Source organism: Grampus griseus (genome assembly GCF_964374135.1).
Source record: "Grampus griseus genome assembly, chromosome: X".
NCBI lineage: Eukaryota > Metazoa > Chordata > Mammalia > Artiodactyla > Delphinidae > Grampus > Grampus griseus.
The window spans coordinates 16,006,263-16,250,055 of record NC_138999.1 but is presented as its reverse complement, the minus strand read 5'-3'; the positions used below and the strand labels follow the sequence as shown (position 1 = coordinate 16,250,055).

The 243,793-nt window shown below is 43.0% G+C and overlaps 3 protein-coding genes and 2 long non-coding RNA genes across 5 annotated transcripts; 1 reads left to right on the top strand and 4 right to left on the bottom strand.

Moving 5' to 3' along the window:
* Positions 1-1,388: 1,388 nt before the first annotated feature.
* Positions 1,389-149,326, top strand: MAP3K15 (mitogen-activated protein kinase kinase kinase 15; the record flags this gene model as incomplete). The annotated part of the gene is given in 35 exon segments (XM_082680871.1): positions 1,389-1,749; positions 32,653-32,792; positions 35,048-35,071; positions 50,700-50,893; positions 54,392-54,560; positions 56,554-56,660; positions 93,023-93,193; positions 98,121-98,122; positions 98,125-98,232; positions 98,464-98,623; positions 101,565-101,571; positions 101,575-101,715; positions 103,175-103,282; positions 111,574-111,623; positions 113,822-113,917; positions 119,164-119,251; positions 120,806-120,939; positions 123,176-123,242; positions 123,246-123,303; positions 125,277-125,296; positions 125,300-125,407; positions 125,623-125,728; positions 137,375-137,395; positions 137,398-137,531; positions 140,990-141,173; positions 141,843-142,005; positions 142,442-142,616; positions 143,379-143,564; positions 144,199-144,304; positions 145,249-145,474; positions 147,176-147,266; positions 147,270-147,288; positions 148,190-148,299; positions 148,381-148,457; positions 149,239-149,326. Coding segments are annotated over 35 exon segments (3,999 nt in total).
* A 127-nt stretch (positions 149,327-149,453) lies between these two features.
* PDHA1 (pyruvate dehydrogenase E1 subunit alpha 1) lies at positions 149,454-171,554 on the bottom strand. The gene is made up of 11 exons (XM_082680872.1): positions 171,376-171,554; positions 159,395-159,454; positions 158,649-158,822; positions 157,729-157,855; positions 156,943-157,034; positions 156,020-156,112; positions 155,050-155,205; positions 154,721-154,792; positions 152,383-152,450; positions 151,123-151,231; positions 149,454-150,617 (listed from the first exon to the last, which is right to left on the bottom strand). Exons 1-11 carry the CDS (start codon positions 171,430-171,432, stop codon positions 150,453-150,455), a joined length of 1,173 nt encoding a protein of 390 aa, XP_082536998.1. The 5' UTR covers positions 171,433-171,554; the 3' UTR covers positions 149,454-150,452.
* Positions 171,555-175,181: 3,627 nt separating this feature from the next.
* LOC309839398 lies at positions 175,182-184,960 on the bottom strand. The gene is made up of 4 exons (XR_014298508.1): positions 184,145-184,960; positions 183,882-184,032; positions 182,162-182,834; positions 175,182-175,267 (listed from the first exon to the last, which is right to left on the bottom strand). It is a non-coding gene; the product is annotated as an uncharacterized lncRNA (long non-coding RNA).
* A 4,088-nt stretch (positions 184,961-189,048) lies between these two features.
* Positions 189,049-211,154, bottom strand: LOC309839567 (pyruvate dehydrogenase E1 component subunit alpha, somatic form, mitochondrial). The gene is made up of 11 exons (XM_082681354.1): positions 210,976-211,154; positions 198,992-199,051; positions 198,246-198,419; positions 197,326-197,452; positions 196,540-196,631; positions 195,617-195,709; positions 194,647-194,802; positions 194,318-194,389; positions 191,978-192,045; positions 190,718-190,826; positions 189,049-190,212 (listed from the first exon to the last, which is right to left on the bottom strand). The coding sequence occupies exons 1-11, from the start codon at positions 211,030-211,032 to the stop codon at positions 190,048-190,050; spliced, it is 1,173 nt and encodes a 390-aa protein (XP_082537480.1). The 5' UTR covers positions 211,033-211,154; the 3' UTR covers positions 189,049-190,047.
* Positions 211,155-214,781: 3,627 nt separating this feature from the next.
* On the bottom strand, positions 214,782-224,437 carry LOC309839400. The gene is made up of 4 exons (XR_014298509.1): positions 223,745-224,437; positions 223,482-223,632; positions 221,762-222,434; positions 214,782-214,867 (listed from the first exon to the last, which is right to left on the bottom strand). It is a non-coding gene; the product is annotated as an uncharacterized lncRNA (long non-coding RNA).
* Between the last annotated feature and the right edge of the window lie 19,356 nt (positions 224,438-243,793).

The window sequence follows — 243,793 nt, the reverse complement described above, 5'->3', positions numbered from 1 at the left end:
GGTATACACCCAGAACAAATGAAAACCTCTATCCACACATTGTATGATTCCATTTATAGGAAATGTCCAGAACAGCCAAATCTATAGAGACAGTAAGTAGATTGGTGGTTGCCTGGGGCTGAGGGGTGTTGTGGGAGGTGGAGAGAGACTGTTGTTGATGGGTACTGGGGTTTTCTGGGGGGTGATGAAAATGTTCTAAAACAGTATGATGATGGCTGCTCAACTCCACGGATAAACTAAACTATTTAAATGGGTTAATTGGATGGTTTGTGAGTTATATCTCAATAAAACTATTATTAAAAATGAAAACGGGCTTCCTTGGCGGCGCAGTGGTTGAGAGTCCGCCTGCCGATGCAGGGGACATGGGTTCGTGCCACGGTCCGGGGAGATCCCACATGCCGCGGAGCAGCTGGGCCCGTGAGCCATGGCCGCTGAGCCTGCGCGTCCGGAGCCTGTGCTCTGCAACGGGAGAGGCCACAACAGTGAGAGGCCCGCGTACCGCAGAAAGAAAAGAAAACCACCAAAACCCCAAAACCTTGTGACAACGTCCAGTGCATCCTACCTTTTAAATAAATACAAGTACTACCTGCAGTGGTAATACTACTTTTTAATACTTGGGCCTAAAATCATGAGGTGGGTAAGATCCAGAGTAAAGAGCCCTTTGGGTTCACAGCATTTCTTAGATCCGGCAGGCAGGCTACTTGGAGTGTATTTTCCAGGCCAACAAAATTTGATGCTGGTGCATCACGGTGCTTTTGTCAAGGTCACAGTGAAAGTCAGGACAAGCGGGTCTCCAGGGCATGAGCTCAGGAGGGCCATGCTCTTGGCAACTGGGGACAAGGAGTACAAACTCAGAGGTATTTTAAATAAGCATCTTATCTCGATTCTGGGTTAACACTACATCTGTATTTAGTTTGGAATTGAAGATTTACATCCAGCTGGCGCTTTGAAAGAGCTTTTACTCTGCTTGAAAAGCCTCAAATTGTTTTGAGGGAAAAAAATGGGACTCCTAAGGCTGGAGGGACGGCAACAACAGCAAAACCCTGAAATTCGTGAATCCGCCCTTCTTAGGGCGCTGCCCGGGGGAGGCGGCAGGGGGCGCCCGGCGGGCTCCTGCCCCGCCGCCCTTCCCGGACCTCCCCCCGCCCTCCGCTCGCCCTGACGTCCGAAGACCCCGCCCCTCCCTCCCGAGCCTTCAAAGGGCGCTCGGGGGCTGCGGGGCTGGAGCTTCTGCATGTAGCCGAGGGGCCACGCCGTCGCCTGCCCGTCGCGGGGCCACCGGCGGGCGCTGGCTTCCCCAGCTCCCTTCCCGCGTCGCAGGAGCAGGTGCCACCGCCGCCGGCCACTCGCGCGGAGGTGGGACAAGGAATGGCGCGCAGGGACGCCACATGGAGAGCGGCGGCGGGGCTCCCCCGGCTGGGGAGCTTGGGGTGGCGGCCGAGTCCGCACAGTGCCCGCTGCCGCCGGGGGACGAGGGCGCGGCGGGGCCGGCGTGGCCGCTGGAGCCCGAGGGGGTGGCCAAGGGCGAGGGGGCTGGAGGCGAGGGCGGGGGCGGGCCGCGGCGGGCTCTGCGGGCCGTGTACGTGCGCAGCGAGAGCCCCCAGGGTGGCGCGGCCGGCGGCCCCGAGGCGGGGGCGCGGCGGTGCTTGCTGCGGGCCTGCGAGGCCGAGGGCGCCCACCTCACCTTCGTGCCCTTCGGGGAGCTCGACTTTGGGGAGACAGCCGTGCTCGACGCCTTCTACGACGCAGGTGAGGCGGTGTCCCCTTTCGCCCCCACCCCATTCCTCCCAGTTTTCCTTATCTTCGCCCACGCCACCGAAGCACCATCTCTTCCTTCCCATACTAGCACCAGCTGACTCTTTTTACAGGACCGCCCCACCTTTTGGGGAGGGCAGAGTAGGTAGCCTTGTACCCTTTACAGGTAAGAAAACAGAGGCCCCTGGCATTCATAGTTCTTTATTCTTCAGTTTTCTTAAACGTCAGATGATCCAAGAAACAGCCTGTAACCCAGTCGAGGCTGAGTTCCCCGCCCTCCACTAGTTATTCAACTGTTAGTTTCTCACTCCTGTGGGTCCCAACCCTGGCTACACGTTAGAATCACCTGTGGGAGCTTTTCAAACTCGTAATGCCCAGACTATCCCAGACCAATGACATCAGAATCTGAGGCCTCAGGATTGTCGAATGCTTCCCACATGATTCCATTTTGCAGTCAAGGGTGGGTAATGGTCTATTACAGTGGGGGACGGGGGAAGGGGGCGTCTCTTAGAAATGCCCCGGTGTTCTTTTGCACACTTAACACAGATTGACAGTGGGGCTGTGCTCTACTACCAGTGTGACAGATATATTTTATCCTGTAGTGCACAAACATTCCCGGCTTCAGGATCTCCTCCGTTGCCGGAACGGGACACTCAGCTCACTGTAATAAGTGTGCCAGAAGAACCCAGCCTTAAATCAGTACTTTTGATTGGCACGAGTTCCTCCAGGTGTGGAACTGATTGTTGCTTGGCTGTTTTCCTTACCGAACCTTTGGAAGCTATGTGACAAGCCTCTGGCACTTGGGTGATATTCACAAGCATTGTGGGACAGTAGTTCACCTGGGAGACCCTGTGCCTTGGTTTCTCCACTGGTCAAACAGGAGTAACATGCCTGCCCTAACCCCAAAAGCTTGTGAGAAGGTAAATGGCGGCGGCCACACCGTGCTGATGAGATGGTAAGCTAGCTTTATTACCATCCATTCTTTGCCGGGATCTGTTTTCTGCAGAGCAAATCCTCCCCAGCTGGAAGCTGTTTAACAAGCTTGTTTAAACAAGTGGCTGGTGGGCCTTTGAAAACACTCCCTGGATGTTTCTGATCACTCAGAGTAGACTCTTCAGTGCAACATCTTTTTTAGAAAAGTTGTTCAGGAGCCCATTTCACCTGGAACCACTCGGTTTTCTCGACTTCTGTTCATTCTCTGCTGAAAATGGAGTTTGAACAGACTCTTTGAATGGTTAAATGTCCATTTGGCCATTAGGCACAGCTGTAGCCTCTTGCCTGCTGGTGCCGACTCTGAAACTTGGCGTGCAGTGGCTTTGCTTCTCTCTCTCTCTCTGTGTGTGTGTGTGTGTGTGTGTGTGTGTAAAACAAGCCTTCGTTCTGGGTCCTCATTGCCTAGAATTTTCAGCTGCAGTATGTACCTCCGTTGGTTGACCTTGGCCTGGTCTTGAATAAATCGTTTTTCAGTACATCATCATAACCAGTAAGTTCTTTTCATAGGTTTGACAAACAATATACGAAACTCCAAGAAGTCGGTTCACGGATTTAAACAGACACCACGCCCCCACCCCGGCTTCCTGATCTCTGCCATTCACAGCTTTTTGGTGTCTCCACCAAAAAGATATAAATCTGTCACTTTGGCTTTTTTGTAGAAGTTCTACAACCTTGCTCTCCAAGAACTGTTGAACTGTCCCAGGTGTGTTTCGGGCGGGCGGGGGGATCGTAGATGTGAAATTTAAGCACTTCCCATCTCCTGTTGTCATAATGAGTCAAGGCTGGGTTGGATCGTGTTTTCCATCTCCTTGTGCAGTTTTATGTGGTCCTTTGAGGGTCTGAATGGGAGGTTATGTGTCACCGGTGCTTGGGTGATTTGATGGGCTGCAGGAGAGCTATCAACCCATGCAAGGGGGCACATGGGCACTGTTGTGAAAGAAAACCGCCGTAAGCCATGAGGGCTGATGAGCAGCTCATTGGCTTTTTTTTTAAAAAAAAATTATGGTAAAGTGTACGTAATATAAAATTTGCCGTTGAAACCATTTTTAAGTGTGGATTTCAGAGTCATTAAGTACAGTCGCACTGCTGTGCAGTCATCCCCACTCTCCATTTCCAGAACTTTTTCATCATCCCAAACAGAATCTCTGTACTCCTTAATAACTTGCCACTCCTCACTCCCCCAGCCCCTGCTACCCACTGTCCTACCCTCTGTCTCTGTGAATTTGACTCCTCTAGATGCCTCATATGAGTGGAATCATACAGTATTTGTCTTTCTGTGACTGACTTATTTCACTTAGCGTGATGTCTTAGGCTATGGTGAATAATGCTGTAATGACCATGGTGGATAAATTTCTGTTCAAGTCTCTGCTTTCACATTTTTGGGTGTATACCGGGACGTGGAATTACTGTGTCAAACGGTAATTCTATGTTTAATTTTTTGAGGGACGTTCTTTTTACTTTTAGCAGAGGTGGCGCTCATCTCTGTGTGCCTTTGGCCCATAGAAGGACCTGGTTTTTTGTTTGTTTCTTTTGGGTTTTTTGTTTGTTTGTTTGTTTGTTTTTAACATCCAGCATCCATCCTCAAAGATGAGAGTCTCAAATTCAGTAAAGCTATCAAATTCAGCAAGTGAGGGTCCATCACTCGGTTACTTCTAGGATTTGGAGAACAAAACATGTCTCTCTTTTTTTGTTTTTTAGAAGAAACCGCCTTTTCTGAATATGCCTTGGCGCCTTTTGTTGAGGTGCCCATTTCTCTACTTGAACAGAATTCATAGTCACGACTTTAGCTAATGTACTGTGTGTGTTGGGTGTGTTTGCACAGAGCAGCTTCCTCGGGTGCGTGCTGTGTCTCCCTCCTGGAGGTTCTCAGTGCTTGTGAATGTATGGAAAACTCGGACATCCTACAGGAAGGAAACTTGGGTAACTCTGTCTCATGCTTTCCCAAACATCTTGACCACAGAAACTGTTCTCCCAGGATGCTGTAGTTGAATACATTTATTGTGGTTATTGAGTTAGCTATTAACTGCTCCAGTGACAAGAACGGCCCCTTTGATCAGGACCTGGGACTCAGGTGAGCTTCCCATACCTGATGTGCCTGACTCTGCCTGCCCTCCCTCCTCTCTGAGCCTCACATACATGCTACTTTCCTGACTCGGGGGCCCTGCTTCTGATTTTTTTCTTCAGCTATGTTCACAGTGATTTTAAACGTTGGGAGGTATTGCCACCTGCAGCAGGAAATCCTTGCATTTCCTGAACATTGATTAAAAGACCAAGACATCAGTCTCCAGGTTAGTTACTTGACTTTGCTGTGTCCTGATGATTCCCCTTTTCTGGCAAGAGTCATTTAGAGGATACAAAGTGGCAGAGGTAGCTAGGTGGTCAGGAGGTTGATTCTCCTACTTGTTGCTGGGAAGCAGGGACTACATTTTCCAGCACCCTTTGAGTCTATGTGGGCCATATAACTAGTTCTGGCCAATGAAATGTGAGTATTAGTCATGTCTGTCACTTTGGGCCAAGGCGTTGGCATATCTGTAGATCTTCTCGTACTCTCTCATCCCTTTCTGTGGTCTCCGTGGGGCCCTTGGAGGCTGGCTGTAGAAGATGGCAGTAGCACATGATGGAAGGTACCTGGATCCCTGAACCACTCTTTTGAGGATAGCTGTAGGACCAGGATCATCCACTTTGGATTTTGCATAAGCAAGAGAGAAGCTTTTATTTAGTCAGGCTCCTAAGACTTGGGGGTGGGTTTTTTTTCTTTTCTTTTCTTTTTTTTGCGTTACGCGGGCCTCTCGCTGTTGTGGCCTCTCCCGTTGCGGAGCACAGGCTCCGGACGCGCAGGCTCAGTGGCCATGGCTCACGGGCCCAGCCGCTCCGCGGCATGTGGGAACTTCCCGGACCGGGGCACGAACCCATGTCCCCTACATCGGCAGGCGGACTCTCAACCACTGCACCACCAGGGAAGCCCTGGGGGTGGTTTTTATAGTGGTAAGAGAGTGCAACTTGGGTTATGAAAATATAGCCCAACTGCTAGAAAGTTGTCTCCTAGGGCATGCCTTTCCAAGAGAAAGTCAGGTCATGTGTCATCTCATGTAATGGACTGTCACTGGTAAAAATATATGCCAATCGTGGGGCCCCTCACTATGCTGCTGTGGGCCAAGAAAATGGAATGGAAATGCTTGGGCCATCAGGTTCATACCAGCCATGGGAGGAGACATTCTAGCTTCTTCCCTGGTTTCACTGGTTTTGGAGGCTAGGTAATTTTTTCCTTTTGTATTAAATGACACTGGAGTGATTCTGTTAGTTTTTAGCCAACAGTAAGATTGGGATTTTTGCAACAAAAAAGGATATATAATGGTTTAAAATAAGGCCAGCTCTAGTTCCATTCTCTGCCCTTCATGTGGGTTGTGTCTCGCTTCACCTTCTATGATGTTATTCATGGATTCTTCGTTCGCTTGATGCGTTATGTGGCATAGAGCGTGCCCACCAGGCTTCCGTAGAGTCTTCCACATTGCCTAATCTCCTTTGCAGTTAGCTGGGGTTCTTTTGACGAGTGCTGGCCAATGAAATGTGAGCAGCATCAACAAGTGTCACTTTGAAAGCGACTGAGAGTTAGATGATACGCCGCCTCCATCTCTCTTTGCCTCTGTCATGGCAAACTTGAAGGTTGTGTGTTCAAGATGGCAGTTAAGCCCCTGGAATTTGGGGGATTTGTCTGATGTGGCAGCGTCGCGTAGCTCATCCTGACTAATATAGCTTGCTGTGCGTTCTGCTAGAAATGCCTGAATGTATCTCTCAGCTGACTTTAATGGGCTTAATCCACAGGTGCATTGGCTCCTGCTTAAGAAAGAGACGTAGGGTCTTCCCCGGTGGTCCAGTGGCTAAGAATCCACACTCCGAATGCAGGGGGCCCGGGTTCAGTCCCTGGTTAGGGAACTAGATCCCGCATGCTGCAACTGAAAAGGTTCCGCATGCTGCAGCTAAGACCCGGCACAGCCCAATAAATAAATAAATATTAGAAAAGAAAAGAGAGAGCGAGAGCGACTTAAAGGTGTCTTAAGACTTCTAATAATTTGGTGCATACCCTTTCCTCACCATTCTGGAAAATGCACGAAGTTCCAAGGAAGACAGTCCTGTGGACACATGGCTGTGGTGGTCGTAGAATGCACGTTTGGTGTGCCACCTATACATGGTCAGGAGACTGGCCAAATCTATCAATAGTTCCAGCAGAATGTAAGGGCAATATTAGACATTGCCTTCCCTTATGTAAGTAAACTTTGATGAGTGAAATCATCGATTTAGCAGTTCAAGTCAGAAACCTAGGAGTCATTCTTGACTCCACCCTGTCCCTCATGGCCAAATCCAGCCTGTTGCTTCCAAATGGTTTTCAAACCTGCTTCCCTTCTCTCTACCAGGGAAGTTTGCCTCTGTCATGGCAAACTTGAAGGTTGTGTGTTCAAGATGGCAGTGAAGCCCCTGGAATTTGGGGGATTTGTCTGATGTGGCAGCACAGCCTAGCTCACCCTGACTAATATAGCGTGCTGTGCGTTCTGCTAGAAATGCCTGCCACCATCTTGGTCCAAGCATTGGCTTCTCTCACCCAGCTTACTGTCAGCAGCTTTGTAACTGGTCTTTCAAGGTTGGGCCAATCTCGGTGCATTCCAGTCCATGTCATCTGCTTAGAAGCCACCGTATCCTGGCACCCTCCACCACCTGGCAGTCCTCCTCTGCCCAAAGCTCCTTCAGCCTTCACATCTCAGGTCTTCACAGAAGCCTTCACGAACTTCTCCCGCCCCCCGTCAGTTGTACACACACTGTGGTTTTCTTTCCTAGCAAGTAACACAATTGCGATTAAATAATTATTGATTTAATGGTTGATCTTCTGCCAGACAGTGAACTCTTCAATGGCAGGGAACCAGATGCACTTTTCTTTGCTACACTTTGAGTGTTTCCTAGGAATATGTATCCAGCTCCTTTTTAGAATAACTCTCAGTGGACACAGATGACACTTGGTTTCTCCTGTCGAGATGAAGCAAAATTTGTTGGGCACCCTCAAAAGGAAATCAGAATGTGGTTTCCTATAGAAACCAAGGTGAAAATGGTGGCCAGGCATAGTGCGATTGTGATTTTATTAAAAAATAAGGTACATCGTAACGACACATTTCTGGGTGGTACATATCTAATAGAAGAGACTAGAAGAGCTCACACCGGCCACACTGGAATGGAAACAGTGGTTTGGATTGTGTGCTGGGCAGACTGGTTCTTGTTGTTTGTCCACATGTTCTATAATGTTTATTTTCTATAATATAAATGTGATTTTATTTCAAGCAAGTGCAATAGGAGATTAAAGATGGGGCTGTAAGTCAGAAGCCTTCTCCCACTTTTCCTCTCTCCCCACCAGCCGGCTCAGGCAACAATGACTGTACACCCAGGGACCCGTGCACACGAGCCGCTGGCCGGACCTCAGCTGTCCTCTGCTGCACGTGGCTTCTGGCTTGCTCAGAGGGGCCCTTCCCGGAGCCTCCTTCCTTTTGAACCACTTTTACTGCTACTGACTCAGCATTGAGCCTGGAACTTTCCTCAACTTTTAGTCATGTGAACTGACTGATGAGAGAAGCATTGCACCTGTAGCATTGAATTGAGGCATTGCTGTTGGAGCCTTGAGTGCATACAGTGGGTAGATAGATACTTGTGGACTGGACCACTGCATTACTGGCTGTATATTATTTGTTATGCAGGAAAATGCATGTTCAGTTCCCAGTTGTCAACTTACAGACGTATTTTTGGAATACAAGCCATAAACTATCTTTTAAAGCCTTCTAAGTATCAGGCTTTGAGATAGGTGCTGTTTAAATCCTGGTCAGACAGTGTAGGCGGGAGAGGACTGAACTCTTGAAAAGCAAGCTGGAAAGCTTGTTGTTTCCCAGTCCCTTGAACAGGTTTTGAGCTATTGGGTGTGACAGGGCTTGCCAAAAATGCCTGGCGGTTATAGGGGCTTGGTTGGCGGTGGGGAGTTGTAGAGCAGAAAGGAGTCAAGCGGCAGACCTTGGCAGGAAGCAGAGTTCACTCAGGAGCTGGGGCTGCGGGAGGGCAGCCCAGCGGCCAGGCAGAACTGGACACGGAGGGGCAGGGGGAGAGCGGGAGCATTCGATGTAAATGATTTTTTTCTTCAATTTTTTTATTATGGAAAATTTCAAGCATGTGCATTACGCAGCTTCAACAATTATTAATATTCTGCCGTCTTTATTTCTTCTTGACCTCTCCCCACCCCGTACTTGATTATACGTTTCAACATTGTTAGTATAAAAATGTATATACATTGAAATGCACAAATCTTAGTTGTACAACCTTGAGAAACGGCTAAACCTAGGTAAGCAAATCCTATCACAATATAGTTTCCATCTGCCCAGAAAGTTGCCTTATGTCCCCTCCCACTCGTTCCCCTTTCCACTCCCATTCCTGGCCCCGGGCGATGACTCTTATGCTTAGATTAGATTTGCCTTTTCTAGAGTTTTGTGTAAATGGACTCAGGCAGTGTGTACTCTTCAGTGTCGGGCTTCCTTCACTCAGCGTGACTTTTTTGAGATTCATCCGTACTGTTGCTGTTACCAGTAGCTTGTTCCTTTTTAATGCCAAGTACTATTCCATTGCGTGAATATATCACAGTTGGTTTAGCTATTCTCCTGTTGAAGGACGTTTGGGTTGTTCCCAGTTTGGGGCTATTATAAATCAAGCTACTGTGAACATTTGTATGTAGGTCTTTTTAATGGCAAATGTTTTTTATTCCTCTCGGGTAAATACCTCGGAGTGGAATGGCTGGATCAAAGGGTAGGTGTATGTTAAACTATTAAAGCAACTTCCAAACTTTTTTTCAAAGTGGTACCATTTTATATTCCTAGCACCGGTGCACCAAGCGTTCCCGTGGCTTCGTACCCTCACCAGCACTTTGTATTGCTGGGCTTTTCTATTTTGGCCCTGCTAGTTGGGGGGTGTGGTGGTTTCTCATTATGGTTTTAAGTCACCTTTCCCTGATGATCAGTGATGTTGAGCACCTTTTCATGTGCTGTTTAGCCATGCACACACCTTCCTTTGTGAGATGTCTGTTCAAGCCGTTTACCCGTTTAGTTGGGTTGTCATCTTATTATTGAATTAGAAGAGTTCTTTATGTATTCCGATTCAAGTGCTTTGTCGGAAGTATACTTTGTGAACATTTGCTCCCAGACTGTGGCTTGCTTATTCATCTACTTGTGACATTTGATGAGCAGAAAATTTTAACTTTGATTAAATCTAATTTAGGCTCTTTTCCTGTTAAGTTTGCCTTCTGTGTCCTGTCTAAGAAATCTTTGCCTACGTCCAGGTTGTGGTTTTGAGGCTCCTCTTCTACGTGTTCTTCTGAAAGCTTTATAGTTTTAGCTTTTACATTGAGGGCTGTGATTCATCTCAAATTCAGTTTGACACAGGTGACTTTGGATAAACCAAGCCTGACACCTTGCTTTAAACATCCGGGAGATGGGTCTTGCCCCTGGATGAGTACTCCCAGGACTTGGAGTCTAGCTGGCAGGACCATGGCTGCCTCTCTTTCATCTCACCATCCAGGAACGTGTATGAAATGCAGGTTGTCCTTTAGGCAAATTGCCTTTCTGCCTTCTGGAGTAAAAAGTGACAAAACAGATCCGTGATGAAACTTTACCAACATGTGTTCCATCGTTGTATCCCACTGCGCCCAGCAATACGAGTGGCAGAGGGGAAAGGACATTGGCTTTACGGATCAGGTTTTAATTTCTGCCCTGTCGTTTATAGGCTGTGTGACCCTGGATAACTTACTTAACATCTCTGACCCCCATTTAACAAACCTTTAGGTAGAGATTCAAGCAAGTGCCCTGAACTTAGTAAGTGCTCAGTAAATGTCAGTCCCCCATGTCTTTGCCTTCCTTTTGCTCCCAGCAATAAACACACCAGAACCTCAGTATGGAAGGAAATGTGCTCTGTGAAATAGTAAAGACTGGGGGCTCACATCCTTTGGACGATCATCCTGTTGTAGGGTCGTGTTATAGTTCTGCAGTTGGTTAAAAAAAAATTTTTTTCCCTAAGTTTTGAGGTTGGAGATCCATGCTAACTCCATTCCTGGTCCTGTGCTGCAGAAAGGAGGTGAGAAGGCACAAAACCCCGCTTTGTGATGAGCTCTTGATTTTTCCTTCTAATTGAGGTATAGCATATATACAGGAAAGGGTACAGTCTTGTGTACTGCTCTGTGACTTTTCACAAACTGTACACACCATGTAACCCAGCACGTGGATCAAAAAAGACAAGTGAATGCCGACAGCACCTCAGAGTATGATCGCTTCTGTTTGCCAGCCTGGCCAGGAGTAACAACTATCTGTCTCTAGAGATTTGTTTATTCAATATAAATGGAATCGTGTAATGCTGGTTCGTTGTGACTGTCTTCTTTCACTTAATGTGTTTTCAAGATTCATCCATGTTGTGGTATGTATCGGTACTTCATTACATTTTATTGCTGAATAGTATTTTGTTGTATGGATACACCACATTGTATTTTTCCATCCTTCCGTTGATGGGCTTATTTTCAGTTTGGGCTGTTGTGAATAATGCTACAAGTTTTTGTGTGGACTTGTGTTTGCATTTCTCTTGGGTATACACCTAGCAGTGGGATTTCTGGGTCATATGGTAACTCTAATGTTCTCTTACAAGTTTTTTATTGTGATAAAGAAACACATCATAAAATTTACCATCTTAACTGTTTCTAAGTGTGCCTTTCAGTAGTGTGGTACATTCATATTGTTGTGTAACCAGTCTCCAGAACTCTTTCATCTTACAAAACGAGAACTCTGTACCCATTAAACCGCGATTCCCCACTCTGCCCTTCCCCCAGCTACCAGTAACCACCATTCTACTTTCTGTCTCTGAGTTTGACTACTCTAGGTACGTTTTGTAAGTGTAATCGTACAGTGTTCTGGGTGTGTGTGTGGCTGGCTTTTTTCATTTAGCATAATGTCCTCAAAGTTCATCCATGTTGTAGCATGTGTCAGAATTTCCTTCCTTTTTAAGGCTGAATAATATTCTGCTGTATGGATAGACCACATTTTGTTTATCCATTCATCCATTGATGGACACTTGGGTTGCATCCACCTTATATTTAACCTTTTGAGGAACTCCTTTCCAGAAAAATTTTCCAAAGCAGCTGCACCATTTTACATTCCCATCAGCAATGTGTGAGCGTTCCAATTTCACCACATCCTCACCAACACTTGTTATTTTCTGTCTTTCTTTTTTAAATTATAGCCATCCTAGTAGGTTTGAAGTGCTATCTCATTTTGGTTTTGACTTGAATTTCCTTGATGACTAAGGATGTTGAATGTCTTTTCATGTGTTTATTGACCATTTGTATATCTTTGCAGAAATGTCTATTCAAATCCTTTGTCCTTTTTTTCAGTTGGGCTATTTGACATCTTGTTGAGCTGTAAGAATCCTTTATATAATCTGGAGACATAATCCCTTGTCAGGCATACGATTTGCAAATATTTCTCCCGTTCGGTGATTTATCTCTTAACTTTCTTGATGCTGTTCTTTAACGCATGAGTTTTTAATTTTGAAGTCCAATTTATCTGTTTTTATCCCATCTGTGCTGTTTCCTCTAAGTTTTTTTAGTTTCTTATTTATCCTTTCAGTGTTTCTTTATGTCCGTTGTCAGCAAGCTACAACCTGCAAGCTGGCTGCCTTTATTTTGTAACTAAAGTTTTATTGGAACGCATCCATTCTCCTGTGGCCACTTTGGGGCTACAATGGCGGAGACTGTGTGGCCCACAGAGCCGAAAATATGTACTGTCTGGCATTCTTATTCTCCCTTTCTTACTTAAAAGGTACCAGACCAAATACAGTTTAGCCAGGACACCTTTCCAAATCAGAATATGGGAATCTTCCTTATTCTTCTTTATAGCTGAATAGTACTTCATTGGGTGGATGTATCATTGTTTATTCTACCAATACCTTTTTTACGGGACACCTGGATGTATAGTTTTTTGCTACTAAGCTGCGATGAATAACTTCATACATGGGCCATTTAATACATGTATGGGTGTATTTGTGACTAGGTAGCCCAAAGTGGTATTTGTGAATTAAAGAATAAATGCACCTGTAATTTTGGTAAACAGTGTCAGGTTCCTATCTGTGGGTTATACCATTATCTTTCTTTACAGCCTCAGTAATAAAATAGGTTGCCAATATTTTAGACTCTTGTTAACCTGATGGTTGAGGGATGATATCTCAATTAGTTTTAGTTTGTATTTCTCTTACTCTGAGCAAAGTTGAGCGTATTTCCCTTTTTTTCTGAGCGCTATCTATCTATAACCCTCCCCCCTTTTTTCCTATTGGTTTATGGGTCTTTGGGAGAGGGTCTTGATTTCTAGGAGATCTTTCTTTTTTATTTAAATAAATTTATTTATTTATTTTTGGCTGCATTGGGTATTCATTGCTGTGTGCCGGCTTTCTCTAGTTGCGGCGAGCGGGGGCTACCCTTCGTTGCAGTGCATGGGCCTCTTATTGCGGTGGCTTCTCTCATTTGCGGAGCACAGGCTCTAGAGCACAGGCTCAGTAGTTGTGGTGCACGGGCTTAGTTGCTCTGCGGCATGTGGGATCTTCCCGGACCTGGGCTCAAACCCGTGTCCCCTGTATTGGCAGGCGGATTCCTAACCACTGTGCCACCAGGGAAGTCCCTAGGAGATCTTTCTGCATTTGGGCCTAAACCCTTTGTCTTTTTTCTGTTGTTCAGACTGGATCATTTCCATTGAACCGTCTTTAATTTCACTGACCCTCTATCATCTCCATTCTTCTTGTGAGCCCCTCTAGTGAGTTTTTTCTTTTGCTTATTAAAATTTTCGTTCCTAAAAGTTGCATTTGGCTCTTTAGTTGTTAAGACTTTCTATTTTTTCCATTCTTTTCAGGAGTGTTTACCCTCACTTCTTGGAGACTTTTTATAATAACTGCTTTAAAGTCATTGTCAGATAATTCTCATGTCTGGGTCATCTTGTCATTGGAGTCTGTCCATTGTCTTTTCTCATGTGAGTTGACATTTTCCTGCGTCTTTGAATGCCAAGTAATTGAGGAGCCTATCCTGAGCATTTTGAATATTATTTTATGAGATTCTGGCCCTTGTTTATATCCTATGGAGTCTGTTGATATTTTTGCTTTAGCAGGCAGTCGGCCTAGTTGTTTCAAGTTGCCAAGGTCCGTTTCAGTAGTGTCAGTTCTGACTTCAAAGCCCTTTTAGTGCTCTTCAGCTTTGTGATTTCTCTGGTTAACTGGGGCTGCCTTTTCAGTCCTGTGGCCAGTTATTCCATTCGGCCTCACACTTCCCACAACTGGGCCCATGTCTGAGGCCAGGCATTCAGAAGGAGAAAAAAAAGCAATGGAGATTCACCGCCACCACCCTTGGGACCACAGCTCCTTCAACTAGAGCAAAAGATTCCCCTCTCGGAGTTCCAGGCACCTGTGGGCCCGCTCTGCCACTGACTGTCTCTGCTGTCACCACTGCGGGATTGCAGGGGGCCTGGGGGTACAAGAGGACAAGGAAGAGGAAGACGTAGAGAATTCCCTCACTCTCTCTGAGCATTAGGAGGCCCCTTTCCTGCCTTTTTCTAGAGGGTTTCTCCTGATGCTCTCTGTGTCCGCACCTAACGCCCAGTTCTGGGTTTCAGGCTGCCTTTAGGCCAGGCTGGGGGAGACTGGGGGAAAATGTGGAACTGGCTGTCGATTTGGTGGTTCTCTGAAATCTAGTCGTCTTCTCCAGGCTGCTTGCTACCACTTACTTTTCACACTCCTAAAATAGCTATTCCATCCACTCTGTCTAGTTTTTATAGCTGCATTCATGGAGAAGACAGGGTGGGATGTATTTATTCCATCTTAACTTGGAACCAGAACTCAAACTTGTACCATTAAATTTTGAGGTGATTTTTTCACGCAGCAGTAGTAACCAGAATATGATAAAATATCTCTGCATCTTACCAAGCTTACCAGTAAGCAAAAATAGCCTCAATGCCAGCTGCATTGTATCAGACCAGTTCTGTCCATACCTGATACTCTGTGTGACTGTTAAGGTTGGGGGGCAAAAGAAATAGAAAAAATGGAACAAAAGGAGATGGTTGACATGATAAAGGTGCTTGATTGGCCTCCAGTGTATCCCTCACAATTGGTTGTGAGCTGGGAGCAAAGACCATTTTGATGTTTAGAATGACCATTGGATTGTCGTTGGATCTCACAAGGCTAAAGTTTCAAGACTTGGTGGGTGGGTTCATTAAAAAACGTGTTCTCTGTCTTGAGAATGAAAACCTTGCATCCAAAATACTTGTTCTTGCTAAGTAATTTTTGTAAAGCCTGTGGCTAGTGAGGCATGCTTGATGCAGATCATAAGGGCTGCATATTCATTCTCAAAGAACCACCTAAGAAAAAGGAAACGAGTACATGGGGGGGAAAAAAGGAAATTAGAAGGCTTAAAGAGAAAGAAAAATGGCCCCATATCTAGCAACGAGTCACCACCATCACCACCACCAAATGAACTCAGTTGCCCTCCACAGGCTGTGGGGATGCACACCACTTGGGAAGCTTAGAGCGCAGAATGGGTGAAAACTCAGCAAAAGGCCCGGCACCTAGTGATGACCTTGAAGGAGCAGTTGATTCTGTTAAAAAGAAAGAGGGTATCGTTGAAGTAGATGTAAAAGCCAAGGGTCCTCTTGTGTTGACTGGTGGTCATTTTAATGAGACGATTAAGAGAACAAATTAAGAAATTTCCTACAATTTTGCCAGTATAAACAGGAAAGCTCAGCATTACCCTCATCACAGTGTGCAGTAGCAGTACATCAAGTTCTCCTTCTCTAAAGCTGCCCACATCTTGAAGGTGATGTATGACACAGAACTTTTGGAAGAGGAGGTCATTAGCTGCTGCTTAGAAAAGCCTTTAAGAAATATGTCGCAAAAAGTTTGCCAAAGAGAGTCATGTCAAAGCAGATCCCTTTATAAAAGAGTGGAAGGAAGCTGCCGAAGGTGAAAGTATGAGGTAGTATAGTCAGAGGCTCCCAGGGAGCCCGGAGGCGAAACTGTGAAGTGTGGCATCACGGATGATGATGGCGACACTGTTGCCATTTGAAGTGACGAATGCACCCTAGTTTGCAGCATAATGCTACACAGTTTTTTTCTCTTGTTAGTGGAAGAGCAACATATACGTGACTTAAATTATGCTATACTTTATATCACAGATACTTCACTGTGAGTGGTCTGAAATTAAGCCCAGTGAATCCATTCACCTCTGTGAGTAAACATAGTTTGCTTATATATGGCATCTTTCTTTTGAAAAAACTGGTAAATGGACATATCTCAATTGTACTTATAAAGTATAAAAATGATTTATTTTTAGGTCATTCTTACCAAAAAAAAGATACTAGAAAGCAAAATATGGGGGACAGGATATAGTTTACTGACGTCCCCACTCTCCCCCAACCCCACTCCCAGTTGAAACTTAATACTCCAAGCAACTAGTACCCATCCCACGTGGCACTTGGTAAGGATTTGTTGACTTCCTGACACTGAATTCGTAGGCTGTCTCCTCCACTTCACAGATTCTTTCCATTGACCTGCCCTCAAGTATGTTGGAATTGAGCAGCAGTGGATGAAGTAAGATCTAAATTCTGGTAGGAGTTACTAGAGGTGCCTCCTGTCCAGTAAATCTAGGCTCTGTTGTTTTTAGGTGGCTTTTAGATGGCCAGTGTTGCCATAAATCCAATCAGATTTTTTTTTTTTTTTTACAATGTCTGTAGCAGGAAAATTGTTCTAAAATCTAGTTGTTTTCATTTAGGCACAGCCAACCTTACTTATATTCATTATTTCTTATTTTCCGCTGGGAGCAAGATAGGCTTACAGATAACCTGGAATATATTTAAGGACCGGCATGAGCCAGTACAGTCTCAGGATTACTATATGGTAAGTCATTTGCCATCATATCGTTTCACTGACGAATGCTTTGCTTTGGAAATCAGATACTTCTTTTTTTCTTTTTTTTTTTTTTTGCGGTACGCGGGCCTCTCACCGTTGTGGCCTCTCCCGTTGCGGAGCACAGGCTCCGGCGCGCCGGCTCAGCGGCCATGGCTCACGGGCCCAGCCGCTCCGCGGCATGTGGGATCTTCCCGGACTGGGGCACAGACCCGTGTCCCCTGCATCAGCAGGTGGACTCCCAACCACTGCGCCACCAGGGAAGCCCGGAAATCAGATACTTTTAAACCACAGTAGAAAGTTTACTTACTTACTAAGTAAAAGTTTACTTTACTTACTAAGTAAAACTTAGTAAGTTTTACTTACTCCTTTTAAGACATTTCAATAAAATAATGTTCAAAAGTTTTTAATGAACTAAAATCCTATACATCATCCGTCTTTCTTGTTTTATATAAACATGTAGTGAGATCATTATAATTTATTCTTAAATTGTTTGTTTGAAGGGCACTTTGCTTTTAAATTCAGATACTTTCCTGCTAAGAATAGATTTGAACCTTGGCTTTTTGCAGTCCCTGATGGCATATCGCTTCTTAAGGTTTGTTCAGCCAAGATAGGTAGAGGGTGTATGTGGGGTCCACGGTCACGGAGGATGGTTTAGTTTATGCAGGCTTTTCCCCTGAGACTGGCCTACGTCAGAGGGAACTAGAAGGTAATTAGAGCAGAGGGTGCATTTGTCAATGAAAATCTGAATTTGACCTCTTCCTTTTTTTCTGTGATCTGTTTGCCTAAGATTGATAAATAAACTGTTTTGCCCCTCCCTCCCCTTGGTGGCTCAATTTCAGAAAGTGAGTCCAATAAGTAGTAAGGGTCATCTGGGCCCTGGGCAGCACAGGACTCTGCCATGCCCTAGCTGTGTGACCTTGGGCGAATCTGTTACTCTCTCTCTGCTTCATTTCCCCACCTGCAAAGTAGAGCCAGTTACCAATGCTGCCTGCCTCACAGGGTGGTTCTAAAATTCAACCAAGATGTCTATGGAAGTGTTTTGTAAATGGCAGAGCAAGTGACTGCTGTGATGATTAAAGCTTTTAGGAAATTTATAGTCCCTTTAGGGAAAAAAACCCATCAATTCTGCATATATAATAAAAATTCCAATCTGGCATTTTATCATATTTATCATTTATAATCTACTAACTTAGTGTCTTAAAAGTTCTAAAAGTAAGCTGGTCAAATATTGTGGTAGAAGTTCTGCAAGCAAACTCAGTCAGTTGGCCCGAGTGACAAATGTCGGGCAAAAAGGTCAACTTTGGGTTTGAGGTGTTTTTACAATTGAACGTGAGTTACTTGGAATTTTTTTTTTGAGTGGCAATATCAATCTGTCCTGTTTTTTAAAAAATTTTATTGAAGTATAGTTGATTTACAATGTTGTGTTAATTTTAAGTGTACAGCAAAGTGATTCAGTTATACATATATCAATTCTTTTTCAGATTCTTTTCTCACATCAGTTATCACAGAATATTGAGTAGAGTTTCCTGTGCTATACAGTAGGTCCTTGTTGGTTATCTGTTTTATAGATATAGTAGCATGTATATGTTAATCCCAATCTCTTAATTAATCATTTCCCCCATGTTTCCCCTTTTGTAACCGTAAGTTTGATTTCAAGATCTGTGAGTCTGTTTCTGTTTTGTAAAAAAGTTCATTTGTATCATTTTTAAAAATTAGATTCCACATATGAGTGATACCATATGCTGTTTGCCTTTCTCTTTCCTCACTTAGTATGATGATCTCTAGGTCCATCCATGTTGCTGCAAATGGCATTATTTCATTATTTTTCATGGCGCGGTAACATTCCATTGTATATATGTACCACATCTTTTTAATTTTTGGCTGCATTGGGTCTTCGTTGCTGTGCAAGGGCTTTCTCTAGTTGCAACGAGCAGGGCCTACTCTTTGTTGAGGTGCGTGAGCTTCTCATTGTGGTGGCTTCTCTTGTTGAGGAGCACGGACTCTAGGCACGAGGGCTTCAGTAGTTGTGGCACACGGGCTCTAGAGTGCAGGCTCAGTAGTTGTGGTGCATGGGCTTAGTTGCTCTGCGGCATGTGGGATCTTCCAGGACCAAGGCTCAAACCCGTGTCCCCTGCATTGGCAGGTGGATTCTTAACCATTGTGCCACCAGGGGAGCCCACTACCACATCTTCTTTATCCATTCGTCTGTCAGTGGACATTTAGGTTGCTTCCATGTCTTGACCATTGTAAATAGTGCTGCAGTGAACATTGGGGTGGGTGTATCTTTTTGAATTATGGTTTTCTCCGGATATATGCCCAGGAGTGGGATTGCTGGATCATATGGTAGTTCTATTTTTAGGTTTTTAAGGAATCTCCATACTCTTCTCCATAGTGGTTTTACCAGTTTACATTCCTACCAACAATGTAGGAGGGTTCCCTTTTCTCCACACCCTCTCCAGCATTTATTGTTTGTAGACCTTTTGATGATGGCCACTCTGACCAGTTTGAGGTGTGATATATCTCATTGTAGTTTTGATTTGCATTTCTCTGAAAATCAGTGATGTTGAGCATCTTTACACGTGGTTTTTGGCCATCTGTATATCTTCTTTGGAGAAATGTCTATTTAGATCTTTTGCCCATTTTCTGATTGTTTTTTTTTTTTTTTGACATAGAGCTGCATGAGCTGTTTGTATATTGTGGAGATTAATCCCTTGTCTGTCGTTTTGTTTGCAGATATTTTCTCCCATTCTGTGGGTTGTCTTTTCATTTTGAATATGGTTTCCTTTGCTGTACAGAAGCCTTTAAGTTTAATTCGGTCCCATTTGTTTATTTTTGTTTTTATTTTCAGTACTCTAGGAGGTGGTTCAAAAAACATATTGCTTAGATTTATGTCAGAGAGTGTTCTGCCTCTGTTTTCCTCTAAGAGTTTTATTGTGTCCAGCCGTACATTTAGGTCTTTGATCCATTTTGTTTATTTTTGTGTATGGTGTTAGAGCATGTTCTAATTTCATGCCTTTACATGTAGCTGTCCAGTTTTCCCAGCACCACTTATTGAAGAGATTGTCTTTTCTCCATTGTATGTTCCTGCCTCGTTTGTCATACATTAGTTGACCATATGTGCGTGGGTTTATCTCTGGGCTTTCTATCCTGTTCCATTGATCTATCTTTCTGTTTTTGTGCCAGTACCGTACTGTCTTGATTAATGTAGTTTCGTAGTCAGAAGTCAGGGAGCATGATTCCTCCAGCTCCGTTTTTCTTTCTCAAGATTGCTTTGGCTATTTGAGGTCTTTTGTGTTTCCATACAAATTGTGAAACTTTTTGTTCTAGTTCTGTGAAAAATGCCAGTGGTAGTTTGATAAGGATTGCATTGAATTTGTAGATTGCTTTGGGTAGTAGAGTCATTTTCACAATGTTGATTCTTCCAATCCAAGAACATGGTATATCTCTCCATCTATTTGTATCATCTTTAATTTCTTTCATTGGTGTCTTATAATTTTCTGCATACAGGTCTTTTGTCTCCTTAGGTAGGTTTATACCTAGATATTTTATTCTTTTTGTTGCAATGGTAAATGGGAGTGTTTTATTGATTTCCCTTTCAGATTTTTCATCATTAGTGTATAGGAATGCCAGAGATTTCTGTGCATTAATTTTGTATCCTGCTACTTTACCAAATTCATTGATCAGCTCTTGTAGTTTTCTGGTAGCATCCTTAGGATTCTCTATGTATAGTATCATGTCATCTGCAGTGACAGCTTTACTTTTTCTTTTCCGATTTGGATTCCTTTTATTTCTTTTTCTTCTCTGATTGCTGTGGCTGGAACTTCCAAAACTATGTTGAATAATAGTGATGAGAGTGGGCAACCTTGTCTTGTTCCTGATCGTAGTGGAAATGGTTGCAGTTTTTCACCATTGAGGACGATGTTGGCTGTGGGTTTGTCATATATGGCCTTTATTATATTGAGGTAAGTTCCCTCTATGCCTACTTTCTGGAGGGTTTTTATCATAAATGGGTGTTGAATTTCGTCAAAAGCTTTCTCTGCACCTTTTGAGATGATCATATGGTTTTTCTCCTTCAATTTGTTAATATGGTGTATCACATTGATTGATTTGCATATATTGAAGAATCCTTGCATCCCTGTGATAAACTCCACTTGATCATGGTGTATGATCCTTTTAATGTGCTGTTGGATTCTGTTTGCTAGTATTTTGTGGAGGATTTTTGCATCTATGTTCATCGGTGATATTGGCCTGTAGTTTTCTTTCTTTGTGACATCTTTGGTTTCGGTATGAGGGTGATGGTGGCCTCATAGAAGGAGTCTGGGAGTGTTCCTCCCTCTGCTACATTTTGGAAGAGTTTGAGAGGATAGGTGTTAGCTCTTCTATAAATGTTTGATAGAATTCGCCTGCGAAGCCATCTGGTCCTAGGCTTTTGTTTGTTGGAAGATTTTTAATCACAGTTTCAATTTCAGTGGTTGTGTTTGGTCTGTTCATATTTTCTATTTCTTCCTGGTTCAGTCTCAGAAGTTTGTTCATTTCTAAGAATTTGTCCATTTCTTCCAGGTTGTCCATTTCATTGGCATATAGTTGTTTCTAGTAATCTCTCATGATCCTTTGTATTTCTGCAGTGTCAGTTGTTACTTCTCCTTTTTTATTTCTAATTCTATTGATGTGAGTCTTCTCCCTTTTTCTTGCTGAGTCTAGCTAATGGTTTATCAATTTTGTTTATCTTCTCAAAGAACCAGCTTTTAGTTTTACTGATCTTTGCTATCGTTTCCTTCATTTCTTTTTCATTTATTTCTGCTCTGATCTTTATGATTTCTTTCCTTCTGCTAACTTTGGGGGTTTTTTGTTCTTCTTTCTCTAGTTGCTTTAGGTGTAAGGTTAGGTCGTTTATTTGAGATGTTTCTTGTTTCTTAAGGTAGGATTGTATTGCTATAAACTTCCCTCTTAGAACTGCTTTTGCTGCATCCCATAGGTTTTGGGTCGTCGTGTTTTCATTGTCATTTCTAGGTATTTTTTGATTCGCTCTTTGATTTCTTCAGTGATCTCTTAGTTATTAAGTAGTGTATTGTTTAGCCTCCATGTGTTTGTATATTTTACAGATGTTTTCCTGTAATTGATATCTAGTCTCATAGCGTTGTGGTCCGAAAACATACTTGATACGATTTCAATTTTCTTAAATTTACCAAGGCTTGATTTTCTGACCCACAATATGATCTGTCGTGGAGACTGTTTCATGAGCACTTTTGAAGAATGTGTATTCTGTTGTTTTTGGATGGAATGTCCTATAAATATCAATTAAGTCCATCTTGTTTAATGTATCATTTAAAGCTTGTGTTTCCTTATTTACTTCCATTTTGGATGGTCTGTCCGTTGGTGAAAGTGGGGTGTTAAAGTCCATTACTGTGTTTGTGTTCCTGTCAGTATCCCCTTTTATGGCTATTAGCATTTACCTTATGTATTGAGGTGCTCCTATGTTGGGTGCATCAAAATTTACAATTGTTATATCTTCTTCTTGGATTGATCCCTTAATCATTATGTAATGTCCATCCTGTCTCTTGTAATAGTCTTTGTTTTAAAGTCTGTTTTGTCTGATAGGAGAATTGCTACTCCAGCTTTCTTTTGGTTTCCATTTGCATGGAATATCTTTTTTCATCCCCTCACTTTCAGTCTGTATGTGTCCCTAGGTCTGAAGTGGGTCTCTTGTAGACAGCATATATACGGGTCTTGTTTTTGTATCCATTCAGCCAGTCTGTGTCTTTTGGTTGGAGCATTTAATTCATTTACTTTTAAGGTAATTATTGATATGTATGTTCCTATTCCCATTTTCTTAATTGTTTTGGGTTTGGTATTGTAGGTCTTTTCCTTCTCTTGTGTTTCCTGCCTAGAGAAGTTCCTTTAGCATTTGTTGTAAAGCCGGTTTGGTGGTGCTGAATTCTCTTAGATTTTGCTTGTCTGTAAAGGTCAAATGTGAATGAGAACCTTGCTGGGTAGAGTAATCTTGGTTGTAGGTTTTTCTCCTTCATCACTTTAAATATGTCCTGCCACTCCCTTCAGGCTTGCAGAGTTTCTGCTGAAAGATCAGCTGTTAACCTTATGGGGATTCCCTTGTGTGTTATTTGTTGTTTTTCCCTTGCTGCTTTTAATATTTTTTCTTTGTATTTAATTTTTGATAGTTTGATTAATATGTGTCTTGGCGTGTTTCTTCTTGGATTTATCCTGTATGGGACTCTCTGTGCTTCCTGGACTATGATAAACTATTTCCTTTCCCTTATTAGGGAAGTTTTCAACTATAATCTCTTCAAATATTTTCTCAGTCCCTTTCTTTTTCTCTTCTTCTGGAACCCCTATAATTCGAATTTTGGTGTGTTTAATGTTGTCCCAGATGTCTCTGAGACTGTCCTCAATTCTTTTCATTCTTTTTTCTTTATTCTTCTCTGCAGTAGTTATTTCCACTATTTTATCTTCCAGGTCACTTATCCGTTCTTCTGCCTCAGTTATTCTGCTATTGATCCCATCTAGAGTATTTTTCATTTCATTTATTGTGTCGTTCATCACTGTTTGTTTGCTCTTTAGTTCTTCTAGGTCCTTGTTAAACGTTTCTTGTGTTTTCTCTATTCTGTTTCCAAGATTTTGGATCATCTTTACGGTCATTATTCTGAATTCTTCTTCAGGTAGACTGCCTACTTCCTCTTCATTTGTTAGGTCTGGTGGGTTTTTGCATTGCTCCTTCATCTGCTGTGTGTTTCTGTCTTCTCATTTTTTTATCTTACTGTGTTTGGGATCTCCTTTTCGCAGGCTGCAGGTTCGTAGTTCCCATTGTTTTTGGTGTCTGCCCCCAGTGGCTAAGGTTGGTTCAGTGGGTTGTGTAGGCTTTCTGGTGGAGGGGACTAGTGCCTGTGTTCTGGTGGGTGAGGCTGGATCTTGTCTTTCTGGTGGGCAGGTCCACGTCTGGTGTTGTGTTTTGGGGTGCCTGTGGCCTTATTATGATTTTAGGCAGCCTCTCTGCTAATGGATGGGGCTGTGTTCCTGTGTTGCTAGTTGTTTGGCATGGGGTGTCCAGCACTGTAGCTTGCTGTTCGTTGAGTGAAGCTGGGTGTTGGCGTTGAGATGGAGATCTCTCAGAGATTTTCACCATTTGATATTACGTGGAACTGGGAGGTCTTTTGTGGACCAGTGTCCTGAACTTGGCTCTCCCACCTCAGAGGCACAGCCCTTGACACCTTGCTAGAGCACCAAGAGCCTGTTCTCCACACAGCTCAGAATAATAGGGAGGAAAAAAATGAAAGAACGAAAGAAGAAAATAAAGTAAAATAAAGTTATTAAAATAAAAAATAGTAAAAAAAAAATTATAGGTAATTAAAAAAAGAAAGAAGAGAGCAACCAAACCAAAAAACAAATCCACCAATGAGAACAAGTGCTAAAAACTGTACTAAAAAACAAACAAAAATGGACCGACAGAACCCTAGGACAAATGGTAAAAGCAAAGCTATACAGACAAAATCACACACAGAAGCATACATATACACACTCACAAAAAGAGAAAAAGGGAAAAATATATATATATCGTTGCTCCCAAAGTCCACCTCTTGAATTTGGGATGATTGGTTGTCTATTCAGGTATTCCACAGATGCAGGGTACATCAAGTTGATTGTGGAGATTTAATCCGCTGCCCCTGAGGCTGCTGGGAGAAATTTCCCTTTCTCTTCTTTGTTCGCACAGCTCCCAGGGTTCAGCTTTGGGTTTGGCCCCGCCTCTGCATGTAGGTCACCTGAGGGCATCTGTTCTTTGTTCAGACAGGACGGGGTTAACGGTTTGGGGGCTCTGGCTCACTCAGGCCGATGGGAGGGAGGGGCACGTAGTGCGGGGCGAGCCTGCGGCGGCAGAGGCCGGCGTGATGTTGCACCAGCCTGAGGCGCGCTGTGCGTTCTCCCGGGGGAGTTGTCCCTGGATCACGGGACCCTGGCAGTGGCGGGCTGCACAGGCTCCCGGGAGGGGAGGTGTGGAGAGTGACCTGTGCTCGCACACAGGCTTCTTGGTGGCGGCAGCAGCAGCCTTGGCGTCTCATGCCCGTCTCTGGGGTCGGTGCTCATAGCCGCGGCTCGCGCCCATCTCTGGAGCTCCTTTAAGCTGTGCTCTGAATCCCCTCTCCTCGCGCACCAGGAAACAGAGTCAAGAAAAAGTCTCTTGCCTCTTTGGCAGCTCCAGACTTTTTCCCAGACTCCCTCCCGGCTAGCTGTGGCGCACTAGCCCCCTTCAGGCTGTGTTCACGCCGCCAACCTCAGTCCTCTCCCTGGGATCCGACCTCCGAAGCCCGAGGCTCAGCTCCCTGCCCACCCCAGCGGGTGAGCAGGGCTGGTGAGTGCCGGTCGGCACCGATCCTCTGTGCGGGAATCTCCCTGTTTTGCCCCCTGCACCCCTGTTGCTGTGCTCTCCTCCGTGGCTCCAAAGCTTCCCCCTCCGCCACCCACAGTTACCGGCCGCGAAGGGCCTTCCTAGTGCGTGGAAACCTTTCCTCCTTCACAGCTCCCTCCCACTGGTGCAGGTCCCATCCCTATTCTTTTTTCTCTGTTTTTTCTTTTGCCCTACTCAGGTACGTGGGGAGTTTCTTGCCTTTTGGGAGGTCTGAGGTCTTCTGCCAGTGTTCAGTAGGTGTTCTGTAGTAGTTGTTCCATACGTAGATGTATTTCTGATGTATTTGTGGGGAGGACAGTGATCTCCGCGTCTTACTCTTCTGCCATCTTGAAGCCGTATATTCTTCAGTTTGTTAATGTGGTGTATCACACTGATGGATTTGAGGATATTGAGGAATCCTTGCATCCCTGGGATTAATCCCACTTGGTCATAGTGTATGATCCTTTTAATGTATTGTTGGATTCGGTTTGGTAGTATTTTGTTGAGTATTTCTGCATCTGTGTTCATCAGTGATATTGGCCTGTAATTTTTTTTTCTTGTGGTATCTTTGTCTGGTTTTGGTATCCAGGTGATGGTTGCCTCATAGAATGAGCAGAGTTCCTTTCTCTGCAGTTTTTTGGAAGAGTTTCGCAAGGATAGCTGTTAACTCTTCTCTAAATGTTTGATAGAATTCACCTGTGACGCCATCTGGTCTTGGACTTTTGCTTGTTGGAAGCTTTTATTTTTTTTGTTTTATTTTCTTTATTATTTTTGGCTGCGTCGGGTCTTAGTTGAGGCGTACGGGATCTTTCGTTGTGGTGTGTGCTCTTCATTGTGGCGTGCGGGCTTCTCTCTAGTTGTGGAGTGCAGGTTTTCTCTCTCTAGTTGCGGCACACGGGCTGCAGGGCGCGTGGGCTGTTGTAGTTTGCAGCACGTGGGGTGTGTTGTTGAGGCGCGCTAGCTCAGTAGTTGTAGTGCCCAGGCTTAGTAGCCCTGCGGCATGTGGGATCTTAGTTCCCCGACCAGGGATCAAATCCCCATGCCCTGCATTGGAAGGAGGATTCTATACCACTGGACCACCAGGGAAGTCCCTTTTGGAAGCTTTTAAATCACTGTTTAAATTTCAGTACTTGTGATTGGTCTGTTCATATTTTCTGTTTCTTCCTGGTTCAGTCTTGGAAGGTTGTATCTTTCTAGGAATTTGTCAGTTTCTTCTAGGTTACCCATTTTATTGGCATATAGTTGTTTGTAGTAGTCTCTTATGATCCTTTGTATTTCTGTGGTGTCAGTTGTAACTTTTCCTTTTTCATTTCTAATTTTATTGATTTGAGTTCTCTTTTTTTCTTGATGAGTCTGGCTAAAGGTTTGTCAATTTTGTTTGTCTTCTCAAAGAACCACATTTTAGTTTCATTGATCTTTTCTATTGTTTTCTTCATCTCTATTTCATTTATTTCTGCTCTGATCTTTATGATTTCTTTCCTTCTACTAACTTTGGGTTTTGTTTTTTCTTCTTTCTTTAGTTGCTTTATGTGTAAGGTTAGGTCGTTTATTTGAGATTTTTCTTGTTTCCTAAGGTAGGCTTGTATCGCTGTAAACTTCCCTCTTAGAACTGCTTTTGCTGCATCCCATAGGTTTTGGACTGTTGTGTTCTCGTTGTCATTTGTCTCTAGGTAGTTTTCGAATTCCTCTTTGTTCAGTGATCCATTGGTTGTTTAGTGGCATATTGTTTAGCCTCCATGTGTTGTATTTTTACAGTTTTTGTCCTGTAATTGATTTCTAATTTCAAAGCATTGTGCTCGGAAAAGATACTTGATATGATTTCTGTTTCCTTAAATTTACTGAGGCTTGATTTGTGGCCCAGCATGTGATCTGTCCTGGAGAATATTCCATGTGTACTTGAGAAAAAAGTGTATACTCCTGCTTTTGGATGGAATGCTCTATAAATATCAATTAAATCCATCTGGTCTAACATATCATTTAAGGCCTGTGCTTCCTTGTTGATTTTCTGTCTGGATGATCTGTCCATTGATGAAAGTGAGGTGTTAAAGTCCCCCACCATTGTGTTACTGTTGGTTTCTCCTTTATGGCTGTTAGCATTTGCCTTACATATTGAGGTACTCCTGTGTTGGGTGCATATATATTTACAGTTGTTATCTTCCTGGATTGATCCCTTGATCATTGTTTAGTGTCCTTCCTTGTCTCTTGTAGCATTCTTTATTTTAAAGTCTATTTCATCTGATATGAGTATTGCTACTCCAGCTTTCTTTTGATTTCCATTTGCGTGGAATACCTTTTTCCGTCCCCTCAGTTTCAGTCTGTATGTGTCCCTAGATCTGAAGTGGATCTCTTGTAGACAGCATATATACGGGTCTTGTTTTTGTATCCATTCAGCCAGTCTGTGTCTTTTGGTTGGAGCATTTAATCCATTTACGGTTAAGGTAATTATCAATAGGAATGTTCTTACTGCCATTTTGTTCATTTTAGGTCTTTTTTTTCTTCCCTTCGTCTTTTGTTCTCTTGTGATTTGATGTCTGTCTTTAGTGTTGTGTTTAGATTGCTTTTTCTTTTTTGTATGTGTACCTATTGTAGATTTTTGGTTTGTGGTTCCCCTGAGGTTTATTTTTTTTAATATTTATTTATTTATTTAGGCTGCACCAGGTCTTATTTGTGGCATGCAGGGTCTTTAGTTGCGGTATGTGGACTCTTCGTTGCATCATGCCTGTGGGATCTAGTTCCCTGACCAGGGATCGAGGCCTGGCCCCCTGCATTGGGAGTGCGGAGTCTTACCAACTGGACCACCAGGGAAGTCCCTCCCATGCGGTTTTGATATAGCAGTGTGTATATGTACAAGATCGTTTTAAGTTGCTGGTCTCTTAATTTCAAGTGCACTTCCAATATCCTGCATTTGTACTCTCCTCTTCTTATGATTGCTGGTTTTGATATCATATTTGTGTGGGGATGATTTCCTACCTTTACTTTATGTTTGCCTTTATTGGTGAGCTTTACCATTTGTAATTTTCTTTTTTTTTTTTTTTTTTTTTTGCGGTATGCAGGCCTCTCACTGTCGTGGCCTCTCCCGTTGCAGAGCACAGGCTCTGGAGTCACAGGCCCAGCGGCCATGGCTCACGGGCCCAGCCGCTCCGCTGCACGCGGGATCCTCCCGGACCGGGGCGCGAACCCGTGTCCCCTGCTTTGGCAGGCGAACTGTCAACCACTGTGCCACCAGGTAAGCCCCTTTGTAATTTTCTTGATTCTCGTTTTGGCCTTTTTTTTTTTTTCCACCTAGAGAAGTTCCTTTAGAATTTGTTGTAAAGCTGGTTTGGTGGTGCTGAATTCTCTTAGCTTTTGCTTGTCTGTAAAACTTTTGATTTGTCCGTTGAATCTGAATGAGAGCCTTGCTGGGTAGAATATTCTTGGTTGTAGGTTTTTCCCTTTCATCACTTTAAATATATCGTGCCATTCCCTTCTGGCCTGCAGAGTTTCTGCTGAAAAATCAGCTGATACCCTTATGGGGATTCCCTTGTATGTTACTTGTCACTTTTTCCTTCTTCTTTTTTTTTTTTTTTTTTTTTTTTTTTTTTTTTTTTTGCTGTACACGGGCCTCTCACTGTTGTGGCCTCTCCAGTTGCGGAGCACAGGCTCCGGACGCGCAGGCTCAGCGGCCATGGCTCATGGGCTTAGCCGCTCTATGGCATGTGGGATCTTCCCAGACCGGGGCACGAACCTATGTCCCCTGCATCGGCAGGCAGACTCTCAACCACTGCGCCACCAGGGAAGCCCACTTTTCCCTTCTTGCTTTTAATATTTTTTCTTTGTCTTTAATTTTTGTCAGTTTGATTAATATGTGTGTTGGTGTGTTCCTCCTTGGTTTGTCTTGTATGGGACTCTCTCCACTTCCTGGACTTAAGTTGAATGTTTTCTTTCTCATGTTAGGGAAGTTTTCGGCTATAATCTCTTCATATATTTTCTCAGGCCCTTTCTCTCTATTCCTTCTGGGACACCTATGATGCAAATGTTGGTGCATTTAGTGTTGTCCCAGAGGTCTCTGAGACCTCACTCAGAGGCTCAGGACCCTCACTCTTATGGGAGGACCTCTGCGATATAATTATCTTCCAGTTTGTGGGTTGTCCATCTGGTGGGTATGGGATTTGATTATTTTCCGAAAGTGCCCTCCTACCATCTCACTGTGGCTTCTTTTTTGTCTTTGAGTGTAAAAAGTCTTTTTTGGTAGCTTCCAGTCTTTTTTGTCAATGGTTGTTCAGCAGTTACTTGTGGTTTTGGTGTTGTGAGAGAAGACGAGCTCAAGTCGGGCTCCTCCACCCTCTTTCCGGAACTGAGTGGCTGTTACTAGCTTGGATGCTTGCTGCCTCTTCCCTCAGCGTGTGCTGGCCATCATCCCCCTGGTATGGGCGTGCAGGCACAGCGGCCCTTGCGCGCTCCGGGATTGGGGAGTACTCAGAGTGTCGTTGCAAAGATTAAGTAAGATGACGTGAAACTATCTTGCCCATTTTCCAGCAAACATGTCTTTGTTTCTGCCCTTTTTTCCGTAGCAGGTCACTGTGCCAAAGCTTTGCCCAACCATGCCTTTTGAATAGGATTTCCTTTCTGAGGTAGCGTGATAAAGTCCCGTGCTGTCCTCCTCAGGGCTGGAATCCAGCACGCGTCCAGCATTTCCCCCTGAGTCACTCAGTAGCCATCTTGCTTCAGTCTGTCCTGTTTTAATGAGGCACCAAGAAAAATCTCCATCCCAACCCTTGGTGGAGCCACGGAGGGGCTCCTTAGCGGACGTGGTGAGGCGAGCGTACAGGTCTCAGCACAGAACATTGCGAGGGCAGAGGAAAGCAGGAACTCATGTCACCAGATGAAAATTTAATCTACTTGGCTACAAGCTACTCCACCAAGTTGCAGGTTTCCTGTGAAAATGGTCTGTATGATTGGGGGCTGCGGTCCTTCATCCCTGCTCTGCCCCTTCCCACCACTCTCCTTTGTCTTCCTCCATTTGCTTCCTGTCCTTTGTTAACTAATTATAGAAGTCCCCACGGCCTTGGAATTAGCATCTGTGTTGCCATTTCCTAATAACATCAGTAGGAAACACATTCTTTTTCATTTGAGAAGGTAATAGAGTCCAGGGAAAACTCATGTGGGCAGAACGTCTCATTTATTCAGCTGCAGTGTGGTTTCAAAGCTGAGCAGATGACTCTGGGCACCAGGTATCCATTTGAGATAAATTAACCAGGCTCGTTGTAAAAAGTGTTTCCTCAGTATACACATTTGTCCTTTCTTGAGCAATAACCTCTAAAGGGTGAATTTGGATATGATAGTCTGCTGTTTAAGCCCTTCATGATTATTTTTTTAAAAATAATGATGAGACATTGATGCTATGGTTATTTGTTGTTGTTTTTTTTTCTTCGAGTTCTTTTAACGAAACATACTGAAGTATTTGGAGATGAAATTATAGAGTACCGGGGATTTGTCTCAAAATTATATGGAAGGGGATGGTGTGGTTGGCAGTAGAGATGAAACAAGGCTGGCTGAGTTGATAATTGTTGAGGGAAGTGGGGCTACAGGGGTTCCATCATACTATTCTGTTTACTTTTACATATATGTTTGTAATTTTCCATAATGAAAATAAAAAAACCAAAAGAAACCCCACACCCTTCCATAGGTTTCCCATTGTCTCAAGCTAGTGTCCAGCCCCCCTAACATGGCCTTCAGACGCCTTCACCTGTCTGGCACCTACTAACCCTTCCAGGTTCATCTTCTTAGGTGTCCTGGTCCTGTGAAATGATTTGCAGTGGCCCCAACATGTACACGCCCCTGACCGCTGGCTTGCACCTGCTGCCTTCTCTTCCTACAATGCTTTTTCCCTCCCTTTCCATCCGCCCATCCTCTCCCCAGTTTTCCTGCCTCACATGGACCCTCAGGCTCCAGACAGGTCACATGCTTTCAGCCTTCCCTGACTGCCCTCCAGCCGAGTGTGGGTTCGGTGCCCCCCCCAGGGGTGCCTCTGTCACTGTTCCCCTCATCTTAGCCTTCCTTACCCTGATTCTAACCACTGCTTCCTTCCCGTCGCCTCCGTTGTATCAAGCATGGTTTTGAGGAAAGGGATTATGCCTTGTTCACACTTCTGTCCCTGGCACCAAGCACAGTGCCTGGCGTGGAGCAGACAACCCATAAATTAGGGAATAAAAAGGCCCACCCAGGACTTGCCAGGGCTCGGTCTCAGGTCTCCCAGCGGTGCCTGGTGCCGAGGTAGCATCTCTCTGCCTTTTTGTGTCTTCACGTCCCTATTCACCTCGCCTCTGCTCTGTTTCATTGGGATTTTCAGTAACTTCCTGTGAGGCCAGAGCAGCACAAGCATAAGTTTGGGCACTATTTCCCCAAATTTCTGCTGTACATCGTGGACAAAGTCCAGTCAAACTTGGAGCTCTGATACTCTCTTGAAAATAACTAGACTTGAAATGGTGTCCAGTGCTACTAGGCAAATTTAAGTTTGTTCTTTATTGATGCTCTGTGTTGCCCCTCTGTTTTGTTTTGTTTTTTACATCTTCATTGGAGTATAATTGCTTTACAATGGTGTGTTAGTTTCTGCTTTATAACAGAGTGACTCAGTTATACATATCCGTATGTTTGCATGTCTCTTCCCTCTTGCGTCTCCCTCCCTCCCACCCTCCCTATCCCACCCCTCTTTGATTAAAGTCTGTCTAGGACACAACTCCACGGGCATGTGATCTGTGCCGTCCAGTTGATGGTGACATATGAACCAGGAGCGTGGTGTGGGAATGTTCATTACAACAGTTTGAAATAGGAAAAGAAGAAATCATGTGCTGAAGTGAAAATGCATGAACTTAGAGCTAGACATACAAGTTGGTTGTTTCACACCAAAAACCAGCAAGTCAGAGAATATATACAGTATGATACTATTTATATAAAGTTCAAAGACATACAAAACTAAACAATATGCTGTTTAGGAATTCATAATTATAATAATATATAATATGCATATACAGATATATGCAGGGAACTGATAAATGCAGAGATCAGGATGGAGGCGTTCTCTGGGCAGGAGGGAGAGATGTGATTACGAGGAGGCGTATGGAGCTCTGACAGTACAGATAGCGCTTTGTGTCTTGGGCTGCATGGTGGGTGCATGGTCTTTTATTTCATTATACTTAATACTTTATATATAAGCTAAATACATTTTTTGGGTAAGATAAATTTCCTAATAAAAATAACATTTAAAATAAATCCACCAGCAATTTTTAAGTGAGACTATGTTCTCAGCACTTTGAAGAAGGAAGAGTTTTTTGGTTTTTAGTTTTTATTCCTGTTCAGCTTTTCTTCTGCAGTTCATGGGGGTAATTTTAATCAAATCATTCCTTACTTCTGCTTTACCTGAAAGGCTGATGATAGAAATACAAATTGCAGCAGCTCCCCGTTGGCGATCATCACAAAGTAGATTAAGTAGATGACCTCTCTCTCCCCCGACCTTGTCCCCTCCTTGTTCATCTCAGATGTTGCCGTGGTGGACATGAGCAATGTCTCCAGACAGCCTTCCCTCTTCTACCATCTTGGAGTCCGTGAAAGCTTTGACATGGCCAATAATGTGATCCTGTACCACGACACCGATGCTGACACTGCTCTTTCATTGAAGGTAAAGAGTATTGTTCACCTTCTCCTGAATACTTTGTTTTGGGAAAGCAGTATTGTGTGTTCATTTGAAATGTACCTGTAGCAGAGGAGGTTGGAGAAAAACAAGAAAGATTTGCTCGTGCAGTTCCTTCCTTCCCACCCCCAGGTTCTAGCTCACACAGGTGACTTCCCGGCTTCTGTGTGAGCGTATGTGCTAGAGATGTGCGTTTGCAGGCAACTTGAATATTTCTAAGCTCAGTGGGGAGGTGAAGGCAAAAACTCCTGTTAGTTTCTGTTGAAGCAAACACAGCACTTTGAATCCACTATTGGGCAATTTGATCCAAACCTGCACATTAAAAAAAAAAAAATCTCAACTTGGATAATAATAGGAAGATGCTTAACAGTTACCAAAATGGGTAGAAACGTTTAGCACAAATGTAATCAGTATTTAATCTGTCATTTTTTCTCCCCAGTTTAAAGCCAAGCAAAACTGAAAATTTGTGTGTTCATACACAGTTCAGTAATTATTGAGAATTTTTAAATGTATTTTGCAAATTTGATACAAGCTTTTTTGGATAACAGTACTTTTTAAATGCTCCTGTTTGTACAATGTGAAGGTCAGATGTGAGTTGTTACAAAATTTAGCTAATATTAATATTGCTTAATATCTTAACATTAGTCAGGAAATCCTGGTCTATGTTAAATCATTTCAGGAATAAAAGATTAGTTTGTTTACAGCAGTGTTACTCAACCTTGACTGCACTTTAGAATCATTTGGGGGGTTTGTAAATATCCCAGTACCCAGGCCACACCAAGATCAATTATGTCACAATCTCTAGGGGATTTTTTTTTAACCTCCCAAATGTGCAGCCAGAGGTGAGAACCAGTGGTTCAGAGTTAGCTTTCATGGACGTCATTTCTAAATGTTCAGCTGCCTTAGCATTAAAAGTCACTAGTATATAAATGACACAATTTTGTGATGGCAAATTGGACGTTTTTGTTTGTGTTTCTTAAGGTCTGATATTAACCAGATGTTTCTGGGTTCTGTAACAATTGGGGATTATTTCCTGGTAGAAATACTACCTATCTCAGATGTGTAACCTTTATGTGTTAATATATCACATACACCTTATATAGGTGTGTCCTCTTTCATCCTAGCACAGTGCTGTATTTTAAGAGTCATTCGTGTGACAGTGGAAGAAGAAACTGTTTTGCTATTATACTTTACGTTGTAAAATAGTTTCCCAAAAGGCTATAAACCAATCTAAATTACTTTAGATATTTAGATTTTTTTCTTTTACTGATATTCACTAAAGTGGTTATGCTTAGAAATGTTTAGAATTAGAAGATGTGAAAGGGTAGATTATTAAGCTGTATTTTGATGAGAAACATGAAACTAGAATGTATTTTTTCCCAATTCAATAAATTTTTTTTCTCATTTGTGCGTTAGTGAACTCCTCTGGAAAGTCCCATGACCTAGATAAGTTTTAATTTTTAATGATATGGAAGAATACTTCCTAAAACAGAAATGGGTACTCAGTTATATCTGACACCAGAAGAAGCGATCTGCACTTGTCAGAAAATAGAAATCTCAGAACACGTAAAACACATTTTACGGGGACAGCTGTTTAATTATGTTTTCTTTTTTCAGCAAATGGCTTGCAGCGCATAAATGATACAGTCAAGGGCTGCATAACCATTATGCTAAGTTAACCGACTAAAATTGCTGTCATTGAGTTTGAGTTTGAAAATTCCTATAGTGAATATATATAAATATAATACCTATAGTGAGGTGTCAGGAATCCTATCAGCAACACCCATTCTGTAGGAAGACTGACTTGGGCGGGGTGTGGCCTGCAGCCTTCACACTGATGACTCAAGAAATGGCTCCAGGCCCAACGTTACCATGGGCTGCCCATGCGCTTCACTGCTGTCACTGAGAAGGCGAGGTGCAGGGCATTCAGAGCCCTGAACTTGAATCTCAAAATATCTTTGGACAGAAGCATTGCCATTGCTATGGGAAAATCCTTATAACCATATATGTCCCCCAGGAATTCCAAAGCTAACCAATCATGATAAATTTTCCTTAGAACATGAATTTTACATTTCTTAGAGACCCATTCATTTTGAAGCTTTTTACAGGGGGAGGTTTCCAATGATTAACTCTTGCTCTAAAATGGGTGCCAGTTGATGGCATGGGGACAGAGTGCTTACTAGTGCTTATGGAAATTAACTGTTTTGGAAAAAAGCTATATTGATCCTATCTTTTCTTTTCAGGATATAGTAACTCAAAAAAACACAGTAAGTATTGTATTTCAGATTTTTAACTTTGTGAATGTAAACATATAAAATGCTTGCCTGAAAATCCCACAGATAGCCAAGTGATGTCTAATTGTACCTGTTGGTTGTGTTTCTAAGGGGGGCACCTAGAAACCCCCTGCCCCTCAAGCTGCCAGCTGGATCAGCCCCACTCAGCTGCCCAGGGTGCAGGGCAGAGGGCAAGGTCAGGCAGGTGTACTTTTTCTTCGTTACACACTAGGACTTTGAGCCTGCAACCACCCAGCTGTCTTCTGAGCTGGGTCGGTGTTCCTATGGACCACCAGGGTTCTTTCTGCTGGAGCCAGTGCCTCCATACTTCCCACCAAAGTTTCCCTCACAACAAAGAGACATGAACTCATACCGGAGTTAAGTTTGGAGCCTAGCCCAGAGTTCCCTGCCACGAGCTGAAAAGAAGCGGATGGAATTCCACTTCTTTCCATTTATGTTCTTGAGTCTCCTGATTTGACTGAAAAGTTCCTGCAGTGACATAGTGATGACACCGTTTTGGTTTGACTTGTATCATGAAACCCTGCCCCACCCTAAAAACATTCAAATAAGATCATGTCCTTGGAAATAGTGCCACGGTTATCCTGTACCTTTGAATGCCCCCCCCCAAAAAAAACCTGCCCATCCTCCGAGAAATTGTGACCTAGACTAAGGACAGTTCTTTCTTCCCTTTCCTTTGGCCCTCAGCCACTGACCCTTCTAGAAGAGCAGAGCCTCTTGCCTCTTTCCAGTTGGAGTTCCCAGAGGGAGAGGGAGAAAAGGGCCCAGGAGGTAGAGGTCTCCCGAAAGCGCCCTCCGCAGGGGAGCCGGAGCGTGGTGTGACGCCCCCCCCTCCACAGAAGGTCCCACCCTGCAGCCGCGGGGGTCCAGGCTTCCCCAGGACCCAGGCAGGGCTCCCTGCCGGAGGTGGAAGCCTTAACTCTCCTCCTCCAAGCCCGAGGATGAAATTCTAGGAAGAAAACAAATACAGCTTATGTCATTACCACTGGAGTGTGGGTTTAATAAGCTGACCTGAAAATAAGGCATCAAGGTGGTTTTCTTTGGAAAAGAAATGGGAAGATTTGTCGCTTCGTTTTGTCCCATTTACATGCTAATACTGCCCACTTATGGGCTCTTTCCTGTTCTTTCTAGATCTTGATTTCTTAAATTACCTCCTTCTTGGAGACAGGAATCCAGTCAAAGGAGATTGGGCCTGAGGCTGGGAGGCACAGGGTGTAGTCCCGGCTCTGTCTCTTAGTAACTTCAGGCAGTCATTCCATCCCCCACCCCAGTCCTCAGTGCCCTCGGCAGTAAAATGAATGGAACTCGGCTTCATTTGGTAGAGGGATAGTGTATTAGCCAGGGTTCTATAGAGTAGCAGTTCCCCAACCTTTTTGGCACCAGGGACTGGTTTCGTGGAAGACAGTTTTTCCACAGACCGGGGCAGGGGTGGTGGTTCAGGTGGTAATGTGAGTAATGGTTCAGGCAGTAATGCGAGCGGTGGGGAGCGGTGGGGAGCGGTGGGGAGCGGTGGGGAGCGGTGGGGAGCGGCAGACGAAGCTTCGCTCGCTTGCCTGCCGCTCACCTGCGTGGCTGCCTGGTTCCTAACAGGCCATGGACTGGTACCGGTCCGCGGCCCAGGGGTTGGGGACCCCTGCTCTAGAGAAACAGAGCCAATTGGAGATATAGAAAGAGGGAGATAGAGATATTTATTATGAGGAATTACCTCATGTAATTATGGAGGCTGAGAAGCCCAACAGTCTACCATCCGCAGGCTGCAGACCCAGGAAAGCCAGTGGTGTAATTCGGTTTAAGTCCAAAGGCCTGAGAACCAGGGGAGCCAATGGTGTAGATAGATCAGAGAAGATGAGATGAGGTGTCCCAGATCAAGCAGTTAGGCAAGAGAAAGAGGGCAAATTCCTCCTTCCTCTGCCTTGTGTCCTGGTCAGGCCTCGGTGGATTGGGTGGTGCCCACCCACAGTGGGGAGGGCGGTCTACTTGACTGAGCCCACTGACCCAGATGCTAATCTCATTCAGAGGCACCCTCCCAGACACACCCAGAAATAATGTTTAATCTGGGCACCCTGTGGCCGGTCAAGTTGACACACAAAAGTAGCCATCACAGATGGCTACATTTGTTGCCATTTCTAGGAGCAGTTGCTTTGCAGGGATGTAAAGTATGGGAAGCCAATCTCTAGGCTTTGGGCTGGACCAGACCTGCAGCCCTTCTCGGCCCTTCTGTTCTTCGGCAATGCAGTATCACCTTTTGCGCTCACCTCTTTTTCAGCTGATGCTCATAGCCTCGTGTTCCAGGGGGGTTTTTTAAACTCTTTATTTAGGTATAATTGACATACCGTAAAATGCACCTGTGTACACACAAGTCAGTGATTTTTAAGAGTTGTGCAGCCATCACTACAACCCAGTTTTAGAGCATTTTCATCACCCCAAAATATACTTGTTTCCAGACAATGCCTGTTCCCATCCCAGCCCCAAGAAACCACTAATTTGCTTTATGTGTTATAGATTTACCTTTTCAGGACTTTTCATAGAAATGGAAGGATACAATAATGTGGTCTTTTGCATCTACTTTCTTTCACTTAGCATGATGTTTGTGAGGTTCACCCATGATGTAGCAAGTATCAGTAGTTCTTTTTTATTGCTGAAAAGTACTCTAGTGTATGGATATTACACGTTGTATTTATATATTCCCCAGTTGATGGACATTTGGATTGTCTCCACTTTTTGGTTATTATTCATAATGTTGCTATAAACATTCAAGTACAAGTCTTTGTGTTGCAAATATGTCTTCATTCCTCTTGGGTAGATACCTAGGAATGGAATTGCTGGATCATATAGTAAATATATGTTTGACTTTGTAAGAAACTATGAAAATAATGTTCAAGGTGGCTGTACCGTTTTACATTTCCATCAGCAATGAGAGGTCTGGCTTCTTCACATCATCATCAATACTTGGTATTGTCTGTCTTTTTATTATATCAATTTTAGTGAGTATGGAGTGGTATCCTATTGTCGTTTTGTATTTCCCTAGTGGGTAATGATGTTGAGCATCTTCTCATGTGCGTATTAGCCATTCTTAGTCTTTTTTTGGTGAAATGTCTATTCAAGTCTTTTGCTTATTTTTAGTTGGATTTTTTAGTCTTACTGTGGAGCTGTAGAGTTCTTTGTGTATTCTGGAAGCAAGGCTCTTATCAGAGACTTTATCAATTACTTCTTTTATGGCTCATGCTTTTGGTGTTGTATCTAAGAACTCTTAGCCTAACCCAAGGTCATGAAGAATTTACTCTTATGTTTCCTTTTAAAGTTCTATAGTTTTGGCTCTTACATTTATTTCTCTGACCCATTTTGAGGTAATTTTTGTGTCTGGTGTGAGGTAGGGGTCCAGCTTCTTTCTTTTGCATGTGGCTATCCAGATGTCCCAGCACCATTTCTTAAAAAGACTATTCCTGGGCTTCCCTGGTGGTGCAGTGGTTGAGAGTCTGCCTGCCGATGCAGGGGGCATGGGTTCGTGCCCCGGTCTGGGAAGATCCCACATGCCGCGGAGCGGCTGGGCCCGTGAGCCATGGCCGCTGAACCTGCGCGTCCAGAGCCTGTGCTCTGCAACGGGAGAGGCCACAGCAGTGAGAGGCCCGCATACCACAAAAAAAAAAAAAAAAAGACTATTCCTTCCCCATTGAATTTTCTTGGCACCTTTGTCAGAACCAACTGATCATAAATGTAAGGGTTTGTTTCTGGACTTGAAATTCTATTCCATTGACTTGTATGTTTACCTTTATGCCAGTACCACGCTGTTTTGACTACTGTACCTTTATAGTACATTTTGAAATTAGGAAATCTGATTCCCCCAACTTTGTTCTTCTTTTTCAACACAGTTTTGGCCATCTGGGGCCACTTGCAGTTCCATATGAATTTGAGAATCAACTTTTCCATTTCTACAAAACAGGCCATTGGAATTTTGATAGGGATTGCGTTGTATCTGTTTATCACTTTAAGACTTAACAATATTAAGTCTTCCAATCCAAAAACACAGGGTGTCTTTCCATTTATTTAGGTCCCCTTTAATTTCTTTCAGCAGTGTTTTATAGCTTTCTGTGTACAAGACTTTTACCTTCTCAGTTAAATTTATTCCTGGATATTTTATTCTTTTGGATATTCTTGTAAATGAAACTGTTTTCTTAATTTCCTTTTCAAGATTTGTTTTTAAAAAATACCTTTTGGGACTTCCCTTGTGGCGCAGTGGTTAAGATTCCACGCTCCCAATTCAGGGGGCCCAGGTTCGATCCCTGGTCAGGGAACTAGATCCCACATGCATGCTGCAACTAAGAGTTCACATACCGCAACTAAGGAGTCCATGTCCATGTGTTGCAACTAAGGAGCCCACCTGCTGCAACTAAGACCCAGCACAACCAAAATAAATAAACTAATAAGTAAATATTTTTTAAAAAACTTTAAAAAGAAATACCTTTCACAGAAATCTTTAACACATCATATTTTGCTTCGTAATTCAGTATTTGAGTTAAAATGTAATTCAGTTTTTGATCAGAGATCCATAAAAATGACTTCATATATTATTTTCATCCATTTTCATTCTTAGGCTATCTTCTACTGCTTTAGAGATAACAAAGATAGACCCTATCAGCATTTTATCACTTCAGAAGACATATTTATATGATGAACAATCAAAAACAAGAGTGAAAATATAGGCTTTATGAAAACGAGTGAAAATGTAGCCAACCCCAAGAGACTACTTTATCTATTAAACCTTGGAACTTCCTGGTAGTTTGTTATTATTGTACATAGTCCACAGGTATTCTTTGTTTGTTTTAATTTTCCTTTGTAAATATAACCATACTTTCAAAGTTACGTTATATTTTGCAGGTTGATTCCCTCCAGGAAGTAGACTCTGAGACTGAGTTTAGTGAACAGATTTATTGAGGAGTGCCCTTGGGATCACCTCTGAGGGAGAGGAGAGCAGGAAGCAGGACTGGGAAGAGAGAGAAATCCATCTGGGATGCAGGCTCAGTGGCAGCCTTGGCCAATCCCCCCTGGGGAGCTCTGAGCTGGAATGACCTTTTGGAGTAGTTCTGAGTTGGGATGGGATGGCCAAGCCTTTATTCTCCTGTATCCATCCCTCACTGGAAGGAGAGTGACATTGAGTGAAGTGCTCTCTGCAGCTGAGGCAGTTCCAGAAGGGGCTGACAGCAGGGGTGAGAGCTGCAATGCTCCTGGTAGCTGGGGCAGCACGTCCTTCCTTGAAGGGGGGATGTGGGTGTACGCCTGAGTGTCCACCAGCTTATAACCATTTTACTTGAGAAATATGTAAATCATATATACCCCAAGACTAAGCATGTACCTCGAAAGCTGAGATGCACAGAAATAATTTTTTCCTTTGAATTGGTGGGAAATTATTTGGAAGCTGTGCGTAGCCTCACCAGAGAGGAAGCATGGGAACATAAACCTTCCTTGTTCCCCAGGAAAATTACTAGCAGAAGATGAGGTTTTCCACCCAATACTTCTAGAAGAAATTGTTCAAAGTAAACTAGACCTTACTTTCATTTGTCATGTCCTAAAGCTAGAGATCAGAGATGGTTTTTTAAAAGCAGAGTTAAATTTCCAAGCTAGGATCATGTTACTAAAAAACACCTTATTAAAAAACTAATCTGGTTCTTGACCTCTGGACTAGGTGATTATTTTTTCCTCTGGAAAGCCAGTGAGATTTGAAAGAAGCTCATTGTTCCCATCAAAATAGTTACCTCTATGATCCCAGTGAAGTGAAAATTCTTTGAGAAACAGACATTGGCAGTATTGGGGGTATTGTCTACAATACTGGAAGTCTTTTACCTGGCTTACAAGCACACTGAGGCCTCAAGTTTAGAATAACAGAATTTCTCCTGGTCCTTCCCTCTTGCCTTCCTCAGTTCTTCAGGTTTTTTTGGCTTGGGATCCAGAATTACCAAGGATGATGTCGATTGCTTAGGGACACTTTGGTAAAAAGGCAATAAATTTCTTTTCTACTTTCCATATCCTTTGGGTTTTCTGAATTCAGAATCAGAATTTCTACCACTTTTATTATGAAGACTCAATTTCAAACAAGAAGGCTAGCTCTCATAGTAGATGGAGAATTTTATTTTACGCACTGAATGTGATTTATGTAAAAATTTCTGCCCTTTGAATATTTATTTCATTTGTATAGCTGTTTTTTATTTCTACCTCATCTTAAGTTCTCTGTTCAAGTCTTTTGTCTTTTTTTCCCCTTCATGCCTGTGGTCTGTGTTCTCTTTTAAATTGGAGTACTCTGAATAAATAAATAAGTTGGAGTACTCTGGAGGTGTGAACCATAAAACTTTCTCTGTACCTCTTGAATATCACAGGAGTAATGTCACATTTCACAGGGCCAATGTCAGAACTGAGATAGAAATATTTAATTCTGCCTACTAACTGAATAAGTCTTTAGTGTCCCATGATACCCATTTATTTTCTTTAAGATGTAATTCACATACCATAAACTTCTCCATTCACTCATCTGTTGGTGTTGGGCATTTTGTTTTGTATGTCATGTCCGTGTCTATTTAAGGATATTTCAGAATTAAGCTGGAATGACAGTGACAAGAAGTCTAGGAAGGGAGGGGGAGGACATGAGATTTGCCTGGCTCTGTGGTCATCTGTGGGCCAGTTGGTTAACCTTGCTGGGAATCGGTTTCCTCCCTTATAAAATGAGATGGTTATTAATAAGGTGATTACTGTGATTTGTGCCAGCTCTGAAATAATTCTCTGACTTTATGATAGCTATTCTGTTATTTGAACAAAGCAGATGGACTCTTGGAATAGCTCAGTTGGTGCTACATGGTATGTTTCCAGCAGGGGTATCTTCATTCACCTTTCAGTGGCACAGTAGTCTGATTATCCAACTGAAATTGTTACTCAGCTTCTGTATATGCATTTGTTCCTCTTATGACCAGGCCAGTATAGAAAGATAGCAATGTAGAATGCTATTTGCATTGATCTTAAAAAAAATGCATTTCCCTGATATGCAGGCATGCTGATTTTTAAAAATTCTCCTTTAACTGACTAGACAAAGAATTGTACCTTGTAATCATTTTGTTTTAGAGTGATACCTGACCTAGATTTTCTTCCTTAATAAATTGACTGTGTCAGACATGGTTACGTTAAATAATTTTTTAATTGTCTTAGGTTTGCGCATTTGCTCCCTAAGTTTTCTTGGGAACAATTTTCTATGCTGTTTAAATTCTAGTTTTCACTAAGGATTTGCAGTCCATTTGTATTACAAGATTTAAGCTCCAAAGCTTGAATCTGCCAGCAATCGAGGTATGCATTCTTCCATAAGTGCTCAGAAATCAGCTTACCTCATGGGTAGTATTAAACCACCTTCCATCTGCCTTAGATTTTTCCCCCTTCTTTTGAGTAAGCCATTTGTTGACTGATTAAATGTTTGTATCATTTCTTTTAAAATGTTCCCTGGAAGGTCAAGCTGAAAGTCTCATCATGAGTTGGTTGGGATAAATTCGTACACATTTTATTTGCTCCAAAGAATTAATTTATAAAACTTGTGCTGTTTTTGACCAACTATGTGAGCTGCTGCTAGCCATAAACAAAACTAAGTGCTGGTGTAATGAGGCCCCTTCACTTGTGTTTCTGTGCTGGCCTTCCTGGGCCGCTGGCCTTCCTGCACAGGGTGCCTGCAGAGGAGCCTGCTGGGGGGTGCGTCCCATGTGTTCTTGTTTAGTGGCCATGGTTGAACCTGATGGGCAATTAGGTTGGGACCCCAACATGCTCTGCTCTCCTGGGCTGTCCTGGAGAATCCAGACAGTTGTTTATGGATGGGACTCACACTATTATCATGGAAATGTTCGTATATGAAGCCCACTGAAGAATCTCTGATGTTTTAGGGCTACAGGTAGGCTGTTCTATGTGAAACATCTGCTTGGAGTCCAGAACAGGGTTTTTTAAATTTTGGGGGCCTGGGACTCCTTTGTCAGTCTGGAGGAGCCTATGGACCCCTTCTCAGAATGTATCTTAAAGTGCTTAAATAAATACAAAGGATTACAAAGGAGACCAACTATATTTCAGTATGACTATATTTATACTGAAATATGGTTATCAAAAATATTTTTAAAGTTGTATATTGTAATCTATGTCCTCCTTTACTGATGTCTCAAATAATAAAATGAAGCAGCAAGTCTAAAAACTGTCATAATTTTGGAGTAGTGATAAGTATAAAAGTTATTTTGAGATCTCTGTAGGAACTGTAATATGACATGAAAAATTCTGTGACTTCTATTAGTAACAAAGTCCCATGTCCTGCTAAAACAAGAATGGGTTACCTACATTCGTGATCGAAGACTGTGTTGCATTTTAATTAAAGGCAAATGATGACAGAGGTGGAATTTTTTTTTCTCATTCAAGTTCACAGACCCCCAAGAATTAATGGGCTCCGGGTTCAGAATTCCCGGTCTGGTCTGGTCTAGAACTATCTAACATAGCTAGTACTTTTATTGGATGTGCACTATGTGCCATGACCGTCTTTAAGCCTCTATCACTTAAAGAAATTGACAGTATTATTGTCTTCATTTTAAACATGAGAAAACTGAAGTTTAGGTGGATAAGTACATTTTCCAAGGTCATCATCTAGTATGGAGCAGAGTTGGGATTCAATCTTTGGCTATACAAATTGTCCACTATCTTGCTACACTTGAGCTGATATGATACTGACTTCCTATTTCAATAATCATAAGTTACTTCTTTTTTACCTAACTTAGCAAATGTGAAAAAAAAACCCCCACTACCCAGCTCTCCTGAGACAGTGGTGAAATTGAAGTGCCTTCGTGTACTACCAGTGGGAGTATAAGCTGCTCCATCCTTTTTGGCAGCAACTTGGCCACACATATCAGGAACCTTAAACTTGCTCTAGTAGTCTCACTCCTGGGAAGCTATTCTTAGGAAAAGACCACAGTGTAAATATGCACCTATACCATATGCAAAGGTGTTCATCTCAGTGTATAGTAAGAAAAATTTCAAAACAAAGTTAAATGATAGAATGATGAAGTACATTATTCACCAGTTGGTATATTAGGCAGGCATTAAAAATTATGGCATTTTTATAACCATACTTTTGTAATGAGAGCTTTTTTAAAGATACCTATTATTTAACCTAGTGATGCTACGGGATGAACTGTTCATTGTGGTGATATTTGTAGATGGTAGTAGTTTGGGAAATCTCAGTTGCTAAGTTTAGAACTAAAAACTTCAGAGGACAGGTTCCTCTACTCCCTACCCTCATAGTGTCAGAGACCAGTGGCTTTTACTCTGCTCTCTGACTTCGCTTACTGTATCAGAATCATCCTTTTGGAAATACTTGAAGGGTGTTTGGAATAAGGGTTTACATAGTTATGTGCCTAGCATACTGGTTCTAATGCCCCTTTATGTAGGAAACTAAGCTGCCTTTGTTAAATTTGTTTTAATGAGCTGGATTCTTAGATGTTTCCATTTATAAATGTAACAATTACAAATATCCAAGCCTGGTTTGCTATTGAGCATGTGTTATGCTAATCAATGTTTTTCTTTTTAATTTTGCGTCTCCCCCACCAACAAAAGTCTGAATGTGTTCCATCATTTGAAGGTGTTTGGGCCTATTCTTTGTAAGAACAAAAGTACTGCACTCAAGAGCCTGTGCTTTCATTTGGAAGTTTATGAATTGCTTTTTAAAATGTAATCATGAGCCCCAATTTCCTTCTGTAAAATTTCTTAAACTTCTATATACACTTTATGAAAGATTTTCTCAAAGGAAGTATTTTTACTTTCCCAAGGCTCCAGATACCTGCTGTCTCCTCAGTCCTGTTCGTTAAACTTGTTCAGTTGTTTTTAGAGTTCATGCGTTCCCTTTCTTTCTCCTTATTTTCTCAAACTGAGACTAAATGTTTGCTCAGAGGATCAGATCCGCTCCAGCTGTGGGCAGGCTTTCACCAGCCTCCACCACTGCTGCTCTGCCCACTTGAGCCATAACCTGTGACAGCACAGAGCATATATTTGTCAAAATCTTATTTTTTCACACCTCATTATTGCGGATTAGAGCAGGACTGGGGCAAAGTTAACTTTTGTGCTATTTGGGTAGAATAGGTTTGCTAAAGGAAGACTGTCAAGATTTCAGCAGAAATATTTGTTTTGGAAATAGTTTTAAAACCTGTAACAATTCTATCCAAATAGGTTGGATTCCTGCACCTTCAACTTACCTACTTCTTATGGATACTCAGGTTTATTTAGCTGTAATCTTTGTATGTATTTTTGTTAGAATTATTACTCTGTATAATATCTTTTAACAAAGCTGAGAGAAGAAAGGAAAATAAGTACTTATAGTTACACTAACCTGTTTGTTTACCATTTCTGATTCTTTTCATTTGTTTCTGTGGATTCAAGTTACCAAATGGTGCTATTTCCTTATTCCAATACAGCTTTGTTTCCACCTACATCTTTTGTACTTCTAGTGTCAAATATATTACATATCTATATGTTACAGGCCCCAACATATGATTATATACATCATCTTATGCAATTGTCTTTCAAACCAGTTAAGAAAGAAGAAATTAGCAACTATGTTGTCTCTTACAATTACCTGTATAACTAACTATACTGCATACTTTGTTTTTATCATGTGAATTAAAATTACTGTCTGGTGTCACTTGCTTTCAGCCTGAATAGCTTCCTTTAATATTTTTTGTAAGACAGGTCTGCTAGGAACAAATTATCTCAGTTTTTGTTTACCTGAAAATGTCTTTATTTCCCCTCAGATTTTCTTTCAGATCCTTTATTAGGGTGTTGAAATTTTCTCTAGAGACTTTGTATACTTTGAGTGACGTTAGATTCACCTTTATTTTTAGATTGATTTTTTTTTAAGGGTGCGCCACACGGCGGGCAGGATCTTATTTCCCCAACCAGGGATCAAACCCGTGCCCCTTGCAGTGGGAGTGCGGAGTCTTAACCACTGGACCGCCAGGGAAGTCCCTCGTCTTCATTTTTAAAAGATAGTTTTGCTAGATATAAGATTTTTAGTTCACTTTTTTTTCTCTCATCACTTTGAATATGTCGTCCTACTGCCTTCTAGCGTTCACTGTTTCTGATGAAAAGTCAGATGTTTTTTATTGGATTGCCCTTGTACACGGTAAGACACTTGTTTCTCTTGCTGTTTTCGAGACTTTGTCTTTCACAATTTTGACTACAGTGTATCTGGGTGTGGATCTCTTTGAGTTTATCCTACTTGGAATTTATTTAACTTCTTGGATAACGTAGATTCATTTAATCAAATTTGTGAAGTTTTCAGCAATGATTTCTTTCAGTATTTTTCTGCTGCTTTCCTCTCCTTTCAGGACTCCCATTGTGAGTTGTGTTTGTTGGTGCACTTGATGGTGTCCCACATTTCTTTGAGGCTCTGTTCACTTTTCTTCATTCTTTTTTCTCTCTGTTCTTCAGTTTGCATAATCCCTATTGATCTGTCTACAAGTTTACTGATTGTTTCTTCCACTTAAATTTCCTGTTGGGGGCCCCTTCAGTGGATTTTTAATTTTGGTTATTATGCTTTTTAAGTCCAGAATTTCCATTTGCTTCTTCTTTGGTAATTCCTGATTCTTCATTGATATTCTGTATTTGATGATGCATGGTAGTTATACCTTTAATTTGTTAAGTGTGGTTTCCCTTAGTTCTTTGAACATATCTATAATAGCAGTTTTCAAGTCTTTGTCTCCAAAGTCCAAAAGGACCCAGGGGGTCCTTTCAAAGGCAGTTACTTGGTGCCTGCTGTTTCTCCTGTATACAGATCACACTGTCCTGTTTCTTTGCATGTTTTGTATTTTTTGTTGCTGAAAACTAGACATTTTAGATAATGTAGCAACTCTGGATACTGACTTTTCTCCCTCCTGCCTCTGGAACTTGTTCCTGTTTGCTGGTTTATTTGTTCAGTGACTTTGCTGGACTAGTTCAGTGAAGCCTATTTCCTCCAGTGTGCAGCCTCTGATGTCACTCCTCAGAAGGTGCAGCCTTGAACATGCACACAGCTACCCTCACCCTCCTATCCCCACCTGGGGATGACAGTGGTTATAGCTGGGCTCTCTTTGACTATATCTTTCCCCAGTTTCCCTGTTAAGTTTCTGACTGATCTTCCTCTATTGATATTACATCCAGTTGTTAGTCTCCCCTAATTGTTAGCTGATTGCTTTATTGTTTTTGCCAATCACCGGAGACATAAATGTTCCACAGTCTAATATCATTAACATTGGGCTTCTTTGCAGGGGTAGTTTTTAAAGCTGGTCTTTAAGATTCACTCTGACCGCAGGAAGCCTTTCATAACTCTCTCTTCCCCTGTTTCTCTTTGTTAAACTTCTAGCTTGTCTACCTTTCACCCATTGCTATCATGGAGCTACCAGCCTCCTCTTAATTTCTTGCCATAAAAATCTCCATTGTCTTTGACAGTGCCTGTAGGTTTGAACTTCTCCATGCTATGTTTCGCATAAAGTCAGTCCCCTTAGGGAGAGCTGCAAAGCTCTCTGTTCTTACAGCATGCCTCTACCCTAGGCAGAGCCTCTGCACCACTGCTCCAGAGCTGGGGAGCGGGGAGTAGCAGCCTGCCCCTCTCAGAGTGATACCCTGCTATGAGTGGGGTGCTGGGCAAGGGTAGCAGTCCCTGATCTTCTCAGCTTGCCTCTCTTGGCATGGAACCTTTACCCTATGTGAGCTGGGACATAGATGATCAGGGCCCAGTATTCTTGGCCTGTTTCACCTAAGACAGAGCTTCTGCCATACAAGTGGGAACGCGGTGGAGAAATGGAGCCCTGGTCCTCTTGGCCATGCTTGCCTGGGATAGAGCTTCTACAGGACAGGGCTGTGGTGAATGAGGATGCTGGTGGCCTAGCCTTCCCAGGGAGAAACTGCCACCCGAGACTTGAAGCTGAGGGTGGGAGGGGGTCCCATCTTCTTGGCTATACCCATCCAGAGTAGAATTGTCACTCTGGGCTCGAGGGTAGGGGAAGAGCAGGTTATAGCTCAAATACTAGAGTCTCAGTCTTCTTATCAAGATTTACTCGATTTTCTCGAGTAAACGTTTCTCCATTTGCTGTATGTTCTTAAGACAACTTATAGAGACTTTAAATGGTTTTTAAAAAATATGTGTTACCAGTTACGTTTGTTTTTCTGGGGAGGGGATCTGAGGAGCTCAACACACCTGAGGCTAGCTCTAACTTTTTTTATCTTTTTTTTTTTTTTTTTTGCAGTACGCGGGCCTCTCACTGCTGTGGCCTCTCCCATCACGGAGCACAGGCTCCGGACGCGCAGGCCCAGCGGCCATGGCCCACGGGCCCAGCCGCTCCGCGGCATGTGGGATCCTCCCGGACCGGGGCACGAACCCGTGTCCCCTGCATCGGCAGGCGGACTCCCAACCACTGCGCCACCAGGGAAGCCCCCTAGCTCTAACTTTTTGAAAATAGCAAACTCTATTTCTTCAAGGATTTTTTTTTTTTTTACCTTCTGGACTTCACTGATTCACACAGCTCTTTTCTCCCTCTTAGTCTGAACTAGGAAATCTTTTACCGTAACTCGACCAATTTCAGGTAGAAGAACAAGCGATTTAACTTCTGAGTGTATAAATGGCATTTAATTTAATTAACTTTAGCAACGTGGCTTTCTTGTTATAGATGATGGAGAAATTCGTCTCTAACCTACCAAAACCTTACTTTGCTGGGCAATTTGAACCTGTCTTTGAGAATTTGAAGATATTACTAGAGGGGGAAGGGTCTTTGTTCCTCCCATTCCCCAGTTATCACCAACACACCAAAAATTTTGCTACTTCTCTTTGTAACAGACTGACATTTGTAGTTTGAGGTGTTTAACCCCAATATCTAGTGTCCACGGGGACAGCATCCAGCTGCTGTTTTGTAGCAGGGGAAGTACTCTCATCAAACCTATTATCAGGAATCATGAAACATCAGGAAGCTTAGTGTTAGACAAGGGTTGGCCCACCACCTGTTTTGGGATGACCTGTGAGCTCACATTGGCTTTTACAGTTTTAAGTGCTTGGAAAAAATCAGAAGATGAATACTTCAGGACATATGAAAATATGAAATTCAAATTTGTGCCCATAAATAAAAGTTTTATTGGGACACAGCCATGCTCGTGTTTACATGTTGTCTGCAGCTGCTTTCATGCTGTAACAGCAGAGTCGAGTAGTTGCAGTAGAAATTATGTGGCCCACAAAACCAGAAATATTTACCATCTGGCCTTTAACAGAAAAAGTTTGCTGACCGTCTCAAATATGGTTGAGTGGGGCATCACTAGTCATTTTTGCTTAACGAATTATTTTAGGGCCTAAAGACATGTCGTGACAGGACTACAGAGGCTCTAGAAGGTACAAAAGAGGGAGATAATTGCAGGACAATTATTTGTATTTTGAATTTAGATAGAAATAAGAATGCCACCTGTCCTTGTGTAAGCAAATCTTATTCAAAAGGAAAACTTTAAAATGTCTGTCACATATTTGTTCCAAGCTAGTTCCCCAATGTGGAAAGTTTTCCCAAGACTTCTGTTTGATCTGAGGTTGTAGCATTCTGACAGTTGTCTCAGTGATGAATGAATTTCTTTTTAATTTAGATGAAACTGTGTTGCTTCTTTGACTTCTCATTCTTGGTAAAAGTGTACTTCCCAAGGTTATGTCTGCATTATGCCAAAATTCCTAGATAACTCCCTTAGTTGAAAAAATTAAAGGGAAGAAGTCAGATGAATTATTTCTGGCACCGTGTAAGTTCTTTAAAACTTAGTGAAGATAAAGTAATTAGAGAGTCTGAAATTTTAACCTAGTTGCTTTTTATGACAGTATAGACAAAATATTGACTATGATAGAAGAATGTCATATAAAAACATATTTTAGTCCACCAGATCTGCTAAAAACTGAGCATGGGCTTAATGCTATTTAAAGGTGGTGTTTATGCTTTACAAAGGATTACAATTTGACTATGAAGCATGATTATTCCATAGAAAAAACATACTGTTTTACTTGAGTGTTGTTTGACAATATAAAAATTTTTAAACAGATCCTCTTTTTTCAAAACATCTCTGAGACTAATCATATTTAGTAATATCTGCTTCCAGCAAAACAGTTTTTACTCAACGAAGTTTATAAATGTTCACCTGTGGTTAAATTATCAAATAACAAGGCTTTTCCACCTATGCTGAAAGAAAGAAAATAAGCCTTTACATTGTAATCCTTGGTTATCATTGGGCTGAAGTTCCCTCTGATTTGGGGGGGAGATGTAATGAAATGATGTAATTTCTGAGACTTAAAACCCTAAAATCTTTGCTGATGAAGTTCAGAAACATATACAGATCAGTTCAGCATTTGAAACCAAATTTTTGTCGTATGTCCACGTGTTAGAGCTTGTGAAATTGAGTGGTTTCCTGTTTTGCGTATGATAGATTCATAGTCATATTGTGCAAGTCGTTCATTGTCAGACATTGTCTCCTTTCCTGTCCCACCAAGGTTCCACCTGCCCAAGTCCACAGCTGTGCTTCTGCATCAATTATTTCGTGAAACATTTTTGTTTCTTTTTCCCAGGCATCTAGTGGAAATTATTATTTCATCCTGTACATCATGACACCATGCGCTGATTATTTTTGCTGCGAGAGTGACGCCCAGAGACGTGCCTCGGAGTACATGCAGCCCAACTGGGACACCATCCTGGGTCCGCTGTGTGTGCCCCTGGTGGACAGGTTTACTAGCCCCCTCAGGGACATCCATGTGACCTCATGGTAATTCCCATCAACCGTCAAAACGCTGGGAGCTTTGCCAAAATTTTCCTTTCACGTCCATGGAGGTGATGTAACTTCAAGAGACCTTAGTGCCCAGAGAGTGGGGAACCCCGACCAATTATTTTGAAGTCATCCCTGAATCCAGTGTTCCTTACTATCTCACTAAGTTGGGCCGTTGAGGTGTAACCAAAAGAGAATAAAACTGGAGATGATGTCAGGGTTGAGCTTGTGTTTGGCTCCATCTCCCAGTGTGACCTTGACAAATAACTTTTCTGTAGCTGTTTTCTCATCTAGAAAATAAGGAACTTAAGTCACTGATTTTCTTTCATGCTCTTTCAGCTCTGAGATTCTGTGTTTCAAGGTCATTTCTGAACGTGATTTCCTCCCTACTACCCATCAGCTGTTAAGGTTGTTAAAATGCGTCAGCAAAGTCATTCCAACCATAAGTCCTTGTGCTGTAAAAGTGGGGATGTACTGAGTCAAGCTGAAGCCATCCTGACCTCAGTGTGTCCTGTGACGTGTTCTTGGTAGATTTATGTCGGAGAAAGTGTGGAGTAGTGATTCAAGAGTTGACAGGTTTGGGTTTGAATCCTAGCCCAGGCGATTCTTCACAGTGTAGCCTTGGAACAGTTAACTCACCTCTTTGAGCCTCAGTGCTCAAGAAACCAGTCCTTAAAACATCCCTGTTCTAAAACGTGAAGGCAGAAAAATTATTCTACTTAACCAAAGGATCCAGTTTTGGGGGTTTTTTTCTTGCCTGTGGCCAATTTAAAGGATTTATTCCTGAAAGTTACATCTCAAGAAGGATTTGTCCTTCCAAAACAAATGAAAATCCGAAGCACTGGCAGGACTGACTTGAAATGTAAGGGACCACATTGCATTGTGGCTTGCATTGTGGCTTGCATTGTGGCTCCCCAAACTGTGGAGCGTTACTACTGTAGGGTTGGTGTGAGGTGCACACTTGTTAACAGTCTGTTCTCTTTTTCTATCCTGTCACCTCTCCTCTGGACACAGAGTTTCTGCTACAGATTGTAATGGGAAAAGAAGACTGGAAACCCAGACATATGTGACCACATGCCAACATAGAAAGCAAATGGGAGACCTTTTGCAGCACATCCCTGGAAAGCCTCTTTCAGTCCCCCCTTGGTAACTATTGGTAACTATTGTCTTATTGCACAGTGAACATTTTAGTGAAGCTCAGGGAGAGAACTCTCTCAGTATCATCTTTTCAGGTCTGACAAGGAAGTAGGCTAGCTTGAGTCTCCTAGATGAGCAAGGTCTTTGCAAGAAGGCTATTCAAGTTTGTTTCTCATTCACTTCATGTATGTTTCAGGAGGAAAACAACTCTTTTGATTTGGTTTAATTTCAGAGAACTTGAAATACCTTTTAGTTGATTCCACTCCTTGAACTACCAGATACCTGGCAAGGGTTAGTGAGAGGGTAAATGGTGCTTATGGTTTAAAACATCTGTAACAGGGATGGCAGATAAATTTTCAGCTCAAATGCCAACTTTGATAGATTGATGAAGGCTACCCAGAGCCCTGTGAGGAAAAGGGGTTTGAAGCTATTTCTTTTTTTTTTAATCTTTTTAAAAATTAATTAATTTAGTTATTTATTTTTGGCTGCATTGGGTCTTTGTTGCTGTGCACGGGCTTTCTCTTGTCGCGGCGAGCGGGGGCTACTTTTCATTGCAGTGTGCGGGCTTCTCATTGCAGTGGCTTCTCTTGTTGTGGAGCATGGGCTCTAGGCACGCGGGCTTCAGTAGTTGTGGTGTGAGGGCTCAGTAGTTGTGGTGGGCAGGCTTAATTGATCCGTGGCATGTGGGATCTTCCAAGACCAGGGCTCGAACCCGTGTCCCCTGCATTGGCAGGCAGATTATTAACCACTGCACCACCAGGGAAGTCCCTGAAGCCATTTCTAAGTCCACATTGATGAGCAGCATCTTCCCTGGTTACCAGAGGCAGAAATGGCTGCAAATTTATTACATATATGATGTCTCCAAGCCATACTTAATTCAGTGTTTTGTTCATTTACTTACAAGTTACCATTCTTATTAGGTTTCTTAGTTTACTAAAACTATTTTTCAGAATTACCCTTGAAAACAAGTCTAAACAAAGTATAAATTTTTACTTGTCAGGCTGAACTAATAATACTTTAACAGCTTTGATGCCTTTATAGTCCAGCAAATGGACAATGGCTGTCACCCAACTTACTGACTCATTTGATTAATCATAGAATTTTAAACATTAGCAGAATCTGCTAATTTGCTTATCATTGGGGTAACAAGCAATAGACAAATAAGGAAATAAAAATTAAAGCAATGCACTGATAATTTTATCAGAGCACTTTCTGTGGGACATCACTTAATTCCTGAAATGTTCATTGAGATCTTATTATAAGCATTGGACCAGGCTGTGTACGGTAAACACTTTTTTTGACATAGTTTTATAACTATTAAAAGTGACATTTGTTAGGTGTTGTTTTTCATTCTCTGAAGAGTGTTACTTACTGAACCTATTCTTTTTAATAAACAGCCTAATTTTACTGTCTCCAGTTAAAACATTTCAGCTGCTTAATGGGTTGACAGTATTACAGCTTGGCAATGCCCAGTCTCCATAAAAAAAAATTACTTGGAGTGTAGACAACATATTTAAGTCAATCTATGGTCATTGTAAGTTGGCCTCTGTATACCAAATTCGGTCATTTTTAAAGATTTTAAACCAAATACCAGATACTAGCATTGGTTCTTTGAGGGGCTATGGTGAGACATTCCAGTGTGGAATTAAACTGCTCGAAATGTTGTCATACATCCCTATTATTATCTAGACGCTCACATGAAGAAAGTTTTACATCTTATATTTGCTTACAGAAAAGACTCTGGCTGTCAAAAATGACAAGGGGAGTAGGGGGTAAAAGGCCGAGGTTGCTCGTAAGCGTCCAGGCACGGCTTCTTGGATTGCTCGTGGACACATCCAGGTTCTGGCTCTCGACCAGCTGCAGAAAGCTTTGTGATTACTAGCTGGGGACACCTGATAGATACATTTTAAAGAAGTTCTCATTTTACTCTGTTTCGTGGCTTTGGAGTTTTGTTCAGCTTTGTGAAAAATCTCTTAATCGTGGGGGAAATTACTATTCAAGTAAGGTACTTTCTTGTCTTCTTTGTGTTTGAAAATACCAGAGAGAGGGGGATGGGCTGGGGTGGGTAGCAAGTCCTGTGGGTCATCCAGATACATACGGGGTCAAGTTTGAAAATATTTTCAAGGTCATAATGAACTGATATTTCTTTGTTACTGTTTAGTGGTGAGTTTTTGCAGAATGTCACTCACAAGTAGGACGTGTCTCCTGTTTGGGGATGCAGGGAGTCTGAGGTCTGGGCGAGACCCCCATGTGTTAGCCTAAGTCCTGTCAACGAGAACCAAGTTTGTTTGAGCTGCTAAGGGCAACACAGTCCTGGATGCACATCGATGCGACTGGAGGTTTTCTTGTTTTCCTCTCCAGTGCTTATTACAAAGAAACCTTGTTAAATGACATCCGGAGAGCCAGAGAGAAATACCGGGGTGACGCACTGGCAAAGGAGCTGGCTCGCATCAAGCTCCGCACGGACAATACCGAGGTTCTGACCTCAGACATCGTCATTAATTTACTGCTGTCCTATCGTGATATCCAGGTATGAAATATGCTTGTCTGAGGCTATCACACTTCTTCCTTGACATGAGGAATTTCTCATATGAAGTACTCTTACACTAGGTGTATGGTTAGGTAACTGTTTTACAGACAAAATAGGGATGTGGCTAGGTCATAGGTCACCTCGCATATCTGTTGTGGTGGAAATATTGAAGAAGGCCACTCCAGCAAAATCTCAGAAACAGTACTGCTTAATAAAAGGAATTAGAACTGAACAGTTTATATGCACTTTGTGTTAGGCGTTGTTCCAAGCCCTTTGCAAGTCCTAATTCACTTAATTCTCTTCATAAGCCTATGGGGTATACACTTGGATTATCTCCATTTTACAAATGAGGAACATGAAGTACAGAGAAGTTAAGTAACTTGCCTAAGGTCACACAGCAGTTGGCAAAGTCAAGGTTCAAACTGAGGCAACCGGCTCTGTCCCCTTTGCTCTTAACTCCTCTGCTACTTCCTTTAGGCCTTTGTCACTTCATTCTTTGTTTACCACTACCTATTAGTGGAAGGGACAGCAGGAGTAGGAGAGGCAAGTCCAGGACCCAGGGAATGCCGGGGTTTTTTCTAAGACAGGTGACAGAGGCTTCTGGAGAGTTCTTGAGACAGGGTTTGTAGAATATGGTACCATGGAGGAAATCAGTCGTTTCCTCCCTCCAAGTTTAATGCTGTGGAGCCATTTCTAAGGATGTCTTGCCTTCCTTTCCTTTGGAGGAACACAGGGCGATGTACGTAATCTGCAGAACTCTACAAAGCCATATTGGAGGTTGTTGGCCACGGGTCTTCAAATCTGAACGAGAGAGGCTTCCATTTACAACCTGAACCGAGAACAGAGTCAACCACTTAAGGAACTCGTGCCCCTGGTGATAAACAGATGCATCTAATTGATTTTAATAGCAGATGCTATTAGGAATTATGATGGTTAAATTATGCCCCATGGAACAAGAGAATGGGAATGACCTTTTTTGAAGTTTTTCTTCTGTTGAGTTGCTGGCTTCCTTCTGCCCTTGCTTTCACGCATCTCTCCTCTTTATAACCTTCCGTTGGTGGGACTCTTGGGCTCAAGGGTGAGCTAGAAGCTTCTTGCAATACTCTGCCTTCCCTGTCCCTGGGTAGCAGCATTGAGGTGTAAAGCCACAAAACAGACGTGAGATTTCAGTGGGAAGTCCTCATCTGCTAACTGTGGCTGGCTGTCAGCGAGTTGGCCCGGAACGATTGTAAGCCCGACTGAAATGGTAGCAGATGGCACTGCTCAGAGGGGACACAGCTCAGACAAACACAGTAGCAGTTTCTCCCTGGGTAATTATTGCAGTTTAGAGCTGTGGTTCTCAAGCGGGGGACATGTGGCAGTATCTGGAGACATACTTGGTTGTCACAACTCGAGGAGGGAGGGGGAAGTGCTCCTGGCATCTAGTGGGTCAAGACCATAGATGCCACTTAACATCCCACGATACACAGCAGAGCCCCCACCATAAAGAATGATCCAGCTCCCAAATGTCAGTAGTGCCAAGGTTGAGAAATTCTGGTTTAGATGAATGTGATTGTTTCTGACAAAATAGGAAGGATTGGGGTGTTCCCCCCCTTTACATGGCAAATAACTGTAAGATTTCGTACATGTTTATGTCCCGTTCATTTTAACCCACAGCCCTGCTGGTGTTAACTCTCCTCCACTCAAAACGTGGTAGCTTTTCCTGGCTGCTGGGCTCATTTGTTTTGTTTTATCGTCTTTGAATCTAACTTCCTTTCCTCGGTCCTTTTGTGACCTCTGATAGCAGGGATTCTTTCTCTGTCTTCTCTCTCATCCACCTTGTTGTTTTTAATCTCACTGCTATTCTTTTAAGGGCTTTGACGTCACTAAATGTTGCCTGTAGGGAAAGGCTTGTATTTAAATGCTGAGGCGGTCTCATGTTCGTAACTGTTCAGAAAAACCTGCAAAGAGCTGTGTTTCCTGCCTTTCTCACCTTGAGACCTCTTGCCAACAGGACTATGATGCAATGGTGAAGCTGGTAGAAACACTGGAAATGCTGCCGACGTGTGATTTGGCTGACCAGCATAACATTAAGTTCCACTATGCATTTGCACTGAATAGGTAAGAGTGATAATGTGCGTATAGAGTTTTGAAATACGCCAGCTGTTAAATTGTCTCCTTCTTTCATTCAGCCCTCATTGAGTATGAGCCAGATCATGAGCTGAGTGCTAAAGTTAAGAAAATGGACAAGGCATGATCTTAACCTTCAGGGACTTTGTCTTTGGAACATATATTCTAGCTCTGAGATCAGACATGTAACTAAATACATACAGCTCAGAATGATAAATATCTTAATGAATATCAAAGCATAATAGAGGGAGGAAGGCATTTTGCTTTGGGGTTTTAAAGAAGCTTCTCTGGGGTCTTTGGGGCTGGGTTTTTTTCCCCCAACATCTTTATTGGAGTATAATTGCTCTACAGTGGTGCGTGAGCTTCTGCTGTATAACAAAGTGAATCAGCCATAGTTACACACATATCCCCATATCTCCTCCCTCTTGCGTCTCCCTCCCACCCACCCTATCCCATCCCTCTAGGTGGTCACAAAGCACCTAGCTGATCTCCCTGTGCTATGCAGCTGCTTCCCACCAGCCATGCATTCTACATTTGGTAGTGTATATAACTTCATGCCACTCTCTCACCTTGTCCCAGCTTACCCTTCCCCCTCCCCGTGTCCTCAAGTCCAGTCTCCACGTCTGCGTCTTTATTCGTGTCCTGCTCCTAGGTTCTTCAGAACCATTGTTTTTAGATTCCATATATATGTGTTAGCATACGGTATTTGTTTTTCTCTTTCTGACTTACTTCACTCTGTAGGACAGATTCTAGGTCCATCCACCTCACTACAAATAACTCAATTTCGTTTCCTTTTATGGCTGAGTAATATTCCATTGTATATATGTGCCACATCTTCTTTATCCATTCATCAGTCAGTGGACACTTAGGTTGCTTCCATGTCCTGCCTATTGTAAATAGTGCTGCAATGAACATAGTGGTACATGACTCTTTTTGAATTATGGTTTTCTCAGGGTAAAGGCCCAGTAGTGGGATTGCTGGGTCATATGGTAGTTCTATTTTTTGTTTTTTAACGAACCTCCATACTGTTCTCCATAGTGGCTGTATCAGTTTACATCCCACCAACAGTGCAAGAGGGTTGCCTTTTCTCCACACTCTCCAGCATTTATTGTTTGTAGACGTTTTGATAATGGCCATTCTGACCGGTGTGAGGTGATACCTCACTGTAGTTTTGATTTGCATTTCTCTAATGATTAGTGATGTTGAACATCCTTTCATGTGTTTGTTGGCAATCTGTATATCTTCTCTGGAGAAATGTCTATTTAGGTCTTCTGCCCATTTGGGGATTGGGTGGTTTATTTTTTTGATATTGAGCTGCATGTGCTGCTTGTATATTTTGGAGATTAATCCTTTGTCAGTTGCTTCATTTGCAAATATTTTCTCCCATTCTGAGGGTTGTCTTTTCGTCTTGTTTATGGTTTCCTTTGCTGTGCAGAAAGCTTTGAAGTTTCATTAGGTCCCATGTGTTTATTTTTGTTTTTATTTCCCTTTCTCTAGGAGGTGGGTCAAAAAGGATCTAGCTGTGATTTATGTCATAGAGTGTTCTGCCTATGTTTTCCTCTAAGAGTTTTATAGTGTCCAGTCTTACATTTAGGCCTTTAATCCGTTTTGAATTTATTTTTGTGGATGGTGTTAGTAAGTGTTCTAATTTCAGTCTTTTACATGTAGCTGTCCAGTTTTCCCAACACCACTTATTTAAGAGGCTGTCTTTTCTCCTTTGTATATTCTTGCCTCCTTTGTCAAAGATAAGGTGACCATATGTGCGTGGGTTTATCTCTGGGCTTTCTGTCCTGTTCCATGGATCTGTATTTCTGTTTTTGTGCCAGTATCATACTGTCTTGATTACTGTAGCTTTGTAGTATAGTCTGAAGTCCAGGAGCCTGATTCCTCCAGCTCCATTTTTCCTTCTCAAGATTGCTTTGACTATTCGGGGTCTTTTGTGTTTCCATACAAATTGTGAAATTTTTTGTTCTAGTTCTGTGAAAAATGCCATTGGTAGTTTGATAGGGATTGCATTGAATCTGTAGATTGCTTTGGGTAGTAAAGTCATTTTCACAATGTTGGTAATTCCAATCCAAGAACATGGTATATCTCTCCATCTATTTGTATCATCTTTAATTTCTTTCATCAGTTTCTTATAATTTTCTCCCCACAGGTCTTTTGTCTCCTTAGGTAGGTTTATTCCTAGGTATTTTATTTTTTGCAATGGTAAATGGGAGTGTTGCCTTAATTTCTCTTTCAGATTTTTCATCATTAGTGTATAGAATGCAAGAGATTTCTGTGCATTAATTTTTTATCCTGCTAGTCTACCAAATTCATTGATTAGCTCTAGTTGTTTTCTGGTAGCATCTTTAGGATTCTCTGTGTATCATATCAGGTCATCTGCAAACAGTGACAGTTTTACTTCTTCTTTTCCAGTTTGGATTCCTTTTATTTCTTTTTCTTCTCTGATTGCTGTGGCCAAAACTTCCAAAACTATGCTGAATAATAGTGGTGAGAGTGGGCAACCTTGTCTTGTTCCTGATCTCAGTGGAAATGTTTTCAGTTTTTCACCATTGAGAACGATGTTGGCTGTGGGTTTGTCATATATGGCCTTTATTATGTTGAGGTAAGTTCCCTCTATGCCTACTTTCTGGAGGGTTTTATCATATGTGGGTGTTGAATTTTGTCAAAAGCTTTCTCTGCTTCTATTGAGATGATCATATGGTTTTTCTCCTTCAGTTTGTTAACATGGTTTATCACATTGATGGATTTGCGTTTATTGAAGAATCCTTGCATTCCTGGGGTAAAACCCACTTAATCATGGTGTATGATCCTTTTAATGTGCTGTTGGATTCTGTTCACTAGTATTTTGTTGAGGATATTTGCATCTATGTTCCTCAGTGATATTGGCCTGTAGTTTTCATTTTTTGTGACATCATTGTCTGGTTTTGGTATGAGGGTGATGGTGGCCTCATAGAATGAGTTTGGCAGTGTTCCTCCCTCTGCTATATTTTGGAAGAGTTTGAGAAGGATAGGTGTTACCTCTTCTCTAAATGTTTCATAGAATTCGCCTTTGAAGCCATCGGGTCCTGGGGTTTTGTTTGTTGGAAGGTTTTTAATCACAGTTTCAATTTCAATGCTTCTGATTGGTCTGTTCGTATTTTCTGATTCTTCCTGGTTCAGTCTCGGAAGGTTGTGCTTTTCTAAGAGTTTGTCCATTTTTTCCAGGTAGTCCATTTTATTGGCATATAGTTGCTTGTAGTAATCTCTCATGATCCTTTGTATTTTTGCAGTGTCAGTTGTTACTTCTCCTTTTTCATTTCTAATTCTATTGATTTGAGTTTTCTCCCTTTTTTTCTTGATGAGTCTAGCTAATGGTTTATTAATTTTGTTTATTTTCTCAAAGAACCAGCTTTTAATTTTATTGATCTTTGCCATCGTTTCCTTCATTTGTTTTTCATTTATTTCTGATCTAATCTTTATGATTTCTTTCCTTCTGCTAACTTTGTGTTTCTTTTTTTCTTCTTTCTCTGATTTCTTTAGGTGTAAGGTTACTTGTTTATTTGAGATGTTTCTTGTTTCTTAAGGTAGGATTGTATTGCTATAAACTTCCCTCTTAGAATTGCTTTTGCTGCCTCCCATAGGTTTTGGGTCATCGTGTTTTCATTGTCATTTGTTTCTAGGCATTTTTTGATTTCCTTTTTGATTTCTTCAGTGATCTCTTGTTCATTTAGTAGCGTAGTTTTTAGCCTCCATATGTTTGTGTTTTTTTACACTTTTTTTCCTGTAATTGATATTTAGTCTTATAGCATTGTGGTTGGAAAAGACACTTGATATGATTTCAATTTTCTTAAATTTACCAAGGCTTGATTTGTGACCCAGGATATGGTCTGTCCTGGAGAATGTTCCATGAGTAGTTGAGAAGAAAGTGTATTCTGTTGTTTTTGGATGGAATGTCCTATAAATATCAATTAAGTCCATCTTGTTTAATGTGTCATTTAAAGCTTGTGTTTCCTTATTTATTTTCATTTTGGATGATCTGTCCATTGGTGAAAGTGGGGTGTTAGAGTCCCCTACTGTTACTGTGTTCCTGTCGATTTCCACTTTTATGGCTGTTAGCATTTGCCTTAAGTATTGAGGTGCTCCTATGTTGGGTGCATCAATATTTACAATTGTTATATCTTCTTCTTGGATTGATCCCTTGATCATTATGTAGTGTCCTTCTTTGTCTCTTGTAATAGTCTTTAAAGTCTGTTTTGTCTGATATGAGAATTGCTACTCCAGCTTTCTTTTGATTTCCATTTGCATGGAATATCTTTTTCCATCCCCTCACTTTCAGTCTGTATGTGTCCCTAGGTCTGAAGTGGGTCTCTTGTAGACAGCACATATATGGGTCTTGTTTTTGTATCCATTCAGCCAGTCTGTGTCTTTTGGTTAGAGCATTTAATCCTTTTACATTTAAGGTAATTGTCGATATGTTCCTATGACCATTTTCTTAATTGTTTTGGGTTTGTTATTGTAGGTCTTTTCCTTCTCTTGTGTTTCCTGCCTAGAGAACTTCCTTTAGCATTTGTTGTAAAGCTGGTTTAGTGGGGATGAATTCTCTAAACTTTCGCTTGTCTGTAAAGGTTTTAATTTCTCTGTCAAATCTGAATGAGATCCTTGCTGGGTAGAGTTATCTTGGTTGTAGGTTTTTCCCTTTCATCACTTTAAGAATGTTCTGTCACTCCCTTCTGGCTTGCAGAGTTTCTGTTGAAAGATCAGCTGTTAACATTATGGGGATTCCCCTGTATGTTATTTGTTGCTTTTTGTTGCTGCTTTTAATATTTTTTCTTTTTATTTAATTATTATTATTTAAAATTTATTTTTGGCTGCGTTGGGTCTTCATTGCTGCATGCAGGCTTTCTCTAGTTGCGCCAAGCAGGGGCTACCCTTCGTTGCTGTGCGCGGGCTTCTCATTGTTGTGGCTTCTCTTGTTGTGGAGCACGGGCTCTAGGCACGCGGGCTTCAGTAGTTGCAGCACACTGGCTCAGTAGTTTTGGCTTGCAGGGTCTAGAGCACAGGCTCAGTAGTTGTGGCACGTGGGGGTTAGTTGCTCTGCGGCATGTGGGATCTTCCCGGACCAGGGCTCGAACCCGTGTCCCCTGCATTGGCAGGCAGATTCTTAACCACTGCACCACCAGGGAAGTCCTGTATTTAATTTTTGATAGTTGATTAATGTGTCTTGGCGAGTTTCTCCTTGGATTTATACTGTATGGGACTCTGTGCTTCCTGGACTTGATTGACTGTTTCCTTTCCCATATTAGGGAAGTATTCAAGTATAATCTCCTCAAATATTTTCTCAGACCCTTTCTTTTTCTTTTCTTCTTCTGGGACCCCTGTAATTCGAATGTTGGTGAGTTTCATGTTGTCCCAGAGGTCTCTGAGACTGTCCTCAATTCTTTTCATTCTTTTCTCTTTATTCTGCTCTGCAGTAGTTTTTTCCACTATTTTATCTTCCAGGTCACTTATCCATTCTTCTGCCTCAGTTATTCTGCTGTTGATCCCTTCTAGAGAATTTTTAATTTCATTTATTGTGTTGTTCATCACTGTGTGCTCTTTAGTTCTTCTAGATCCTTGTTAAACGTTTCTTGTATTTTCTCCATTCTATTTCCAAGATTTTGGATCATCTTTACTATCATTATTCTGAATTCTTTTTCAGGTAGACTGCCTATTTCCTCTTCATTTGTTAGGTCTGGTGGGTTTTTGCCTTGCTCCTTCATCTGCTGTGTATTTCTCTGTCTTCTCGTTTTACTTAACTTACTGTGTTTGGGGTCTCCGTTTTGCAGGCTGCAGGTTCGTAGTTACCCTTGTTTTTGATGTCTGCCCCCAGTGCGTAAGGTTGGTTCAGTGGGTTGTGTAGGCTTCCTGGTGGAGGGGACTGGTGCCTGTGTTCTGGTGGATGAGGTTGGATCTTGTCTTTCTGGTGGGCAGGACCACGTCCGGTGGTGTGTTTTGGGGTGTCTGTGAACTTACTGTGATTTTAGGCAGCCTCTCTGCTAATCAGTGGGGTTGTGTTCCTGTCTTGCTAGTTGTTTGGCATGGGCTGTCCAGCACTGTAGCTCCCTGGTCATTGAGTGGAGCTGGGTCTTAGGGTTGAGACGGGGAAGTTGGTGAGAGCTCTTTCTGATTGATATTAGATGGGACCGGGAGGTCTCTGGTGGACCAATGTCCTGAATTCGGCTCTCCCACCTCAGAAGCTCAGGCCTGACAGCCGGCCGAAGCACCAAGACCCTGTCAGCCACACGGCTGGAGAACGTGGGCTATGAGTTGGGTGTCAGCCACTGCCCTTTTGTAGCTCTGTCTCAGCTGTCTCCAACGGTCACCCACATACATTGGGTTATTCCAGCATTCCTCAGAGCTTGCACATGCTGGTCTGGGATTTGTAGATGTCCTCCTGATACTCTTCATTGAAATACCTTGCATTCATGGTGATGAGAGATATGCTAACAGTGTTGGTTCTCTTCAGTTCAGAGACTAGGACAGTCAGAGCCTTCATGTGGCCACGTCAGGAGCAGCTAGCTAACGGTCCCAAAGTGATAACATGTCACATTCCAAGAAGGCTTTCTGCAGCACCCGAGCAGTAGTCCCAAGCAGCCGCTCTGCTCAGCTGCCGCACTCTGACCGGGGAACTCGGTGGGACCCTTAAACGAGGATTTCTGTTGGCCCTAGAGCCTGACTTGCCCACCCAGGCAAGGAGCTGAGGAGAGCATCTCCCAGCCCCATCTCATCAGAGGAGCGGACACCTGGGTGGGGCTGGCTTGGTTTTTTTTTAATTAATTAATTAATTTGGTTTTTAAAATTTTTGGCTGTACTGGCTCTTCGTTGCTGTGTGTGGGCCTTCTCTCGTTGTGGTGAACGGGGGCCACTCTTCATTGTGGTGCATGGGCTTCTTATTGCAGTGGCTTCTCCTGTTGCAGAGCACAGGCTCTGGGCACACGGGCTTCAGTAGTTGTGGCTTGCGGGCTCTAGGCGCACAGGCTCAGTAGTTGTGGCGCACAAGCTTAGTTGCTCCATGGCATGTGGGATCTTCCCGGGCCAGGGATCGAACCCGTGTCCCCTGCATGGGCAGGAGGACTCTTAACCACTGTGCCACCAGGGGAGCCCTGGGGCTGGGTTTTTATGATTTAGTAAAAAATTGCCTCATGGGCGGGATAGAATGTGGGATGGGAGTGGTGAAAAGGCCGTTCCACTTGGCCAGAAGTGTGAGCAGATAGTTCTTCATGTGCATTTTGCCTTCTGGGAACATCCAGAACATGAGATGTAGGTGAAGTAAATGTCTGCAGTGAGCAGAGTGTGGAGGGTGGGACCGTGTCTTGAAAGGACCTTGTGTACACAAGTAAGGAGCTGAGAGTGTCTTGTAGGCTGGGTGGGTGGGGGCAGGTTTAACAATAGGATTAACGTTGTATGATGGGGAAAGAGGGTGCTGTCTTTATGTACTAGTATAATCTGAACTTTGGAGTACAAATTACTGGGCCAGGTAGGGTATGTGAGACTTGGAAATTCCTGCCTGGAGACCATGAACCTCAAAAGCTTATTGCTAGGGGTGTCAGCTAAGATGCTGTAGTAAAGAGCCCCCAGATGCAGTGATGTAAATCAGATTGAAATTTCTCTTTTACATAGCAGTCTAGAGGTGAGTGGGCCAGGCTAGTGGCATAGTACTGCCCCAGGAGTTGTTCAGGGACCTAGCTTCTGACCATTTTGTAGCTCTTTCATTCCCAGGAGTGTTGTCCTCTTCCAGTTGAAGCTAGGTCACTGCTACTCTGTGTTCCAGCCTAATGAAAGGAGTAAAGAGTAGAAGCCCAGGACAAGCAGTTTCCTTTAAAGCAAGTAGAATTGGCACATGCCACTTCCACTGACATTGTATTGGTGAGAACATAGTCACATGATCCCTATCTAGCTGTAAGGGAAGCTGGGAAATGTAGTCGCTAGCTGGGTGGCCATGTGCCCGTTCAAACTCGGCTACTATGGATTTGGAGGATAACTAGGAGTCTGACACATCCAATTTCACAAAATCTGAGCTGCCTAAATGTCTTAGTCCTACAGTCACTCTTCCTCCCCAGTAAGATACAGGAGGAGGGGTGGCATTAGGTGAACATGGTGAGAACCACGCCCAAATACACTTCCCACTGGGCCTGTCCTCTGCTGGGGCTAGGAATTGGTCATATTTGAATCACATGGCAAAAAACTCTGGGAGGATATTCAAACACGGCTTGAGAACCAAAGAGTTCCGGCACCTTCTTATCAACCTTCCATGGCCAACATCTTCCTCAGGGAATGAATATAGTGAGGGTCGACGGTAACCCGAGTTAGAGGACTTTTGGGTCTGATTTCTCAGAGGCTTTTCTTTGCTTCAGCAGCTGGGTTAAGCTATAGATTGTGGACCTGCCACTGGCAGCACCTGCCCGGCAGCAGCAACACAGAAGCCCATGGCTTCGGGTTTCTTGTGATGCATATGAGGCTACATCTCTCTTTTGTATTGAAGTGTGTAAAATGCACAGACAGTGAAATGCGTAGATCTTTATACAAATTGATGAGTTTTAATAGATCTACACATGTAAACAACACCCCTATCAAAATATACAACATTTCCAACCCCCCCCAGAAAGTACTTTTGTGCCCCTCTGCAGGTAGTCCCCACCCCTCCATAGGCAGCCGTTATTCATATATTGTAACCTCTGTCTCCATAGATGAGTTTTTCCTGTCCTTCAACTTCGTATAAATGCAATCACACAGTACGTACTGTTTTGTGTCTGGCTTCCTTCACTCAGTATTGTGTTTGTGAGATTCGTCCATGCTGTTGGATGTGTCACTAGTTCATTCTTTCTCCTTGCTGTGGAATATTTCATTGTGTGGATATGCCACAAGTGATTTATCCATTTTACTGCTGATAGACCTGTAGGTTGTTTCCAGTTTGGGGATACTAAGAACAGTCCTGCTGTGAGCATTCTTGTGCATGATTTTTGCACACATACGGACACATTTCTGTTGGGTACGTAGCACGTGCTTGTGTCCTGCTGTACTAGATACTGGCAAATAGTGGTAGTCGGGATTTGGATTCTTTTTGGCGGGGGGGTTCATGGTCTCTATGAAAATGTGCCTTCTCTCTCCCCAGCAGTCTTTAAACTCAGCATCTCAAGGCAGGGAACATTGGGAAGGGCATCTTCCTTAAGCCTGAAAAAAAAAAAGTTTTGTAACTCTCTTCCCCCAGAGTAGTGGGTTCTGCTTTTATTTATACTTAAGTTATACTTGGTCGGTCCTTGACTTAACAAGGATTAATGACTTATCACTGGTGAAGTTTCTGGAAGAATGCCTGGCACACTTTAAGTGCTATTTTAAAAAATGGTTCATTAAATTAAAACTAAGAGGGCTTTTTAAAGTGCTCATCACCAAGTCTTTTCCCGGACCAAGCAGAGATAATGGTTGTCAAGCAGAACGAAATTATCTGATTACCATCCACTCAAAGTAATGAAAGAATAAAACATATTTTGAAATGGAAAATCAGTATCTAAGAGAACCGGGTGTGGCAGGATGAAGTGATTCCTAGAGGGTACATGTTTCCCATTTGGAAGCAGAATGGCTGGGATTGCTTGCCAGATAGACACCTTTCTGATGATGGGTGTTTTCCTTCTAGTCTGCTGGCTCCCTATTAGACAGTCCTTCTCTTCACTGCCAGGAGAACAGTCACCACAAATATGTATATTGAAGTTGGCCTCCTCAGTGCCAAGAACCTCATTTTCTCCAACCAACGAGGGATTTTCAGTAGAATTGAAATATTTGCTTCACTTATACATGGAATCTGATCCTGAATTTCACATCTTTGCTTTAGGTATAATTTGGCCAGCTGTCAGCAGAGTCACAGTAGGATTTCACATTAGGTGCAGTTTTGAGAGTTTATGGAGATACCGTGTTTCTGTAAAGGGGAATATAGTGATGGGCAAATAATGAATTTTCCTGCATTACAGTTGACCATTAACTCTTAGGAAGTGGAACAAATGATGGCCATCAGTGTTACTAAAAGTTGACAGTAATGAATGATTTGACCCTTCCTGTATTAGGCAAGGGCTCCCTGTATTAGGAAAGCTGCCTTGAGTCGGCATCTTTTCCTGATAGGTTCCCTTTCACTGCCTTAGAAGCCCGTTCAAAGCTACTTCAGGTTTCCACTGAGCTGTTAAATTGCTTGCCTCCCAATGGCATGGAACCTTTATGAACAGTTTTTAGTTGCTGTTACTTTTACAGACAGGATTTTATTAGATATGCTAATGCAGCCGGAAGATCCTGACCAGGGATCCAGGCAGCAGGCAGAGGCATGGCCTGGAAGAAGAATAACAGAATCAAAGTCCTGGGTTTAAAAATAACAGAACTCGCCTGTCTCAAAGCAGGAGTGTACTCGTATTCTACTCCCTGCATCTTTGGGTCCAGACTGCCAGCCCTGGCAAAATTGAACTCATTGAATTACTCAGCAATGGAAGGGAAACTGAATGTGTGACACATTTATTGGAATATGATGTGTCTCTCTGTAAGTGAGTTAAGGGGAGTGATGGAGAGAGGAAGATACTCTGTGGGCCCTAGAAACGTGTGTGGGGGGGAATATTAGATGAAAGTTACTGAATCCAGCCCACACCAAAGGGTCTGCAGGCTTGTTACAGAACCTACAGCAGTCAGCTCATCCTTGGCCTCTGGGGTGCCCAGCCAGGTCATTGCTCAGGTGGAGGGGCGGTGAGAGCTTGTTGTCTCTGCAGTAACCACCAGCCTCCTTTTGTTTTGGTTTCTTTTGTTTATATTCACTGTGTGATCTCGCCATATATTTATCTAAATAGCCATTTTTTATTACATGTTTGTAAAGAGTAGGAAAATGATGACATCACCCTACTTTTTTTCTATTTTTTTTAATTGAAGTATAGTTGGTTTACAATGTTGTGTCAGTTTCAGGTGTACACCATAGTGATTTTACATACATATATATGTATATATACACACACATATCTATGTGTATATATATATATATACATATACATGTATATATGTATATGTATATCCATATATATATTCTTTTTCAGATTCTTTTCCATTATGGGTTATTATAAAATATTGAGTATAGTTCCCTGTGCTATTCAGTAGGTCCTTGTTGTTTATCTAATTTATATATAGTACTGTGTATCTGTTAATCCCAAACTCCCTAATTTATCCCTCTCCACCTTTTCCCTGTGGTAACCATAAATTTGTTTTCTGTGTCTGTGGGTCTATTTGTGTTTTGTAAATAAGTTGATTTGTATCATTTTTTAAGATTCCACATAGAAGCAGTATAATGTGATACTTTGTCTGGTTTACATAGCCCTACTTTTATAGTTTATTTGCCTTCAGCTACCTAAAACCATGTTGCAGAAGAAGGATACATATTTGTGGTGATTGTTTTCCTGGCAGTGAGGAGAAGCACAAAATCTGTGAATTTACAAGGAATCATGTAGTCCAGCGGTCCCCACCCTTTTTGGCACCAGGGACCGGTTTCATGGAAGACAGTTTTTCAATGAACCAGGGAGGCGGTGGGGAAGGGTGACGGTTCAGGCGGTAATGTGAGCGGTGGGGAGCGGCAGATGAAGCTCCACTCACTCGTCCACCGCTCACCTCCTGCTGTGTGGCCCGGTTCCTACCAGGCCAAGGACCGGTACTGGTCCACGGCCTGGGGGTTGGGGACCCCTGATGTAGTCTAAATCCTTTATTTTAGAGAGGGGGAAGAAAGAAAGGCAAAGGCCCAAAATAAAATAGCTGGTCAATAAGAGCTCTGGGACCAGAGCTCCCCAATTTTAGCACAGTGCTCTACATACACTAATTTAATCATATCATGGCATAATCAGTGAAACTCTTCCCAGAAAGCTTTAGCTTATATTTTGTTTGCCCGATGGGCAACTAAAATACGCCATGGGCCTCTTGGAATTGTAGGGCCATACTGTTGTATGTCCTACTTTTTCATGTATGTTGAGAGCATCAGACAGTAGCTGAATATTGAAGCCACTTTCATAATAAACACTTTTTATACCAAAAGACCAGTTGCTTTTTTTTTGAGAAGTGGACCATCTTATTATCTTCTGAGCAGTGGCCTGGCCAATAATACATATTTTCCTTTTGAAACATATTTATCCAAAGAACTTACCACTTCCATCTGTCCTCCTTCCTCCCCGCTGGCCTCTCTGAGCCTATGTTATCTACCTTTTCTGTCAAATTCCTGCTTCAGTTCCCTTTCTTTTGTCCTTCCTTCATTTACTGACTTAGTTGTGTGTCAGTGGAAGGGCTTTGTGCTAAAGGAGAGAGCTCGTTAGGGGTGACTCAAGTTAACGTGTGATTTCAAAATGTAATCACGTGTGTATGTATTACATACTTGAACTTATACAGACAGGTGAACTTGTTCTCTTCATATTAATCATGCTGCAGTGCTCTGCCTTGGACAATGCTGCCATTATTCAGAATATCATTGTATCATTGGGGGGGATTTTTTCCTTTCAGGATTGCTTTAAGAGTAAGCTAACACGGTATATAGGAAATCAGTATCATTACTGTGGGCTTTGAAGGCAAACGGACTTGGGTTTGAATTCCAGCTCCTATACTTAAGTCTTATGGCCATGGTCAAGCCACTAAATCTTCTGAAGCCATACCTTCCTCATACGTGAAATGGGATACTAACATCTGCCTTGCAGTAAGCTTTCCAGGGAGTAATCCTGGCAGGAAGCAGGTGTTTGGCTGTGGCTGAGGCTGTGACTATTACTGTGTAGCTTGGTTACCCGTATTTTTACCAAGTTTAAGAGAAAACTTGTGACCATTTCCACATATCAAAACTACTAGGAAAATACAGAGATGTGCCGCCAAGGAAGATAGTTTACAGGAAGAAGTTTCATAAAGCAATGTTGATAAAAGTGCTGTTAGCACGAGAACATCGCTGGGATGAGTAATGGTCCTCTGAGGTGATGATTTTGAGTGAGACAGGGTTTGTTTGAGTAGAAACAATATTTGTAGAAAAAAGAATAGTGTTTAGTAAAATTCAGAGTTGATTATAACAGGTTTTTCAACTTTGCACTAGTGCCAACTAGAGCTGCGTAATTCTCTGTTTGGGAGGCCATCTTATGTATTGTAGGAAGTTTAGCAACCTCCCAGTCTTTCCGCCCTAGGTGCCAGTAGCAACCCGACCCCCAAGTTGTGACAACCAGAAGTGTCTACAGACATTGCCAGGTGTCCCCTAGGGACAAAAATCAGCCTTGCGTGAGACCACTGCTTTATAGGGAGTCATTCTGGTTGTGAAAAGAGCATATGCTTTGATGTTTGAATCACTTACCAGCAATATGATGTTGACAAGGTAATTAAACTCCTTAAGCCTGAGTTTGCTCATCTGTAAACCAGGTTGGAGATCCCTATGGTGTGGATTAAATGAGATACACCACATGCAGGTGGCCTGCACAGCCCCTGGCAGCTAGATGGCTGTTAATAAAAGTTCAGTTCCTTCTTCGTTTATCCCCTCCTTTTACTTCTTAATTCAAATGGGGAGGTTACTTAGTGTGATATAAAAAGATTACAGAATGTCTATCAAAATTCTGTGCATTTTCCACAGAAATAGAAAAAAAATCCTAAAATTTGTGTAGAACCTCACAAGACCCCCAAATAGCCAAAGCAATCTTGAGAAAGAAGAACAAAGCTGTATCATACTTCCTGATTTCAAACTACATGTATTACAAAGCTATAGTAATCAAAACGATATGATACTGGCAAAATGATACAGACACATAGACCAGTGGAAAGAATAGAGAGCCCAGAGATAAGTCCACACACACACAGTCAACTAATCTTTGACGGCACCAGGAATACATAACGGAGAAAAGATAGTCTTTTCAATAAATGGTGTTGGCAAAACTGGATATTCACATGCAAAAGAATAAAATTGGATCCTATCTTATACCATATGCAAAAATTAACTTGAAATAGATTATAGATTTATATCTAAGACGTTAAACCATAAAACTTCTAGAAGAAAACATAGGGAAAAACTCATTGACATTGTCCTCGACACTGATTTTTTTTGGCTGTGACATCAAAAGCACAGGCAACAAAAGCAACATAAACAATAAAAGCAAAATAAACAGTTGGGACTACATCAGATTCAAATGCTTCTGTACAGCAAAAGAACCATCAACAAAATGAAAAAGCAACCTACTGAGTGGGAGAAAATATTTGCAAATCAGATATCTGATAAGCAGTTCATATTCAAAATATATAAAGAACTCACAGGTAAGTGTTGGTGAGAGTGTGGAGAAAGGGGAACACTTGTACACTGTTGGTGGGAATGTAAATTGGTTCAGCCATTATGAAAAACAGTGTGGAGGTTTTTCAAAAAATTAAAAATAGAACTACCATATGGTCCAGCAACCCCACTTCTGGGTATATATCCAAAGGAAATGAAATCAGTATCTCGAAGAGATATCTGCACTCCCCTGTTCATTGCAGCATTATTCACAATAGCCAAGGTATGGAGACAACCAAAGTGTCGGTCAACAGATGGCTAAAGAAAATGTGGTGTGTGTGTGTGTGTGTGTGTGTGTGTGTGTGTGTGTATGCAATGAAATATTATTCAGCTGTAAAAAAGAAGGAAATCCTGCCATTTGCAAAAACATGGATGTACCTGGAGGACATTATGCCAAGTAAAATAAGCCAGACAAAGGAAGACAAATATTGTATGATCTCATTTATATGCAGAATCTAAAATTTTCAAGCTTATAGAACCAGATTGTAGAATGGGGATTGCCAGGGGCTGGTGGATAGGGAAAAATGGGGAGATGTTGGTCAAAGGGTACAAACTTTAGTTATAAGATGAATGAGTTCTGGGAAAGTAATGTACAGCATGGTGAGTATACAGTTGGTAATACTGTATTGTATACTTGAAATTTGCTAAGAGAGTAGATCTTAAGTGTTCCCACCACACAAAAAAGTAACCATGTGAGATGATGGATGTGTTAACTAACTTGTGGTAATCATTTCACAGTGCATACATATATCAGATCATCACATCATAACTCCTGGAGTGGGGGAAGATTGCAGAGGAGTCAACATAGCAAATGTGAGGTGACTTACTGGCTTAGTCTGTAGAAATTATGGCTATTTAAAGTAAATAAGAAAAACTACTCATAATTTAGCCAAAAAGTTGCCCATAGCTCTTTTTTCAAAGTGGTATTGGAGTATAGTTGATTTACGATGTCGTATTAGTTTCAGGTGTACAGCAAAGTGATTCAGTTATACATATACATATATTCATTCTTTTTCAGATTCTTATATAGGTTATCACAGAATATTGAGTAGAATTCCCTGTCTGTCCTATACAGTAGGTCCCTATTGGTTATCTATTTTATATATAGTAGTGTGTGTGTGTTAATCGCAAACTCCTAATTTATCCCTCCCCCTGCATTTTGTTTTCGAAATCTGAGTCTGTTTCTGTTTTCTTTGTTTTGGCTGAGTAATATTCCATTGTATATATGTTGCCCATAGCTCTTAGCTGACTAGGAGTTGGTTGTCTAGAGAGCATTTAACTTTGGAGTGGTTTGAGAAATATTTCAAAACGATTCTGCTGTTTACAGCCCACAAAACCATGGACTGAACCACTGTGGAAGAAATGAGGTTAATGGGAATTAATGAGATGGTTTTAAGAATTAAATAAGAATATCGTAAGTAAAAAAAAACTTATCACAGTTCCTGGGACATAGGAGATGCTGGATAAATGTTAATTTCCCTTCTATTTCCCAGCAGAGAATCCCAGCCCCCAGTGTTGTGTCATCTTCAGTGATGGTATTTGGGGAAGGCTTCTTGGGAAGAGCTAGGATCTGGAAAGCCATTTGGAGTAACACGTGGAACTTAGTGACTGACTTCTCAGTTCTGCTGGGTAGAAGTCCCTTGACGGGGAGGCCTGGCCCTGCCTTGCCTCCCGTCCTGCACCTCCTAGTTCACTGCCCTAGAGCCATCCTCACCTGCCTTCCGCTCTTAAGAGCAGCACACTGTTCTCCCCTGTGCGTGTTTGCACAAGCTGTTTCCTCGGTCTGGAATGCTCATTGTTACCTAACTGAGTCTGTGTATTCTTCAGCGTCTTGTTTGTTTGCTTATTGACCTTTATCTTTTATTTATTTTTTACATTTATTGTCTTCTTTCTACTTTTACAGGCAATACATGTGCATTGCAGACAACTAGAAATGCATAAAAGCATAAAGAATAGCAATCACCCATAATCCCCAGCCCCCAGAGATAACCTCCATTAGCATTTTGATGCGTTTCCACCGTGTCTACATGTTTTTTAAATTGAAGTATAACTGACCCTACAACACTGTTAGTTTCAGGTGCACAACATAGTGATTCAATATTTCTCTGTTACAAAATGGTCAGCATGATAAATCTAGTTACCATCTGTCACCGTACAAAGATATTACAGAGTTATTGACTCTTCCCCATGCTGTACATTTCATCCCCGTGACTCGTTTATTTTGGAACTGGAAGTTTGTACCTCTTAATCTCCCTCACCTAGTTCACTCATCCCCTCCCCGCTGGAAACCACCTGTTTGTTCTCTGTATCTGTGAGTCTCTATCTGTTTGGTTATGTTTGTTGATTTGTTTTCTTAGATTCCACATACAAGTGAAATCATACAGGATTTGTCTTTCTCTGACTTCTTTTACTTATCATAATACCCTCTAGGTCTATCCACATTGTCCCAAATGGCACTTCAAGGCCTAGTTTAAATGTCCCTTTCTGAGAGAGGTTGATATTGCAAAGAATACCACATCTAAAAACGATGCTATTATTCATTCTCACAGCACTTGCTCTTTTCCTTCGTAGCACTCACTTATCTGTGTTTACATGTTTAATATTTACCATTCCCTCCCCCTAGATTGTGAGCCAGAGGGGAGCAGGGGCCATGGTATACTAGGCCATTGTCTACCCCATACCACATAGTAGGTGCTCAGTAAGTTTTATTGAGTGGATGAAAGAATAAATGGCTAAATGATCACAGCTGTGGCATATAGTTGGAGGAGAGCCATATAATGAGTACCTGGGTGCTACAGTTAAGGGTTTGGTAGTAGAAAGCAGATCTACTGTATTTTTTCTCTGTATGCGTAAAAACAAAGACAACTAAATCATACATATTCAGTGTATACAGATAAATATAAAAACACAATTACTGGTAGTACCACCATTCAAAGATAACCACTGAAGTAAGGCAGGGCCCAAAGCAGGGAATTCAGAAAACTGTAGGGCTGCATACTCTAGGTCAGGGTCAGTGGTGATGGAAGTCTTCGTAGTGGGGGATCCCAGGTGTCTGTCAAGCAAGTTTGGATGCAGAGTCAGTGGGGAGTTGATCTTTCTCACTGAGGAAACCCGTGCCTTCTTAGTGTTGTTGACTTGGTATTAGTCAGGGTAGGGTAACTGCTATAACAAATGGCGTCACAGTTTCAGCGACTTAACATAAAGTTGGTTTTTTTCCACTTACGCAGCATTCCAAGGTGGGTGTATCCTCGTTGGGCAGTCTCTTCTTGAGGTGATTGCTTGATAATCTTGTCTCTTTGCATCTTCACGTTCTTCCCTCTCTTAGTTCCTGAGATCTCCTTTCAGACAAACGACAAGAGAGAGCGTGGTGAATTGCCAGGGGTGTTTTGTGTGTTTTGTAACAGCTATATTGAGATATAATTCACATACCATACAATTCACCCATTTAAAGTGTACAAGTCAGTGGTTTTTAATATATTCTCAAAGTTGTATAAGCATCACAATAATCAATTTTAGAGCATTTCCATCATCCCTGCCCCCAAAACCGTGAACCTATTACCAGCCACCCCTCCCCCCCGTTTTCCACTAACCTCTCTCCCCAGCCCTAAAAAGCCCCTAATCTATTTTGGCAATCCATTAGCAGTTGCTCCCTATTCCCCCACCTCACTCCCTAGCCCTAGGAAACCACTCATCTATTTTCTGCCTCTGAATTTGCCTATTTTGGACACTTCATATAAATGGAATCATATAATATGTGATCTTTTGTGACTGACTTCTTTCACTTAGCAAAATGTTTTCAAGGTTCATCCATGTTGTAGCATGTGTCAGTACTTCTTCCTTTTTTATGGCTGACTAATATTCCATTGTCCTGATGGACCACATTTTATTTATTCATTCATCAGTTGATGGACATTTGGGTTGTTTCCACTTTTTGACTGTACCAGGGAGATTTGTATGAGTCTGGTCAGGAAGTGATGTTTGTTACTCCTTAGCACATTTCATTGACCAAAATCCAGTCTCATGGCCCAACCTACCTGCAAGGGAAGTTGGGAAATGTGCTCCGGCTGAGTGCCCAGGGGGGAAAAAAGTAGATGGGGTTCAGTGAACACATCCTAGTCCCTACTACAACTTGCAAATAAGGAATAGAGTTTAACTGGCTCCATCTGTGTGGAGATCCCTGGGAGCGTATCAGAGAGCAGAACCAAAGTTCGGGCAGGAACACTCTTCAGCTCCTGTTGCCTTTGTGAGAATGAGAAAGCCAGCCTGAGAAATGCCCAGCTCCACATCAGGGCCTGCCAGCCCACACTATGGAGAGTAATCTTCACAGATACCATTTTGTGGTCCCAGGAAACTGAGAAAGGTTGGGATGGTGGGAGCAAGGGTGGGATGATTTAATAGTGGTTCTGCCCTGATACATAACTAGGCCCTATTTGTAGGGCATGAAAACAACCCTTCTGGTTCATATGTTTCTCTGGCTCTGGGCATTGCTCACACTAAAACACAGATTGCCTCTAACCGTTCCTTCTCCTTATGTAAATATGAGGCATCTGGCTGGAGTAGGGCATCTGCTTTCTTGCAGCAAGTGTGTATCTGTCAATATCCAATCAGGAAACAGAAACTACTCTAAGTATTTAAAATAGAGGAAACATAATGCAGGAAACTGGTTACACAAGTGATGGAAGAGCTGTGAAGGCAAACAGGGAACTGAGGTGGCTCAGAAATTAGCATCAGCAGGAAGCAGCTACCATCTGTCCCTTGGCTGGAGGGACACAGGAGAGAGGTGATTTTACCAGAACCCAGGGGCCAGGATCACCTGGAACTATTGTGAGTCAGCATGTTGGGAGCTAGGTGTAAAGAAGAGATGCAGCTGGTTGCTAAAGCCACCATACAGAACACAAGAAGAGGGAGAAAGTGCCCCGGCTTCCTCCCCTCCTCCAACTACTCGTCCACCAGTGCCTCCTACTGGCTGCTCATTGCTGGTAATCAGCTGACTTGGGAGCCTGGGAAGCAGCCTAGAGGAGTCAGCACCCCTGTGATGGAGAGCAGAGCAGGGTAAAGAGGAGTGTATCTCAGGGCAAACAGACCAGTGATTGGCCTGCAGGACACAACTTTCAGAAACACTACTCAGTTTCTATGTATTTTTTATATAAATTTATTTTATTTATTTATTTTTGGCTGCACTGGGTCTTTGTTGCTGCGTCTTTGCTTTCTCTAATTGCAGCGAGTGGGGGGGCCACTCTTCTCTGCAGTGCGCAGACTTTGCGGGCTTCTCATTGCAGTGGTTTCTCTTGTTGTGGAACACAGGCTCTAGGCACACGGGCTTCAGTAGTTGTGGCTCATGGGCTCTAGAGCTCAGGCTCAGTAGTTGTGGCATGCGGGCTTAGTTGCTCCGCAACATGTGGGATCTTCCCAGCCCAGTATTCGAACCCGTGTCCCCTGTGTTGGCATGTGGACTCTCAACCACTGTGCCACCAGGGAAGCCCCTCTATGTATTTTTAAGTCAACTTTATTAAGGTATAACTTATTGATGCATACAATAAAATGCACCCATTTGAAGTGTGCAATTTTATGACTTTGGCCAAATAGATATACCCAAGTTACACCACCACAGTCAAGATATAGAACGGTTTATCTCCAGAAGTTCTCTTTTGCTCTTTCTTAGTCACTTTGCCTCACCATCCAGCCCCATTTGGATAATTTCGATTGTCCTGTATTTCAGTTCACTGATCCTTTCTTTTGTAGTGTCCAAATCTGATGTTATGCCCACTCAGTGATTTTTTTTTGTATTTTTGAATTTTTCAGTTCTAGAACTTCATTTGTTTTTTGAGAGTTTCCATTTCTCTTACAAAATACACATACACATACATTATATTTATAGAAACAGTATATTTACAATAGTTTTAAAGTTCTTTTCTGCTAAATTCAGTAATAGTCATTTCTGAATCTGGTTCTTCTGCTTGTTTTATGTTGATCATGGGCCACATTTTCTTGCCTCTATGCATATCTCAAAATTTTACTGTATTCTGGACATTTTATCTACAAGAACAGTGGAGACTGAAGTATAATTTCAGTTTGTTTTGTTCGTTATCCTGAATATCTGAGCCCTTTCTTAGGTATGGCAATGAGCATGTATGACTGATTTTTTTCATATTTCTCCTAAAGGATAGCTGGGTTGGGAGTGGACCCTCCTTTTTTCTTTTTTTTAAACATCTTTATTGGAGTATAATTGCTTTACAATGGTGTGTTAGTTTCTGCTTTATAACAAAGTGAATCAGTTATACATATATCGTATGTCCCCATATCTCTTCCCTCTTGTGCCTCCCTCCCTCCCACCCTCCCTATCCCACCCCTCTAGGTGGTCACACAGCACCGAGCTGACCCCCCTGTGCTATGCAGCTGCTTCCCACTAGCTAGCTATTTTACGTTTGGTAGCGTATATATGTCCATGCCACTCTCTCACTTTGTCCCAGCTTACCCTTCCCTCTCCCCATATGCTCAAGTCCATTCTCTAGTAGGTCTGCGTCTTTATTCCCATCTTGCCCCTAAGTTCTTCATGACCATTTTTTTCCTTAGGTTCCATATATATGTGTTAGCATACGGTATTTGTTTTTCTCTTTCTGACTTACTTCACTCTGTATGACAGACTCTAGGTCCATCCACCTCACTACAAATAACCCAGTTTCATTCCTTTTTATGGCTGAGTAATATTCCATTGTATATATGTGCCACATCTTCTTTATCCATTCATCTGTTGATGGGCATTTAGGTTGCTTCCATGTCCTGACTGTTGTAAATAGAGCTGCAGTGAACATTGTGGTACATGACTCTTTTTGAATTATGGTTTTCTCAGGGTATATGCCCAGTAGTGGGATTGCTGGGTCGTATGGTAGTTCTATTTGTAGTTTCTTAAGGAACCTCCATACTGGTCTCCATGGTGACTATATCAATTTACATTCCCACCAGCAGTGCAAGAGGGTTCCCTTTTCTCCACACCCTCTCCAGCATTTATTGTTTGTAGATTTTTTGATGATGGCCATTCTGACCAGTGTGAGAGGATATCTCATTGTAGTTTTGATTTGCATTTCTCTAATGATGAATGATGTTGAGCATTCTTTCATGTGTTTGTTGGCAGTCTGTATATCTTCTTTGGAGAAATGTCTGTTTAGGTCTTCTGCCCATTTTTGGATTGGGTTGTGTTTTTGATATTGAGCTCCATGAGCTGCTTGTAAATTTTGGAGATTAATCCTTTGTCAGTTGCTTCATTTGCAAATATTTTCTCCCATTCTGAGGGTTGTCTTTTGGTCTTGTTTATGGTTTCCTTTGCTGTGTAAAAGCTTTCAAGTTTCATTAGGACCCATTTGTTTATTTTTGTTTTTATTTCCATTTCTCTAGGAGGTGGGTCAAAAAGGATCTTGCTGTGATTTATGTCATAGTGTTCTGCCTATGTTTTCCACTAAGAGTTTGATGGTGTCTGGCCTTACATTTAGGTCTTTAATCCATTTTGACTTTACTTTTGTGCATGGTGTTAGGGAGTGTTCTAATTTCATTCTTTTACATGTAGCTGTCCAGTTTTCCCAGCACCACTTATTGAAGAGGCTGTCTTTTCTCCATTGTATATTCTTGCCTCCTTTATCAAAGATAAGGTGACCATATGTGCGTGGGTTTATCTCTGGGCTTTCTATCCTGTTCCATTGATGTATATTTCTGTTTCTGTGCCAGTATCATGCTGTCTTCATTACTGTAGCTTTGTAGTATAGTCTGAAGTCAGGGAGCCAGATTCCTCCAGCTCTGTTTTTCTTTCTCAAGATTGCTTTGGCTATTCGGGGTCTTTTGTGTTTCCATACAAATTGTGAATTTTTTTTGTTCTAGTTCTGTGAAAAATGCCATTGGTAGTTTGACAGGGATTGCATTGAATCTGTAGATTGTTTTGGGTAGTAGAGTCATTTTCACAGTGTTGATTCTTCCAATCCAAGAACATGGTATATCTCTCCATCTATTTGTATCATCTTTAATTTCTTTCATCAGTGTCATAATTTTCTGCATACAGGTCTTTTGTCTCCTTAGGTAGGTTTATACCTAGATATTTTATTCTTTTTGTTGCAGTGGTAAATGGGAGTGTTTTCTTAATTTCACTTTCAGATTTCTCATCATTAGTGTGTAGGAATGCCAGAGATTTCTGTGCATTAACTTTGTATCCTGCTACTTTACCAAATTCATTGATTAGCTCTAGTAGTTTTCTAGTAGCATTTTTAGGATTCTCTATGTGTAGTATCGTGTCATCTGCAAACAGTGACAGCTTTACTTCTTCTTTTCCAATTTGAATTCCTTTTATTTCTTTTTCTTCTCTGATTGCTGTGGCTAAAACTTGCAAAACTATGTTGAATAATACTGGTGAGAGTGGGTAGCCTTGTCTTGTTCCTGATCTTAGTGGAAATGGTTTCAGTTTTTCACCATTGAGGACGATGTTTGCTGTGGCTTTGTCATATATGGCCTTTATTATGTTGAGGAAAGTTCCCTCTGTGCCTACTTTCTGAAGGGTTTTTATCATAAATGGGTGCTGAATTTTGTCAAAAGCTTTTTCTGCATCTATTGAGATGATCATATGGTTTTTCTCCTTCAATTTGTTAATATGGTGTATCACGTTGTTTGATTTGCATATGTTGAAGAATCCTTGCATTCCTGGGATAAACCCCTCTTGATCATGGTGTATGATCCTTTTAATGTGCTGTTGGATTCTGTTTGCTAGTATTTTGTTGAGGATTTTTGCATCTATGTTCATCAGTGATATTGGCCTGTAGTTTTCTTTCTTTGTGACATCTTTGTCTGGTTTTGGTATCAGAGTGATGGTGGCCTGGTAGAATGAGTTTGGGAGTGTTCCTCCCTCTGCTATATTTTAAAAGAGTTTGAGAAGGATAGGTGTTAGCTCTTCTCTAAATGTTTCATAGAATTCGCCTGTGAAGCCGTCGGGTCCTGGGCTTTTGTTTGTTGGAAGATTTTTAATCACAGTTTCAATTTCAGTGCTTGTGATTGGTCTGTTCATATTTTCTATTTCTTCCTGGTTCAGTCTTGGAACGTTGCGCATTTCTAAGAATTTGTCCATTTCTTCCAGGTTGTCCATTTTATTGGCGTATAGCTGCTTGTAGTAATCTCTCATGATCCTTTGTATTTCTACAGTGTCAGTTGTTACTTCTCCTTTTTCATTTCTAATTCTATTGATTTGAGTCTTCTCCCTTTTTTTTGATAAGTCTGGCTAATGGTTTATCAATTTTGTTTATCATCTCAAAGAACCAGCTTTTAGTTTTATTAATCTTTGCTATCATTTCCTTCATTTGTTTTTCATTTATTTCTGATCTGATCTTTATGATTTCTTTACTTCTGCTAACTTTGGGGTTTGAAGTGGGTCTCTTGTAGACAGCATAAATATGGGTCTTGTTTTTGTATCCATTCAGCCAATCTATGTCTTTGGTTGGAGCATTTAATCCATTTACGTTTACAGTAATTATTGATATGTATGTTCCTATTCCCATTTTCTTAATTGTTTTGGGTTTGTTGTTGTAGGTCTTTTCCTTCTCTTGTGTTTCTTGCCTAGAGAAGATCCTTTAGCATTTGTTGTAAAGCTGGTTTGGTGGTGCTGAACTCTCTCAGCTTTTGCTTGTCTGTAAAGGTTTTAATTTCTCCATCAAATCTGAATGAGATCCTTGCTGGGTAGAGTAATCTTGGTTGTAGGTTTTTCCCTTTCATCACTTTAAATATGTCCTGCCACTCCTTTCTGGCTTGTAGAGTTTCTGCTGAAAGATCAGCTGTTAATCTTATGGGGATTCCCTTATGTGTTATTTGTTGTTTTTCCCTTGCTGCTTTTAATATTTTTTCTTTGTATTTAATTTTTGATAGTTTGATTAATATGTGTCTTGGCATGTTTCTCCTTGGATTTATCTTCTATGGGACTCTGTGCTTCCTGGACTTGATTTAACTATTTCCTTTCCCATATTAGGGAAGTTTCCAACTATAATCTCTTCAAATATTTTCTCAGTCCCTTTCTTTTTCTCTTCTTCTTCTGGGACCCCTATAATTCGAATGTTGGTGAGTTTCATGTTGTCCCAGAGGTCTCTGAGACTGTCCTCAATTCTTTTCATTCTTTTTTCTTTATTCTGCTCTGCAGTAGTTATTTCTACTATTTTATCTTCCAGGTCACTTATCCGTTCTTCTGCCTCAGTTATTCTACTATTGATCCCTTCTAGAGAATTTTTAATTTCATTTATTGTGTTGTTCATCACTGTTTGTTTGCTTTTTCGTTCTTCTAGATCCTTGTTAAACGTTTCTTGTATTTTCTCCATTCTGTTTCCAAGATTTTGGATCATCTTTACACTCATTATTCTGATTTCTTTTTCACGTAGACTGCCTATTTCCTCTTCATTTGTTAGGTCTGGTGGATTTTTGCATTGCTCCTTCATCTGCTGTGTGTTTCTCTGTCTTCTCATTTTGCTTCACTGCTGTGTTTTGGGGTCTCCTTTTCGCAGTCTGCAGGTTCGTAGTTCCCATTGTTTTTGGTGACTGTCCCCAGTGGCTAAGGTTGGTTCAGTGGGTTGTGTAGGGTCCTGGTGGAGGGGACTAGTGCCTGTGTTCTGGTGGATGAGGCTGGATCTTGTCTTTCTGCTGGGCAGGTCCACATCTGGTGGTGTGTTTTGGTGTGTCTGTGGCCTTATTATGATTTTAGGCAGCCTCTCTGCTAATGGATGGGGTTGTGTTCCTGTCTTGCTAGTTGTTTGGCATAGGGTGTCCAGCACTGTAGCTTGCTGTTCGTTGTGTGAAGCTGGGTCTTGGTGTTTAGATGGAAATCTCTGGGAGATTTTCACCGTTTGATATTACATGGAGCTGGGAGGTCTCTTGTGGACCAGTGTCCTGAACTCAGCTCTCCCACCTCAGTGGCACAGCCCTGACACTTGTCTGGAGCACCAAGAGCCTGTCCTCCACACGGCTCAGAATTAAAGGGAGAAAAAAAAGGAAGAAAGAAGAAGATAAAATAAAGTTATTAAAATAAAAAATAATTATTAAGAAAAAAATTTTTAAGTGAAAAAAAAAGACAGAACCCTAGGACAGATGGTAAAAGCAAAGCTATACAGACAAAATCACACACAGAATCATACACATACACACTCACAAAAAGAGAAAAAGGGAAAAATATATATATATATCGTTGTTCCCAAAGTCCACCTCCTCAGTTTGGGATGATTCGTTGTCTATTCATGTATTCCACAGATGCAGGTACATCAAGTTGATTGTGGAGCTTTAATCCGCTGCTCCTGAGTCTGCTGGGAGAGATTTCCCTTTGTCTTTGTTTGCACAGCTCCCGGGGTTCAGCTTTGGATTTGGCCCCGCCTCTGCATGTAGGTCGCCTGAGGGCGTCTGTTCTTCGCTCAGACAGGACGGGGTTAAAGCAGCAGTGGATTCGGGGGCTCTGGCTCACTCAGGCTGGGGGGAGGGAGGGGTACGGATGCGGGGCGAGCCTGCGGCGGCAGAGGCCGACGTGACGTTGCACCAGCCTGAGGCGCGCCGTGCGTTCTCCCAGGGAAGTTGTCCCTGGATCATGGGACCCTGGCAGTGGCGGGCTGCACAGGCTCCCGGGAGGGGAGGTGTGGAGAGTGAGCTGTGCTCGCACACAGGCTTCTTGGTGGCGGCAGCAGCAGCCTTAGCGTCTCAAGCCCGTCTCTGGGGTCCGTGCTGGCAGCCGTGGCTCGCGCCCGTCTCTGGAGCTCCTTTAAGCGGCGCTCTGAATCCCCTCTCCTCACGCACCAGGAAACAAAGGCAAGAAAAAGTCTCTTGCCTCTTCGGCAGCTCCAGACTTTTTCCCGGACTCCCTCCCGGCCAGCCGTGGCGCACTAACCCCCTGCAGGCTGTGTTCACGCCGCCAACCCCAGTCCTCTCCCTGCGCTCCGACGGAAGCCCGAGCCTCAGCTCCCAGCCCCCGCCCGCCCCGGCGGGTGAGCAGACAAGCCTCTCGGGCTGGTGAGTGCCGGTCGGCACCGACGCTCTGTGCCGGAATCTCCCTGCTTTGCCCTCCGCACCCCTGTTGCTGTGCAGTCCTCCGCGGCACCGAAGCTCCCCCACTCCGCCACCCGCAGTCTCCGCCCGCGAAGGGGCTTCCTAGTGTGTGGAAACTTTTCCTCCTTCACAGCTCCCTCGCACTGGTGCAGGTACCGGCCCTATTCTTCTGTCTCTGTTTATTCGTTTTTCTTTTGCCCTACTCAGGTGCGTGGGGAGTTTCTTGCCTTTTGGGAGGTCTGAGGTCTTCTGCCAGCGTTCAGTAGGTGTTCTGTAGGAGTTGTTCCACATGTCGATGTGTTTCTGAGTATTTGTGGGGTGGAAGGTGATCTCCACGTCTTACTCCTCCGCAGTCTTGAAGATCCTCCTGGGCCCTCCTTTTAGTTAGACTTAGTTTACTTGTGATTAGCCCAAACCCCAACCTCTTGCCCCTCTGCTGCCTTTTTGATCCTGTCAATATTTGAGCAGAGGAGGTTTTTGCTGATATTTCTGAAATCTTTAGGTTCAGTTTTCGCAGGGCCCCAAATCTGAGTTCCGTGACAATTTGTGTTGTATCCTTCTACTTCTGAGCCTTTCCTTCACTGTGGTTTCCTTGGCAAAATTCAGGGGGTGGGTGTGAGGCAAGAGAATTATTATACTAAGTGATCTGTGTTTGCTTGAGGACCCTTCCAGATCCCATTCCGTCCCATCAACCCATAATATTGTTCAAAGCTTGGCTGGTTTTCTCCTTGTCCTTGTGAAGTTTCTCTATGAAAGGCTCTCTCTTCCATTCATTAGTACCTAGACAAGGCACCCAAATATGGAAACTATCGTGGCTCTCTGCTCACCTCTGAAAGGTTCATTTTTCTCTAGAATTCATTTAATCAAGGAAGTTCTTCCTTCCATTCAGTATAATTTTTGTATTGTCTGGATTTTTATTGTTACCAAAGGAGTTGAAGGCCTTTCACATTCTTCTTCATCCTAATTGGAAGCGGAAGTCTCTTAAAAGGTTTTTGATGGGCAACCTAAGAAACAGTTTGTTTTAGGAAGGACACTGGCCTAATGAGACCTTTTGCTTGTTAATTCTTAGGGCTGGCTTAGAAGAAAGGTTTTTTTGGAACTCTCTCTCCCACCTTACGAACTTTGTCTCGTAGACACACAGTATAGAAAAGATGGATAGGCAGACAGGATGGTTAGTGACAGATCAGTGCTCTGGCAGACCTGTAGCTCACAGTAACCTTGGGAGGTAAGCAAAGTCAAACATACTTTCCAAGTGAAGAACTGGGGCACAGAAAGGGCAAGTAACTTGCTCCAAATTCAGATGGGTAGTACCTGTGTGAAAATAACCAGAATCTAGCTTTATATGATTCCCAGTCCAGTATTCTGTTTTTACTCTGTGCATTTTATTGTGTAAATAATATATGAATATGTTTATATATTCTCGTGAAAAATCGAAGAAAAAGACATTTGAAGTAGTTGTGCCTTGTAACTCTAATCTCTGATCCCACTCATATTCCAGAAGTAACCTCTCTTGTCAGTTTGGTGTATGTCCTTTCAGACAATTATGTGTGCGTTTACATACTATTAAACTATGTCATACTGCAGGGTTTTTCAAATACAAGACCATACAGGATATGTTTTGTTATTTTCTTTGTTCACTTAGCAATCAGTGCTTGGAGATCTTTCCATGTCAGTACATTTAGTCCTGCTCAGTTTGTCATTCATTTAATAGACTTTTTTTTTTTGAGCAGATTCAGTTCTAAGCACTGGGGCACAGCAGAAAACAGACCAGACAACAAAATCCTTCCATCTTAGAGCTTATATTCTCAAATGCGGAGAGATAATTTAAAAATTAGTAAAATTATTAAAACGGGTTAGGGTGATAAGGAAGGCTAGTGGGACAGGGAGATTGCGATTATAAGTTGAATGCTCAGAAATGACCTCACTTACTAGAGAGTAACTTGGAGAAAAGATCAAAAAGAGATGAAGGAACATACCATGTAAACGTGGGGGAAGAGCATTCCAGGTAGAGGGATCAGCACGTGAAACATCAGAGCGGCTTGCGCAGCTGGAGCAGAGTAGCTGATGGTGCGGGGAGAGGGGTGGATGTTAAGAGATGAGGTTGGGGGCTTCCCTGGTGGCGCAGTGGTTGAGGGTCCGCCTGCCGATGCAGGGGACACGCGTTCGTTCCCCGGTCCGGGAAGATCCCACACGCCGCGGAGCAGCTGGGCCCGTGAGCCATGGCCGCTGAGCCTGCGCGTCCGGAGCATGTGCTTCGCAACGGGAGAGACCACAACAGTGAGAGGCCCACGTACCGCAAAAAAAAAAAAAAAAAAGAAGAGATGAGGTTGGAGAAATAACTAGAAACCGTATCTTATAGAACCTTGAACCTTGTAGTGCATTATAAGAGAATTGGCATTTGCTCTGAGATGGGAGCCACTGGAGGGATTTTTTTTTTGAGGTGTAATTGGCATATAATATTTAATATTAGTTTCAGGTGTACAGCATAATGATTCAGTATATGTATATATTGTAATTCTAGTTAGCATACATCACCTCACATAGTTGAAAAAATTTTTTCTCATGAGAACTTTTACGATCTCTCAACAATTTGCAAATGTACAAATACAGTATTATTAGTTATAATCATCATGCTGTACATTTCGTCCCCAAGACTTATTTATTTTATAATTGGAAGTTTGTACTCTTGACCCACTTCACCCATTTTGCCCACCTCCCACCCCCTCCCTCTGGCACACCAGTCTTTTCTTTATACCTGTGAATTCAGTTTTGTTTTTGTTTTTTTTTTTTAGCTTCCACATATAAGTGAGATTATACAGTATTTTCCTTTCTCTATTCTATCCGGCTTACTTCACTTAGCATGATGCCCTCATGGTCCATCCATGTTGTTGCAAATGACAAGATTCCTTTCTTTTTTATAGCTGAATAATAGTTCATTGTGAACATGTGTGTGTGTGTGTACACACACACACACACACACACACACACACACTGCATTTTCTTTATCCGATTTATCTATCTATGGACACTTAGGTTTTTCCATGTCTTGGCTATTGTAAATAATGCTGCAATGAACATGGGGGTGTGGATATCTTTTTGAATTAGTATTTTTGTTTCCTTTGGATAAATGCCCAGAAGTGGAATTGTTGGATCATAGGGTAGTTCTATTTTTAATTTTGGGGGAACCTCCATACTGTTTTCCATAATGGCTGTACCAATTTATATTCCCACCAACAGTACACAAGATTTCCCTCTTCTCCATATCCTCATTAATACTTGTTGTCTCTTGTCTTTTTGATGATAGGCATTCTAACAGGTGTGAGGTAATATCACATTGTTTTTGTATTTCCCTGATGACTAATGATGTTGAGCATCTTTTCATGTACCTGTTAGCTATCTGCATGCCTTCTTTGGAAAAATGTTTGTTAGATCCTCCGCCCATTTTTAAATCAGATTTTGAGGTTCTTTTTTCTTGCTGTTGAGTTGTATGGGTTCTTTATATATTTGGGATGTTAACCTCTTATCACATATATGATTTGTGTGGAGAGTTTTGAGAGACATGATCTGACTTAGAGTTTAGCAGGATCACTTGGACTGCTGTGTTGAAAATAGATTATAGAAGGGCAAGGGTGGCCGCAGAAAATGGTGGTGACTTGGACCAGGGTGGTCCTTGTGGATTTCATGAGGAATAGGCCAGTTTTGGATATGGTTTAAAATAAAAGCCAACAGGTTTTGTTGATTGAACAAAGGGTGTTAGAGGAATGAAGCATGACTCCAAAGTTTTTGGCGTGAATAATGGGAAGAATGGATTGGCCATTATTAATAAGATGGAAAAGACTGTGAGAAGAATAGGTTTGACAGGACAGTCAAGAGTTTCATTTTGGACATGTTAAGTTCGAGGTATTAGACATGCAAGCGAGATGCCAAGAAGGCAGTGGATATGTAAGTCTGGAGTTTAGGGGAGCACTCTAGGCTGCAGATAGAAATGCGGGTGTCATCAGAATATAGATGGTTTGAAAAATCATGATACTGGATGATATCACCAAGGGATCTGATGTCGTTTCTCATGAAGAGGAAAAGTCCAAGCCTTGTGTCTGGGGACACTCCAGTGTTGAAAGATCAGAGGGGTGGCTAGGAACCAGGAAATTAGACTGAAGTAGAAGGGAAACCAGGAAAGTATGGTATCCTGCAAGCTGAATAAAGGAGGTGGTCCAAGGAGGATGGAGTGCTCAACTGTCGAATGCTGTTGCTAGGTCAGAGAAGAGAAGGGCTGAGAATTGATCAGTGGTTTTAGCAATGATGCAGACCTACTGAATCAGAATGTCCAGGATTAGACACTGATGCCTGAATCCCATCTCTGGAGATTAATTTAATTGGTCTGAGGTACAGCCTGGACACCAAGGTTTTTAAAGCTCCCCAGGTCATTCTAATACGCAGGCAAGGTTGAGACCCCACTGTCTTAGTTAACTTCCTCTCTTAAATTGTGAAATGCCCTTATTATCAGAAACGGATGTGGCTGGAGTAATTACACACAGGAGTATTTATCTATAGGCTTGTTCTTGGATACTTTGGGATCTGAAAATTATAAGCAGATCTGAAAACTGATTATTAACCACTAAAGGGATTAGCTATTTAGCACCTGTCTCAAAGTGGCTATTAAGCTGAAAATCCTTTGCTTTTCACTCTTTGCAAATGTTTGATTTTTTGTTTTGTTTATCCTCAAAAGACCTTTTATTTTGAGTAACAAGAGTAAGTTTCAAGTTAATGAAAAAATTCAGGGGAAATCTTGATGTAATTGGTCTAAAGAAAATCAAACAAACCTGAACTCAGATCAATAATTAAGCATTTAAAAGAGTTAAGTACATCTTTTCAGAATTCTGAATATTTCGCACCTCAAAAGTTGGCTCATAACAGGTATAGAAATTTTGTACCTCATTAAAGTTTTAATCTTCTTCATTTTCTCGCCACAGACTCTAGAAATTATTTAAATGCTTTAGTAAATTTGAGCTGAGTTGGTAGCTGTTGACTTTTAAAAATTAAAGAACATCATGGGTGAGCTGTTTATCAACAGGTGTTGTTCGTAGGCTGGTAAAGTTGGATTCTGTGGCCAAAGAGAGGAAGGATCCAATGTATTAGAACAAGACCAAGGTAGAAAATAGAAAAAGTCTGAGTTGAAATAGAGGCTTAATTATTGCAGGCTTCCAGAAGGATGCCGAGTGTCTGGATTAGCCCTTCTCAGCCCAGGTTGGGTTCTGCAAGAGAATTAAGCCCTAATGCCCTAAGGCCTTCATTGTATCAATTGAATGAGCTCTCTTATTCATCCTTAATGGGGCTAGCTGTGTACCATCCTTGGGAGAATGGAGAAAATAGTCACTCAAATAATCGGTTTTCTCTAGGGCTTGATTCTCTAGCAGGACCCCAGTTGAGAAAGGCTGTTTCAGGTACTAATCTGTCTTCTTGGATGACGTAGTAGTCTTTTCAGGTACAGGTCCTCAGGAAAGAAAGCAAAAAAGAGCCTGTTGTACAATTGCCAAGAAATTAAAAAGAATAATCCCTTTATTAGAATAGTTATTAGTAAAATAAACACAAGAACACCTTGTACAAATCTCAACAATGATTTTTTGAACAACTTAATGTGTATCCTTCCAGACTTTTGTCTCTGCACATAAACTGATAGGTAAATAGAGTTTACTGCAAAGGGTGGGATCATGCTATTCATTTAGTTCAGCAATTATTTTTCCCATGAACTATTATGGACGTTCTTCTATATAATTTCATACAGATTTGCCTCTTTGCAAGGGTTGCATGATATTCCATAGTTCGGTTGTTACAAAATATATTTTACCACTCTTACGTTAATGGACATTTGGATCGTCTCCAGTTTTTCAGTTCTGAACAATGCCATGATAAACATTTGTTCAAAAATTCTTGAGAGAGAGAGTGTGTGTGTGTGTGTGTGTGTATAATTATTTCTATATTATAGATTCCAGAAGTAGAATTGTTGAGTCAGGATGAGTACCTTTTCTTTTTTTTATTATATAAATTTCAAATACATTCAAAAGTAAGGAATAATATAACAAACCCCCGTTTATCCCATATCCACTTCAGTAATTATCATCACAAGCCAGTTTTGTTTCCCGCTCACTCGCACCCACTCCCTCTACTGCAACACTGGGTTAATTATGAAACAAAGACATGCCATTTCAACTCTAGATATTTCGGTATGTGTCCCTAAAGGTTAAGGACTTTTGTAAAACATAATCATGGGCTTCCCTGGTGGCGCAGTGGTTGGAAGTCCACCTGCCGATGCGGGGGATGCGGGGGATGCGGGTTCGTGCCCTGGTCCGGGAGGATCCCACATGCCGCGGAGCGGCTGGGCCCGTGAGCCATGGCCGCTGGGCCTGAGCGTCCGGAGCCTGTGCTCCGCAACGGGAGAGGCCGCAGCGGTGAGAGGCCCGCGTGCCGCAAAAAAAAAACACACACACACACAAAAAAAAAACCATAATCATGATTATGTTATCATACCTAAAAATTGACAATAATTCCTTAATATCAGTGTTCAAATTTTCCAAATTGTGTGTGTGTGTGTCTGTCTGTCTCTCTTTTTTTTTTTAACAGTGGCTTGGTTTGACATGATCCAGACAAAGTGTACACATTGCGTTTGGTTGATATGACTCTTAAGTCATATCAACTTTCCTCCTTCTCTTATTTTTTCTTTTCCTTATAATTTATTTGTTAGGGAAGCCATTTGTCCTGTAGAATTTCCAAATCTCTGGATTTTGCTGATCATATCCCTGTGGTGTAATTTAGTAAATCCCTCCCCCCCCCCACCAATCCCCGTAAGTTGGTAGTTAAATCTGGAGGCTTATTTCAGATTCTGGTTTGATTTTTTTAATTTAATTTTTATTTTATATTGGAGTATAGTTGATTTACAATGTTGTGTTAGTTTCAGGTGTACAGCAAAGTGATTCAGTTATACATATATCCATTCTTTTTCAGATTCTTTTCCCATATAGGTTACTACAGAATATTGAGCAGAGTTCCCTGTGCTATACAGTAGTCCTTGTTGGTTATCTATCTTATATATAGTAGTGTGTGTTTGTTAATCCCAAATGCTTATTTATCCCTCCCTGCCCCATGTTTCCCCTTTGGTAACCATAAGGTTGATTTCAAGATCTGTAAGTCTGCTTCTGTTTTGTAAATAAGTTCGTTTGTATCATTTTTTAAAATTATATTCCACATATGAGCGATATCATATATTTGTCTTTCTCTGTCCGACTTATTTCACTTAGTATGATCATCTCTAGGTCCATCCATGTTGCTGCAAATGGCATTATTTCTTTTTCTGGCTGAGTAATATTCCATCATATATATGTACCACATCTTCTTTATCCATTCCTCTGTCAGTGGACATTTAGGTTGCTTCCACATCTTGGCTATTGTAAATAGTGCTGCAATGAACATTGGGGTGCATGTATCTTTTTGAATTACGGCTTTCTCCGGATATATGCCCAGGAGTGGGATTGCAGGATCATAGGATAACTCTATTTTTAGTTTTTTAAGGAACCTGCATACTGTTCTCCATAGTGGCTATACCAATTTACATTCCCACCAACAGTGTAAGAGGGTTCCCTTTTCTCCACACCCTCTCCAGCATTTGTTCGTAGACTTCTTGATGATGGCCATTCTGACACGTGTGAGGTGATGCCTCATTGTAGTTTTGATTCGCATTTCTCTAATAATTAGTGATGTTGAGCATCTTTTCCTGTGCTTTTTGGCCATCCGTATGTCTTTGGAGAAATATCTATTTAGATCGGTTTGATTTGTTTTTAAAGAATACTTAATAGTTGATTGTATACTTTATCTGTTTTTTCTCTTTTTGTGATGTTAGTGGCCCTTGCGATCATTGCCTAGATCCGTTATTTCATTAGGGGTTGTAAAATAGTGATATTTGAATTTTATAATTAATTCCTGAGTTATTAGCACAAATACTTTATAAAGAGAAATTTTCACTCATCAGTGACTTGGTTACCCTGGTGTACAGTTTGTATGGGAAAAGGAAGCTATATGCTTAATTTTGCCTTGATCAGTTTTCAAAAACAATGAATTCGTTTGTTAGCATCCTCCAAGAGTGACCAGTGAGGTTTTATAAGATCATTATGAACTCATAATTTTAGTGATAGTTGATGTGTTTCAATGCTTTATAGTTATTGTTCTTCTTAATGCTCAAATTGTCCCGTCTTTGGCCAAAAACTGATTCCGGTTGGCTCCTGAGTCTTTGATATGAGTTTAGTAGCTTCTTTGCTTCTTTGTGTGTTAAGATGTACCAGGATCATCTTAGACATATCTGGAATCAATGATTCTTTCAAGGAGTCCTGGTTTCTTTAGTGAGAGATAATGTTTACAGACCCCAGTCAGGGCTTGGAGGTTGTCATTGCTACTGAGTTGGCCTTTTTGGTAGACAGTGCTGGGGAAACCACCTCATGAATTCATACTGATGTCCCAATTCAAATTGAGGACTACAGGATTTTTACTTCTGTGATTTTGTATTTGTATCTCTTATGCTGAAAAATCTGGTTCCTCATGATATTAAGTTAACATCATTGTTTGTTGTATTCTATACTGTAAATATATAGCATTTTCAAAATACCAGTATTAGTATTATCACTAACAGTATGATTACTGGAAACTTTAAGATTTCTTTGCATTTATATTTTTTTCCTTAGGTTATATCCTCTTAGGAAAATACAGTCGAATTGCTGTGTTTTTAAGCCATGTGATAAATTAGTTTCTCTCTTTTGTGGGTAAAGCCATCAACCGGATGCACAGGTTCATTTGTTTTGTTTTGCCCCAGCTGCAAATTCAGACGGTATGTTCATTGGCAAACAGTGTCTTTAGGCAACATTTTAAAAATTATTTCATTTTCTTTTATAATTATGTAAAAATCTTACGTATCAATAGTTTCAAATTCCAAGAAGTGTAACCTCTATCTGTCCCTGTCCCCTTCATCATGTTTTTTCCCTCCACCTATCAGTAGCCATTTTTGTTACCTTTTGTTTTATCTTCCATTTTGAAAGAATGAAAGCAGATGCATATGTTTATTCACATCCCCCCCTTTTCTTAATAAAAAGGTAGCATTCTGTGCACAGTTTTCAACGTCTTGCTTTCTTGTCTTAACAGGATATTCTGGAGATCTCTCCACAGCAGTATTACATAGATGTTGTTTCATTTCTTTTTATAATGTTTAATATTTTATATTATAATATGAATATGAATATCATTAGCCATAGTTGATTTAATCAGTCCTCACTTCTGATGGACCTGTGCTTCCAAACCTTCACAGGAACACTGTTAATATTTCACAGCCGCAAACTCAAGTTATTTTGTGGCAAAAAATTCTTTTAACAACTGTCTAAGGAATCCATTTCCTGTACATAAAATGAAAATTTTACCATATAATGAAATAATAAAGAAGACTGTGATTTATGAATATATAAATAATTTTGTATTCCGATGGGTATAACAGGAATTACTAGAGTCCTTCCCCGTTTGAAGATGACAAGGCATTTCAGGTCAAGAAATGCCAGGATACATTTCTAAATTCATCTTGTCTTTCTGAATTTGGGGACCTGCCGCTTTTCCAAAAGAACCTTGTGTCAAACTGTCTCATCCTCATGATTCAGGCTTAGCTTCTGAAATCCTTACTCTCCCATCCAATGACAGGAGGCTGCCATATTATTTTTTTTCTGTCTTTCCAAATACATTGGTCTGCATATGCTTTTATCTACAGTCTAGGTCTAATTTAAAGAGGAAGGATCAGGTAGGACAGAGTATGATTGAATGAGACTTACTGGTGTGGATCTTAAGCAGTTCTTTCATTTAAATATGAAAAATGAAATATAATTTAGATCTTTTTCCTGCTAAAGCACCAGCCTTTCACAGAGTGAATGCATATATACTCCCGTGTCTTGATTCAGACATTTGTCGTCTTATCACATGAATCTTTCAGAAGAAACAGCACAGGCGATCGTGAGAAGGCTCTGCAGGTCATGCTCCAGGTTCTGCAGAGCTGTGACCACCCGGCCCCCGACATGTTCTGCCTCTGCGGGAGGATATACAAGGACATCTTCTTGGATTCGGACTGCAAAGATGATGCCAGCCGAGACAACGCCATTGAGTGGTAAACCCTCAGCCCTAGTCAGTAGCATGTGCCTCTTTGCAAAGAATAGAATTGCACAGGCTAAGGATCCAGGTCTTTTCCCTACATATGTGTGTCTGCCTGTTTGCTGGCAGTGAAAAAAATGCCATAAATGTGGTCTGGGAATTTCCAGATTCCTTTTTCCAAAAGGAAACCGTTAGAAACAGGCTTTTCTACTGGTGACATTCTTTCCACAAGTTCACTCATTTATCAGGGCGAGGAGGCTCAGCACACTCCTTCCCAGCTACTCCTTCCAGAACCTTGTTCCACCATCGTCGTAGCATTATCTTCTCAGTGAGCCGTTCATTACTTATTCATTCATTTATTCAACAAATGTTTTTTGAGGGTTTACTGCATGCCAGAAACTTTCTAGATGGTGGGGATAAAGACACAGGAGATACGAATCCATGCCCTCATGGACCTTGCATTGCTGGTAAGGAAAGTCAGACAAACAAATACAGTAAAATATATAGGATGTCAGCTGATGGTGAGGGGGAAAAGTTAATCAGGGACGAGGGAAAGGAGGACTGGGAGTTGTCTACAGTTTTATATAGGATGGTCAGTGAAGGTGAACAAAGATGTAGAGGTGATGAGGGAATGAGCCTTGCAGATAACTGTGTTCCACAAGGAGGGGATAACAAGGGCAAAAACCCTGAGGAGGAAGCATGCTGAGCATGCTCAAGGATGGTGAGGCAGGAGCAAGGGGGAGAGTGGCAGGAAATGGGCGAGCAGAAGACCCTTTTACTCTGGGTGAGATGATACAGTGCTGGAATATTCTGAGCAGAGGAGTGACAAGATCTGACATGCATTTTAACCAGAGTACTCTCACTGTTATGAATACATTTTAGGGGGTGTGTCAGCTATCATTTGCTGCATAACAAGCATCTCCTGGGAATTCCCTGGCGGTCCAGTGGTTAGGGCTCTGCACTCTCACTACCAAAGCCCCGGGTTCAGTCCCTGGTCGGGTAACTAAGATCCTGCAAGCCACACAGCTTGGCCAAAAAAACAAACCAAAAAAAAAAAAAAAACCCCAAGCATCTCCAAAACTTAGTGGCTTAAAACAATGATTTATGATCTCTCATGATTCTGTGGATTGCCCAGGCAGTTCCTCTGGTGGTTCCACTCCGTAAGTGCTGTGCTCACTCCTAAAGTTGTAGTCATCTGGAGAATCAGCAGGGCTGGAAGGTCTAAAATGGCCTCATACACACGTGACAGCTGGTGCTGGCTGTTGGTGGTGGGCCTCCATTCTCTAACGGGTAGTTCTAATCCTGGTAGACCAGCTTTCTTACCTGGTGGGCAGCATTCTCAGAGAGTGGATGTGGAAGCCAGAAAGCCTCTGAAGGCTCAGGAACTCACACAGGGTCAGTTCTGCCACATGTTCTTGGTCAGAGCGAATCACATGGTCAGCCCAGATTCAAAGGGGTGGAGAAATAGACTCCAGCCTGTGGGTGGGAGACATGGCAAATGTGTGTGCATAGTGGGATGGGAGGGCTTTGTGGTTATTAAATAATCTGTCACATGGGTGAGGGCAGAAGCAGGGAACAGTTAGGAGACTACTGCAGAAATTCAGAGAAGAGCTGATGGGGACTTGAACCAGGGTAGTAGTGATGAAAATGATGAGGTGTCAGAACCTGGATATATTGTAAAGGTAGAGCCAGCAGCCTACACCATCCCTCTCCATCACCAGAGCTCGTGGTATCGCTGCTGCATTTAATTCATTTCATTTAATTCTCATTTAATTCTAACTGCTTCCTCTCCCCCTCTCCCGCCTCGTCTTTGTTTTCCTTCCATACACGTTGGACTTTGTCCTCTTCCCTCTTCTCTCCATCTCTACTTTCCCCTGGTGATCCCAGTCACTCCCACACCTTGGAACCTTTAGTTGATCTCCAGTCCACCCTCTATCCTAAGCTTTGGCCCCACATCACCCCTCTCTTTGCCCACCTGTTCTACCTCAAGATGGTGCTGGTATTTAAGACTCAACATGTCTAAGGCTGAAGTCGTTTCCTCTTCTCCACAAGGGATGGCTTCCGTTGTCTTGCTTTCTTACAACCATTCTTTAGCCTTCTAAGCGTACACTTCTGGTTAATGTTTGATAACTTTCACTCACTTATCTCCACATACAGTCAGTTCCCAATTGCAGTCCTTCTGTGAGCCTTCCCTCACTCCCTACCCATCCTTTCCCATCACCACCACCCCAAATCGGCGCCATTTTTTTTTTTTTTTTTAGTCTCTTGCCAGGAATGTTCTAACGGTATCCCAAGTAGGCTCTCTGCTTGGTGTCTCTAAAATCTGTCCTTCATAGATTAACAGCTTACTCCTCCTAAAGCTCAAAGATCCAAAATGGCTCTCCACTCCTTATTAAATAAAACTTCAAACTCTTAGATCCCCATTCTAGGCGCTTTGCAGACTTTCTCCAACCTGCCCCTAGCCCTGTTTCCCACTATCTGATATATGTCCAAGTAAACTGAAGTTCCTTAGGAGCTCCCCAAACTCCCATCTCTTCTCCTGCCATTTTCTGTGCCTGGGGTTCCCTTTCTAAATCACTATTGTTACAATTCTGTCCATCTTCATGCCACATCTCAAGCCTCTCTGTCTTCTGTGAGTCCCTCTAGACTTGGGTTTGTGTGGTTTTAGGTTACCACACTCGTGAAAAATTAGTATTTTCACTAATTGTGTGTAGATATTATCACTTCCATCATGGTATAGGTTCTTAGAGGGCGGGGACCTTGTTTTACTCTTAGTTAATCCCCAGTAGCACCCGTGCACTGTATGCTCAAGAGAAATCACTCAGGGTGTTGAAGGGAAGGGAAAGGAAGGGAAATTAAAGTTTGGTACAGCCAAAATAGGCAGCTGTGTTCCCAGCGTCGTGGCCAAGAATTGAACCTCCAGGTCAGGAAATTACTGCCAGTGGCTCCTTCAAGGAAGTCAGAGGAGCCTTTTGCATGCACTTGAGAAGGTCGTGGCAGTGGATACAGGAGCAGATAAAGCGGAGTCTTCTGGTCAGGGCATGATGGCTCCGGTGAGACCGTGAGGGTCACCTTGCTCTCAGAGATGTGCAACATGCAGCTCAGAGAGGCAGGGGCTGGTTCAAGGTCGCGGGGCTGGTCAGACACAAACCTGGGACTGCAGTCCCGACTCTGAGTTCAAGACTTGTCTGTCCCCAAGCTGGGCCTGTTTCATTTGTGAATAAGAAGCACAGAGAAGTCACCCTCTCTGCCCTCTTCCCAGATAACTTTTCATAGTAAAAGAAAAATCAAATACAGTAGGATATGGAATTTAAAATCCCCAAGATATACCCGGGGGAGTGGGGGAGAGGTTTCAATTTTATTGGAATTCTGTTGACTAGGGTTGGAGTGACTTTCTTGATATCCTCTAGTCCCTCTGAGGGTACTTGTATCATGCCCCAAAGCTCATAAAATCAGATTTTAATTGAGTTTATGATTTATGGTCAGATTTAACTGATAAGTTCTCCCTTCCACAATTTTATGTTTTGTTGGTGTTTGATCCTCCCGTTGTCACACGACTGATAAAATCAGGCCTGGTGTACAAAAAGAAATTTTTACATCATTACTTCATTGATCAAATTCTTTTTTTCCTGATCATGATGTTCATACTCACTCATGGAAGAGAAAGAAAATTTTTATGCATAGAAAAAAGAATAAATAAGAGAATTAAAAATGGCATGGTTAACCTTTTGGTATAAAAATGGTATTCACAGTTTTGGATCTTGTTTTTTATCCTAATGTAATAGATCCCTGCCCCTTCTCTCACTTTATTATTTTTTTAATAAATTTATTTATTTTATTTTATTTTTGGCTGCATTGGGTCTTCGTTGCACACGGGCTTTCTCTAGTTGTGGCAAGCGGGGGCTACTCTTCGTTGCGGTGCGCGGGCTTCTCATTGCGGTGGCTTCTCTTGTTGCAGAGAATGGGTTCTAGGCACGTGGGCTTCAGTAGTTGTGGTGCGCGGGCTTCAGTAGTTGTGGCTCACGGCCTCTAGAGCGCAGGCTCAGTAGTTGTGGTGCACGGGCTTAGTTGCTTTGTGGCATGTGGGATCTTCCCAGACCAGGGCTCGAACCTGTGTCCTCTGTATTGGCTGGTGGATTCTTAACCATTGTGCCACCAGGGAAGCCCCCTTCTCTCACTTTATATGCCACTGCTCTTTGCAATCCAGGATTTTGGCAGTACTGCTTCATACATGAAAAAATAATTCCATTTCATGATATAAGCAAACAGACTGCCTGCAGAGAAAAAGCCTATACCTGTTGTGATTTCCATGAAATAAAAAATGCTCAATGTGCAAATGGAGTATAACTTTAAAAATGATATGTGGACATCAAATTGTGTTCTACTTTTGGGAGTAGAATTATAATAGGTTTTAAATTTCTTTTGTACCCTTTAATATAGTTTCCTTACTTTATACGATGATCATGGCTTTTATTTTAAAACTCTAAACCCTCTGAAGAAAGATTTTAAGACTCTGTAGTGTTAGTTTCTGTGTTGCTATTATGACATTTTAAAAAATATTTATGTATGTATTTATTTATTTTGGCTGTGCTGTATCTTTGTTGCGGCACACCAGATCTTTAGTTGCGGGATGCGGGCTTCTTAGTTGCAGCATGCGGGATCTAGTTCCCCAACCAGGGATCACACCCGGGCCCCCTGCATTGGGAGCGTGGAGTCTTACCCACTAGACCACCAGGGAAGTCCCTATTATGACATTTTTAAGAAGCTATCTGACTGCTACATGTGGCTGTTAGTAAACATGGGCGGCTGGAGGAGAGCTGTGAAACAATAAATTAGAGTAGTACAAATTTTCATGAGAAGGTTGGTTTGTGCTAGTATTTGCACTTTTTCCCTCTACCATAATAAAATGATATAATAGGAATTTGATGGTTCTGTAATTACAGGTATTGCAAGGGTTTGAGCTCCAGCCATCTCTTTATTCAGGAATCAACCTTGCAGTTTTGCTGATAGTTGCTGGACAGCAATTTGAAACTTCCATGGAGCTTAGGAAGATAGGTAAAGCTGTTTATGACTGCAGATGTTGATATGCTTTGGTAACACAAGTTCAGCATTAAAAATTATGTCCAAATGACCAACATTATATTTCAAAAGGAACAGTTACTGTATGATAGCACACCTGAGGCAGTAGCCCAAATAAAATGCCCATTTTCTCCTCTAAAGGCTTCCATAATATGGTGGAAACTAGGAAGACTTTTCATAACTTTATCTAAAATTCAAATTCTTAAGGTGTCCGGCTGAACAGTTTGTTGGGAAGAAAAGGGAGCTTGGAGAAAATGAACGATTACTGGGATGTGGGTCATATCTTCAACGTCAGCATGTTGGCCAGTGATGTTGGGAAAGCTGTCCAGGCAGCAGAGAGGTTGTTCAAACTGAAACCTCCAGTCTGGTGAGTCAGGTCTATGTGTTTTCATCACCCATGTCAATATCTGATCTTGTTCTGAAAGGTTTCCCCCAGGAGGAAAAGGTGTGAATGCCAAAAATAATAACAATTGCTACGTTTTTCCTTCTGACTTCTTCATTAAAGCAAAGTTAGGGCAGAAAGAGCAACTCTTGAGGCCTTGCTTGGTTTTATGTGACGGGAGGGAAAGACAGACAGACAGACACCCACACACACAATGTATCCCTACATGCTGTCTCCAAGACAAAACTCTCAGCCCTATTAATCTTTTCAGACCACATAGGTCCTCAAGAGCAGAACGTTCTTGGGTATCAGTACATATTGTGCATTTGTGAGAAAGCAGATAGTAAAGCTAAAAGTACACCAAGAAAATGATTTTCATCACAAATGAAAACTGGAACTGAAACACCAATTATAGATATGGTCGAGAAAATGGTGGCCCAGCAGTGGCCCTAGGTTAGCACATTATACAGCCATTAAAATGTACAAGAAGGAATACTTGGAGACATGGAAATGTGTTCATGGTTTATCATTGAATAAGAAAAGCCAGAGGCAGGGTATATTTTTCTATATCAGTGCTCAGACTTGGACATTATCAGAACCACCTGTGTTGATTAAAACACAGATTGCTGGGCCTAACCCTTCAGATTTCTGGTTCAAAGGGTCTAGGGTGGGGCCTGAGAATTTGCATTTAGAAATTACAAGCTGACCTTAGTCTGGGGACCACACTTTGAGAGCTACTGCTTTATATGGACTCATTTTAATTAAAAACCTCTGTTTCATATGTGACTCAGAGGAGGGTCTGGGAGGGTTGGGCAATAGCTGACTTCCCAATAGACGTTAAGCTCCATTAGAGTTGTGGTTATATTATTGATTGCTATAGTTTCGTAATAGAGTCTCAGTAGATATTTGTATAATGAAAAAATGATGAGTCATGGATTTGCTCCAACATATTGACGGTGGCTGTCTCAGGGAGGTAGCAGATTAAGAAGTTTGTAACCTGCTTTTTTAACTCTTATTTTCTGATTTGTATAAAATGCATCTGGATTACTTACATAATTTAAGATTTTTTACTTTTAACGATCCGTATTCGTCTGTCCCCTTCTATTTCTCAGCTCAGTGGGCCAATCTGGACTCTCAGGGGTAGGCATCTCAGCATTCCTATCTAGTTTGACTGTATTTCTTTCCCATCTGGAGGACATAAATTTGACCCCAAAACCCTATTAACCTCTTGAAAGTTTTCTGAGGCTGAGAGAACACAGAGGCAGGCTGAGCTTCCAGCCCTCCTGGAGTGGCTGCTGTTCGCAGAATTCTAATTTTAAGGTGCATTGTTGCATCTGAGCCAGACAGAGCTGACTCTGGAGAGGAGACCTGAGGCTTGAATACATTCCTATTACATCAGAACCTGGAGTGACTTACAGTGTTGGTACCTATTGTTGTGGGTTCAAGACCACCCTGAGGTTCACGATTTGCTAGAAGAACTCACAGAACTCAGAAAAGCTGTTCTACTCATGGTTATGGTTTATTGCAGTGAGAGTATATAGATTAAAAGCAGCAAAGGCAAAAGGCACGTAGGGCAGAACTCAGGAGAGACCAGGCATAAGCTTCCAGTTGTCCTCTCCCAGTGGAGTCATGGACAGTGCTTAATTCTCCCAGCAATGATATATGACAACATGTACAAATTATTGTCACCCAGGGAAGCTCACCAAGCCTTGGTGTCCAGGGTTTTTATTGGGGGTCAATTATGTAGGCATGAAGCACCCATGTAGCCGACCTTAGTCACTGAGTCCCCAGCCTCTCTGGAGATCACACTGATACAGCATGGCCCAGGGTCCCCACCATGAATCATACTGTTAGCGTAAACTAGCTGGCCTGGCGCAAGGCCCCAGGTAGACAGAGACTCTTATCAGGCAGGATATCCCAAGGGCTTAGAAGTGATCTCTCAGAAGCCACTCAAGGGCCAGACCTTTCTTTGGAATGTATACTTGGGCAACCCAGTCCTGCTGAATTAATCCTTTACTACACAGTACCCAAGCAAGTCAGTCAGAGCCTAGCTGATCTGCCTTCCCAGGATAGCTCCAGACCTTATCCTCAAAGGGCAAAATAATACTCTGATACTATCAGCAGAAACACCTCCCCACCAACCCCATTCACTACCAGAGAGGATGTGACCACCACTGCCTGGCAACTGTGTTTTCAAAGAGTTCAGTTTGCCTAAAGATAGTAAAGGTGTGGTGAGATTGAAGACCTTATAAATTCAAAATCTACCAGGTCAGATCTAATTTTTTTAAACAGAAAGTACATTGAGTTTAATATTAGTGATTGCCAGAGGTCAAAGAGGGGATGGGGATGCGAAGGAAGTTGGTGTAGCTATAGAAGGGAAACCTGAGGGATCCTTGTGGATGGAAGTATTTTCTGTCTTGACTGTATCAATGTCAGTATCCTGATTGTGATATTATTCTAGAATTTTACATAATGTTACCATTGCGATAAACCAAGGGCACGTGGGATCTCTCTGTATTGTTTCTTATAACTATGTAAATCTATAATTACCTCAAAATAAAAAGGGTAGTTAGAAAAGAAGACACTGAGTTTGAAATTTTTTCATTTTGCAGTTGCTTTGAACTTCAAACCACTTGCTCTTGTTAATGAAGATAGCAAATGCTTGCCAGTCTCTTTGAACACAATGTACCAAAACTGAGGTTTAGCCCAATGTTCGTAAAAGCCTTGTTGTATGTTTGTTCGACAAGCTTATTTTGCCCCCTTTGGGTTTCTTTTAATTAAGTATGTGGCTGCCAAATTATTAAGAAGCACTTGCTACACACTATGAATTTAAGAAATAAGGCTTTTGGGAACCTTCTTTTAAAGGAAGTAGAATTGAATTCCGTTTCTTTGGGAATTAATTTATTGGTGCTCATGATTTTTCCAGGTACCTGTGATCATTAGTTCAGAACTTGTTATTAATTCAGCGCTTCAAGAAACCCATTATTGAACATTCACCCAGGCAAGAACGGCTGAACTTCTGGTTAGATATAATTTTTGAGGCAACAAATGAAGTTACTAATGGACTCAGATTTCCAGTAAGAGATGCTAAATCCATTTTTTTAAGATTAAAAAAAAAGAAACTGGGGTTGGTACTATCTAATTATTGAATACTCTGAAAGGAAGAAACCCTTAGAGTAATTGAAAATGTTAAGAGATCCATCAGTCTTACGTAGAATCAGCCAGCGAGCGATCAACTCACTAGAAAAAGCTGGCTATATCCTCTAAAATAGTGGTTCTCAACTAGGAGTGATTTTTGTCCCCCAGAGGCCGTTTGGCAACGTCTGGAGACATTCTGGTTGTCACAACTGTGGGAAAGGTGTTGCTACTGGCATCTAGTGGGGTGGAGGCCAAGGATGCCACTAAACCTCCCACAATGCACAGGACAGTCTCCTGCCCCCAACACAAAATTATCCAGCCCCAAAATGTGCATAGTGCTGAGAAGGAGAAACTTGGTTCCACAACAATGCAACACTAATAGTAAAATTTTCGAATTCACAGCTGTTTCCTGTTGAGCTTTGGTTTGCCTCCAATGCCACTAATTACTTTTTAAAACGTCATTGAAAAGCAAAACCGCTTTTAGCTTTTCATTGAGTTTTTGTTTCAATTTTATGATCATCTTATAAGGAGTCATGAGTAAGACATCTAAGCATCCCAGAAACTGAACTTCAGATAATTGTGTTTCGTGTTTATGTCATAAGATTTTGTGAACATTCAGTGTTCAGAATTTCATGAAACATCGAATAAAAGATTATGTTGTTTGAAATGATTATGATAATGATTTTGTGCCTGGGCAATAAGTTTTTAAATCTTCTGTGAATTATGAAATATTTCAAACCTACTGAAAGGTACAAAAAAAATAATGGAACAGACCCTCATGTTATCTCTACCCAGCTTAGCAATAAACATGTTGCTTTATTTGCTTTGGAAATTCATTCTCCCTCTCTCTCTCTCCCCCTTTTTCACCCCGTTCCTCTTCATCTCTCCGTCCTTCTCTCCTTCCTTCCTTCCCTCCCTCTCCCCCAGCAAAATAAAATATGACTGATGGACTGTCACCTCACTCTTCATCCTCTTGCATTTTTTGCAGACTTGGGTACCTACCTGTGGATCCTCAAGTTTACTTCCTAATTTCTCTCAAAAAGTGTAGCCTTCCTCTTTCTTCTCTGTGACGTCCTCAGGCAAGCCTTTCTTGGCCCCTCTGTCTAAAGAAGTGTCCCCCACCCCTTCCTCACCATTATTCTGCCTTATTTTCTTCAGAGGTCTGTATATTACCTTACTGCATATCCTTATCTGTTAGTTATACTATCTGCCCCATCAGAGCATAGACCTCCCATAGGGAAGGGATTGTGGGCCGCCGTATCCACCGGTCCTAGAGCAGGGTTGCTGCATAGTAGGTACACGTAGAGGATCTGCGGAGTCCAGAGCTTCCCACGTCCTCACTGGGCAAGATAACCTATGTGGCATGTTCCCACGCATTACAGAAATCTGTTCTTTTAGGTTCTGGTGATGGAACCAACCAAAGTCTTCCAGCCTTCGTATGTCTCTATAAACAGTGAAGCTGAGGAGAGGACAGTTTCTCTGTGGCACGTCTCACCCATGGAAATGGTAAGAAAACAATCATAAACAGCTCTCTCTTTATTCTGTATTATTTAATGAAAAATTCAGTTTTGAAGTAGGAGAGTCAACTATATTGTAGTACTTGAAAGAACAGGCACCCATGCCTAACTTCTGAGTTACAGGACTATATGAGAGAGTGTAATCACAGATGGAGGAAAGGAAGCAGGGTTTTCCAAATATATATATTTGTATTATATGTATAGCTATGTGTGTATATACATATGTGTATATATACGTGTGTGTATATATATGTATTTATATACGAATGAATATAAACTTGTGGAAAAAAATGAGTTAAACCATGAAGGAAGTGGATAAGGAATAAAGTGCAAGTCCCTCCAAATCCCCCAAACTTGGTATGTATTCCCATCACCAATGATTTGATGGATGTCCATCTATACCTTTCTCTAAGCTCAGTTATATATGTATAATGTGTGTATACATGTATCCATTATATATATAATATACATATGTATAGGGGGAAGAAGCATTTTCATTAATGTGAGATCATATGGTGAGATTTGTTATTTTGCAACTTACTCTTTTTAAACGATCCATACATCGTGGACAGTTTTTCACATAGCACACACTGATCCACCGGATTTTTAAAATGCGATGTTCCCTATATTCCCATATCATGGTGGTGCATTTCTGGGTATGGATGAGCCATAATTTATTTTACCACTGTCCTGCTAATGCACATTTAGGTTTCAGTTTTGCATTCTAGCTGATGGTAAACACGCCAGTGCACATCCTGGTGGTTACACCATACCACGTGCGTGTAGATGTTTCAGGAGCAAAGAGTCCCAGAATTGGACCTGCTGGCTTCAAGACTACATATGTTTAAAATTCGATAGCTACTGTCAAATTTGTACTATTCTAATTTATACTCACACCAGCAATATAGGAGTGGAAACATTTTCATTGCCCATTAAAGATATTACGCAAATGCTGGGCCAGGCCTCACGTTTTGTGGTAACAGCTATATTTTCATCTGTATTTGTCTAAAGTACTTCATCAGATTTTTTCTTTAATAAAATATTTTGTAGTAATAAAAATAGGTAGCACCTTTGACAAGTACATTAGATCTATTTGCTATGTCTGTGTTTTCATGGAGTGTGGGGAGAGTTCTGCCATCAACTTGGCAAAGAAGGATTTTTTTCCCCCTGGAAACGAGCGTGAGCAATTATGTCTTAATCAGGTAAAAATAAGCAATATCTTCAAAACTAAAATACAACATCAGAGAATAAGGAGAGGCTCAGAATCACATTGGAAAATCTTTATCAGAAATGGTCATGACACAACAACTTTCCGTTGTTCAGTGGGTATAAAGTTTCAGTTATGCTAGATAGATAGGTCATGGAGAGCTGCTGTACAGCACGGTGCCTACAGTTAACAATATGGGATTTGCACTTCACATTTGTTAAGAGGGTAAATACCATATTTGTTCTTACCACACACACAAATAAAAACAAAACCCAAGGGACACAAGGACACTTTGGAAGGTGTTGGATATATCTAGTACCTTGATTGTGGTGATGGTATCACAAGTGCTGGCGTATGTCCAAACTCATCAAATTATGCACATTAAATAGGTGCAGTTCTTTCTATATCAGTTATACTTCAATAAAGGTACACATGAAAAATATATAGTCATGAATGATATTTCCAGTTGCCTTAGTCTGCTTGAGCTGCTGTAACAGAATACCACAGACTGCGTGGCTTAAACCAGCGGTCCCCAACCTTTTTGGCACCAGGGACCGGTTTTGTGGAAGACAGTTTTTCCACAGACCTGGGGGCGGGGGGGATGATTCAGGCGGTAATGTGAGCGATGGGGAGCGGCAGATGAAGCTTCGGTCGCTCACTCACCCACCCGCCCGCCCACTCGCCCACTCTCGGCTCATCTCCTGCTGTGCAGCTGGATTCCTAACAGGCCGCAGACTGGTACTGGTCCGCAGACGGGTACTGGTCTGCAGCCCAGGGTTTGGGGACCCCTGGCTCAAACAACAGAAATTTATTTCTCACAGTCCTGGAGGCTGGAAAGTCTGAGATCAGGGTGCCTGCATGGTCAGGTTCTGGTGAGAACCCTCTTCCTGGTTTGCAGATGGTGGTCTTCTTGCCCTCTTCTCACATAATGGAAAGAGATAGAGAACTCTCTCCTGTCTCTTCTTATATAGGGTACTAATCCCATCACGAGGGCTCCACTCTGGTGACCTAATCACCTGTCAAAGGCCACCATCTCCAAATACCATCACACTGGGGGTTAGGGCTCCAACATATGAATTTGTGGAGACACAAACATTAAGTCTATAACACAAATGTAAGCCAGTAACCTTGTCTAATATTTAACAGCGAAGCAACCTTCTCCTCATTGATAAGAGAGTCAATAGCCATTAGTGAAGATGAGCTGCCGTAATGTGCTGGGATATTTTTCCTGCACTGTGTGCTTTAAATATTTGAGCAAAAGAGAAGAAGCTAGAATAAGATACATACATGGTGTTCATACAGATATATCTCATTTGAAGAATGCATGTATCTTCTATTAAATTTGCCTCTTTGGTTTCTTTTTTAACCTTTTAAGTATAACACAGAAAAGTGCATAACTCATAAATGTACAGTTTGATGGATTTTTTATCAAGTGAACACACGTAAGTAACCAGTGCAACCCAGGGAAGGGAACATTAGCAGGCCCCCACCCCCCAAAGCCCTGCTTATGTTCCCCCCTCCAAGTACCACTGCCATGAAGCACCCTGTCCTCAGTGTTGGGATTCTTGTAGTAGAGGCCAACCTTGCTTACATTTTGTGTGTCATTGATGCCACTGTGATGCAAGAGAGTTTTCAAAATTCTATTCTGTAACCTCACTATTCCATTGATAGATGTAACGAAACACCTCATTTTTAATTTTTTTTAAATTGATCTATGTCATCTCAATTTTTTCATATTTCTTCTTTTTTTATAAATTTATTTATTTTTTTTCGCTGTGTTGGTTCTTCGTTTCTGCGCAAGGGCTTTCTCTAGTTGCGGTGAGTGGGGGCCACTCCTCATCGCGGTGCGCGGGCCTCTCACTATCTCGGCCTCTCTTGTTGCGGAGCACAGGCTCCAGACGCGCAGGCTCAGTAGTTGTGGCTCAAGGGCCCAGTTGCTCCGCGGCATGTGGGATCTTCCCAGACCAGGGCTCGAACCCGTGTTCCCTGCATTGGCAGGCAGACTCTCAACCACTGTGCCACCAGGGAAGCCCCATTGTTTTTTAATTTTTATTGGGGTATAGTTGGTTTACAATGTTGTGTTAGTTTCAGGTGTAAAGCAAAGTGAATCTGTTATACATATATCCACTCTTTTTTAGATTCTTTTCCCATATAGGCCATTATAAAGTATTGAGTAGAGTTCCCTGTGCTATATAGTAGGTCCTTATTAGTTATCCATTTTATATATAGTAGTGGGTATGTGTCAATCCCAATCTCCCAATTTATCCCTCCCCCCGTTACCCCCCAGTAACCATAAGTTTATTTTTTACATCTGTAACTCTGTTTCTGTTTTGTAGATAAGTTCATTTGTAGCCTTTTTCTTTTTTTTTTTAGATTCCACATGTAAGCGATATCATATATTTGTCTTTCTGTGTCTGACTTACTTCACTCAGTATGACAATCTCTAGGTCCATCCATGTTGCTGCAAATGGCATTATTCTGTTCATTTTACGGCTGAGTAATATTCCATTGTATATATGTACCAAATCTTCTTTATCTATTCCTCTGTTGATGGACATTTAGGTTGCTTCCATGTCCTGGCTATTGTAAATAGTGCTGCAGTGAACATTGGGGTGCATGTGTCTTTTTGAATTATGGTTTTCTCAGGGTATATGCCCAGTAGTGGGATTGCTGGGTCGTATGGTAGTTCTGTTTTTAGTTTTATAAGGAACCTCCATACTGTTCCCCATAGTGGCTGTATCAATGTACATTCCCACCAACAGTGCAAGAGGGTTCCCTTTTCTCCACACCCTCTCCAGCATTTATTGTTTGTAGATTTTTTGATGATGGCCATTCTGACTGGTGTGAACACCTCATATTTTGACAAGTAGTTGTGGAAGAAACTAATCCTACTAAAGTGACTCTTCATACTTTTAGAGCAAAATGGTTTTGTTCTCATGGAATTCTACAAATCTATAATGGTTGCAGGTCTTTAATGGGAATTTCCATCGGTACATATAGTATCTCACTAGTTGTAAATGTGTTACTTTGTGTATGTAGTCTGTAATAAGAAATAGAAAGAACTCTATAAGCAGCAAATGCTAGTTTTCCTTGACTGAGGAAATGTTTTGCACAGTGCTTGGTAGTTGTCAGAGCAAGTGTCTGAGAGAAATATAAATTGCCTTTTTTTCTTTGAGAGGAAGGCTTTGCTTTTGCCTTCATTTACATTTTAAAAATTCTGCAGGTTGTGGAAGCAAGCAGATTAGCCTGGAGTGAAATGATAACTTCTCTGCACAGACTTGCAGTTCTTCCCGGTGTGCTGTGGTGGTGGGAAGCAATCACACAGGCACACGTTCACCTGCAGACAGCGCCGCTGTAACATTAGATTAAGGTCTGCTTCATCAGCCGGGGATTCAGAAACGTATGCTGGTCAGTGTTTAACCACCAGCTCTCCAGGGGATATGGGAGCAGAGGGCCGATATGTAGTGTTTACTGATTTCTGTGGTGTAAATACTCCCGTCATGGCCAGTTTCACGCAAGCAACATCAGGTCACCGAGCACAGGGTTAGGAAGAGACGTGCACAACTGGCCTCCCAAGCTGGTGCGAGCTCGCCCAGCACAGCGATGCGGAGAGGCTGCACAGAGCAGGCGCAAATGCAGTGTTTCTCCCTCAGCTTCTCGTGGGCCCCAAAGTCACCAACAGGTGCACTGTGGCCACCATTGCTATCCATACGGGTAGGGCTGCTGGTTTTGGAAAGCTCTTTGGGAGGTGCCTTTTATGCTTATATTAGCGACTGGAACATCTCACACAAAAAGTCTATGCTTTTAACAACAACCAAAAAAAAAAGTCTATGTTTTTAACACAAAAATCCCCCCTCCCTGAAAGTCTGCATCCTGGGGGTAGGAGGGCAGAGGCTGAGTCAGCACCTAGGGGATCCTGAAGGAGTCCCCTCCCTCTGACTTCCCGGCCCATTTCTCCAGAGCCCACCCCGGCTCTGCTTCCAATGCACTGTTACTGGGGGCTTCTGGCACTGTGGAAAGCTAAAATCTTGAATCTGTTTCCTCATCATGATTTGGTGAAATATCCCCTCTCAGGAAAGATTAGAATGCTGCCTTACAGGAGGCTCGGGACAGGAGGAGAACAGTCACAGCTTTCCTGATTGACCCGCCCGGACACCACCAGATAGCTCATGAAAAACCCCCCTTGCAGACACAGGAGAGCACAGACTTCGCGGTTCCATTTGTATAATATTCCAGAACAGGCAACACTCTCCACAGTGGGACACGTCAGAATAGCAGTTGCCTTTGGGTCGACAGGAGTGGCTGGGAACAGGGGATCTGAGCGAATCTTCTGGGCTGCTGCTAACGTTCTCTCTTGGTTTAGATGCTGGTTACAGTGGCTTTTCATTTTGTGGAAATTGATTGAGATGATTACTGTAGCCTTTTCTGAATGCATGCCGAATTTCAGCTTAAAAGTTTAGTAATGATTTAAAAAACACTTGTAGTGGCCCTCTTGATATTCCCCAATCATTATTGGATCCTGTGACTTTGCAGATAAAACTCAAAGTCTTTTATTAAGTATCGAGCCCCTATATAACCCTGTCCTCCTTCTCCTCCCTCCTTCTCCTCTTGCTCCCCGACCCTCAGCCCCAGCCAGACCTTCATCTGTCATCTCACAGTCCCCTGAGCTGGCCCTGCAGGAGTTCACGTCTGCACTTCTGTTCTCATCCTTCTCCCTCCCTGGAATTCGTTCTTCCAATTACCCAAGTCCTAACTTTTGCAGAGGTATCTCTAACCACCCTTTCCCGCCTTCTGTCCTTCCATTGAATGTCTGTTCGCTACCCAGTTGTCTGCATCATGTGCAAAGTACATCCTATCGCTTATTTATCCGTTTTCCAAAGTGTCTCCCCAGCTTCTCTGCAAGCCCATGCACGACTTCTATATTTGTATATCTGTAGGACCTATGAAGCAGGAACCCCCCACCCAATGCCTATTGATTATGATGTAAAGGGAAAGCGGAGGGGAGCTCTGTGTGGTTTACTTCTTTTTTAAAAAATTTTTTTAGATTTAATTTTATTAATTTTTTTGGCCTCACCACACAGCATGTAGGATCTTAGTTCCCTGACCAAGGATCAAACCCTTGCCCCCTGCAGTGGAAGTGCAGAGTCTTAACCACTGGACTGCCAGGGAAGTCCCTCCGTGTGGTTTACTTCTTAACCAGTAAAGCTTCCTCCCAAATCGAGAAGTTCCCTAAAGGTACCCTAGAGTAAACCTACTTGAAAACTTGTGTGGTTGAGCTTTCTATATACATACAGCCTCTTTCAGGCTCTCTCGAATCTGCCCTCATTGATATTTCTGTACCTGAATCCAAAGCAGACTCCTGTTCTCCACCACTACCCTCTTTCAGTGACTTGGAACACATCCCTCCTCTGAAATATACTCAGTCTTTCTATAAAGATGGGTCTGATGTGATAGCTTTCATGTTTTCATCCACTTTCATCTTTCACAGCTCTCAGTGATTCTCACACAGAGGGGAGGCTTAAAGTCCTGATGATGGCCTCCAAAGGCCTGCATGATCTCCCTAACCTTCTCTCCCACTCCCCCTTCACTCACTCCACTCCCATCTCACTCCCCTCCTTGCTGGTCCCCAAACATGCAAAGCACACTGCTGCCTCAGGGCCTTTGCACTTGCTGTTTCCTCTGCCTGGAACTGGTCCCCCAGTTATCTGCATGGCTCACTCCCTCACCCCCTTTAGCTTTCTGCTTGAAAACTCATGACTTCCTGCCCCACCTAATGCTCTTTGCTGTGTTATTTGTGTTCATAGCACTTTTCACCCTCCACCATGCTCTTCACTTACTATTTGATTTATTACCTATCTTCCCTCACTCGATTGTAAGCCCCATGAGGGCAGGGGTTTTGTCATTCTCTGCCATGTCCCTGCTGGTATGTTGCCTAGTGCATAATAGGTGTTTCATCAACATGTCTGGATGGATCCTCTCCCATTGGGAACGATCCTCCCAACTGTGCCTGTTGTCATTGCTCCAGGATGGCAGGAAACTTGTCACCCGATCGCTTGTGGCTGTTCTGAGCCATACGCTCAGTTATTTGGCTCTCACACTTCTCTGGGAGGCTTAGCTGGTCATTTATGGCATTCCTCAGGCTAACCTAATGTATTTGCTTATTTAAAATTATTCTCTGTTGTTGTAATGTATTGGTATTGTAGCCTATGGCTCTTCTAAAACTGGGAATTCAGACACTCCTTGTGAGGCTTAGCTTTGTTCATAGTTTAAGGGCAAGGGATGGTGGTGGAGGGAGAGGACAGAGTTATATATGTATTTTTTAAGTGCATCTTGTACAGATTGAAATCCCAGTTAGTCTTTGTATTAGTCATGGTAGACTAGACGCTAAAACAAACAACCCCCAAATATCAGTTTATCTATGATGATAAAAGTTCATCTGTGTCTCATGTCATGTCCAGGTTGGCAGGGTCCGCATTCCATCTGGTAGTGGATGGGGAAAGAGAATGTAGAGGAGAGGATTGCTGTGGAGGTTTCTAATGAGCCAAGCCCACAGGTGGAGCACATCACTCTTGTTCACATCCCATTGGTCAGAACTCCATCGAATGACCCCACCTAACTGCACAGGAGGCTGGGAAATGTAGTCTAGTTATGTGCCCAGGGAGAAAAAGAAATGAAGATTGGTGAACACTGACTGGTGTCTGCCACATTCTTGCCTCTCCAAACATTTTTGTGGGTCATTCAAGTTGGGTGGGCTGTTCCCAAACTCATCTTAGAGTTTTCCTGATACGTTGACAGAAGATGAAAGGCTGCTCACTGTGTATGTACTGTATGCCTGTTGTTTCTATTTCATATTTAGATCATTTGTTCTAAACTGGATAAGAGATACAAATGAATTTTTACAATAGGTTAGAAAATGTTTCTGGTGTTCCAAGTTATGCGAAATATCTTGCTTTAACTGCTAAATTCTATTGAAAGTAAAAAATAGCAGAAGCAATTGACCATAGAATGAAAGCAAAAATGATTCTTTGCATGGAAAACATCAAGCCACTGACTTTTGTCCTTGATACCTGCAGAAACAAATTCATGAATGGAATTTTACAGCCTCTTCCATTAGAGGAATAAGGTAAGAACATAAGAGAAGATGTAATTATTGTTTTAATACAAATAATGATGTTGTTTTTATCACTTTGTACTTATTTATAATACGTGGTGTTCTCATTTTTAACAGAATCCAAAACAGACTATTTTCTCTCTTGTTGCCCTGCCCGAGCTTGTTCATCATGTGCTGCTAGTAAGGCTTTTCGGCTTGTTATAGCAGAGTAGCTGTTTTTGTATCCAACAGACGAAACTCTCTTGTCTCAAACTTTTTTTTTTTTTTTTTTTTTTTGCTGTACGCGGGCCTCTCACTGTTGTGGCCTCTCCCGTTTCGGAGCACAGGCTCCGGACGCACAAGCCCAGCGGCCATGGCTCACGGGCCCAGCCGCTCCGCGGCATGTGGGAGCTTCCCGGACCGGGGCACGAACCCGTGTCCCCAGCATCGGCAGGCGGACTCTCAACCACTGCGCCTCCAGGGAAGCCCCGTCAAACTTTTTTAAAACAAGAAGTTATGTGTGTAGAAAGAGAAAGTGTTTCTTCTTTGAGCCAATGATGTTCAGGTGCTCAGGGACCCCCAGAACTGAAGCTGGGAGTTACTTGGTAATGATACTTGGCTGGGATCTCCTGGGCAGAATAATGGAGCCGAGGGCATTGGCAGGTGAGTAAGGTGGTGTATTCCCAGGAGAGGTCTGCCACTTGCTATTTGGTTCAGGAGCGCTGACCATTTGGGCCTGAATTGTGTGGCTGCTCTCTGAGTCCGACCCTGCCAGCACACCCAAGGGTGGGAGGAACTCTGGAGTAGATATGAGTTCTAATCCCTCTTTTGCTGTTTGACCTTGAGCAAATCATTCAGCCTCTCCAGGTCTCAGTATCTTCATAGTTTCCATCATATTAAGGGCTTGGACTAGAACTCCATGTCTTTTCTCTGATTCTCAGACCACAGGCCAATGAATGAATCCCTGTTACCCCCAGATGCAGCATGATCCTTTCCTAGACACATCAGTGTTTAAATTGGAGTAATGTTTACATCACTTTTAAAGGGAGAGAAATCATTTAAGAACGGAGTAGCATATTTGAATAATACTGCTCAGAAAATATAATTCAAAAGGTGTTAAACATTTTCAAACATGTACTACCCAGAAACTAAGTTGTATGGTAACATGTAGTCAAGAACCTTCTGTTTGTACCTTCTCATAGAGATACCTCTTGCTGCCATTTTAGTCATCAACAGGGATGTGCAAAGGGCCTGGGGTGAATCAGACCCTGGAACCAATGTGACATGAAGAGCACGTGTTGAACATTCCCAAGGCTATCCAACTAACTGTGGTAGTTCCTTTAAAGATTGGTTTTGAAAAGTTACTCATGTATAAGCTAGTTTTAATTCATTTTAAATCACCCTGTACTTCTGCTGTTTCAACTCGTAATTTGTCATGTAATCCATAACATGTAAGGAATGGTCAAAGAAGCTGTAATCTCAGGAAGAGACGACTTAGAGAGGGCAAGATAAAGTGGCTTCCTTTGTTTGAAGGGCTAATCATAGACTCTAGCCTTTTGCATAGTGGTACCTGGCAAAATGAGGGCCATTGCATAGGCTTTGGCACAGTGCAGGTGAAGAACTTTGCAGCAGTGAAATCCATCAGGAGATGGAATCTGATGATTTTCTGTCACTGGATATTCCAGGCAAACTGAATATTGCCTGTTCAAGGAGCTGTAGAGTCAGATCCAGGCCTTTGGTGGGGATGGATCAGATAACATTTAAAGGCCTTTCTTGAGCTAAAATGCCACGTTTATTTCCACTTCCCTTGTGTGGCCACAAATACTGTGTCCTAATATTTTTCAAGTCTAGAAATTCCTTTGATATCACAATAAATTATTTCACAAATACCTTTTTAATGACCTTATAAACTCTTGAAGACAGAAACCATATTTTATTCCCATTCCTGCTGCCCATACACTTTGCTTAACATTGAATATATAGTAAGTTCTTGATACATATTAAAGTCTGTTGATGAATGCAAACTCAGACATCAGCGAGATAAGTGCCTATTTAAATTTCATAGAGAAATAGAAGTCACTTTGGTGGGCGGGGGGTATTTGTTAAAACATTAATGAAACTTTCAAATTTGTAAGATGGAAGAAAAGCTGTTCCTAGATTTTTCTCAAAAAAATTAAATTGATATCCAAATTTATATATAATAGGCATTCTTATGTTTTGAAATTTTGCAGCATATCCAAGTTTGATGAACGGTGTTGTTTTCTTTACGTCCATGATAATTCTGATGACTTTCAAATCTACTTTTCCACTGAAGACCAGTGCAGTAGGTGAGTTTTAATCTGATTCAGGTACTTTCAGTCTAATTATGGTGAATCACTTTTAAAGGGTCTTTGTTGTGAAAAATATTTAATTGCTATACTGCGTTTCCTGAAGTTTTAACTTATGGAAAATTTTTCCAGGTTTATTGAGATATAACTCACATACCATGCAATTTGCTCATTTTAAAGTATAGAATTCAATCTTTTTGTTTTTAGTATATTCACAGTTTTGCAGCCATCACCACAATGTAATTTTAGATTATTTTCATCACTCCCAAAAGAAACACAGTATCCGTTAACAGTCACTCCCCATTTTCTCTCAACCTAACCCCACCCCCCCAATCCCAGTCCTCTGCAACCACTGAATCTACTTTCTGTCTTTACGAATTTGCCTATTCTTGACATTTCATATATATAGAATCATACAATATATGGTCTTTTGTGACTCGTTTCCTCCATTTATCATAATGTTTTCAAGTGTCATCCATGTTGTAACATGTATCAGAATTTCATTCCTTTTTGTGGCTGAATAGTATTCCATTGTATGGATATATTTGATTTGTCCATCATTTGAAAGGCACTTGGTTTGTTTTCACTTTCTGGCTATTGTGAATAATGCTGCCATAAACATTCACATGCAAGTTTTTGTGTGAACTTATGTTTTAATTTCTCTTGGAGCCTAATAACTGGGTCTTATGATAATTCTTTATTTAACTTTGAGGAACGGCCAGAGTGTTTTCCCAATTTACATTCCCATCAGCCATGTATGAGGGTTCCAGTTTCTCCACGTCCTCGCAATACTTGTTACCGTCCGTCCTTTTTTTTTTTTGCAGTATGCGGGCCTCTCCCGTTGCGGAGCACAGGCTCCAGACGCGCAGGCTCAGTGGCCATGGCTCACGGGCCCAGCCGCTCCGCGGCATGTGGGAGCTTCCCAGAGCGGGGCACGAACCCGTGTCCCCTGCATCGGCAGGCGGACTCTCAACCACTGCGCCACCAGGGAAGCCCTGTCCGTCCTTTTGATTGTAGTCATCCTAGTGGGTGTTAGGTGGAATCTCATTGTGGTTGTGTTTTGCATTTCCCTAATGACTAAAGATACTGAGGATCTTTTCATGATCTTATTGGCCATTTATATATCTTCTTTGGAGAACTATCTACTCAAATCCTTTGCCCAATTAAAACATTTTTTTAACTTTTTATTTTGGAAAATATTCACACCTACAAGAAAGTTCACTCAGAACTCCCTACTGTTAACCATTTACCACATTTGTTTTACATTCTCTCTATATGCAGATGACTATTTTGTTCTGAACTGTTCAAGAGTAAGTTGTAGACATAATGCTACATTACCTCTCGGTATTTCAGTACGTGTTTCCCTAAATACAAGAACATTCACTTATGTAATCACAGTACCATTATCTAATCAGGAAACTAAGATTGATATGGTTCTATAATTTACAAACCTTAGCCAAATTTTACTTATTGTCCCACTAATGTCCTTTACAGTGAAACAAAAGATATTTTTTCTCTGGTTCATGATCTAAACCAGGATTACATACTAACATTTAGCCATCACGTCTGTATAGCCCCCTTTTATCTGGAACATTTCTTCATCAGTCTTTGTCTTTCTTGACTTAATGCTTTTAAAGAGTACAGGCAGTTTATCTTGTATAATCCTTCAATTTGGGTTGGTTTGCTGTTCCCTCATGATTATATTAATGTTATGCATTTAGGGTAGGAATACCATAGAAGTGATGCCCTGTCCTCAGTACATCACATTGGGAGACATACAATATCTTTGTCTCATTAATGGTGATATTAACTTGGCTTACCTGGCAAAAGTGATGTTTGCCAAGTTTCTCCAAACTTTGCCCATTTTTAATTGGGTTATTGGTATTTTTGTTAATAAGTTTTAAGAGTTCTTTATATATTTTGGATACAAGGCCCTTGTCAGATGTGTGATTTGCAAGTGCTTCCTCCCATTCTATGGGTTATCTTTTTACTGTGTTGATGGTGTCATTTACAGTACAGAAGTTTTAAATTTTGTGGCAGTCCAATTTATCTGTTTTTCCTTTTGTCACTTGTGCTTTTTTTTTTTTTTTTTTTTTTGTGGTACGTGGGCCTCTCACTGTTGTTGCCTCTCCCATTGAGGAGCACAGGCTCCGGACGCGCAGGCTCAGCAGCCATGGCTCACGGGCCCAGCCGCTCCGCGGCATGTGGGATCCTCCCGGACTGGGGCACGAACCCATGTCCCCTGCATCAGCAGGCGGACTCTCAACCACTGCGCCACCAGGGAAGCCCTCACTTGTGCTTTTGGTGTCATATCTAAGAAGGCTTTGCCTAACCCAAGATTTTCTCTGGTGTTATTTTCTTCAAAGTTTTATAGTTTTAGCTCTTATATTTAGGTCTCTGATCCATTTTGAGTTTTGTTTTTTTTTTAATGGTCTGAGGTAGGGGGTCCAACTTCATTCTTCTGCATGTGGATATGTGGTTGTCTCAGCACCATTTGTTGAAAAGACTATTTCTTCTCCCATTGAATGGTCTTGGCACTTTTTTAGAAAATCAGTTGACCATAAATGTAAGCATTTATTTCTGGACTTTCACTTCTATTCCGTTGATCTATATGTCCATCCTTTATGCTATTACCACATTTTCTTGATAACTGTAGTATTGTACTAAGCTGTCAAATCAGGAAATGTGAGTCTTCCAACTGGGTTCTTGTTTTTCATAATTGTTTTGACTATTGCAGGTACTTCCATGTCCACGTGAATCTTAGGATCAGCTAGTCAGTTTCTTCAAAAGAGCCCGCTAGGGTTTTGGCAGGGATTGCTTGGTATTTGCAGATCAATTTGAGAGGCTTTGCCATCCTAACCATGTTAAGTCTTCCGTCCCATGAACATATCTTTCTATTTGTTTAGGTCTTCTTTAATGTCTTTCAACAATTTTTGGAGTTTCAATGTACAAGTCTTATACTTTTTTGTTAAATATGTATGTGTTTTATTCTTTTGGTTGCTATTCTAAGTGGAGTTTTCTTAATTTCATTTTCAGATTGTTCATTGCTGGTGTGTAGAAATACACTCGATTTTTGTATATTGATCCTGCAAACTGGCACTCATTTATTAGTTCTAACAGTTTTTATTGAATTCCTTAGGATGTTCTGTATACAAGATCATGTCATCTGCAGATAGAGATAGGTGTAGTTCTTCCTTTCCAAACTGGATGTCTTTCTTTCTTTTTCTTGCCTAATTGTCCTGACTAGACTGCAGTATAATGTTGAGTAGAAGTGGCGAGAGCAGACATCCTTGTCTTGTTCCTGATCTTAGGAGGAAAGCGTCTAGTTCTACACCATTAAGCATGATGTTACTGGTAGGTTTTTCATAGATAACCTTTATCAGGTCGAGGAAGATTCCTTTATTCGTAGTTTGTTGAGAGAGTTTGTATCATGTAATTTGAGAACAGTTTAATTCAGTGCGTCTCAGACAATCATTATCACAACGTATTTAGAAATCAGACTAAATATCAGACCAGGGCACCCTTGGGCCACAATCTTCAATTTTAGAGTTGGGAAATGCTGCCAGATATGAAGCAGAACATCCCTTTACTACAGAGTTTACCTTCTGACTCTCATTCCGTCCTCAGTGCCTTTTCTTGCCATACATTTAAATAAGTTTTTAATTGAGGTGTAATATACAGATGAGTGTGTTAAGTATATCAGCACCCCAGAAGGTGCCTTGTGCCCCTTCCCAGTCGTTAAACCCGCTCCTAATGTAACTATTTTGATTTCTGTCACCAGTGGTTAGTTTTGCCTGTTCTTAAACTTCAAATAAATAGACTCATAAAGTATGTACTCTTTTATTTCTCACTTGTTTCTCTTAAAATAATATCTATGAGGTTCAGCCGTGTTGTATTAGTTCATGCTTTTTTTCGCTGTGTAGTGTTCCATTGTGTGAATGTATATGACAATTTATCTGTTCTATCAAACATTTGGATTGTTTCCAGTTTGGGGCCATTATGAATAAAACTGCTATGAACCCTCTTGTGCATGCCTTTTGGTGAACGTATGCCTTGATTTCTGCACTGTCTGTACCTAGGAATGGAGTTAGTAGGTTGTGGGATAGGTTTCTATTCAGCTTTGGTTGATACTAAAGTAGTTGTATCAATTTACACTTCCAGCAGCAACATATGAGAGTTCCAGTTGCTCCGCATTCTCAACAACAATTGATACTGTCTTTTAAATTTTAGTTATTCTGTTGCATCCATACCACATGTCTCCTAAGAAGCTTGACTGTTGCATGTCCCAGCTTTCAAAAATTAGAAGAAGCAGAGGTGGGATGGGTTAGAGAAAAGAACATCCTAGTGTTTTTTGGAAATTATCTTAAAGTATGCAGTATTCTTCCCTGCCACCTTAAGAGAGAATACTGAATACAAATCTTCTGAGTCAAGTCATTTGTATGCAAATAAATAACTACACAAGTCTAGGGAGTGGCTGATGTGTCCCAGCAGCATTTGTGAGAAATATTTATGGGTTATAGTTGATATTAAGCTTAGTCTATGTCAACAGAACAATGAGGCCGTCTTACACATTTCCTTCTCACCTCTCCCCTTATACAAGACCTTATTTCTCACTAAGAGCTAGCGTGCTGGCAACTTGGGAGGTGATGATCCCACTATCCTTAGCACTAATTAAATCACCCCTGGAACGCTGGTCCCGGGACCAGACTTGAAGAATAATACAGGGACACCTTTGAAGAATTACAAGTTAGTGAAGTGACTCACAAACAAGTCCTGGGGGAAGCGTTGAGGGAACAAGAAGGAAAGACTTATAGGGATATAATAAAATTATGTACATTTCTAATGGGCAGTTATGTAGAAAGGGACTAATTCTAAGCAGTCTATGGATGAGACCCACATAAAAGAAGTCTTAGTTCAATATAAGTGAAGCATTTGTCATTGAGTTCGCCAAAGAATGAGCTGCCTTGTGAGGTAATGAGTTCTCTGTCACTGGGGGTGTTCACGCATCAATTAGCCAGCCAGTTGGTGGTGATATTGTATAGAGGGGATTCAAGTATCATATGGGTATTTGAACTAGATTAGATAACCAGTACACTACCATGTCAAATCAAGGAGTGGAGTGATTGTTCCATAACTTGTAAAAGCTTGGTTTATTTAATCACAGTTTAATGTAGTAAGGCCAAGTTAGAGGAAAGGAATAGGAGTGATCATAATCAGCGGCATCTTTGTGACATTTGGTGTTCTAGGTTTTGCTCTTTGGTCAAAGAGATGACAGCCAATGGAGTGGGCAGTACAGTGGAGCTGGAGGGAGAGACCGATGGGGATACCTTAGAGGTGAGTCACAGAAGACCTAGAACATGGAAAAAGTTATTTATTGTGTCTTTGATGCTTTAAGAAAATGTCCCATTTTTTGTGTGAAAGTTCTTTATGTGTATATTTTAAAATACTCATTCATGAACGAGCTAGCCATCACTATTCATGACTGTCAGATTAAATTTAATGCATCTCTATAGAAAAATCTCATTACTTTGGCATCCTGTCAACCAGAATGTGTAAGAAAAATTTGACATGGACTAGACTAGAATTCCCTTTTGTGTACAACTGATGGAAAAGCTTTTTCTATGCTAATTAATAACGTTTGTGAAACTACAAGAGAAAGAGTTGGGCAAATAGAAGCAGACTTTTTCATTTATGCCTAAAATGACTTTAGTTATATCTACTTGCATTTAATACATTAAATATGATAATATGAAGAAATTAATATTAATTTCTTAATATTAAGAAAGGGTCATCATAAGCTCTTTTGGACAGCACAGTGGTAGTCCACAGATGACTACACCACTACGCACGTGTTTAAATCTTGCACAGTTATTATGACTTGCCACTAATTCAGGTCCTTGTAATTTAGTGAGATTTTGCTATACTTTCAAGTGGGCTGAAATTAATTCTTTGAGATTTCTTACAGAAAATATCAAAGGGATTCATTTTAATAATTGAGTCAGGTACTCGAATTCTTAGCTTAGAATCAAAGTTTGTTGTAGAAACGAACTGAGTGATGCACTTTGAAGGTGGGAGATAAAAGCCTGTTATGAAGCAGGCGGATGTCTGGTTAAATCAGACAGTGATGAGACCCACTAGTAACCTTAATTGTCGTGAGCATCCCTAGAAGTGGATGGGAAGGGACACGTCCACATGCACACGCGTTCTGTGCACTTCTGTAAGCAGGTATAGGGGGCATAGAAAATAACAGAAAGAATCCCTTGCTGCCTCTGCTTTAAATAAATATTGCTCAGTCTAGAGTTACATTTCTTTTAATCATTGAGAAGAACCAACTGGAATGCAGCTGTACAATTTTTGATGATAAGATTGGGGGAACTTTGCAGTATGTGTTTAATGCTAGGTCTGTACCTCTAAAAGCAGGAGTGGGGCAGCATGTGTACTTTCTATTAAGACAATTTTAGTTTTATTTACCTTCAGTTCTTTTCTGGGCTGTAGAAGGTGGTTGCTTTCCTGGCGAGTTGATAAGGGATCATGTAAGAGGGCACCTATTTGGGGTACTTGACATGCTTAGAAGCAGTTTTAAATTGCAGCATCAAAGTGAGGGGATTTCTCCAAAAGGTGAGCCCGCTAAGTTACATATGAGCCGTATTTGTAAATTTCTTGCATTCTATTTCATAAAATCATGTTATGACTATATGAGTAACTGACAACTCTACCCCTTAAAAGCAATTATTTAATGAAAAGTATATAACCCAAGACATGTGACCTGCCTGGTACTCAAATAATGCTATTCATAAATTTTTTAAAAATTGCAGGACAATGTTTGGGCTTTTATGGGGTTTCTCCACCACAAGCTCTGTGCTTTTTTATCTTGTTGCTTTTCCTTAGTATGAGTATGACCACGATGCGAATGGTGAGAGAGTGGTGCTGGGGAAGGGCACATATGGGATCGTGTATGCCGGCAGAGATCTGAGCAGTCAAGTGCGAAGAGCCATCAAAGAAATTCCAGAGAGAGACAGCAGGCAAGTCAGGGCGGGCCTTCCACCTTCTACAGTTGCCACCTCCATACCCCAACTCCCGTGCCCACCACTGATGGTGCATAATGAAAGCATTATGTCATCAAAAAAATTGTAATTCTCTTCTAATAAGGGTGATCTGCTTTTGTGCTCTGCATATTATAAATAGATGGAGAAAATGGAACAACTTCACTTAGAGGCATGTGGATTGCAGAGTCACGTTTTAAAAGAAGACTGTAGTTTTATTTCCACCCGTCAGGAGGAAATAAAGTTTTACATTTTTACATAGGTGTTTGTTTGCAAATATTTAAAAATATGACTCAGTGTTTTAATTCACATTGTAACAATTTGAAATGGCTATTACTTATTCAGATGTATCGTTACAGAAAATTAAATGTGATAAGGAAAAATTTTAGTTTTTTGCTATACAGACTATTTTATTAATACCCTACCCTTCAACCTCACCCATAGATTTTGGGCTATTGTTTTTTAAACCACAAGTACTACCAATTTATTTCTCCTACACTTTTTAAGAGTCTAACTAAAGGTTTATTCCTTTTTGAATTCATGCCCCTCCTAATTCTAAACAAGAACGTGTTGACTGTCAAGTGTTTTTGTAGAGAAGCTACATGTACAGTAATGGCCACAGTATAAGAAATAATAGCTCTGTGCTCCACCGGCGTGCTCAGACCACATCTGCAGCGTTGCCTTCAGTGCTGGACACTGATGGCTGTGTGCAAATGGCCCTCCATCCAGGTGGTCAGTGAATTATTAAGGATGGATTACAAGTGATTTCTAGCAGCTGTAAGACCCTTTGTCATTCATTCGTTCATTCGTTCACTTGTTCATCTATTCATTTTTAATGGGATTGTGTGTTATGATATTTGAATTATAAAGCAGGGTCTGAAATGAACTCATCCAACTTCTTCCAAGGCTAAGAAGGTTAAATGACTTCTCCGAGGACATCAAGAAACAAGGCTGGGATCCAGTCTCTTGAGTTCCTCTTCCAGTATTCTGTCTCTTATTCTCATGATGGATAAGGCGTTGCAGTTGTTTGTTGGGGGAAAATTGCTGGCTTGAACCACCTCCTTCAATCGGTTGTGTTAGTCGTTCCAGCTCTTCACTGCTCATGGTCGTTCCTGGGATTTTAGAGCTGGAAGGGACCTTAGAGACTGTTTTGTCCCATTCCCTAAATTTACAGGCTGAAGTTAGGATATTGGGTACCTTCTCTGTGCCAGATTCTGGGCTGGCACTGGAGACTGAAAGGGGAGTAGGATACTGTCCTAATGTTAGGGTGTGCCCAGTTTGGTAGAGCAAAGTGACAAGTGCCATAATACAGAGGTTCACAGAGTGTTTGTAGAGCATAGGAGTGGAATGAATTGCTCTTCTTGGTTGAGTTGTGGCAAGTTTGAGAAAATAAATCATCTTTGAGCCAGCCTTTGAGGGATGAGTAGGAGTTCGTCTGGCAGAAAAGGAGGCCAGAGCATTCTATGCTGAGGGGAAGCAGAGCTGTTAAGCACAGAGTGTACCGAGAGAAGAAAAAATTGTCTGTTGTGACTCGACTGTAGGATGTAGGGCAGTGGGGGGGGGGGGCTCTTGAGATGAGGCAAACATTTTTCAAGATGTAGTCTGACCTGAGTTTGAAAGTCCTTGTGTGCCATGTTAAACAATGTGGTCTTTATGTGGACTTTAGGATGGGAAGTGATGTGATGGGGTGTGTGTTTTAGGAAGGGGAAATAGGGTGGCCAGGGGAGAATAGACTGAAGAGGCCAGAGGCTGAGGCTGGGAGGTCCATTAGGTGGCTGTTGCTGTAGTCTGGAATGAGTCTGCGGAATGAGACTAGAAGGCAGCTGAGGACAGAACCTTCTGGAACAGCTCCCTTCATGGGGGAGCAGAGGAAGAGAGGCTGTTGAGAGAGACAAAGGATGGTTGGAGAGTTCAAGCCCTATCGATAACCATAGTAACAGCAGCAGCCATTCACTGGGTACTTGCCACACACCAGGCACTCCACTGGGTGCCTGAGAAACTTGACACACTTTGGCCCCCGGCAGCCCTGAGTGCTTCGTGTTATTATCCCCTGTTCTACACATGGGAAGCTGAATAGTCTCATGGGAGCCAGGGGGGAGAACATTCCCACAAAGAAGGGATGGCCAGCAGCAGGGCAGGTACTGGTGAGGTGCGCTATATGGACCCCAAGCTCCAGGGATTTGGTAGGTGACACTGGCTTTGTTTTTCTCACCAGTTACTCTCAGCCTCTGCATGAGGAGATCACCCTGCACAAGAACCTCAAGCACCGCAATATTGTTCAGTAGCTGGGCTCTGTTTCCGAGGGCGGCTACATTAAGATATTTATGGAGCAGGTGCCTGGGGGTGAGTAGTCACTGGTCTTCTGGTCTCATACCCTGAAAATCACTGATGAAAATATAATATGAGCATCGTTATTCATCCTGCCGTTAAAAAATGACACATTTGAGGTGTGGGAGACTATTTGTTTCCCAGAGGAGTTGGATTCAGATTTTCCAGTGTCACATAAACAGTCTATTCCTGGTCTGGTAATTCAATCATCAAATATTCATTGAGGATCTACTGAGTGCCAGCTGCTGGGCCGAGCACTAGAGACATAGAGATGAATAAAGCATAGTCTCTGGCCTTGAGGCCTTCACAGTTTAGGAGTTGAAATATACTTTGGAGAAGAGGAAATGGAGGTGTTTTTAAATGACATTGTGAAATAACATGTTGACAGTGAAATTGAACACCAGTGCTTTATCCACAAGATCCCCAAAGGCAGACAGTAGAGTGCGAGGGTGGGAGTTCCTCAGGTCTGGAGCCAGCCGTCTAGTTTGGTTTTTGTTTGTTTGTTTTTAATGTTTATTTATTTATTTATTTGGCTGTGCTGGGTCTTAGTTGCGGCAGGCAGGCTCCTTAGTTGTGGCATGCGTACTCTTAGTTGAGGCATGCATGTGGGATCTAGTTCCCCGACCAGAGATCAAACCCGGGCCCCCTGCGTTGGGAGCGCAGAGTCTTTAACCACTGTGCCACTAGGGAAGACCACAGCCATCTAGTTTGAGCTGGTCCCTCCATCTGCAAGCTGTGTGACCTCAGTTTTCTGACTGAATAAATGAATTTTAAAATTAGATTATTAATAAATACTGTCATAGTTGGAATAGTAATAATTATTGGAGTCATAATGACACTATCTCAGTGGCTTATTGGATGGGGTGAGATAATGTTTGTAAAGCTCTCAAAACGGTGCCAGGCAGAGAGCAAGAACTCAGTAAGTGCTCATTTTAAGAAAATAATGATAAAATTAATAGTAATCTGAATGCAAATATAAAAACTTGAGTTAGAAATCTGTATTCATTCATTCTTTCAACTCATAGTTACTAAGAGCCTGCCATTACATTAAAAACCTAACTATATGTCTTAAGAGTCAGGCAATGCGCTAGATTTTGAGGGTTACATTTATGATGACGTACAGTGTCTTCTTCCCTCAGACTGCTCATAGTCTAGCAGAAAATACTGATTTGTGTTCCAGACGTGAGGTCTTGAGGATGACCACAGAGCTGGAGATAGATGTGCACCTCCCTTTTACAGATGGGGAAACTGAGGCATAGCAGGGTCCTGTGTAAGGGCGACTAGCTGATGCTGAGGGCCTGGACAATAATCTCTGAAACACAGGGTCAGAAGGCAGTGAAGGGAGATTTTCTCTGGCCCCAAAGTTCAATGTTTAATAGTATAATTGGGGTCGGGGCGGGGTGGGTGTTTAGACCGTCCTGACCCTGGGACCTGGCATTAGGAGCTTCTCACAGTGAGGACAGAGAGCCCCAACCTCCTCCGATTCGGGTCCCTGTCTCCCTTAAGGGCCCCTCACTCTGTTCCCGTCCACCTCTGATTTCAGGGTGAGGTAGAAAGCGTGGCTTTGACCCAAGCCCAATGGCTGAGGCGCTTGTGCCGCACGTGCAGTGTCAGGCCAGCCCTTCAGAGTTCAGAGAGCACTGTTGCGCTCTCTTCCTGATTCTGTGCAGCTGAACAGAGCTGAGCCCGAAAGTGGCCTGGCTGAGTTTCGGGGGTCACAAGGGGTTCCTTTCCACCCTGCACCTCTGGTCAGGCTGATGTGCTGGTTCACGCCCCGTCCCTTCTCTGACTACGCTGCTTGCGCATCTGGGAAACAGGCAACAGAGAGGGAGGAAGGATGCTGCATTTAGCCCAGATACAGTGATGTGGGCGCGAGTGCTTACATTAGGTTAGAAACGTCACTTCACTTTATTTCCCTGAACCCTTATAATTGACTCTTCATCGCCCTGATGAGTTTTTTTTTTTTTTTTTACTGTGTCCATTTCCAGGAAGCCTTTCGGCTCTTTTGTGATCAAAATGGGGGCCGACGAAGGAGCCCACCATCAAGTTCTACACCAAGCAAACCCTGGAAGGCCTCAAGTATCTCCGCGAAAGCCAGATTGTGCACAGAGACATAAAGGTACTTGCTTGTCTGAGCCAATGAGATTTTACTTTGCATCTCAGATCACATGAGCTGCTGAAGTGTCTGCAGGTGGACGGGCTCACGGAGGGGAGAGGATTGAGCAGAGTCTAGTCTTCCTAGAGACACATGACCATTTCTTAAGGTCCAAGTCTATTTTACATTAATTTGTTTAAATCTTTCTTTAAGCATTTGATGTTCTTCCTTTTCTGAAGGGTGATAACGTTCTGGTGAATACCTATAGCGGAGTGGTGAAAATCTCCGATTTCGGCACCTCTAAACGTCTTGCAGGAGTGAATCCATGTACAGAAACTTTTGCCGGTAAGCAGACAGAGCTTGGCGTGGGGTCGCCGTCCTGGGGTTAGGCTTGCTGCAACTGCAGTCCTTTGGAAGTTACTCACCAAGCACCTGTGTGCACGCTGGACAACTGGTAGTTGAAGTGGACGGTGTATTGTCCCCAACTTCAAAGTGTTTGAACTCTGTCATAATGATGCACTTAGCTATTTGTGGCAACGAGATTGCTTTACTTTCTTCCTTGTCTTCCAAGGTCGAGTAGGTGTTGTGCTCTGCTTGAGGTTTTCCGAGGGTTTCTAACCAGTCAGCAAAGTGGCAGCATCTCTTCTAAGTTAGTAGCACATTATTCAGAATCGTGGGTAATTCTGAATAACAGTATCCCTCAGGCAACTTATTAGAACATTTTATTGGTCTTTTATAAAAATAGCCTGTTACTTTAGGGAGTTCTGGTACCTCGTGCTTTAATATGATTATGTTTCCAAGAGAGGCTGATTATTTTAGGGTGTTCTAAGATGGGTTTGGTATTCTACGTGGGTTTGAGCAATTGAATTTTCTTTTCCATGTGTCAGTGATGGAATCATTTATGTGTTGAGAGGGACTGGATTCAGAGAGTGGAATAAAATTGCCAGCTAGCTTTCCATGTACACCACCAACGAGTAGAATTATGCTCAGAAGCCCCCTATGGCTTTTTGTAATTCCCATTTAAAAGCAAAACAGAAACTTTGATCCTCGGAGAGAAGTACTGATTTTGATTAAGTAAAGGTTTGTGCTCCCCCTAGGGTGTAATGAAAGCATCACAAAGATCTTGCCTGATGGAATTATGAAACAGCGCTTATCATATTATAGCTCCGATGTAAGTTATAAAAGACAGATGATTGTTTTCTATCCCTATAACACCAAACTAGAGAGTGGACAGACTTGCCTTTACTTTTGGTGAATAATGTCTCAGCTTTGAAAGACTTTTCTTCAACAAGACAGTTGTTATGTCAGCCACTGGACACCCACAGTAGAGACTCGTTCTCTATCTAAAGAGAACTTTGATGCATCAGAAATGACTTCTCAGTTGTAACACCAAAGGAGGTACATGCACCTCAAAATGGGGAACTATTACACCAAGGACCCCACCGGGATCTCCCCAAGAGTGTATTGAATGTTCATTCATTGTTTCTGATATAAATATATATATCTCAACATGTATGTATCGGTGAGTATGTATGTATGACTGGCATATTTTTTTACTAGCCTAATTAAAAATGACTTCTGTCCTTCTCTTTGGAAGCCACCAATTAGCTTAGCAATATGTAGCAAGAGGGGCTCTGATATGGTAAGGAGTTATTTCAAGACATAAAACCCCCAACAATTTATCTCATAATTACCATCCCCAAGGAGAAAAAAAAATCATAAAGAAAACGCATGTATAATTCATCATTGCGTATCACATTTTCCCAAGTAATTGGCTTGAGGAGGCATGAATTTTGCATTGCAAAATAATGCAGGGGTGTTTGGGGGATAATAAAGAAGGGGTGTCATTTGGGGTAGGAAATTCCCCTGCATATAATTACTCTTTGCAAAACAGAGCGGTTCTGTAAAGAAATCTCAGCTGCTGGTGCCACAGTCCGACTGGGTGCGGGTGGACACAGTGGGGCGTTTCCACGCAAATGCCCGGAGGCTTTTGGAGCCTGGAAGGACAGACAAAGGCTTCAGACAACTTCCTGGCCCGAAGTCCTCCCCTCCTGTGTTCCTCTGAAGGCTTTTCACCATAGGTGTAAACCAGCTAGAACAGGAGGAAGGGCCATTACGGCCAGGGTCAGCCCCCTTTGCTTTTGGTTTTGCAACAGCTTTATTGAGGTTTAACTCACATATCGTAACATGTACCCATTTAAAGTGCACATTTCAATGGTATCTGGTCAATTTTCCAAGTTGTGCAGCTCTCGCCGCAATCCAATTTTTGAACATTTCTGTCACCCCCAAAAGGTGCCACCTTGCAGTCAACCCCATGCCCACCCCCAGCCCCAGGCAACCAGCGACCCACTGTCTGTATAGACATTCCTGCTCTGGAGATTTCTTATAAACAGAATGATACAATGTGTGGTCCCTTGTATCCAGCTTCCCACACTTCACATAATCTTTCAGAGGTTCACCTGTGCTATATATAGTGTATATCGGTACTTCATTCCTTTTCTGGCTGAATAGTATTCCATTGTATGGATAGACCACATTTTGTTTATCCATCTACCAGTTAATGGTCATTTGGATTGTTTCCCCTTTTTGACTATAGTGAATGATAACGCCGTGAACATTCACATACAAGCTTCTGTGTGGAGATATGTTTCCATCCCTCTCCGGTAGATACCCAGGAATGGAACTCGGGACAGGAACTCTGTTCCTGATCTGTGGCTGTGAACAGCTTTGGTTCAAATTCTGGCTCAACCACTTGCTAGCCGTGTGGCCTTGGGCATATCACTTAAGCTCGCTGCGTCTCCGTTTCTTCATAAGTATATAAAACAGAGATGCTCATAATACCCACTTCAGAGGGTTTTTATGTGGATTAAACTAGTTAATATTGATGAAGTGCTTTAACCAGTACCTGGCTCGTGGCAAGTGCAACTGAAGTCTGCATTAGTGAACTAAATACTAATTTGCACTGGTCATTCAAGCTGGCAGGAGCCTTTGAGAGAATCGAGTTTATGTGCATAACTAACATGTTGAGCCTGTCAGACTCAAAAGGTGTAATTTTTATTTTTATTTTTGTCTCCCACGCCTGCTCAGGGCAATGGTCCTTTCCCGTGACTCTTCCAGCCACACTTAGATAACAAAGAGAATTTTTTTTTAATTTTATCAATCCCTATTTCTTTTTTTAAAATTTGTATTGGATTATAGTTGCTTTACAATGTTGCATTCGTTTGTACTGTACAGCAAAGTGAATCAGCTATATATATACACATATATCCCGCTTTTTCGGATTTCCTTCTCATTTAGGTCACCACAGAGAACTGAATCGAGTTCCCTGTGCTATACAGTAGATTCTCATTAGTTATCTATTTTATACATAGTATCAATAGTGTATATATGTCAATCCCAATCTCCTAATTCATCCCACCCCGCCCCTTTCCCCCTTGGTATCATTACGTTTGTTCTCTGTGTCTGTGTCTCTATTTCTGCTTTGTAAATAAGATTGTCTATACCAATTTTTTCAGATTCCTCATATATGCTTTAATATACGATATTTGTTTTTCTCTTTCTGACTTACTTCACTCTGTATGACAGTCTCTAGCTCCATCCAATGTCTCTGCAAGTGGCACAGTTTTGTTCCTTCTTCTGGCTGAGTAATATTGCATTGTATATATGTACCAAATCTTTATCCATTCCTCCGTCAGTGGACATTTAGGTTGCTTCCATGACCTGGCTACCGTAAATAGTGCTGCAATGAACATTGGGGTGCATGTGTCTTTTTGAATTATGGTTTTCTCTGGGTATATGCCTAGTAGTGGAATTGCTGGGTCATATGGTAGTTCTAGTTTTAGTTTTTAAAGGAACCTCCATACTGTTCTCCATAGTGGCTGTATCAATTTACATTCCTACCAACAGTGAAAAGGGTTCCCTTTTCTCCACACCCTCTCCAGCATTTACTGTTTGTAGACTTTTTGATGATGACCATTCTGACTGGTGTGAGGTGATACCTCACTGTAGTTTTGATTTGCATTTCTCTAATGATTAGTGATGTTGAGCATCTTTTCATGTGTTTGTTGGCCATCTGTATGTCGTCTTTGGAGAAACAAAGGGAAAGTCTTAATGGCACTTTGAGAAGCAAACGAAGTCTGAATCCAGTCATTGAAAGGGTTCCGGCAGATATACAGGCGTGCCTTGTTTAATTGCGCTTTGCTTTGTTGCGCTTCGCAGATAGTGCTTTTTTTTTTTTTTTTTTTTACAAATTGGTTTGTGGCAATCCTGCATTGTTAGATGATGGTGAGCATCTTTTTAGCAATAAAGTATTATTTATTTAGTTGTACTGGCTCTTAGTTGTGGCAGGCAGGCTCCCTCATTGCGGCTCACGGGCTCCTTAGTTGCAGCTCATCAGCTCAGTTGTGGCTTGCCAGCTCCTTCGTTGTGGCGCGCAGACTCCTTAGTTGTGGCATGTGAATTCTTAGTTGCGGCACGCACGTGGGATCTAGTTCCCTGACTAGGGATCGAACCCAGGCCCCCTGCATTGGGAACACAGAGGCTTATCCACTGCGCCACCAGGGAAGTCCCTAGAAATAAAGTATTATTTAATTTAGGTCTGTATGTTGTTTTTTTAGGTATAATGCTACTGCACACTTAATAGACCACAGTATAGTGTGAACATAACTTTTACATGCACTAGGAAACCGGAAAACTCCAGACTCATTTTATTGCCATATTCGCTTTATTATGGTGGTCTAGAACCGAACCTGCAGTATCTCCGGGCTCTGCCTGTACTCATCCACACGCTCGTCCTCATTTAAAGGGTGGACTCCTCTCCCCGTCCCCACTGGTCGGGGTGTCGGTCTTTGCTCCCTCCCTCACCTCTTTCCCTCCTCACCAGATGTGGACAGGAGAGGAGAGGGGCAGAAAGTTGTCACCTGACTAGCACTGTTCTGAGCTGGCTTCCTGTGCTCTGGGTCTGGCCTTTGGTTGCTATTAACTCTTTGCTGCCGGACCCCTCTGAATATAACTCCCGTGTCCGGGACAGGGGCCTCTCCTTTGGCTGGCTACACCTTGCTCCCTCACCCTGGTCTCTTACCCTGCACATTATAACTACCCCTCCATCTTTTTCTACTGAGGGAACCAGGCCTGGAAGGCTGTCTTTGGGCAGGATTCCTTTTAAGAAAGACCCTGTGGCGTAGTGGTTAAGAATCCCCCTGCCGATGCAGGGGACACGGGTTCGAGCCCTGGTCTGGGAAGATCCCACGTGCCGTGGAGCAACTAAGCCCGTGCGCCACAACTACTGAGCCTGTGCTCTAGAGCCCGTGAGCCACAACTACTGAGCCCGCGTGCCACAACTACTGAAGCCCGCGCACCTGGAGCCCGTGCTCTGCACCAAGAGAAGCCACCGCAGTGAGAAGCCCGCACACCTCAACGAAGAGTATTCCCCCCTCTCGCCGCAACTAGAGAAAGCCCGCACGCAGCAACAAAGACCCGACCCAGCCAAAAATAAATAAATAGATAGATAGACAGACAGGCAGGCAGACTGACCCTAAAGCAGGGAACTCTCTGGTGGTCCAGTGGTTAGGACTCTGCACTTTCACTGCCAAGGGCCCGGGTTCAATCCCTGGTTGGAGAACTAAGATCCCGCAAGCCGCATGGCCAAAAAAACCCAAAAAACAAACAAGAGACTAAAGCAATATTTCTGCAACGGGTTTTGCATCTGGTGTCCCTTTTTTACCCGCTGTCAAGAGGGTGCGGTGATATTCCCAGACCATATGGTCCCCACTCTGCTGCTGTCAGCTGCTTTTGCTCCCATGGGAACCAGTCCTCTGTGCAGCTTCTTTGCAGAGGACACATACATATGGAGCTCTGAGTGGGCCCAGTGAGGAGCCCTCACAGGCTCTGGGTTGGGAGGAAGTGGTGGCCCCTCCCTCCAGACCCATCCCTTGGGCAGGACAACTGGGGTGACCCCGGGGGCATGGAAAGCTGCACCTTACTTCTCTTTTTGCTACTTTATTAATATTAAATGTGGAAACTTTGGGCTCTAACACTGTCTCGAGGGGACTGTAGAAGGTGCAAACATGTGTGGCCTCCTTTCAAGTGCACTTATCCTGGGTGGATGTTGAGTTGCTTGAGTCGCCATGGGCCCACACGCTTCTGGGGACAGCTCCTCCCCAACACCTGTAATGAGAGAGGGTACACCTCCCAGCGCAGGCTCTGCTCTCTCACCCCTTTTAACCCTTGATCTGGGTGGAAGGCCCCTGGGCTGGGGGCCCACGGCTTGTGTAACCAGTTATCTGAGACCGCCGTAGAAACATGCGTCTGTGGTCCCTCTCTCACCCCTTGTCTTGGTATCCAGATCATATCTTGGCCCCTCAGTCGAAACTCCTAAATTATCGTCCCGTGTCATGTCTTTTCTTTGCTGATAATTTGAAAATCCTTCTTGGGCCGTTGTCCAGGAGCCCCCAATGGATTTCATGTCCCAAGGGGACTGGGTTGACGCCTGTGGGTCTCCTGATCACCTTGTCCTGAACTCTGCACCACTGCACCCGTGTAGATACCTGAGGGACCATAGGAAACCCCTAAGAGAGCCAGATTTAAGGCGAGCAACATTTCCAGGATCTCTCCATTCATTTGCTCCCCCACCTCCATGGCATCTTCACTTGGTTTTCTCCACAGAAGCCAGTCTTTGGTACAGCTGATGTACACCCACAACGTGCACGCTGCCCCGGGTTGGCCCCTTGACTCTTGGAAATAGTTGTGGGGATCTGTCTCTCATCGTTGGCTGCTTGCTGTGACTGGATGGTTTCCCTATGAATACAGTAGTAAATAAAATGGAGCACCCAGTTCGCTATTACTGCCCTGGGCCTAATACGGAAAGAAAGTTACATGGAAAGAAGTCACATTATGGCTTTGGAAGTTCTTGCATCAGCTGCTCTTAATCAGGCAGCTTTTTCTTCAGTTGTGCTTCTCCTGGATCCATTACTTAGATCAGGGATGTCATGGTGTGTAGCTCCAACTTTGAAGACAGAAGACCTGGGCTTTAGCTTGAATGAATTCCCTAGCTTCTCTGAGCCTTGGTTTCCCCATATGTAAAATGGGAGCAACAGTACATCATACCTCTTCTGCCCGTGCTTATGGAGTTGTGAGAGTCAGATGGACAGTGCTACGTGGAGCTGCTTTGTAAGCCATTGAGTGCCAATTGAAAGTCACATGTTGTGGCCAGAAGCCTCCAAGATGGCCCCCAGTGACCCTCACCTCCTGGTATTCACAGCCTTGTTTGTATTCCCTTCCCGTTGAACACTGCCCGGACTTAGTGACTTGCTTCTAATGAATAGATTAGGACAGAGTGGTGGTGTGTGACCTGGAGGCTAGGTCAGAAAAGGCAGTGTGGCTTTCCTCTTGCTTTCTCTTGGATTACACACTCTGGGGGAAGCCGTATTTTAAGCAGCCTTATGGAGGATCCCATGTGGCGAGAAAACAAAGGCTCTTCCCAACACCCCTGTGAGCTTGGAAGTGAATCCTCCAGCCCCAGTCTAGCCTTCAGATGACTGCAGCCCCAGCCAACACCTTGGCTGCAGTCTGATGAAAGACCCTGGGCCAGATCTACCCGGCCCAGCTGTTACATAACCAGCCCTACATTCCAATCATTAGAAACTGTGTGAGATCATAACTGTTGTTTTAAACTGCTAACGTTTGGGGTAATTTCTTTTTTTCCTAGCATGCAATAAGTTACTTTTTTTTTTATTGGAGTATAGTTTATTTACAATGTTGTGTTAGTTCCACCTGTACAGCAAAGTGAATCAGTTATACATATCTCCACTCTTTTTTTAGATTCTTTTCCCATATAGGCCATTACAGAGTACTGAATAGAGTTCCCTGTGCTGTACAGTAGGTCCTTATTAGTTATCTGTTTTATATATCGTAGTGTGTATATGTCGATCCCAATCTCCCAATTTATTCCTCTCCCCCTTATCCCCTGGCAACCATAAGTTTGTTTTCTACATCTGTGACTCTACTTCTGTTTTGGTTCATTTGTACCCTTATTTTAAACTCTGCATATAAGCAATATCATATGATATTTGTCTTTCTCTGTCTGGCTTAACTTTACTCAGTATGACAATCTCTATGCCCATCATGTTGCTGCAAATGGCATTATTTTGTTCTTTTTTATGGCTGAGTAATATTCCATTGTATATATGTACCAAATATTCTTTATCCATTCCTCTGTTGATGGACATTTAGGTTACTTCCATGTCCTGGCTATTGTAAATAGTGCTGCAGTGAACATTGGGGTGCATGTATCTTTTCGAATTATGGTTTTCTCTGGGTATATGCCCTGGAGTGGGATTGCTGGGTCATACGGTAGTTCTATTGTTAGTTTTTTAAGGAATCTCCATACTGTTCTCTATAGTGGCTATACCAATGTACATTCCTACCAACAGTGCAAAAGGGTTCCCTTTTCTCCACACCCTCTCCAGCATTTATTGTTTGTAGACTTCTTGATGATGGCCATTCTGACCAGTGTGAGGTTATACCTCATTGTAGTTTTGATTTGCATTTCTCTAATGATTAGTGATGTTGAGCATCTTTTCATGTGTTTGTTGGCCATTTGTGTGTCTTCTTTGGAGAAATGTCAATTTAGATCTTATGCCCATTTTTTGATTGGGTTGTTTGTTTTTTTGATATTGAGCTGCATGAGCTGTTTGTATATTTTGGAGATTAATCCCTTGTTGGTCGCTTCATTTGCAAATATTTTCTCCCATTCTGAGGGTTGTCTTTTTGTTTTGTTTATGGTTTCCTTTGTTGTGCAAAAGCTTTTAAGTTTAGTTAGACCCCATTTGTTTATTTTTGTTTTTATTTTCATTACGATACGGGTCAAAAAAGATCTTGTTGCGATTTATGTCAAAGAGTGTTCTGCCTATGTTTTCCTCTAAGAGTTTTATTGTGTCTGACCTTACATTTAAGTCTTTAGTCCATCTTGAGTTTATTTTTGTGGATGGTGTTAGGGAGTGTTCTATTTCATTCTTTTACATGTAGCTGTCCAGTTTTCCCAGCACCACTTATTGAAGAGACTGTCTTTTCTCCATTGTATTTCCTCGCCTCCTTTGTCATAGATTAGTTGACCATAGGTGCGTGGGTTTATCTCTGGGCTTTCTATCCTGTTCCCTTGATCTATGTTTCTGTTTTTGTGCCAGTACCATACTGTCTTGATTACTGTAGCTTTGTAGTATCGTCTCAAGTCAGGGAGCCTGATTCATCCAGCTCCATTTTTCTTTGGGGTAATTTATTATATAGCAGTAAATAACTAATATGGATGTCATTGCTAAGTCCCTACCTTTAGAAAGAGTGATGTTCACTATGGTTCCATATAAAGAAAATCTCCAAATTTAGCATTAAGCAGACTAATCCTCCAATTGTGAAACAGTTGTACTAAGGACAGTTATTCAGTCAGGGTCAATAAGCCATTGCAATTTGGTTTAGTGCTATTTTCTACTGCTGCATAACTTTCTAAGTTTATTTTCTTTTTTAAGAATTAACTTTTAGAGATTATATTAGGATCCAGGCAGGAAAATTGAAATCACCCCAGTTATTTTTACAGAGAGAATTTAGTTGAAAGAACTGTTTCCTGGGACTGAGTTATCAGAAAGCAGCCTACATCCCTAGGGCCTGAGGGAGCAAAGGGGAGGGTGGGATTCAAACCTTTCAGTGGGGGATGCCACTGGGCTGGAGCACGTAACTCTGAGAGGGCAGGTTCTGGAAGTGGGGGGGGGGACAAAAAAGCTGGGAATGAGCCAAGCGCTGCTACTGGAACCACCTGAGGGTCCAAAGTGACGCTTGCTAACCAACCTCTCCTTCCTGTCGCTTGTGCACAGGCATGCTCTCTCCCTCCAACCCCTCCCAACCCACCAGGGAGCAGCAGACAAGGCAGAAATGTGGTTTGCACAGTCCCAGACCCAGCATAGCAGAGCTGAGAGATAACAGCCTAATAAACAGCACAGCGTCACGTCTTTCCTAAGTTAATGAATTATGGGTTAGTTAGAAGGCACATTCCCTGCCAAGGCCTCTCTCTCTGTTGTTCACTGTAGTAGGAGCCTGTAGGGGATGTGGTGTCACTGAAAGTTCCCTTCCTGGGGCTCTGAGATTTCCTGACACTGCAACAAGTGCTACGAGCCTCCATCTCGCCCAACCCTGCAGCCAACCGAACACTTGCCCACCAGGCTTTCAGCTCGGGAGACCAAAGCCATCATTTTTGCCCTGCTGGTTTCTTGCACTCACTGATACAACCTAATGTATATTTAACTTTAAATTAGGAAGAATGAAATAAAATTTAAAAATTTTTTAATTTAAATTCATTTCTTCAGTGTCACCGGCCACATTTCAAGAGCCCAGCAGTGCTACGTGGCTAGTGGCTACCATACTGAACTGCACAGAATAGAACATTTCCATTATTGCAGAACATCCTATTGGTCGGAGCTGTCCTAGAGCCTTTAAAATGCTCATGGGAAAGAAACAAGCTGGTAAGACATTGGATGTTCAAGAGGAGGAGGATGTAGTAGGTAGCATCTCCAAGCTTATTTTAACCAATGAGCCCTTTATTTGCATTGATCAAGACTCAGGAAACCTACTTTGGTTTTGTGATCTTGAGGCAGAGACTGGAATTTCTCTGTGCCTCAGTGTTCTCTATTCACACCATGGCCAGTATCATTTCTGAGTTCGCTGTTTATTATAAACCTCTTTGCCAGCATGTAGCATCTGCTGCTGTTGCTTCCACATTCCCCTTGCCTCTTGCCTCAGGATTAGTTTCAAGGGAAACCAAAGATTTTACTCTTAGCGCCCTTGATTGACCTCCCTGCCCCATCTCTCCAGCAACCCCTTCCCCTCCCTGATCACCACCTTCCCTGTGGCAGCCCCTGGTGGCTCGTGATCCACAGGAGAAAGTCCAAAGCCAGAACCTTCAGAACACACAGCGCTCCTGGGTCCACTCTATACTTCACGCCCACGGGCTTTGGCTCGAGCTCTTCACCTTGCCCAGAAGTTCTCCTGTTCCTTTGTCCACCTCTTCGAGCCTCATGGCGGGAGTCTACTTCACTGGCGGCCCAGCCACCACCCGTTTGGATTGGCCACCATGTTCATGGCAAGGTCATGCTTTGCCCTGCCTGCTCCTGGCCAATGACCGAGCATGGTGAGGGTACTAGAAACAGTGTGGCGCTCTTCCAGTGGGCAGCTTTGGGTCAGGGCCTCCCCGGTGGCCTGGCCAAAGCTGTCTCAGAGGTGCTCTGCCATCAAGATGCTTCCTTCCCGCTCCTTTCGCAGGGGTCAGACCTGCACTGCAGTCTGACAGCTCCCCCTGCCCAGCCTGCTCCCTCCCCCTTTATCCGTCATACCCCTTCTCGCAGTAAATCTCTTGTATGTCTAATTCTGACTTGGTATTATTTCTCAGAGACCCAAATTGACACAGCTAGAGCTTCCCCTGACTCAAACCAGGCAGAATCAAGCACTTTTCCATCCATGTTCTCAGCGCCTTCTGTGTATACCTGTTAGAGCACTTCCTACATTCACCATCACCACTGCCACCCTCCTCGTCACCACCCTCCTTGTCGCCACCCTCCTCGTCACCACCCTCCTCGTCACCACCCTCCTTGTCGCCACCCTCCTCGTCACCACGTCTTCTCCACTGGGCAGTGTCTAAAGGTCAGGCACCACATTTCTTACATTCTGGTCCTCCTGTATCTGCCATGCACTAATATGTGTTGATTGAATTAGATTGGGCCCATTTATCCTTCGAGGGGCTGAGTGATCCTCTGTCAACGTTGACTAGTGTTAAAGAAAGGCATTTGCATGTGTCTGGTCAAAGAAGAGATGCAGTGACATCATTTACGCATGAGACCGGCCCCCGTGTGTCATTAATACGAGAGTTAAAGTTCACACACTCGTTTACTAATGGTCCACTTAGTTTTTAAACAATATGGTACCCACCATCTTTGTTGTATTTTTTCCCAATAGGCACTCTGCAGTACATGGCGCCGAGATTATTGATCGAGGACCTCGTGGGTATGGTGCCCCGGCTGATATCTGGGCCCTGGGCTGCACCGTCATTGAGATGGCCACCAGCAGGCCTCCGTTCCATGAGCTCGGTGAACCGCAGGCAGCCATGTTCAAAGTAAGACATGTTGGATGGTTTAGGTTGCTGGTGTTGGAGAGAGAGAATTCAAATCAAAAATCTCCCAATCCAGAAACCTCTCCACAAAGGTGGAAGAGAAAGCATACAGGTTGTTTTGTTTTGTTTTGTTTTTGAATAAGCATAAAATCAGAATGTGATGTGCGTCACAGGCACAAGAGAGTGGAGCGCTAAGAGACTGGAAAGCGGAACTCAGCCTTTCCTCTAGCCAAGCAGATGCAGCCCTTTACATCCGTGTTCTGAAGAGAAATGCTGACTAGTCCTCAGGTGCAAGGACTAGACAGCACCACTGGTCACAGGAGTTCACCCGAGGTTCCCCTGACAACTAGAGTGACCACTTGTGTTAGCTAATTGGCTTTACCCAAAGGAAAGATCAACTTCTCAAACCTTTAGGACGGGACGTAGTTCTGGAGCAAAAGGCTCCACTGAAGTTAGGCTCCTGCTTTCCCACAGAAACCCGGAAATTGGAGCGCTACCTTCCTCGGTGGTGGCATTCCAAAGAGATGGCTCCCAGGTCCTTGAGAAAGATATTTCTGGCAAGAGGCTTATTTGGCTTTTAAAAAGGTTTACATATATCTCGAAGAGAGACACAGAACTTAGAATGACAGGTTTTCTAAAGTGAATGCTCTAAGAAAGGTGGGGGGTATCTCTTTCTTTCTTTCCAACTGAGGGAGTTAAGCTTCTTAGTTAATCTGTACGCGCTCTTACACTGGGTAAGGCTCAAGGGCCGCGTTGGGTGTGTCTTTGGAGGACAGCTTTCTGTCTAGATTTGGAGAGGAGGATCTTTGGGTATCAGATGCTGTCTCCTTTGTCCTTCTAAAAGCCTTCCCAGAGCTGACAGGAAGGGTGACCCGTGTGTTGAGGCCCACGTGGTACTGACTGGCCCTATGGGTGGGGCTTTACACTGGACATGCTCCCTTGGGAAGGGACGTGGTTGCTTGCGAGCCCAAGGGAAGCTGATGCGAGGACAGCCAGTGTATCCGAGGTCAGGTCTGCGGCTTCTGGCTCCGTGGACGCTTGGAGAAGTTGAAGAGCAGCTGTAGCCTTCAGAGGTCGTTACCAGCACTGACCTTCCGCGGAGCACTTTTGTTTGCCCCAAAGATAAGAAGGAAGAGAGCAGGGTCCCAGAAGGCTAAGTGGCCACTGCTTACGGATGACAAGGTCACAGTACATGGAAGCAGCCTGATGGAACGTGATTCCAGAGGCCTTTCTTCCTGCTTCTCTACCAAGCCTGGTGGCCTCCCAGGCCTGTCAGCCCCACAGCCTCCCCGCCTGCATCCTTGCCAGGCCCTCTGGCTCAGTCTCTTCGGCAGAAGGAACTCAAAGGCCCGAGTGCAGGGCTCTGCCCATGAGCTGGGTGCAGCCTGCTCAGCGGGTTCTGAACGCCCTGTGCTCTGATGCCTTGGTGCACTCCTCAGCCCAGCCCCTGCAGAAGGTTCTCTGAGCTTCCCACCCTCCCAGCAGCTGTGAGATAGCCCTAAAGGCAAGATCTCAAGTTGACGAGTGTCTCCTGGCACCTGCAATCCCAACAAGACCCTGAACACCGCGGCTGGCAGGCAGCAGTGACCTTCCAGCCTTTCCATGCCTGTCCAGGATGGAGCCACCTGGGGCTGGCAAAGATCTTCCTGCAGCTTCAGTTACAGGCCTCGGAATAAATAGCAGCTGGTGGGCTTCCCTGGTGGCGCAATGGTTAAGAATCTGCCTGCCAATGCAAGGGACATGGGTTCGAGTCCTGGTCCGGGAGGATCCCACATGCAGCGGAGCAACTAAGCCCGTGCGCCACAACCACTGAGCCTGCTCTCTAGAGCCCACGTGCCACAACTACTGAAGCCCGCGTGCCACAACTACTGAGCCTGTGCTCTAGAGCCCGTGAACCACAACTACTGAGGCCTGCGTGCCTAGAACCTGTGCTCTGCAACAAGAGAAGCCACCGCAGTGAGAAGCCCGCGCACCGCAACGAAGAGTAGCCCCCGCTCGCTGCAACTAGAGAAGGCCACGCACAGCAACGAAGACCCAACACAGCCAAAAATAAATAAATTTATTTTTAAAAAAAACAAAAAAAACCGTAGTGCCCATGTTTGCACTTTTCTTCTTGAGAGCCTGGGGAGAAGCTACTCCCTTCCTCTGTGAGTTCTTGTCCTGAGTTTTTGTCTCTGGACCCCCCAGTGCCCTTAGATCCCCACCCCTCAGGCGAGGGGTGCCAGCTGGAATGTGCCCTGCATTTCACATCTTGCGGGTTGAATTCTATCCAGTGTTCAGTGTTCTCAAAATCCAAAACTCGTTTTTTGAAAATGTTGTGTTATTGTGGTAAGAACACAACATGAGATTTACCCTCTTAACAGTATTTTTGAGTCAAGGTCCAGCACTGTACAGCAGATCGCTGGAAATTATTCATCTAAGTGCCATGTGTGCCCAGTGGATAGTAATGCCCCATTTCCCCCTCCCCTCAATGCCAAACTCTCCATCCTGCCCATGAGGAGCAGCGTGTGAGAAGCGGTTGGTGCGCCCCTGGTGCAGGGACTTCAGGCTGTGAAGTCGGAGGCTGGCGGTTTGCTCTCGGCAGCGCCCCGGTCTCACTGAGCGGGCAGGGGAGGCCGCGCCAGCCCCATGGTTGCCGAGGAGCTGGGAATGGGGTGCATCTGGAGGACAGAATGGCTTCCACTCCTGGCTCATTGGGTGGGCTTGGAGACCATGAGGAGAAGACCGCGAACTTTAAAGATGACAACTCCTCAGATGAATGGAGAGCCGTCCCTGATGGGAACGGTCACGCAGGATGGATGAGCCGGACTCGTGGAAGCATTCCCGTGTCACAGTGAGATGTGACGACTCAGCCCAAACTCCTCCCCCACAGGGCGCAGGGACAGAGAGCCTGCGGCAGGACGATGATGAGCTAGCCAGCAGTGGAGCTGAAGCAGAAATTGCAGCAGGAGCCTGAACAGGAAAGGGCAGCGCCGCCTCCCTCAGCCAGTTGCACCCCGTGGGGATGAGGGCTTGGGCCCTGAGTTACCAGCCTCCAGGTTTGCTCTGCCTGTGGTTTACAGCTGGAAGTTGGAGGTTTGGGCTGTGAAGGCGTAGAGACTGAGAGGCCAGGGCGCGATGCTCTCAGAGGGCCTCTCACACGTGGCCTTTCATCCTGGGCGTCCTCCCTGCGTAGTGATCTCAGAGCTCCGAGAGGACTCGAGCAGAAGCCCCAAGGCCTCTTAAGGCCTAGGCTCTGAACCCCCCACCAGTATCACTTCCCCCACAATCTACTGGGCAAAGCAAAGTCCCCAGAGGCCAGCCGGGGCTAGGACATGGATAGCAGTCATGGAGGCCATTGTTGGAATCCATCATCAGCCCCTCCTAGGATGGCAGATACAGGAGCTTTGTGTGGAAGGTATGTACACCTGGATTTGCCCGAGACCACACTGTCTCATCGGTCACCTCTGCCTTCATTGCAGGTGGGCGTGTTTAAGATTCACCCTGAGATTCCAGAAACCCTTTCAGCGGAAGCTAGAGCCTTCGTTTTATCCTGTTTTGAGCCTGACCCCCACAAACGTGTCACCGCTGCTGGACTGCTCCAAGAGGGTTTCTTAAGGCAGGTGAACAAGGGCCAGAAGAACCGAATTGCTTTTAAGCCGGCAGGTGAGGCCTGCTGGGATGGCAGAGGTGACGGCTCTCCCGAGCGCTGAGCTTCCCACATGGTGCCCATGTTTGTGAAGAGCGGTGGGGCTGGTGCATTAGGTGTGGGACGCGGAGACACAGGGAGCCCCATAGGTGACAGCGATGAACCTCACATGCCCAATGCTCCGTTAAAGCCTTTCCTTTGGGATTGTGCCAGGGAGGGAGGTGGGAGGTACCCTGGCTGGGGTTTTGTGTCTTCCCCAGGTGCAGAACCTGGCGCTTCATCTTTGGAGCCTGGCCTGTCACCCTGTGCTGCTCCCGACCTTGGTTAAAGGGTGTCTGTCCTGCAGGCCACCGAAGCAAGCAACACCTTCTGGGGCAGTAGGTCCTACCGGGCAGTGATATACGAGTGGTCCCGGTGTGGATGGGGCGGGAGCTGGGACAGGGTGCCTCAGCATCTTGCACCCAGAGAGCAACTCGCTGTCTCAGCGTGTCCGAAGGGCTGGTTAGAAATGCGGAGTCTTGGGCCCACCCCGGACCTGCTGAAGCAGAACCTCCATCTCCCCAGGATCCCTGGGTGATCGCTTGCACCCCCAGTTAGAGCAGCGCGGGCTTAGGCCCCTGGGTGCGTCACGTGGCCCAAGGGGCTGCCTGGGGCTCACTGTCCCCATCCCCGGCTGCCCCGCACAGAGGGTCCCAGGGGCGCCACGCTGCCCCTGCCCCTGGCGGGAGAGCTGATGGGCGGCAGCAGCAGCAGTGAGCATGGCTCGGTCTCCCCACACTCCGATGCCCAGCCCGACGTGTTCTTCCAGAAGTCCCAGACGCCCACGCATCGGCTCAGCCACCTGCTCAGGTACGGCCACCCCCCACTCGGAGGACAGAGTCCCTCCCAGGTGTAAACCAGATGGCCGCGAAGGGCTTTTGCTTCCTTTCTGCACGATCAGCAGGGCAGCCGGGGCGGCCACTGACAGTGAGAGAGAGGAGGGCAGTGAGGTCACTCTCTGTCCCTTCCCCTCCCCCCTCCTCTTCCTCCCCTCCCCCTCTCCTCTTCTTCCCCTCCCCCTCGTCGCTTCCCCTTCCCCTTCCCTCCTGTTTCCTCCTCCTCCCCTGTCACCCCTTATTCTCTCCCTCTTACCCCCTCCTTCCCCCTCCCTCCTTTCCCCGTCTTTCCCCTCGCCCCTAACACTGGTGCATCTTCCTGAGGGTGGGGCTGCGGCGGAGCCACCTCTCAGCCCCTCCCCCACGGTGTCCCTGGGAGGCGGGGGATTGTCGCCTGCGTTTGTCCGCAGTGTTCCTGATGAGAGCTCGGCCTCTGAGGACCGGAGCGCAGCCTCGTCCCTGGAGGACAGCGACCTGGGCCTCTTCCTGCTGCGCAAGGACAGCGAGCGCCGTGCCGTCCTCTACAGAATCCTCTGGGAGGAGCAGAACCAGGTGGCTTCCAACCTGCAGGAGTGCGTGGCCCAGGTACAGGCCGAGTGCGGGAGCTGCAATCCCACGCCCTCCGCCCAAGGCCAGGTCCCAGAAGAGGTCCAAATGGGACTGGTGTTCCTGCTGCCCTAGAACATTTGCACAGTTACAAGAACCACCCTAAGTATTTCCCAACGTCCTTCCCTTTTCCAACAAAACAAAAGAAAATACACACACAAAAAAAAGACTCCATTGAAGCCTGATTTTGCATTTGCGGAACACTGCAGTGAAACCAGGCACTGATGGGGCAGTGCTGCCTCCTGGTGGAAAACAAGCCAAATGACAGCACAAAGCCCAGTTAACCCCCAGCTGCACCAGTTGCCCTCAGAAGCTGGGAGAACAGCCGCTTTAGGAAGAAAGGTTACGGATGGAAATGTTTGAGTTTTAACTCATTTTGGATGGGAAAAGGTCCTTCTAGCAAGAGGCCACTGCCCCCTATGAACTGTGCCTTGTGACAAGGCCTGTTGGGGGTGGAGGGTGGTTTACAAGGGGTTAAACAGGATGGCAGACCATTCCTTGAGGGGCTTAGTTCTGTTGTTTGCGGGCCAGAGAGGAGAAGGGGGCCACATAACCCTCTAACAGGAAGGATATGGAGGAAATTCCAGGACCAGAGCCCGTGTCTTGCCTGGAAAATCCCCAGTTCCATTAGCAAATGGACAGTCTGGTTAATCCAGTTGCCCAAAGTACTTCTTGGATTTTCCCTCCCTCTCTCTGAATTACTCAGTGACTGATTTTTTTGGGTGGGGGGTTGGTGATCAGAGTTCGGAAGAGTTGCATCTCTCAGTCGGCCACATCAAGCAAATAATTGCGATCCTGAGAGACTTCATCCGCTGCCCGGACCACAGGGTGATGGCGTCCACGATATCAAAGCTAAAGGTGGACCTGGACTTTGACAGCTCGTCCATCAATCAGATTCATCTGGTACTCTTTGGATTTCAGGATGCTGTAAGTGCTCCATTTGGCCCTAGAGAACATGCCAGAAGGTAGGAAGCCCACTGAAGTGGCTCACAGCCAAGACCATGGAGTTCGATTACCATCATCTCCCGTAGTCTCCATCTCTTCTCACCTGTTTACGCCTGAATCCCGAGTGTCAGCAGTTTTCTAAACACTGAATATGTGTATACAAGTGACTGGTCTGATTGCATTATGGCCACGGAGAGCAGGAGTATAGGATTTGGGAACGAGTGGCATCTGCCAGCTGGGTAGGTGTGGGGTTTAAGCTTATGTGTCTGCCCGAACAGGTGTGAGTTCCTCCAGGCCCAAGGTCGTGTCTGGCTTAGCTTTGTGTCTCAAGTCCCCAACACAGAGCCTGAGGTTTCATAGATGCTTCATAAATGTTCGTTGAATAAACAATGAAGAGGCCCGTGCAGTAGCTCCGATCTCTGTACCTGTCCCCTAGACCCCCGTGTGACTTGGGGTCAGCTTAAAGGAAGACTCAGTCCAGAAGAAACATAAGTCAGGCAGAAACTCAGGGCAGCACGGTTAACCCTTTATCTCAGAGTAGAAGCAAATTCGAATTAGTAAGAACTATTTCTTAAAAGTACAATGGACCAGAAATCTGGATTTTTGTGATTTGTAGGTAAATAAAATTTTGAGGAACCACTTAATTAGGCCCCACTGGATGTTTGCGATGGACAACATCATCCGTCGAGCGGTGCAGGCTGCAGTCACCATCCTCATCCCAGGTAAGGGCCCTCTTTTTGGTCAAGGTCAACTTCAGGTGGCTATGGAAAAGGTCAAACAGGTCCTCTGTACTCACCAATTGTTGCTTTCCCTTTCCCATCTTGGCTATGTACGTCTCTGCAATTAAGTAAATGATGTCACAGACCCCTTTAGGGCCGAGATTCTGTGATTCTGAGAACATCTCCTGGTGATGTATTTTTACACGCCCCTAGGCATAACTGAGGAGCACGCACCGCAGGTAGACTAAACTCAGGATCTCAAAGGAGCACTGAGCCTGACGGCCTGGCTCCTACAGTGCGTCATCTTGTGTGCTCAGCAACGCCTCCTAGTTGGTTGACGATTTAACGGCTCAGTCTCCTCTCTCAGAATCATCATGTGGCAGCTACAGAAATCTTTGGCTTTTTATAGGCTCTATTTTTGAAATGTTAGAGCAGCTTAATACCCAAGTTGATTCTCCTTCCGCGGTGCCTTCTTCCTAGGAAGGGAAGCTATGTGGCGCTTCGGTTAACACTGCCCCTTCCTCTCATTACTTTGCTCCCTCCCTGTCCTCTGCCTGCTCCCCTGAATGCACTCTGCCCAGGCTCAGCTTCTGGGAGTGGCTTGTTAAACCCCAGGACTTCATTATTCCCCAGTCCAAGCAGGAAAGTGTTTGTAGTAAAAAACACAGGCCTGGGTGGAAGCCCGCTTGTCCCTTTTTAAAACTGCCCTTGGCTAACTAAACACCTTGAAGTCTGTTTCCTCATCTGTGAAGTGGTGGGGACCATCTTTTCACTGCAGAGCTAAGTGAAATAGTCTCCTCTCCATTTTATAAAGTCAGCAGTCCCCTGATGGAGCATCGCATTGGCCTGGCCGGCCTCTGAACAGCCACGTTTGCTGGCCCGGGACATAAGCTACACCAAGCCCTGGCCTTGTTGAACCGTGGTCCTTTTCTTCCGTGATTCCACAGAGCTCCGAGCCCACTTTGAGGCTGGCTCAGGGACCAAAGGGGTGGATAAGGACACGGATGAGGCAGAAGAGGACTATGCCCCGGCAGACCCACGCGGGAGCGAGGCGCAGGTGGCGTGTGGGTGGAGCAGGCCCGTTTCAGCAGTTGCCCAGGAGGCCCAGCCCCAGCAGCTCCACCAGCAGCATCTGAGCCTCCAGCTGAGCAAGCTCAGGCAGGAGACCAACAGGTGGGCAGGGGTGGGACAATGACCTGGACTAGCCCGTCAACTCAGTGGTCGAGTGCCTCACCCAGGTCTCAGAAAAGCATCTTTACCCCCCAAGGAACTGCCCAAGGAGATATTCTCAGCTTCAACTGGGGGACTAGAAGGATGCCCCCCTTTTTTTTTTTAATGCTAGGAGTCAGAGACGTAGAGTGCCTTGCCACAAGCCGTACTAAAGGCAGCAGCATCTCAGAGTTTTCTCTGTCTCTTTACCGAGGTGGGTTCCCTGACATGGTGTGTGGGTCCAGCAACTCGGGGGGGACATCTGCGGCCTGCCCCTGCCGAAGTAGCTGAGTTGGGGGTCAGTTAGCACTGCGTTGATGGACAGGTATCCCATAACCCTGACCCCAAGTAAGTCTGCCCTGTCCTCTTTGAATCTCTCCCTTGTGTTTTGTCATGATCCCTAGGCAGGCATTAGTGAACCACCTTCCCCGACAGCGGACCCTGGCACTGCCGTGAGGTTCCCACAAGAGTTGGGCCCTTTTGTTTATTTCCAGGCACATAGTAGGTGTTCAAAACGTATTTGTTAAATGAACAAAAAGATTCCCATTTGCGCTGGGGAACCACGTCATCAGTGGGCTTAGCAAACTAGTTGGTACTGGTTCCAAATGATGCCTTGTTGCCCAGTGGTCATTGGGAATGCTAAAATTTAACGGGGACAAACAGTGTCAGGCATACCTATTTCGGAAGAAAAGTTGTACACACCCCTAGGGATCTCTGAAGTTTAATTTTAGGCAGATCTAATCATTTCTTTTTAGAAAGGCCCAGTTTTAATTAACTGGTAGTGGTGGCAAAACTCTTTTTAAGTTTTGAAAAAATGACAAATGTGAAAGTTGATAGTAGTACGTAGCCCTTCTTTAAAATGTGTTTCTGGTAAGGTTTATAATCACCAGATTCATAAAATGTTATATATGGGTTCAAAGGTTATTCCTTTCCAGGGTCAATATTGTTATCTTCCATCTCAGTAGAATTAGTAATGAGACAGCAGCCAGTACCTGACTGCGAATGGCTGACAGACACACAGCTCCTACAGACACGCCTGCCCTTGTAGGATGGAGATGCCTTAGCTGTTGCTGGGCACAGCAGGAAGGCACCTTTGGCCCTGAGTGATGCTGACGAGGGTAACACATCTGTCCTGAGTAGTGTCTGTGAGACCAAGCCCCGTGAAGCGTTTAGCGCAGTCTTGGGTAAGTGTTCGCAGTAGTGTCCCTCTCACCTTCCAAGCAGCAAGAGTCTTTCCTGCAGTTCCTACTTCCCCCTAGCTGTTCCAACAGCAGCAGGGCTTCTATCTCCTTGGCTTACTCTCTGGTGAGGAGGGAAGGGCCTGACCACTAGTTTCAGTGACTTGACCTGACTTAGGGAGACAAGTTGGCTGAGTTCTACTGATCACCATCAGGTTATCTTTTGGTTCATGATACATATTCTGAGGCAAAATATACCCACGCCCTGAGCGTTGGTCTTTGTTTACAAGGGGAGGGAGCACAATAAAGGTGCTCATGTACAGGCTGAAACCTGATCACACAACTTTGAAGAAACTAGACTGACCGATGGGATTGTGCCTTTTTTATTTTTTTTAAACCTCTGAATTGTTCAACAAATGTTTGAATTGAATTGAATGGTATTACGCTCTCTCTGGAGGATGGCTTTTTTTTTTTTTTTTTAAACCAGACTTTTGGAACACCTAGTTCAAAAAGAGAGAGAGTACCAGAATCTTCTACGGCAAACCCTAGAACAGAAAACTCAAGAATTGTATCACCTGTAGTTACAACTCAAATCTAATGGTGAGTGATTTTCCACTTGCTCTGACTTATGTGTGTGTGAGACCATTCAAAATCTGGCTAGTACTCTAGTCAGCCTTGAAACAGTTGAGGTTATTCTCGATCAGACCAGTAAGTACTCCAGTAAAATTCCGGAATACTGGTCAATAATAAAAAGGAACTATCAGTACATTCAAAAGCAGATGAATCGCAAATGCATTATGCAAGTGAGAGAAGCCAGATTCAAAAGGCTACATATTATGATTCCGTAAATGTAGAACGTTTATAGGAAATTCTATTAAAGGCAAAACTACAGGGACAGAAAATAGAACTGGGTGGGGGGGTGGAATTGATGATAAAAGGCCACGAGAACGTTCTGGCGTGATAGAAATATCTCTACCTTGATTGTGGTGGTGGCTATGTGACTCTGCTTGTCAAAGTTCTTAGCACTGCATACCTAAAAAGGGTGGTTTACGGCATAAATTATACCTCAGTCAACCAGCCTTATGCATTTGGTGCCCAAAAGGGCTACAGGTGCCTCTTGGAGTGGGGAATGGATATGGAGTGGGGAATGGATAAGCTGTGAGGCCAAAAATCTCAGTATTAAAACCTATCTCCTCATTTGAATTCCAGTGCAGTTACGGATATGATTTCTTAGAAAAGGCATTTTAAAGATGGGAATACACATTTAAAGTAGGAGATAATTAGTTTGAAGTATCACAGGTAAGGAACATTTTTAATCTCTGGAAAGTGACTCCAAGGACTATGGACTGTTGCACAGTGTGTAGCAGAGCAGCTGAGCCAGGTTTAATCCATTTCCTTTTCACATCACATTCTGGAATAATAGTTTATTTGATCCAACTTGTTACTTGAAGAATTTTGCTGTTACACATCAGTATACAACATAACTTTCTAATCCTTACAGAGATTACAGAGAACTCAGCCTCCCCTCCTCGGTCTTATGGGCAGAGAACAGAAGAAGAGCTTGTCGACTGGTTGCAACTGCAAGGAGCAGATACGAAAACAATTGAAAAGGTAAACTTACAACCAACAAACCATTCCTGTGCTATCATTACAGAGCTGCTTAGCTCTTAATGTATTTGATCTTTGTTTCAGATTCTTGAAGAAGGTTATACACTTTCTGATATTCTTAATTATATCACTAAGGAAGACCTAAGGTACCTTAGACTACGGTGAGAATAGCCTCAAAACACTTCGTGGAACAGAAAATGACTTTTTTGGTGTAATTAGGCTTTTTTTTTTGCGGTACGCGGGCCTCTCACTGCTGTGGCCTCTCCCGTTGCGGAGCACAGGCTCCGGACGCGCAGGCTCAGCGGCCATGGCTCACGGGCCCAGCCGCTCCGCGGCATGTGGGATCTTCCTGGAGCGGGGCACGAACCCCTGTCCCCTGCATCAGCAGGCGGACTCTCAACCACTGTGCCACCAGGGAAGCCCCTGTAAAAACTACCAACCTCGCTCCAAACTCTGGAGTTTTTCAAGGTTAAAGTTGGGGAAAAGCTGAGAGGGGGCAGAAGCTAAAGGCCCAGTAGAAAAAGTCAAGAGACAGGCCTGGCTGGGAGTGGAGTGAAGCGAGACATGAGATGCTAGTGGGCTACTACACCCAAAGCCTTCTTTCTTTAACTTGCACCCTGCCTTCTCATCCCCACGTCATCTTAAATAGTCTGCTCTGCACAGATGCAGCAGCACGCCTGTACAGTACCTCTCGGGCCATGTCCCACTCCTGCTAAGGCACAAGTGTCACCTCCATATGTGAAGAGAACATATTCCTGTTTTAGTTAAGTAAGTTTTCAAGTTAGGGACTGCATTTTTAAGACTAGACAACAAATCTAGACAAGTCTGGAAGGATATACTATAGCTTTTGCCATAAGGCCTCCTAAAGAAGTATTCTGCTGTGTTGCTTTGAAGTTGTCTTCTCTTACGACTCTCTAAAGAAGACTCCTGTTTGTTTCGTAGTGGTGGTCTCCTCTGCAGGCTCTGGACTGCAGTCTCCCAGTACAGAAGACAGGCTCAGGGGACCCCGGCAACCCAAGATGAGGCTTAATCAATCAGCTAAGCCAGGGGACACAGGGAGCAAAGAGCGGACAACATACACACGAATTCTGCTGCACTTACGCAAGGAAAACACCGCTTGTTCAATGAACAATTTAAGAACTTGAAGTTTTAAAGAATTATGGAAAAAATTTCAACCTTTTATTTATCAACATGTTTTCAAGGTGAGTAGAACTTGTATGTATTGTGAAAACAGTGATTGTAAAACCTGGTCTTGACATCCCAGAGTATTAGGGAATCCTTAAAAATGAATTTTAATTTACTTCAATGGAAAAATATCTGCTGGAAAGGTGAAACAACAGGTGTTTAAAATAACAAAAAGGCTGGGAATCACTGTTTTAGATCACACATTCCATACATTACTATTAACTGGAATTGCACTTAAAATTGATAAGAATATGCCTTGTATTTAATGTTTGATATGACTGTAAATAGAAAACTATTAAGAAAATAGCTTCATATTTATACTTAATGTATAAATGGAGAAAACTAACTTATTTGGCCTTTAAAATGAAGTAGTCTTATTTAAAAATCGAATTGTCCTTCCACCCCTGCCTGGTTATAATAAATATTGTGTTTTATTAAGGAGAAATGATGGTTCAGTGTGAACAGGCTTCAGCACCGACATGCACACAAATGGGGGCGTGTGTGCACATTAGGGTACACCAGGTAAGCTGCTGGGCACTGGGAGGGACAGGACAATGATCGCCCCACAAAAAGGTGGCAGAGTTGGACAGGCATATAAGGAATTGTTTCTCCTTTTAGTAACTAAAAAAGTATTTGTTAAACGAGTATACAACTAAACCAAATAGAACTATTTTAAAGAAGTAATTTGAAGGAGGGTTAAGCAAACTCTTATTACCTATTTTAGACCTATATAACTAAAATAACCTTTATAATAAGATCCATACTATCCTTAAGATATAACATTAAAAGACGTTGTATCTTTTAATGCAACACTGTACAAACCACATGCAATTACACTATCTATCTATCTATCTATCTATCTAAATCTACACTTTCTTTCTATGGGTTTTTTCCTCTTTAACAAAGTTGAGAACCCAAAGCATTCCTTACAGTTGCTGCTGAATACCCAACTGAAGGTGTACCATCTCGCATTAACTGATGGACTTAAACTTGATCCACTGGTTTGCACCCCGGACTTCAAAAGGCGGATCGCTGCAGTAGATGTGATAGCCGAGTTCTTCCAAAGGTGGTTCAGGGTCAGCTGTAGCAAACTGGGCAGCATCCTCAATTTCTTTTCTCACGTCAACATCAATTTCCTAAAAATCAATCAGATTACAGTTCAAGAGATGTTTTGAATAGACAGCAGCTTAGGTACCAACTTGTTCTACTGGGAACCTCTTGCTAGTTGTTAACTCTCTACTAGTACTGGCAGTATACCTATTATTACTGAAAATGTTAGGTTAACCATGACACAACGATCCACGAAAGGGGATTCTGGAGGACAGATACCAACATTAAGACATATACCCTGGCGAGGGAACATTTATGAATTAAAAATCTACAGTATATTTTTAGGAAAGAAGAACTGATGGTGGAGGAGGTTAATGTCCTGTGAAAAATATTGCGTTGGCCAAAAAGTTCTTCGGGGTTTTCCCACAACATGGCTCGGAAAATTTTTGGCCAACCGAATACAATATGTACTTTCCCACTTACTTACCTAATTTACCGAGTGGCAGCTTCTTGTGTAGAGAAAAACTGCTCAAAAAGGAGAGCCAACCTTCAAAGGCAGACTTACTTTTAAACCATCAAGAGTCACTGTACCTTTAGTTCTTCAACACTGGCCAGATTGCTGTTCACCATCCTATCCTTGAGAAGCATGATAGGGTCACTCTTACTTCTAACTTCCTGAATTTCTTCTCGTGTACGGTAACTAGAGGGAGGGAAACAGAGTTACAAGTAGATAAGAACAGTGCCGGCACAGCAGAGACAGTCTGGGAAACACAGCAGTCTGTTTCTGAGACGAAGGAGCACATCAGTACTCACGTCACCGTAAGAAGGGCAGAATTATATACTTTCAAAATACAAGAACTCATCCTAATATTCTGTAAGGAAGAGCTGCTCTGTCTTTATAGAAAACTCTACAATGGCAATTCACCTGGCTTCTCTGGCATTCTGACAACAGGCGCCAAGTTTCTATTTGCTACTTTGATCTAGAGGTAGGGCGTGAAGGTAGTGGTGGAGGCAGGGGAGATGGTTTTCTGTGGTGATAGCTATAACCTTTGAGGCAGCAGAAGGCTAAGCACAAAAAAAATGTGCCTTGCCTTTTCTCCCTTAAGACCACAGAGCAGTGTGGCTGGCAAGAACTTGGAGAGGAGGTTTTCCGATTCTTGATTGTACAACTGACCCTTGTCCTACAGCACTTGAAATAACACTAAAAGCAAAGAAAGGCTCTACCATTTTTTTAAGAACAGAATTACACCAAGTGCTTTCTTCCATGTAAGCTGCTCTTCATAACATTTTCCCTTAGGCCTTCATTCTATACTCAAAGACTTATTACGGCTTACTTTGACTAAATCTACTCTTAATTATGCCACACTCCGGGACTGCAGCATTACATGCCGGAGTTGCCAGGTGACAAAACTCCTTTTTTTTTGACTGATTTATTTCAACATATGGAATATCCCACGTGCTACTTGGTCTTGCTCCATTCCAGCCAGAAGAGGAATATGCCATGAGAATCTGGGGTAATGCCTACAAAAGGTAAATGCCCCCAAGTATCCTACTCTACCATCAGTCCTGTTTTATGCAACAATTCCTCTCTGCAATTGTTTTCTTATTGGTGCTCATGCTAACTAGCATGTACACACTAGAGGAATTTTCAGAATGCTTTCTATATTGGAACCAATTTATTGGAAGGCACGGCTTTCAGGCTCAGACTAACTACTAAATCAATGCATGAAGCCAACTGGTGTCTGGCTTCAAAAGCAAACACACACTGAAATGCTTTGCTTTTTCATCTAAGTAGCACCATTCAAAGCCCATCCACTTCGGACACCACACTCAGTTTTCCCATGACCATACCTGACTCCAGGATCACTCATGCTGTGCCCATGGTAACGGTAAGTCTGCAGCTCCATCAGTATGGGCCCCTAAAACAGAACCCAGTGGAGGTAAGGTGAAACAATGGCCACAGCCTCAAATGTACGCCCTTTCAGGATCAAATACCTTCATCAGATCTGAGTTAAGAATTTCTTCTTAGTTGATTCTCATTTCTATTACCTATTTATTGCATGTTTCATTCTCTTTTTTTTTTTTTTTTTTTTTTGCGGTACTCGGGCCTCTCACTGCTGTGGCCTCATCCCGTTGCAGAGCACAGGCTCAGCGGCCATGGCTCACAGGCCCAGCCGCTCCGCGGCATGTGGGATCCTCCCGGACCGGGACACGAACCTGCGTCCCCTGCACCGGCAGGTGGACTCTCAACCACCGTGCCACCAGGGAAGCCCCATCCTCCTTATTTTTAACAGGAACTTATTAATAAAAGCCACCCCCCCCACAGCATATTTTGAATCAAAAAGGCAGACAATTCTTTATGTAATGTCAATGGGTTCTATTTCACCAGAATTGCATTTGATATATAATTCTTTAAGCACAGCATAGATTTAATTAAGAAAAGCCTATCAGAAAGCGGGGATGGCATTTATCTTCACGGTTAATATGCTAGTCTTTCTGCCCACCCCCCTCCCCCCCAGTCACAGGGGAAATCATCTATAAGCATTCTGATCAAGGCTAGAGAAAAACACTAACATAAACCTTAACAACGTAAGATGAAAAGCAAACCTCTAGTCCTCTCGTCCTTCTCCACTTCCATGCACACATGAAGAGAGGCTGGATAGATGACTTTCTACGTCACACCCACTTCATGCAGTGTTTCGTAGGGGACAGCAACCAATCCTGCTTCACAGAGATCTAGCTACTGTGTAACAGAAAGTTGGCAGGTGCTGATCCTGCGACTGGGAGAGCCCGGCTACCACGAGGTAGCTTGCTCATGCTACACCAGCCCCCTTTTAGAAAACAACTTTGAACAGAGGGGAATGGGGTGGATCTAGGATCCTTGGGCAGTTTGGTGTAGTAGTTAAAAGAGGGCGGGAGATGGAATCCAAGTGCTTGGGTTCCAGTTCTGGCTGTACTCTATAGTAGCTACATACCTCAGTTTCTTCATCTACAGAACAGTAATTAACCCAGCTCAGAGGTGCGCCGATTAAAAACGGTAATACCTAAGTGCTTAGCACATTGCCTGACCTATCATCTCTCAATAACTGTCACCTATTGATTGTTAATCATCCCGTAGCCATTTGGAAGCACGGCTGGTTAGGCTAAGGGGATGGTGATAAAGGGGGTTTTCCAGACCCTCCCCTAATTCCAAGATCAGGCTTTGCTCAGGCTGAGACAGTCAACACACTACAAACTACTGATCCTGTTTCCACATACTGTTGGATGCCACATATTCTTTCAGGAACTGGGGGGGGGGGGGATGATGATACCCACCACCCAGGGCGTGGACCCCCTAGTCTCAGAGTCCTGATACAGACCAGTGAGCCCACTGCCACCAACCTGCCATCGCAGTCATCTCATTTTTTTCTTGTTCAACCGTTCTACAGCTCCCTCCCCTCTTCACCCTCTCTTCCATTTTCATCACTGCCAGCCCAATCTTATTTGCACTACTGCCCAAACACGTACGTGGGGGAAGTCACTGAAGGGTAAACCTCAGGGGCCTGCTTTCTGGGCTGTGAAACACTGATTTAGGGAGAAGAACATCTTTCCACCAGCTCAGATGGCATGTAAGCCTCTTTTTAGGCCAATCTCACTGTTCCCTTCTCCCTCCACTGCTATAACTGGAAGGGTCAAGGTTCTTAGGACTGAAACAGCAAGACTAAGACTACATAATTTAAACGTATTATTTGATTTACAAAAGACAAACTTATACTGGATGCCTATTTTACATAAGCAAAGTTCTGTGCAGGGCACTGCAGGAGTCCCCAGTCTGTTCACTCAAGGGGCTTATGATTGATGGCGGGGGGCGGGGGGTGGAAGAGTTAGAAGCACGTAATTAACCAAACCAAAAGGCAAAACAGATCGTCACAATGAAGACAGAGGCAGAATGCTGAGGGAGCACTGCAAGGCAAGATTTACCCCAAATGGGGCAAACATGGAATGTTTCCCAAGACGTGAGCTATCAAGACCATGTTATTTATATGAAGGGACCCGATTCGCTTAACTGGACCCAGCTTCTATCTTTTACACCTCAATTAGCAGCTACTCCTATATTGCTACAATAGACACAGGGGGCATTCTTTTAACTTTAAGACAGATAAATGTCATTAGAAATCTCTAGCCTAGAGGCCTACAAGAAAAATCTTACCTTTCCAGCTCTACAATAGGCAGCTGCAAACCTTGTGGCCTCCCGGACACACAGGATATCCATTCCATCTACCTATTAATAAATGGGAAAGATTAAATAAACACAACATTGTAAATCAACTATACTTCAATAACATTTTAAAAATAAAAAGGAAAGGGGCAGAGCATAAATCCAACTGCCTAAAACCATTTTCATCTTACATGACCTGTTCATCCACTAAGAAAACAGAACTCTTTGATCTCTCTGAGATCTTCAAGGGCACTTGACAGAGTGCCTGGGCCCCGCAGGCCCTGAGGGTGTAGCTCCAGCTCTACAACAGGTGTCCTTACCCTCAGCCCAGGAATGAAGTCGCCTCTCTTGTAGTAATCAGTGCTGGCTGCTGCTCTCTCCACAGATGTTCCCATCCCATAGCGGTTATTCTCACAGATGAAAATACAAGGCAATTTCCACAAAGCCGCCATATTGTAAGCTTCGAATATCTGACCCTGGAAGTATGTATAAAAGTTCAAGTGGTTTCATTTTGCTGTTTTTCTCTAGACTTCATCATCCACAACAGCTGCTGCTCTACCCAGCAGAGAAAGCTTCCATAGGATGAAACGCCTCACCCACAACTAAGCTTCTGAAGCAAAGGAGTGTGTGCGCTTGGGGGGGAGCGGGGCACAGCGCAGCAAACCCATCACCTCTTTTGCCGCTAAGGAAGTGACAAACCAAGTACTACTACTTGCTTCTGTAGGGCCAAGGCAGCAGCGGAGAATACAACGGGAAAAGATGGACATGTAAGAATGTACTACGGCTGCCTAGTTGTGTGCTTCACTATAAATTCTGTGAGACCCTCTGGATGACCAGAGTGAACCGGTGTCTGAGAATCGGCATCCAGAGCAGGGCCTGGCAGGGTGTCAGCCACGGACCGGTGATTACTCAGACCACGACAGAAGAGCGAGAGGAGTCTGACAGCGCCTTGGCATTCAGGGGAATGAGTCTGTACATTACGGTACTGGTTTAAGAACTGGTTTGCCAAGGATTAAAATGTAAATCAGTCCTTCCCCACAGAGTCTGTGGAGCGCTGAGGTAGAGCAAAGGTGAGCGTACTCTTAGGAGTACACCTATATAAAGCGCTTGTGAAACAATGCCAGGATGTAAATCTCTAATGTGGCCACAAAACCAAATTTTAGCTTGCCAGATAAATGGCCATTTCAACTAGTAAGCAATATACTACTTCACCACAAACTGAACTATGAATATTCAACTTTGGACATAACACTGTAATCATTATTGCAATGTTAAGAGACACATACTCACCTGATTAGCAGCGCCATCACCATACAAAGTCAAACAGATTTCATCTTTTCCGTTATACTTACAGGCCAGAGCAATCCCAGCTCCCAGGGGCACCTAATATTAAGGACAACCAAGAAAGGAACCACAGAAATCCGTGAGGGAAGAAGTTAATGCTCTGAATGTTAACTCCTGACCAGAATGTGAGATAGAAATGACACTGTCCCTACCCCAACCCTGTCTCTGCTTACCCTACCCCCAATATTATAAACAAACTAGCAAAGTAACACGAATAACTACTATCGTATTCTATGTCAACCATTTAGCAATAACATTTATGCATTCAGAGATTCAACTGCTAATCCTGAAAAGCCAAAAAAAGAAAAAGAAACCAAGGATTAAAAAAAATACCAAAAACAAACCAAAAAACCCAGATGCTAGAACCTTAATATATTAGAAAGTAAACCGAACAATCTAGATACGATCTTCTGCTGTTCCTTGTCCATTATTTACTAACTGATGAGAACAAGGAGGACGGCATAACCACAGAAGCTGGCTTTAGATTCAAACTAGGCCCTTAAGATCCTGACCACCTGCTTCTCCTGGTCTGGTACCAGTGCCAGCACTGTCTACAGCAGGAAGAGAGGTGTGGCCAAGAGGATGTGACAAAGCAATTAAATATCAATTAAACGGCAAAGGTATAGTTCTACTGCTAGAGGCTCTTGCTTACTTATAAAACATAACAAGTACATAAAAGGAAACATTTTAAATCACTGTACAAATCTATTTATTAAATGATAGGGTATGAAGCAAGAGGTCATTTAAAGCACACCGTGCCCCCCAAGTACTGAAGTACTTCAGAGGGAAGTTGTCTGGAGTACAGAATATTGCACAGATGTGGGCCAGGGCCAAATCCAGAAAATCATACAATGCTAGTCCTCAACTACCTGAGCTCCCACGATGCCATTGCCCCCGTAGAAGTTCTTGGCGTACATATGCATCGATCCTCCTTTTCCTTTAGCACAACCTCCTCTTCGTCCTAGAAGTGGCACCACACAAACATGACACATCAAAAACCAAATATATAAAACAAACAAAAACACACCCTGAGTATTTACGTAGAGGCTCAACCATTAGAACTCAGAAACCGATTCAACTACATAAGCACCTGTCCCTCTATGCAAATACCTAAACAAGTCCTCCTTGTCTCCTGGCCCTTTTATAATGAAGGTCAGACCAGTCCCATGTCCTTGACCTTTCCAACTTTTTCAGCTCTCTAATCACTGAGTTTTCTTCAGATGTTAGTGTGGTCCCCTAGACTTTTTTTTTTTTTTTGGCCAGTTACAAACATCTGATTTCTCCTACACTCGCATAAGAGTCAAGGGGGACAAAGGGACTGTTGAGAAGATTCTACCCAATGAATTTCTACCCAATGAAATACTTATACTCAATTTACTTTCTTTGCTAGATTTCTATTGGCATGCTTGAGTGATAAACACTATTCTGATTTTATAGAGCTGACCTTTACCTGAGAGGCCAGACAACCTCAAAAAATGGTCAGTTTACTCAAAAGCACAATAGAGGTACCAGAGCACCAAAAGGGAGAGGTTTTTTTGGTTTCAGCTTTTTTTTTTTAACCCTCAAAAAGGTTTCAATGTTAACTTATAAACGGTTAGCATCTTAATAGGAGATCTGAAAACTTAATTTCCCCTTTTTGTAAATTAATAGCAAACCTGTAAGCTCTGCGAGAATTGCTCGGACAGAAAGCCCACGAGTAAACGTAAAGCCGTGAGCCCGATATGCTGTGATCAGATGGTCTGTGGGGTTTATGCCGGCCTCCAGGCCCACACAACAAGCTTCCTGCATTCAAGGAAGAAGTGGCAATGAGTCAGTACAGTACACCATTTCTAGTTAAAAGGTTTCCTACACTATTATGAAATATTTGGCCCAGTAGAACTCTTCATTAATAACAGCAAGTACCTCTACTTTACACCAGAAACAGAGTAGAGGGTAAGGCCCAAGCCAGAGCCATAAACTGGCAATGCACAGATACGTTTCTTTTAAGCCTGTATGGTGATGTGAAAAAATCCTGAATCAAATGTGAACATTAAAATATTGGGGAATTTCACATGAAAATAGAGACGTCTGTCTTCTCTCGAAGACATCAGCAACAGGAAGCATTAGCCCCGTATTTCCACATGGCACCAACTGGCTGGACTACCAGCCAGTTATGACTACCCCTGCGGGTGGGCCCCGTCTGTTCCACTTCACCACTAGTCCCTGTCACCTTTCTCGATACTTCATACAGCTGGCAGCCTTCACTCATGTATTCTACCTAACTGGTCCCTGGTAGGCATTTGATTTCACAAACCTTGGCCTAAACCTACAAAACAAAAAACAAAACAAAAACCCTTCCCCCAAAAGTATACTCAGTACAGGTGATCATAATGCTATAAAGGCACAGGAAGTCAGCAATATGATACAGGAGTCAATTCTTTAGCATAAGCTTCCTAGCAGGTCTCAGCATTCTCATGTTTATTCTAAAATACCAGCCTCAAATCCTTCAGACAGATAAAGCAGGGTAAAAGCCGATAAACACACACCATACTTCAATTCCTAAGTAACACAGTTTCACTACAAAACTACCACCCACCTGACCATCACACAAGTGACAGAAACCACGAATAATTTTCTGTTTATATAGCTGATCTGCTTTTAACTCCATTCGACGAACAGTCTGCATCATCCTGTAGTATTTGAGCCCATCCTCCCTGGTGAGCACCGTAGTGACAGGAGGGCCCTCTTCCAGCCGGTGAAGATCACATTTCTGAAATGGAATCAGACAGTTATCTCTCAGTCACTACAATGTAAACACTGCCAACCCACTCTAAGATCTAACTCGAAATATTTAAATCGAAAACCAGCAAATACTGAACTTGAAAACCAGCAGGCGAGCACATCAGAAATGCTGCATATTGCTTCTGATTCCTTCATAAAACTGACTGTGCAATGAGATGGGGTTTTGGAGAAAGGAAGTCTTTCTAAGATGACTTTCACTGAAAACCCCTAGAAGTCAACTGAGTTACAGGTTGAAAGACAAACTTTCAAAGAAGCATTCTAAGAATCTTCTTATTCAAACATGTTACCAAACCACATTTCAAGTCTTAGAGTAGGTCTTCAATCTTTTTAGCTTGCTCTCCTGCTCCAAACTACCAAAAACCTGCTACACAAAAGGAGTAAATTCTAATTTTTGCTAACTTCTCTGAATCTTCGATTCTAGAACATTTGGAATAAAATGGTGAAAAACATGAATATCAAAATGCTGTACTGCAGAGGTAAAACTATATATCAAAGTGTACCTGTGGAAAAAAATTTAACACGAAGCAAAACACCTCTTACCTTAATTTCAAATGTAGCATCATTTGCAAAATTACGGGATGCCACCAGCACTCTGCTTGCCTTGAAAGATCAAAATATACAAGTATATCAGTGCTTTTTATTGTCGGTTATTTTTGAGTTATTATTCTTATTAATCAGTTATCAGGATGCAGTCCTAGAACTCTAAGAGCCCTAACACATTCATGGGCTTATCTTCCATTCTGTTCACTGTGTTGGGATCTTGTCCTCCAAAAGGAATCCATGCTTTGGCCAAAGAAACATGATGGTACCCCCATCTAAAGGCAAACTGCAGAAACCCGTCTATATAGTCACTTTGTTTTCAAAGAAATTACAGTGAAAATGTAATGAAGTTAATGGCCAAATCGAAGAGACCAGATAATCCGTGGGGTATGTTTATGCTATTCTTAGTCATAACCACATACGTTGAGCAAGCTAATGCTTTACTTTCAGAATAGTTCTTCAAATAAAACTATGATTCAACTCCTATTTCAGGCAAATCACTTCTCTATGAAACGGTACTATAAGAAAAATATTTTAAACTACACAAAGCATGAAATAGACACCTTAGTGAGAAATGTACAAGACAAAAGAAAAGATACTTAGCATTCCCTGACTTAAAAAAAACAAAAGATTTGAGGGATGTTTTATGATTCGAAGAGCACCAGAAGGAAGATGTTCTCTACAACTCCCTTCCTTTTTTTTTTTTTTTTTTTTTGAAATAATAAATGCTTCTCGAGAGGTCAGACAGCAGAAGCAAGAACAACTACAATCCTGCAGCCTGTGGAACAAAAACCACATCCACAGAAAGAAAGACAAGATGAAAAGGCAGAGGGCTATATACCAGATGAAGAAACAACATAAAACCCCAGAAAAACAACTAAATGAAGTGGAGATAGGCAACCTTCCAGAAAAAGAGTTCAGAATAATGATAGTGAAGATGATCCAGGACCTCGGGAAAAGAATGCGGCGAACATAGAGAAGATGCAAGAAGTGTTTAACAAAGACCTAGAAGTATTACAGAACAAACAGAGATAAACAATACAATAACTGAAATGAAGACAACACTAGAAAGAATCAATAGCAGAATAACTGAGGCAGAAGAACGGATAAGTGACCTGGAAGACAGAATGGTGGAATTCACGGCTGCGGAACAGACTAAAGAAAAAAGAACGAAAAGAAATGAAGACAGCCTAAGAGACCTCTGGGACAACATGAAACATGACAACATTCACATTATAAGGGTCCCAGAAGGAGAAGAGAGAGAAAGAACCAGAGAAAATATTTGAAGAGATTATAGTTGAAAACTTCCCTAACATGGGAAAGGAAATAGCCACCCAAGTCCAGGAATCGTAGACAGTCCCATACAGGATAAACCCAAGGAGAAACACGCCGAGACACGTAGTAATCAAATTGGCAAAAATTAAAGACAAAGAAAAATTACTGAAAGCAGCAAGGGAAAAACAACAAATAACATACAAGGGAACTCCCATAAGGTTAACAGCTGATTTCTCAGCAGAAGCTCTACAAGCCAGAAGGAGTGCAATGACATATTTAAAGTGATGAAAGGGAAGAACCTACAACCAAGATTACTCTACCCAGCACGGATCTCATTCAGATTCGGTGGAGAAATCAAAAGCTTTACAGACAAGCAAAAGCTAAGAGAATTCAGCACCACCAAACAAGCTCTACAACACATGCTAAAGGAACTTCTCTAAGTGGGAAACACACGGGAAGAAAAGGACCTACAAAAACAAACCCAAAACAATTAAGAAAATGGTCATAGGAACATACATATGGATAATTACCTTAAACATGAATGGATTAAATGCTCCCACCAAGAGACACAGGCTTGCTGAATGGATACAAAAACAAGACCCATATATGTGCTGGCTACAAGAGACTCACTTCACACCTAGGGACACATACAGACTGAAAGTGACAGGATGGAAAAAGATATTCCATGCAAATGGAAACCAAAAGAAAGCTGGAGTAGCAATTCTCATATCAGACAAAATAGACTTTAAAATAATATTACAAGAGACAAGGAAGGACACTACATAATGATCAAGGGATCAATCCAAGAAAAATATATAACAATTATAAATATACATGCACCCAACATAGGAGCACCTCAATACATAAGGCAACTGCTAACAGCTATAAAAGAGGAAATCGACAGGAACACAACAGTGGGGGACTTTAACACCTCACACCAATGGACAGATCATCCAAAATGAAAATAAATAAGGAAACAGAAGCTTTAAATGACACAATACACCAGATAGATTTAATTGATATTTATAGGACATTCCATCCAAAAATAGCAGATTACACTTTCTTCTCAAGTGCGCAAGGAACATTCTCCAGGACAGATCACATCTTGGGTCACAAGTCCAGCCTCAGCAGATTTAAGAAAACTGAAATCATATCAAGCATCTTTTCTGACCACAACACTATGAGACTAGAAATGAATTCCAGGGAAAAAAACGTAAGAAACACAAACACATGGAGGCTAAACAAGACGTTACTAAAAAACCAAGAGATCACTGAAGAAATCAAACAGGAAATCAAAAAATACCTAGAGACAAATGACAATGAAAAACACGGTGATCCAAAACCTATGGGATGCAGCAAAAGCATTTCTAAAAGGGAAGTTTATAGCTATACAAGCCTACCTCAAGAAACAAGAAAAAATCTCAAATAAACAATCTAACCGTACACCTATAGGAACTAGAGAAAGAGGAACAAACAAAACCCAAAGTTAGCAGAAGGAAAGAAATCATAAAGATCAGAGCAGAAATAAATAAAATAGAAACAAAGAAAACAATTGCAAAGATCAATAAAACGAAAAGCTGGTTCTTTGAGAAGATAAACAACACTGATAAACCATTAGCCAGACTCATCAAGAAAAAGAGGGAGAGGACTCAAATCAATAAAATTAGAAATGAAAAACGAGAAGTTACAGCAGACACTGCAGAAATACAAAGCATCCTAAGAGACTACTACAAGCAACTCTATGCCAATAAAATGGACAACCTGGAAGAAATGGACAGATTCTTAGAAAGGTATAACCTTCCAAGACTGAACCAGGAAGGAATAGAAAATATGAACAGACCAATCACAAGTAATGAAGTTGAAACTGTGATTAAAAATCTTCCAACAAACAAAAGTCCAGGACCAGATGGCTTTACAGGTGAATTCTATCAAACATTCAGAGAAGAGCTAACACCCATCCTTCTCAAACTCTTCGAAAACATTGCCGAGGAAGGAACACTCCCAAACTCATTCTATGAGGCCACCATCACCCTGATACCAAAACCAGACAGGGATACTACAAAAAAAGAAAATTACTGACCAATATCACTGATGAATATAGATGCAAAGATCCTCAACAAAATACTAGCAAATAGGATCCAACAACACATTAAAAGGATCATACACAGCAAAAAAACAAACAAACAAACAAAAAACTCTCCAGAAAGTAGGCATAGAGGGAACCTACCTCAACATAATAAAGGCCATATATGACAAATGCACAGCAAACATCATTCTCAGTGGTGAAAAACTGAAAGCATTTCCTCTAAGATCAGGAACAAGACAAGGATGTCCACTCTCACCACCATTATTCAACATAGTTTTGGAAGTCCTAGCCACAGCAATCAGAAAAGAAAAAGAAAGAAAACAAATACAAATTGGAAAAGAAGAAGTAAAACTGTCACTGTCTGCAGATGACATGATACTATACATAGAGAATCCTAAAGATGCTACCAGAAAACTACTAGAGCTAATCAATGAATCTGGTAAAGTAGCAGGATACAAAATTAATGCACAGCAATCTCTTGCATTCCTATACACTAATGATGAAAAATATGAAAGAGAAATTAAGGAAACACTCCCATTTACCATTGCAACAAAAGGACGAAAATACCTAAGAATAAACCTACCTAGGCAGACAAAAGACCTGTATGCAGAAAATTATAAGACACTGATGAAAGAAATTAAAAATGACACCAACAGATGGAGAGATATACCATGTTCTAGGATTGGAAGAATCAATATTGTGAAAATGACTATACTACCCAAAGCAATCTACAGATTCAATGCAATCCCTATCAAATTACCAATGGCATTTTTTACAGAGCTAGAACAAAAAACTTAAAATTTGTATGGAGACACTAAAGACTCCAAATAGCCAAAGCAGTCTTGAGGGAAAAAAACGGAGCTGGCGGAATCAGACTCCCTGACTTCAGACTATACTACAAAGCTACAGTAATCAAGACAATATGGTACTGGCACAAAAACAGAAACAGAGATCAATGAAACAAGATAGAAAGCCCAGAGATAAACCCACACACCTATGGTCAATTAATCTACAACAAAGGAGGCAAGGATATACAATGGAGAAAAGATAGTCTCTTCGATAAGTGGTGCTGGGAAAACTGGACTGCTACATGTAAAAGAATGAAATCAGAACACTCCCTAACACCATAAACAAAAAAAAAAACTCAAAATGGATTAGAGACCTAAATGTAAGACTGGACACTATAAAACTCTTAGAGGAAAACATAGGAAGAACACTCTCTGACATAAATCACAGCAAGATCGTTTTTGATCCACCTCCTAGAGTAATGGAAATAAAAACAAAAATAAACAAATGGGACCTAATGAAACTTCAAAGCTTTTGCACAGCAAAGGAAACCACAAACAAGATGAAAAGACAACCCGCAGAATGGAAGAAAATATGTGCAAATGAATCAACAAAGGATTAATCTCCAAAATATATAAAAAGCTCATGCAGCTCAATATTAAAGAAACAAACAACCCAACCCAAAAATGGACAGAAGACCTAAATAGACATTTTTCCAAAGAAGACATACACATGGCCAAGAAGCACATGAAAAGCTGCTCAACCTCACTAATTATTAGAGAAAGGCAAATCAGAACTACAATGAGGTATCACCTCACACCAGTTAGAATGGGCATCATCAGAAAATCTACAAACAACAAATGCTGGAGAGGGTGTGGAGAAAAGGGAACTCTCTTGCACTGTTGGTGGGAATGTAAATTGATACAGCCACTATGGAGAAAAGTATGCAGGATCCTTAAAAAACTAAAAATAGGGCTTCCCTGGTGGTGCAGTGGTTGAGAGTCTGCCTGCCGATGCAGGGGACGCAAGTTTGTGCCCTGGTCTGGGAAGATCCCACATGCCGCAGAGCGGCTGGGCCCGTGAGCCATGGCCGCTGAGCCTGCGCGTCCGGAGCCTGTGCTCCGCAACGGGAGAGGCCACAACAGTGAGAGGCCCGCGTACCGCAAAAAAAAAAAAAACTCAAAATAGAATTACCATATGATCCAGCAATCCCAGTACTGGGCATATACCCAGAGGAAACCATAATTCTGAAACACACATGCACCCCAGTGTTCATTGCAGCACTATTTACAATAGCCAGGTCATGGAAGCAACCTAAATGCCCATCAACAGACGAATGGATAAAGAAGTTGTGATACATATATACAACGGAGTATTACTCAGCCATAAAAAGGAATGAAATTGGGTCATTTGTTGAGACGTGGATGGATCTAGAGACTGTCATACAGAGTGAAGTAAGTCAGAAAGAGAAAAACAAGTATCGTATATTAACACATGTATGTGGAACCTAGAAAAATGGTACAGATGAACCGGTTTGCAGGGCAGAAGTTGAGACACAGATGTAGAGAACAAACGTATGGACACCAAGGGGGGAAAGCCGCGGTGGGGTGGGGATGGTGGTGTGATGAATTGGGTGATTGGGATTCACAGGTATACACTGATGTGTATAAAACTGATGACTAATTAAGAACCTGCTGTATAAAAAAATAAATAAAATTCAAAATTTTAAAAAAATAAAATAAAAGCTTCTCATTTATTACTGGGAAAAAAACAGATTAGCCAGCTGTTTTTTCAGTGGGTGAAATTCTGATAAAAATGCCTCTGAGGTTGATCTGTTGTTAGATCAAGCAAGGTGACCTATGTGCAACTTGGACCATTGCTTGGGCTCAAAACAGATCTCGGAGCTGGTGTCATTGACTCATGCCATTTGGTATGCAGATTGGTGGCATCTGTGTTTTAACCTCAATTCCTATTGCTACAGAATTCCTATTCTGAGGCTTAGAGGGGCAGGCCTCTGACTGCACTGTTGCCATCTGAGTTGAGGGGGTGGGACCTGCAATGAGTTTTCAGTGAAGCTTTTCTCTCGGTGCTGATGAGATTCATGCTACCTGAGTTGCCCAAACCATAGAGCACTTAACTGTTGGGGCTGGGGTACAAACCCAGCAAATCTGGCTCCAAGGTCTGTGTCACCTCACCTTAAGCACCTCACCCCCACGAGCTGCCTCCTCAAACCCGCACGGCCGCCGAAGAATCCCAGTGCTCCCTTTTTTTTTTTTTTGGCCACGCCGCACAGCATGTGGGATCTTAGTTCCCCAACCAGGGATCAAACCTGCGCCCCCTGCATTGGAAGCGCAGAATCTTAACCATTGAACCGCCATGGAAATCCCCAGTGCTCCCTTGTTGATGTTCAGGTGGCTGTCACTGTTTGGTGGGGGGAAGGGGCGCGGGTAAAAAGCTGCCAGAAATGTTTCCTTTTCACTCTGCTCACAGCAATAGTACTCTGTGTGATGGCTAAGGTCCAGGTTAGACCACAAACATTTAATCAGTTAGGAGGACTGTACTACTTTAGCCACATTCTGCCACGTCACGCATACGTAAACCAATATGACTTCTTCTCATGCAGACTTGAAGAGCATTCTTCAGACCCCACAAAAAGTACTTTTGATATGTTCATACAGTGTGTTACCTTACCATCCAACCTGTAGCAATGGTCTTGATCTTGGTGAGAAGGGGTAAGGTTGATCTGCTAAGTGTACAAGCCAACAGGCAGAAAGCTATTATCTAGTGATCTCTTCACCCATCAATATACCATTATCCAATAAAGCCAACAAAAACCATGACATTGCTGGAGAAAAAAAGTTGAACTGCTAGAGACAAATGCTTCAGTTAAGTTAAGAGATTGAGAGAGTCCAATACATCTAAGAATAAGTGAAAAAAATTGAGAAATTTGGGAAGAAGAAAAGTTGAGAAGTATGAGGTGACAAACAAAACGTTATGTTCGGCAATCATGAAATGGATATGTTATTTTTGACAGTTAAATGGTTTTGGGGGGCTAGAAATGTATATATCTTGTCTTGAAAAATAAATCTCCAGATACAACTACAGAAACTGCATTTTGGAGACTGAAAACTAACGACCAAACCAGTCAAGCAACAGTAACCAAGAAAAGGAAAAATTCTCTTTCTCCATCCTAAATTCCTAACAAGAAACAATGACAGTTCTACATAATAAAGAGCAAGAAGGTAAGGTCAAAGATTTTGACTGTCAGAAAGCTACTTAGATACTTTCTCCCATTTCATTACTATGAATCTCAAAAATAGTAAGATTCGCTGATACAATGGGTGAAAGGAGCCACATTAAGCGAAAGTTAAGCTAAAAGTCGTATCAGAAGTTGGGGGGGGGCCTTTCTCACCTTCTGAGATGGCCCACACTCTGTGGAGTCTGTTTCTCTCTAAATAAATCCACTTCTTACCTATCACTTTGTCTCTCACTGACTTCTTTCTGCGATGAGACATCAAGAACCTGAGCTTCGGGGCTTCCCCGGTGGTACAGTGGTTAGGAATCTGCCTGCCAGTGCAGGGGACACGGGTTCGAGCCCTGGCCCGGGAAGATCCCACATGCCACGAGAAACTAAGCCCATGCGCCACAACTACTGAGCCTGTGCTCTAGAGCCCACGAGCCACAACTACTGAGCCCGTGTGCCACAACTACTGAAGCCCGTGCGCCTAGAGCCCGTGCTCCGCAACAAGAGAAGCCACCGCAGTGAGAAGCCCGCGCACCACAACGAAGAGTAGCCCCCGCTCGCTGCAACTGGAGAAAGCCCACGCGCAGCAACGAAGACCCAACGCAGCCAAAAGTAATAAACAAATAAAATAAATAAAAATAAAACAAAACAAAACAAAAAAAAAGAAGTGTGAGGGAGATTTGGATCAAGATGGTGGAGGAGTAGGACGTGGAGCTCACCTTCTCCCACAAGTATCAATACACCAAAAATACATCTACGTGTGGAACGGTTCTCACAGAACATCTACTGAGCTCTGCCAGAAGACCTCAGACACCCAAGAGGGCAAGAAAATCTCCACATAACTGGGCAGGACAAAAGAAAAAAGAAAAAAAAAGAGAGAAGGCAATCAGGACAGGACCTGCGCCCCTGGGAGGGAGCTGTGAAAAAGAAAAGGTTTCCACACCCTGAGAAGTCCCCTCACTGGTAGAGATATCACCCAGGACAGAGGTGGAGCTTCGGAACCTCGGAGGAGCGTGCAGCAACTGGTCTGCGGAAAGCAAAGCGGAGAGAGACCTACACAGACGGTTGGTACCACGACCTTGCACTCCCCAGCTTGAGAAGCTCCTCCACTGGGCTGGGCAAGGGCTGCGTGCTGAGGTTTGGGCTTCGGAGGTCAGACCCAGGGAGAGGACTGGAGTTGGCTACGTGGAGACGACAGCCTGAGGGGGCTGGAGTGTGGTGCACTATAACTGAGGGAATACGGGAAGAAGCTTGGGCCCTTCAGAAAGGCAAGGGGCCATTGTTGGGGGGTGCACGAAGAGAGAGGTGGGACCGCCATAGGAGCTTCTTTCTCCGTGCGCGCACTCTCAGGCAGCAGGGCACCACCTACACGAGCTCCGGGGGGCGGACTCGAGCCGCCACTGCCATCTCGGACTCCAGAGGCGGATGCAGACCACTGCAGCTGCCAAGGGTCCCGTGACTGGGCACCCACCACTGCCCCCACCCTCCCCGGGAGCACACGCGGGCCACGCACCTGCACATCCCCTATCAAGGGGATAACGACCAGCACACGCAGAGGAAAGAGACGGCAAGAATCCAAACCAAAAACAGCCCTCATGCCAAAAAAATATTCAACCCACACAAACTACGCAGGGAGGCACCTGCATATAAGTAGCCCTCCAAGACTACAGTAGATAACTGTTTCTCCTAAATTCAGAGAGTAAAAAAAATATAAGCAAAATGAAGAAGCAGAGGAACTACTCTCCGTTAAAAGACCAAGAAAATTCCCCTGAAGGAACAAACAATGAAACCAGGGTTTCAGTCTAGTAGATACCAAGTTCAAAAAGGAGATAATGAAAATACTGAAGGACTTAAGAAAGGCTATCGACAGAAATGCAGAGTACTGTAAAAAGAAACTAGAAACTAGAAAGAGGAGCCAAGAAAAATTAGAAACTTCATTTGCTGAGACGAAAGCTGAGCTAAAGGCAATGAATAGCAGAATGAATAATGCAGAAGAAAGAATAAGTGATCTCGAAAGTAGAATAGTGGAAATTACCCAATCAAAACAGCAGACAGAAAGGCAAGTGAAAAAAAATGAAAGCAATATAAGAGACCTATGGGATAATATAAAGTGTGCCAATCTACGCATAATAGGGATTCCAGAAGGAGAAGAAAGAGAAAAGGGGACTGAAAATGTACTTGAAGAAATTATGACTGAAAACTTCCCAAGCCTAAAGAAGGAAGCAGATATCCAGATACAGGAAGCACAGAGGGTCCCAACAAGATGAACCAAACAGACCTACACCAAGACATTTCATTATAATAAAATGGCAAAAGTTAAAGAGAGGATTTTAAAGGCAGCAAGTGAAAAACAACGTGTTAGTTACAAGGGAATCCCCATAAGGCTATCGGCTGATTTCTCTACAGAAATGCTGCAGGCCAGAAGGGAGTGGCAAAATATATTCAAGCCTTGAAAGGGAAACATCTGCAACCTAGAATACGCTACCCAGCAAGATGATCATTTAGAATAGGAGAAGAAATAAAGAATTTCTCAGACACGCAAAAACTAAAAGAATTCAGCAATACTAAACCTACCCTAAAAGAAATACTCCAAGTTCTTCTCTATATAGAAAAGAAGATATAGGAAGGAGGAAGTCACAATTGGAAAGTAAATCACTTAAATTAGCCACTATACAGATCAAAACAAAAACAAAAAAACCTATTTGTGAAAGTGATGATAAACACAAGGAACAGCAGAAGGATAAACATGAAGATGTAATCAAAAGGACATCAAGAGCTTCCCTGGTGGCGCAGTGGTTGAGAGTCCGCCTGCCGATGCAGGGGACGCGGGTTCGTGCCCCGGTCCGGGAAGATCCCACATGCCGCGGAGCGGCTAGGCCCATGAGCCATGGCCGCTGAGCCTGCGCGTCCGGAGCCTGTGCTCCGCAACGGGAGAGGCCACAACAGTGAGGGGCCCACGTATGGGGGAAAAAAAAAAAAAAAGGGGGAGGGGGGCTTCCCTGGTGGCGCAGTGGTTGAGAGTCCGCCTGCCGATGCAGGGGACACGGGTTCGTGCCCCGGTCCGGGAAGATCCCACATACCGCGGAGCGGCTGGGCCCGTGAGCCATGGCCGCTGAGCCTGCGCGTCCGGAGCCTGTGCTCCGCAACGGGAGAGGCCACAGCAGTGAGAGGCCCGCGTACCGCAAAAAAAAAAAAAAAGACATCAAAATCATAAGATGTGGGGAAGGAGAGTGACAAAATGTACATTTGTTTTTTTAGAATGCATTTGAGCCTATATGACTACCAGTCTAAAGCAAACAGATACAGGAAGGGGTTCACATACTTGAAAAACAGGGCAACTGCAAGTCAAAAACATACATAGATTCACAAAAACCAGAAAGAAAACACAAGCATAAAATAAAAGGAAATCCTCAAACCACAAAAAGAAAGGAACAAAGAGGAAACATAGAATAAACTGGAAAACAAGGTTTAAAATGGCAATGAATACATACATATCAATAATTATCTTAAATGTCAGTAATGCTCCAATCAAAAGACACAGAGTGGCAGACTGGATTAAAAAAAAACCAAGAGCCTAAAATATGCTGCCTACAAGACACCCACTTTAGGACAAAGGACACACAAAGATTGAAAGTGAGGGAATGCAAACGGAAATGACAAGAAAGCAGGGGTTGCAATACTCATATCAGACAAAATACACTTTAAAACAAATAGCATAAAGAAAGATAAAGAACACTATATAATGATTTTACACCCGTCAACATATATGAACCTAATATAGGAGCACCCAAATACATAAAACAAATACTAACAGACATAAAGGGAGAAATTGACCGGAATACAGTACTGGTAGGAGCCTTTAACACCCCACTCACATCAATGGACAGAACTTCCATACAGAGAATCAATAAGGCAACAGAAATCCTAAATGATAATAACAATGTTCAACACAGGTAGCACCTACTATGTACCAGGTGCTACCGGGAAAGGTTTACATATTTGTCACTCGTTTAAGCCTCACCGTCTCTCATCCTCATTTAAAAAAAAAAAAAAAAAACAACCCCACGGGTAAGTACTCTCATCTCTCCATGTTAGAGATGAGGAAACTGAGCACGGGGATCTTTAAGAAAAAACAAAAACCTCTTACTCAAGGTCACAGGGCTAGTAACTGGTGAAACTGAAGTGTGAATGGAGCCACTCTGTCTCCGGGTTCCCGGTCAAGAGGAAGATTTAAAATGAGTGGGCTGGGAAGAGGCGGTCAACTCGAGACTCGAGGAATCCCAAAGCCCCCTTCTCTGAGGTAAACGAACGGGCCCTTCCAGAGCGCACCGACCAGGCCGGCACCGGGAGCCGCGCCCGACCTCCACACGGACCTTGTAAAGCTCCCCCTCCCTCAGTCGGCGCCCGAGGGCCGAGCCACCGCTCCCCTCGCGGCCAGGAGCGGAGCGCACGACGTGGACGCAGGACAAAGGCCCGCGGCTCCACAAGGCCCGGCCCGCCCGGCCCACTCAGCCCGCTCGTCCTGCCCTCTGGCGTCCTCCGGCCTCGGGCCCACTCGCGCCCCACCCCGGGTCGCTCACGCCACCTCACCGGCTTCTGGGCGACGCCCAACAACACGCGGGAGACGGCGGCGAGCATCTTCCTCATGGAGTGCGGGCAGTGGCGGCAGCGGCGACTCCCAACGGCCCAAGCAGCGCGGCCCAGGTGCCTCCAAGTCTCCTTCAGGTTCTCGGAGCGGACGCTACCACTTCACGCCAGCACGACGCGACGGAAACGTCACGCGCCTCGCCGGGCCGCGGGCCAACCAGAACGGCTCCCAGGGCGTGCCCCGCCCACCTGAGGCCCGCGGCCGCCCATTGGGTGTCAGAGCCAGAGGGCGAGGCTGAGGGATCTTTCCGTCAGCAAGCAGCCGGCAGGTGAGGCGCCGGAGACCTGAGGGTGCCTGCGTGGGAAAGTGAGGCCACACCTCCAGGCCCCGCGGGAAAAGGACCTGCTTGGATTTTGCACCCCAGCTGAGCCACGCACGATCGTGCAAGGCCAATCCTACTGAGCGTCCAGCCCTGCCGGTGCCGCAACTTTGAAGCCTTTGCTCAATACACAAGATGGTGAAGATTAATATCCCTGGGGGAGGCCGAAAGACAGAACACCTGGTTTCTATAAATGGTTCTGCCGCTAACTTTTCTTTTAGAGATCATGTGACAGTTGTAAGTCTTCCCTATCTGCTGTGAGCTAGGATTTGATGAAATAAAATTCATATTTTAAGGCAAGACAAGAAAAATTTAAACAAACTGTTTTTACTCGGCCCGTTTGGGCCTCCTGCCTCCCCTCTCGTGTGCATTGTGCATCTGCATTTATGCATTAACCTGAACTCCCTAATGGCAGAAATACCTGCTCAACCATAAACATGAATTGTTCTTTTTCTAGCGCCAGCCATGTAACCCCTTTGAAGATAACATTCCTTTCTCAATCCTGTAAGGGATCACGATGACCCACCACTCACCTTGGATGTGCATACATCTTTGGTGAATTTTATGTACAATGCCAATGTATCATTTCCCTTAAAGATAGCGACGGGTACAGAACAGACCAGGTCACATGACCTGGGGAGATACGGGGCCACAGCTAATGGAAGTTCTTAGCTTAAATACTTACATATAACCTTATTAATGTCACTAGCTATATTGTTTATATCCTGCCTATTTTACAAAATGATTGTTTCTTGCATTACCAGATGTGTGACTGAGCCTGTGATAAAAATAACAATGACTAAGTGACTTGAAATGATTCACCAAATATTGATATATAGTTCTCTTAAGATCAATGATGGTAATAGCGTAACTCTAGCTATGGGAAGAAGCAACAAGAGGGAACCGTTTCCTGAACCATAACAGACCAGTAAGACAGGCGGTCCAGAGGCTTTGGGCTACTGTCAACAGGGCCTAATCCACTAACAGCACACGGAGAGTCCTATCAATGAAATCCTGGCCTTACCTGGGAATGAGCATTCCTAGTGTTGTGGGCCAAATTGGTCATGAAATGCCTCCCAAACCTTGGTCTAAATTAAGACCGAAAGGGAAGGGTTTGTAAAATAAAGAATGTTGCCCACCATCCAGTTCTACAAGAATCAAGTTGTGAGCCGCTGCAGTCACTGACCTAAAATATACCCTAAAAGGAATTCATGGTGAAGAACAAGATGAGGCATTTTTGTGCTCTGGGAAAACTGGCAGAACTGGCCCTCAGGTAGTTAGATATTTTCAGGAGAAAATTTTATGAACCCAGTTTCTTGCATCTTCCCATACTTGGAAAAGCACTAAAACCATTAACTAAGACCTCTCTTCCCTCATGAACATCAGTAACCTTCTACCAAGATGTGTGTTTGACTGCACGTACCCCTTCTCTAAAATCACAGACATACTGGCCTCCCTGCCCCCTAACCTCTTCAGAACAGTTCTGAGCTCTCTGAGAGGCTGTCTCCCAGATTATAATCCTCAGGTTGGCTCAAATGAAATTTTCCATTTCTTTCTTAGGTTGACTATTGATTAATTTTTTCCTCATTATAAAATAAATGTCATGGGGATGTAATATAGAGCATATGTGAAAGTTGCTAAGAGAATAGATCTCTTAAAAAGTTGTTATCACAACAAAAAATGTGTAATTATGTACAGTCATGGATGTTAACTAGACTTATTGTGATAATTTCACAATATCTACAAATATTGAATCATTATGTTGTACACCTATAACTAATATAATATGTCAATTATACCTCAATAAAAAAAGATCCATTTCATTTCTTAAAGGAAAATAAACTTTGACAGTCTCTATAATAATGTAAAAAAAAAAAAAGAAGGAAAAGAAGAGAGGAGGGTTTCAGAGCTTGGGTAAAACGAGATGAGGGACTCTTCTCTCCAGCACTCCGGCCTGGCCAGTTTATGACCGGCTTCTCTGGGTGAAGCCGGAGGATTTAGATTAGGGATCTTGAAATATGCCTTTTGACCTTTCCTTTACAAAGCACCCTAAAAACTCTCAATCAAGCTGAACTTTAGAGCAAACCATGGTCCTTACCATGCCTTGGGCTTTCTTGGTGGGAGCCATCGCCCCAGTGGATGACTTAGAAAAATCATATATACAGGTCATAAAAGTCAATGAATATTTGAGTGTTTTTGATGTGCTAGGCTCCATGCTGTGGGAAGGATTATTTTTTTATTTTTTTGGCCGTGCTGCGTGGCTTGTGGAACCTTAGTTCCCTGAACAGGGATCGAATCCAGGCCCTCAGCAGTGAAAGCGCAGAGTCCTAACCGCTAGACCACCAGGGAATTCCCTGTTGGAAGGATTATGGCTAGGGGCTCTTCTGACTTCCGAGCCACAGAAATGTTTTCCATAACCATAACACAAAATGGAATACAAATGGAGACAAAATGCAACAAATGAATTTAACCATATACGAAGTTGTGGACCTAACCCCCCAGGGAATGACCTGAACAACACAGTAATAAAGCCAGCAAAAAAGAACTGCCCAAAAAAGGCTTAAATTGTTTTATCAGTGTCATTGTTATTGGAGACCACACACACACACACACACACACACACACACACACACACACACACACAGATAAAATGAATATATAATTATGTTGACGTCATTAGGAACGAAGATTTTCAACATGAGACAAAAGAGACACAAATATAAAATGAAAGCAAAAGAAGCTTAGTGGTACTGATTTTGAATTGGAAATAACAGTATAAACTCATGACTATTTTCCCCTTAAAAAATATACATCCTAACTGTCTCCACTGGAAAGACCTAGAAGCAAAGAGCCACCCAATAGTAATTACTCTGAAAACTGGTAAAGGGAAAGAATTGAGGATTTATCCTCCCTCTCCTATACAGACTGAATTTCAAGGTAAACCAATAGCTGATAGGGGAAAGTTTTTTTTTTTTTTTAACTTTTTAGTTTATATTGGAGTATAGCCGATTAACAATGTTGTGATAGTTTCAGATGCACAGCAAAGGGACTCGGCCATACATATGCATGTATCCATTCTCCCCCAAACTCCCCTCCCATCCAGGCTGCCACATAACATTGAGCAGCGTCCCCTGTGCTATATAGTAGGTCCACTGGTTATCCATTTTAAATACAGCAGTGTGTGCATGTCAATCCCAAACTCCCTGACAATCCCTTCTCCCCACCCTTCCCCACCCCCACCCCCGGAAAGTTCTTTATTGAAAAGTTTTCACTAATTAACAAGGAATCCTAGAGTTTTAATATCCCCATCTTCCAACCCTCAAGGAGATGATGGATCTAGCCATTGGGGAACTTTATAAAGTAGGATCAAATTGAGAACATCTGGTCAACCAGCAGCCCACGCTCCTGCCCCAAGAGACGCTCAGGTGCCTCCTCACCTGAGGCATGTTCTTGCCTCCTATCACACTGGAATCCCATCAAGCCTTCAGGCTTCCTACCAGCTTACAGGATGGAATCTGTAAAATCAAAAAAGGCAAGAAGTATTACGGAAGAGATGGCCTAGTGTCTTTAAATGGCAAGATAAAAGAAAAAATAAGTGGATGCAGGAATTGTCACATGTTACGAGACTTAGAGACTTATCAGCCAAATGCAACCTGTGGATCCCGGATGCATTCCAGAAAAAGCAACTGGAAAAAAACAGTTTATCAGACAACTTGGACAATTTCAACACTGACTGGATGTAATGATATTAAAGAATTGCTTAGGCATGCAAATGTTATTAAAGTAATTTTATAAAGAGTCACAGATACACACTCAAGTTTTTACAGTCGAGATGATATGATGCTTGGGAGTAGCTTTAAAATAAACCAGTGACAGTGGTGGCCACACTGGCGGAAACAAGATGGCCCATGAGCTGATAATTGTTTAACCTGGTGGTGCCTGAACAGGGGTTCCTTGGACTCTTCCCTCTACTCCTTACAAAAAGAGCAGTATAGATGCCAGACATCAGGGATTACATGTCGAACAATTCTCTCTAGCTGTTTTAAGAAAATCCACGTTTCACCTTTTGGTATTTGCTACAGGGCATAGAAGCTACAGAAGGGCTTGCTTATGTCAGGCAATTGCAAACATTTATGAATACTCGTTCATTTCACAATACATATTGAACACCTGTAAAGCAGACACTGGAGTTGTAGGTGACAGGGACATGATGGCTGTCATGGAGTTAGGGTCTGGGGGAGAAGGGGATGGATATTGAATGGATAAATTTCACACATAGTGCACATCTGCATTATAAAGAGTGTTATGGAGGACTGGGGGTGATCGGGAAAGGCTGAGGAAAAGCCTTTCAGATGTGATCTGCTAACCGAGCTGCACGGAGTAACCAGCTGAGCTGAGGCAGGAAGAGGGCATGCCCGGCGCACTCCCAGGTCAAAGGTGCTTTTGAGAAATGGAAACAAGATTGACAGTAGATCATCCTGCTTTAGGCTCACTGAGGATTTAGACATTTGTCCTAAGAACAGTGAGAAGCCAAAGAAGGATTTTAACTTTAGCTTTGCATTTTGTACATATGGAAGATAAGATGTACCTACCCATGACAGGACCCCAAGGGAAATTCATTAAAAGAGGCGCCAGAGTGTTTTCTTGGAAGCATGGGTTTCCTGAAACATGGTAAGATGTGTGAATAATGGTAGGTATGATCATTTCGTTCTAATAGCCAATGTAGAAATGTAAAAAAAAAAAGGATTCTAAACTCTTCCCTACTGAAATGTGGGTGTGCTCAAGGTGAAGAGAATTTCAGCATGAAATGCTGGGACCACCAGATCTGCAGTTCAACTGTGGTGCTGCCTTTGATCTATTCTGCATGGCCTGACAAGAGCAGGGCAAACCTTTTCTTCCATCTGTGGTTGCGTCGCCCTGGGTTGGCTTTCACTAAACCACAGACTGCATCACAGGGCACATTCTTCTAAGTCTGGCCTTGTTCTCCCATCATGCAGACCGTGGCTGATTACTGTGGCCTTAAGTTATTGTCAGTCATTTTCTGTGGCTGATTTCCAAACGGAAGCAGCCTTTGGAAACCTAATAATAGGCTTGTGGAGAGGCAGCATAGCATCTGGACTCTGGAATCTATCTGGTCTCAAATCCTGACTCAACCACTTACTAGCTGTGTGACCTGGGGCAAGTTGCCTAATCTCTCAGTGCCTGGACATGCTCATCTTTAAAAAGAACGGAATGACAATATTCATCTCATTGGGCTGTTATGAAGCTTATTCGTATTTGTCAAGCACTCGCAACAGTGCCTGACCCATAACAGGCACTATTACTAGAATTTGGTTGGGTACTCAGCAGGTTTAAGAGGTGACTGCTATCTTTATAGTCAATAGTTAACTACTGTTTAGGGCCACCAACAAGAGCTACTACATAAACAGAAAGAACCTCTGTCAGTGTAGTACTTAGCCAAAGGTCATTAATTGAACAACGCGGCTAAACAAAGGCAGATGTCCGATGGCAGGTGTGATCGGGGTGCTCAGCGGCCTTTGAACTCATCCTGCAGCTCAAAGCTTCTTTCTGGGTCAGGTTCTCCACTCATGAAAATCCACCAGGCCTCAAATGAGATCTAATTAAACTTAAAAGCTTTTGTACAGCAAAGGAAACCATAAACAAAATGAAAAAACAACCCACAGAATGGGAGAAAATATTTGCAAATGAAGCAACTGACAAGGGATTAATCTCCAAAATACAAACAGCTCATGCACCTCAAATTTTAAAAAAAAAAACAAACAACCCAAACAAAAAGTGGGCGGGGGACTTCCCTGGCGGTCCAGTGGTTAAGACTTCGCCTTCCAATGCAGGGGGTGAGGGGTCTGATGCCTGGTCAGGGAGCTAAGATCCCACATGCCTTGCAGCCAAAAAAACAAAAACATAAAACAGAAGCAATATTGTAACAAACTGAATTAAGACTTTAAAAATGGTCCTCATCAAAAAAATCTTTAAAAAAAAAATGGGTAGAACATGTAAATAGACACTTCTCCAAAGAAGACATACAGATGGCCAAGGGGCACATGGAAAGATGCTCAACACCACTTATTATTAGAGAAATGCAAATCAAAACTACAAGGAGGCATCACCTCACACCGGTCAGAATGGCCATCATTAAAAAATCTACAAACAATAAATGGTGGAGAGGGGGTGGAGAAAAGGGTACCCTGCTACACTGTTGGTGGGAATGTAAATTGGTGCAGCCACTATGGAGAACAGTACGGAGGTTCCTTAAAAATCTAAAACTAGCGCTACCATATGATCCAGCAATCCCACTCTAGGGCATATACCCAGAGAAAACCATAATTCGAAAAGATACATGCACCCCTATGTTCACTGTAGTACAATTTACAATAGCCAGGACACGGAAGCAACCTAAATGTCCATCGACAGAAGAATGGATAAAGAAGATGTGGTACATATACACAATGGAATATTTCTCAACCATAAAAAAGGGAGAGGCCACGAGGCTTCCCTGGTGGCACAGTGGTTGAGAGTCCGCCTGCCGACGCAGGGGACACGGGTTCGTGCCCCGGTGCGGGAAGATCCCACGTGCCGCGGAGCGGCTGGGCCCGGGAGCCATGGCCGCTGGGGCTGTGCGCCTGGAGCCTGTGCTCCGCAACGGGAGAGGCCACAGCAGTGAGAGGCCTGCGTACCGCAAAAAAAAAAAGAACGAAATAATGCCATTTGCAGCCACATGGATGGACCTAGAGATTGTCATACTGAGTGAAGTAAGTCAGACAGAGAAAGACAAATAGCATATGATATCGCCTATATGTGGAATCTAGAACCATGGTACAAATGAACCTATTTACAAAACAGAAATAGAGTCACAGATGTAGAAAACAAACTTATGGTTATCAAGGGGGGAAGGGGGGGATAAATTGGGAGACTGAGATCGACATACACACGCTACCATATATAAAATAGATAACTATTAAGAACCTACTGTACAGCACAGAACTACTCAATACTCTGTAATGGCCTATATGGGAAAATAATCTAAAAAACGAGTGGATATATGTATAACTGATTCACTATGCTGTAGAGCAGAAACTCACCCAACATTGTAAATCAACTATACTCCAATAATAAAAATTAATTTAAAAAAAATCCACCAGGCCTCACCAACTGTCTGCACAACTGGCTTAACCATCGATAAAGCTTGCCAATCTTAAGAAACTTGCCAACCTTTAAGAAACGAAAATCGGGATTTACCACACACAAGGGAGGGGCAATTAGGGACTTTACCAAATAGCTATAATAGGATTCTTTCTTAAAGTAGTTTCTCATCATTTTATAACTAGCATTTTTCTTATTACAAAAGAAAGGTGTTCCATGTAGAAATTCTGGAAACTACAGATAAATCAAAAACAAAAAAAACAAAAATATTCCACAACCATACAAGCCACACAAAGGGCTGTTAGTGTCAGTATATCACCCCCAAGCAATATACTTTTGCTACACACTTACACATTTACAAAATTTATAGGAATGAGGTCAGAAGGTACCTAATAGTTTGTAACCCCTGCCCACGGGCGAGTAAGTATTTTTAACAACCTGATTTGTAATTCCTAATATTCCACTGCAGCTATAATTTATTCCACTAATCCGTCATTGTTGCACAATTAGATGGCTTTCCATTTTTACAATCATAAACTATGCGTGAGTATATTTGTAGCTATCACCTCATCCAAATTATTAGTATTTCTTTTAGGACAAATTTCTCGAGGTGAAATTGCTGGGTCCAACAATATGCAAACATTTCAGGGATGTGATTCATAATACTCTTTGCCCCTTAGGAAGCGTTAAATCCATTTTCAGGAATCCCCCTGGGGCCCAAAGAGAACATTATATCTATTTTTAAAAAGGATTTCCAGATGTTTAAATATTTTGTTGACTCCAAGGGTGGTGGCAGAGGGGCTAAAAAGTGAGACTTGGACAAAAAGTGAATGCCGTTTCCCTGGCACACTGCCAACAGAGCACTGCGCGCCCTTGCCCAAGTGGGCCCCCAGGTCGCTGCATCTGCCACATGGCTATGGTCCTTGGCCCATCCTGAGCCTAGATGTGCCTTCCTTAGTCTCTCCTCTCTTGCCTTTGCTCCTCCCTTCAAAGTGATTCTCAGTGGGAGCCGAGCTGTTCCCTATGGCTTACAATGGACACTTCTGCGGCTGGGGGTCTGTTGTCACAATGATGGGGGGGAACACCCTTGAACCTAGATTCCCGACACCCTGTGCGATGGAAACATTTTCTATTTCTCACATGACTTTCAAACGTTCCTCTGGACATTTATGTAGGTGAAATCCTGCATCTAAAACCTGTATATAATATCTGGACCTAGATCCTACCTCCATTCTACAGAGAAATAAAAAACAGCTTTTGAATGAATCTTCCAGTAATACATAGATATTTAGTTAGTAAACTGAGGAAAGACTGTGTCAATAATGTGTTTTGTTCCAGGTTTTTCAAGACTTGTTTACAACTACAGAAAACTCGTATCGCCAGTGGCAATGCTGCTACTGGTATTCAAGTGAGTGATTTAACACCCCACTTCAGTCTACACCCGCAGCTGCCACAGTCACAGTGATTCTACGTTCAGGTGCAAGCATCCAACCACTTCACTGTGGCTCTAATGTAGTCGTCCAAGCATACATCTTAGTTTGTAACACATTACTTTGCTTTTATTTCTGCGTTATATTATAGTCTTTTAAAAAGTCTAAAAATTATTTGTGTAGTTAGGTACTATTATTATCTATGAATTGCATTTCAGGATTTTAAAGAGTGTGTTTAAAACTATTTGTTATAAAAAGCTGGCATTGTAAAAGAATGAAATTAGAACATTACCTAACATCATACACAAAGGTAAACTCCAAATGGATTACACACTTAAATGTAAGACCAAACACTATAAAAAACTCATAGAGGGCTTCCCTTTGCTTTTGCACAGCAAAGGAAACCATAAACAAGACCAAAAGACAACCCTCAGAATAGGAGAAAATATTTGCAAATGAAACAACAGACAAAGGATTAATCTCCAAAATATACAAACAGCTCACGGAGCTCAATATCAAAAAAACAAACAATCCAGTTAAAAAATGGGCGGAAGACCTAAGTAGACATTTCACCAAGGAAGACGTACAGGTGGCCAAGAGGCACATGAAAAGATGCTCAGCATCACTAATTATTAGAGAAACGCAAATCAAAACTACAAGGAGGCATCACCTCACACCGGTCAGAATGGTCATCATCAAAAAGTCTACAAACAATAAGTGCTGGAGAGGGTGTGGAGAAAAGGGAATCCTATTGCACTGTTGGTGGGAATGTAAATTGATACAGCCACTATGGGGAACAGTATGGAGATTCCTTAAAAAACTAAAAATAGAACTACCATACGACCCAGCAACCCCTGAGATATATCCTGAGAAAACCATAATTCAAAAAGAGTCATGTACCACAATGTTCACTGCAGCACTATTTACAATAGTCAGGACACGGAAGCAACCTAAGTGTCCATCAACAGATGAATGGATAAAGAAGATGCACATATATACAAGGCAATATTAGCCATAAAAAGAAACGAAATTGAGTTATTTGTAGTGAGGTGGATGGACCTAGAGTCTGTCATACAGAGTGAAGTAAGTCAGAAAGAGAAAAACAAATACTATATGCTAACGCATATATATGGAATCTAAATTTTAAAAAATGGTACTGATGAACCTAGTTGCAGGGCAGGAATAAAGATGCAGACATAGAGAATGGACTTGAGGACACGGGGTGGTAGGGGGAAGCTGGGGCGAAGTGAGAGTAGCATCAACATATATACACTACGGAATGTAAAATAGCCAGCGGGAAGCAGCCGCATAGCACAGGGAGATCAGCTCGGTGCTTTGCGAAGACCTAGAGGGGTGGGATAGGGAGGGTGGGAGGGAGGCTCAAGAGGGAGGGGATATGGGGACATATGTATGCATATGGCTGATTCACTTTGGTGTACAACAGAAACACAGTATTGTGAAGCAATTATACTCCAATAAAGATCTACTAAAAAAAAAAAGAAGCTGGCATTGGGCTGTAATAGGCAACTTGCTGGCGACCCCTAGTGGCGCACTCGAGCATTGCTTCACAGCCAGTGGCTCTCTGGTTTAAAAGCTTGTTGGCTCCAAAATGTGGTAACGAAATAACCCCTTCCTCCCCCAACCCCCCAGGCTCAACCTGGACTGGTTCCCGTTACTGTGCTGGTGCCTGAGCAGGGGGGATGGAGCGGAAAGCGGGGGCGGGGGGGGCGGTCAGAGGCAAGGGAACGCCAGCCCCATGTATCTTTTCATACCTAGAAATTTTAAGCATGTCACATCCCATTGTTTTTTATGTCTTACCTGCTGGTGTCTCCCCGCTTTTCCCCTCCATTAATGGCAGGGTCCCATGCTTTTCTCAAACCAGTGCTTCTACCAATTTAGCGCGCGCCAAACTCCCTCGCGGGCTCCTTGCAATGGACTTGGTAGTCCCGCCCCCCGGGTTTCACATCCGGGTCTCCTGGGCCGGGCCGACTTTGCCGCTCCCAAGAGCTCCCAGGTGATGCTGATGCGGCTTGATAGGGGAGCAGCTCAAACTCTGCTTTCAATCCTGTGCCTGAGCAGTATTTATCAGTCTCAGCTTTGCGAAGTTTCCAGAGTGCCTGGATTTAAAGGAATTTTGCACTTTTCTAAAGGCAACAGAGCGCAGTGGAGGACTACCTCATAGAAGGGTGCCTGTGAATCCTCTCCCGGAGGCGGGCGGGGAACGTAATCAGCTGTGCTTACTCGCCACGGCGACGCAAGTTTCCCGCATCTCAGCATTTCCCCCAAATGAGCCTCCATGCCTTAAATAAAATATTTCACTGGGAAAAGCTATTTGCTCGTCTGGGCTGCTTTGAGGCCTCTGCTCTAAAAGAAGAGTGTATTTTCAGAGAGAAGAACTCGAGTCTCAAAGGGCCACAGTACTTTTGTTTTCATCATTTCTCTTGGGCTCGTTCCTGGTAATCATTTCGAAAATTAAATCCTCCTGGGCTTTCTGGAAAATGAATAAACAAGAGAGAAAGAGAAAGAAAAAGAAAGTGGAGGGAAGATAAGAAAAAAAGGAAGAGAGAGAGAAGTGAGGGACAGGGGCGCCTGGGTTGGGAGGTCTGGCTGGAAAGGGGAGAAAGTGGTGACTTCTCTGGAGAGAAGAATATTGAAAGAGGGGCAAGTGAGAGGAATTGGAGAAAGCAGCGGGCAACAAGATTTCCCTCCCCGCAAGAGGATGGTATACGCCTAGTGGGCAGGACGTGCTTCTCAACCGAGATGCGCACGTGGCTCCCCTGGCGGCTGCAGCACCCGAGTCTGCAGAGGCAGGTGCGGTGGCCCCCAGGCTGGCCCAGTGGCGTCGCCTCCTGGCAGCCACACTCTCGAGCCCTGCTCCCGCATACTGGCCCAGGGTTGGTCTGTATGACCGTCAGCACACAGCGGAAGCCGTGGTCTGTCACTGCTGAGACTGGGTCATAAAGGCACTAGGCTTTTTCCCGTCTGTTGGGTCACAGCGGCTCTGGGAGAAGCCGGCTGCCGCAGGCGAGCAGCCCTGTGGGGAGGCCCACGTGGAGCCCGCAGCCAAGCCAGGGAGCTGGGAACGGCTCCTCCCGTCTCAGATGACTGCAGCCCAGCCCACAGTCTCACCAGAGACCCTGAGCCCCCAACCCCCGGCTCAGCTGCTTCTGGATTCCTAAGCCACAGAAACTGGGAAGTAATAAAGGTTTGCTGTGTTGAGCCACCAAGTTTTGTACAGAAACAGGACGGATGTCTGCTACAGTGAGAAAAGATTGGGAACACGGCACCCCAGTGAGCGAGGAGAGGTCCCCTTGACTTGCCCGCCCTCCCCCTCAGCAGCTTGGCAACCTCTGTTTTATATCTCCGTCGGGCATCATTAAGGGTCAGGACCATGATTCCCGTGGCCTAAACTGCACATTTCCGAGCACTGTACGACAGAGGCGTGATTACCACACTTTTCATGTCGCACCACAGGGAGAAAACAGTGCTGCTTATGCAGCTCGGTGGAATCAATGGGCCAGGCGGCTCTTACACCAACCTGGGCCTCCGCGGGACTTCCAGCCTCCACTGAAGGCAAGCAGATTGGTATCTTGGCATCCCTGTAGCTCATCTGTGGCACCCCATTGGGTGTTCTGTGCTGGATGACCTTTAGAGGACTTTGCAAGTCATTCTCACCCCAGGTTCCTCATCTGGACCACAGAACACAGAACATGATGGGAGTGACTATCTTCTCCATTCTGCCAGAGAGAGTACATAACTCCTATTCTAGGAGTATAAGAGAGAAGTTAATTCATTACATACAATGGATGCTTTGGGATATCAGGGTTTAATCCTCACGGAGGCCAAGCAAGGCTGGAGGGTAACTGGAATTGCAAATGCGTCCTAGCATTTTCTGAAAGAATGGAATCATGACATTTTAGAGCTGGAGGTAGCTTTAGTAATGGCTAGTTCAGGTTTCTTGTTCGCAAATGAACAAACTAAAGCCCAGAGAGGTTAAGTAATTTGTCTGAGATCACACAGCTAGTTGGTGGCAGAGCTGAGACCAGAACTCAGAATTCCTGACTTTTAGCCTAAAATCCCACATGTTAGACTTTTAATAAAGAGCAAGTGAATAAATGCATGAAGAAAACCTCAGGTTTCCTGGATTTATACTGTCTGCAATTTACTTTCACAGAATTCTGCATAAATGAAGTGCTATAAGTGTGTCTGTAAATTAACTTTAGTCTCCTCTACCAGAGGGGCAGTCAGTTAACCTGTGAATCACCCTAATCAGGGAGCCACGCTGCAGGTTAGGTGATTAACATTCGAAGGACCCTGATAAGGATTCCATGTTTTAGAGGACCTGCAAATATCCTATCTCCATCTGCACCAGAGCTTAATAATTCACCTAAAAAGTGTAAGGAATACTTTTTAATTGGTGAAATGAGTGGTGTTCAAAACATGTGATTAGCTAAAATGATGAGGAACCCACCCCTTGCATGAACGGAGGATAAGCGTCTGACAAGCCAGAGGGCTAACACCTTTGGACTAGCGGTCCTGTGTTCACCTCTTACGGAGACTCTGTTGTCTCATTGGCTCTGCCATGGATCAACACGTCAGGAAGGAGCTTGTTATAGTGCCTAAAAAACAGAGCAGGGGGCTTCCCTGGTGGCGCAGTGGTTGGGAGTCCGCCTGCCGATGCAGGGGACGTGGGTTCGTGCCCCGGTCCGGGAGGATCCCACATGCCGCGGAACGGCTAGGCCCGTGAGCCATGGCCACTGAGCCTGCGCGTCCGGAGCCTGTGCTCCGCGATGAGAGAGGCCACAGCACTGAGAGGCCCGCGTACAGAAAAAAAAAACAAAAAAACCAGAGCAGGCCCTTGCCTGCTTCTAGGAACAGGCTGTAGGGCAGGATTTGTGCCTGCATATGAATAAATGATTTTGACAGATTTCTGTCTGCAGCTTCTTTCATTGTAATATAATAGTGAAGTTGTGGAGAAGGAAATTGGCAAACCGTCTTCCTACTTCACTTGTGGGAAGCTGCCACATTTATCCTAACAACCTGGCAATGCTGAAGGCCTAAATTCATTCATTCATCCAACAGATATGTAGGGAAAGCCTATTCTATTAGGATTGGGGGATACAGAAAACAAACAGAATTCATCCCACATTGTAAAGTGGCTTAGATAACTTCGCAAAAACTGGTATCAAAAGCAACTGGTAGATTTAGTCAACAGGTATCCTGAGTTCTTTGGAAAGACTCAGGAGAGCAAAGGTTTCCAATGCCTACAGATCTTCAGAACGGAAACAATTCTAGAAATTATACAGGAAAAAAAAAATCCCAGTTATGTGTGAAACTAACATTTAAGGAGTGGGTATTTCAGTGGTTCTCAAAGTGCAGTCCCAGATAAATAGCATCAACATAAACTGGGAAACTTGTTAGAAATGCAAATCCCCACACCCTATCCCAAACCTCCTCAATAAGAAACTCTGAGCATGGGGACAGGAAATTTTTGTTTTAAAAAGTTCTCCAGGTGATTCGGATGCCAAGTTGGAGGACCACTGCCCTACTTTGTAACAAAGAACAAATTCCACTAGGTGGCAGTCTTTCACAAGAATATAAAAGCTTTTTTTTTCCTGCAGCTGCTGGATAATCCTGCCAGGTAACACTTTAACATGAGAAATTGAAAACGTATCTGTTCTGCAATTGCAGGAAAATTCTACTGGGCGGCACCCTAACTTCAGCAATAAAACTGTTTTGCAATTACATGGTATTTCCACCAGATGGCGTTCTGGGGTGCCACCTGGTGGAATTATCATGTAAGTGCAGAACACGTATTTCTTTTTTTCCCTATTACAGGTTCACCCCGCTATCTGAAGGTAAAGTTCCTATGAAACATTTTGTAAGCAGAAATGGGGAAAAGCAAAGACAATCCCCGCTTTCTAAAAGTTAGAGTTATGCCACTTTAACAAAAGACCAACATTAGTACAGTCAGTAATGCCTTTTTTGTGTGTGTGGGTAAAAGCAAAAATCCTCTTCAGGTTTCTTTTGCTTACTGAAAATTATGTACTAATGTAGGTCTTTCATAAAAGCAAAGTGGTGTAAGAATAACTTTCAGAAAGCGGAAGATACCTGCAGTAAGAAAAACATGTTCTGCAATTGCACGATAATTCCACTCGGTGGCACTCTAACCTGAGAAATATGAAAATTTTATCTGCAATTGCAGGAAAATTCCACCCAATGACATTCTAACCAGAATAATAAGAACATATCTGTGTGCAATTACATAAAAACTCTACGTGCTGACACTCTTAACTGAGTAGTAAGAAAAGTATATACTCTGCAAATACATGATAAAACCACTGGGTAGCGCTGTAACATAAAAATAAAAATTCATTCTGCAATTACATAAAAACTCCACACGATGGCACTCTAACATAAGAAATAGAAAAAGAGCTGGCGTTGTAATTCCAGACATTTCCCACTGGATGGCGCTCTAACACAACAAATAGATAAAATTGGCTTTCCGGTGAACGGAATTCTTTTGTCTTTTAAGCAAAAAAGATTATGACATAGGTGACAATAAACAGGATTTATTTACTTAGTAAATTAAAGTGTAAATAAAAATTTAGTACATATCTTTTCAAGTGCTTTGGGCATATCTTAATTATAGTGCTTGTTTTTTGCTTTTTAATTACTTGTTTGTACCTTCTTCCCACCGTTAGTAGGTCCTCAAGGGCAGAGACCAAATATCTAACTTTTCTACCTTTCCAGCCTCTCCTACGGTAGCTGGTGCGTAATAGGAATTCAATAAATATTTATTAAATGAAAGACTGAATCAAACTGAGAGGCCAGGGAACAAGGAGGGAAGAAAACATAAATAGAATAAAAATCTAGATTCTTTGAGCCCTATTCCCAGGGCTGCTTCATCCTGCAGTTGGACAGGTAGAGTGAAATGTAGAAGAAAATGTAATTGAGACAGAAATGACAATGATGTTCATTTTAATGCCTTCCAAGGGTGAGAGTTTTTTTTAAGTTAGTGAATTAAAAGAGAAGAAAAATCAGCAAAGATTACTTGGATAAAATTCAGTGAGAAAACTTTCTTTTTAAATAGGCTAACAGCCTATCAAAATGGTTTTGATTGAGTTTTCAATAGCTGTCGAAACTATTTCAGTCATGTAAACGCTCTGGAAGTTGGTTTTTGAATTAAGTGTTGGCGTTTTTCACCCAGAGGAGCTTGGGAAAGCTTCCTGTTAGGGTCCCCTCAGGATTCACCCTCCTGAGAGCACTTCCTGCTTTGCCCCCAGTCTGTGCCGGATCAGCAGCCACGGGAGGAAGAGGTAAGGGCCTTCCAAACTGCCGATCAGACACAGAAATCCAGAGTGGCCTCAGGAAATGTGGCCATATTTGCCTTCCTGCCCTCCTGCCAACTCTTTCAGGCCTTAATGACGGCTTCCTCCTCTCTGAGCTCCCCTCACCCCATCCAAACCGGCTCACGCAGCCGTCACCGTCACCGTCACCGTCACCGTCAGGACTTTCAGTGCCACAGCCCTAAGGCTATTTCTAACCCAGAACAAATCTTCTGTCCCATCTGACTTCTTTTTCTTTTTTAATAAATTTATTTATTTTTGGCTGTGTTGGGTCTTTGTTTCCGTGTGAGGGCTTTCTCTAGTTGTGGCAAGCGGGGGCCACTCTTCATCGCGGCGCGTGGGCCTCTCACTATCGCGGCCTCTCTTGTTGTGGAGCTCAGGCTCTAGACGCGCAGGCTCAGTAGTTGTGGCTCACGGGCCCAGCCGCTCCGCGGCATGTGGGATCTTCCCGGACCGGGGCACGAACCCGTGTCCCCCGCTTCAGCAGGCGGACTCTCAACCACTGTGCCACCAGGGAAGCCCCTGTAATTAGGCTCTTAAGTGAAGCAGTAGAAAACAAAGTGCTGGTAACGTAACTTTCCCCCCTTCATTAACGTTAACTCCCTTTTCTATGGCTCAGTCAGGAAAAAAACTACCAACCTCACTCCAAACTCTGGAGTTTTTCAAGGTTAAAGTTGGGGAAAAGCTGAGAGGGGGCAGAAGCTAAAGGCCCAGTAGAAAAAGTCAAGAGACAGGCCTGGCTGGGAGTGGAGTGAAGCGAGACATGAGATGCTAGTGGGCTGCTACACCCAAAGCCTTCTTTCTTTAACTTGCACCCTGCCTTCTCATCCCCACGTCATCTTAAATAGTCTGCTCTGCACAGATGCAGCAGCACGCCTGTACAGTACCTCTCGGGCCATGTCCCACTCCTGCTAAGGCACAAGTGTCACCTCCATATGTGAAGAGAACATATTCCTGTTTTAGTTAAGTAAGTTTTCAAGTTAGGGACTGCATTTTTAAGACTAGACAACAAATCTAGACAAGTCTGGAAGGATATACTATAGCTTTTGCCATAAGGCCTCCTAAAGAAGTATTCTGCTGTGTTGCTTTGAAGTTGTCTTCTCTTACGACTCTCTAAAGAAGACTCCTGTTTGTTTCGTAGTGGTGGTCTCCTCTGCAGGCTCTGGACTGCAGTCTCCCAGTACAGAAGACAGGCTCAGGGGACCCCGGCAACCCAAGATGAGGCTTAATCAATCAGCTAAGCCAGGGGACACAGGGAGCAAAGAGCGGACAACATACACACGAATTCTGCTGCACTTACGCAAGGAAAACACCGCTTGTTCAATGAACAATTTAAGAACTTGAAGTTTTAAAGAATTATGGAAAAAATTTCAACCTTTTATTTATCAACATGTTTTCAAGGTGAGTAGAACTTGTATGTATTGTGAAAACAGTGATTGTAAAACCTGGTCTTGACATCCCAGAGTATTAGGGAATCCTTAAAAATGAATTTTAATTTACTTCAATGGAAAAATATCTGCTGGAAAGGTGAAACAACAGGTGTTTAAAATAACAAAAAGGCTGGGAATCACTGTTTTAGATCACACATTCCATACATTACTATTAACTGGAATTGCACTTAAAATTGATAAGAATATGCCTTGTATTTAATGTTTGATATGACTGTAAATAGAAAACTATTAAGAAAATAGCTTCATATTTATACTTAATGTATAAATGGAGAAAACTAACTTATTTGGCCTTTAAAATGAAGTAGTCTTATTTAAAAATCGAATTGTCCTTCCACCCCTGCCTGGTTATAATAAATATTGTGTTTTATTAAGGAGAAATGATGGTTCAGTGTGAACAGGCTTCAGCACCGACATGCACACAAATGGGGGCGTGTGTGCACATTAGGGTACACCAGGTAAGCTGCTGGGCACTGGGAGGGACAGGACAATGATCGCCCCACAAAAAGGTGGCAGAGTTGGACAGGCATATAAGGAATTGTTTCTCCTTTTAGTAACTAAAAAAGTATTTGTTAAACGAGTATACAACTAAACCAAATAGAACTATTTTAAAGAAGTAATTTGAAGGAGGGTTAAGCAAACTCTTATTACCTATTTTAGACCTATATAACTAAAATAACCTTTATAATAAGATCCATACTATCCTTAAGATATAACATTAAAAGACGTTGTATCTTTTAATGCAACACTGTACAAACCACATGCAATTACACTATCTATCTATCTATCTATCTATCTAAATCTACACTTTCTTTCTATGGGTTTTTTCCTCTTTAACAAAGTTGAGAACCCAAAGCATTCCTTACAGTTGCTGCTGAATACCCAACTGAAGGTGTACCATCTCGCATTAACTGATGGACTTAAACTTGATCCACTGGTTTGCACCCCGGACTTCAAAAGGCGGATCGCTGCAGTAGATGTGATAGCCGAGTTCTTCCAAAGGTGGTTCAGGGTCAGCTGTAGCAAACTGGGCAGCATCCTCAATTTCTTTTCTCACGTCAACATCAATTTCCTAAAAATCAATCAGATTACAGTTCAAGAGATGTTTTGAATAGACAGCAGCTTAGGTACCAACTTGTTCTACTGGGAACCTCTTGCTAGTTGTTAACTCTCTACTAGTACTGGCAGTATACCTATTATTACTGAAAATGTTAGGTTAACCATGACACAACGATCCACGAAAGGGGATTCTGGAGGACAGATACCAACATTAAGACATATACCCTGGCGAGGGAACATTTATGAATTAAAAATCTACAGTATATTTTTAGGAAAGAAGAACTGATGGTGGAGGAGGTTAATGTCCTGTGAAAAATATTGCGTTGGCCAAAAAGTTCTTCGGGGTTTTCCCACAACATGGCTCGGAAAATTTTTGGCCAACCGAATACAATATGTACTTTCCCACTTACTTACCTAATTTACCGAGTGGCAGCTTCTTGTGTAGAGAAAAACTGCTCAAAAAGGAGAGCCAACCTTCAAAGGCAGACTTACTTTTAAACCATCAAGAGTCACTGTACCTTTAGTTCTTCAACACTGGCCAGATTGCTGTTCACCATCCTATCCTTGAGAAGCATGATAGGGTCACTCTTACTTCTAACTTCCTGAATTTCTTCTCGTGTACGGTAACTAGAGGGAGGGAAACAGAGTTACAAGTAGATAAGAACAGTGCCGGCACAGCAGAGACAGTCTGGGAAACACAGCAGTCTGTTTCTGAGACGAAGGAGCACATCAGTACTCACGTCACCGTAAGAAGGGCAGAATTATATACTTTCAAAATACAAGAACTCATCCTAATATTCTGTAAGGAAGAGCTGCTCTGTCTTTATAGAAAACTCTACAATGGCAATTCACCTGGCTTCTCTGGCATTCTGACAACAGGCGCCAAGTTTCTATTTGCTACTTTGATCTAGAGGTAGGGCGTGAAGGTAGTGGTGGAGGCAGGGGAGATGGTTTTCTGTGGTGATAGCTATAACCTTTGAGGCAGCAGAAGGCTAAGCACAAAAAAAATGTGCCTTGCCTTTTCTCCCTTAAGACCACAGAGCAGTGTGGCTGGCAAGAACTTGGAGAGGAGGTTTTCCGATTCTTGATTGTACAACTGACCCTTGTCCTACAGCACTTGAAATAACACTAAAAGCAAAGAAAGGCTCTACCATTTTTTTAAGAACAGAATTACACCAAGTGCTTTCTTCCATGTAAGCTGCTCTTCATAACATTTTCCCTTAGGCCTTCATTCTATACTCAAAGACTTATTACGGCTTACTTTGACTAAATCTACTCTTAATTATGCCACACTCCGGGACTGCAGCATTACATGCCGGAGTTGCCAGGTGACAAAACTCCTTTTTTTTTGACTGATTTATTTCAACATATGGAATATCCCACGTGCTACTTGGTCTTGCTCCATTCCAGCCAGAAGAGGAATATGCCATGAGAATCTGGGGTAATGCCTACAAAAGGTAAATGCCCCCAAGTATCCTACTCTACCATCAGTCCTGTTTTATGCAACAATTCCTCTCTGCAATTGTTTTCTTATTGGTGCTCATGCTAACTAGCATGTACACACTAGAGGAATTTTCAGAATGCTTTCTATATTGGAACCAATTTATTGGAAGGCACGGCTTTCAGGCTCAGACTAACTACTAAATCAATGCATGAAGCCAACTGGTGTCTGGCTTCAAAAGCAAACACACACTGAAATGCTTTGCTTTTTCATCTAAGTAGCACCATTCAAAGCCCATCCACTTCGGACACCACACTCAGTTTTCCCATGACCATACCTGACTCCAGGATCACTCATGCTGTGCCCATGGTAACGGTAAGTCTGCAGCTCCATCAGTATGGGCCCCTAAAACAGAACCCAGTGGAGGTAAGGTGAAACAATGGCCACAGCCTCAAATGTACGCCCTTTCAGGATCAAATACCTTCATCAGATCTGAGTTAAGAATTTCTTCTTAGTTGATTCTCATTTCTATTACCTATTTATTGCATGTTTCATTCTCTTTTTTTTTTTTTTTTTTTTTTGCGGTACTCGGGCCTCTCACTGCTGTGGCCTCATCCCGTTGCAGAGCACAGGCTCAGCGGCCATGGCTCACAGGCCCAGCCGCTCCGCGGCATGTGGGATCCTCCCGGACCGGGACACGAACCTGCGTCCCCTGCACCGGCAGGTGGACTCTCAACCACCGTGCCACCAGGGAAGCCCCATCCTCCTTATTTTTAACAGGAACTTATTAATAAAAGCCACCCCCCCCACAGCATATTTTGAATCAAAAAGGCAGACAATTCTTTATGTAATGTCAATGGGTTCTATTTCACCAGAATTGCATTTGATATATAATTCTTTAAGCACAGCATAGATTTAATTAAGAAAAGCCTATCAGAAAGCGGGGATGGCATTTATCTTCACGGTTAATATGCTAGTCTTTCTGCCCACCCCCCTCCCCCCCAGTCACAGGGGAAATCATCTATAAGCATTCTGATCAAGGCTAGAGAAAAACACTAACATAAACCTTAACAACGTAAGATGAAAAGCAAACCTCTAGTCCTCTCGTCCTTCTCCACTTCCATGCACACATGAAGAGAGGCTGGATAGATGACTTTCTACGTCACACCCACTTCATGCAGTGTTTCGTAGGGGACAGCAACCAATCCTGCTTCACAGAGATCTAGCTACTGTGTAACAGAAAGTTGGCAGGTGCTGATCCTGCGACTGGGAGAGCCCGGCTACCACGAGGTAGCTTGCTCATGCTACACCAGCCCCCTTTTAGAAAACAACTTTGAACAGAGGGGAATGGGGTGGATCTAGGATCCTTGGGCAGTTTGGTGTAGTAGTTAAAAGAGGGCGGGAGATGGAATCCAAGTGCTTGGGTTCCAGTTCTGGCTGTACTCTATAGTAGCTACATACCTCAGTTTCTTCATCTACAGAACAGTAATTAACCCAGCTCAGAGGTGCGCCGATTAAAAACGGTAATACCTAAGTGCTTAGCACATTGCCTGACCTATCATCTCTCAATAACTGTCACCTATTGATTGTTAATCATCCCGTAGCCATTTGGAAGCACGGCTGGTTAGGCTAAGGGGATGGTGATAAAGGGGGTTTTCCAGACCCTCCCCTAATTCCAAGATCAGGCTTTGCTCAGGCTGAGACAGTCAACACACTACAAACTACTGATCCTGTTTCCACATACTGTTGGATGCCACATATTCTTTCAGGAACTGGGGGGGGGGGGGGGATGATGATACCCACCACCCAGGGCGTGGACCCCCTAGTCTCAGAGTCCTGATACAGACCAGTGAGCCCACTGCCACCAACCTGCCATCGCAGTCATCTCATTTTTTTCTTGTTCAACCGTTCTACAGCTCCCTCCCCTCTTCACCCTCTCTTCCATTTTCATCACTGCCAGCCCAATCTTATTTGCACTACTGCCCAAACACGTACGTGGGGGAAGTCACTGAAGGGTAAACCTCAGGGGCCTGCTTTCTGGGCTGTGAAACACTGATTTAGGGAGAAGAACATCTTTCCACCAGCTCAGATGGCATGTAAGCCTCTTTTTAGGCCAATCTCACTGTTCCCTTCTCCCTCCACTGCTATAACTGGAAGGGTCAAGGTTCTTAGGACTGAAACAGCAAGACTAAGACTACATAATTTAAACGTATTATTTGATTTACAAAAGACAAACTTATACTGGATGCCTATTTTACATAAGCAAAGTTCTGTGCAGGGCACTGCAGGAGTCCCCAGTCTGTTCACTCAAGGGGCTTATGATTGATGGCGGGGGGCGGGGGGTGGAAGAGTTAGAAGCACATAATTAACCAAACCAAAAGGCAAAACAGATCGTCACAATGAAGACAGAGGCAGAATGCTGAGGGAGCACTGCAAGGCAAGATTTACCCCAAATGGGGCAAACATGGAATGTTTCCCAAGACGTGAGCTATCAAGACCATGTTATTTATATGAAGGGACCCGATTCGCTTAACTGGACCCAGCTTCTATCTTTTACACCTCAATTAGCAGCTACTCCTATATTGCTACAATAGACACAGGGGGCATTCTTTTAACTTTAAGACAGATAAATGTCATTAGAAATCTCTAGCCTAGAGGCCTACAAGAAAAATCTTACCTTTCCAGCTCTACAATAGGCAGCTGCAAACCTTGTGGCCTCCCGGACACACAGGATATCCATTCCATCTACCTATTAATAAATGGGAAAGATTAAATAAACACAACATTGTAAATCAACTATACTTCAATAACATTTTAAAAATAAAAAGGAAAGGGGCAGAGCATAAATCCAACTGCCTAAAACCATTTTCATCTTACATGACCTGTTCATCCACTAAGAAAACAGAACTCTTTGATCTCTCTGAGATCTTCAAGGGCACTTGACAGAGTGCCTGGGCCCCGCAGGCCCTGAGGGTGTAGCTCCAGCTCTACAACAGGTGTCCTTACCCTCAGTCCAGGAATGAAGTCGCCTCTCTTGTAGTAATCAGTGCTGGCTGCTGCTCTCTCCACAGATGTTCCCATCCCATAGCGGTTATTCTCACAGATGAAAATACAAGGCAATTTCCACAAAGCCGCCATATTGTAAGCTTCGAATATCTGACCCTGGAAGTATGTATAAAAGTTCAAGTGGTTTCATTTTGCTGTTTTTCTCTAGACTTCATCATCCACAACAGCTGCTGCTCTACCCAGCAGAGAAAGCTTCCATAGGATGAAACGCCTCACCCACAACTAAGCTTCTGAAGCAAAGGAGTGTGTGCGCTTGGGGGGGAGCGGGGCACAGCGCAGCAAACCCATCACCTCTTTTGCCGCTAAGGAAGTGACAAACCAAGTACTACTACTTGCTTCTGTAGGGCCAAGGCAGCAGCGGAGAATACAACGGGAAAAGATGGACATGTAAGAATGTACTACGGCTGCCTAGTTGTGTGCTTCACTATAAATTCTGTGAGACCCTCTGGATGACCAGAGTGAACCGGTGTCTGAGAATCGGCATCCAGAGCAGGGCCTGGCAGGGTGTCAGCCACGGACCGGTGATTACTCAGACCACGACAGAAGAGCGAGAGGAGTCTGACAGCGCCTTGGCATTCAGGGGAATGAGTCTGTACATTACGGTACTGGTTTAAGAACTGGTTTGCCAAGGATTAAAATGTAAATCAGTCCTTCCCCACAGAGTCTGTGGAGCGCTGAGGTAGAGCAAAGGTGAGCGTACTCTTAGGAGTACACCTATATAAAGCGCTTGTGAAACAATGCCAGGATGTAAATCTCTAATGTGGCCACAAAACCAAATTTTAGCTTGCCAGATAAATGGCCATTTCAACTAGTAAGCAATATACTACTTCACCACAAACTGAACTATGAATATTCAACTTTGGACATAACACTGTAATCATTATTGCAATGTTAAGAGACACATACTCACCTGATTAGCAGCGCCATCACCATACAAAGTCAAACAGATTTCATCTTTTCCGTTATACTTACAGGCCAGAGCAATCCCAGCTCCCAGGGGCACCTAATATTAAGGACAACCAAGAAAGGAACCACAGAAATCCGTGAGGGAAGAAGTTAATGCTCTGAATGTTAACTCCTGACCAGAATGTGAGATAGAAATGACACTGTCCCTACCCCAACCCTGTCTCTGCTTACCCTACCCCCAATATTATAAACAAACTAGCAAAGTAACACGAATAACTACTATCGTATTCTATGTCAACCATTTAGCAATAACATTTATGCATTCAGAGATTCAACTGCTAATCCTGAAAAGCCAAAAAAAGAAAAAGAAACCAAGGATTAAAAAAAATACCAAAAACAAACCAAAAAACCCAGATGCTAGAACCTTAATATATTAGAAAGTAAACCGAACAATCTAGATACGATCTTCTGCTGTTCCTTGTCCATTATTTACTAACTGATGAGAACAAGGAGGACGGCATAACCACAGAAGCTGGCTTTAGATTCAAACTAGGCCCTTAAGATCCTGACCACCTGCTTCTCCTGGTCTGGTACCAGTGCCAGCACTGTCTACAGCAGGAAGAGAGGTGTGGCCAAGAGGATGTGACAAAGCAATTAAATATCAATTAAACGGCAAAGGTATAGTTCTACTGCTAGAGGCTCTTGCTTACTTATAAAACATAACAAGTACATAAAAGGAAACATTTTAAATCACTGTACAAATCTATTTATTAAATGATAGGGTATGAAGCAAGAGGTCATTTAAAGCACACCGTGCCCCCCAAGTACTGAAGTACTTCAGAGGGAAGTTGTCTGGAGTACAGAATATTGCACAGATGTGGGCCAGGGCCAAATCCAGAAAATCATACAATGCTAGTCCTCAACTACCTGAGCTCCCACGATGCCATTGCCCCCGTAGAAGTTCTTGGCGTACATATGCATCGATCCTCCTTTTCCTTTAGCACAACCTCCTCTTCGTCCTAGAAGTGGCACCACACAAACATGACACATCAAAAACCAAATATATAAAACAAACAAAAACACACCCTGAGTATTTACGTAGAGGCTCAACCATTAGAACTCAGAAACCGATTCAACTACATAAGCACCTGTCCCTCTATGCAAATACCTAAACAAGTCCTCCTTGTCTCCTGGCCCTTTTATAATGAAGGTCAGACCAGTCCCATGTCCTTGACCTTTCCAACTTTTTCAGCTCTCTAATCACTGAGTTTTCTTCAGATGTTAGTGTGGTCCCCTAGACTTTTTTTTTTTTTTTGGCCAGTTACAAACATCTGATTTCTCCTACACTCGCATAAGAGTCAAGGGGGACAAAGGGACTGTTGAGAAGATTCTACCCAATGAATTTCTACCCAATGAAATACTTATACTCAATTTACTTTCTTTGCTAGATTTCTATTGGCATGCTTGAGTGATAAACACTATTCTGATTTTATAGAGCTGACCTTTACCTGAGAGGCCAGACAACCTCAAAAAATGGTCAGTTTACTCAAAAGCACAATAGAGGTACCAGAGCACCAAAAGGGAGAGGTTTTTTTGGTTTCAGCTTTTTTTTTTTAACCCTCAAAAAGGTTTCAATGTTAACTTATAAACGGTTAGCATCTTAATAGGAGATCTGAAAACTTAATTTCCCCTTTTTGTAAATTAATAGCAAACCTGTAAGCTCTGCGAGAATTGCTCGGACAGAAAGCCCACGAGTAAACGTAAAGCCGTGAGCCCGATATGCTGTGATCAGATGGTCTGTGGGGTTTATGCCGGCCTCCAGGCCCACACAACAAGCTTCCTGCATTCAAGGAAGAAGTGGCAATGAGTCAGTACAGTACACCATTTCTAGTTAAAAGGTTTCCTACACTATTATGAAATATTTGGCCCAGTAGAACTCTTCATTAATAACAGCAAGTACCTCTACTTTACACCAGAAACAGAGTAGAGGGTAAGGCCCAAGCCAGAGCCATAAACTGGCAATGCACAGATACGTTTCTTTTAAGCCTGTATGGTGATGTGAAAAAATCCTGAATCAAATGTGAACATTAAAATATTGGGGAATTTCACATGAAAATAGAGACGTCTGTCTTCTCTCGAAGACATCAGCAACAGGAAGCATTAGCCCCGTATTTCCACATGGCACCAACTGGCTGGACTACCAGCCAGTTATGACTACCCCTGCGGGTGGGCCCCGTCTGTTCCACTTCACCACTAGTCCCTGTCACCTTTCTCGATACTTCATACAGCTGGCAGCCTTCACTCATGTATTCTACCTAACTGGTCCCTGGTAGGCATTTGATTTCACAAACCTTGGCCTAAACCTACAAAACAAAAAACAAAACAAAAACCCTTCCCCCAAAAGTATACTCAGTACAGGTGATCATAATGCTATAAAGGCACAGGAAGTCAGCAATATGATACAGGAGTCAATTCTTTAGCATAAGCTTCCTAGCAGGTCTCAGCATTCTCATGTTTATTCTAAAATACCAGCCTCAAATCCTTCAGACAGATAAAGCAGGGTAAAAGCCGATAAACACACACCATACTTCAATTCCTAAGTAACACAGTTTCACTACAAAACTACCACCCACCTGACCATCACACAAGTGACAGAAACCACGAATAATTTTCTGTTTATATAGCTGATCTGCTTTTAACTCCATTCGACGAACAGTCTGCATCATCCTGTAGTATTTGAGCCCATCCTCCCTGGTGAGCACCGTAGTGACAGGAGGGCCCTCTTCCAGCCGGTGAAGATCACATTTCTGAAATGGAATCAGACAGTTATCTCTCAGTCACTACAATGTAAACACTGCCAACCCACTCTAAGATCTAACTCGAAATATTTAAATCGAAAACCAGCAAATACTGAACTTGAAAACCAGCAGGCGAGCACATCAGAAATGCTGCATATTGCTTCTGATTCCTTCATAAAACTGACTGTGCAATGAGATGGGGTTTTGGAGAAAGGAAGTCTTTCTAAGATGACTTTCACTGAAAACCCCTAGAAGTCAACTGAGTTACAGGTTGAAAGACAAACTTTCAAAGAAGCATTCTAAGAATCTTCTTATTCAAACATGTTACCAAACCACATTTCAAGTCTTAGAGTAGGTCTTCAATCTTTTTAGCTTGCTCTCCTGCTCCAAACTACCAAAAACCTGCTACACAAAAGGAGTAAATTCTAATTTTTGCTAACTTCTCTGAATCTTCGATTCTAGAACATTTGGAATAAAATGGTGAAAAACATGAATATCAAAATGCTGTACTGCAGAGGTAAAACTATATATCAAAGTGTACCTGTGGAAAAAAATTTAACACGAAGCAAAACACCTCTTACCTTAATTTCAAATGTAGCATCATTTGCAAAATTACGGGATGCCACCAGCACTCTGCTTGCCTTGAAAGATCAAAATATACAAGTATATCAGTGCTTTTTATTGTCGGTTATTTTTGAGTTATTATTCTTATTAATCAGTTATCAGGATGCAGTCCTAGAACTCTAAGAGCCCTAACACATTCATGGGCTTATCTTCCATTCTGTTCACTGTGTTGGGATCTTGTCCTCCAAAAGGAATCCATGCTTTGGCCAAAGAAACATGATGGTACCCCCATCTAAAGGCAAACTGCAGAAACCCGTCTATATAGTCACTTTGTTTTCAAAGAAATTACAGTGAAAATGTAATGAAGTTAATGGCCAAATCGAAGAGACCAGATAATCCGTGGGGTATGTTTATGCTATTCTTAGTCATAACCACATACGTTGAGCAAGCTAATGCTTTACTTTCAGAATAGTTCTTCAAATAAAACTATGATTCAACTCCTATTTCAGGCAAATCACTTCTCTATGAAACGGTACTATAAGAAAAATATTTTAAACTACACAAAGCATGAAATAGACACCTTAGTGAGAAATGTACAAGACAAAAGAAAAGATACTTAGCATTCCCTGACTTAAAAAAAACAAAAGATTTGAGGGATGTTTTATGATTCGAAGAGCACCAGAAGGAAGATGTTCTCTACAACTCCCTTCCTTTTTTTTTTTTTTTTTTTTTGAAATAATAAATGCTTCTCGAGAGGTCAGACAGCAGAAGCAAGAACAACTACAATCCTGCAGCCTGTGGAACAAAAACCACATGCACAGAAAGAAAGACAAGATGAAAAGGCAGAGGGCTATATACCAGATGAAGAAACAACATAAAACCCCAGAAAAACAACTAAATGAAGTGGAGATAGGCAACCTTCCAGAAAAAGAGTTCAGAATAATGATAGTGAAGATGATCCAGGACCTCGGGAAAAGAATGCAGGCGAACATAGAGAAGATGCAAGAAGTGTTTAACAAAGACCTAGAAGTATTACAGAACAAACAGAGATAAACAATACAATAACTGAAATGAAGACAACACTAGAAAGAATCAATAGCAGAATAACTGAGGCAGAAGAACGGATAAGTGACCTGGAAGACAGAATGGTGGAATTCACGGCTGCGGAACAGACTAAAGAAAAAAGAACGAAAAGAAATGAAGACAGCCTAAGAGACCTCTGGGACAACATGAAACATGACAACATTCACATTATAAGGGTCCCAGAAGGAGAAGAGAGAGAAAGAACCAGAGAAAATATTTGAAGAGATTATAGTTGAAAACTTCCCTAACATGGGAAAGGAAATAGCCACCCAAGTACAGGAATCGCAGACAGTCCCATACAGGATAAACCCAAGGAGAAACACGCCGAGACACGTAGTAATCAAATTGGCAAAAATTAAAGACAAAGAAAAATTACTGAAAGCAGCAAGGGAAAAACAACAAATAACATACAAGGGAACTCCCATAAGGTTAACAGCTGATTTCTCAGCAGAAGCTCTACAAGCCAGAAGGAGTGCAATGACATATTTAAAGTGATGAAAGGGAAGAACCTACAACCAAGATTACTCTACCCAGCACGGATCTCATTCAGATTCGGTGGAGAAATCAAAAGCTTTACAGATAAGCAAAAGCTAAGAGAATTCAGCACCACCAAACAAGCTCTACAACACATGCTAAAGGAACTTCTCTAAGTGGGAAACACACGGGAAGAAAAGGACCTACAAAAACAAACCCAAAACAATTAAGAAAATGGTCATAGGAACATACATATCGATAATTACCTTAAACGTGAATGGATTAAATGCTCCCACCAAGAGACACAGGCTTGCTGAATGGATACAAAAACAAGACCCATATATATGCTGGCTACAAGAGACTCACTTCACACCTAGGGACACATACAGACTGAAAGTGACAGGATGGAAAAAGATATTCCATGCAAATGGAAACCAAAAGAAAGCTGGAGTAGCAATTCTCATATCAGACAAAATAGACTTTAAAATAATATTACAAGAGACAAGGAAGGACACTACATAATGACCAAGGGATCAATCCAAGAAAAATATATAACAATTATAAATATACATGCACCCAACATAGGAGCACCTCAATACATAAGGCAACTGCTAACAGCTATAAAAGAGGAAATCGACAGGAACACAACAGTGGGGGACTTTAACACCTCACACCAATGGACAGATCATCCAAAATGAAAATAAATAAGGAAACAGAAGCTTTAAATGACACAATACACCAGATAGATTTAATTGATATTTATAGGACATTCCATCCAAAAATAGCAGATTACACTTTCTTCTCAAGTGCGCACGGAACATTCTCCAGGATAGATCACATCTTGGGTCACAAGTCCAGCCTCAGCAGATTTAAGAAAACTGAAATCATATCAAGCATCTTTTCTGACCACAACACTATGAGACTAGAAATGAATTCCAGGGAAAAAAACGTAAGAAACACAAACACATGGAGGCTAAACAAGACGTTACTAAAAAACCAAGAGATCACTGAAGAAATCAAACAGGAAATCAAAAAATACCTAGAGACAAATGACAATGAAAAACACGGTGATCCAAAACCTATGGGATGCAGCAAAAGCATTTCTAAAAGGGAAGTTTATAGCTATACAAGCCTACCTCAAGAAACAAGAAAAAATCTCAAATAAACAATCTAACCGTACACCTATAGGAACTAGAGAAAGAGGAACAAACAAAACCCAAAGTTAGCAGAAGGAAAGAAATCATAAAGATCAGAGCAGAAATAAATAAAATAGAAACAAAGAAAACAATTGCAAAGATCAATAAAACGAAAAGCTGGTTCTTTGAGAAGATAAACAACACTGATAAACCATTAGCCAGACTCATCAAGAAAAAGAGGGAGAGGACTCAAATCAATAAAATTAGAAATGAAAAACGAGAAGTTACAGCAGACACTGCAGAAATACAAAGCATCCTAAGAGACTACTACAAGCAACTCTATGCCAATAAAATGGACAACCTGGAAGAAATGGACAGATTCTTAGAAAGGTATAACCTTCCAAGACTGAACCAGGAAGGAATAGAAAATATGAACAGACCAATCACAAGTAATGAAGTTGAAACTGTGATTAAAAATCTTCCAACAAACAAAAGTCCAGGACCAGATGGCTTTACAGGTGAATTCTATCAAACATTCAGAGAAGAGCTAACACCCATCCTTCTCAAACTCTTCGAAAACATTGCCGAGGAAGGAACACTCCCAAACTCATTCTATGAGGCCACCATCACCCTGATACCAAAACCAGACAGGGATACTACAAAAAAAGAAAATTACTGACCAATATCACTGATGAATATAGATGCAAAGATCCTCAACAAAATACTACCAAATAGGATCCAACAACACATTAAAAGGATCATACACAGCAAAAAAACAAACAAACAAACAAACAAAAAACTCTCCAGAAAGTAGGCATAGAGGGAACCTACCTCAACATAATAAAGGCCATATATGACAAATGCACAGCAAACATCATTCTCAGTGGTGAAAAACTGAAAGCATTTCCTCTAAGATCAGGAACAAGACAAGGATGTCCACTCTCACCACCATTATTCAACATAGTTTTGGAAGTCCTAGCCACAGCAATCAGAAAAGAAAAAGAAAGAAAACAAATACAAATTGGAAAAGAAGAAGTAAAACTGTCACTGTCTGCAGATGACATGATACTATACATAGAGAATCCTAAAGATGCTACCAGAAAACTACTAGAGCTAATCAATGAATCTGGTAAAGTAGCAGGATACAAAATTAATGCACAGCAATCTCTTGCATTCCTATACAGTAATGATGAAAAATATGAAAGAGAAATTAAGGAAACACTCCCATTTACCATTGCAACAAAAGGACGAAAATACCTAAGAATAAACCTACCTAGGCAGACAAAAGACCTGTATGCAGAAAATTATAAGACACTGATGAAAGAAATTAAAAATGACACCAACAGATGGAGAGATATACCATGTTCTTGGACTGGAAGAATCAATATTGTGAAAATGACTATACTATCCAAAGTAATCTACAGATTCAATGCAATCCCTATCAAATTACCAATGGCATGTTTTAAGAGCTAGAAGAAAAAATCTTAAAATTTGTATGGAGACACTAAAGACTCCAAATAGCCAAAGCAGTCTTGAGGGAAAAAAACGGAGCTGGCAGAATCAGACTCCCTGACTTCAGACTATACTACAAAGCTACAGTAATCAAGACAATATGGTACTGGCACAAAAACAGAAACAGAGATCAATGGAACAAGATAGAAAGCACAGAGATAAACCCACACACCTATGGTCAATTAATCTACAACAAAGGAGGCAAGGATATACAATGGAGAAAAGGTAGTCTCTTCGATAAGTGGTGCTGGGAAAACTGGACTGCTACATGTAAAAGAATGAAATCAGAACACTCCCTAACACCATACACAAAAAAAAACTCAAAATGGATTAGAGACCTAAATGTAAGACTGGACACTATAAAACTCTTAGAGGAAAACATAGGAAGAACACTCTCTGACATAAATCACAGCAATATCGTTTTTGATCCACCTCCTAGAGTAATGGAAATAAAAACAAAAATAAACAAATGGGACCTAATGAAACTTCAAAGCTTTTGCACAGCAAAGGAAACCACAAACAAGATGAAAAGACAACCCGCAGAATGGGAGAAAATATTTGCAAATGAATCAACAAAGGATTAATCTCCAAAATATATAAAAAGCTCATGCAGCTCAATATTAAAGAAACAAACAACCCAACCCAAAGATGGACAGAAGACCTAAATAGACATTTTTCCAAAGAAGACATACACATGGCCAAGAAGCACATGAAAAGCTGCTCAACCTCACTAATTATTAGAGAAAGGCAAATCAGAACTACAATGAGGTATCACCTCACACCAGTTAGAATGGGCATCATCAGAAAATCTACAAACAACAAATGCTGGAGAGGGTGTGGAGAAAAGGGAACTCTCTTGCACTGTTGGTGGGAATGTAAATTGATACAGCCACTATGGAGAAAAGTATGCAGGATCCTTAAAAAACTAAAAATAGGGCTTCCCTGGTGGTGCAGTGGTTGAGAGTCTGCCTGCCGATGCAGGGGACGCAAGTTTGTGCCCTGGTCTGGGAAGATCCCACATGCCGCGGAGCGGCTGGGCCCGTGAGCCATGGCCGCTGAGCCTGCGCGTCCGGAGCCTGTGCTCCGCAACGGGAGAGGCCACAACAGTGAGAGGCCCGCGTACCGCAAAAAAAAAAAAAACTCAAAATAGAATTACCATATGATCCAGCAATCCCAGTACTGGGCATATACCCAGAGGAAACCATAATTCTGAAACACACATGCACCCCAGTGTTCATTGCAGCACTATTTACAATAGCCAGGTCATGGAAGCAACCTAAATGCCCATCAACAGACGAATGGATAAAGAAGTTGTGATACATATATACAACGGAGTATTACTCAGCCATAAAAAGGAATGAAATTGGGTCATTTGTTGAGACGTGGATGGATCTAGAGACTGTCATACAGAGTGAAGTAAGTCAGAAAGAGAAAAACAAGTATCGTATATTAACACATGTATGTGGAACCTAGAAAAATGGTACAGATGAACCGGTTTGCAGGGCAGAAGTTGAGACACAGATGTAGAGAACAAACGTATGGACACCAAGGGGGGAAAGCCGCGGTGGGGTGGGGATGGTGGTGTGATGAATTGGGTGATTGGGATTCACAGGTATACACTGATGTGTATAAAACTGATGACTAATTAAGAACCTGCTGTATAAAAAAATAAATAAAATTCAAAATTTTAAAAAAATAAAATAAAAGCTTCTCATTTATTACTGGGAAAAAAACAGATTAGCCAGCTGTTTTTTCAGTGGGTGAAATTCTGATAAAAATGCCTCTGAGGTTGATCTGTTGTTAGATCAAGCAAGGTGACCTATGTGCAACTTGGACCATTGCTTGGGCTCAAAACAGATCTCGGAGCTGGTGTCATTGACTCATGCCATTTGGTATGCAGATTGGTGGCATCTGTGTTTTAACCTCAATTCCTATTGCTACAGAATTCCTATTCTGAGGCTTAGAGGGGCAGGCCTCTGACTGCACTGTTGCCATCTGAGTTGAGGGGGTGGGACCTGCAATGAGTTTTCAGTGAAGCTTTTCTCTCGGTGCTGATGAGATTCATGCTACCTGAGTTGCCCAAACCATAGAGCACTTAACTGTTGGGGCTGGGGTACAAACCCAGCAAATCTGGCTCCAAGGTCTGTGTCACCTCACCTTAAGCACCTCACCCCCACGAGCTGCCTCCTCAAACCCGCACGGCCGCCGAAGAATCCCAGTGCTCCCTTTTTTTTTTTTTTGGCCACGCCGCACAGCATGTGGGATCTTAGTTCCCCAACCAGGGATCAAACCTGCGCCCCCTGCATTGGAAGCGCAGAATCTTAACCATTGAACCGCCATGGAAATCCCCAGTGCTCCCTTGTTGATGTTCAGGTGGCTGTCACTGTTTGGTGGGGGGAAGGGGCGCGGGTAAAAAGCTGCCAGAAATGTTTCCTTTTCACTCTGCTCACAGCAATAGTACTCTGTGTGATGGCTAAGGTCCAGGTTAGACCACAAACATTTAATCAGTTAGGAGGACTGTACTACTTTAGCCACATTCTGCCACGTCACGCATACGTAAACCAATATGACTTCTTCTCATGCAGACTTGAAGAGCATTCTTCAGACCCCACAAAAAGTACTTTTGATATGTTCATACAGTGTGTTACCTTACCATCCAACCTGTAGCAATGGTCTTGATCTTGGTGAGAAGGGGTAAGGTTGATCTGCTAAGTGTACAAGCCAACAGGCAGAAAGCTATTATCTAGTGATCTCTTCACCCATCAATATACCATTATCCAATAAAGCCAACAAAAACCATGACATTGCTGGAGAAAAAAAGTTGAACTGCTAGAGACAAATGCTTCAGTTAAGTTAAGAGATTGAGAGAGTCCAATACATCTAAGAATAAGTGAAAAAAATTGAGAAATTTGGGAAGAAGAAAAGTTGAGAAGTATGAGGTGACAAACAAAACGTTATGTTCGGCAATCATGAAATGGATATGTTATTTTTGACAGTTAAATGGTTTTGGGGGGCTAGAAATGTATATATCTTGTCTTGAAAAATAAATCTCCAGATACAACTACAGAAACTGCATTTTGGAGACTGAAAACTAACGACCAAACCAGTCAAGCAACAGTAACCAAGAAAAGGAAAAATTCTCTTTCTCCATCCTAAATTCCTAACAAGAAACAATGACAGTTCTACATAATAAAGAGCAAGAAGGTAAGGTCAAAGATTTTGACTGTCAGAAAGCTACTTAGATACTTTCTCCCATTTCATTACTATGAATCTCAAAAATAGTAAGATTCGCTGATACAATGGGTGAAAGGAGCCACATTAAGCGAAAGTTAAGCTAAAAGTCGTATCAGAAGTTGGGGGGGGGCCTTTCTCACCTTCTGAGATGGCCCACACTCTGTGGAGTCTGTTTCTCTCTAAATAAATCCACTTCTTACCTATCACTTTGTCTCTCACTGACTTCTTTCTGCGATGAGACATCAAGAACCTGAGCTTCGGGGCTTCCCCGGTGGTACAGTGGTTAGGAATCTGCCTGCCAGTGCAGGGGACACGGGTTCGAGCCCTGGCCCGGGAAGATCCCACATGCCACGAGAAACTAAGCCCATGCGCCACAACTACTGAGCCTGTGCTCTAGAGCCCACGAGCCACAACTACTGAGCCCGTGTGCCACAACTACTGAAGCCCGTGCGCCTAGAGCCCGTGCTCCGCAACAAGAGAAGCCACCGCAGTGAGAAGCCCGCGCACCACAACGAAGAGTAGCCCCCGCTCGCTGCAACTGGAGAAAGCCCACGCGCAGCAACGAAGACCCAACGCAGCCAAAAGTAATAAACAAATAAAATAAATAAAAATAAAACAAAACAAAACAAAAAAAAAGAAGTGTGAGGGAGATTTGGATCAAGATGGTGGAGGAGTAGGACGTGGAGCTCACCTTCTCCCACAAGTATCAATACACCAAAAATACATCTACGTGTGGAACGGTTCTCACAGAACATCTACTGAGCTCTGCCAGAAGACCTCAGACACCCAAGAGGGCAAGAAAATCTCCACATAACTGGGCAGGACAAAAGAAAAAAGAAAAAAAAAGAGAGAAGGCAATCAGGACAGGACCTGCGCCCCTGGGAGGGAGCTGTGAAAAAGAAAAGGTTTCCACACCCTGAGAAGTCCCCTCACTGGTAGAGATATCACCCAGGACAGAGGTGGAGCTTCGGAACCTCGGAGGAGCGTGCAGCAACTGGTCTGCGGAAAGCAAAGCGGAGAGAGACCTACACAGACGGTTGGTACCACGACCTTGCACTCCCCAGCTTGAGAAGCTCCTCCACTGGGCTGGGCAAGGGCTGCGTGCTGAGGTTTGGGCTTCGGAGGTCAGACCCAGGGAGAGGACTGGAGTTGGCTACGTGGAGATGACAGCCTGAGGGGGCTGGAGTGTGGTGCACTATAACTGAGGGAATACGGGAAGAAGCTTGGGCCCTTCAGAAAGGCAAGGGGCCATTGTTGGGGGGTGCACGAAGAGAGAGGTGGGACCGCCATAGGAGCTTCTTTCTCCGTGCGCGCACTCTCAGGCAGCAGGGCACCACCTACACGAGCTCCGGGGGGCGGACTCGAGCCGCCACTGCCATCTCGGACTCCAGAGGCGGATGCAGACCACTGCAGCTGCCAAGGGTCCCGTGACTGGGCACCCACCACTGCCCCCACCCTCCCCGGGAGCACACGCGGGCCACGCACCTGCACATCCCCTATCAAGGGGATAACGACCAGCACACGCAGAGGAAAGAGACGGCAAGAATCCAAACCAAAAACAGCCCTCATGCCAAAAAAATATTCAACCCACACAAACTACGCAGGGAGGCACCTGCATATAAGTAGCCCTCCAAGACTACAGTAGATAACTGTTTCTCCTAAATTCAGAGAGTAAAAAAAATATAAGCAAAATGAAGAAGCAGAGGAACTACTCTCCGTTAAAAGACCAAGAAAATTCCCCTGAAGGAACAAACAATGAAACTAGGGTTTCAGTCTAGTAGATACCAAGTTCAAAAAGGAGATAATGAAAATACTGAAGGACTTAAGAAAGGCTATCGACAGAAATGCAGAGTACTGTAAAAAGAAACTAGAAACTAGAAAGAGGAGCCAAGAAAAATTAGAAACTTCATTTGCTGAGACGAAAGCTGAGCTAAAGGCAATGAATAGCAGAATGAATAATGCAGAAGAAAGAATAAGTGATCTCGAAAGTAGAATAGTGGAAATTACCCAATCAAAACAGCAGACAGAAAGGCAAGTGAAAAAAAATGAAAGCAATATAAGAGACCTATGGGATAATATAAAGTGTGCCAATCTACGCATAATAGGGATTCCAGAAGGAGAAGAAAGAGAAAAGGGGACTGAAAATGTACTTGAAGAAATTATGACTGAAAACTTCCCAAGCCTAAAGAAGGAAGCAGATATCCAGATACAGGAAGCACAGAGGGTCCCAACAAGATGAACCAAACAGACCTACACCAAGACATTTCATTATAATAAAATGGCAAAAGTTAAAGAGAGGATTTTAAAGGCAGCAAGTGAAAAACAACGTGTTAGTTACAAGGGAATCCCCATAAGGCTATCGGCTGATTTCTCTACAGAAATGCTGCAGGCCAGAAGGGAGTGGCAAAATATATTCAAGCCTTGAAAGGGAAACATCTGCAACCTAGAATACGCTACCCAGCAAGATGATCATTTAGAATAGGAGAAGAAATAAAGAATTTCTCAGACACGCAAAAACTAAAAGAATTCAGCAATACTAAACCTACCCTAAAAGAAATACTCCAAGTTCTTCTCTATATAGAAAAGAAGATATAGGAAGGAGGAAGTCACAATTGGAAAGTAAATCACTTAAATTAGCCACTATACAGATCAAAACAAAAACAAAAAAACCTATTTGTGAAAGTGATGATAAACACAAGGAACAGCAGAAGGATAAACATGAAGATGTAATCAAAAGGACATCAAGAGCTTCCCTGGTGGCGCAGTGGTTGAGAGTCCGCCTGCCGATGCAGGGGACGCGGGTTCGTGCCCCGGTCCGGGAAGATCCCACATGCCGCGGAGCGGCTAGGCCCATGAGCCATGGCCGCTGAGCCTGCGCGTCCGGAGCCTGTGCTCCGCAACGGGAGAGGCCACAACAGTGAGGGGCCCACGTATGGGGGAAAAAAAAAAAAAAGGGGGGAGGGGGGCTTCCCTGGTGGCGCAGTGGTTGAGAGTCCGCCTGCCGATGCAGGGGACACGGGTTCGTGCCCCGGTCCGGGAAGATCCCACATACCGCGGAGCGGCTGGGCCCATGAGCCATGGCCGCTGAGCCTGCGCGTCCGGAGCCTGTGCTCCGCAACGGGAGAGGCCACAGCAGTGAGAGGCCCGCGTACCGCAAAAAAAAAAAAAAAGACATCAAAATCATAAGATGTGGGGAAGGAGAGTGACAAAATGTACATTTGTTTTTTTAGAATGCATTTGAGCCTATATGACTACCAGTCTAAAGCAAACAGATACAGGAAGGGGTTCACATACTTGAAAAACAGGGCAACTGCAAGTCAAAAACATACATAGATTCACAAAAACCAGAAAGAAAACACAAGCATAAAATAAAAGGAAATCCTCAAACCACAAAAAGAAAGGAACAAAGAGGAAACATAGAATAAACTGGAAAACAAGGTTTAAAATGGCAATGAATACATACATATCAATAATTATCTTAAATGTCAGTAATGCTCCAATCAAAAGACACAGAGTGGCAGACTGGATTAAAAAAAAACCAAGAGCCTAAAATATGCTGCCTACAAGACACCCACTTTAGGACAAAGGACACACAAAGATTGAAAGTGAGGGAATGCAAACGGAAATGACAAGAAAGCAGGGGTTGCAATACTCATATCAGACAAAATACACTTTAAAACAAATAGCATAAAGAAAGATAAAGAACACTATATAATGATTTTACACCCGTCAACATATATGAACCTAATATAGGAGCACCCAAATACATAAAACAAATACTAACAGACATAAAGGGAGAAATTGACCGGAATACAGTACTGGTAGGAGCCTTTAACACCCCACTCACATCAATGGACAGAACTTCCATACAGAGAATCAATAAGGCAACAGAAATCCTAAATGATAATAACAATGTTCAACACAGGTAGCACCTACTATGTACCAGGTGCTACCGGGAAAGGTTTACATATTTGTCACTCGTTTAAGCCTCACCGTCTCTCATCCTCATTTAAAAAAAAAAAAAAAAAACAACCCCACGGGTAAGTACTCTCATCTCTCCATGTTAGAGATGAGGAAACTGAGCACGGGGATCTTTAAGAAAAAACAAAAACCTCTTACTCAAGGTCACAGGGCTAGTAACTGGTGAAACTGAAGTGTGAATGGAGCCACTCTGTCTCCGGGTTCCCGGTCAAGAGGAAGATTTAAAATGAGTGGGCTGGGAAGAGGCGGTCAACTCGAGACTCGAGGAATCCCAAAGCCCCCTTCTCTGAGGTAAACGAACGGGCCCTTCCAGAGCGCACCGACCAGGCCGGCACCGGGAGCCGCGCCCGACCTCCACACGGACCTTGTAAAGCTCCCCCTCCCTCAGTCGGCGCCCGAGGGCCGAGCCACCGCTCCCCTCGCGGCCAGGAGCGGAGCGCACGACGTGGACGCAGGACAAAGGCCCGCGGCTCCACAAGGCCCGGCCCGCCCGGCCCACTCAGCCCGCTCGTCCTGCCCTCTGGCGTCCTCCGGCCTCGGGCCCACTCGCGCCCCACCCCGGGTCGCTCACGCCACCTCACCGGCTTCTGGGCGACGCCCAACAACACGCGGGAGACGGCGGCGAGCATCTTCCTCATGGAGTGCGGGCAGTGGCGGCAGCGGCGACTCCCAACGGCCCAAGCAGCGCGGCCCAGGTGCCTCCAAGTCTCCTTCAGGTTCTCGGAGCGGACGCTACCACTTCACGCCAGCACGACGCGACGGAAACGTCACGCGCCTCGCCGGGCCGCGGGCCAACCAGAACGGCTCCCAGGGCGTGCCCCGCCCACCTGAGGCCCGCGGCCGCCCATTGGGTGTCAGAGCCAGAGGGCGAGGCTGAGGGATCTTTCCGTCAGCAAGCAGCCGGCAGGTGAGGCGCCGGAGACCTGAGGGTGCCTGCGTGGGAAAGTGAGGCCACACCTCCAGGCCCCGCGGGAAAAGGACCTGCTTGGATTTTGCACCCCAGCTGAGCCACGCACGATCGTGCAAGGCCAATCCTACTGAGCGTCCAGCCCTGCCGGTGCCGCAACTTTGAAGCCTTTGCTCAATACACAAGATGGTGAAGATTAATATCCCTGGGGGAGGCCGAAAGACAGAACACCTGGTTTCTATAAATGGTTCTGCCGCTAACTTTTCTTTTAGAGATCATGTGACAGTTGTAAGTCTTCCCTATCTGCTGTGAGCTAGGATTTGATGAAATAAAATTCATATTTTAAGGCAAGACAAGAAAAATTTAAACAAACTGTTTTTACTCGGCCCGTTTGGGCCTCCTGCCTCCCCTCTCGTGTGCATTGTGCATCTGCATTTATGCATTAACCTGAACTCCCTAATGGCAGAAATACCTGCTCAACCATAAACATGAATTGTTCTTTTTCTAGCGCCAGCCATGTAACCCCTTTGAAGATAACATTCCTTTCTCAATCCTGTAAGGGATCACGATGACCCACCACTCACCTTGGATGTGCATACATCTTTGGTGAATTTTATGTACAATGCCAATGTATCATTTCCCTTAAAGATAGCGACGGGTACAGAACAGACCAGGTCACATGACCTGGGGAGATACGGGGCCACAGCTAATGGAAGTTCTTAGCTTAAATACTTACATATAACCTTATTAATGTCACTAGCTATATTGTTTATATCCTGCCTATTTTACAAAATGATTGTTTCTTGCATTACCAGATGTGTGACTGAGCCTGTGATAAAAATAACAATGACTAAGTGACTTGAAATGATTCACCAAATATTGATATATAGTTCTCTTAAGATCAATGATGGTAATAGCGTAACTCTAGCTATGGGAAGAAGCAACAAGAGGGAACCGTTTCCTGAACCATAACAGACCAGTAAGACAGGCGGTCCAGAGGCTTTGGGCTACTGTCAACAGGGCCTAATCCACTAACAGCACACGGAGAGTCCTATCAATGAAATCCTGGCCTTACCTGGGAATGAGCATTCCTAGTGTTGTGGGCCAAATTGGTCATGAAATGCCTCCCAAACCTTGGTCTAAATTAAGACCGAAAGGGAAGGGTTTGTAAAATAAAGAATGTTGCCCACCATCCAGTTCTACAAGAATCAAGTTGTGAGCCGCTGCAGTCACTGACCTAAAATATACCCTAAAAGGAATTCATGGTGAAGAACAAGATGAGGCATTTTTGTGCTCTGGGAAAACTGGCAGAACTGGCCCTCAGGTAGTTAGATATTTTCAGGAGAAAATTTTATGAACCCAGTTTCTTGCATCTTCCCATACTTGGAAAAGCACTAAAACCATTAACTAAGACCTCTCTTCCCTCATGAACATCAGTAACCTTCTACCAAGATGTGTGTTTGACTGCACGTACCCCTTCTCTAAAATCACAGACATACTGGCCTCCCTGCCCCCTAACCTCTTCAGAACAGTTCTGAGCTCTCTGAGAGGCTGTCTCCCAGATTATAATCCTCAGGTTGGCTCAAATGAAATTTTCCATTTCTTTCTTAGGTTGACTATTGATTAATTTTTTCCTCATTATAAAATAAATGTCATGGGGATGTAATATAGAGCATATGTGAAAGTTGCTAAGAGAATAGATCTCTTAAAAAGTTGTTATCACAACAAAAAATGTGTAATTATGTACAGTCATGGATGTTAACTAGACTTATTGTGATAATTTCACAATATCTACAAATATTGAATCATTATGTTGTACACCTATAACTAATATAATATGTCAATTATACCTCAATAAAAAAAGATCCATTTCATTTCTTAAAGGAAAATAAACTTTGACAGTCTCTATAATAATGTAAAAAAAAAAAAAGAAGGAAAAGAAGAGAGGAGGGTTTCAGAGCTTGGGTAAAACGAGATGAGGGACTCTTCTCTCCAGCACTCCGGCCTGGCCAGTTTATGACCGGCTTCTCTGGGTGAAGCCGGAGGATTTAGATTAGGGATCTTGAAATATGCCTTTTGACCTTTCCTTTACAAAGCACCCTAAAAACTCTCAATCAAGCTGAACTTTAGAGCAAACCATGGTCCTTACCATGCCTTGGGCTTTCTTGGTGGGAGCCATCGCCCCAGTGGATGACTTAGAAAAATCATATATACAGGTCATAAAAGTCAATGAATATTTGAGTGTTTTTGATGTGCTAGGCTCCATGCTGTGGGAAGGATTATTTTTTTATTTTTTTGGCCGTGCTGCGTGGCTTGTGGAACCTTAGTTCCCTGAACAGGGATCGAATCCAGGCCCTCAGCAGTGAAAGCGCAGAGTCCTAACCGCTAGACCACCAGGGAATTCCCTGTTGGAAGGATTATGGCTAGGGGCTCTTCTGACTTCCGAGCCACAGAAATGTTTTCCATAACCATAACACAAAATGGAATACAAATGGAGACAAAATGCAACAAATGAATTTAACCATATACGAAGTTGTGGACCTAACCCCCCAGGGAATGACCTGAACAACACAGTAATAAAGCCAGCAAAAAAGAACTGCCCAAAAAAGGCTTAAATTGTTTTATCAGTGTCATTGTTATTGGAGACCACACACACACACACACACACACACACACACACACACACACACACACAGATAAAATGAATATATAATTATGTTGACGTCATTAGGAACGAAGATTTTCAACATGAGACAAAAGAGACACAAATATAAAATGAAAGCAAAAGAAGCTTAGTGGTACTGATTTTGAATTGGAAATAACAGTATAAACTCATGACTATTTTCCCCTTAAAAAATATACATCCTAACTGTCTCCACTGGAAAGACCTAGAAGCAAAGAGCCACCCAATAGTAATTACTCTGAAAACTGGTAAAGGGAAAGAATTGAGGATTTATCCTCCCTCTCCTATACAGACTGAATTTCAAGGTAAACCAATAGCTGATAGGGGAAAGTTTTTTTTTTTTTTTAACTTTTTAGTTTATATTGGAGTATAGCCGATTAACAATGTTGTGATAGTTTCAGATGCACAGCAAAGGGACTCGGCCATACATATGCATGTATCCATTCTCCCCCAAACTCCCCTCCCATCCAGGCTGCCACATAACATTGAGCAGCGTCCCCTGTGCTATATAGTAGGTCCACTGGTTATCCATTTTAAATACAGCAGTGTGTGCATGTCAATCCCAAACTCCCTGACAATCCCTTCTCCCCATCCTTCCCCACCCCCACCCCCGGAAAGTTCTTTATTGAAAAGTTTTCACTAATTAACAAGGAATCCTAGAGTTTTAATATCCCCATCTTCCAACCCTCAAGGAGATGATGGATCTAGCCATTGGGGAACTTTATAAAGTAGGATCAAATTGAGAACATCTGGTCAACCAGCAGCCCACGCTCCTGCCCCAAGAGACGCTCAGGTGCCTCCTCACCTGAGGCATGTTCTTGCCTCCTATCACACTGGAATCCCATCAAGCCTTCAGGCTTCCTACCAGCTTACAGGATGGAATCTGTAAAATCAAAAAAGGCAAGAAGTATTACGGAAGAGATGGCCTAGTGTCTTTAAATGGCAAGATAAAAGAAAAAATAAGTGGATGCAGGAATTGTCACATGTTACGAGACTTAGAGACTTATCAGCCAAATGCAACCTGTGGATCCCGGATGCATTCCAGAAAAAGCAACTGGAAAAAAACAGTTTATCAGACAACTTGGACAATTTCAACACTGACTGGATGTAATGATATTAAAGAATTGCTTAGGCATGCAAATGTTATTAAAGTAATTTTATAAAGAGTCACAGATACACACTCAAGTTTTTACAGTCGAGATGATATGATGCTTGGGAGTAGCTTTAAAATAAACCAGTGACAGTGGTGGCCACACTGGCGGAAACAAGATGGCCCATGAGCTGATAATTGTTTAACCTGGTGGTGCCTGAACAGGGGTTCCTTGGACTCTTCCCTCTACTCCTTACAAAAAGAGCAGTATAGATGCCAGACATCAGGGATTACATGTCGAACAATTCTCTCTAGCTGTTTTAAGAAAATCCACGTTTCACCTTTTGGTATTTGCTACAGGGCATAGAAGCTACAGAAGGGCTTGCTTATGTCAGGCAATTGCAAACATTTATGAATACTCGTTCATTTCACAATACATATTGAACACCTGTAAAGCAGACACTGGAGTTGTAGGTGACAGGGACATGATGGCTGTCATGGAGTTAGGGTCTGGGGGAGAAGGGGATGGATATTGAATGGATAAATTTCACACATAGTGCACATCTGCATTATAAAGAGTGTTATGGAGGACTGGGGGTGATCGGGAAAGGCTGAGGAAAAGCCTTTCAGATGTGATCTGCTAACCGAGCTGCACGGAGTAACCAGCTGAGCTGAGGCAGGAAGAGGGCATGCCCGGCGCACTCCCAGGTCAAAGGTGCTTTTGAGAAATGGAAACAAGATTGACAGTAGATCATCCTGCTTTAGGCTCACTGAGGATTTAGACATTTGTCCTAAGAACAGTGAGAAGCCAAAGAAGGATTTTAACTTTAGCTTTGCATTTTGTACATATGGAAGATAAGATGTACCTACCCATGACAGGACCCCAAGGGAAATTCATTAAAAGAGGCGCCAGAGTGTTTTCTTGGAAGCATGGGTTTCCTGAAACATGGTAAGATGTGTGAATAATGGTAGGTATGATCATTTCGTTCTAATAGCCAATGTAGAAATGTAAAAAAAAAAAGGATTCTAAACTCTTCCCTACTGAAATGTGGGTGTGCTCAAGGTGAAGAGAATTTCAGCATGAAATGCTGGGACCACCAGATCTGCAGTTCAACTGTGGTGCTGCCTTTGATCTATTCTGCATGGCCTGACAAGAGCAGGGCAAACCTTTTCTTCCATCTGTGGTTGCGTCGCCCTGGGTTGGCTTTCACTAAACCACAGACTGCATCACAGGGCACATTCTTCTAAGTCTGGCCTTGTTCTCCCATCATGCAGACCGTGGCTGATTACTGTGGCCTTAAGTTATTGTCAGTCATTTTCTGTGGCTGATTTCCAAACGGAAGCAGCCTTTGGAAACCTAATAATAGGCTTGTGGAGAGGCAGCATAGCATCTGGACTCTGGAATCTATCTGGTCTCAAATCCTGACTCAACCACTTACTAGCTGTGTGACCTGGGGCAAGTTGCCTAATCTCTCAGTGCCTGGACATGCTCATCTTTAAAAAGAACGGAATGACAATATTCATCTCATTGGGCTGTTATGAAGCTTATTCGTATTTGTCAAGCACTCGCAACAGTGCCTGACCCATAACAGGCACTATTACTAGAATTTGGTTGGGTACTCAGCAGGTTTAAGAGGTGACTGCTATCTTTATAGTCAATAGTTAACTACTGTTTAGGGCCACCAACAAGAGCTACTACATAAACAGAAAGAACCTCTGTCAGTGTAGTACTTAGCCAAAGGTCATTAATTGAACAACGCGGCTAAACAAAGGCAGATGTCCGATGGCAGGTGTGATCGGGGTGCTCAGCGGCCTTTGAACTCATCCTGCAGCTCAAAGCTTCTTTCTGGGTCAGGTTCTCCACTCATGAAAATCCACCAGGCCTCAAATGAGATCTAATTAAACTTAAAAGCTTTTGTACAGCAAAGGAAACCATAAACAAAATGAAAAAACAACCCACAGAATGGGAGAAAATATTTGCAAATGAAGCAACTGACAAGGGATTAATCTCCAAAATACAAACAGCTCATGCACCTCAAATTTTAAAAAAAAAAACAAACAACCCAAACAAAAAGTGGGCGGGGGACTTCCCTGGCGGTCCAGTGGTTAAGACTTCGCCTTCCAATGCAGGGGGTGAGGGGTCTGATGCCTGGTCAGGGAGCTAAGATCCCACATGCCTTGCAGCCAAAAAAACAAAAACATAAAACAGAAGCAATATTGTAACAAACTGAATTAAGACTTTAAAAATGGTCCTCATCAAAAAAATCTTTAAAAAAAAAATGGGTAGAACATGTAAATAGACACTTCTCCAAAGAAGACATACAGATGGCCAAGGGGCACATGGAAAGATGCTCAACACCACTTATTATTAGAGAAATGCAAATCAAAACTACAAGGAGGCATCACCTCACACCGGTCAGAATGGCCATCATTAAAAAATCTACAAACAATAAATGGTGGAGAGGGGGTGGAGAAAAGGGTACCCTGCTACACTGTTGGTGGGAATGTAAATTGGTGCAGCCACTATGGAGAACAGTACGGAGGTTCCTTAAAAATCTAAAACTAGCGCTACCATATGATCCAGCAATCCCACTCTAGGGCATATACCCAGAGAAAACCATAATTCGAAAAGATACATGCACCCCTATGTTCACTGTAGTACAATTTACAATAGCCAGGACACGGAAGCAACCTAAATGTCCATCGACAGAAGAATGGATAAAGAAGATGTGGTACATATACACAATGGAATATTTCTCAACCATAAAAAAGGGAGAGGCCACGAGGCTTCCCTGGTGGCACAGTGGTTGAGAGTCCGCCTGCCGACGCAGGGGACACGGGTTCGTGCCCCGGTGCGGGAAGATCCCACGTGCCGCGGAGCGGCTGGGCCCGGGAGCCATGGCCGCTGGGGCTGTGCGCCTGGAGCCTGTGCTCCGCAACGGGAGAGGCCACAGCAGTGAGAGGCCTGCGTACCGCAAAAAAAAAAAGAACGAAATAATGCCATTTGCAGCCACATGGATGGACCTAGAGATTGTCATACTGAGTGAAGTAAGTCAGACAGAGAAAGACAAATAGCATATGATATCGCCTATATGTGGAATCTAGAACCATGGTACAAATGAACCTATTTACAAAACAGAAATAGAGTCACAGATGTAGAAAACAAACTTATGGTTATCAAGGGGGGAAGGGGGGGATAAATTGGGAGACTGAGATCGACATACACACGCTACCATATATAAAATAGATAACTATTAAGAACCTACTGTACAGCACAGAACTACTCAATACTCTGTAATGGCCTATATGGGAAAATAATCTAAAAAACGAGTGGATATATGTATAACTGATTCACTATGCTGTAGAGCAGAAACTCACCCAACATTGTAAATCAACTATACTCCAATAATAAAAATTAATTTAAAAAAAATCCACCAGGCCTCACCAACTGTCTGCACAACTGGCTTAACCATCGATAAAGCTTGCCAATCTTAAGAAACTTGCCAACCTTTAAGAAACGAAAATCGGGATTTACCACACACAAGGGAGGGGCAATTAGGGACTTTACCAAATAGCTATAATAGGATTCTTTCTTAAAGTAGTTTCTCATCATTTTATAACTAGCATTTTTCTTATTACAAAAGAAAGGTGTTCCATGTAGAAATTCTGGAAACTACAGATAAATCAAAAACAAAAAAAACAAAAATATTCCACAACCATACAAGCCACACAAAGGGCTGTTAGTGTCAGTATATCACCCCCAAGCAATATACTTTTGCTACACACTTACACATTTACAAAATTTATAGGAATGAGGTCAGAAGGTACCTAATAGTTTGTAACCCCTGCCCACGGGCGAGTAAGTATTTTTAACAACCTGATTTGTAATTCCTAATATTCCACTGCAGCTATAATTTATTCCACTAATCCGTCATTGTTGCACAATTAGATGGCTTTCCATTTTTACAATCATAAACTATGCGTGAGTATATTTGTAGCTATCACCTCATCCAAATTATTAGTATTTCTTTTAGGACAAATTTCTCGAGGTGAAATTGCTGGGTCCAACAATATGCAAACATTTCAGGGATGTGATTCATAATACTCTTTGCCCCTTAGGAAGCGTTAAATCCATTTTCAGGAATCCCCCTGGGGCCCAAAGAGAACATTATATCTATTTTTAAAAAGGATTTCCAGATGTTTAAATATTTTGTTGACTCCAAGGGTGGTGGCAGAGGGGCTAAAAAGTGAGACTTGGACAAAAAGTGAATGCCGTTTCCCTGGCACACTGCCAACAGAGCACTGCGCGCCCTTGCCCAAGTGGGCCCCCAGGTCGCTGCATCTGCCACATGGCTATGGTCCTTGGCCCATCCTGAGCCTAGATGTGCCTTCCTTAGTCTCTCCTCTCTTGCCTTTGCTCCTCCCTTCAAAGTGATTCTCAGTGGGAGCCGAGCTGTTCCCTATGGCTTACAATGGACACTTCTGCGGCTGGGGGTCTGTTGTCACAATGATGGGGGGGAACACCCTTGAACCTAGATTCCCGACACCCTGTGCGATGGAAACATTTTCTATTTCTCACATGACTTTCAAACGTTCCTCTGGACATTTATGTAGGTGAAATCCTGCATCTAAAACCTGTATATAATATCTGGACCTAGATCCTACCTCCATTCTACAGAGAAATAAAAAACAGCTTTTGAATGAATCTTCCAGTAATACATAGATATTTAGTTAGTAAACTGAGGAAAGACTGTGTCAATAATGTGTTTTGTTCCAGGTTTTTCAAGACTTGTTTACAACTACAGAAAACTCGTATCGCCAGTGGCAATGCTGCTACTGGTATTCAAGTGAGTGATTTAACACCCCACTTCAGTCTACACCCGCAGCTGCCACAGTCACAGTGATTCTACGTTCAGGTGCAAGCATCCAACCACTTCACTGTGGCTCTAATGTAGTCGTCCAAGCATACATCTTAGTTTGTAACACATTACTTTGCTTTTATTTCTGCGTTATATTATAGTCTTTTAAAAAGTCTAAAAATTATTTGTGTAGTTAGGTACTATTATTATCTATGAATTGCATTTCAGGATTTTAAAGAGTGTGTTTAAAACTATTTGTTATAAAAAGCTGGCATTGTAAAAGAATGAAATTAGAACATTACCTAACATCATACACAAAGGTAAACTCCAAATGGATTACACACTTAAATGTAAGACCAAACACTATAAAAAACTCATAGAGGGCTTCCCTTTGCTTTTGCACAGCAAAGGAAACCATAAACAAGACCAAAAGACAACCCTCAGAATAGGAGAAAATATTTGCAAATGAAACAACAGACAAAGGATTAATCTCCAAAATATACAAACAGCTCACGGAGCTCAATATCAAAAAAACAAACAATCCAGTTAAAAAATGGGCGGAAGACCTAAGTAGACATTTCACCAAGGAAGACGTACAGGTGGCCAAGAGGCACATGAAAAGATGCTCAGCATCACTAATTATTAGAGAAACGCAAATCAAAACTACAAGGAGGCATCACCTCACACCGGTCAGAATGGTCATCATCAAAAAGTCTACAAACAATAAGTGCTGGAGAGGGTGTGGAGAAAAGGGAATCCTATTGCACTGTTGGTGGGAATGTAAATTGATACAGCCACTATGGGGAACAGTATGGAGATTCCTTAAAAAACTAAAAATAGAACTACCATACGACCCAGCAACCCCTGAGATATATCCTGAGAAAACCATAATTCAAAAAGAGTCATGTACCACAATGTTCACTGCAGCACTATTTACAATAGTCAGGACACGGAAGCAACCTAAGTGTCCATCAACAGATGAATGGATAAAGAAGATGCACATATATACAAGGCAATATTAGCCATAAAAAGAAACGAAATTGAGTTATTTGTAGTGAGGTGGATGGACCTAGAGTCTGTCATACAGAGTGAAGTAAGTCAGAAAGAGAAAAACAAATACTATATGCTAACGCATATATATGGAATCTAAATTTTAAAAAATGGTACTGATGAACCTAGTTGCAGGGCAGGAATAAAGATGCAGACATAGAGAATGGACTTGAGGACACGGGGTGGTAGGGGGAAGCTGGGGCGAAGTGAGAGTAGCATCAACATATATACACTACGGAATGTAAAATAGCCAGCGGGAAGCAGCCGCATAGCACAGGGAGATCAGCTCGGTGCTTTGCGAAGACCTAGAGGGGTGGGATAGGGAGGGTGGGAGGGAGGCTCAAGAGGGAGGGGATATGGGGACATATGTATGCATATGGCTGATTCACTTTGGTGTACAACAGAAACACAGTATTGTGAAGCAATTATACTCCAATAAAGATCTACTAAAAAAAAAAAGAAGCTGGCATTGGGCTGTAATAGGCAACTTGCTGGCGACCCCTAGTGGCGCACTCGAGCATTGCTTCACAGCCAGTGGCTCTCTGGTTTAAAAGCTTGTTGGCTCCAAAATGTGGTAACGAAATAACCCCTTCCTCCCCCAACCCCCCAGGCTCAACCTGGACTGGTTCCCGTTACTGTGCTGGTGCCTGAGCAGGGGGGATGGAGCGGAAAGCGGGGGCGGGGGGGGCGGTCAGAGGCAAGGGAACGCCAGCCCCATGTATCTTTTCATACCTAGAAATTTTAAGCATGTCACATCCCATTGTTTTTTATGTCTTACCTGCTGGTGTCTCCCCGCTTTTCCCCTCCATTAATGGCAGGGTCCCATGCTTTTCTCAAACCAGTGCTTCTACCAATTTAGCGCGCGCCAAACTCCCTCGCGGGCTCCTTGCAATGGACTTGGTAGTCCCGCCCCCCGGGTTTCACATCCGGGTCTCCTGGGCCGGGCCGACTTTGCCGCTCCCAAGAGCTCCCAGGTGATGCTGATGCGGCTTGATAGGGGAGCAGCTCAAACTCTGCTTTCAATCCTGTGCCTGAGCAGTATTTATCAGTCTCAGCTTTGCGAAGTTTCCAGAGTGCCTGGATTTAAAGGAATTTTGCACTTTTCTAAAGGCAACAGAGCGCAGTGGAGGACTACCTCATAGAAGGGTGCCTGTGAATCCTCTCCCGGAGGCGGGCGGGGAACGTAATCAGCTGTGCTTACTCGCCACGGCGACGCAAGTTTCCCGCATCTCAGCATTTCCCCCAAATGAGCCTCCATGCCTTAAATAAAATATTTCACTGGGAAAAGCTATTTGCTCGTCTGGGCTGCTTTGAGGCCTCTGCTCTAAAAGAAGAGTGTATTTTCAGAGAGAAGAACTCGAGTCTCAAAGGGCCACAGTACTTTTGTTTTCATCATTTCTCTTGGGCTCGTTCCTGGTAATCATTTCGAAAATTAAATCCTCCTGGGCTTTCTGGAAAATGAATAAACAAGAGAGAAAGAGAAAGAAAAAGAAAGTGGAGGGAAGATAAGAAAAAAAGGAAGAGAGAGAGAAGTGAGGGACAGGGGCGCCTGGGTTGGGAGGTCTGGCTGGAAAGGGGAGAAAGTGGTGACTTCTCTGGGGAGAAGAATATTGAAAGAGGGGCAAGTGAGAGGAATTGGAGAAAGCAGCGGGCAACAAGATTTCCCTCCCCGCAAGAGGATGGTATACGCCTAGTGGGCAGGACGTGCTTCTCAACCGAGATGCGCACGTGGCTCCCCTGGCGGCTGCAGCACCCGAGTCTGCAGAGGCAGGTGCGGTGGCCCCCAGGCTGGCCCAGTGGCGTCGCCTCCTGGCAGCCACACTCTCGAGCCCTGCTCCCGCATACTGGCCCAGGGTTGGTCTGTATGACCGTCAGCACACAGCGGAAGCCGTGGTCTGTCACTGCTGAGACTGGGTCATAAAGGCACTAGGCTTTTTCCCGTCTGTTGGGTCACAGCGGCTCTGGGAGAAGCCGGCTGCCGCAGGCGAGCAGCCCTGTGGGGAGGCCCACGTGGAGCCCGCAGCCAAGCCAGGGAGCTGGGAACGGCTCCTCCCGTCTCAGATGACTGCAGCCCAGCCCACAGTCTCACCAGAGACCCTGAGCCCCCAACCCCCGGCTCAGCTGCTTCTGGATTCCTAAGCCACAGAAACTGGGAAGTAATAAAGGTTTGCTGTGTTGAGCCACCAAGTTTTGTACAGAAACAGGACGGATGTCTGCTACAGTGAGAAAAGATTGGGAACACGGCACCCCAGTGAGCGAGGAGAGGTCCCCTTGACTTGCCCGCCCTCCCCCTCAGCAGCTTGGCAACCTCTGTTTTATATCTCCGCCGGGCATCATTAAGGGTCAGGACCATGATTCCCGTGGCCTAAACTGCACATTTCCGAGCACTGTACGACAGAGGCGTGATTACCACACTTTTCATGTCGCACCACAGGGAGAAAACAGTGCTGCTTATGCAGCTCGGTGGAATCAATGGGCCAGGCGGCTCTTACACCAACCTGGGCCTCCGCGGGACTTCCAGCCTCCACTGAAGGCAAGCAGATTGGTATCTTGGCATCCCTGTAGCTCATCTGTGGCACCCCATTGGGTGTTCTGTGCTGGATGACCTTTAGAGGACTTTGCAAGTCATTCTCACCCCAGGTTCCTCATCTGGACCACAGAACACAGAACATGATGGGAGTGACTATCTTCTCCATTCTGCCAGAGAGAGTACATAACTCCTATTCTAGGAGTATAAGAGAGAAGTTAATTCATTACATACAATGGATGCTTTGGGATATCAGGGTTTAATCCTCACGGAGGCCAAGCAAGGCTGGAGGGTAACTGGAATTGCAAATGCGTCCTAGCATTTTCTGAAAGAATGGAATCATGACATTTTAGAGCTGGAGGTAGCTTTAGTAATGGCTAGTTCAGGTTTCTTGTTCGCAAATGAACAAACTAAAGCCCAGAGAGGTTAAGTAATTTGTCTGAGATCACACAGCTAGTTGGTGGCAGAGCTGAGACCAGAACTCAGAATTCCTGACTTTTAGCCTAAAATCCCACATGTTAGACTTTTAATAAAGAGCAAGTGAATAAATGCATGAAGAAAACCTCAGGTTTCCTGGATTTATACTGTCTGCAATTTACTTTCACAGAATTCTGCATAAATGAAGTGCTATAAGTGTGTCTGTAAATTAACTTTAGTCTCCTCTACCAGAGGGGCAGTCAGTTAACCTGTGAATCACCCTAATCAGGGAGCCACGCTGCAGGTTAGGTGATTAACATTCGAAGGACCCTGATAAGGATTCCATGTTTTAGAGGACCTGCAAATATCCTATCTCCATCTGCACCAGAGCTTAATAATTCACCTAAAAAGTGTAAGGAATACTTTTTAATTGGTGAAATGAGTGGTGTTCAAAACATGTGATTAGCTAAAATGATGAGGAACCCACCCCTTGCATGAACGGAGGATAAGCGTCTGACAAGCCAGAGGGCTAACACCTTTGGACTAGCGGTCCTGTGTTCGCCTCTTACGGAGACTCTGTTGTCTCATTGGCTCTGCCATGGATCAACACGTCAGGAAGGAGCTTGTTATAGTGCCTAAAAAACAGAGCAGGGGGCTTCCCTGGTGGCGCAGTGGTAGGGAGTCCGCCTGCCGATGCAGGGGACGTGGGTTCGTGCCCCGGTCCGGGAGGATCCCACATGCCGCGGAACGGCTGGGCCCGTGAGCCATGGCCACTGAGCCTGCGCGTCCGGAGCCTGTGCTCCGCGATGAGAGAGGCCACAGCACTGAGAGGCCCGCGTACAGAAAAAAAAAACAAAAAAACCAGAGCAGGCCCTTGCCTGCTTCTAGGAACAGGCTGTAGGGCAGGATTTGTGCCTGCATATGAATAAATGATTTTGACAGATTTCTGTCTGCAGCTTCTTTCATTGTAATATAATAGTGAAGTTGTGGAGAAGGAAATTGGCAAACCGTCTTCCTACTTCACTTGTTCCTAACAACCTGGCAATGCTGAAGGCCTAAATTCATTCATTCATCCAACAGATATGTAGGGAAAGCCTATTCTATTAGGATTGGGGGATACAGAAAACAAACAGAATTCATCCCACATTGTAAAGTGGCTTAGATAACTTCGCAAAAACTGGTATCAAAAGCAACTGGTAGATTTAGTCAACAGGTATCCTGAGTTCTTTGGAAAGACTCAGGAGAGCAAAGGTTTCCAATGCCTACAGATCTTCAGAACGGAAACAATTCTAGAAATTATACAGGAAAAAAAAATCCCAGTTATGTGTGAAACTAACATTTAAGGAGTGGGTATTTCAGTGGTTCTCAAAGTGCAGTCCCAGATAAATAGCATCAACATAAACTGGGAAACTTGTTAGAAATGCAAATCCCCACACCCTATCCCAAACCTCCTCAATAAGAAACTCTGAGCATGGGGACAGGAAATTTTTGTTTTAAAAAGTTCTCCAGGTGATTCGGATGCCAAGTTGGAGGACCACTGCCCTACTTTGTAACAAAGAACAAATTCCACTAGGTGGCAGTCTTTCACAAGAATATAAAAACTTTTTTTTCCAGGTAACAGTTTAACATGAGAAATTGAAAACGTATCTGTTCTGCAATTGCAGGAAAATTCTACTGGGCGGCACCCTAACTTCAGCAATAAAACTGTTTTGCAATTACATGGTATTTCCACCAGATGGCGTTCTGGGGTGCCACCTGGTGGAATTATCATGTAAGTGCAGAACACGTATTTCTTTTTTTCCCTATTACAGGTTCACCCCGCTATCTGAAGGTAAAGTTCCTATGAAACATTTTGTAAGCAGAAATGGGGAAAAGCAAAGACAATCCCCGCTTTCTAAAAGTTAGAGTTATGCCACTTTAACAAAAGACCAACATTAGTACAGTCAGTAATGCCTTTTTTGTGTGTGTGGGTAAAAGCAAAAATCCTCTTCAGGTTTCTTTTGCTTACTGAAAATTATGTACTAATGTAGGTCTTTCATAAAAGCAAAGTGGTGTAAGAATAACTTTCAGAAAGCGGAAGATACCTGCAGTAAGAAAAACATGTTCTGCAATTGCACGATAATTCCACTCGGTGGCACTCTAACCTGAGAAATATGAAAAATTTATCTGCAACCGCAGGAAAATTCCACCCAGTGACATTCTCACCAGAATAATAAGAAGAACATATCTGTGTGCAATTACATAAAAACTCTACGTGCTGACACTCTTAACTGAGTAATAAGAAAAGTATATCCTCTGCAAACACATGATAAAACCACTGGGTAGCGCTGTAACACAAAAATAAAAATTCATTCTGCAATTACATAAAATCTCCACACGATGGCACTCTAACATAAGAAATAGAAAAAGAGCTGGCGTTGTAATTTCAGACATTTTCCACTAGATGGCACTCTAACACAACAAATAGATAAAATTGGCTTTCCGGTGAACGGAATTCTTTTGTCTTTTAAGCAAAAAAGATTATGACATAGGTGACAATAAACATAGGATTTATTTACTTAGTAAATTAAAGTGTAAATAAAAATTTAGTACATATCTTTTCAAGTGCTTTGGGCATATCTTAATTATAGTGCTTGTTTTTTGCTTTTTAATTACTTGTTTGTACCTTCTTCCCACCGTTAGTAGGTCCTCAAGGGCAGAGACCAAATATCTAACTTTTCTACCTTTCCAGCCTCTCCTACGGTAGCTGGTGCGTAATAGGAATTCAATAAATATTTATTAAATGAAAGACTGAATCAAACTGAGAGGCCAGGGAACAAGGAGGGAAGAAAACATAAATAGAATAAAAATCTAGATTCTTTGAGCCCTATTCCCAGGGCTGCTTCATCCTGCAGTTGGACAGGTAGAGTGAAATGTAGAAGAAAATGTAATTGAGACAGAAATGACAATGATGTTCATTTTAATGCCTTCCAAGGGTGAGAGTTTTTTTTAAGTTAGTGAATTAAAAGAGAAGAAAAATCAGCAAAGATTACTTGGATAAAATTCAGTGAGAAAACTTTCTTTTTAAATAGGCTAACAGCCTATCAAAATGGTTTTGATTGAGTTTTCAATAGCTGTCGAAACTATTTCAGTCATGTAAACGCTCTGGAAGTTGGTTTTTGAATTAAGTGTTGGCGTTTTTCACCCAGAGGAGCTTGGGAAAGCTTCCTGTTAGGGTCCCCTCAGGATTCACCCTCCTGAGAGCACTTCCTGCTTTGCCCCAAGTCTGTGCCAGATCAGCAGCCATGGGAGGAAGAGGTAAGGGCCTTCCAAACTGCCGATCAGACACAGAAATCCAGAGTGGCCTCAGGAAATGTGGCCATATTTGCCTTCCTGCCCTCCCGCCAACTCTTTCAGGCCTTAATGACAGCCTCCTCCTCTCTGAGCTCCCCTCACCCCATCCAAACCGGCTCACGCAGCCGTCACCGTCACCGTCAGGACTATCAGTGCCACAGCCCTAAGGCTATTTCTAACCCAGAACAAATCTTCTGTCCCATCTGACTTCTTTTTCTTTTTTAATAAATTTATTTATTTTTGCTGTGTTGGGTCTTCATTTCTGTGCGAGGGCTTTCTCTAGTTGTGGCAAGCGGGGGCCACTCTTCATCGCGGCGCGTGGGCCTCTCACTATCGCGGCCTCTCTTGTTGTGGAGCACAGGCTCTAGACGCGCAGGCTCAGTAGTTGTGGCTCACGGGCCCACTTGCTCCGCGGCATGTGGGATCTGCCCAGACTAGGGCTCGAACCCGTGTCCCCTGCATTGGCAGGCAGATTCTTAACCACTGCACCACCAGGGAAGCCCCCATGTGACTTCTGACAGCGCTGAAGTTCATGGCCACACTGCTCCTTAGGGCCCAGTCTCCATCACTGCCTTCTGCTTTGCCTTTTGGAAGGGAATTTGCATTTTGTCCTGAACTAAAAACCTAAACCCAAAAGACATCGCAAATGGTGGACTTTCAGGCATCAGCCGTCGAATGGGGATTCTTCGAGAAAGAATATGAGGATCTCCCCCGAAGCCGGCCGTGTTTTGGCCTCTGCTCTGTGCTGCTTCCACAGCCAGCAGCTCCTGGAGCCACTTGGCTCTGGGTCCCAGGGAAGTTACAAAATGCCCTACCTCCGGGCTGTTAGCCTATTTGAAAATAAAAATGGGTTTACAAGGCCCTGTCATGCTTGCTGTCTGTCATTAGTCACTGCTTCATTCCCTGGAGCTTCAGCTTCAAGCAGCCCAAGCGCTTTGCCAAGACCCCAGCTCCACACTCGGGCCTCTGCTCGCCCATAGCCGGCTCAGGGCACCGGGGCTGCCAGGCCCACACAGGCTGCCAACTCTTCTCCCGAATCAACTTCCAAATCCAAGCGCTTCACCTCCGCCCCTCCAACCTGGTTGGGCTCACCTGGACTCCTGCGGAGCTCAAACAACAGAGCTCCCAGGGCTCGTCTTGTCCTGCTCCGGTTCATTCCCAGCTGGGGCTCAAGGGGATCTTCCCCAAGCAGAAACCAGATCTTGTCCCTCCCCTGCTTCCCACCCTCCAGCACCTTCCCAACTAAAGTGCAACCCAAACTTCCCGTGAAGACCTCCAAAGGAGTCACCTGACCTGGCCTCCCACTCCCCCCATTTCCCTCACCTTCTGTTTGCTCTGGTCCAGCTGCTTCCCTTTCTGTCCCTCAAATACTCCAACTCATTCCCAGCTCAGGGCTTTGGAGATAGGCTTTCACCAATCTAGGCCCAGATCTCTGCACACATGCCACCACCTCTGCACTCCGCTCAGATAGGCTGCACCAGGTAAAGGCACCCTCTCCCCTCCCTGCCACCCAGCGACTCTCTTCCACAGGATCTAGTTCTCTTCCCAGAATTAGCTTGTTGGCATAGGTGTGCCCGTGTTTATCATCTTCCCCCTCCCTAGAATGGGGGATCCCTCCAGGGTCGGCACCTCGAGCATCGTGTTCCCCTCTGTATCCTCAGAGCCTTAGAACAGTGCTTGGCACACAGTAGGTGCTCAATGAGCATGTCTTGATGGAATCTTCTCCACTCAGGCTAACTCGTAACTATCATAAACCCCTTGGGGAACTTTCTTGTATTGTTGCATCTGTGGCCATACGTAGAGTCACAGTTAATCACGGAACATAATAGTACTTAGGAAGTCTTTGATACAGAACATTTCAGGGGGCTCTGTTTATCTCACGTTCTTTGTCCAGTGTCAGGACAGATGGGAAACGAACATCCCATGAGGCTGGCAAAACTTCAACTTTTTAGAGTCTAAACTTCTTAGAAACTGAACAGATGATGCCGTGGAACCTCTTATTTGCTGTTCTTTTACACATTTGAGGAAGTGGCCCCATGTTCTGGAAGAAATATTACTTTAGGTTAAATGCTGACATGACATTGGTTTCTTCAAAATGAAAAAAAAAAAACTCATGCAAATCTGAAACAACTTTTGACTAATCTTATTTCACTTCGTGGTCATTAACTACTAGCATTGTTTTCTGATCTGAGATTCTCTTAGACCAGTGGTTCTCAACCAGGAACGCTTTTGCTCCCAGGAGACACGTGGCAATTTCTGGAGATAACTTTTGGTTGTCACAGGACAGTACCCACAACAATGATTCAGCCCAAAATGTCAAGAGTGCTGAGACTGCAAAATGCTGTCTTAGACTATGTAAGAAAGCACATGTTATTTATAGAAACTTTGGGAAATATAGATAAACTCAGAGACAAGAAGCTGCTGGCAACTGTTAATCCTCTGGTGTTTCAGCTTTCTAGGATTTGTTTCCTGTGCACATATATTAACAAAAATTGTATGTACTGGATATATTGTTTTGTAACTCTTTTTAAATTGTGCCTCATGAACCATGTCCTTGTTGTTAAGTATTATTCTACAATGTGTTTTTTTTTTTTTGACGATGTTGGGGGTAGGAGTTTATTAATTAATCTATTTTTGCTGTGTTGGGTCTTCGTTTCTGTGCGAGGGCTTTCTCTAGTTGTGGCAAGCGGGGGCCACTCTTCATCGTGGTGCGCGGGCCTCTCACTATCGCGGCCTCTCTTGTTGTGGAGCACAGGCTCCAGACGCTCAGGCTCAGTAGTTGTGGCTTATGGGCCTAGTTGCTCCACGGCATGTGGGATCTTCCCAGACCAGGGCTCGAACCTGTGTCCCCTGCAGTGGCAGGCAGATTCTCAATCACTGCGCCACCAGGGAAGTCCTCCAACGTGGTTTTTAATGACTGCATAGTATTGTGTTGTATGGATGTACCATTATTTATTTATTCACTTCCCCACCAGAGGACCTTTACATCTTCTCATTTTATCTATTATTTTCAATGCTTTGAGGAGAGATGAACATTTTGGTGTCCAAGTTTCTGTCCAACTATAATTTTCATAAGATGTATTCTTAGAAGTTGTACTGCTAGATCAAAAGTTGTATTTCAAGGCTTTAACATTTACTTTTATTTTATTTTATTTTTGGCCATGCCACGTGACTTCCGAGATCTTAGTTCCACGGCCAGGGATGGAACCCAGGTCCTGGCAGTGAAAGGCGGAGTCCTAACCATTGGACCGCCAGGGAATTCCAATGTCTACTTTTAAAAACTAGTAACTACAGGGCTTCTCTGATGGTGCAGTGGTTAAGAATCCGCCTGCCAATGCAGGGGACACAGGTTTGAGCCCTGGTCTGGGAAGATCCCACATGCCACAGAGCAACTAAGCCCATGCGCCACAACTACTGAGCCCATGTGCCACAACCGTTGAAGCCTGTGTGCCTAGAGCCCGTGCTCTGCAACAAGAGAAGCCACCTCAATGAGAAGCCCGTGCACCACAACCAAGAGTAGGCCTCACTCGACGCAACTAAAGAAAGCCCGTGCACAGCAACAAAGACCTCATGCAGCCATAAATAAATAAATAAATTTATTTATTTTAAAAAACCCAGTAACTCCTTAGTTAAAAAAAAAAAAAGACTAGTAACTACATGGTGAGCGCTTTATGCTTGGGGAAATATTTACACTCCTTGGTATCGCCCACTGTAACTAGCTGTCTTAGGTGGGGCTCCCTCAGAAGTTGGTCTGAGAATAAGATTCGAGTGCAAGTCATTTATTTGGGAGAAGCACCAGTCAGGCAGTGAGGAGGTGAGACAGGGAATGGAGAGAAGCCAATGCAAGAGTAGGCTACCTCTGTGGACAGCTGGGCCTTCACACCCGAGAAGCTCTAGAAGAATGTATGCGGCACACCTCAGAGTTGTCCCACCTGAGGGGGAAGAAGCTGGGGAATTGACCCTCCCACTCTCATTCATTCATCATGGCCCAGGGCTGCTCCTGGGACAACTCAGTGCCACTCTGGCCTTCCTTGCACACAGGCTGGGTGTGCTCCCATGGCAGGAGAGAGCCCCTGCGGGAGAGTGCCAGGCGCTTGCAGGACAAAGCCGTCAGTGTGCAAGGGGATGGTGAGTGCCGAAGATATTACTGTTGGTGCACTGACAGTGTCAGCCACACTGGGCCCGTAGTGAACACACAGTAGAGGCCCACCGAGTATTTTTCAAACAAACTAATGTCACTAATGTTTAGTGATTAACTGATTCCATGTATGCACATAGAGGCAACAATGCAAGAAAATTCCCCAAGGAGTTTGTGATAGTTACAATTTTAGCCATCTTAGAGTAGGAGGTGAGCTCCGGAAACATCCCAGTCAAGCTTTGCACTTCACAAATGAAACAGGTCCATCCGATGATAGACTCCATGTGCCTACGTGCGGGATAAAGGGTCTGATCATTCTAATAATTGACAAGTAACTAAGCATTCAGCTCCGGACCTTGGGATGCATTTTCTGTCCCCCAGGCATTCCAAACTCCCATCTGTCTCAGAGGGACAGAACTTTTGAACTTTGCACTTGTTGTTTCCTTCTGCATAGAACGGTCTCCCCTAGATCTTTGCACAGATACCTTCTTCTCTCGGCTCCAACGTCACTTCCTCATCCAAGCCACGCTGGCCTATGGTTATCACAATCGACAAGTTTAGGGAGATACCAGCAAATGGTCAAAGCACATGAAAGGCACTGACACCCAGAGACTGGACAGCAAACACAAATAAAGGGTTGTAAGATGTATAGGAAATGAGCAGGTGGTTTGGGCAGAAGGAGAGGAGGAATTGAGTCCCAGTAGATGTGTGTTCATTGCGGTGCTGATTATCTAGTTTCCACTCTCTGCTTTCTCCATCCTTCCCCATCCCGTGGCCCAGGAGTTGACCTGCATGCATTACATCCATATACCTCCTTGCTCTCTGGCTTCCTCTTGGGCCCAACCAGTGGACGACACTAGCAAGAGATGGGGGCTGAGTGGGGTCAGTGTAAGTACCCCCTGCGGAATTCCTCCCTGTGGAATTCTGTAATGCTTTCCCAATCTTTCTTTTTTTTTTTCTTTTTCTTCTTTTTTTTTCTGGCTGTACCACGTGGCATGTGGGATCTTAGTTCCCAGAACAGGGATCAAATCCATGCCCCCTGCAGTGGAAGCATGGAGTCTTAACCACTGGACCACCAGCGTCCCCAATCCTTTATGAATAAACCCTTTATTAAACATGTCTTGACTTACCCAGTTTGCATGTTGTTTTCTGCCGGGATCTTGACTGATAAAATAATTTAGTATATTTAAGACTCAGACATTTAACTCAACACCTGTTTATTTCAGAGGCTTTTCCACAGTCATTTGAAATGATGTTATGCAAAGACACCTGTCTGGTTCTCTTTTTTCCTTTCTTGAAGGTCATGTTTTCTGAACCCTTTCTCATTTTTGTGAACTTTAAAAAACTCCACCTGGGTTGATTTCCTCATTGTGGCTCCTGACTCCAGAGGGGTCTGGCATTGAGTTTCCTATCAGAACACCTTCCCGCCCTCTGCCTTATGGGCTACAGAGAATGGGAATCATCTGAGCTTTCTGAATGCCAGGAAGGTGGGCATGGGAGACTGTAAATCTTCAGACAAATTGCAGTTGTGAAATGTCAGTAGCTCCTACTTTCAAAAACCTAGCAACGCGGGTGGGAAGGAATTGGGAGATTGGGATTGACATATGTACACTATTGATACTATGTATAAAGTATATAACTAATGAGAACCTACTGTATAGCTCAGGGAACTTAATGCACTATGGTGACATAAATGGGAAGGAAATCCAAAAAAGAGGGGATATATGTATATGTATAGCTGATTCACTTTGCTGTACAGTAGAAACTAACACAACATTGTAAAACAACTATACTCCAATAAAAATTATTCAAAAAAACCCAAAGAAACCTAGCAAGGACCTTCAGATGAGAGCCTGTTAATCTCCACGGATGTTAGGTGTAGGGAAAGTGTTCTGTAAGAAAGGCTGGGATTTTCTCCTCCTAGCCCTTCTCCCTTATTTCTATCGTCCACCCTCCAAGAAGAGTAGTTTTTGATGGAACATGGTATTTCAATTCATACAAAGTCGGCTTTGGGAGATGGTCAATATTAGAAAAATAAAAGATTGATGTGGCCCATTGAAGCTCTACTCTAAGAAACTGAAAGCCTTCCTTTCATGACCTGCCATCACAGAGCAGGACGGAGTGGGCAGGAGTTTTGGACCCTGAGGATCTGATGGTGCTTCTCCAGATGGCTCTGGTACCCCCAGATGTGTAGAGTTCATAATGGCCCCTCCACAGTGGGCATATTTAGGATTATGTGTTTTTTTGTTTTTGTTTTTAGGATTGTATTCTTCGTTAACATGGCAGCTCAAGAAGTTATTTTATTCATACAACAAACATTATTGATCACTTACAATATGCTGGACACTAGAGACAGAAAAGTGAACATGACACAGACCCTGCCTTTGACAAGCTGCTCACAGCTCAGTGGAGAGACAAGCATAAATAAATAACTAGCCAGAGAGGTACAAGGAAACCCAGCTGAGGGACTGAATTCCGCCTGAGGTGCTTGGGAGAAGGCTTGCTGAGGAAGTGATAATTGTACTAGATATCAAAGGAGCCATAGAAACTCATCAGGTAGGGAGGAGTGAAAAGGCTATTCCTGTAAGAGGGACCAGCATTTGCAAAGGCACACTGAAGAATGACAAAGCATGGAGTGTTCAAAGACCAGTCCTGTGTAGCTGCAGAGGAGGGGTCTTGGGTAGGAGCAGGGGCGGAGTGGGATAACCCAAGAAATAATGAAAAATGTGTTTTTAAACTTCCACATGAGAAACTTTTTTGGGGAGGGACATGCTTTTCTGTTAATATCTAATTTTATTACACTGAAGCAGACCTTTTTTCCATGCACAATTGCATTTTAAATATAAAATAGATTTAGCTACAGTAATCAATACAGTATGGTACTGGCACAAAAACAGACATATAAATCAAAGGAACAGGAGAGAAAGCCCAGAGATAAGCCCACGCACTTACGATCAATTAATCTATGACAAAGGAGGCAAGAGTATACAATGGAGAGAAATAGTCTCTTCAGCAAGTCGTGTTGGGAAAGCTGGACAGCTATGTGTAAAAGAATGAAATTAGAACATTCTCTAACACCACATACAAAAACAAACTCAAATGGATTAAAGACCTAAATGTAAGATCAGATACTACAAAACTCTTAGAGGAAAACATAGGCAGAACACTCTTGGACAGAAGTCGCTGCAATGTTTTTTGGCATCCATCTTCTAGAGTAATGGAAATAAAAACAAAAATAAACAAACGGGACCTAATGAAACTTAAAAGCTTTTGCACAGCAAAGGAAACCATAAAGAAAATGAAATGACAACCTACAGAATGGGGGGAAATATTTGCAAATGATGGGATTGACAAGGGCTTAATCTCCAAAATATACAAACAGCTCATACAGCTCAATATCAAAAAAACAAACAACCCAATCAAAAAAATGGACAGAAGATCTAAATAGACATTTCTCCAAAGAAGACATACAGATGGCCAAAAGGCACATGAAAAGATGCTCAACCTTGCTAGTTATTAGAGAAATGCAACTCAAAACTACAATGAGGTATCACCTCACACCGGTCAGAATGGCCATCATCAAAAAAGTCTACAAGTAATAAACGCTGGAGAGGGTGTGGAGAAAAGGGAACCCGCTTGCACTGTTGGTGGGAATGTAAATTGGTACATCCACTATGGAGAGCAGTATGGAGGTTCCTTAAAAATCTAAGAATAGAGCAAACCTATGATCCTGCAATCCCACTCCTGGGCATGTATCGGGAGAAAACCGTAATTTGAAAAGATACATGCACCCCAACGTTCACTGCAGCACTATTTACAATAGCCAGGACATAAAAGCAACCTAAATGTCCATTGACAGATGAATGGATAAAGAAGATGTGGTATATATACACAACGGAATATTACTCAGCCATTAAAAAGAATGAAATAATGCCATTTGCAGCAACATGGATGGACCTACAGATTATCATACTAAGTAAGCCAGACAGAGAAAGACAAATATATGATATCACTGATATGTGGAATCTAAAAAAAATGATACAAATGAACCTATTTAAAAAACAGAAATACAGTCAGACATCGAAAACAAATTTATGGTTACCGAAGGGGAAGTGGGGGAGGGATAAATTAGGAGTTTGCAATTAAAATATACATGCTACTATATATAAAAAAGATAACCAACAAGGACCTACTGTATAGCACAGGGAACTAAACTCAATATCTTGTAATAACCTATAATGGAAAAGAATATTAAAAAAAAGAATATATATATATATATATATATGAATCACTTTGCTATACATCTGAAACTAACACAACATTGTAAATCAAATATATTTCAATAAAAATTTTTTTAAAAATCCAAGGAGCCACAAGACAATGGAAAGATGATGAGGTCAGGAACCAGAAGGCCTGAGCTCCAGCCTGTTTCTCATATTTGGCAATCATGCAACCCAGGAGTAATTATCTCACCCCTCAGCTTCAAGATTTTTTTGTGTGTTTTAGGAGAATACATTTGGTCACTTCATTTGCCTTCTAAGTGTCCTTTCAAGGAGAAATGCCTTTAACTATGTTCTTAATTCCATGGAATACACAGTCTTTTTTGGAGTGATTATTTAGCATTAGTTCACAGCCATGGTGATCTAGGTAATCAAAGGAGGTTGAATAAGATCATTCATAGCAATCAGAGGCTGCAATTTTAAGTGAACAAATATTCTAACAAATGTAACTTCCTATAATAAACATTGACAGTTCCAAGTCTACAAGTCAGCAGTCTTGGGAACCACTAAAGCAAACTTTTCAAGGCTTTAGAAAACTTTTTGGATTTTGTTGTTCTTTTCTTTTTTCTTTTTTTTTTTTTAACATTTATTAAGATACAAATTTTCTTTTTTAATTAATTAATTAATTTATTTATGGCTGTGTTGGGTCTTCGTTTCTGTGCAAGGGCTTTCTCTAGTTGTGGCAAGCAGGGGCCACTCTTCATTGCACGCGCAGGCTCAGTAATTGTGGCTCATGGGCCCAGTTGCTCCGCGGCATGTGGGATATTCCCAGACCAGGGCTCGAACCCGTGTCCCCTGCATCAGCAGGCAGATTCTCAACCACTGTGCCACCGGGGAAGCCCTGTTCTTTTCTTTTTAAGGGCAATGTTATGAAGTCAACAAATAGGACAAGTATGGATTAACTGAATTTTTATGGTAACTGGTATAAAAACTATCTGCTTGCAGCTATCTAAATAAAGGCTGATTGTCAGTTCAGGGCTTTGCTTAACCCTTTATCAGATACATGATTTGCAAATATTTTCTCCCATTCCTGCACTGGGTCTTTGTTGCTTCGGGCAGGCTTTCTCTAGGTGCGGCGAGTGGGGGCTACTCTTCCTTGTGGTGTGCGGGCTTCTCATTAGGTGGCTTCTCTTGTTGCAGAGCATGGGCTCTAGGCACGCAGGCTTCAGTAGTTGTGGCACTCGGGCTCAGTAGTTGTGGCTCGTGGGCTCTAGAGCGCAGGCTCAATAGCTGTGGCGCACGGGCTTAGTTGCTCCACGGCATGTGGGATCTTCCCGGTTCAGGGCTCGAACCCATGTCCCCGGCATTGGCAGGCGGATTCTTAACCACTGCGCCACCAGGGAAGCCCGTTGCCTTTGCCTTTAGTGTCAGATGCAAAAACTCATTTCCAAGACCAATGTCAAGGAGCTTACCCCCCACGTTTTCTTCTAGGAGTTTTTTGTTTTTGTGGTACGTGGGCCTCTCACTGTTGTGGCCTCTCCCGTTGCAGAGCACAGGCTCCGGACGCGCAGGCTCAGCGGCCATGGCTCACGGGCCCAGCCGCTCCACGGCACATGGGATCTTCCCGGACCGGGGCACGAACCTGTGTCCCCTGCATCGGCAGGCGGACTCTCAACCACTGCGCCACCAGGGAAGCCCTCTTCTAGGAGTTTTATGGTTTCAGGTCTTACGTCCAAGTTTGTAATCCATTTTGAGTTGACTTTTGTGTACGGTGTAAGAAAGGAGTCCAGTTTCATTCTTTTGCATGTGGCCGTCCAGGTTTCCCAACACCGTTTATTGAAGAGACTATACTTTCTCCATTGTATGTTCTTGACTCCTTTGTCATAAATTGTGAACGCTTCTGGGGAGATCATTTAAATATAGTAAAGTGCTCAAATCATAAAAGCACAGCTAGATGAATTTGTACATTTGTATACAACTGCCACTGAAATCAAGATCTAGAATGTTTCCAGCATCCCTGAAGGCTCCCTTACACTCCTTTCAGGTCAATACCACCCTCCCAGAAGTAACCACTGTTCTGATTTCTGTCACCATAGATTAGTATTGCCTGTTCTTGAACATCATATAAGTGGAATCATATAGTATGTGTTCTTTCTTATCTGGCTTCTTTCATTCGGTTCAATATCTATGACATTGACCCATGTTGTTGGATGTTCTCTGCTTCTAAGTTTGATTTGACCTTGATTAAAATTAAAATCCTTTCAGGCTTACATTAACTTGGTTACTTATCTGCAAAATGGGATATATGACAGCCATGTCTTAGGGTTTGGGGGAGAATTAAATTTATAGATAGCGGTTATCCATACTAGTTTCGTGATTTGATAATAAGAGATAATAAATATAATTAGAAACAGTACAGTAGCAGAATCAAAGCTTATGTGATTCTCTGAACAGAAAGCAAATGTTATCTTGGGGAAACCTTCCCATTCGGTTACTGGACATGTTCTTTGCTTATCATGTTGCCCCTTTTACTGAGAGAAAAGGCCCTTCGCATCAGTTCCCCACCCAGCGTGCCATTGAGTCAAATGGAGACTATCGCTAATGCTCCGTCAGCTCAACAGGAAGACATTACTTTCAATGGATTGCTGTGATCTGTGTGGTTTGGGTCTCCTGGAAGGGTAGGCTCCCCAAAGCCCCATTCATGCATCTGAGTCCACCCCACCAAGTCCTGGGAAGGCCAAACTCAATCTGAGTGATGTCCTTGGTTTCTGTCTTTGGACCTCCTCTCCAGCTGCCAAGGAGAGCTCCATCCTGACCACACATCTGAGACATCAAGGAGCTTAAGCAGCTCCAGAAGGAATCTGCAATTAATTATGTTTCACAAATTGCCTTTAGTGGGGGACCAGCTCTTTTCAGGCCCTGGATGAGGTGCAGTGTGTGACTTTGACAGGCTTACCTAAGTTACACATCCATGGGGGAAGTGGAGAACACCACTGTCGTTTGGAAGCACCCCACTCTTTGTAGGAGAGGAGGGCATAACCAGCCAGGACATTTAGCAGTAGAGTCTCACCCTCCTGGGCACATTAGCTCTTCTTTTAGTCATCTGCAGTGTGGAGAGTTGGGCTGCCTATTGAAAGGGATGGAATTAATGATTTTCTTGTGCTCTCTTGGGCTGGAATAGTCTTCTTACATTTCTGTTACACCACAGAGTGTCATCTTCCTTTAATAAATCACAGGCCCTATTCTGCAAGCTGGGAGTTAAAAGTGGGAATTGCTACCGGCAATGGACTGGCCCTATGGGTAATGAATAGCCACCTCGAAGCACGATGGAGAGGCTAAAAGCCTAGGCCCTGGGGTCAGGCTGCTGGGGGTTCAGCTGGCTCCACCGATTACTTGCTGTGTAACCTCAGGCAAGTAGTCATTAACCCCTCTAAACTTCAGTTTCCCTATTTGTAAAATAGGAATGATTGTACCTAAATCATAGAGGTGTTGTGAGGACAAAATGAGATAGTCATTATAACGTGCTTAGCATAGCTTCCGTTTTAATACATGTTACTTAATGTAATCGCAATGACTCTCAGTTCAAAAATTCAAATATAAAAACATCATTTTATTATTTACTTAAATTCAGTTTTGGACACCCGGGGTGGACGGAAATTCGACCTCAATTATTGAGGCTTCTCTAGGCTGTGCAGTTGCTTCATGGTCATCAGCCATTGTCCTGTACTGGACAGGGTCCAAGCTCCCTTTCAAGTTCAGCAGTTCTGGAGCTGCCAACACACACTTGGGTCATGGAGCCCCTGTTCCTGGGATTCAGTGTCCCTGAGTGTACCAAGGGCTTGCAATTTTCCTGAGTCATCAACAAATGCAGACTCTTCCCCTCCCTCAAGGATTTATAATAGAATATTCTAAGGTATTCTATGAAAACTACACCTGTGCCCAGCAAAGCAAGTGCTTCTATTAAGTTCACTAGACTATGCATTTTTTTTTTTTTTGGGCTGCACCACATGGCATGTGGGATCTCAGTTCCTGGACCAGGGATGGAACCCGTGTCCCCTATATTGGAAGCATGGAGTCTTAACCACTGGACCGCCAGGGAAGTCCCATAGACTATGCTAACTTAATCAGAGAAAGGCTATTTTGCTTGTGTGGTGATGAAATGAAGCAATGAATAAATCTTTTAGGGGTGCAATTTTGTCATTTTCTTCTGCACTGCCCAAGATGACCGTGGTTTAATGGGGTGTGCACAACAGAAGGCACAACTTGATTTTACCTGAAAGACATATTTTTTTCTTGAATTTTTAAAGATTTTTTTAATTTAGAAAAAAATTTTCATTTCTCCAGAAAAGTTGCAAGAACAGTACAACAGATCCTTATACACCATTCACCTACATTTGTTACGAGTCCAAGCTCGCTCTGCTCGCCACACGACAGGCCAATAAATCGGGAGACGAGGTGCTGAGGCAAGGAATATGACTTTATTCAGAAAGCCGGCAGACCGAGAAGATGGCAGACTACAGTCTCAAAATAACCGTCTTATCAGGGTTTGGATGCCAGTTTCTTTTATAGCAGAGAGGGGGAGGAGATGAGGAAGTAAAGTAAAAAGACTATAAGATTTGCAAATATCTCCTGGAATAGCCAGCCTCGGGGAGGGGATGTGTTAATTTCTTCTTGCCTGTAGCCATTCACAGGTGGACAGGGTCCGGATGCTTCCCTGAACAAAGGCACTTTGGTTTAACATTCAGGCAGAGGGGAAGAGTTCTCCGAGGCAGCCATTATGTATAGACAGTATCCTTTTAGTGAACCAAAGCGATGGGAAGCACAGGTTAAAGTAAAAGAAACAGATCCAACACGTAGTCAGATTTTGTTCTTCCCTATAACATATTCACGTTTTGTTAACACTTTGACACACTTGTGCTCGCTCTAGATATAGAGATATAGATATGAGTTTTAAAGAACCATCTGAGGGTAAGTTGTAGACATGCTGTTGACCAGTTGATGACCTTTCACCCTGAGTACTTCCACATGCACTTCTTATAAACTTTCTTATAAAACTTCAATATAGGGGCTTCCCTGGTGGCACAGTGGTTGAGAGTCTGCCTGCCGATGCAGGGGACACGGGTTCGTGCCCCGGTCCGGGAAGATCCCACAGGCCGCAGAGCGGCTGGGCCCGTGAGCCATGGCCGCTGAGCCTGCGCGTCTGGAGCCTGTGCCCAGAGAGGGAGAGGCCACAACATTGAGAGGTCCGCGTGCCGCAAAACAAAACAAAACAAAACTACAATATAAAATTATCAAAATCAAGGAATTTAAAAGTAGTGGATACAATATTATTCTCTACATATAGTCTGTATTCAAATTTCACTAAAATTAAAACAAACTTATGGTTGCCAGGGGATGGGGGGGAGGGATAAATTGGGAGATGGGGATTGACATATACACACTAGTATGTATAAAATAGATAATAAGGACCTACTGTAGAGCACAGGGAACTCTACTCAATACTCTGTAGTGACCTATATGGGAAAAGAATCTAAAAAAGAGTGGATATGTGTATATGTGTAACTGAATCCCTTTGCTGTACACCTGAAACTAACACAACATTGTAAATCAACTATATGCCAATAAAAATTACAGGAAAAAATTTTCAATAATGTCCCTTATAGCATTTTTTTTCTTCCCAGGATCCAATCCAGGATGACTTGCTGTATTTAGTTATCGTATAGTAATCAGCACTTATGAACACCACTAAAAAGCATTAGATTAGGAGTCAGAAGCATTGAGTCTAAATGACCTTTCAACCTCTCTAAGCTCCAGATCTTTCATGCGGTAATGAAGATGAACGCTCACCCCTGCCTGCCTGCCAAGGTTGTTGCAACGATCAAATGAGGTTCCCTATTCTTTGTGAATGGCAAAGCACTGTGCAAATATGCAGGACTGTTCCATACACCCATTTTCAGCTAGTTTCCTAGGGCTTAATTGCAAAAAGTTACTTTCCTGAAGGGATGGAAAGGGGTGAGGCAGAGTCAGGAAAATGGTGTCGACAGCTGAACCCGGCACAGATCATAGCGTGACACCAAAGTCACGTCAGAGCTTTACCAGACTTCATACTCCTCAGATGATGATTCTTTCTTTTTTTTTAATAGGAAAGGTCTCTTAAAGCTCTAAAAATCTGTGATTCTATTTTTGTAGTCTTTTTTTCTTCAAAACTTGAGATGTAACTTCCACACAGTAAAGTGCACAGATCTTAGGCCATAGCTTGAATTTTATGGGTGAACACCCATAACATCTCCACCCAGATCAACAGAAAGAACACTTCTGTTACCCTAAAAGGCTCCCTCATGCCCCTTCTCAGTATCTCTCACCCTCACGTTAACTGCTGTTCTAACACTTTGTCATATATTTGTCTATCTGTCCTTGAACGTCGTGCAAATGGGATCAGGTGCTTTTTCGCGTCTGCCCTTTATTTCTCAACATTCTTGGCTAGATTCATCCATATTATTGTGTGGAAGAGTAGTCCATTCTTTTCCTGATGGCTGTGTAGTATTCCATTTTGCACATGTTGCAATACTTACCCATTTTACTACTGATGGACACTTGTGTTGTTTCCAGTTTGGGGCTATTATGAATAACGATGCCATGAATACTTTGTGCTTGTCTTCTGGTGGACGTAAGAACTCATTGCTGTTGGTTAGATACTAGGAGTGCTCAGTCATCGAGTGTACATAGATTCTGCTTTTCCATGGTGGTTTTACCTGTTTACACTCTCACCAACAGTGTGAGAGAGGTGAGAGAGTCCTTCCATATCTTTAGCATCACTTAGTATGTCAGCCTTCCTTTTATGCTTTAGCCATTTTGGTGGCTATGTAGTGATGTCTCATTGAGCTCTCTCTGCATTTCTGGCATAGATCTGAGGTGCACAGTGACTAGGTCATGGCTGCTGTGTCAGGGCCAGCCTTAGGCAGCTGCTTCTGTAAGGAAGTGACCAGATGAGCACAAGGAAGTCTTCTCAGACACAGGCTAGGTGACTCCACAAAAGTCATTCTCATTAGAGGATAACTTTTTTCTCCTGGCAACATCTGTGTAATCTGTGGCCACCTGGCATCTTTTGAACACCCACCTTATGTTTGGAAAACTTCCTCCCTGGATGCGGACTCTTTAAAGATTGAAATCATACATTTGCTTTCCCAAAGTTCAGTGACTTTCCCCCGACCAGATGCACCTGGGTAAGACTTGGATCTGAAAGCCAGTGATGTGTAGGAGCAGGTGATATGAGGAACCCAATTTCTGGCACCTTCTTTGGAGGCAGCAGTGGCTGAATTTGGGGCACCCAGTGCCCACTGCCACCTGTGGGAGCTGCAGGGTCCGTCTGAGAAGTAGCCGCTCTTGGCTGCAGCACACCACTGGCCGTTTGGGCAACATTCCTAGTCCCCCCACCCCACAGAGGTTCTATGAACTTCTTAAATATGCCTTAAATTTTTTTTCTTTATTTGGAAATCATTTTAAACTTGGAGAAACGTTCAGTGTGTATTTCCTAAGAAAAAAATATTCTCTTAAATAACCATAGTACAGTTATCGACATCAGGAAATTTAATGTTGATACAATATTTTTATTTAATTTACCATTTGCGTTTCAGTTTTGTCAGTTGACCCAATAATGTCTTTTATAGCATTTTTCTAGCACAGGATGCAGTCTACGGTCAGGCATTGCATTTAGTTGTTGTTTAGGTTGTTTCCATTTAAAGAAAATTAGGCATTTCTTTGTGAATACCAACACTCGTGTATATACTCTTTGCTATACGAACATGCTGTGGTGTAACCTCCCATTTTTTTTCACTCCATGATACATTATGTCAACTTTCCACGTCAATAAAGCTGTCCAAACCTAATAATATTTAATGGTTGCCTAGAAATGTATAACTTCACCAATCACTTGTTGATTGCTGTTTAGGCTGTTTCCTTTGAAAGAAAATTATAATCAGCTTTATAATAGTGATTACTGGAGATTTACTCAGGTTTAGAGAAAATCCTCCACTGACTGAAGGGTGTGATCCCCCCACCCCCCCCACCAACTTCTATTGTCTGCACCTGAGGGAATCCACCTTCTGAACTCAGGCATTGCTGTTTTCTGTTTCCTTACAGTGGCAGTGGTGCAGAAGAAATAAAATGTCTCTAGGG

Excerpts from the sequence above, each read along its gene's own strand:
- LOC309839567 (XM_082681354.1), bottom strand. The coding sequence starts at position 211,032 with ATGAGGAAGATGCTCGCCGCCGTCTCCCGCGTGTTGTTGGGCGTCGCC. Across the intron at positions 197,453-198,245 it reads GTCACTTGTGTGATGGTCAG|GAAGCTTGTTGTGTGGGCCT; the intron begins GTGGGTGGTAGT and ends CCTTGAATGCAG. Across the intron at positions 192,046-194,317 it reads CCTATTGTAGAGCTGGAAAG|GGGCCCATACTGATGGAGCT; the intron begins GTAAGATTTTTC and ends GTTCTGTTTTAG.
- PDHA1 (XM_082680872.1), bottom strand. The coding sequence starts at position 171,432 with ATGAGGAAGATGCTCGCCGCCGTCTCCCGCGTGTTGTTGGGCGTCGCC. Across the intron at positions 154,793-155,049 it reads ACTTCATTCCTGGGCTGAGG|GTAGATGGAATGGATATCCT; the intron begins GTAAGGACACCT and ends ATTTATTAATAG. Across the intron at positions 152,451-154,720 it reads CCTATTGTAGAGCTGGAAAG|GGGCCCATACTGATGGAGCT; the intron begins GTAAGATTTTTC and ends GTTCTGTTTTAG.